This window comes from Musca vetustissima, unplaced genomic scaffold (assembly GCF_032173495.1).
Source record: "Musca vetustissima isolate MV318-11 ecotype Yass unplaced genomic scaffold, APGP_CSIRO_Mvet_v1 utg16644, whole genome shotgun sequence".
NCBI lineage: Eukaryota > Metazoa > Arthropoda > Insecta > Diptera > Muscidae > Musca > Musca vetustissima.
The window spans coordinates 168589-456946 of NW_026883164.1; the positions used below are offsets into that span (position 1 = coordinate 168589).

The 288358-nt window shown below is 33.9% G+C and overlaps 19 protein-coding genes across 19 annotated transcripts in view; 10 read left to right on the plus strand and 9 right to left on the minus strand.

Moving 5' to 3' along the window:
* The first annotated feature begins 18530 nt into the window (after positions 1-18530).
* Positions 18531-207790, plus strand: LOC133329960 (dynein light chain roadblock-type 2). Its single transcript, XM_061538419.1, has 3 exons — positions 18531-18536; positions 207311-207386; positions 207578-207790. Exons 1-3 carry the CDS (start codon positions 18531-18533, stop codon positions 207787-207789), a joined length of 294 nt encoding a protein of 97 aa, XP_061394403.1. The 3' UTR covers position 207790.
* Positions 52176-53508, plus strand: LOC133329954 (GPI mannosyltransferase 2). The gene has a single exon (XM_061538410.1). It carries the CDS (start codon positions 52176-52178, stop codon positions 53505-53507), a length of 1332 nt encoding a protein of 443 aa, XP_061394394.1. The 3' UTR covers position 53508.
* On the plus strand, positions 59807-81436 carry LOC133329962 (uncharacterized). Its single transcript, XM_061538421.1, has 14 exons — positions 59807-59989; positions 60706-60831; positions 60917-61087; positions 62565-62984; positions 63050-63959; positions 73641-73709; positions 74016-74250; positions 74333-74471; positions 74532-74643; positions 74738-76519; positions 76565-77235; positions 77308-77452; positions 80063-80497; positions 80571-81436. The coding sequence occupies exons 1-14, from the start codon at positions 59807-59809 to the stop codon at positions 81434-81436; spliced, it is 6264 nt and encodes a 2087-aa protein (XP_061394405.1).
* On the plus strand, positions 123555-132525 carry LOC133329934 (trehalase). The gene is made up of 5 exons (XM_061538390.1): positions 123555-123688; positions 127033-128095; positions 129840-130238; positions 130310-130460; positions 132446-132525. Exons 2-5 carry the CDS (start codon positions 127073-127075, stop codon positions 132523-132525), a joined length of 1653 nt encoding a protein of 550 aa, XP_061394374.1. The 5' UTR covers positions 123555-123688; positions 127033-127072.
* Positions 134238-137799, minus strand: LOC133329935 (rab GTPase-binding effector protein 1). The gene is made up of 8 exons (XM_061538392.1): positions 137691-137799; positions 137393-137590; positions 137061-137320; positions 136602-136985; positions 136125-136531; positions 135923-136058; positions 134604-134720; positions 134238-134537 (listed from the first exon to the last, which is right to left on the minus strand). The coding sequence occupies exons 1-8, from the start codon at positions 137797-137799 to the stop codon at positions 134238-134240; spliced, it is 1911 nt and encodes a 636-aa protein (XP_061394376.1).
* Positions 138284-140264, plus strand: LOC133329936 (protein LTV1 homolog). The gene is made up of 3 exons (XM_061538393.1): positions 138284-138292; positions 138752-138875; positions 138915-140264. Exons 1-3 carry the CDS (start codon positions 138284-138286, stop codon positions 140261-140263), a joined length of 1482 nt encoding a protein of 493 aa, XP_061394377.1. The 3' UTR covers position 140264.
* LOC133329957 (cleavage and polyadenylation specificity factor subunit 1) lies at positions 140496-144810 on the minus strand. Its single transcript, XM_061538414.1, has one exon. It carries the CDS (start codon positions 144807-144809, stop codon positions 140496-140498), a length of 4314 nt encoding a protein of 1437 aa, XP_061394398.1. The 5' UTR covers position 144810.
* Positions 148313-156650, plus strand: LOC133329937 (polycomb protein Asx). The gene is made up of 10 exons (XM_061538394.1): positions 148313-148474; positions 148559-149858; positions 149923-150910; positions 152445-153403; positions 153642-153836; positions 153903-155435; positions 155494-155625; positions 155683-155883; positions 155967-156144; positions 156215-156650. Exons 1-10 carry the CDS (start codon positions 148341-148343, stop codon positions 156613-156615), a joined length of 6021 nt encoding a protein of 2006 aa, XP_061394378.1. The 5' UTR covers positions 148313-148340; the 3' UTR covers positions 156616-156650.
* LOC133329938 (phosphopantothenoylcysteine decarboxylase) lies at positions 160381-161585 on the minus strand. The gene is made up of 3 exons (XM_061538395.1): positions 161475-161585; positions 161192-161395; positions 160381-160638 (listed from the first exon to the last, which is right to left on the minus strand). The coding sequence occupies exons 1-3, from the start codon at positions 161583-161585 to the stop codon at positions 160381-160383; spliced, it is 573 nt and encodes a 190-aa protein (XP_061394379.1).
* LOC133329939 (cytochrome c oxidase assembly protein COX19) lies at positions 161599-161903 on the minus strand. Its single transcript, XM_061538396.1, has one exon. The coding sequence runs from the start codon at positions 161893-161895 to the stop codon at positions 161599-161601; it is 297 nt and encodes a 98-aa protein (XP_061394380.1). The 5' UTR covers positions 161896-161903.
* LOC133329955 (C3 and PZP-like alpha-2-macroglobulin domain-containing protein 8) lies at positions 169391-170367 on the plus strand. Its single transcript, XM_061538411.1, has 2 exons — positions 169391-169811; positions 169878-170367. Exons 1-2 carry the CDS (start codon positions 169538-169540, stop codon positions 170363-170365), a joined length of 762 nt encoding a protein of 253 aa, XP_061394395.1. The 5' UTR covers positions 169391-169537; the 3' UTR covers positions 170366-170367.
* Positions 173960-185336, minus strand: LOC133329940 (dystrobrevin beta). Its single transcript, XM_061538397.1, has 7 exons — positions 184895-185336; positions 183996-184828; positions 181455-182079; positions 181077-181268; positions 177337-177786; positions 176135-176181; positions 173960-174053 (listed from the first exon to the last, which is right to left on the minus strand). Exons 1-7 carry the CDS (start codon positions 185316-185318, stop codon positions 173982-173984), a joined length of 2643 nt encoding a protein of 880 aa, XP_061394381.1. The 5' UTR covers positions 185319-185336; the 3' UTR covers positions 173960-173981.
* Positions 207791-211611: 3821 nt separating the features above from the next.
* Positions 211612-213198, minus strand: LOC133329945 (homeobox protein 5). Its single transcript, XM_061538401.1, has one exon. The coding sequence runs from the start codon at positions 213153-213155 to the stop codon at positions 211614-211616; it is 1542 nt and encodes a 513-aa protein (XP_061394385.1). The 5' UTR covers positions 213156-213198; the 3' UTR covers positions 211612-211613.
* A 21396-nt stretch (positions 213199-234594) lies between these two features.
* LOC133329946 (uncharacterized) lies at positions 234595-237242 on the minus strand. The gene is made up of 2 exons (XM_061538403.1): positions 236954-237242; positions 234595-236876 (listed from the first exon to the last, which is right to left on the minus strand). The coding sequence occupies exons 1-2, from the start codon at positions 237240-237242 to the stop codon at positions 234595-234597; spliced, it is 2571 nt and encodes an 856-aa protein (XP_061394387.1).
* Positions 237243-244533: 7291 nt separating this feature from the next.
* LOC133329947 (KH domain-containing, RNA-binding, signal transduction-associated protein 2) lies at positions 244534-246496 on the minus strand. The gene is made up of 5 exons (XM_061538404.1): positions 246333-246496; positions 246138-246262; positions 245039-245664; positions 244690-244961; positions 244534-244613 (listed from the first exon to the last, which is right to left on the minus strand). Exons 1-5 carry the CDS (start codon positions 246451-246453, stop codon positions 244534-244536), a joined length of 1224 nt encoding a protein of 407 aa, XP_061394388.1. The 5' UTR covers positions 246454-246496.
* Positions 246497-249306: 2810 nt separating this feature from the next.
* On the plus strand, positions 249307-251702 carry LOC133329956 (KH domain-containing, RNA-binding, signal transduction-associated protein 2). The gene is made up of 5 exons (XM_061538412.1): positions 249307-249572; positions 249688-250192; positions 250267-250380; positions 250444-250628; positions 251547-251702. The coding sequence occupies exons 1-5, from the start codon at positions 249317-249319 to the stop codon at positions 251693-251695; spliced, it is 1209 nt and encodes a 402-aa protein (XP_061394396.1). The 5' UTR covers positions 249307-249316; the 3' UTR covers positions 251696-251702.
* Positions 251703-254223: 2521 nt separating this feature from the next.
* On the minus strand, positions 254224-254781 carry LOC133329948 (DNA polymerase epsilon subunit 4). Its single transcript, XM_061538405.1, has 2 exons — positions 254577-254781; positions 254224-254516 (listed from the first exon to the last, which is right to left on the minus strand). The coding sequence occupies exons 1-2, from the start codon at positions 254779-254781 to the stop codon at positions 254224-254226; spliced, it is 498 nt and encodes a 165-aa protein (XP_061394389.1).
* Positions 254782-257346: 2565 nt separating this feature from the next.
* On the plus strand, positions 257347-261561 carry LOC133329949 (KH domain-containing, RNA-binding, signal transduction-associated protein 1). Its single transcript, XM_061538406.1, has 4 exons — positions 257347-257584; positions 257681-257799; positions 257915-258521; positions 261353-261561. The coding sequence occupies exons 1-4, from the start codon at positions 257347-257349 to the stop codon at positions 261553-261555; spliced, it is 1167 nt and encodes a 388-aa protein (XP_061394390.1). The 3' UTR covers positions 261556-261561.
* A 24157-nt stretch (positions 261562-285718) lies between these two features.
* LOC133329950 (pickpocket protein 28) overlaps positions 285719-288358 on the plus strand; it is a gene marked incomplete at its 3' end in the record, with an annotated part of 2648 nt that continues 8 nt past the window's right edge. Inside the window, exons 1-8 of the mRNA XM_061538407.1 lie at positions 285719-285864; positions 285937-286137; positions 286200-286323; positions 286386-286534; positions 287130-287245; positions 287315-287989; positions 288059-288216; positions 288286-288358. The exon at positions 288286-288358 is cut by the window's right edge and continues 8 nt beyond it. Of these exons, the coding sequence (XP_061394391.1) occupies positions 285719-285864; positions 285937-286137; positions 286200-286323; positions 286386-286534; positions 287130-287245; positions 287315-287989; positions 288059-288216; positions 288286-288358 (1642 nt within the window). The remainder of the gene's footprint in view (positions 285865-285936; positions 286138-286199; positions 286324-286385; positions 286535-287129; positions 287246-287314; positions 287990-288058; positions 288217-288285) is intronic.

Below are 288358 nucleotides of genomic sequence, written 5' to 3' on the forward strand. Positions count from 1 at the left end.
ACTCCTTTCCTTTTGAATGTCTAAAAATGTCTTAAAGGAAATCAAAAAGGATATATGTTGCTGCTGCCAGCTATAAGGCCATGAATCATGCTGAAGCACGACACAAAAAGTAATAAATCATCAAAGACGTAGAAGAAAGTATTATAAGAACAGAAAAAAAAGTTTCATTACAAAATCAAATGGAGAGCATTAAAGTTTACTACTATAACCGTTAAAATGGCTCCCCTCTCACACACACGCACACATCACAACACAACAAAGCCAAGAGGCGACAGAGGCGTATGCGTGCGTGTGTGTGCCATTTTAGCAAAACAAAAACAAACAACAACGACCAAAAAGAAGGATCAAAGAGGAACAAATGTATAAATAACGTTCGTGTATACGTTACGCGACAGACGTAGAGACACATAAACACAAACAAAATATATACATATATACAGTCGTATATATTGTATATATGTGTGTGTATCTATACAAGACAAAAGAAACATCATAAGGATAATTTGCTACGCAGAAAACTGTACCCAACCACCACTACCACCCGGTTGTCGGTTGGTTGGTCGTTTCATGACGAATGGCAACGAAAAGGGAGAGGGAGAGAAGAGAAAAAACTGAAATAAATTTAATTTCGCATACAATGCAGAAAATCACAATAGAGAGAGAGAGAGGCAATGAAAGAGACGCAATTATCTGTGATGAAATGAAAATGGGCAACGGAGATAATGAGGTTGCCAGATTGTTTTGATTTGAAATGTGAATTAAAAAAAGGGGGAAACACAACAGAATTAAAATGTTGTGGATTATTTACTAAAGAAAATAGTTTTTGAAAAAAAAATACTATATATATATATTTTAATTAAAGAAAAAAAAATAAAAATAATTAATTTTTTTTTTTTAATTTTTTGCAAAAACCCTATTCAGCTAAGATAAATATAAAATGTCAAACAAAAAATAAAAATCAGCTTAGCTGAATTGCAAAAATTAAAATTTTTTATTGCAAAAACCCTATTCAGCTAAGATAAATATAAACTTTTTAACAGCAAATTAAATTCAGCTTAGCTGAATTGAAGATTTCCTTAAAGAAATACCTATTAAGCTGAGCTAAATAGAAGATTTGCCAACAAAAAATCCAATTCAGCAAAACAGAATGGAAAAATATCAGTAGAAAAACTTATTCAGCTAATTCTAATAACAGATTACATATAATAAGCCATATTCAGCTAAGCTGAATTGGAAAATGTCCATGGAAACCAATATTTAGTCAAGTAGAAAAACGGATTATCAATATCGAAGTCTTTTCCGCCAAGCTTAATTGGAGATTTTCAACAGAAAACACTATTCAGCCAAGCTGAATTGAGAATTTTCAAACGAAAGCTCTATTCAGCTAAGAGATATGGAAATTTTACTATAAAAAATCAAATTCTGCTTTGTTAAATTTGATTTATTTATAATTCAGCTAATTTTATTTAATATTTTTGCGATAATATATCAAGTTCTTGTTAAAAAAACTTGCTTTTATGCAAAAATTGTGTTATTCAGCTCAGCTGAATTAAAATAAAATTGATAGAAATAAAAAACATTTTTGTAATGCTATTCCCTTTAGTATAACTGCAATTCAGCTAAATTAAAATTAAATTCAGCTTTGATAAATTTGATTTATTTATAATTCAGCTAATTTTATTTAATATTTTTGCGATAATATATCAAGTTCTTTTTAAAAAACTTGCTTTTATACAAAAATTATGTTATTCAGCTCAGCTGAATAAAAATAAAATTGTTAGAAATATAAAAAATTTATTGTAATGCTATTCTCTTTAGTATAACTGCAATTCAGCTAAGCTGAATAGATGATTTATTGATGTATTGTGAAGTTTGCATAGTCGAATATGTGTTTCCTGCGATAAAATTGCAATTCAGCTGGTCATGCTTTGTTCAACAAAGTTGAATTTATTTTTTACTCAATAATTTTTCATTTAATATTGTAAAATTGTTTCTCCCATGAGAAATGTGTAATTCTGCTAAGCTGAGTATAGATTTATCATAAAGATTGGCCTTACAGCTAAATTGCATACAGTTTTTTCTTTCAAAATTTGCAATTCAACTAAGCTGAATATAGCTATTTATAAAAAATTTTAAATTTCCTAATGTTAAAATGTCAGTTAAAGAATTTTTTTTCCAATTCAGCTAGCTGAATTTGGAGTTTTGTAACGAAACTTTAATTTTCTGCTGTCAAAATTAAATGCCATTGATAGAAATCTTATTCAGCATGGCAAAGAAATTTATTTATTTCGAAGGTATACCTTCATAATAATATGCTTAAGCAAACAATATTTGTTTCATAAAGAAAAAATTTTAATATTTTTTATTTATTAATATTTATTTTTATTTACTAATATTAGTTTCTTTCTATTTTTATCTACTTTTTATTAATTTTATTTGTTATTAATTTATTATTTTCTTCATATATATTTTTTTTATTAGAGATAAGGTAGTTTTTTTAATTTATTTTTTTTATTTATTTTTTAAATTTTATTTATTTTTTAATTTTTATTTATTTTTTTAATTTTATTTTAATTTTTATTTATTTTTTTAATTTTATTTTAATTTTTATTTATTTATTTTTTTTAATTTTATCTTTTATTTAATTTCTAATTAATTTTCTTATTTTTATTTATTTATTTTTTAATTTTCCTTAAAAAGTCCCAATTTAATCACTCCTGTGCAACTTTGTGTTATCATTCCAACTTGAATTGCACACAAAATGGCAGGCGACATTTGCAAAAAATGACAACACCGTAATGACAACGAGAGCGAAAGAGCGAATAGAATATGGCAACATTGTCATCATCACCACTCATCATCATAGTACGTACACCAAATAACGGTTGGCACATAACCAAACAAAAACAACAAGGAGACGAGTGAGCGAGAGAGAAAGAGAACGAACGAATGACTAACGACGAGAACAAAAGCTACTATTCCACACAATTAATGTAGTAGTACCGTTAGTTGTTATAACAGAAACAGAAAGAAATATATGTATGGATATACAGAAAGGAAATGTCATTTAAATATAGAAATAAAATGGAAAAAAGAAAAAATACTAAACTAAGAATAGAGTAGAGAATAATAATACAAAAAATATATATTAAAAAAACACTCACACAACTTTATTTTTTGGCAGGAAGATGTTGCTTTTTTTGGTTTGAGAGGGGCAAAGATGAAGAAAGATGATTGGTATATCCTTTGGTTTTGTGTGACGACAATCTACGATGTATGTCGTAGTTGTTGTTATTGTTGTTGATGATGCAGTTTTATATAATTGCAATTTTGCTTGTTGTTGCTTGATTATTGCACATTTTCAATTGAAGTGTGTATTTCACTTTGTAAAGAATTTTTTATCTTGATCATTATCATCAATTAAATCAAAGTTTGTATGGCATGGTGTGTATGCGCCATTTTTCTTGGCCAAATTTTTTTAGTTTTTTCTTTCTTTCTAGTTATCCTTTTGTGTGTGTGTTGGGACTCCTTAATAAAGGAGTTGTAAAGTTTTAGGCGAGGTTTAAGAATTTTGTATTGGAAAATTGAGCTTTGTAGTGGCAAGAAGAAGTCAATTTATTGCACCAGGACTATTTTTATTTTTTTGAAATTTCAAATCCTTGTAAAAATTTATTTTTTTCACAATTTTTTTTCAGTTATCCTTGTTTGCTTAAATAAAATTTCTTTGGTTATATTTTTTGTTTTGCAAAATTATTTTTTTTAATTTGTTTGCTCTTCTGCGTTTTGTTTTATCCTTTTGTAATGTTGTCCTGCAACATTTGTAGACATAAATATCCTTTGTTCTTTGGGGTTATAGCTGCTGCTCTCTCTTTGCTTAATTTAATATTTGTGCACTAATTTGTTTTTTTTTTCTTTGGAGGAATATCAAAAATTTCAAATCTACAAGACACGTTTCTAGTAATTTTTTTTCTTCTTAAAAAAAGTTATATTTGCTTTGGTTATGTGTGTGTGTATATATGTGTTTGTTTTTTAATTAAATTTTAGTATTAATTTTTCTTTTTCTTCTTCGTTTTAAAAAAAGTTTATGCGTTACGTGTATTGTAGCGAGGCTACGTGCCTGAGATCTGAGCGTAAACTAAAATTTAAAATCCTGGCGTCACTGTTACAGAGTCCTATGAAGAGCAGCAGCAGCAGCAGCTCCCTATACACACACGCACACACAAATACGTGAATATATACACACACACAGCCACAACCGTTTATGCACACAGGCAGGCAGCCAGGCGGCTGGCTTTTAGTTATGGTATACCTAAATGAACGTACAAAAAGGAAATTGTGATTAAGCAGGCTCTAACACTCTCTTGGTCATTGTCTCTCTCTCCGTAGACACACACACACACAATATGGAGTCTGTCGTCTCTCGTTTGGTTAGTCATGTGCATGGAAAAAACGTAATACAATCGTCTACAACTGATACTACTATTGTTGTTGTTGTTTTTGTTGCTACAAAAAGGACTAAACACAACAAGGTTTTATGGTCATTATCCTTTTGAAACACACACACATACATGTATGTGTGTTTGTACCAGTGTACATACATATAATATGGCATATGCATTAAGCCAGTGATTGAGTATATAAATTCAAGTCGAGAGTTCGCTCTCTCTCCTCATCTTTGGCTCTCTAAATAAAAACACTCTCATAAATTGAATTTAGTCTTGGAGAAAAAAATAACATCTTTTCATCATCAAATAATGTTTTTGTCTTAAATAAAATAAAACAACAGCAAAATCAAACCGAAATATGTAAATAGACGAAAAAGAAGAAACCAACAATAAACACCATCACATTGCTGCTAAATTAAAGTCACGTAAATATTTGCTCATGGAGGCTACTGGCTTTCTTTCAATAATGGTGATCCTTAGAAAAGAGGAGGCAGAACAAAAAAATATGACTTTATTTATTTTAGAATTTGAAGAACAAATAATCAATAAATATAAATTGAAATATCTCAGATTTCAAAGCTAAAAAATGAGAAAAAATTTTCTCAGTACCAAAACAGATTATATTTCAATTTGAAATTAAAAATGTCATATAAAAATCATAAATTAGACAAGATAAATAAAATGTTTGAAATAAAAACCGCTATTCAGCTAAGCAAAATTGAAAATTTCCCACCGAAATTTTAATTCAGCTAAGCTGAATCGAAAAAATTCCCAACGAAACTTTAATTCAACTGGGCTGAATTGAAAATTTCCCATCAAAACCTTAATTCAGCTATGCTGAATTAAAAATTGTCCATAAAAACCCTAATTTAGCAATGCTGAATTGAAAAATTCCCATGGAAATCTTAATTCACCTGGGCTGAATTGACGATTTCCTATAGAAACTTGAATTCAGCTGGGCTGAATTGAAGATTTCCTATAGAAACTTGAATTCAACTGGGCTGAATTAAAGATTTCCTATAGAAACCTTAATTCAGCCAGGCTGAATTGAAGATTTCATATAGAAGCCTTAATTCAGCCAGGCTGAATTGAAGATTTCCTATAGAAACCTTAATTCAGCCAGGCTGAATTGAAGATTTCCTATAGAAACCTTAATTCAGCCAGGCTGAATTGAAGATTTCCTATAGAAACCTTAATTCAGCCAGGCTGAATTGAAGATTTCCTATAGAAACCTTAATTCAGCCAGGCTGAATTGAAGATTTCCTATAGACACCTTAATTCAGCCAGGCTGAATTGAAGATTTCCTATAGAAACCTTAATTCAGCCAGGCTGAATTGAAGATTTCCTATAGAAACCTTAATTCAGCCAGGCTGAATTGAAGATTTCCTATAGAAACCTTAATTCAGCCAGGCTGAATTGAAGATTTCCTATAGAAACCTTAATTCAGCCAGGCTGAATTGAAGATTTCCTATAGAAACCTTAATTCAGCCAGGCTGAATTGAAGATTTCCTATAGAAACCTTAATTCAGCCAGGCTGAATTGAAGATTTCCTATAGAAACCTTAATTCAGCCAGGCTGAATTGAAGATTTCCTATAGAAACCTTAATTCAGCTAAGCAATATTGAAGATTTCACATCAAAACCCTAATTCAGCTAGGCTGAATTGGAGATTTCCCTTATTCAGCTAATCTGCATTTAAGATTTCCTATGGAAACCTTAATTCAGCCGGGCTGAATTGAAGATTTCCTATAGAAACCTTAATTGAAGAATTGAAGATTTCCTATAAAAACCCTAATTCAGCCAGGCTGAATTGAAGATTTCCTATAAAAACCTTAATTCAGCCAGGCTGAATTGAAGATTTCCTATAAAAACCTTAATTCAGCCAGGCTGAATTGAAGATTTCCTATAAAAACCTTAATTCAGCCGGGCTGAATTGAAGATTTCACATTGAAACCTTAATTCAACCGTTCTATATTAAAGATATCCCATCGAAACCTTAATTCAGCTAATCTAAACTGAAAATTTCCCATCAAAATCACAATTCACCTGAGCTGAATTGAAGATTTCATATAGAAACCTTAATTCAGCTGGGCTGAATTTAAGATTTCCTACTGAAACCTTAATTCAGCCAGGCTGAAGTGAAGATTTCCTTTGGAAACCTTAATTCAGCGCCGCTGAATTGAAGATTTCACATTAAAACCTCAATTCAGCTAGGTTGAATTAAAGATTTCCAATGAAAACCGTAATTCAGCCGGGCTAAATTAAAGATTTCCATTAGGAACCTAAATTCATCCGGTATGATATGAAGATTTCCTATGGAAACCTTAATTCAGCCGGACGGAATTGAAGATTTTCTATAGAAACCTTAATTCAGCCGGGCTGAATTGAAGAATTCGTATGAAAAATTTAATTGAAGATTTTCTATATAAATTTGAATTCAGCAAGGCTAAATTTCAAAAATTACATAGAAATCGTTAGTCAGCTAAGCTGAATTGAAGTTTTTTAGCATAATTGTGTTTTTTGTAGAAAATCTTTAAATTAGCCTTGCTGAATTGCGTTTTCTATATGAAAGCTTCAATTCAGCTTACACTAATTAAATTTTCTATGGAAATTTTCAATGTATACTAGCTGAATTAGGGTTTCTAAGCAATATCTGCAATTCAGCATAGCTGAATTGTTTTTTCTATAGAAATTTTCTTTGCTGAATTGTGTTTTCTATAGAAATTTTTCACTATAGCCTTGCTGAATTGTGTTTTTTAAAGAAATACTTCAATTTTGCTTTGCTGAATTGTGTTTTTAAAGAAATGCTTGAATTTTGCATAGATGAATTGTGTTTCCTATTGAAATTCTTCAATTCAGCTTAGCTGAATTGCTGAAAAATACCTAGAAACCCTAATTCAGCTAAGTGGAATCCCAGTAATTTCATATAAATCCGATACAGTTGATCTAAATTGGATAAATCTCAATGGAATCCTAATTCAGCTAAGCTGAATTGCAGATTTCCTAGAGAAATTGAAATTTAGGGAAACTTAAATGAAGATTTCCTTTTAAAATCGTAATTCAGCTAATCTGAATTGCAAATTTCTTTAAGAAATTAAAATTTCGGGAAACTTTAATGAAGATTTCCTTTAAAAGCCTTAATTCAGCTAAGCAGAATTGCAGATTTCTTTAAGAAATTAAAATTTTGCGTAGCTAAATTGAAGATTTCCTCTAAAAACCTCAATTCAGCTAAGCTGAATTGTAGATTTCATATCGAAATTCTTATTCAGCAAAGGTCAAATTTCAAAAAATCGCATCCAATCATCATTTTTATCTGTGAATTTTTAAATGATGTTTATTATCACATCATTCGATGCATTGCTAAAAAGGTTCCAATACAACTACACACATACACTGAAAGCATTCATATTACACACATACACGGTGCCTTGCAAAACACTACCTGATTAATTTGATTTGTCTCGCAACATCAACATTTTGCCTCGGTTGTTTACATATATCCTCGGCAAGCAAGAATATATCCTTACGCACGAACATTGAGACAAACTGTTTTTGTGCGGCAGGATATTGGGCGGGGTATTGGTGTGAGTGAGAGTATGTGTGTGTGGTGTTGTGTCTGCGACTGAGCCTTTGCATCTGGTCTTGGATTACTACTATTTTCACGCTAATGTATTTACGGTTTGTGAAAAGAAACTCGAAAATACACTCAAAGGAAAATGTTCGTATTATCGACCTCACAATTTTTTTCTCGGGTGTATGATATCCTTTTTTCCATTTCATACTTGTTCTAATGCAGTTGCCTCAGAAATCCCAAGTCAAAACATAAGGTATGGTGTGTGTGCGTGTGAGAGAGTGTGTGTGTGTGTTTGTATGCCTGCATGTTATTCTATCTCTCGTTGGCTGCTCACACACATTTGTTTCTCTTTGCTTGTAGTTGTACTTTTATAGCCCACCTTTTGAAGACCCAGAGAAGGAGGAACTGAAATTTAATGAAATGTTTGCTGTTGTTGTTGTTCCTGCTGCTGGGCTGTGTGCATGGGATTGTGGACTTTGAAGGATTCACTGGGCTATATCGCATTGTGTACGTGTGCGTGCGTGTGTGTGTTCGTGCGTGATTATGTTCTATGGAAAATCCTTAAAAACGAGAGCAGTTGGTGTTGTCTATGACAGCCTTTTATTATCGTTGTTGTTGTTTCTGCTGCAAAAGGACTATTTCACAATATCATCTACCTATGGGAATTATTCTTATTGTTGTTGTTGCTTTGTTGTAATATTATAATTACTACGAAGAGTCCTGTCTGTCCACATATCTTCATACGACACATTTGAAATGGGACATCCTCTAAAGGATAGATCTTCTGCTTTACATATTTATCGCATTCGAAATGCAAATTATTGTCCTACGTCAGTCCGTCCACTCGATGGGCTATTAGGCAAAGGAGGGTAAAACCTTGTCAATAATCTCTACTTTACTTGAATATTAAGTACCAGCAAAATAATATTTTCTATGAAAAATCTTTCTCAAGTAGGATTTAATCGCAAGGCTGTAAGAAAAGGATATCTGACAAGGGGGGAAAATATACAAAATATTATTTAAATAAATTTCTAAGCCTTTAAGAGGATTTTTGGTCAAGGAAAGACTATGGAAAAGGTATAAATCTACAATTCAGCCAAGCTGAATTGCCGAATTTCGATAACAACCCTAATTCAGCTAAGCAAAATTGAAGATTTCCTACAAAAACCCTAATTCCGCTAAGCAATATTGAAGAATTCCTACAAAAACCCTAATTCAGCTAAGCTGAATTATGAATTCCTACAAAAAATTTAATTCAGCTAAGCAAAATTGACGAATTCATACAAAAACGGTAATTTAGCTAAGCTGAATTGAAGATTTAATATAAAAACCCTTAATTCAGCCGGGCTGAATTGAAGATTTCCTATGGAAACCTTAATTCAGCCGGGCTGAATTGAAGATTTCCTATGGAAACCTTAATTCAGCCGGGCTGAATTGAAGATTTCCTATGGAAACCTCATTTCAGCTGGGCTGAATTGAAGATTTCCTTTGGAAACCTTAATACTGCTGGGCTAAATTGAAGATTTTATTCCTGCCCATAATCTCAAGTAGGATAACTTCCTTGGAATTAAATTTATTACTTCAAAAATATGTCATTTAACCGCTGAAGAAGGAGGGGAACTGTCATTGTGGAAATTAACGCCTACCATTTTTTTTCCTCTTCTTCTTCTTGTTAAATATTTGTTTGTGGTCAACCGACAAAGAGACAGAAATATGAAATGTAACAGAGCGTAACGATAGTTACTCTGTCTGTGCTCTTACATTCGGATGTGTGTAACGAACATAAAACGGACATGTTAAGTCAGTCCAACAACAGCAAACGGATAGAAGGATCATTTACATTTCAACATTGGCGGTTTTGAAAAAAAAAAAAAAAAACACCAACAACACCAAGTTAGTACAGGCTTCCGAGTAGTAGAAGAAACCTTCGCATAACCGAACCTAATTGAAGAATATTAACCAACACGAAACCTGTTTTTATGCTACTCGAAATATCGCTGAAGCATAAAATTCCGAATACTTGTGGGGCAGGCTTGGTTCAATGCATCGCTGAATATGTTTATGTGATTATAATTGGAACCGGTGGCAAGAACACACATGGGACAGGCAACAAAGGAAGTGGGAACAATAAAAAACATTAAAGGACTAAATTCAGCTGAATTAAAATTTCTATAGGAAATCTTCAATTCAGCCCAGCTGAATTAAGGTTTCTATAGGAAATCTTCAATTCAGTCCAGCTGAATAAAGGTTTCTATAGGAAATCTTCAATTCAGCCTGGCTGAATTAAGGTTTCTATTCAGCCCAACTGAATTAAGGAAATCTTCAATTCAGCCTGGCTGATTTAAGAAAATCTTCAATTCAGCCCAGCTGAATTAAGGTTTCTATAGGAAATCTTCAATTCAGCCCAGCTGAATTAAGGTTTCTATAGGAAATCTTCAATTCAGCCCAGTTGAATTAAGGTTTCTATAGGAAATCTTCAATTCAGCCCAGCTGAATAAAGGTTTCTATAGAAAATCTTCAATCCAGCCCAGCTGAATTAAGGTTTCTATAGGAAATCTTCAATTCAACCCAGCTGAATTAAGGTTTCTATAGGAAATCTTCAATTCAGCCCAGCTGAATTAAGGTTTCTATAGGAAATCTTCAATTCAGCCCAGCTGAACTAAGGTTTCTATAGGAAATCTTCAATTCAGCCCAGCTGAACTAAGGTTTCTATAGGAAATCTTCAATTCAGCCCACCTGAATTAAGGTTTCTATAGGAAATCTTCAATTCAGCCTAGCTGAATTAAGGTTACTATGGGAAATCTTCAATTCAGCCTGGCTGAATTAAGGTTTCTATAGGTAATCTTCAATTCAGCTTAGCTGAATTACGATTTTTATATTGAATGAGCGTTTTAAAAACAAAACACCATTTTTCGTGGTCATTGACTGAGAAAACAACTGTTTCATCAATCAACACGAACTCGAAACAACAACAATTTGTTGTTGTGCCAGATGAGTTCCCCCTGCTTGGTAGAAATGAAAAGAAAACAAGGAAACCGAGAAATAAGAAACCCAACTGGAAATAATAAAAAAACACACTACCGGCCGCGAGGATAAGCAAAACCGTGGATCATTTGGTTTTGTTGTTGTTGTAGTCAGGATATTATTTTTACGAGTTCGTCCACATTCGTTCAACTTTACGCTACACGTTTGTGTTTCTTGTTCCCTTTTCCGTTACTCGCTCCCTTTCACACACACATACACGAACATATCACCAAACATATAACTTTGCTTTCGAAATAACGATAACTAGGAAGTAGCGGAATAACAATAAAAACAACAATAACAAACGGAGGGAAATATGACATAAACTGCGTCCCTTCCATTTGTGTCAAATTGGACGAGAAGCAAGAAGAAGAAGAGAGGAATAACGTATTATGTAGTAGTTCGTATAACCGAATAGCATTACAAAAATGACGAGGACAATTTTTGCAACAACGAACAGACAGACAGATCACAAATGTTGCCAGTTTTTACACTCACACATATACATAAATACGATTATGTATTATGTATGTGTGTGTTCAGTTAGCAAAGCAAAACAAAATAATGCAAGCATAAATATTAATTTGATTTGGTATTGCGTCAGTGTAATGATACGTGAGGAACAATGTACCATTCACCCGAGCAAAAATGTTAGAAATGTTGATTTGTTCGCAATTCAGCCTGGCTGAATTAAGGTTTCCATAGGAAATCTTCAATTCAGCCTGGCTGAATTAAGGTTTCCATAGGAAATCTTCAATTCAGCCTGGCTGAATTAAGGTTTCCATAGGAAATCTTCAATTCAGCCTGGCTGAATTAAGGTTTCCATAGGAAATCTTCAATTCAGCCTGGCTGAATTAAGGTTTCCATAGGAAATCTTCAATTCAGCCTGGCTGAATTAAGGTTTCCATAGGAAATCTTCAATTCAGCCTGGCTGAATTAAGGTTTCCATTGGAAATCTTCAATTGAGGATTTCCTATGGAAACCTTAATTCAGCCAGGCTGAATTGAAGGTTTCCATAGAATTAAGGTTTCCATAGGGAATCTTCAATTCAGCCTGGCTGAATTAAGGTTTCCATAGGAAATCTTCAATTCAGCCTGGCTGAATTAAGGTTTCCATTGGAAATCTTCAATTCAGCCTGGCTGAATTAAGGTTTCCATTGGAAATCTTCAATTCAGCCTGGCTGAATTAAGGTTTCCATAGGAAATCTTCATCAGCCTGGCTGAATTAAGGTTTCCATAGGAAATCTTCAATTCAGCCTGGCTGAATTAAGGTTTCCATAGGAAATCTTCAATTCAGCCTGGCTGAATTAAGGTTTCCATAGGAAATCTTCAATTCAGCCTGGCTGAATTAAGGTTTCCATAGGAAATCTTCAATTCAGCCTGGCTGAATTAAGGTTTCTATAGGAAATCTTCAATTCAGCCTGGCTGAATTAAGGTTTCTATAGGAAATCTTCAATTCAGCCTGGCTGAATTAAGGTTTCTATAGGAAATCTTCAATTCAGCCTGGCTGAATTAAGGTTTCTATAGGAAATCTTCAATTCAGCCTGGCTGAATTAAGGTTTCCCTATGAAATCTTCAATTCAGCCTGGCTGAATTAAGGTTTCCATAGGAAATCTTCAATTCAGCCTGGCTGAATTAAGGTTTCCATAGGAAATCTTCAATTCAGCCTGGCTGAATTAAGGTTTCCATAGGAAATCTTCAATTCAGCCTGGCTGAATTAAGGTTTCCATAGGAAATCTTCAATTCAGCCTGGCTGAATTAAGGTTTCCATAGGAAATCTTCAATTCAGCCTGGCTGAATTAAGGTTTCCATAGGAAATCTTCAATTCAGCCAGGCTGAATTAAGGTTTCCATAGGAAATCTTCAATTCAGCCTGGCTGAATTAAGGTTTCCATAGGAAATCTTCAATTCAGCCTGGCTGAATTAAGGTTTCCATAGGAAATCTTCAATTCAGCCTGGCTGAATTAAGGTTTCCATAGGAAGTCTTCAATTCAGCGTGGCTGAATTAAGGTTTCCTTAGGAAATTTTTTAATTCAGACTGGCTGAATTTCGTTTTCCTCGAGTGTATATAGTTGTAAAATAATTATAATGTTGGTTTTATTACTCATTTATCCTCTTAGCTATGGTCAGATCTATCCGCCAGTCGGTTCATAAAAAAACAACCGAATGACCCCGCGTCGTACCAGCTAAAGCGGCCACAGTTCAGTGGCAATTACAAAAACAAAACAACAACAGCAATAAAATCATATATTTCAAAATTAAAAGCAGAGACGTCAGACCAAAACATTTTTACTATGCCCGTAATACACACATACACACACACACTCTAATAATAATAGTATATGTGAAATAAGGAATAAAAAGGAAGTAAAAAAGCTGAAAAGGGAGAAAAGCAGTGGAAAAATAACAAAATATGCGTCCCCTTTTTCTGTTCCCGGCGGCAGGCAACAAAACTGGCAGCGACAACTTTCAATTGTTATTTTGTTACTGTTTTCTGGGAGAGAGAAAGGCAGGGAGGCAGGGAGAGAGAGGGAGAGCCAACACATAACTGTCTTGTATGTACCCAGTTGAAATGACAGTAAGCATACGCCATAGAGACCCCCAAAGAATAAATTTAATTTCGCAGTGCTTTTAGAGCGCATGTCACTTTAATTATCCCGAGAGAGCAACTCTCTCTTTCTCACATAGCAAAGTGTGTGGAATTGTAGAAATAGAAGAAGAAGAAGAAGAGGAATAATTATAATCATGTGTAGTATAACGGCTGCCAAACAACTGCAATAATAACAACAACAATATGATACCGTAATAGAGGGAGAGAGAGGGAAAGAGGCAGAGAGAGCGTAAGGAGAAGGAGAGCAACTTAGTTGTTTGTGGATGGGGAGTTGTGCTGTGATGTGGCAATGACGATAACAAATAAATGCTGAAAAGTCTGAGGCGGCCTGTGTGTGCTTTCTAGTCCTGTTCTGTTCTGTCCCCCTCCCCCTTCTCTCTTCCTCTTCCCTTCCTAATGAAATTGACAGCGCGGCAACAGCTATAAAAAAATTGAAATTTATGTTCATATGTTTGTACTGTTGGTTATTCCTGTTTGGCCGTTTTTTTATCAGATGGCGATGATGATGAGTTTTCGTTGTTGTTGTCGCTGCTGACGTTTGGGAAAACATGAAAAGTTTTGTTTCGCCTCACAAACAGAATAAAACAACGACAACAAATGAACAATCTAAAAACAAAATAACAGAAACTGAACTGAAAAACTTGTATTCTCGTCGTTATGTATTGCTCTCTGCTCTCTTCTCTCTTTCGCTGAGATGCATTGCTGACATCCATATATCCTTTTATGCTGCCTGTACATAAGTTTTGTGTTTTGCCTTTGGATATTTTTCATCTGTAGACCGACTATTTGGTATTTTCTGTCATGGCCGCCATTTTGTAGAAAGTTTTTCAAGTTACATATTTTTATTATTTTTTTGGAATGAAATTGATGATATCTATCAATTCACATAAAATAAAGTTGTACACATGTTGGAGATTAATAAATGGTTTCTTTTGGGATTGAGGGAGGAATATTGAATGGAAGAATTTGACATTCTTATTGGGAAATTTATGAGGATTTTTTTTTTGATGGACATAATGAGGAGAGTAGTGTATCAAGGATTTGATAAAAAAATATAATATATAATATATAATCAAATCAATCTCTTTTCAGCATAACATCTCAATTAATATTTTAAAATTTAGAAAGATGAGAAGTTTTAATGCATCCGCCATACAGGATTGTGAAAATCGAATACTAGAATTTTTTGCAAATAGAGAACAGGACTTCTATGAGAGAGGCATTATGAAGTTATCTTATGTCTCATCGAAATATATATGCGAGTGGATAATACGATTTGAACCAAACTTTGTACAAACTATTATATTTACCAAGCCTAGATAAAGTCCACTCCTTCTGGTACCTACTCAGAACAAGCTAAAATATTAATCATGCCTATATATTGATGGGAGATGGGACTTATCAGTCTACTCCTTCTAGTATTTCCCACAAAGGGTCAAATTTTTTGGAGAACTAGTAAGTCTCACATGGAGCGAACGGAATATCCGAAAATCACTCAAACTCTGCACATCGCTATGTTTTTATCTAGCCCAGATAGAATCCACTCCTTCTGGTTCCTACCCCACAAAGGGTCGAAATTTCCAATATTTATAAATTCAATATTAGTCGAATGGAATGTCCGATTTGATATAAACCGTGCACATCGTAACATTACTTTCCAAGTCATATTATGTTCGAACATGGTGAACATTGGTCCACTCATTACGGCATCTCCCCCACAAAATGGTCAAAATTGACCTTAAAAAGCATTGTATAGTATCAAACGAACAGAGTATCCGATTCGAACCAAACTTCGAACAAGCTAACATTTCAATTATGCCTATATATTGCTGGAAGGTGGGACTTATCAGTCCCTCCCACAGAGGGTAAAATTTTGGAAAACTTCGAAATCTCACATGGAGCGAACGGAATATCCAATTCCACCAATTTGGTAAAAATTTTGAAAATTTGTTAACCCAAAATCTAGCTAAAAATCTAATTTGAACCAAACATTGGTCCTGACAATTTTTTTATGGAAATAAATCTCCTCAGGATTATTGAAGACTTTTTTATGGCAAAAACCTTCTCAGTTTCCGGACGATTTTTTTTTCATGGAAAAAATGTCCTCAAGGAACCAGCCGAGCTTTTTTCTGTGGAAAAAAATGTCCTCTGCTTTCTGACGATTTTTTTTCTATGGAAAGAAAAGTCGTCAGTTTTCTGAAGATTTTTTTTCTATGGAAATAATTGTCCTCAAGATTCTGACAATTTCTTTCAGTGGAAAACATTTTCTAAGTTTCCTGAAATATCCTCAGGATCTTGACGAATTTTCTCATATATAAAAATGTTCTCAGTTTCCGAACGATTTTTTTTATTTAAAATTTCGTCAGGGTGTTTAATAAGATCCTGACGACTTGATCCTGACGACTTCTTTCAGTGGAAAAAATGTTCTCAGTTTCCTGAAGATTATTTTCTGTGGAAAAAAATGTCCTCCGGTTCCTGGCGATTTTTTTCTATCGACGATTTTTTGTGGAAAAATGTCCTCATCTCGAAAGTATTTTTTTTTAATATTGGCAAATATGGGCAAATATCGGATGAAAATATATACGGGAGCTATATCTAGATCTGGACCGATTTTCAGGAAACTTGACATACTTCTTTCTAGACCTAACTCAGTGCTAGACCTAACTCAGTTTCGTGCAAATTAAAAGCTTTCCAATAGTGGACTATTTACCTTAAATCGGACGAAAATATATATGGGAGCTATATCTAAATCGGAACCGATTTTCACGAAACTTAGCACACATCTTTCAATACCAAATTAATTACGCTGTGACAAATTTCGTGCAAATCGAAAGATATATAGGGACTTTGGTGGACCATTTACTTTAAATCGGACGAAAATATATATGGGAGCTATATCTAAATCTGAACCGATTTTCAAGAAACTTAACACACATCATTCTAGACTTAATTCATTACGCTATGCCAAATTTCGTGCAAATCGAAAGATATTAAGGGACTTTGGTGCACCATTTATCTTAAATCGGACGAAAATATATATGGGAGTCATATCTAAATCTGAACCGATTTTAACGAAATTTAGCACACATCGATCTAGGCTTAATTCAGTACGCTATGCCAAAATTCGTGCAAATCGAAAGATATTAAGGAATTTTGGTACCCCATTTACATTAAATCGAACGAAAATATATATGGGAGCTATATCTAAATCTGAACCGATTTTTCCCAATTTCAATAGGGTTCTTGACCAAATAAATGACCTATCTCAAATTTCATTAAAATCGGATCATAAATGCGACCTGTACTACTTTGTTCAGAAAAATACATGGACGGACAGACGGACATGCATAAATCGACTCAGAAAGTGATTCTATGCATATTCTCCAAAGGGAACCATGGGTCTATCTCGTTTCCTTTTGCCTGTTACAAACATATGCACAAAGATATAATACCCTGTGGTGTGGTGTGGTGAAGGGTATAAAAACATATTTTCAAAGCCTAGGCTTGGATTTTTTTATAAATGATATTTCAAGGCATAGTTATGGGCGTGAACAAAAAAAAAATAGGTCTATGTGGAGGAGTAGGAATATTATAAATCTTTTAAAAGCATAGTTTTAGGCGTGGATTAAAAAAAATCGAGGCATAGTTAGAGACGTGGATATAGTAAATATTTTCCAAGGCCTAGTTACAAACGGAGATTTACAATGGAATGTCCGATTTGATCTAAACATTGCACATGGTAACATTATATTCGAAGATGGGGAAAATTGGTCCACTCCTTATGGGACTTCCTCCACAAAGTGGTCAAAATTGACCTGAAAAAAAGCATTATATAGTATCAAACGAACAGGGTATCCGATTCGAACAAAACTTCGAACAAGCTAACATTTTAATATTGTCTATATATTGCAGGGAGATGGGACTTATCAGTCCCCTCTTTCTAGTTCATTCCCCACAAGGGGTCAACATTTTTAAAAACTTCACTCAAATTTGCATATCGCAATATTTTTATCTAGCCCAGATCGAATCCACTCCTTCTGGTACCTACCCCACAAAGGGTCGAAAATTCCAATATTTATAAATCCAATATTATTCAAATGAAATATCCGATTTGATCTAAACGGTGCACATCGTTACATTACTTTCCGAATGAAATTATGTTCGGAGATGGGGAAAATTGGTCCACTCATTATGGGATCTCCCCCACAAAATGGTCAAAATTAACCTGAAAAAGCATTGTATAGTATCAAACGAACATAGTATCCGATTCGAACCAAACTTCGAACAAGCTAACATTTTAATTATGCCTATATATTGCTGGAAGGTGGGACTTATCAGTCCCTCCCACAGAGGGTAAAATTTTGGAAAACTTCTAAATCTCATATGGAGCGAACGGAATATCCAATTCCACCAATTTGGTCAAAATTTTGAAAATTTGTTAACCCAAAATCTAGCTAAAAATCTAATTTGAACCAAACATTGCAAATAGTCATATCCTCATGTTCCTGACGATTTTTTAAGGAAAGAAATCTCCTCAGGATTATTGAAGATTTTTTTATGGAAAAAATCTTCTCAGTTTCCGGACGATGTCCTCAAGGAACCAGCCGAGCTTTCTTCTGTGGAAAAATGTCCTCTGGTTTCTGATGATTTTTTTTTATGGAAAGAAAAGTTCTCAGTCTTCTGACGATTTTTTTCTATGGAAAGAAAAGTCGTCAGTTTTCTGAAGTTTTTTTCTATGGAAATAATTGTCCTCAGGATTCTGACGATTTCTTTCAGTGGAAAACATTTTCTAAGTTTCCTGAAATATCCTCAGGATCTTGAGGAATTTTCTTCTATAGATAAAATATTCTCAGTTTCCGAACGATTTTTTTATTTAAAAATGTCCTCAGCGTGTTTAATAAGAAATATATAAAAAATATCCTCAGGAACCAGCCAAACATTCTTCTGTGGAAAAAATGTCCTCTGGTTCCTGACGATTTTTTCTATGGAAACAAAAGTTCTCAGTTTTCTGATGATTTTTTTTTTTTTTTTTTTTTTTTGAAAAGAAATGTCCTCTGGATTCTGACGACTTCTTTCAGTTGAAAAAAATTTCTCAGGTTCCTGAAGATTATTTTCTGTGGAAAAAATGTAATCCGGTTTCTGGCGATTTTTTTCTATCGACGATTTTTTATGGAAAAATGTCCTCATCTCGAAAGTATTTTTTTTCTAAATATTGGCAAATATGGGCAAATATCGGATGAAAATATATACGGGAGCTATATCTAGATCTGGACCGATTTTCAGGAAACTTGACATACTTCTTTCTAGACCTAACTCAGTGCTCTATGCCGAATTTCGTGCAAATTAAAAGCTTTCCAATGACTTTAGTGGACTATTTACCTTAAATCGGACGAAAATATATATGGGAGCTATATCTAAATCTGAACCGACTTTCAAGAAACTTAACACACATCATTCTAGACTTAATTCATTACGCTATGCCAAATTTCGTGCAAATCGAAAGATATATAGGGACTTTGGTGTACCATTTACATAAAATCGGAAGAAATTATATGTGGGAGCTATATATAAATCTGAACAGATTTCCATGAAACTTAGCACACATCATTCTAGACCTAATTCATTACGATGTGCCAAATTTCGTGCAAATCGGGAGATATTTAGGTACTTTGGTACACAATTTACCTTAAATCGGGCGAAAATATATATGGGAGCTATATCTAAATCTAAACAGATTTTCAGGAAACTTAGCACACATTATTCTGGTCTTAATTCAGTGCTCTATGCCAAATTTCGTGCAAATCGAAAGATATTAAGGGACTTTGGTGCTCTTTTAACATAAAATCGGACGAAAATATATATCGGAGCTATGTCTAAATCTGAACCGATTTTCACGAAACTTAGCACACATAATTCTAGACCTAATTCATTATGCTGCGCCAAATTTCGTGCAAATCGAAAGATATATAGGGACTTTGGAGCACCATTTACATTAAATCGGACGAAAATATATATGGGAGCTATATCTAAATCTGAACCGATTTTCTCGAAACTTAGCACACATCATTCTAGACCAAATTCATTACGCTGAGCCAAATTTCGTGCTAATCGAGAGATATATAGGGACTTTGGTACACCATTTACATAAAATCGGATGAAAATATATATGACAGCTATATCTAAATCTGAACCGATTTTTTTTCCAATTTCAATAGGGTTCATCCTTGGGCCAAATAAGTGACTTGTACCAAATTTCATCCAAATCGGACATATGCACAAAGACATAATACCCTTTACCACCACAGTGTGGTGAAGGGTACCTATAAAAATTTCTTATTTTTCTTCTATGATAATAGAAATGTCCCCAGATTCACGACAATTTTTTTTCCTACGGGTTCCTAACGATTTCTTTTTCTTTGGAAGAAAATGTACTCAGGTCCCTGACCATTTTTTTCGATGGAAAAAAAAATTATAAAAAATGAGATATTTTTTTTCTTGAAAAGAAATTCCTGACAATTTCCTCAGATTTTAGACGATTTATTTTTTTATGTGGAAAAAATTTCTCTTTTACAGAATCCGAACGAATTTGCTTCTATGGAAAAAATGTCCTTAGGTTCGTGGCAATTTTTTTTGTTTTTAAATACCACAACACAATGAGCGACTAGATATTTAATCCATCACAATTTCCACCTACTATCCGGCTGATAAAAATACCTTTCCCAATTATAACCTCCCCTAAAGAGTCGATGCTCCCCCCAAAAGATAAAACTTGTTGCTTCATTTTTCAAAAAAAATCGCGAAAAATCTACCCCCTCTAGAAGGTAAACAACACCAACAACAACGACAAAAAGGGCAACAAACCCCTAATTTAGAAATTATCAAGGTCAAACACCTGATCCACAACTCCGAGACCTGACCAACAGCAATACAATAACATACCCCCAAAATACAAAAAAAAAAAATCCGACTAGGCCACCGGCAAAAACAGCGACGACGACAACAACACCACCAACCCCAGAGAAGAGCGCAATCATGAAATTTAACCCTAAGAAATTCTGCCGAGGAGAATTTATGAATGAAAAATTTCAATAGGCAAACAGACAGGGAGGAGGCGGTGGTGGTGTGGATGATGACGGGATGGACGGTGACGTCGATGAAATAGTGGTTGGTGGTGTCAAGGAGCGTCTAAGACATTTGCTAATTTGCAGGACAGAAACAGAAAAGATTTTGGAATTCCATAACAGCTGGAGAAAAAAGAGCCACCTGAAGAAACCTCTGCCAAGGAGGAAGTGTAGGGCAGGTCCTCCTAGAAAAAGGTGTCAAGTGATATACCAATCAGGAAAAAAATAAAGGCAATCAAGATACACCTCCTCCCATCATAGAAATCTAGGAAGCCACCACATGTGTACCCACTTTGTCAAAGGTGGATGATTTTTTTTCCTATCCTGTTTCCTTTATGAATGATTTCCAGAGAAGGTGTAGGAGCAGCTCCTCCTTCCTTATGCGGAAAATAACAAATTCGGGGGGACTGGGTCATGGTTGACTTTTTTTATTTCTCCACTTTTGTTTTGTTTTGGAGCAAAAAAGTGGTTGCATTGAGCCAAGGAAGTGCCGGCCGGCACTTGGTGGCCCTTTCACCTTGGTCACAATGCTGCTGGTGGTGGTGGTTGGAAAAATCCTGAGTCTAGGCTGGTGGAAACAGCAACAACAAAAAACAAGTGGCTCAAGGTCGCCAGACGTCCTTGCACCTAGAAAACATGCGTGTTACTTTTCCACCCCTTTTTGTTATGGCGGCGGATGTGTGTGGTGACACTCGGGGTAGTAGGCACTCTGTTTCGATAAATGAGCCGGCAGCAGGAACCACCACCAAGATGTCAAGAGCAACCCTACAAAACCCCAGCAATACTCCCCCGCAAAAATGGCATTACCTTACCGCATCGCACATGCCATTACTGGATGACTGACTGGCCAACAACAACAACAACCCCACCAACAATCGGTAGCACCACTAGCTGCTGAGCTGAACTGAGTGGCTCTACTGCCGCATTTGGTGGTGGTTGCTTTGGAGCAACCTGCCTTTGGAAATCGTAATCAGAGAAATTTGTTGTGTTCTGTTTGGTGGATGATGACGACACATTGAGTGAGCCAGCCAGCCAGGGCTTCCCTCATATGCATTCACATGCTTGGTGGTGGATGAAGAGTTATAATTCAAGTGTCTCCAGGCCAGAGACTCTTAAGCACGACCATAATCATCAGCCCTGTTTGGAACTATATATACTTGGTGGTAGTTATCCATATTCGGTACTGAGACAAAGAGGAGGTTGGTTCGGTTTGGTGGAGAATATTCAAAACAAAAAAAAAAAAAACTACAACAAAAAAGTGCAAAAAACAAAAATGAGAAAAAAACAAACAACAATCAGCTGGTTCGAGGAATGTAAATAAACAATCAGCTGATTTTTATTTACAAACAAAAATTACAAAAATATTGTTTTTCTATAGAAAAAAAAATAAATAAATAGTGCTGAGGTTCACTTTGGCCCAAGGACGAACCCTATTGAAATTGCGAAAAAATCGGTTCAGATTTAGATATAGCTCCCATATATATTATCGTCCGATTTAAGGTAAATGGTGCACCAAAGTCCCTATATATCTTTCGATTTGCGCGAAATGTGGCATAGATTACTGAATTAAGTCTGGAATGATGTGTGCTAAGTTTCGTGAAAATCGGTTCAAATTTTGATATACCTCCCATATATATTATCGTCGGATTTAAGGTAAATTGTGCACTAAAGTCCCTATATATCTTTCGATTTGCACGAAATTTGGCATAGCGTACTGAATTAAGTCTAGAATGATGTGTACCAAGTTTCGTGAAAATCGGTTCAGATTCAGATGTAGCTCCCATATATATTTTCGTCCGATTTAATTTAAATGATGCTCTAATATCCCTATATATCTCTCGATTTGCACGAAATTTGGCATAGCCTACTGAATTAAGTCTGGAATGATGTGTGCTAAGTTTCGTGAAAATCGGTTCCGATTTAGATATAGCTCCCATATATATTATCGTCCGATTTTAGGTAAATGGTGCAACAAAGTCTCTTTATATCCTTCGATTTGCACGAAATTTGGCATAGGGTACTGAATTAAGTCTAAAATGATGTGTGCTAAGTTTCATGAAAATCGGTTCAGATTTAGATATAGCTCCTATATATATTTTCGTCCGATGTAATGTAAATGGTGCACCAAAGGCGCTATATATCTTTCGATTTGTACGAAATTTGGCACAGCGTACTGAATTAAGTCTGGAATGATGTGTGTTAAGTTTCGTGAAAATCGGTTCCGATTTAGATATAGCTCCCATATATATTATCATCCGATTTTAGGTAAATGGTGCACCAAAGTCTCTGAAAATCATTCAATTCGTACGAAATTTGGCATAGCGTACTGAATGAAGTCTGGAATGATGCGTGCAAAGTTTCGTGAAAATCGGTTCAGATTTAGATATAGCTCTCATATATATTTTCGTCCGATTTTATGTAAATGGTGCAACAAAGACCCTATATATCTTTCGATTTGCAGGAAATTTGGCAAAGCCTTCTGAATTAAGTCTAGAATGGTGTGTGTTAAGTTTCGAGGAAATCGGTTCAGATTTAGATATAGCTCCCATATATATTATCGTCCGATTTTATGTAAATGGTGCAACAAAGACCCTATATATCTTTCGATTTGTAGGAAATTTGGCATGGCGTACTGAATTAAGTCTGGAATGATGTGCGCTAAGTTTCGTGAAAATCGGTTCCGATTTAGATATAGCTCCCACTTTTTTCGATTTTTTTTCCTATAGAAATAAATAGTCCTCAGGTTCTTGACGGTTTTTTTTCTATAGAAAAAAGTGGTCCTCAGATTCCTGACGAATTTTTTTTTTCTATAGAAAAAGTAATCCTCAGGTTCCTGACGAATTTTTTTCTATAGGAAATAAGTAGTCCTCAGGGTCCTGACGATTTTTTTCTATAGAAATTCACGTTATCTGACAATCTTGGAAACATTATCCATTAAAAATAACAAGGTTGGGTTTTTGGAAATTCGTACTAGAACGGTACGAAAAGTACTAAATGTAATACAATTTGTATTTGGCGAACCGGTAGAGCTGGAACTCTTAAATTTTAAATGAGGGTCACTGATGGAGTGTAGTATAGCTATAGCAAAGAGTTTTTGGACATTCGAACTATAAGTATGCCAATAGTACTAAAATGTACTAAATTTGGTACAATTTCGTAGCATGTGAATGGATAGAGCTAAAAACTTGAAATTTGGAATGCGAATAAGGGTTGAGATATAAGGTCTATTTAAGGAGATGGTTTTGAAAGCGTGTGCTCAACCCTACTCACAAATTCTGACCGCAGAAGAAATCTAGCTCAATACAAAATTTGGTGTAATTTTTTACCCTTTGTACTTTTGTAAAATTTCCAAATTTCAAAACAATGATAAATACGAATTTCCAAAACTTCCCACATACCCCAATATCTTAATTCCATATTTCAGGATTCTATCGGTTCACCTAAATCCAATCTGTTTCAAATTTAGTGCCATTTTATACACATAGGTACAAATTTCCATTATTACCTATATCATGCAATCCAATGAACCCAAACGGTGCCAAATCTAGTGCCATTTAGTACACATTAGTAGACATTTTCAAAGCTTCCTACATACCCCATTCGAACACCCCAACAGTGATCCTAACAACCATTTGGTACCATTTAGTACACATTAGTACGAATGTCCGAAACTTTCTACATAGCCCAATCCTACACCCTGACAGTGATCCTAACTTCAAATTTCAAGATTCTAGCTCTATCGGTTTACTCAAATCCATCAAATCAAACTGTAACCCTAACTCCAAATTTCAGGATTCTAGCTGTATTTAGTACAGTAGTACCAATTTCCAAAACTTCTTGCATACCCCAATCCTACCCCCCACACCGATCCTATCACCAAGTTTCAGGATTCCAACTCTATCGGTTCACCCACAATTTAAATTCTACCAAATTTAGTACTCAGTAGTACGAATTTCTAAAACCTCCTTCTTACCACAAACCTACACCCCCATAGTGATCCTAAATCCAAGTTTCAGGATTCCAACTCTATCGGTTCACTCACAATTCAAATTGTACCAAATTTAGTACACAGTAGTACGAATTTCCAAATCTTTTTGCATACCCCAATTATACACATCCGCAGTGATCCTAAATCAAAATTTGAAGATATCAACTCTATCGGTTTACCCATAATTCAAATTGTACCAAATTTAGTACACAGTAGTACCAATTTCCAAAACTTCCTACATAACCCAATCCTACACCCCCACAATGATACTAAATTCATGTTTTAGGATTCCAACTCTTTCGGTTCACCCACAATTCAAATTGTACTAAATTTTGTACATAGTAGTACCAATTTCCAAAACATTTTGCATACCCCAATCCTAACCCACACACTGATCCTAAATCCAAGTTTCTGGATTCCAACTCTATCGGTTGACTCACAATTCAAATTGTACCAAATATAGTACACAGTAGTACGAATTTCCAAATCTTTCTACATACCCCAATCCTACACCTCCACAGTGTTCCTAAATCAAAATTTTCGGTTCACCCGCAAATCAAATCGTACTAAATTTAGTACATAGTAGTACCAATTTCCAAATCTTCCTACACCTCCATAGTGATCATAAACCAAAAATTTCAGGATTCCAACTCTATCGCTTCACCCACAATTTAAATTGTACCAAATTTAGTACACTTAGTACAAAATTCTAAAACTTCCTACACACCCCAAAACCTACACCCCCACATTGATCCCAAATCCTAGTTTCAGGATTCCAACTCTATCGGTTGACTCACAATTCAAATTGTAACAAATTTAGTACACATTAGTTCTAATTTCTAAAACTTCCTACATATTTCAATCTTACACCTCAACAGTGATCCCAATTTCATGATTTTAGCTCTATTGGGTTCACCTAAAATTCAAATTGTACAAAATTTAGTACCATTTAGTACCCATAAGTATTATTTTCTTACATTGAAACCTGACCCAAATCCCACACCCCTACAGTGATCCTAACTTCAAATTTCATTGTTCCCTCTCTATCGGTTCACCCAAATCCAAAGTGTACCAATTTTAGTACTTTTCGTACACACAAGTAACAAATTTCCAAAACTACGTTCATATCCCAATCCTACACTCGGGCGGTACTTTTAATTTCAAATTTCAGAATTCCAGCTCGATTTGTATCTCCAAATTAAATTTGTACCAAATATAGTATCAAATAGTACTTTTCGTACACATGAGTACACGCTTTCCACACCATATCCTTAAATGGACCCTACCTCTAAAGCATAATTCACACTCCAATTTTCAAGTTCTTAGCGCTATCCGTTTAAAAGCTAAAGAATTGTACCAAATTTAGTACATTTTCGTACTTTTCGGATAGTTTTAGTTCGAATTTCCAAAAATCCTTTGGTACATCTATCCTCCACTCCATCAACGATCACCAATCCAAATTTCAGAGTTCTAGCTCTACCGGTTCGTCAAATACAAATGGTATCACATTTAGTACTTCTCGTACCGTTCTAGTACGAATTTCCAAAAACCCAGCCTTATCTGTCACCTTTGGACCAAGAGTGATCCTCACCCAAAATTTCAAGATTCTATCTTCAGCCGTTTCGTCTGGGCGTTGATGAATCGTTAAATCAGTCAGTCGGTCAATCACCTTACTCTTTTATTAGTATAGATTAAATTTGTACCAAATATAGTACCATATAGTACTTTTCGTACACATGAGTACACGCTTTCAAAACCATCTTCTTAAATAGACTCTACATCTCGACCTAATTCGTATTCCATATTTCAAGATTCTAGCTCTATCCATTCACATGCTACGAATTTGTACGAAATTAAGTACATTTTAGTACTTTTCGGATAGTTATAGTTCGAATTTCCAAAAACCCTTTGCTACACCTACATCCTACATTCCATCAGCGACCACCAATCCAAATTTCAGAATTCTAGCTCTATCGGTTCGCCAAATACAAATGGAATCACATTTAGTACTTTTTAGTACTTTTCGTACCGTTCTAGTACGAATTTCCAAAAACCCAACTTTATCTGTCACTTTTGGACCAGCATTTCCAATAGAAATCTCATGGTAAAGGTGCATCCTTTATTCGATTATTCTCTTTAAAAGAATATTTTTCTGTTTCACTTCTTCATCGTTCATTTCTATTATCCTTTGAAGAGCAGTTGTTGTGAGTTGTATATTTTTCGTTTCGCTGAAGAGCAGTTCCCGAAAAAAATAATACAATTGAATGCACTGTCTGTCGTCCAGCGTCATTGACTGGCAGACTAACAGACCCAAATACACACTCACACACACATAGAGCCCCCTTTAACAAACATTGAGACCAAATTCATCAGCCTTGTGAAACCGACATCTGAATTTTTATTTAAACATCTGGCCGTTTTTATTATTTTCTGGTGTTGTTGTTGTTTTTTCTTGTTGTTGTTGTTGTGCAGCAGTGTTGATCGTTTCCTTCAGCAGGATATATTTCTCTTGTGTCAATGTTGTGGATGTATGTGTGCGTGTTTGTGTGCTTAACTGTCAGGCGGCTAAGTGTTTCGTAGAGGCAATGTGTGTTTGTGTGTGTGTGTGAGTGAGTGTATGTGTGCATTTGTTCGTCTGCACAACAAAAGCCGAGGACAACGCCTGCCACTGGGTTTTTGTGTTTCATCGATTCTTTTTTGCTTTCCTTTCCTTTTTTCAATTCACATTTTTTCGTTGTTCTGTCGATGGCTTGGTTGGTTGGGTATTCGTGCTACAGAAGAATAGTTTTTAGGTCGCTGACATTTATTACTTTTATGGCTGGTTGTTGGTTGTTGGTTTTTTTTTTTTTTTTTTTTTTTGTATAAGGATATACGCTATGAAGGATATACGGTGTGTGTATGTGTTTGATTGTGCATCCGAGCGGCTGGTTCGTCTGTATTATTGTTTCTATGGCATTCAATTGAATACGAGTTTTGTATGTCGTCGTCCTCGGCCCGGTGCAATGAATTCCGAATGCTGGCTTGCCTTGCCACACACAACATAATTTCTTTTTATTACTACTACTTCGTGATCCGCAAAATCATTATCCTTGTGATGTTTATTTTTAATATTTTTTTCCTTGGTGTTTTGCAAAAAAAAAAATACGAAGTGAATCTCTGTTAAGCTGTCATTCAATATTATTTTTATTTGTATTTTTACTTTTTATATGAATGGTGAATGGTCGGAACAGAGAACTGACATGCAGCTCTAGCCTACCTTTTCTATTCCTTCATCTCACCTTTTCCTTGGCCTATCCACAGCTGCTTGGGTTTTTTTTATGTTTTATCGTCATGCCACATGCAATACCCTGTATGGCAGGTGTTGCCTGCCGCCTTCACTGGATTTTGAGAGAACGAACAGTTGTTTGAAATTTCATTGTTTTTTTTGTTGTTGTTGGCGATGTAATTCTTCAAATAAAAATTTTGTTATTGATTCGAAAATAATTTGTCGTAGAACCAGCTGATGAAGGTAGGAATTTATTGTTTTTTATTTGAGGAAAAAAAATCAGCTGACTATAAAAAAATACTTAGGGAATAAAATGTTCGTGCATTAAATGCATCTAGATAATGTAGATACCTTAAAATGTGGTGTAGATAACGTAGATAAATTACACACTTGATATAGATAACATACATTGAAAACATTATATAAAACATAACATTTAGATAAATTATCCACGTTATCTAGATAAATTATCCACGTTATCTAGATAAATTATCCACGTTATCTAGATAATGAAAATGATTTATCCGCAAAATAGATCTTATCTGAAAAATGATAATGTAGATGATTTATCCTCATGACATAGATACATTATCCACGTTATCTGGATAGTATAGTATGATTATCCGCCTTATCTTTATAACGTAGATACATTATCCGCGTTATCTGGGTAACGTAGATACATTTTCCAAGTTATCTGGATAACGTAGATACATACATTACATTATCTAAGTTTTCTGAATAGCTTAGATACATTATCCACGTTATCTAGAAAATGTAGATGATATATCCTCATGTCTAGATAACGTCGATACATTATCAACGTTATCTGAATAACATAGATACTTCATATACGTTATCTGGATGACATAGATACAATATCCACGTTATCTGGATAGTATAGAATAATTATCCGCTTTATCTTTGTAATGTAGATACATTATCCGCGTTATCTGGGTATCGTAGATACATTATCCGCGTTATCTGGATAACGTAGATATATTATCCGCGTTATCTGGATAACGTAGATACATTATCCGCGTTGTCTGATTGACGTTGATACTTTCTCCACGATATCCAGATATCGTGGAGAAAGTATGGAGATGCATTATCCAAGTTATCTGGATAACATTAAGACATTACAGATCTTATCTGAATAATGTAGATACATTATACACGTTATTTGAATAACGAAAATACATTATCTAAGGTTGCTGGATAGTTTACAAACATTATCCACGTTATCTAGATAATGTAGATGATTTATTCTCATTATCAACGTCATCTGAATAACATAGATACTTCATCTACGATATCTGGATATCATAGATACATTATCCACGTTCAGAAATAATGTAGATACATTATTTATAACGTCGATAAATTATCTGAATAACGTAGATGCATTATCTTCATTATGTAGCTATCCACGTTATCTGAAAAGCATAGAAACATTATTCACGTTACATAGTTAACGTAGATACATTATTTACATTATCTAGACAACATATGCATTATTATTAACGTAGATAAATTATCTGAATGACGTAGATGCATTATCTTCCTAATGTAGTTAACATAGATGCATTGTGAACGTTGTCAGGATAACATAGATACATTATTCCCGTTATCTGAGCACCTAGATAAATTATCCACATTATCTGGAAATGTATCAAAATTATCTCGATCTTAAATGGGAATATTTTTATACGACCAAAAGAGAGATTGTGTTATATTTTGCATCTAAACAATTATAAAGGTTTTTTCTTCTAAAGCAATAAATGGCGCCCAACGTGGGGCAATACAAATTAATTTTATTATTGAATTCATTTTTTTCCAAAGTATGGCGCCCAACGATTTAACGAGTTTTTAATATTTTGAAAATTCATGGAAACTATAAAAAAGTTTCATAAAAACCAAATTAAGAAGGTAACAATCCTATATTCAAATTGGAAATAGTTTTTAAAATAATTGGCGCCCAACGTAAGGCAAAGTCAAATTATTTTAATATGAAAGAAAATAATGGGTACTGATTTATTATAGAGACACAACATATCGATTCCAAAAGGACAGATATTTATACGCTACACAACTATGTTGTCAGGGTATTATAGCTTTGTGCAGCCTCAAGAGTTTGTAACGCCGCGAAATATTGGTCATAGACCCACCTTTAAGTATAGCGATCGTTATATCTCGACTAGCTGAGTCGATCTAGACATGTGTTTCCGTCCGTCCGTCTGTCCATTATAATTTGTAAACACGATACAGGCCACAGTTATGAACCAATCTTCACGAAAATTTTCATGTAGGATGGGTTCTGGCCCATGTAGACACCTTTTGGTAAAGATCGTATAATATTTAGGGGATGATATGGACCAAATACTTAATTTTTGTCGGTTTTTCTGATCGCTTCAGAGACCGCAATTATGGCCCGAACATCACGAAATGGAGAAGGGGATCGGGGCAAAGAATGGAGAGGTGGATGGGATCAAGGAATGAGCATGCCTGGTCATTATTTAGCGGGTCAAATGGTCCCCGACTTTTGTGTGAAAAGTGGCAAAATTTGTATTCTATGGCGAATATATTTAATCCTGAAGGATATAGATCCGAGAAGTTGATAGTATATGCAAGAGGACTGGTTGGCCTTTAAATTCATACCAATTCTATCGTCGTATGTACTCGGATGTGGAAGCTACACTTAAATATTTACAGGTGCTTACGTATTCATATATTATTTAGTAACCCATTACCACACTAGCGGGCGGAACTCTAGCACTCATCTCTTGGAAATTTTCCATGAAGTTCCAGTTATGGTCAAGGACAACGTCTATAATTTTTGGTGATGATGAGATAAAAAGTATGTGATGAAGTGGACCGAAAACTTAATTTTTTGTGCTATTTTGAGTCGATCTATAGGCCACGATTGAAAGCCGAAAATCACAATACAACCCACGGTGAAAATATTCTGGACAAGTAATTAGATGGGCTGTACTGAAAATTAGTAATATTCTGAAAATATGTCTGTGTAAGAAAGAGGTGCTGTTGACCTCTAATCGGGCCAGATTGAGCAAATATCACGAAATATTGCCCAGGCTTGGAATAAACATCCGTAGAAAGTTATTGTTTCGTGGTAGTTGTGTAGAGTATCGTATGGTCGGCTCCGTCCGACTATATTGCTCCTATAACTATATTGGGTTATGAAAATCGAAATTATTAATTTTGAAAGATTTTTTGGAAATAAAAACCCAATGAAACATGGGTCTCAAATCAATACTTCGACGTGGTACATTGTTGATATATCAAAGTGGAACAGAACGAATTTAAATGGCGCCCAACAGTGTGAAACCATAATTATATTTTTTTTTTTATTAATTTCTCTTTCGAGATGAGCTACATGATCGGAGTTGCAATGAAAAGGAAAGCCAAAGAGATATCTACATTTCCACCACTATGCGACGCGTTTCGCCGTTGGTTAAGCGGCTCATCAGGCATATTGGGCAATGTGGCTTACAAATGTTTTTACTTGATAAGTTGTATTTATGTCGACTATTGTTGCGAAATTGCATCTACGAATTAAATTCAACCGTGTCAAGGTTCTGACATTTGGCATCACACCAGAACATTCCTTTTCAGAGCAGATTTTTTTTTTTTTTTTTTTTTTTTTTGTAGTGACCGATTTTTTTTCCATACTGACTACAATATTTTTTCTTCAATGGTATGCAACTGCATATTGTGCAACCTTAGGAATATAAGGAGGTGGCTTTGAACGCTAAGGCGCCCGGACATCAACAGATGCCATTGGAACCAGGGTTCAAATCCCAGCCGGGATCAAGCTGAATTTTTGAATTTTGTTGTAGCGGAAAATTGGTCATATAGTTCGGAAATATTATTTTATTGAGTGAAAAAAAAAATTAATCTAAAAAATCAAAAAAATACTTTTGTTTTAAATATAAATTGGTGTTGGGCGCCATTAATATTAAAAATTTAAAAAATATATATATCTCCTACTCAGATATTCTTTTTTTGGCATGGAACTTGAAGAAATATCATCAGGGATCATTCTGACATGAATGATCAAATCTTCAAACACCATGTGAGTTCTTCCTCACTTCGTGACACTATCGCAATTCATTAAAGTCTAATGTCTAATAACATCTGCTTGATATCTTTTCAAATCATCAAAAAATTTGATATTAGATACCTTAAATACCTTCAAGATAGTAAATAAAATTTGACAGGTTTATCTACATCAAGAAAACCTCAATGTAATCTACTCTCTCTCTCTCTCTCTTTCTTTCTTCCACACATGACTTATTTTTTATTTCTCTATTTAGTCTATTTTATTCTTTGTTTTTGCTGTCAAAAGAAACCATAGAAAAAAAACGTCTCTAATCACTCGAATGACAGATGTTTGTCATGACGCTACGACAACACAATGGTCGGTTGCGTCCAGTCGGTCGGCTGGTTGGTCTCCTCATCATCAACATTACAAATGTCAGTTGAAACACCTTTCGTTTGTTTTTATCGTCAGGACGGACATGGTCGATTGTCTAGCACAGCAAATGGTTCGAAAAAGCAACAGCTGATGATTGTCCCCGAAAGGAAAGAAGGCTAAAATACGCTAGACAAACGTAGTGATCGATCCGACCACCAACCGTTTGTTGGTAATAGTATAGAGTGGTGAGCATGTGTGTAAAGGATCACAAAGAGGAAAAAAAAGAGGAATTAATTGTTAACTATGATGATGGCCATAAAAACCGCCTAGATCGTAAACATCTAGACATGACGTAAATAAGCCAAATTACATTCCCTGGCACGAACATACACGCACACACATTTTATGGCCCGAGAGTTAAAAAGTTTTTTTTTGGGTGTTACTCTTTATCTGCTAAAGGCAGTTGTTAGAGGTGGTTTTATAGCGCAGATGGGATGGTGTATTGATTTTTGCCGTCGTCCTTATGGAAAGTCATTGCGGCATTAAGATTAAGAAAAAAACCTTTTAAAGAATGCCTACAGATCGTCTATATTGGATCCTAACAGACTACCTGTAACTGTCCTTCCTATAATGAGCCTGAAAATATAGACCCAATTCTGATCGCCTACAAAAAATCCCATTTTCTATCAAGATTCAATATTAGTAGACCCAAAATATGAAAAGCAGTCACGTTGGGCGCCATTAGGTATTGAGAAAATATGGAAGGATTCCTACGACAAAAGACAGTAATAAATAATCAAAAAATACTATGGAATAATTCTACGGCTGTAGAACCTTAAAATCAACAAGTTTGTCAATTGGCGCCCAACGTGGGTCACCCGATTATTTCATTTTTCATATGATCTGAAATTCATTGTTTTGTAAAATTTACATTATTTTGCGATGTTTTTTGTTGCATTTTTTTTTTTTTTTTTTGTAAAATTAAAGTGGCGCCCAATATGGAACTACAATTACTCTTTTTGTATAAGTAGGAAAGTAACAAGAAATCCGAAGGTTTAATTACAGTGGCTCCAGCTTATGTCTTAGACCCAAACTAAGTCTAGAAATGAAAATAATCTGTGTTATATATGCGTAGCCACACTCTCAAACAAAAATAGAATAGGATTCTACGTCTGTAGGTCGTCATAATCTCCTAGTTTGTCTATTGGCGCCCAACGTTTTTCTTATGATCTAAAAAAATAATAATTTTATAAAAAGTCATTATTTTCCGTTTTTTTTTTTGCTTTATATAAGAATTAAGTGGCGCCCAACATGGAACAACTATTTTCGTAGAAAGAGAGAAGTAAACAAAAACCAGTGAGTGGAGCAGTATCGTCGGACGCGGCCAACCATATGATACCCTACACAACTTTCTGCGGTTCTAACTTTCTGCTGTTCTGTATTCGGGGACATATTTCGCGATTTTTGCACTCTTGACCCACTAGAGGTCAACAAATATTACTAATATTCAGTACAGTCCTTCTAATTACGTGTCCAGATTCCCTTCAACGTGGGTTGTGTTGTGATGTCCGGCTATCAATTGTGGCCACTAGATCGTATCGAAAAACACAAAAAAAATTAAGTTTTCGGTCCACTTCATCCCAAAACTATTATTATAGGCGTTGTCCTTGACCACAACTGGAATCTCATGGAAAATTTCAAAGGGATCAGCGCTATATTACCGCCCGCTAGTGTGGTAATGAGTTACTAAATAATATCTGAATGCGTAAGCACCTGTAAATATTTAAGTGTAACTCCCACATCCGAGTACATACGACGATAGAATTGGTATCAATTTAAAGGTCAGCCACTCCACTTGGATATGCTTTCAACTTCTCGGATCAATGTCCTTCAGGAACAAATATATACGCCAAAGAATACAAATTTTGTAATTTTTCACACAAAAGTCAGGGTTCATTAGACCCGCTAAATATTGACAGATCTTTATCAAAACAGGCATGCTTATTCTCTGGCCCGATTCCTTCTCCGTGTAAAAAATCGCGATGTGTGTGCCATAATTGTCACATTTGGTACATTTCCTTCTTTAAATATTAACCGATTTTTACAAAAAAACAATAGGGGTCTTCATTGGACAAAACCCATCCTACATGCAACATTTCGTGAAGATTGGTCCATAACTGTGGCCTGTATCGTGTTTACAGACTGATGATGGGACACATATATCTAGATCGACTCAGCTAGTCGAGATATGACGATTGGTATACTTAAGAGTGGGTCTATGACCAATATTTCGCGGCGTTACAAACTCTTGGAGCTGCACAAAGCTATAATACCCTGACAACGTAGTTGTGTAGGGTATAACAAACACGTTGGGCGCTATAATATATTACTGAACGATATGCAAATAATAATCTGTGCCACATATTGGGCGCCACTTAAAGACACGCCATATAAGTAGAAAACACGTTGGGCGCCATAAGGTATTATAGGAAAAAAATAATAATTTTGAATCAAATGAAAATTATAATCTGTGGCACATTTTGGGCGCCACTTTATGAATAACTTAAAGAATCTCCGCTCACCGAAAGACCATAATAAGTACTGAAACAATAATACGGAAGGATTCCTATAACAAAAGGTATTAATAAATAATCAAGCAAGAATACGGCTGTCATAATCAATAGGAGTGGGCGCCCAACGTGGGTCACCCGATTATTGTTTTCCATATGATCTGAAATCCAGTTGTTTTGTAAAGAAGTCATTATTTTCCCTGGTTTTTGCTTCATATAAAATTTAAGTGGCGCCCAATATGGGACTACAATTACTATTTTTATATAAAGAACTTATGTCTTAGACACAAACTAAATATAGAGATGAAAATAATTTACGTGGGTCGCCACTCTCCGAGAGACATTAATAAGGATGAAACGCCCTAACAAATATTCAAACAAGGATAGAAAAGGATTCTACGTCTGTAGGTCGTCATAATGTCCTAGTTTGTCTATTGGCGCCCATGTTTTCCAACATGGAACAAACCTAGGGTTTTAATTATTGTAGCTCCAGCTATGAGTCAGGCGGAAACTTTTCAATTTACCTGATAGATCTAGATCTAGATGGAAATCACCAAGAGACCATAATAAGGATTCTGTAACAAAATACCCCAATAAATATTCAAGCACGGTTACAGAAGGATTTTACGCCTGTAGAACCCAACATGAGTAACTCGATTATTGTTTTCCAAATGATTTGAAAGGAAATTTGCCTGTTAATAATCTATGTCACAAGTTTGTCGCCACTCCCCGAGAAACTTTAATAAGGATTCTGTAATAAATGATCCTAAAAAATACTCAAGCAAGATTGCCGAAGGATTCTACGGATTTTATTTGCCGTTATATATGTTGGGCGCCATTCGCCGAGGGTCCTTAATAAGGATTCTATAACAAAAGGCTCTGGCATATACTCAAGCAAGGTTAGGGAAGAATTTTACAGCTTTAGAACCTCATAATTGCGAAGTTTGTCAATTGGCGCCCAATGTGGGTCACCCGATTATTGTTTTCCACATGATTTGAAATCCAGTTATTTGGTAAAATAGTCATTATTTTCTGTTAATATTATTGCTTCATATAAGACTCAAGTGGCGCCCAACATGGTAACCAAAAAAACTCTTTTTATGTGTTGGGCGGAAAATTTACCTGTTAATAATCTATGCCACAAGAATTTGTAATACAAGATCCTTAAAAACACTCAAAGTTAGGGAAGGACTCTACGGCTGTATAATAACCCAGTTTGTGTATTGGCGCCCAACGTAGGTCACCGGTTTATTGTTTTCCATAAGCCGACGAGAGTCGACCGATGATTGTTTTCCATATGATCTGAAATCCAGTTGTTTTGTAAAATAACCATTATTTCGCCTTGGTTTTTGTTTCATATAATACTTAAGTGGTGCCCATAATGGGGCTACAATTACAGCTATGTGTCAGGTGCAAACTTTTCAATTTACCTGTTAGGTCTAGAGCTGAAAATAATAATTTGTGGTCATTCTCTGAGAGACTTTAATAAAGATTCTATAACAAAATATCCTTGTAAATACTCAAGCAATGTCATTTTGCGCCCAAGGTGGTACACCTGATACAATTACAATTTTTGTATAAGGAGAGTAGTGACTTAAGCCCGCAAGGATTTTCATTATGGTAGCTCAATCTATGTGTCAGGTGGAAACTTTTAAATTTATATATTGAGCCTAGAAATGAAAATAATAATCAGTGCCACATGTTGGGCGCCACTTAACGAACTTCCACTCTTCAGAAAAATGAATATGAATCAGTGTAGGCCCGTAATTGTAATCCAGCTTGAAGATTGATATGTACGTCAGCAACAAATTAAGCCTGGAAGATTATCAAAATAATTAAAAAAAAAAAAATACTTATGCCTCGCATTGGGCGCCATTAATCTATTAGGCATTAAAAACCAAATAATTTCATTTCTAGATTTAAAATATATACTCAAACACTGCAATCTTCATATTAAATTGCTACCTTGGGTTAATATAGCACATCTTTATCATAGAAACACCCTGTGTCCCGCATTGGGCGCCAATAGTCATTCTGGAAGTGTTCTTTTGATTATAGATTTATTTTTGTATACAAAAGAATGGTATAATGGATTGACATTATTTGATGACATTAAACACTTCGTGTTTAATGTCATCAAATAATCACATTAAATTTTGAAATAATAAAATATCACACATTATATATAAAATAAACTAACTTGCTGACCCACATTTCCAAGGTGAAAAGTAGAGATTTGGGTTTTCAATGATTAGGATACCTATAGTAATCTAATATATTCATAGGTCTGCCATGGATAGAGGATCTATGCAGCTCGTGCATTTTTTCTATACGTTTAAATGTTCTTTGGGTCGAATAAATGTTCTCAATCACCTCTTCATTTTTACGAAACTCTCTTTCTGTTACGAACGCAAAATACACATAGTATCAAAAGAAAACGACGGAACGGAAGCTCTACAATATCAGACATAAAAAAATGAGGACAGGTTTTTTGTTTTGTTTAAAGGAATTTGTAACATAATATCTTCACACGCAAGCTTGAGACTATTACGTGGCCTTAGCCAGCCAATAATAGGGACTTTTAAAAGGAAAACAAAAACTGACATGCTTCAAGTTGAGTAGCTACTCTCAACGATGTGTTAAAGAGAGAAAGAAATGTAGTGAAGTGTCAGAAGTAGGAAATCAATAATTAATCATGGTTCACAGGAATACATAAGAGAAACAATGATCGTTTGCTCTAAAGACTCTCCTGCCAGTTTGTCATGTCTGACAACAAAATGACACACTATGTGTCATCACTTTTGCGATGACAGGAAGTGATTCGTTGTTGCAAAAAAACGACAATTTGATCGAAGAGGTTGTCGCAAGGCTCAGACCTTATTAAAAAAGGGAATTCAATAAGCGAATGATGAAGGAATGGAAAAGTGAACAATGAAATATTTGTAAGATTTCCTTAATGGGCCTCAAAAAAGAAATGCAAAGGATATGGCTTTGTAGTTCGGCAATATTGACAAGATATAATATTTCATTTGACTAAAGTGCTGAAGATCCTTTATTTGTTTGGTAGGAAAGGTAGGTAAAAAAGGTAGGCAAATATTGATACACAATTTTAATGGAATGGAAATGGAGGATCAATACAGCTGGATTTTATGAATGGAATGGAATTTGATACGCTTTGCTGCTCATTTGATTAGTTTTTTTAGGGAAAGGCATAAGAAGGAGTTCATTGACACTGAAGAACTATATGAATTATTCTCACGGAAGATAACAAAGTATTCAAGACTAGAAGATCGTCGAATCTCTGTAGAAAACAGAGATAGAACTACGATTAATATTTTTATGTAAAGAGAGATGTAACTAAGAACCTCCATTTATGTGTTAGGCGGAAACTTTTATATTCACCTGTTAATAATCTATGGCACAAGTTGGGCGCCACTCCCCGAGAGTCTCTACTAAGGATTCTGTAATAAAAGCTTAAGCTTAAAATACTCATGCAAGATTATCGAAGGATTCCACGGATTTTATTTTTCCGTTATATATGTTGGGCGCCATTCGCCGATGTTCCTTAATAAGGATTATATAACAAAAGACTCTAATATATACTCAAGCTAGGTTAGGGAAGGATTTCACGGCAATAGAACCTCATAATCAGCCAGTTTGTAAATTGGCGCCCATTATGGGCCACCCGATTATTGTTTTCCATATGATCTGTAAAATAGCGGGAACTTTTCATTTTACTTGTTAGGTTTAGAGATGAATATAATAATCACCGAGAGCTTTTAATAAGGGTTCTATAACAAAATACACTAATAAATACTAAAGCAAGCATACGGAAGGATTCTACGGCTTTAGAATCTCATAATAACCAAGTTTGTCATTTGGCGCCCAACGTGGGTCATCCGATTATAGTTTTCCATATGATCTGAAATCTAATGTTTTGTACACAATTTTTACTTTTGAAGGAGTATAGGTATTATTCTTACGGAAGATAACAAGGTGTTCAAGACTAGAAGATCGTGGAATCTCTGTAGAAAAGTTTTTTTTTTTGGCCAAAGAGAGAAAAATATGACCCAGTAGAGAAGTTCTATAGGTTTTCTATGGGAATAACTAAACTATGGGAAAATGTCAATATAGATCTTCTATAAATGTCTCAGCTTTTCTGTGGGTAGGCCTGTGAGGAAAATAAATGTTATTTCCTTAAAATTGATGCATGTATTCTCCTCACTGAAGTGCTATAGGCCTTAAGCTCTACAGATCTTCTCACCGAAGACCCATGGGCCATTCTGTCATAGAAGATCCACTAGGCATACAGGTCATATTTTTATAGAATAATTCTATAGATCTTCTATCCAATGAAGACCTCTATAGCCATTCCTATTGAAGACATATACTTCTGATAGAAGATCTCTAAAGGTCTACCTCTCACAGAAGAGCTATATATATGACCTAAGCATTAAACCTCCTTAAAAGGTATGCAGATTGAGGATACATTGTTGGTTTTTCCTCAAAAAAATAGTTTTTCTAGGCCAAAAACGATATTTTTTTTAAATTACGTCCTTAAGAAAAATTAAAAAAAAAATCTGCGCATTGAAAAAATTAAAAATCTACGTCTTAAAAAACATCTACATCGTGAAGAAATATTATTATTTTTTTTTTAATTCGAAGCCGTTTTTTTTAAATTCGACGCCTTGAAAAAATTAAAAAAAAAAACCTCTTAATAACTCAGTTTGTCAATTGGCGCCCAACGTGACAAACTAGGGAGAGTGATTAAAAATCTACGTCTTAAAAAAAATCTACATCTTGAAGAAATATATATATATATATTTTTTTAAAATTCGAAGCCGTAGAAAAATATTTTTTATTTCGACGCCTTGAAAAAACTAAAAAGCCTCTTAATAATCCACTTTATCAATTGGCGCCATGTCAGGCGTCTTAGGCGGCGCTTCCAAAGAGCCAGGCGTGTCAATGCGGAAGATTTAGCGCAGCGTAAATCCGAGTTCCTTGCTGATCTTAGTACGTACAAAGACGAGCTGTCTAGGAGTAAAGAAGACAATTGAAGGAGATTTGTACGGGACAATGGAGATGATTCATGGGGTATAGTATACCGTGTGTGCCGGCATGGTGGGTCTAAGAGACAGGTTGACCTACAGGGGTTGCGTAGCAGCTCTGCGACAACCACCTCGGGGTGGGGGGAGAGCGTAGGGCTTTTGTTGGGAACATTCTTTCCGGATTCGGAGACTTCATCATTTCCTCCGGTTGTTGAAGAAATGAGGGAGCCTCCGGGTTTGGATCGTAAAGAACTTGTGGACAGTATCTGCCGGGTTAGAAGTAGAAAATCGCCAGGTATTGATGGTATGACTGGAAGGATGGTGAAAGCCATTTGGAAGGTTATGCCGGAGTATATCGAGTCCGTTTTCTCCAGCTGCATTCGTCATGGATACTTCCCGCGTACTTGGAAGTGTGCTCGAGTTGTGGTCTTGCTTAAGTCGCCTGATCGGGTTAGGAGTGATCCTCGCTCGTATCGGGGCATAAGCCTTCTTCCAGTGCTTGGAAAAGTGCTGGAGAGGATTATGGTGGCACGGCTTAAGGATTGCTACAGCGAAAATACGTCCTTGTATCAGTTCGGTTTTACCGAGGGTTGAGGTACTGTGGACGCGTGGCGGCATGTGCAAGATAGCCTGAGCGGGTCAAATTCCAAATATGTCCTTGGCATATTTGTAGATTTTAAAGGCGCATTTGACTTCCTTTTATGGGATAGCGTGCTCACAAGGTTGTCAGAGGTCGGGTGTAGGGAAATTGCTCTTTGGGCAAGTTATTTCCGGGACAGGAAGGCTTGTGTCGTGGGAGCCAGTGCTTCGGTCTGGAGGGACGTGCAGCGGGGTTGCCCACAGGGTTCCATTTGTGGTCCATGTATATGGAACCTCATGATGGATCCCCTGTTGCGGGAGTTGGCTGCTTCCTTCAAGGTTTGCGCATATGCGGATGACTTGCTCATCATGATTGAAGGGGATAGTCGCCTTGAACTGGAAAATCGTGGTGAGCAAGCTATGCAGATTGTGCAGGCTTGGAGTGAAGTGGCTACTGAGAAGACGGTGCTGATGCTGTTGAAAGGCAGGTTGGCACGCAGTCGTCCTCCCTGCATTCGAGCTGGTGAACGCGGCATAAGGTATTCGTGTACTGTTAAATATCTCGGAGTAAAGGTGTCAGAGCGTTTGAATTTTCTTCCACAATTTGATCGGTTGAAAGATAAGCTGACAACGGTCGTTGGGGCCATCAGGCGTGTTTTGCGGACTGATTGGGGCTTGATTAGGCGCTCTGTACGTATCATATATGGTGGGCTTTTTGTTGCCTGCGCAACATATGGTGCACCTATATGGTACAGAACTGCCTCCTCTGTCTTCGGGCAGAGAAAGCTCCTTTCGTGTCAGCGGGTCGTCATGTTAGCGTGCTTGCCAGTGTGTCGCACTGTTTCAACAGAGGCGTTGCAAGTGCTGCTTGGCGCCGCGCCGCTTGATCTTGAAGTGAGATGTAGGGCTACTTTGTATAAGCTTAAGCGTGGTTTGCAGTTGGATGAGGATGATTGGCTCAGGCCTTCTGATTTAGTGGATGGGGAGAGTAGGCGGTACAGCACTATCCTTCGGGACTGTGTTGTTGATAGGTGGAGGACTAGGTGGACGAACAGTGACAAAGGGAGGGTGACGTACGAATTTATTCGTGACGCAACGTTCGTAGTGGACCGGCCAGACTTTCGCTTCGGCTTAAGTACTGGTTTCTTACTGACGGGGCATGGCTCTCTTAATGCTTTTCTGCATAAAAGAGGCCTTGCCCAGACGGATTTATGTGGGTGCGGGATGACCGAGGACTGGAAGCATATACTGACGGAATGCTGTTACTATGATGACATTAGAGATTTCGCAAGTATGGGTATATCGAATAGAGGGGCGGGGTGGGATTTCAGTAGGGCACTTGAAGACGATCGGACCTTTAGTTGTTTAGGTAGTTTTGCTCGTGAAGCATTTAGGAGAAGGACAGTACTTAGTGGAGGTGGTCCTCGTACATAGCCCCCTTGGAGTTGGGTGGTTTGGTTGCACCGGGTGGTGGTGGGTAGGTGCACCGGTTGGCGGTGCTGGTCTTGATGCGGTTATCGGCGGCTGTTGGCAGTTGTAGGTGGTGTATGGTCTGCCTGCGGTTGTATGTGCTTTTCCGCCTGTGGCTCAGCCTCTGTGAGGTAGGCCTATTGGCAGGAACTCACATAATACTCTTCAAGATACTGTCCTTGTCTCATATGAAACTCAAGTGGCGCCCAACATGAGGCTACAATTATTATTTTGAATAGGAGGAGAAGTAACTAAAACCCGATAGAAGAGGCTTCGGTCTCGAGCCTGAGCGGAGGTTTTCCGTACCGCGGGTGTCAGGTGCCCCTGGATCTGTAGATCCAGCCTGACAGTTGGTGTGGCCCCCTGGGGAGCATCGCGGGGGTTGTGGTTTCGCCCCTCACCAAGGGGGAGAGTGTGCCTTCTGCATGCTCTCCAATTGGTACAGTACTTCGGTGCTGGAGCGCTGGTGGGCGCTTTTCCGCCTATGGCTCAGCCTCTGTGAGGTAGGCCTATTGGCAGGAACTCACATAATACTCTTCAAGATACTGTCCTTGTCTCATATAAAACTCAAGTGGCGCCCAACATGAGGCTACAATTATTATTTTGAATAGGAGGAGAAGTAACTAAAACCCGATAGGTTTTTTATTATAGTAGCTCTATCTATGTGTCAGGTGGAAACCTTTCAAATTACCTGTTGGGTTTAGAGATGAAAATAGTAATCGATGCCACATATTGGGCGCCACTTAACGAATATCCACTCTTTAAGGGGGTGAGTATGAATCCGTGTAGGCCTGTTATTTCAATTCTGCTACAGGATTGATACGTACGTCAGCAAAATAATTAAGCCTGAAAGGCTATTTAAATAATTAAAAAATAATTTACTTATGCCTCGCATTGGGCGCCATCTTTAAATCTAAACCATAAAAATATATATTTTTTTAATCTAAGGCTTGAAAAAAATATTTTTTGAAAGAATTATTTTTTGAATATACGCCTTAAAAAGTATACAATTTTTTAAATCTACTTTCGTTTTTTTAACGTTGGGCGCCATTTATACATTAAATAATAACCAGGGGCAAACGAATTCATTAAACACTAGAACAAAAGCTTCATATTATGTCTATATAAAATGAAATAATGCTAGTCCTACGGAAAAATGTAATAGTGATAGCCCCACGTTGGGCGCCATTCATAGAATTAAGATCGAGGGTAACATATGTTATAAAAAATTGGTTTTCTGAATGTTACCAGAATGTCACAGAGATATTTTACATATTAAAATGCCTTACGGCTAATTTAACGGAAGTTCTCTAAGATCTTTACACCGGTCAAAGGCTACATAGGTATTCTTTTTTTATTTACAGAAATCAATAAGAAACAGGGTTAAGAGAGTTTATGAAATCCTAAAAACAACCTACATATTATTTCTATATCAAATTGTAACAATGATAGTCCCATGTTGGGCGCCATTTATAGAATCAATGTGAATGAGAGTTTATGATAGTCCTACATTGGGCGCCATTTATATTGTCATGTACAATTTCTGCTATAAATTGATTTTTCAGGGGAGATAAACGTCTTGAAAAAAATATTCTTTAAAAATTTTACGCCATGAAAAAAATATCCTTTGAAAATTCCGCGACTTGAAAAATATTTTTTTTTTTTTAGCATTGAAAAATTATTTTTCCTAAAAAATCAAGCCTTGGGACACTAAAAATTATTTTTTGAAAATCAATATCTTTGGCCCCTGCTTGTATTTCAGAATAAATAAGCCGTTAGTCTCGGATATTAAAAAAAATATTTTCCATTTCTCTCCAAAAACAAAATAAATAAAACAAAATTTAAACCATCCTCTCAAATTTTTTGGAACGAGCACTGCAACATATGTTCACCTCCAGAGAACAGAGAACAGATGTTACCTTTACAAATTAAATTAAGTCATTAAAATTCCTCAGCGAACCAACGAATTAAAACTAAATATTGAAAAGAAAAACCTCCATTCATTTGTCCGCATTATCACTAAAATGTAGTAATGTAACATAGGTCAGGATCGAATCATAAAACCGGACAGAAGAAGAAGACAATTTTACCACAACGTGTGTTTATTTATTTTATTTGGGCAAAACAACAAAAGGATCTCTAAAGAGTTATGTGACGACCATCATTGTCTTCATCATTGTCGGTAGTGTCCCATAAAAAAAAAGGTGGCTGCGCTTCTTCGTAGATGTGTGAATCACTTTTTCAAATTCAATTTTAAAACGTGTGCCCATTATCCTGCTTTAGGGGTTGTTTTTAACAGATTCCGATCCTTTTTCGAAGATTATCTTTTGAAATGTAAACATGAAAATTAAATTTATTATTTTTCGGGAGATTCCAGATGTGAAACGACATCAGACATCAGTGGGCATAAATTTTTATTATGCAAATTTTTAATTGCTTTTTCCTTAGGCAAATAGAATTTTTTCTCACACAGGATAGAGGATTTAGTGTTTTTTTTTTTTTAATATTTTATATAATGGTGGGAATAAAGAAGAATCTTTAAAGTAATATTATTCTTTATCAAATGCGATAATGACAGCCCCAAGTTGGAGGCCATTTAAAGTTTTAAAGAAAATAAGTTGTCTGAGATACATGACAGGATAATGATCATGTGTAAATGCATGTTAACATATTTATTGTGAATGGTGAAAATTGTTCTTCGATGGCCGATAATTTAATTATTTATTTATTTCTTAAATTATTAATTAATTTACGAAAACTATATTGAAAATAAAAATGCAAAATAATTCCCTAATACAGCAATAAAATAAACTTATCATAAATGAAAATGCTTATAATGTATATCTATGTTAATGTGATTATTGTGAATTGTCGAATGTCAGATAGCCGCTAATTTTGCAAACTTATATTTCTGGTATGTGTGTGTGTTTTTTTTATAAAATTTTGAAGGAATTTGTGTAATAACTATTAAAATTATTTATTTAAGTGTTATAACACTTTAAAAATAAATAAAAAAGGTAAAATGCCATTGAATTTATTATTGCATTCCCATTGCCGAGTTATCTTTGTTTACATTTTTCTCTGAGAGATAGAGCATTTGCCTCAGTGAGAGAAACAGCTGCTATGTGCAAAACGTATGTCAAAGAAAACAGCGCCAAAATGTGTAAGATATCAGACAAGTAGTCTGAAGTAATGCAATTAATGTTTCATAAAGCAGCAATAAAAATAAAAATATTATAAAAATAAAAAATATTGTGAAAATAAAGAAAATATTATTTAAATAATAACAAATAAAATCAATTAAACATAAGTAAAACATACTAACAAAAGTATACCCATAATGCAAATCAATGTTAATGTGTCTATTGTGAATTGTCAATTGCCAGACAGCCGTTTATTTTGCAATTTGATACTTTTTGTGTGTTTTTTGATAAATTGGAGTGCTAATTAATAGAATAATAAAAATAAATAATTAATTATATGTTACAACAGTTAAAATATGTAAAAATATAATGGAATAGGGAATTTATAAAATAATGTCCATTGCCATGTTTTGTTTGTTTACATTTTTTTCTGAGAGAGATAGAGCAGTTGTCTCAGTGAGAGAAACAGCAAAACGAAATGGCACAAAATGCCGCCATAATGTCTAAGATGTCAGACCACAATTATGTTACGATTAAAGGGAATTAAAACTAATTATACAAATTAAAATCAAAAACTAATAATACAAAATATTGCTTTTAAGTAAAAATAAAATAAATTAAACCTCAGTGGATATGTTAATGAAAGTAAACGTGCAAAAGAATGTCAAAATGTCTATTGTGAATTATAGAGAGCAAGACAGCCGCTCATTGAACAAATAGAAATTTCTATTAATTTTTTAAAATGTGAAATTAAAATCAATGAGAGGAGCAGTATAGTCGGACGTGGCCGACCATACGGACGGACAGACACACATGTCAAGATCGATTCAGCTAGTCGAGATATGACGATCGGTATACTTAAAGGTGGGTCTAGAACCAATATTTCGCGGCGGTTTCGCGACAACATAGTTGTGTAGGGTATAATGAATAGGAAAAAACTATTATAAACATTTCCTCCACTATTTTATCTTTTGTAAAATTAGCAAAGACATAAAATTTAAATAAATTAGATAATAATGAGATTTTTCTCGGAGAGATACAGGCTGTGTTACAGTGAAAGAATAAAATGCCGCCAAAATGTGCAAGATATCAATCAAGACGTTTATTTCACTTCAAGAAACAATTCTTTAAAAAAATAAATAAATATATATTTAAAAAAAACAACAATAATGTAATAATACAAAAATTCTAATAAATGTATGCAATTTAAAACAAGGAAAAGAGCTCACAGACATAATTTTATCATATCTATTGTGAATTACCATATATTGCATCATTGCATTTAGAATAGATTAAATTTTTATTAATTAAATTCAAATTACAATTGTATATATATTCAAAAAATACAAACGCCAAACTATTTTTGTTTACATTTCACTCAGAGAGTAACATGACATGTCTTTTGAGAAGAACAGCTGTTGTGCTCTTATGAGCAACACCTATGAAGAACAACAGGCAGTCATATGACAGTTAATACGGAATTGTTAACAAAACACCAACAGCAAATCAAAAAATTTAAATATCAATTGAATATTTAAAATATCTAAAATTAAATGCTTATTACTATTGTTAATTAACCATTTGCAATAAATAAATAAAAACTATCTATGAAATCTAGGTTTATTACACTGCTTAACAAATCTATTGTGAATTAAGAAATAATAATAGAGAATTTAAATTTGTAATTAGATATTTCCTATTTGTTTATCTTCCTCCCTTTATTCCAACGATCTAATTATAGAAAACAAAATCTTATTAGAAAACTCAACGATCTGAAAGGTTTGCGCTATTGTGAATGAATCTAACAAATTTTATGAAAACCAATTGCCAATAACACTTATCTTTGTTTACATTTTACTCAGAGACTAACAAGATATGTCCCAATGAGAGAAACAGCTGTTGTCCTTGTCTTATGCAAATAAGAGACTAATAGTAGCTATTAAAGAAAATTAATTCAAAGAGTTTTTTTTTATATAAAACAACAACAAATAATTATATAAAAATTATTAATTTCATAAATTCAATGATCCAATTTTGCGTTCAACGAAAATCATTTTATTGTGAATGCCGTTAACAAATGTAAAGGACACATGCAAAACATGCAAGTTATCTTTGTTTACATTTAACATGGAGCCTGCCATGACATGTTTCAATGAGAAGAACAGCTGTTTTGTTGCTCTAAGCAAAATCTATGCAGAACAACAGGCAGAAGGCAGTTATAAAAGAAACAAAAATTCAAGAAGTTCTTTATAAAAAAGAACAACAAAAAGAACAAAATAAATTATTATAGAAAATTTAAAACAAACAAAATTTTATTGGGAATGCCTATTACAAATGTAAAAGACGCATGGAAAACATGAATGTTATCTTTGTTTACATTTTACATAGAGCCTGCCATGACATGTTTCAATGAAGAGAACAGCTGTTTTGTTGTTCTATGCAAAATGTATGCAAAAGAACAGGCAGAACGCAATTATAAAAGAAACAAAAATTCAAGAAGTTCTTTATAAAAAAGAACAACAACAAATAACCATGAAAATAAATGATTACAGAAAATTCAAAACAAAGCAAATTTTATTGTGAACGCCTAGTACAAATGTAAAGGCCGCATGCAAAGCATAAGTTATCTTTGTTTACATTTTACATGGAGCCTGCCATGACATGTCTTAATGAGAAAGAACAGCTGTGATAGAAAGTGAATGCGAGGAGTATTTTTTTTATAAAACAAAACATGAATGGAAAAAATTATTTACCTTCAACGAACATTATTATTGTGAATGACTCTTGCAAATGCAGAAAACAACAAATTAAAGAAGATGTAATTCAAATGCAGACTTGTCTTTGTTTACATTTTATAGAGAGAGAATAATAATAATGACGTCACAATGAGAATAACAGCTGTTCTATGCAAAACAAACGAAAGGCGGCAATTACTAAAGAAAAATTATTCGGGGAATTTTGTTATAAAAACACAACAACAAATAATAAATTATGTCAAAAAATGTCAAATGAAATTTAATAGACGTCTATTGTGAATTAATAACCAATTGGAATGAAAATAATGTTATTGGAAATTCTATTATCCAATTTGCTTGCAACAAAATCCCTCATTATTGTGAATGATTGAAATTAGCACTTGTCGAAAAAAAGCCGGCAGCGGGGCAACCCTTTAATAAAGCAAAAGAAAACAACTAAAAAATTGGAAATTATTATAATTTCGAGAATTTTATTAGATCAATATTCAGAAATTTATTAATTTTTTAATAATTTTTGGCAAAAAAATTTATTTACTGTATTTATTGGCAACAACCACATACGAATTGGTATTTTGTGATTTTGGCAAATATTTCCAAATATATGGCAATTACAACAAGCAGCACTCCAGTCCTTTACATATATAAATAAATTTAAAAGGTGACCTGAATGAAGAAAGGAGGCATTAAAAATTACGGATGAAGGGATGATGAGTGGAAGGCAAACAATTTATATGTAATATACACTGATGGACAGGGTTGGCATATAAAGGGGAAGAAGGTTACGACAACAGCCAGCTAGCTGGCTATCTAATAAGAAAATGTATGGCAAAAAACAAACAAAAAGTACAATAAAATAGAATGTCGCTATAATGAGATTATATTGAAACGAAATTTGTAACAAAATGAACGTCATATAGAAAAAACAGCAACAGAACACTCAACGAGTAAGTGTATTAAAACAGCAAAGAATAACAAACAAAAATAGAAAATAAAATCCCCCCATGGATTGGTAAAAAATCAATAATTCGTTTTATTAAAAAAAATCACACTATTTTTATTTTCCAGGCAATAAAAAAACATTTTCGTTTGGTCTCCGTAATTAATATTTTGTGTATTACATATCAATTTTCGGTTATGCTTCATTTAATATTTGCTATATGATGAAGCTTGTGTCGCAGGGGGGTCAGGTCACACACAAAAAAAGAAGAAACACACTGTTCATATTTGCAACACACTGCTGTGCTGCAGACCAGCATCGATGTACTTACCCCAAGCTAGCAAATCTGTTTTATGTTGTTTTTTTTCAGCTTGTCTTCATCAGCTTTGTAGAACAAGTTTTCTGCTTCCTTCCTTTTTGCTGCTGCTCTCCTCTGTGTGTTTCCACAAAAACATTCACTTTTTTCTGATTGTTACATAGCACTTAAGACAACAAACAGTACAGTAAACAAAAACAACACTTTAACTTTTGTTGTCGTTTTTTTATAAATTAAAAAATAATTAACATGAAGTTTTCTTTATTTAATTACAAATTTTTGCATTGTTTTCCTTGCGAAATTAAAGGAAAAACACACTCTTCGCTGTGTTTGGTTTGGTTGGTGTACGTGACGAGAAAATTATCCATTCACAATAATGCTACCAGATTGGTTGAAACGTCGTCGTTGTCGTCGTCCTATGACTTTTCTTGCTTTCTGTCTTTGCAACAAAACGCAACACGCACTCACTATGAACTAATAGCCCGTCTCTTTTTAGCAAAGCAAATTACACACAAATACACTTTACACGAACAATAATAATTTTCATTGACATTTTTCTATTAGAATTCCCGATTTATTGGATGATACTTCACTTTTAGCATTGTTGTTGGACATTTTCTATTATTTTACAATAGTTTTTGTTGTGATTTTCACGTGTTAACACAATAATTTTTACAATTTTTCTCGCTCGATATAACTTTTTTTGTTGACTTTTCTTTTTAGTAGCCTTTAAGTGGTAGGGTTATGTAGATCGACTTTGGGTATTATCGACTTGTCAGTTGTTGGCAAATGGAATTATCGATATGTTCGTAATCGATTGGCTTTTTGGGTGCTGATTGGGAAAAAAATTATTTAATGCACGAAAACTAATAAAAATCTTCAAATTTTTAAAAGAAAAATTTATAAAATTGTAGATTTGTTAATGTTCTTAAACATAGCATAAATAAATGAGCTGGTTCATTATTTATATAAAAAAAAAACTAAAAAAGAAAACACTGATGGAAAAATCATAGCAAAATTATTTGACTTATATTTTCGAAAAAAGAATAAAGTATTTTTTAATTATAATTACGTTTTTAACCGTTTATTTATTTTGAGTTTTGTAGTTTCCAAATTATTTTAAAATTTCCAAGTCCTTTAAAAATATTAAAAAAATGTATATAAGTTTTAAAAATATGGTATTTTCCATAAAATGCACAGTGTTTACTACGATAAAATAGTAATAGCATTTAAGAAATATTTTTAAAAAATGGAAATGTAAGAAATGTCTTAAAAATATATATGTATTTATTTTATTAATAAATCCACCCCATATATCTTTAAAAAATATTTTAAAAACGCAACGTCTTATGAAGTCGCAACAAATATTCTTTAAAATTGTAAGCCTTCAATAAAGTTAACAAAATTGTCTTAAAAATGCTGCGCCTTATATTGTCGCACCAAAAAATCTTGCAAATTAAAAATAAAATATCCACCCCTTAAAATTCGTAGAACAATAAATGTGTATAAATTTTACTCCTAAAGTAAAACTGTCCTCCATTTATACAAGAAATTTAATTAAATTATATATATAAATGATAAAAAAATGTACGATTAATTTTTTTTTAATAAAAAAACTATCTTAATGATGTTTTGTTCCATAAAAAAACATTTAAAATTTTTTCTTACATTTTTACTGAATTCAAATTATTGGCAACTCTATGCTTAAATTGTTATTTTTTTTATTATTCTAGATATTTTAATTAAGTACAATTCCAAAAATTAAGTCAAATTTCAGAAATCATCGTTTAATGTAATAGAAATGCCCCGTTGGCTCATTTCACTGAATCGTTTCATTGCAGTTTTATGTATTTTCTGTTCATGTATTTTCTGTTCATCGGGGGCAATTTTTTACTTGTATCAGCTTATTTTCCCATATATCCAACTCACACTTATTCGTAAACACATTAGAATATAGAAATCGCTTTATTTTTTGTTTTTACATTATCGGCTGTATATTTTATCAGAGTTCCGTTAGCTCATTTAATTGAATTGTTAAATTGAACATGTGTCCCTCAAACGAAAGCCACCTTTTGTATCCCTTGCATCCCCTAATATTATCAGCTGATTTTCACATATTCTTACCACCTCACACTCATTCGTAAACACAAACAAGTAGAACAACCCTTTATCATTCGTTGCCTTTCCGTTACATATTTTCCTATCACAATTCCATTGGTTCATTTCACTGAATCATTGCATTGAACACTCGTTCGATTGCTTTCTTCATTGGCCGTGGGAAATGAGTTACTAGTCCACATTGTTCATTTTAGTGAATAGTTCAAAAAAACCTCTTCGACCAAATTAAATTAACTTTCATAACGCTCGTTTCGTTTTAAGGAGATAGAAAAAGGAGAATAAGAAGACAAAATTAAAGGAAAAGGAAACTGTGTAATCTTGTTTGGACAGAATATTATAGAAAACGGATATTCAATTGAAAACTTAAATTGAAGTCGATTTTGTTATCCCCTTTTTAACCCCTAATTTTGTCAGCTGATTTTTGCACAAATCCATCTCACACTCATTCGTAAACACACGGGAGTATTACAACCCCATTTATTGTCTGGTTCTATGTTATCATTTGTTGCCTTTTGATTGCATCTTTCCCACATCACAGTTCCATTGGTTCATCTCAGTGAATCAGTCTAACTGAACTAGTGTTATGATTTTTTTCCTACGTTCGCCGGCAAAAGACGAAGACACTGCACACAGAGGGTATTTTTTTTCTTCATTACAAAATAGAAAAAAAAAATAGTAACTAAGCAATAATGTAAGTGTGTAATCATTTAGAGAAATTATTTACAATTTTTAAACGATTTTAATTGCAGAGAAAGAGATAAGAAAAGACAAATTTAGAGTAATGACCGAAAAGGTAACAAAATTGGCATTGGCCAGCCGTGTCATTGTAATGCTGTTACAATTGGTGGCTAACAAATTGATACCAGATCACAAGGCAGATGTTTTTCGTGCCCCCCTGGATGTGGATGTAAAGGACACCTGGCTGGATAAAACAGTAGCGTTTTTGTTAAACGGCTTTCGTCACTGGGATGGTGAATATTTCCTGCACATTGCCGAATATGGTTATACCTATGAGAATACCCTGGCCTTTTATCCTCTATACCCAATGATGGTCAAGTCTGGAGCAGTGGCATTACATTTTGCACTTGGCAATGTCATGAATATGCGATCATGCTGTTTGTTGGTGGGTGTGGTTTTAAATGTGGCATTATTTTGCAAGGCAGCTAATATTTTGTATGCGCTGACTCAACGTATTTTTAATGACCTAAACAAAAGTTGGAATGTTGCTTTGCTGTTCTGCTTCAATCCGGCTTCGATATTTTTTACGGCCGCCTATTCTGAGACAATATTCTGCTTGCTTTCGCTGTATGTAATGCTCGAGTGTTCGTGTCAAATAAGGGTGGTGCGTGCTGCCATGACGTTGGCCCTGAATGTGGCGGCGCGTTCAAATGGCTTGGTGAATTTAGGCTTTCCCATATATTTTGTGGTGAGAAAATTCGTCCTGAAACAAACCTCAATGTTGGGTGGTTTGGCCAAGGTGGCCCTGTGCATTGTGGTGTCCGTTGTGCCGTTGACATTTTTCAATTTCTATGCCTTTCGGCAATTTTGTGCCGTGGACAAGCCCAGCAATCATAGTGAGGCAATTTTGAATTATGCCCGCGAACGTAAATATGTTTTGGCCGGCTATCGTTATGACGAACAGTCGCCATGGTGCGATGACAACTTCCCCTTTCCCTATTCGTATATACAATCGCATTATTGGCATGTGGGTTTTTTGAAATACTACGAATGGAAACAACTGCCGAACTTTATGTTGGCCTCACCAATTCTTGTCTTTATGCTGTGGCATTGCACCAAGTATTTATACAACTTCTTGGCTACCCTGCTACCCAAATATCCTCTGTTCTATTTGATTAAGGAATATAAAACTTTGCCCTATACCATTCATGCCTTTGCCTTGACACTGTTTTGTATATTCTTTGTGCACATACAAATTTCGACAAGGTTGCTATGTTCCGCCACACCGTGTGTATATTGGTTCGCCTCCGATTATATGCCCAAGTCATTGGAGAATTTACAATTACGTTCTAAGGCGGGTTTAATATTTTTATGGTTTGCCTCGTATGTTTTGGTGGGAACAATAATGTTTAGCAATAATTTGCCATGGACGTAAATTGGGGAATGAGAGAGAGGGAATTTGATTTTTTCCCCAAAATACGAATTTAAACGCACCAAATCCACGAAAACGAAAAAAGAAATGAAGCTAATCTGGAGTCTATTGTATACCAACATTTTTATTTGTTTTTAAGTCAATACCAAATTGATTGCTGTAGTAGTTAATTAATCAAAGAGACTGTAAAATTGTATTGAATTTATTATTTTGTTTTTTAAATTTGTTTCTCATTTTTCTATAATTATTATTATATTTATAATAATTTGTTGAAATCCCAAAATTTCCCATAACATTGCTCCGCTCCGCCCGTATTAAATCTCAACGTAAATAATAATTTGTGCTGTGTATATGAATTATTTTTGTTGAATTAGTTAAATTTTTTATTTTTAAATTAGTTTTAATTATTTGTAAAAACAAAATCAAAAAATATCCCCTACTACTAATGCGTTGTTAATACGTGTGTGTGTGTGTAAAAATAAAATTTTTGCCAAGATGTGTAAATAAATTTCCCATTTAATCAAAAAAACAAGAAATGGTTTTTTATTACTATAGTCAGGAAATAAGAATTACGACCTTATAAGGCGGTATTTATTTGGGATCTCAGCTTTTTATACAAATTTCATGTTGAATTTTTTTTTTAATTTTATTGGGATTTTATTTTTTTAATTTTTAGCGCCTTCAAAAGGCATTAACATTAGCACTTTTTGCCGGGTTAACCTTCTCTATGAGGATTTATTTGACATATATGTAATGAAATTGACAAGTTAGATCCACTGGGTTTAATAAATCCGGTACAATGTAAACGTACTATTCGACTACTACATCAACTCGATTTCAAATGTCAATTCCATGGATTATGTTTGACGTATATGCTATGGAACTGTCATTTGAGATCAAGTGGAATTCGTAAATCTAAACGTACTTCAATCTTACTGATGTTCGGATTTTTTATTTGGATGTCGATAAAAATTTGGCCCAAAATGTTTTAATCCTTTTAATCTTTTTTCGACCGCACTAATTTCTTGCTCAAATGTTTTTATTTTTGTTAAAAATGTGTCTAAATTTTTGAAAGACATTTTTAAGTATTTAATTGAAAGTTTTACTTAATATTTCAATACTTTTAATTTATTTTATAGACATTTTTTTAAAGAAAATCTAATGTTTTTAGCCATGTACTAATATTGCCATGTAATTAACGCCGTTGTGACGCCAAACGTTTGACGACGAAACGTCAACCTATAGTGTGTACTCCCCTTAAGAGATTAGCAATGAGCGTAAATGTGAACATTCATTAACATTTCTATAATTGTTTTTATCAGCTATTATTCTTAAAAAATTAATATTTAATTCAAAATGTTATTTATTTTTCCCATACTTTTTTATTTTTTCTATTGATTTCTTAAAAAAATCTAATGTTTAACCATGCACCAACATTGCCATTAAACTAACGCCGTTGTGACGCCAAACGCTTGGCATTGCAACGTCAATGTCGTTCGGCGTCACACAACATGATTGTGTTCTCCATTCAACACACATTTTGACAGCCGCCAAAAGTGAAGTTTGCTCTGTGTGTGTGTTTTACTAGTGTGGTGGTGGAATAAACGTCGTCAGCCATTTTTTCTATAATCGGATAAAAGAAGCATCGTCTCCGTTTTTATTCTTCTTACGTGAACTTTTTTAATTTTAGTGTTTAGTTGAATTTAAATAATAATAATAATAAAAAACATATAAAATACATAACATTGAAGTAGTGAAATAACAGAAATATTTATTTAATGAATAAAGACTGATTTTTTGAACAGCTTTTTTGTAAATTTAAGGTAAGTTTAGAGAAAACGTTCGAAAAAAAGGTCATACGATCGATGTGTGTATTTTTCTTTTTTTGCTTTAATGTGATGACGAATACCAGAATGTGTGGTTTTTCCCCAAAAGAAAATAATATATACAAGTAATGCCAATTTAAAGAAATATAGATAATTTATTGTGAAATGTGATAGATTGTAATGGAAAATTGTGTGACATTGTGAAAAATGAAATGGAAAATTTTTAACTGGCATGTTCCATGAAAAAACGTCGGGTGAAAAAAAGGTGTACAAATGTTTGCCAATAACACACACACACGTACCATATACCTACATAAATGTGTATATATGTATATTGATATTTTTGTATAATAATGATGATGATGATATGAAGTTGTATTTGTATGTGCGCGAATCTGTACCCTTTGTTGCGTGAGGTTGGTTGAGTGTGTCCAAATGTGTTTAGTTTTGTTGTGTTGGTTTCATCGTTGTTGTGTTTACATTTGTATTTGGTGGGAATTTCGAAATATATGCACCATTCCATATTGTTTTTATGAAAAAACACGTTAATAGAATATCAAATTTTATTTAATTGTTTACAGTGAAACCTATCAATAGTACCACCTGTCATAAAGTGTTCGTATTTTGTTTTCCACCACACTTACAATGTCAATTCAATGTTTCACCATGGTGACAACTGCTGTCGCCATGCCATATGTTGTCAATATCTATCCACAAAGGCCTCATGTTATTTGTGTTAAATTTATTAGTGCTTTCGTTGTTAATTATTTTTAGTAACAATTGTGAGAAATTTTGTTTTTATAATTTGTGTAGTTTTTGCAATTTGGTTGGTGATTAAATCTCTAAAATAAATAAAAATCTTTCAATATAACAATGTCGTGTGTCTCTCAATTTCCCGCTCAAAGACTAATTGCTGTCAAAACATTAACAAAATGAAGGAGATTAGTGTCATTGAGTGTCTGTCATATGTTGTCAATGTCTCTCTCGAAATGATAATTCTTTTTATTATTTTTTGTTAAATTTATTCGTGATATTGGTGTAATTTACTTGCTGGTTTAATTGTAATTTTTTTCCAAAAATTTTGGCATATTACCTTTCTTTGACGGTAAATAATTATATTTTTTGTTTGTGATTAATTATCCAATGTAATAAGTCATCGTGGACGTCTCTCAATCTCCCGCTCAAAGACTAATTTTGATGTATCAAAATATTAAAAGCATGAGATTAGTGTCATTGATTGTCTGTCATATGTTGTCAATTCCTTTGAAAGGCCTTTTGTGTTGTCTCTCAAGATGATTATTATTATTTTTAGAGTTAATTTTATTAGTGATATCGGTTTAATTTCGTTGCTGGATTTATTGTGATAATTTGGTATTATATTTTTTTTTTAATTTGTGTTATTTTACCTTCATATAAGGGTAAATAATTGTCTTTTTTGTTTGTGATTAAATCTCTCCCTGTCAATCTCCTCCTGCTCTTTTTGGTTGTCAAAACGTTAACACAATGAAGAGAATGTAAACGTCAAAGGGGAATGGCGATTTGTGTCATTAATAACCTATAGACGTTGAGGATTTTAAACAATTTAAATGCTAGATAATTATTAGCAATTAAAATAACAATAATTAATAATAATAAAATAAAAAAAGAACATTTTGTTTATCGTATGAGGTCAGTTGTTTTAGTGCACAAAGGCTAATTGCTGCTCTCACAAATTTCTTACTTGACAAGAATTCTCTTTGCTTGATTTTGTTTTTGCATGAAATCAACATCAGCTGTTGACGTTTTAAAAATACGGATTTTTAAGCATTGAATTACAAATAAATTTAATTATAAATCTAAAATATAAACTCAAACTCGTTCCAAAACAACATTTTATAACAGACAATTTTATTCGATACAATTTTAATAGCCTATGTTTAAAACTGCAGATCTTTGTTAAAGAAGGTTTTCCTCATGGCAGGCCAGAAGATCATTCCTTAGAAGAACAAAAGGTAAGCCTTTTGGAAGAACAGAAGGTAATCCTTTTGTAAGAACAGAAGGTACTCATCTTATGAAAGTAGACCGAATCTAATAAACAAACCTTTTTTAGTGTTTTGTTGTAGCATCCGAAGTTGCTTTTTGAGAAGACTTGGAGAGGTCATCCATTAGAAGAATATATCAAATAACTCCTAAACAACTCTGTGGGGATTCATGCAGAATCCAGAACGGCAATATTTAATGCAATATTAGTTTTGTAGAGAAGGTGACATGTTTTGTTGTTGACTGCTTGGGCATTTGGTGAATACCGATGAGAGGAGACAAATGTTTGTTTCTTGATTATCAAACTCTTCAATATTGACATCAATTTTCTGTAGACACGTTGATTTTCACCTTAACGAAGCCAATATCGATGCTGATGTAAATATATTGGCATTCTATGTGAACCAACTCCTCCACCATTATATTTATACTCCCCTGATTCCGGTCTGGAGAGACTTCTTTTGTCATGTCGATTTATTTCAAATCACATGATTTACTGAACAAGAAACTGGCTAAAGATGATTTTCTTCTGAATGCTCAATTTCAAGGGCATCTCTATATAGCATTTTACGAATGCTGATTGTTCGATCATATCTGTTTTATCCGGACATAGTGTGAGGAATATAATCGATTTTTAAATTCCGCATTTAATGATAATGTCGAAAAAGATTACAATGAACCCTTTGTATCAAAACATTTACGGTCTCATTCTTTATCGCAGCCTCACATTTTTTAGATGTCAGAATGACCAGGATGGAAAGGAAGAACATTTTTGGAAATATTTCTTTATACGATTTCATTCTTTGTTCGGGCTGCTGCTTTTGTAAATGACCAGGTTGTCGAATTTATAGAAGACCAGATAAAACATGCTAATAGATTAGAGAAATTTTCTTTGTATAGGAGATCAAAAAAAAATATATATATGACATAGAAAACCTATATACCAATATGCTTTCTAGATGAGAGGACGGACCAGAACTTTTCATAAAAGCCCAGAAGATCACCCACCTATTCATGGAAGACCTGAAGGACATCTTTAAAGGATAATACCTTCTTATAGATAACTTAAAAGATTTTTGAGATGACCTTATAGAATAATAGAAATTTTCATAGAATATCAGGATCATATCTGTTTTATCTCAAAGTCAATTTTTATAGAAGTCCAGAAGGTATCCCATAAAAAGTATTTTTTTATAAGATCAGAAGGAATACTTCATAGAAGACCAAAAGGAATACTTCTTAGAAGACCAGAAGACCAAAAGGACTACTTCATAATTGCCCAAATGTACTGCATCGCCGTTGACCAGAAGTTCTTCAATATAGAAAATCGGATGATTTTGTTTTTTAAGGGAACTACAAAAAGAGTACAATAATTTAGTTTTTTTGGATGTTTTGGAAATTTGTTTGAAATCGCACACTCGAAAATTAGACCTAAAATATTAAAAGACCTACAGGGGAACAAGTCCAGATTAGGACCCGGTCTCAGATAGTTTTAGAATTTTTGCCATAGGTAGTCCTTTAAGCCCTTTATATAAATTACTTCTTGCGGCAATCCGTATTTCTACATATATGGGTTTCCAATGGCTATCATTTTAATGCGGTTGAAGTACTAATTACAAAAATGTAACTTCTTGAGATATGGGCTTCGAAAATTCCGCAGGGACCTTTTAAAATTCTTAAAAGAATCTTCTTGGATAGCCATATCTCAAGAACTATGGACGTCTTCAATAAAGAAATTAAATTTTTTAATCGAGATTTCAAACGCTTTAAATTGATACCCATATTGCTTTAGGAAAATTTAAAAATCATGAGAAAATACAAGGGTCCGAGAGGAACTTTGGAGGTCCATATCTTCGGAAATACGAATTTTCCTAAAAATAGGAAATTACTTTTTCTAAATCATGATTACAAACCCTTTAAATTGATACCCATATTGCCTTGGGGAATTTTAAAAATCATGAAAATTATAAAAGACTCGAGCGGAACTTTGGAGGTCCATATCTTCGAAAATACGTATACCGTTGTAATCAGGGCCCCAAGGACTGCGCATATGGTAAACATTTCAAAACGATTCGCGATTCTGAAGTATATTTTCATTATGGACCCCGATTTTCCTAGCTGAAATTTGGAAGCCCCCTTAAATTCGGAAAAACGTATTTTCACAAAATAATAATAATATACCGTTGTAATCAGGGCCTCAAGGTATGCATATGCTAAACATTTCAAAACGAACTGCGATTGTAAAGAATATTTTCCTAAAGGACTAAAATTTTTCGAATGGACCGGCATTTTAAATCCCTTTTTATTTACAATATTTAATATTATTATTAAAATATATTTGAATTACCTCAATTAACAAACAATCCTTTTTTCCCTTTTTCTCCTTTCAGTTTCCGATTTTGCAAAAGAGAAAAAAAGGCACCACCTACAGAAGAAACAAAAAACAGCGTAGCCATCATGGATATAGCTACGAAAACCCAACGAGAATGTGAAGAACGTGTTGCCGAAGAATATCTATCCAGTCTATCGGATTTGAATTGCAATAGTAAACCGCTTATAAACATGCTTACCATGTTGGCCGAAGAAAATATCGAATATGCTGGCGTTATTGTTAAAGTCGTTGAACAACATATAGCAAAGGTGGTTAATAGTAGTCAAATAAAAAAAGTGTATTTTAAAATTAGCTAGTATTAGTATGTAAGATAAGGGGCGGCAATAATTTGAGTGTTGAAGGTTTGAAAACCCAACGATCATACGGACCAAAACCTTAAAGGCCAAAGTGTTATAAATTAAGAAAATCCAAATCAATTTTCTCTTTTGAAATGTTATTGGAAATTTAATAAAGTTGTAATCACTTTTTGAAATATTCAGAATACTACAAACAGTTTTGAAATGTAATTGGAAATTGAAAAAAGTATTAAACACACTTTATGTTTCTAATACAATTCAAATATGGTTGATTTGTAGAACAAACAAAAAACCCAAAGGAAGGGCTCCTCTCCAAGAGTTTGGCATTTTCGAAGATATAAATTTTTTGTATTATGAAAAAAAAGAAAAGAAAGTGCTCGCTCTCTCTCTCACTCTCTTTTTTAAGAACTGCAATAAATCGTAGAAAATCGCATGCAGTCAATTAGATACCAACTATACAAAATAAATTATATTGAAAACCAAATAAACAATTATCCCAAAACAATTGTAGTTAATTGTTTTATTTCACAAACAAAATTTAAAGAAAACAAAATACAAAAAAAATAAATAAACACAGTGTTTTAGAGTCTCTTTTAAAGTAAACCACACCCTCCCCCCAAAACAAATATTTTATGTAATTTTTTACTTCCCATATTAAAACAAAACAGGTTCCACCCGAATTTAAATTGCCCATATTGTATTTAATCGATTCAATTGTTAAAAATGTCAAAGGCACCTATGTGCAATTATTCAGCCAATGTATTGTCAGTCTATTTTGTGGAGTTTTTGAAAAGGTAAGTCCATGGCAAATCCGCAAAATATCTCTTTAAATAATTTTATTAACAAAATCCCTATTTTTTCTATTTTCAAACAAAAAAGGTCAATGAAAAGATCCGCGAAAGAATGTATGCCCTGAGGCAAACATGGAATGAGGTATTTTCCGCTCAAAAACTCTATGCCCTGGATGTCAAAGTGAAACGCTTGGACAATAATTGGCCCATTACCGCCAAACAGCCATCGATACATGTGAATCCCAATTTTTTGAAAACGGTAAGAAATATATATATTTTTTTTGTATACCCTTCACCATACTGTGGTACAGTTTATTATGTCATTGTGCATATGTTTGTAACAGGCAAAAGGAAACGAGAACCGTTTCCTTCTCCTTTTAAGAATATGCATAGAATCACTTTCTGAATCGATTTATGCATGTCCGTCCGTGATCCGATTTGGATGAAATTTGGCACAGCACATTTGTTTGGCCCAAGGACGAACCCTATTGAAATATGAGAAAATCGGTTCAGATTTCGATATAGCTCCCATATATATTTTCGTCCGATTTTACGTAAATGGTAAACCAATGTCCCTATATATCATTCGATTTGCACGAAATTTGTTACAGCGTAATGCACTAGGTCTAGAATGATGTGTGTCAAGATTCCTGAAAATCGGGCCAGATTTAGATACTGCTCCCATATATAGTTTCGTTCGATTTAAGGTAAATGGTGCAACAAAGTCCCTATATCTCTTTTGATTTGCACGAATTTTGGCATAGCGTACTAAATTAAGTCCAGAATGATGTGTGCTAAGTTTCGTGAAAATCGGTTCAGATTTAGATATACCTCCCATATATAGTTTCGTTCGATTTAAGGTAAATGGTGCAACAAAGTCCCTATATCTCTTTCGATTTGCACGAAATTTGTCATATCTTACTGAATTGAGTATAGAATTATGAGTGGTGAGTTTCGGGAAAATCGGTTCAGATTTAGATATAGCTCCCATATATATTTTCGTCCGATTTCATGTAAATGGTGCACCAAAGACCCTATATATCTTTCGATTTGCACGAAATTTGGTATAGCGCACTGAATAGAGTCTAGAATTTCACATGTTAAGTTTCGTGGTAATCGGTTCAGATTTAGATATAGCTCCCATATATAGTTTTGGCCGATTTTCAGTAAATGGTGCAAAAAAAAAGCCCCAAAATATGGCCAATAGATACACAATTCTGCACAACGTACTGAAGTTACAATGGCATAATGTGTGCCAAGTTTTGTTGAAATCGATTCAGATTTCGATATAGCTCCCATATATAGTTTTGTCCGATTTTTAGTAAAGAGTGCACCAATGCTCCAAAAAAAAAAAATGGCCGATTGGCACAACATTTTGCAGAACGTACTGAAGTTTGTATAATCAACTGTGTGGAAAGTTTTTCTGAAATCGGTTCAGATATAGATAAAGCTCCAATATATAGTTTCATACGATTTTTGTGAAAGATTGGGTCAAATTGGGACAGAGTACTGCGAAGTTTTATTAAAATCGGTTCAGATTGAATCCCATATATAGTTTCGTCCTTTTTTTTTAATGATACACCAAACTCCCAACATTTTTCCGATTGGGAAAAAATTCCAAAGTAGTGAAGGGTATCATATAGTCGGCCCCATCCGACTTTTAAACTTTGCTTACTGATTGTAATTGGATTTATTTTTCTAATTTTTATTCCTCTGTTTTTATTTTCTTATTCCAGGCCAATCAAGCCATACCAACAGAAATGGAACAAATCCTTAAGGATAAAACCCGCGAATTATTGGAATTGAAAAAACGTAAACTTGAATTGGAATTGGAGGCCACGAAAAAACATTTGGAGGAGCAAGAGAAACAATTTTCCAAAACGGCCGAAGGTGTACTGCCACCGGTGGATGCTGCTTTGGTTGTGGCCAATGCCTTCAGTCAATCGGTGGGCATACGGCCAACAACCAGTGCTGCCATGGCTGCAGCAGCTGCTGCTGCTCAAGTTATACCAGGTGGTGTTATGGCTCCAGGTGGTTTTATGGCCACTCCTGGTGTGGCCATTAATCCGCTGAGACCACCCATGTATCATCACAATATCAGAGGGTTTCCACCAAATCTTCATCATCCTGGCATGATAAATGAAAATACACAACAGGTACATACATATACGATACATAGATTCCGATAAAGAATAGTTTAACAATTTCTTTTATTTATCAGAATATACCACCCATGGGAAATATGCCTCCTGGCGCCGCCTCGGCTGCCTCTGCAAATAGTTCCAACAAACCCCGAGTTCATCCCGTAAATTCGGCATTAATAAGTTCCGTGCGTCAGCGTGATCCACGTTTACTGCGCCAACAACAACAGCAGCAGCAACAACAACAACAACCGCCATCATCTACAGCTAGTCAATCCTCATCACACACTGACTCTTCGGATAAACAAACTGGCCGCAATGAACGCGGCGGCCACAAACCAAGTCGCAGTAAATCACCCACAAGATCCAGTTCCACATCATCAGCCACGGCCAGTGGTAGTGGTCGGTCATCCTCAACACGTTCCAGCAGCAAAAGTTCCAGTCGTGACAAAGAAAGGGAACGTAAACGTTCCGAATCAAAAGGTTCATCTTCCGCGTCATCATCATCAAATACTGAACGTAAAAAGTCATCATATTCCTCCTCCGGCTCCTATGGCTCGTCGAAATCCGACAGCAAATCATCGGCAAAATGCGATAAAGATGCCTTTGAAATTGCACCGCTATCCAGTGCATTCAAACGGAAATCATCATCACCCAGTTCCTCACCCAGTAAATCAACACGCGACTCAAAACGTTCAAATAAATCATCATCCCGGTCCGGGCGCAGTAAAACAAGTTCACGCAGCCCCTCTCCAGAATCGTCAGCCGAAAGTTATAAAGATAATCATGGTTCGGGTGTGGGATCACGTAGAATGTCTACAACATCTTCATCATCTTCGATGTTGGCATCATCACCCGAAAAACAACGTCTACCCAAAATTGCTGCTGATATTGAAACGACGATGGACAGTGCCGCTGTAAAAACAAAGAATGTAGACCCAGCTGCTGCAACTGCCGCTGCTTCAGCGTCTGCATCAAATACAGACAAAAGTAAGACATGTCACCTTCACTACAAAAATACTACTATTGTTGCCTTAACTATATTAATAATTATTTGTCAGATCCGAAAGTTGTTATTACATTTTTATCGTAATATCCTTCTACTACTTTTGCTTCATCGTCGTAAAATAATAACCCCAAAGAGTTTTGTTGTTAGGTTTAGGATGAGTGTGAAATGGTTCTCCTTTAGTGTGTAGGGAAGGGGCGGTGGTAATGCTATTTTTGTCCCCCTCTCCGCCCATTAGTTGTGGCCTCCATTATTTTTTATAGGTGGTGTATTTTTTTGGAAAATCGTTTCATTTTGCTTGACAATTTAAAAGTTGGTGTTTTTTTTTAATATTAAAGCTAATGGAAATTCCGCTAATCATATTTTAAAAATAATTGTAAAAGGACGTTATTTAGATATAGGACCCTTCAATTGCGGGCTTCAAATGTAATTTCAAAGTCTCTTTTATAAATTGATAAACCTCCAACGGGGGATTGAAGAGTCTCTTTTATAAATTGGACACCCTACAACGGGTATTTTATAGATGAAAGAACTTTAAAGGCAGTTTCTTAATGTATCTTCTAATTAAAATTTAAGACCCAACATTGTGATCATTTTGATATAAAATATGGAATAACTTTGAAAGGAGGGATTCTAAGCAATCAAACCTTTTTGAATTGTCTTAGGTCTACATATAATAGCCTTTTTAATGTATTGTCATAGACATGACCGAGGATTTTTTCATCTATGTTTATATTATATTATTTATATTTATATTATATGATTTGTATAGTATCAAACCAACATTTAAAAGGCCTTAAGGCATACATTTTTTTAAGATTTTTTATTGACCTTTAAAAGGCCTTAAGGTGTGGACTTTTTAAAGATTTTTTTTAGGCCTTAAGGCGTCAATTTTTTAAAGAATTTTTTAGGCCTCAAGGTGTGGATTTTTAAAGAATTTTTTAGGCCGGTGATTGTGTTGAAAGCATTTTTTTTAAGGAGACTGCGGAAGGCAGCAGACTGTCAGCTGTAACGGTCCAAGAGATACCAGTGAATTTTTAAATAATTTTTAGCCCTTAAGGCGTGGACTTTTTAAAGATTTTTTTAAGGACTTAAGGCGTGGACTTTTTAAAGAATTTTATAGACCTTTAAAAGGCCTTAAGGCATGGATTTTTAAAGAATTTTATAGACCTTTAACAGGCCTTAAGGCGTGGACTTTTTAAAGTTTTTCTAAGGCTTCAAGGCGTGGACTTTTTAGAGACCATTAAAAGGCCTTAAGGCGTGGATTTTTTAAAGAATTTTTATAGACCTTTAAAAGGCCTTAAGGCGTGGATTTTTTAAAGAATTTTTATAGATCTTTAAAAGGCCTTAAGGCGTGAATTTTTTCGAGAATTTTTAAAGACCTTTAAAAGGCCTTAAGGCGTGAATTTTTTAGAGAATTTTTATAGATCTTGAAAAGGCCTTAAGGCGTGAATTTTTTCGAGAATTTTTAAAGACCTTTAAAAGGCCTTAAGGCGTGAATTTTTTAGAGAATTTTTAAAGACCTCTAAAAAGCAAAAATCGTGGATTTTTTAAAGAATTTGTATAGACCTCTAAAAAGCAAAAAGGCGTGGATTTTTTTAAAGAATTTGTATAGACCTCTAAAAAGCAAAAATCGTGGATTTTTTAAAGAATTTGTATAGACCTCTAAAAAGCAAAAAGGCGTGGATTTTTTAAAGAATTTGTATAGACCTCTAAAAAGCAAAAATCGTGGATTTTTTAAAGAATTTGTATAGACCTCTAAAAAGCAAAAAGGCGTGGATTTTTTTAAGAATTTGTATAGACCTCTAAAAAGCAAAAATCGTGGATTTTTTAAAGAATTTGTATAGACCTCTAAAAAGCAAAAAGGCGTGGATTTTTTAAAGAATTTGTATAGATAAAAAGCAAAAATCGTGGATTTTTTAAAGAATTTGTATAGACCTCTAAAAAGCAAAAAGGCGTGGATTTTTTTAAGAATATTTTTCGAGGACGATCTCCGCAAAAGGCGTGGATTTTTTTAAGAATTTGTATAGACCTCTAAAAAGCAAAAATCGTGGATTTTTTAAAGAATTTGTATAGACCTCTAAAAAGCAAAAAGGCGTGGATTTTTTTAAGAATTTGTATAGACCTCTAAAAAGCAAAAAGGCGTGGATTTTTTAAAGAATTTGTATAGACCTCTAAAAAGCCAAAAATCGTGGATTTTTTAAAGAATTTGTATAGACCTCTAAAAAGCAAAAAGGCGTGGATTTTTTTAAGAATTTGTATAGACCTCTAAAAAGCAAAAAGGCGTGGATTTTTTTAAGAATTTGTATAGACCTCTAAAAAGCAAAAATCGTGGATTTTTTAAAGAATTTGTATAGACCTCTAAAAAGCAAAAAGGCGTGGATTTTTTTAAGAATTTGTATAGACCTCTAAAAAGCAAAAAGGCGTGGATTTTTTTAAGAATTTGTATAGACCTCTAAAAAGCAAAAAGGCGTGGATTTTTTTAAGAATTTGTATAGACCTCTAAAAAGCAAAAATCGTGGATTTTTTAAAGAATTTGTATAGACCTCTAAAAAGCAAAAAGGCGTGGATTTTTTTAAGAATTTGTATAGACCTCTAAAAAGCAAAAAGGCGTGGATTTTTTTAAGAATTTGTATAGACCTCTAAAAAGCAAAAATCGTGGATTTTTTAAAGAATTTGTATAGACCTCTAAAAAGCAAAAAGGCGTGGATTTTTTTAAGAATTTGTATAGACCTCTAAAAAGCAAAAAGGCGTGGATTTTTTTAAGAATTTGTATAGACCTCTAAAAAGCAAAAAGGCGTGGATTTTTTTAAGAATTTGTATAGACCTCTAAAAAGCAAAAATCGTGGATTTTTTAAAGAATTTGTATAGACCTCTAAAAAGCAAAAAGGCGTGGATTTTTTTAAGAATTTGTATAGACCTCTAAAAAGCAAAAAGGCGTGGATTTTTTAAAGAATTTGTATAGACTTCTAAAAGGCCTTAAGATGAGAATTTTTATAGACCTTTAAAAGGCCTTGAAGCGGCGATTTTAAAGGAATTTTTATAGACCTCTAAAAGGCCATATGGTGTGGATTTTTAAATAATTTTATAGACCTCCTATAGACCATCGAATGAGGATTTTTCTATGAATTTTTATAGGCATTTAAAAGGCCATCGGGTGTGGATTTGTTAACGATTTTTTCCAGACCTATTTTTTTGTACGTACGTTCCCACGCCTCACTTTCCCACCCCTGCCGACTTTCCCACGTAGCAATAGGGTATGGATTTTTTAAAATAATTTTTATAGACCCCTAAAAGGCCTTAAGCTCTGTTAGAACCCTAAAATGCCATATGACCTGTTATTTAAAGAATTTTTTTATTGGCCACTAAACATTTTCTCTACCAATAGAGTGGGGGTTTAAAAAAATTGTATAGACATCTAAAAAATTTTTCTATACCAATAGAGTGTGGGGTTTTTAAAGAATTTTTATAAACCTCCTATAGACGACTATCGAATGTGAAGTTTTCTTATAATTTGTATAGGCTTTTTAAAGAATTTTTCCAGACCTCTAAAGTAGGTAATTTTTCTGTCCCAATATAAGACCTAAAGCCTGGATTTTTTAATGAATTTTTATAGACCTTCAAAATGCCATAAGCCGTAGGGTTTTTTTAGAACCCTTAAAGGCCATATGACCAGTTTTTTAATAATTTTATAGACCTCTAAAAGGCCGTAAAGCATGGATTTTTTAAATAATTTTTACAATCACAAGGCGTGGATATTTAAGAAATAATTTCTACAACCTTACATTACTACCTAGCCCCTATAAATTTCGAATATTTCAGGATATATTGTTTCAATCGAATTTAAAATAATTTACTAACTAAAATTCCCTTTAGAAAATATATCACAAACAATTTTAAACTGCATAAATTTCTAAAGTCCAGAAGTCGTCATACAAATTAAAACAACGATAAAAATATAACCTCAAACAATAAGCTATTATCAACCTAACCTCAACTTGTTTATAGAGAGTGATTTTTTTCCTTTGGGCATCTATTAAAAATTTTGTAAATTCTTATTAAAATTTAGATATTTATTTTAAACATGACATGGGCAAACAGATACTATACTTTAAAGGGTATTTTTAAATGAGAGGAGGTATCACTGAGGAGGAGAAGAGCCGAGCCCTGTGGTAATGGATAACAACGTAATTGGTAATTATTGTTGTGATTCACATGGATGGATGGGTAAATAAAAAAATAAGCATTTGCAAGCAAAATAAACGATTCTTCCCCTCGCCGCACATAGGCTGATAATTTGTTAGGCGTTGGTGTTCGTTCGTTCGTTAGTTCTACAAATCTGTGATCTAAAAAAACTGTGATATTTTATTTTTTACTTCAGGCAAGGTTGGTAGGGAGAAATATATATTTTTTTATTTTAAAATATACCTTGCAAGAAGAGAAACTATATTTTTTTCATTAATTATGCTATTAAGTAAACAAAACCAAAAACAAAAAAACAATCAATTTATAATTAGTATTAAATTATTTTAATACTTGGAAAAGAAAAAAATAAACAAAAGACAAATAAACTGCTTAAAAAATTGCCCTTCGTTGTTTTAATTGTCCCCAAAAAGAATTTTTTTTTTATTGTTGTTCTCACCAAAAACAAAACTCTTTAATCAATTCTCTCTGTGGTCAACTCTTTGGGGTTCAATTGTTAATGTGTGATATTTATTATTAATATAAGTTATCGACAAATAACTGTAATAAAGAAAAACATATTTTGTTGTTGTTTAGATGAAAACATTATTCCCATCATATATAAATCTATATATATAAAGAAAATACAAAATACATGTATATTAAAAAAAAAATGAAAGAAAATGTTTTCTGTCTCTGTTTAGAAGAAAAAAAATATATATTATTAAAAACCCAAATGAAAACAAAATAAAAGAAAGAACAAAATGACACATTAAAAAAAACAATAATAACTTGTAAATTTTAAAAAAATTATCAGACTCTTTAGAATATTTAGATTTGTTTTTTTTTATTAATTATTTTTATATTTTTTATTTATTATTCTTATTTTTTTTTTGTTTGTTTTATTTTTAAGTAGTTTTATTGTGTAGTTCTAAAAAAACATAACTATGTTGCAATGTGTGTGTGTTAAGGAAAGATGTATTTTCGTTAAAATTTAACTAAAGGATAATTTGTATATCGAAATTTTTACAATTGATGATTTACTGTTGTCAGGCCAAGGAAGTCATTAAGTAGGGGATACAATTATTTATAATTTAAATTTAAGTAGTATCTACTGTTGTGTGAAATATTTACTCATTAGATTTTCCTAAAGTGAACAGTTTTGTTTTACTGTTAGTTTTGATGTAAGTGCGTCTTATTTCCGGCTCTTTTGAAGGAAGAGCGTCTTGTTCCGGCTCATGGCTGTTTTTAAAAATTGTGAAGTTAGTGCTTGTTTTTTAACAGATGGCTTTATAATGGAATCCATGATTTTATTTATATTTTGGAAAAGTAGAAAAACGAATTTTCGTGTTCAAAAAAGTGTTGAAGAATAGATTCTCTTTTTTTTTTGTAAATGGATTTTTTCCTTAAAAAAATGCCGGATGCTGCAGTTCTTACAATTGAAAATATCAACTCCATCTCAAATTTAAAGAATAATCTCAGCTTATAAAATTCATATAAATATGAAAACATTAATATAAAACAATAAAATATAAGTAATATAAAAATTTATATATAAAATAATATAAAAAAATAAATATATAATATAAATCATAAAAACAATTAAATATAAAGAGAAAAATAAACATATATAAATATATAAATATATATATAAATATAAATACAAAACTATTTTTCTATAAAAAATATTTAAATATAAATAAGATAATAATATAAATATATAATATATAATATATATAATATATAAATATATATAATATAAATATAAATAATATAAATATATATTATATATAAATATATATAATATATATATAATATATAATATAAAAATATATTATATATAATATAGAATATAATATAAATATAATATATTTTCAATAAAATATAAAAATATAAAATGTATAGAAATATATATAAATTAAATTTTCTAAAAAGAAGCCAATTTCAAGAAAATGCTTAAAATGCATAAGTGATGTAAAGAAAGTCGAAGTTTAAAGTAAACGAAATTTTTGAGGACATAATCTCACAAGAAAATAAAAACCATAACACAAAGCTCATACAAACGCAATGTCGGAAGCTGCAAATGTCAAATATATTTCAACGAGAATATGCAAATCTAAAAGGAATCGAAATTTACCTCATAGAAATAGAAATTACCATCACAGATTAAAGTGCATAATAGTTATGTAGGATACCCATATTAGGATCCGATATTAACACAATCAACAAATGCGGATATAACCTCAAAAATGTTTCCCAACATTTACCAAGACTCAAAGATGACATCAAGTGATAAAAATGTTAATTATTCATACGATGGAGAGCTAGAATTAAAGCATTCGGAATATATACAGCCAAAATATAACCTCAAAAAATGTTTCCTAATATTTACCAAGACCCAAAGATGGCATCAAGTGATACAAATGTTAATTATTCATACGATGGAGATTTAGATTTCAAGCATTCGGAATATATACACCCAAAATATGGATGCAGCTACAATGAAACGCAACATAACCTTAACTTAACCACAAACACAAGCCCAAATTTTATTTGTACGCGATGGATGGAAATACTCTTGGGTGGAATGAATTCGTTTTTTTTTTTTGTAAAACGCAACATAACCTCAAAATGAACGCACTGCAAACATGTAGAACATTTTACGCTGAAAATCAATCAACCTCAAAATGAACGCACTGCTAATATTTCCACAATTGATGGATATACATATATAAAAGTATTCGAAATTTACATGATTAAAAAACATAATCTAAAAAATAGAAATTAGAATCCAAGATTAATATGAAGGAAACCCAAGCCTACGAAGGAATCCTAAAATTAAAGCATTCGGAATTTATGCAAACCCCAGCCTCGAAGAAACGCAACAAAATATTACATAACCTTAAATTAACCTGTAAATCGTGCCTATATTTTATTGTACGCGATGCCTGGAAATACTCTTGGGTGAATTTAATGTTTTTTTGTACGCTGCAAATCATCCAACCTCAACATAACCTCAAAATTGAAGAACAGCAAATTATTCAACAATTGATGAAAATTTGTCATAGAAACGTTGGAGAAAGTTATTTTGGCAAAAAATGCAACCATCACCTGCAGCAATATCGTGTGAATACCATAATCGGCAACCACCCCCATCCATCCATCGCAGCAGAGGAGAAGCAGCTTCCCAGGCAAACACGAGTAGTCTTAGCTCAATTAAGATCGTGATGGTGCAACCGTCCCAATTGATATTGGGCAATAATTCGATACCTGACACATGATCTGTATGTGGACTAGGACCACACGAAACGTTGCACCTCGTCAACTGCCCAGTCAAGCCAACTTATCTATCGCCGAATTCCCTGTGGACGCAACCCGTTCAAGTTACAGCATTCTTAAATTTGGAGGTAGAAGAAGCAGAACCAGACAACGAATGACCAATGACCATCACCTGCACAAGGACGATCATCATAATATTCCGCCCTAGGTATATACAATTCCGATCACCAAAAAAAAAAAAACTCAGTTTACATTCGACAGCTTAACCTAATTCATCAAGTCCTCAATTCGCTCGTCGGCAACACTTGGAGCGCTATTGACCTCTTACAAAGCAAAAGGTCGGTCAGTGTTAAGCTATGCGGCGTGAAAGAATATTCAAACCTGCCAAAACGACGCCCTGGGAACTATAATAATGTATTTCCTCATAACATCAGCGGACCATTTAAGTAAGGAGGAGATCATATCCTTCCATCCGCATAACAAAACTCCTGTCATAGTCTTATGGATTTCTCCGACACATTCACATGAGGAGAGGAATATAGACATATCCGCCATATCCTACAATTCTAACTCTCCCGCACATGCACATTAGAAGGGATCTTCCTGATACATAGAGAGAGATGTATTTCAACAATTGATTGAAATATTTCATAGATAATTTGAAGGAAGTTTTGTGGACAAAAAAAAAAAAAAAAAAAAACGGCTTGGTGTTATTCCTACCAGGAATATACAATTCCACTCATCACCTTGAACATATTCTCAGTTTACATTCGACAGCATAACCTCAATTCATCAAGTCCTCAATTCGCTCGTTGGCAGCACTTGGAGCGCTATTGACCTCTTACAAAGAAAAAGGTTGGTAAGTGTTAAGCCATGCGATGTGGAAGAAAGTCCAAACTTTGCAGAACAACGCCCTGGCAACATCCTCGTAGCAAAAGGGGATCATGTATGCGAGGAGAAGATCATATCCTTTCATCCGGCAGCTACAATACTAATTCTCCCACACATCTACTTGAGGAGGGATCTTCCTGATATATCGAGAGTGATGTCCAAAAGGATCAGAAACGAGTCGAGTTCTCTTCGGTCATCGAGTCATGCTCGTCCCATTGTTAAAAAAAAAAAACAGTAGAAGAAATGTTAACAATTTGTTAAGACATTTTGATGACCGAATACTGATTCGAACTGATTCTTTTGAAAAACTGATTCTAGAAAAATGTTAAAAATTTGTGAAGGCCTTTTGATGACTTAAACTGATTTTTTTGTCTTCCATCTACAAAAAAAAATCTTTTGACTTTAAAAGTCTTGAAAATGTCTTCTACTTATGGGAGGTTTTTTCGAAATACTTCCATCTATTGATTGTCATTTAGAAAGCCTTCTATCTCTATACCGATCAAGTGGTCTTTTTGTAAAGAATGTGTTTTCTATGTAGGCCAAGGGTTTTTATAGAAAGTATTTTAAAACTTCCACCTTTTATGGAAGATCAATGGTAGGTATTCAATCTATGGATGGCATTTTCTGCCCTTTTTAAAGGTCTTTTTAAACGATCATCTATCACTGGAAGGCCTGTGGGACCTTCTGAAACATGGAAAATTATATTTTCTAATTTTTTAATCTAAATTGATTAGAAAAAACATTTATATCCTTTAATATAATTTTAACGAAAACACATTTCAATACCATTACAGCACACACACACACACATTCAACATTTTATTTAATTTTTTTATTTATTTTAATTTTAAGAAATCTTTTTTTTTTTTGCGGTCCAGATTTACATTCGGCAATTTTACTTAAGGCAATCCCAAAGGTTATTTGTTTGAGAGAGAGAGAGAGAGAGAGTTGTCATTTATCTCTCACCCTTAATCTCTTGGTAATTGCTGCAAAAAAAGTCATTAAAAATTGCCCAATGTAAATCGGGACCCTTTTTTTCTGTGGTGATGATGTCGGCTTGGTTGTTGTTGTTTTTTTTGTATTTTTTTTTTAATTTCAATTTTTATTTTTTTTAATTAGAGTTGGTCTTTTTTAGTTTCCTTTTTGTGGGTTTCTTTTTACCAAAGAAATTCTTTAGTTTCCCCTAGATTTTTTCTTTTTTATTTTTTTTTCTATATGTCCCCCTTTCTCTCTCTCTGACTCACTCTCACTTTCTATTCAATTTTTTAAAATCATAATATTTGTAAAAATTTCCGCAAATTCCCCCTTATTAGCATTGCCTTCGTCGTTCTTAAGTTTGTCGACAACAGAACTATCATCATCGGGTGGTACTACTTCGACAGGTTGTTTAATGGACATAGATTTGAGGCCCCAATTATTGTTGCCACCACAACAAGCACAATCACAGTTACAACAACAAAATACTGCGACGACAACAACAACAACAATTTCCGCTTTAGATTCTAAATTGTGTACAAAGACCAACTTTATTAGGAATCTTGAGGATATTTCTCATTTGCCAACCACGACGACGATATCGTCATCATCAGCATCATCGACCATATCATCTTCGCTATTAACAAAAACAACAACAACAAAAGTTTGCTTCAAAATTCACAAAAATGTTAATAAATTAGAAAAATCTACAGAAAAACTACTCTCCGATGATCATGATTCCTCGTCCTCCTCTGCCTCCGCCTGCAATGACACCAAGTCCAAGGACAACGGCCAGAAGCCTGCGATGATGATGGTGGATGGTGATCATGTAAGTAAAGATCATCATCATCAGCAGCATGATGAAGATGCCAAGAAGCGTCCGCTGGCTCCCATCAAGGATGAAGAAGAACCCTTGGCTAAAAAGAGTAAACCCACGAAAATTGATAAGTAAGTGGAACCGCACACACCCACACCCACCTAACCTTAATTGGGGAAAATTAATTATTTTTTTTTCTTCTATTTTTTCTAGTCTATTTGGTTCGGAGGATGTGGATTTAAGGCAATTAATGCCAGCCATTGCCGCAGGCTCCGAAGAAACGGCTCCACCTCCACCCTCGTTTAATGTGGCCACGGCCAATGAAACCAATGAGAATTGGGATAATGTCAAGGTAAGGGTATTGAAAGTAGTAACGGAAATATTTAATGAACTGTTTTTATTGTTATTGCAGACTGATGTGGGTTCCAAACAATCTTCCGGCGGCCTCAAGAAGTCCAGCCTGGATGATGTCAGGGCCAAATTGGCCAAAACGGCCAAGTTAAATAAAATGCTTAAGCTGGCAGGTAGGTCATAGATGTCTACTTTACACTCTCTCAAATTATAACACTCTCTCCCTCTCTCTTTCCCTCTTTCTCTCCCTCTCTCTTCCTTTATCAGATAAATCCAATCGTGACCACGATCAACGCAACAAATTGGCCGAATTGCAAATGAACGAAGACACCCAAGAGGCAAATGATGAAAAAATCCGCACCATGATTGCCCAGGCCCAAGAGCTATTGGAATCGAAATCCATAAACCAGGATCAATATAAGAATCTGGTGAAAACGGTCATGTCCATTAATGAGGATAACAAACTGAAGGAGGCCAAGCGTCGTGAATCGCTGAACACCTTTAAGGATAAAATCAACAAAAGCAATGAAGATGATATCATGGATTCGGAACGTAATGCCGCCCGTGATGCTGTGCTACGTAAACGTATACCGAAAATAACTAAAACTGCTACTGCCGCTAATGATTTAACCAATTCCAACGATTCGCCCCTGAGTGGTGGTGAAAGTAATGCTGCCGATGAACCACCACCACCAGCAATTCGAGCTGGCGATGTGGAAAAACACAACACCGATTCGAATGAGGAACAAAATATGCGTGGCGGAACCTCCTCCACTAATAGAAGGGAAAAACGTGGCAATAAAATCTCCAAATGGGGTGATCGGGTCACAGAGCCACCAGCAAATGTTATGATGCCAGGTGGCGGTCCACAACGTGGTCCTTGGAACAATATGATGCCACAAAATAAACGAGGTAATGGTCCGCCCTCCGGTGGACCTGGTCCCATGGGATTCCGACCAAATATGCCACCCAATAATGCAAGACCTCCCTGGCCAATGGGTGGCGGCGGTGGTAACAATATGCCTCCACACTTTAACAAAGGTGGTGGCAATAACAACATGGGCGGTCCCATGGGTGGCCCCATGCGTGGCGGCATGCCACCAATGGGCGGTGGTGTCCCACCCCCAGCCATACCATCCTCCATGATACCCAAACCCTGCAATTCCATTGACAATCCCCAGGAAGACATTGTGCGCACCATCACCATTGACGGTTGTGCCAAGGAGATTCGTTTCTACGATGACATTGCCATCGTTTTCATGGAAGTTGATCAGCCACGGGAAATTGGTTTTCAAAATGGCCAGCGCACCATATTCATCGATAATCACGAACCCATTACGCTGCAATTTAATCACGACTACAAACCGGTGACCATCGATGGTGAAACGTTTAATTTACGCTTCGGCTCACCCTCTCGTGAGTTGTTCATCGATGAACATTGGTATGAAATTTACTTCGGAGGTCCCCCCATCACCGTGCCGATACGCAATAAAATGCACATGCTCAAGGCTGAGGGTCCACCACCCCAGGTTAACATTGGCCCACTGCGCAGAGATTTGGTTGTGGGTAAAATCAATATGATTGTGGATGCCCATAATGTTATACCCCTATTCCTCGATGCTCGAGTACAAACTTTCCGTTTGGGCGAGGTGGAACACACAGTGCAATTTGCCGATAATCTATTGACGGTACTACTTGATGGTACTCCCACCCGTGTGGAATATGGTGGCCTACCCAAAAGTCTCTATTTGGGTTCGAATAAATATTTCATACGTTTTGGAGCCCTGCCGCAGGGTGTGGTGGCTGGCAAAGTACAAATCAAGGATATGATTTATGTGGAAACAAAGCCACCAGTTAGCAGTGAAATGATGGCCATCAGCCACACAATTCCACCACTGACCACAGAGGCCTCTCTGCAGTCCCAGCAAGCGGAGTTGCAGAAACCCACAGAGCCCACAGTGCCCATTTTACCAGCTGCAGCCTTAAGTAATCTCAACATCGACGAATTGTTCCAGAAATTGGTATCAACGGGTATTTTGGGTGGTGCCAGTGGTATATTACCGGCTCTGAATCCCACAGCAACAACCACACAAGCAGCAACCACAACAACACCAGCTGTTACAGATCCCCTTACCACTTCCGCAACGGGCGTAAATAAAACATCCGCCGCCGCTACACAACAGGATGTTGAAGAAGTTCCTTCAGCCAGCACCTCAACCTCGTCATCGCAACAAACACCCCCCGTCGAAACAATAAAACCCATTGATCTTAGCAAACCCGAATCCATTAAAACCCGACAATCGGCCATTGTCAACACCCTATTCTCGGGCATGCAATGCAGCAGCTGTGGTGTACGCTTCCCACCCGAACAAACCATCAAGTATAGCCAACATTTAGATTGGCATTTCCGACAAAATCGTCGTGAACGTGATTCATCACGTAAGGCCCATGCCCGTAAATGGTATTACGAACTCAACGATTGGATCCAGTATGAAGAAATTGAAGATTTGGATGAACGGGAAAAGAATTTCTTTGAAACGCCACAAGCGGATTTGGAAATTATGGATGAAACATCCAATCAACGTTCCACAAATTCCCCAATACAAAGTTGCCCCGCTGGGCCGGATGATGTTGATCGTGCCTGTGATATGTGCCAGGAAAAATTTGAACAATTCTATAATGAAGAATTGGAAGAATGGCATTTACGGTGTGCCATCCGGGTGGAGGATAAAACCTATCATCCATTGTGTTATGAGGATTATAAGGTGGGTTCGAAGAGCTTTTCCAAAGGAAATTAAATTATTTAAATGTTGTGTTTTGTTTCTTTCCTTTTACAGGCCTCATTGAATCCCCCCACACCACCTGCCAAGGAAATGGATACAAATGACACAGATATTGCCGAGGAGCCTTCGTTAATACAAATCGATGATGATAATGCTGTCGATATTGTTATTAAGGTCGAGGAAGATGATAGCAAAGAAAGTATGTTGGAAACAATTTTGAATTTCCTATTTTTTATTTATACAAAAGTTATCTCAATGGTCGTCGCGAGGTTCACTGTGGGGATATTACTACAAAAGGGGGCATTAAGGAAGAAGGTTTTTTAAGATTAAATAATCTCCTAATGGGTTTTCTATGAAAAAAACAGCTCTAGGTAGGTCTCTAGAGGCCAGAAGACTTCTCAAGCGATTTAGAAGATTTCTCCGTGGAGTTTGCAAAAAAACCACCTCTTTAAAAATACCTCTAAAGCGATTATTGAGGCCATAAGGTTTTCGGAAAACTGGAAGACTTCTCAGTGGGGGTTCCAAAAACACACCTCTTTAAAAATACCTATACGTCGGAATCTCGTGGCCCATTGAATTTTCTGAAAACTAGAAGATCTCTCAATGTTGTTTCCAAAAAAGCACCTCTTCAAACGCCTCTTGAGTCAAAGGACTAGAATACTTCTCTGTGGGGTTTCTAAAAAACACCTCTTTAAAAATACCTCTACTTAGGATTCTTGAGGCCTTGTAAGGGGGTTTCTAAAAAAACCTCTCAAACTCCTCTTGACGCCAGACAAAGGGGTTTTTTTTTATGTATATAGGACCTCAAAAGGCCTCTCACATGGTATGTCAGACTTCCCAAAGGATGTTCTAAAAACTAGAAGACCTTAGACCTCAGAGGGGTTTCAAAAATAAAAACACCTCAACAAAGGCCTCTGGAGGGCAGGAAAATTCTAGAAGATCTCTCAAAGGTGCCTCTAAAAACTAAAAGACCTCTCAAAAGACTAAAGACTAGAAGACTTCTAAAAGTTCCAAAGTTAGAGCACTTTGGGATAGAAGACCTCTCAGAAGAGTTCCTAAAGAAAAAAATATTTCTCTGAAGTTATTTTAAGGATATAAGAAATATCAGAGGCCCCTTAGGTCTCAAAAGGTCTTTTAAAAACTAGAAGACTTCTTAGAGGTATTTCCAAAAGAAGAAGACTACTCAGGAGGTTTTATAAAAAATAGAAGTCCAAAATAGGGAAATCTCGGAGGACGCTTTCTTCTGTAAATAGAAGAAATCTTTATGAAGACCTTTCTGAGGTCTTCTAAAGATAGAAGAAATCTTAGAGGACGTTTTAAGAAAACCTCATATCTTTACGAAGACATATCAGAGGGGTTTCCAAAATAAAAACACCTCTACAAAAGGCCTCCTGAGTCCAGGAGACTACTAAAGGGCCTCTCAAAGGGTCTTCCAAAAATTAGAAGATATCTCAGAGGGATTTCCAAAAATATAAGTCCACCAAAAGATACATCTCAAGGGATCTTCATTATATAGAAGAAATCTGAAAGGGTCTTCTGCAGTTCAAAGACATCTCAGAAAGGGGGTTTTTACTCGAGAAAATTATATTAGGGCCTGATGTAGCCAGAGGTAGAAAAATCTCTAATAGGTTTCTTCTACATATTGAAGCTGCCTAAATATAGAAGGCCTCTCTGAGGGTCTTCTGTGTATAGAAGGCCTTCAGGAGGGTCTTCAACAGATATTGGCCCCCAAAAGGGCCTCATGTAGCCATAGGTAGAAGATCTCTAAGAGGTCTCTTCTACATATTGACGCTGCCTAAATAAAGAAGACCTCTCGGAGGTTCTTCTATGTGTAGAAAGCCTTTCGGAGGATGGTTCTGTGTTTGAAATGGGAGGGTATTCTATGTATAGAAGGCCTTCAGGAGGCTTTTCTATGCATAGAAGACATTTCGTAGGGTCTTTTTTATTTTTTGTGTAAAGAAGGCTTCGCGTAGGCTCTTTTGTATATAGAAGACCTCTCGCAGGGTATTTTACGTATAAAAGACCTTCAGGAGTATCTTCTATGTGTAGAAGACCTTTCAAATGGTATTATCTTTACCAATTGGTCGGTCTCTAGACTTTTGGTCGATCTCTATGCCGACCAAATGGTCCTTATGAAAACCAGTGTTATGTTTCTATGCAGACCAGATGGTCGGTCTTTAAAAAGCCTTGTGCCCGCTTTTTACACAGACCAATTGGTCTTTTTAAAGACCTGTATTTTTTAAAGATACATTGGTCTTAGTAGGACTTCTGTAGGTTAGAAGGCTATTTAGAAGTGGATTTAGGTTAGGTCTCCATTGTTGATTTCTATAAAGCCCAGTGGCCGGGTCACTACACAGACCAATTGGTCTTTACAAACACTTTTAGTTTTTATACGGACTTCTGTAGGTTATAAGACTATTTAGAAGGGAATTTAGGTTAGATACTAGGTCTCTATTGTCGATTTTTATAAAGCCCTGTGGTTGGGTCAGTACACAGACCAATTGATCTTTATAAAGTACCGTTAGTCTTCTGTAGGTTGAAAGTCTCTTTGGAAGAGGATTTTTAGGTTAGGTTAGGTCTCTATTGTCGGTCTCTATAAAACCCTGTGGCCGGGTCACTACATAGAACAATTGGTCTTTAGTTGGACCTGTAGTTTTTAAAGAGACATTGGTCGTACAAGATCTTCTGTAGGTTGGGAGCATGGTTGCAAGGCTATTTAGAAGGGGATTGAGGTTAGGTTAGGTCTTCGATTTTATAACCAAAATTAAATCATTTTTTTTTTGCTTTCCCAAAAATTGTGTTTCCCCAGAACCTACCACAACGAAATCAAATCCTGATGCTAACGCTGCTGCTAATGACGATGACGACGATGATGTAATCGTTTTGCCCAATGAAGAACCATCGGTTACGGAAATTGATGATGATGACGACGACGATGATGATGAATATGTGCCGGCTAATGTAACCCGCGAACAAATGGGCAATATACATGGTGAAGATGATGATGATTTGAATGAAACCACCGAATCTGATGTTGAAATACAAGAACCGCATATACCCTTTACCGATTTGGATACATACGAGGAAAAGGAACTACCTGAACCGGATGAATTTACGAGGGCGGCATTTATGAACATTAAAATCAAACAGGAACCAAATGCCGATGAAGAGGATGAAGATGATGGTTTCGAGGATGTGGGTACGGTGTTAATTGCACCCGAGGAGATTTCCATACACAGTAGTGGTGAGTAGTGAGGAAGGGGGTTAATTTTTTAGGGATTTGAAATAATTGATTTTTTTTTTTTGAAATTTTACAGAAGAAACACAAACCCAAACCATTGAATCCTCTACCTCAGCCGCCATGTCACCCGGCCAGCAGGAACGTCCCGCCTCAACCCCAGCCTCGGTTTTGAATGAGGAAATGAACGAAACAACCACAGATCATTTGCCGGCCACCGATTTAAACATTTCCATGGATGGTAATATGGAAACAGGCGATGAACATAACCTGTCCGCAGTTGGTTTAGCACCCGCAATGCCCTTGGCTAGTTTAGTTAATAAGATCAAAATAAATATTACCAAGAATAATGTAAATCATGCCAATAGTTCTGGTGGTAGTGGTAGTAGCTCAGCAGCAAATTCGAAAGCTCATAATTTGGGAGAACAAATGGGTGGTAATTTAGGTGCGGGTGGTGGGACGGCATCATCGTCCTGCTCCACCTCTGCCACAACAACATCATCCTCCGCCTCCTCCTCCTTTAATCACATACCAACCATATCAACGATACCTGTTTTGTGTGGTGGCGGAACAACAATTTGTAGTACCCAAAGCACAACAACAAGTGGTGGTGGGAATATGTTTGAAGAGCACACCTCCAATCCAATACCCTCGATTGGTGGTGGTGCTGGTGGTGCCACTGAGAACAACAGTGTCAGCACAATATCCGTCATTGGCAGTATGTATGGTAATAATGGCCCGACGGCTACCGTTAGTCGCACCATACACCCGCCAGCAAATGTTGTCCAACCCGCCAAACCTCCAGCCGCCACTGCACCAACACCTCCACCGGTTGAAGAAACCATAACCTATGAATTGAAACCGGCCCTGCAAAAAGCCACTCTAAGGAAAAAGGAGAAGGTGATTTGTGGCAATGAAACCTCGGGACTGTGTTCCATAATGTAAACTGGTTGATATTCAACAACTTTACAAACACCTAGCCCGCGCGACCCTTTCCCTAACCTAAAAAAAGAAACACAACAGAAAAAATCAAGGGTTGTGTTTTTTTATTTGTTGTTGTTGTCACATGCCGCCGACCCATGTGACTCATACAACCAACCTGTAGAATTCCAATTGTATATATATTTTTTTTTTAAAAAACTTGTTGTTGTTAAAAGAAAAGAAGAAGAAGAAAAACAAACACTTTTAATAATTTCTTAAATTAATTAATTTTCTTTAAAATTAATTTCAATTCGTTGATTAGTATTTAGTGTCACACATACATATGTTTTTTTATTATTACTATTTTGAAAAAAAAAAACACACACACACAAACATATATCGATGTAGTAATACTTGGTCCAACCAACCAATCAAACCAAACCGGGAGGGTCCAGGTACTTTGAATTATTTATCATCAGCAGCCAATGCAACATTTAATAATTTAAATTTACATATTTAATTTAATTTTATTAATTACATTTTTTATTTATATAACGACTTTTTTATTAGTCATCAATTTAAAAAAAAACAATAATTTAGTAATTTTTATTTATGAAAAAATACAAAACAAAAAACAAATTTTGTTTGCTGTGTGGGTGTTGGGGGGGAAAAAGGCAGCCCTCGCACCTTGAAATGTTATAAATGAAATCGTCATAGGATTTCTTCGTCCGCCCTCCCCCGCCCGGCCCTCTGTTAGGTACTCAACAAACAAATAATAATACATTTTTCGTATTTACTTATATTTTATTACAATAAAAAACACCACCCACACACACAACAATCACAAATGAAAAAATATCAAAAAAAAAACATAAATAAATAAAATAATAAAAAAAATCTATTAAAAAAAATAAACAAACAAAAAAAATATTTTAATAAATAAAATAAAATATTATATAAAAAAAAATTAAGTTCTGTTTTTTGTCGATTCATTTTTTTTATTTTTATTGTAGTATAACCACCACCATTCAAATACATATATATAATATAATTAAATAAAATATAAATAAATATAAACAATTTTTAAATAGCTTGCAATACAAAAAAAAAAACATGTTTTTTATTTAAAATAATAATGGTTTGTATTGATTAAAAAAAAATTAAAATACAAAGATGTACTAATTTTTATGACAAAGAATTTATGGACGAATTCTACATTGATTCAGTACAGAGACTAGATATTGTGGTGTTCCGTATTGACAATCATCGACAATCATATTTATAACCGTTCACAAAAAAAAAAAATAATTTTCAAAAATAGATAAAAAATGATGAGGATTCTTGTGTTAAAAAATTTGTATTTCTAGATAATTTTTTTGACCTTGTAGATCTCTTCTATAATTTTTAAGACCCTATAGATTGTTCTATCATTATTCTAAATCTCGTAGATCAAAAATTTAATTTTTCCGGACCTTGTGAATTTTTTTTAAATATTTGTATACCCTTCACCATACTGTGGTCTTTGTGCATATGTTTGTAACAGGCAAAAATAATCGAGATAGACCCATGGGTCCTTTAGAGAATAGCCATAGAATCACTTTCTGAGTCGATTTATGTATGTCCGTCCGTCTGTTGGTATTAAATTGTAAACAAAGTGCAGGTCATTTGTTTGGCCCACGGACGAACTCTATTGAAATTGGGGAAAATCGGTTCAGATTTAGCTATAGCTCCCATATATATATATATATATTCGTCCGATTTTATGTAAATGGTGTATCAAGTCCATATATATCTTTCGATTTGCACGAAATTTGGCACAGCGTACGGAATTAAGTCTAAAATTATGTGTGCAAAGTTTCGTGAAACTCGGTTCAGATTTAGGTATAGCTCATATATATATTTTCGTTCGATTTTATTTAAATGCTGTCCCATATATAGTTTCGTCCGATTTTATGTAAATGGTGCACCAAAATCCCTATATATCCGTCGATTTGCACGAAATTTTAATTTCTCATATTAAATAATTTTAAGGCCTTCTTCTTATTGACGTCGTAATTCGATATCGTGAATTTTTTAAATATTTTTTTCGACCTCGTGGATTTTTTAAATAATTTTAAAGGTCTTGTTTTTTTTTTGACATCGTAATTCGATATTGTGATTTTTTTTTAATTTTTTTGACCTCGTGGATATTTTAAATATTTTTTATTTCGACCTCGTGGATTTTTTAAATATTTGTTTACCTATTTTTAATGAATTTTTTTTATTAATTTTAATTTGATGCGCCAGTTTGAAGAATAATTGTACGACTGAAGTATGCAAAATAATAATATTTAAATATTTAAATAAATATATCAAATTCTTCATAAATGTTCAATAAGTATTTTAATAAAGAAAAAAGTCCCTCTTTATCGAATCTTAAGCTCATTGACTTATTTGTTTATCTTCCGGACAATGTGATAATTTCTCAACGTCTTTTTTTTTTCTATTCAATTGTTTGTTTTTGTTGTCCATCTCTGTCATTATGCAATTTATTTATTTGCATATTTAATTTTGCCCCGAAAAAAAATATTCAAAAAATATTTCTTGTTTATTTATTTTCTTTTTTGTTAATTCATATTCAAATAAATTTCTATGTTAACGACAGGTGTTACATTTTTTTCATTAGAAAATTCCCAAAGATCAATATCAACACAAAGGAAGCCAAAAAAATAAATTAAGGTGTTTACGAGGTCTAGTATAATTATTTAAGAAGTGATCTAGGAGGGAAACTTATTTTAAGAATCTACGACGTCGGAAAATATTATTTAAATAATCTATGAGGTCGGGGAAAACATATCCACAAGGTCTGCCTAATTAGAAACAACACAATATGTCTTTGTAATTCTGCTAAAAGTTAAAAACACGATTTAATTTATTTCACTATGACTAATTGGTGTTTTTCCATTAATTTAAAAAAGTATTTGCAATTCCAAAGCCGTTACAATTTCCTGTTCATATGTCATTTCTGGCAATTCTCTTCTCCGCACTGAGAGCAATCATATGGCAATGCCATGTCATGTGATAACGTTCACATCATTCACTGAGTAATGATAACAGCACGGCGTTAAAAACTGACGCCTTTGTATATAAATAAAAACGACGTCGTAGCAAATAAGACGTTGAACGAATAGCGGTATTTCAAAAATAATTCAACAATTTAAAGGCAAGTTTCGACTATACCATGGCACAATGAATAGGTAGTCCATTTAGAGCAGCTGATGTCTTGATTAACTGTCAAAGTGGGTAATTTTTTTTTCCAATTAACTCCTCTCCTCCTTGGCTCACGTCCTATTTGGTGTTAGAATGTTCAGAGCCATGTCTCCATGTGTAGCTTAAGCTACAAATTTGACTTTATCCATAGATGGTGGTTTGTGGTTTACAGGTTGACTTCGATCTTCTTTAAGAATTTGACCACAATGTTCAGACTTCCTAAGCCTTGTGTATCAGTGAACTCTTCTACTGTGAAGGAGTCACATAGTTGCGGGAAGCATCTTCTTTTGTTACTAAATTTACGAAATCTAAAAATTACATGCGCAGCTGTTTGGATTCTATTGAACGACTCGGACTTTACAGGTTATCCGTATTTAAAAACACACGTGTTAGTTAAGCGAACGCTTAACAACCGCCATTTTGTAAAAATCTATTTTTAAGCCCGTGGGCGTATAATACTCATTTAAATTTTTTTAGGTCACGTCTTTCTTGTGAGCCGTCCGAGGACGAACTCGAGGTGGGTAATTTCTACTTGAATTCGACGTGCAGTGTTGCCAACCATTTGAAATATTATATGAAAAAAAATTGACAGATAATCGAGACAAAAACAAAGGTTTTTGTTTTGATACATCACCTTATTATTGCATCATGGTCAAAACCTACTAAATTAAGTCGATTTCGGATTAAACATTTACAATAATTTAAACGTATATCAATTGGCAATTCTCTTCTCCACACAGCGAGCAATCATATGGCAATGCCATGTCATGTGATAAAGCTCAAGTCAATCACTGGGAAATGATAACAGGGCGGCGTAAAACAACTGACGCCGTCGTAGTTAAAAGAAAAGCGACATCGTAGTAAATAAGACATTGAACGAATAACGGTAATTTAAAAAATAAATTATACATTTAAAGGCACGTTTAAAGTCGATTTCTAATTTCAAATTTTATTAGAAAACTAAGTATTTTGAATTTTTACGGCTTTTTAATTTGAAATAATTTTTTTCTAAACCTTGTAAATCTCTTCAATAAATTTTCTAAACATTGTGAATGCCTTAAATCATATTTTCTAGACATCGTAGCTCATTTACATATTTTAACATTTTTAATTCTTACTATTTTATTTTCATTTAAAACGAAAATCTATTTACCTTTTGTTATTACGTGCTATAGACGTCACAACTAAATTAAATTGAAATAATCCACATTTTTTCTTAAAATTACGATTGACATTGGTTTGAATTGTGAAACTAAATTGAATCTTTTTCAACACTTGCAAGTGATTATGATTGCTTTTTTTAAAATCGCATTACACTACTTTGCGTGATATCACTACAGATCTCGACTTGTCGTTGTTCTGGTTGTTCTTAATTTAGCATTGATATTATCGAATTGATTTATGTGTGCAGCATTTTGAAACCAGAAAAAAACAGTGAAGTAAAATGTCCAGATAAGTTGGTTGTTGGTATTTTCAATTAAGATTTCCGGCTTTGGAGCATGCTTGAGGCTTTAGCACACAAATATGCAGGCCAGAGTCAACGTCAGCCAGACATACAGACGCTCAACCTACTGGCCAGTTGACTCAATCAGCATCATGTATTAAGTGAGAAATAAGCATGTAATTTAATTAAATTATACTGCATGTCAACAATTTTTTGAAAAAAAAAAATAAACAATTTTGTTTGTAATGCAGTAAAGGGTGGCTAATACATACATATGTGGGTGTGTGAATGCATAATTATTGTTATGATCATTTCAAATTTTCGAATACATTGTATGTTCTCATGGTAGCATATGCGTGTTGTGAGTTGCAAAGAGGGGTGACTGCCCATCGTATCTTATTTCTGTTAACCACCTTGCCAATGAGATCCAGATCCGGAGTCGCAACAGGTTGAGTGTCATCACGTTCACCGTCGATGGTACCCATATTTTTGCAACCTGGGAAATGAGTCTCAACTAGGAATTTAGGAGTCTCAGAACCTCAGTCCGTCCACGCTCCACCCTGCTTCTTGATTCTTCCGATGGACTTCGGGTCATTGGATAGTAGTCTTCGAAACCTAGCAGCTTCGTTGAGTCCTTCTATCGACTCACAGAAATTTATCCATTTTATCCGTTTTATCTCTCTTGTATTTGTTGAAACTAGCTCTATAGGAGTTCCATATCGAGTTAAGATTTATGCGCCCTGTTGAACAGTCGTCTGGTCGCTTTTCTGAGCTCAACAAGTTCCTTGTTCCACCACACTGGCTGAGATTTCTTCCCAGGTTATGTGAGCGGACAGGATTCCTTATGGCATCTAAGGAGAACGTCTGTTAGATTGTTCACGGCCCCATTCAATTCCACAGCTGTTCCTAAGTTTGTATTAAGAGTCAGCTGGGAGTTCGTTAGCTCCGTGAATTTCTCCCAGTTTGTTCTCCTTGGATTCTGATAAGGCTTTTGTTTACCTCCGTCAAAAGAGATCTCGAAGAAAATCTTTAAATGATCCAAAAAGGAACATTCATCAGATACCCTCCAATTTCTGATGACGGAGTCATCTAGATTTGAGAGGGTTAAGTCAATGACCTCCTCTCTATCCCTAGTTTTAAAGGTCGGATTACTAGCCCTATTACTTATACGTAAATTATAGGATAGAATGAAATCGAAAATGGACTCACCTCGTTTATTTCTTGCTATCCCATTGAAAATGGTGAGCATTTGCGTCGCATCCCAGGATAACGTTCTTGGTGCTCGTCATTTCATCGAACATCTTTCGTACACAGGTGTTGGGTGGGTGGATGCAGTTCCACAAAAGGCATGTAGACTGAGGAGAGCAGGGTGGCCTTCCCAGTCGAATGCTCCAGCCTTACGGTGGGCATGTCACCATTGCTGTAATTAGATAGAAAGATTAGATTTAAACTCTTCTTACCTACTATACATGTTCTCACCTTGTCCCCCATGGACGCGGCGAAAATATCAAAGTTGAGATTCCTTAATCCTGAAACCATATTTTTATAAATATAGAGCTCCTGAACCAAGGCGATGTCCACTTCAGAGTTCGTGAGGGACAGGAGTAGTTCGGCGGCTGCGGACTTGCAAAGATGCAGATTGATCTGCAGGATGGGCACCCTATGCCGCTTCCCTACTCCTACTGAGTTTCAGTGGATGTGCTCAGTCGAAACCGAACCCATCCTGAACCGAAGTTCAATTTCCCCTCACGCTCCCTAAGATACTCCTCCCCTGGTGGGTCAACCGCAACCATTCCACCATCCTCGTTATAGGGAGTTAGACTGACAACAGTCCAGCTCGATGTAGTGAGGCTGGGGTTTTGCAGCGCCAGCATTTTCAGCAGGAGCTCCTTGTCCACTGAAGGGGGGGTTAACCCAGGCTGAAAGGACCCATCTGGTTGGGATTTCAGATAGGGAGACCGCAGCAAGGTTCCCAGAGCGCGCCAAAGACGCTAACGGTTTTCACAAGGAAATCCTTAGATTCCTTGTTTAGACAGTTGATGACTTTAGCACTGACGATCCCCTTGGTCCGATCCACAGACGATCGCCGACCGAAGGGTTCCTTCAAAGAGCAACCAATGACTATCACTGATTCTACCATGACGAACAGATTTGTCAATGATTGCCACTAGAAGGGCTTCTTCAGCGGCTACCTTGGTTGGTCTGTCATATGCCTTACGCTGTCTTTGGCTACGAACTTTGGAGTTCGCCTTTCCAGAGGAGGTTGATGGCTTCTCTGTACATAGCTGTTTCTCCGTCGTTTGTTGTCCAGCGACAGCCGCATACGAGGAAGGAATAACGACGTCTAAAATCACGTTTGACTTTGATATTCCTTGATAAATTGACATTTCATACAATGACAACGTAACGGGTCGAGCCTTGTGTTTCCCCCTTTATTCCAATTAGAATGCATTTTTACAGTCCGAGAGAGAGAGAGAGTATCAGCTGTTTTTCCTGTTTGACATTTTAAACCAAAAAATATCCCCATTGAAAGCATTTCAAATTATTTTAATGATATGGTAACACTGTCACCATATCAGTGAGTGATTCATAGTTGTTTTTTTATATTTTCTAGTAGTTTTTTTATTGCAAATAATTACATTTCATGAAATTGCTGAGTATGTATGTATGTAACAGATGGTTTTGTATAAATATACATACACAATTGCATCAGATTATTGACTGGAATTTAATTAAGGACATTTATGAAAAAACCAGTTTTGTTGCATTCATTTGCAATTGACATGACACGTGAGCACGTGACAGAAAAAAAAACGACACGAGGTTTAGTGGTGGTTTTCTTAAAAAAAATACCGGGGAGTTTAGAAAAATAATCCACAAGACCTAGAAATATGGTTTTACGGATTTTCGAATGGTTAAAACATGATTTTAAAAATCCATGAGGTTTGAAAAATTATTTAAAAACTCCACGATGTGAAAAAAAATATTTTAAAGATTTTTCGAGGACTTGAGATTTCATTTTTAAAATCTATGAAATTCAGAGAAATTAATTAAAAATCAAACAAGTCTAGAAAAATACTTCAAAATTCCATGAGGTCTAAAAATATGATTTTAAATATGTTCGAGGCCTAAAAAGTGTGTGTTTTAAAAATCCACGAGGTTTTGAAAAATTATATAAAAAATTTTCGAAGTCTTGAAAAAATCTTTTAATATTTCTCGAGGTCTAGAAACAATATTTTAATATTCCTCGAGGTGGTTGTCCGAAGCATTGAAAACTCGTTGAGTCTTAGAAAAATTACCTACAAAAAGCTTCGGATGGCTAGAAAATCTGAAGTGTTGCAACATCAGTACCGGTGTGAGTAAATTGTGGGCAACGGTTAAGTCGCTCTCGAACCCTGGAAAGAAGGTGGATCGGACTTGTGTCTCATTTAACGGCGTCAAGGTGACAGATCCGTAGAGGTGCGCGTGTTATTTCAACCGGCAGTTTATAGAGAACCCCGAGAGTGACCGGGCGAAGAGAAGAGTACTGCGCCGTATACGATCTCTTCAGGTGGAAGAGGAACCACCACAATTTACGTTGGAGGATGTTGCAAAAGTCATCAGGAACGTGAAATCATCCAAAGCGCTTGGTCCAGATGGTATCTCCATGGTGATGTTGAAGCAGCTTGATGAGCCAGGAGTAGATTATCTTACTTATCGTTATCTACCCTTGTAGTTCCCGATGCCTGGAAAATGGGCAGGGTGGTCCCGCTACTGAAGCCGGGCAAGGATGCCAGCAAAGGTGATCTCACTTTTGTAGCCAGTAGCCAAGACACTTGAGGCTTTACTACTCCCTAGCATTCGTGAATGCTACTCAGTTGCTGATCAGCATGGTTTCCGGAAGCAGTACAGCACAACAACAGCTTTGCACGCCATTTCCGCACACATAGCAGAAGGACTCAACCAGAACAGGCCGTGTAACAGGACAGTCATGGTGGCGCTGGACCTATCAAAGGCATTTGATACCGTCAGTCACGCCAAGCTGTTCGAGGACGTCGAGAGAACAACCCTCCAGCCAAGTTTGAAACGTTGGATCGTAAACTATATGTGTGGACGCCAGTCGTACGTGGAATTCAGAGACAGGAAATCGAAGGCTCGTAGAGTTAAACAGGGAGTTTAACTCTACAGTTCCCCAAGAAGGGGTGATATCTTCGGAACTGTTTAACCTCTACCTCTCTGGAATTCCATGCCCACCGGACGGCATAAAGATCGCGACATATGCGGATGATTGCACGAGTATGGCATCAGGACCTAAAATTGATGACATTTGCGAGAGGCTGAACCACTATCTCGTGGATATAGCTGACTTTTTCCGGTCGAGGAATATGAAAATATCCGCCACTAAGTCAACGGCCACACTGTTTACCACATGGACAGCGGAGATGCGGCTATCTTTGGATGTGCAGGTCGAGGGGTCCACAATTCCGACCACTAATTACCCCAAGGTTCTAGGGATCACATTTGATAGTCTATATAAGTCGTCCGCGCATACGACAGCTATTTGCGATAAAGTCAGGAGCAGAAACAAGGTTCTCAAGTCGCTAGCCGGCAGCACTTGGGGAGCTGACAAGGAAACCTTGTTAACGACTTATAAAGCAATAGGCCGGTCTGTGGTAAACTATGCGGCGCCAGAGTGGTCCGCTAACGTCAGTGCAACGCAGTCTTCAGTCTTCCTGCCAGAATGCCGCCCTGAGGACTGACACAGGGTGTCTCCTCATGACTCCAATAGACCACTTACATGAGGAGACGAAGATCCTTCCTGTGCGTCAACACAACAAGATGTTGTCGATGCAATACCGGCGTGGGTGTTATAGAAGCAGCCATCCAAACCGCTACATAATGGATAGGCACCCACCACCCAGGCATGTAAGGAAGGATCTCCATGATCTGGAGAGAGAGGTCCAGAGGTATAAAAGGGAGCCTCTAGATCAACAGGCCTATCAAGCAGGATTAAAAGTGTTCACACGGACGCAGTTGAGGAATCAGTTCAAGAATATCGTGTGAATACCATCCTCGGAGACCACCCGCCTTTGATAGCTGCAGAAGAGCAGCATCTACCTCGACAAACTAGAGTGGTCTTGGCACAACTGAGATCTGAATGGTGTAGCCGCCTCAATTCATATGGGACACGAATTGATGGAGAGGTCGACAATGTCTGCCCGGCATGTGGTAACGGACCACATGACACGCTACATCTGTTCAACTGGCCAGCCAAACCCACTCACCTAACCCCATCTTCCCTTTGGACTGACCCATTACAGGTCGCAGCAACAACTAAAAGCTTCAGAAAAATTATATAATTTTTCTATATATTTTTTCCAATTTTTGTTATTCAATATCATCGATTGGGTTTAGCACTACATGACACGAGTTTTGTATAGTTTTGCTGTTATTTACACGGTATCCATTACATTTCGATAATTATCCTCAAATTATTTTGTGGTATTGTAAATGATCGTTCGATCGATATATTACACGAAGTGTTACCAGTTTTGCGCAAATTCCAGATTTTGTTTTGTGGTCTAGTAATTAGTAGCAGTAAAGCAGTATTAAATTACATGATTTTGATGATGATATGAACGATTAGAGGTCATTTGTAAATAAAGGGCACTAATCCGAATAACAAGCTGTGCAGTTAGGTATCAAAGGGGATTGGTTGTTATATTTTGGGAAGACGGTAACATCGGGAATTTTTAGAAACCTTTGGGATTTTTGAAATAATTTTTCTTGATTTTTAAAATAAGTTTACTAGACTTCTTGGATTAAAAAAAACTGAGACATTGTGAACTTTCAAAAAAAATTTTTTCTCGATTTAGTAGATTTTTTAAATAATTTGTTTAAATCTCCTACATTTTTATAACAATTTTTTTTCTTGGATAGAAAAAAAAATTCTGGCATTTTTTAAAAAATTTTTCTAGACCTCCCGATTTTTTTTTTTTAAATAATTTTTCTTGACCTACCGAATTTTTTACATAATTTTTCTAGACCTTATGTATGTTTAAAATATTTTATTCAGATTTCATAAACTTTTAAAATAATTTTCTAGACCTTTTGGATTTTTTAAATAATTTCTCTAGATAACCTGGATTTTTTATAAATTTTTGGACCTTTCAAATTTAAAAAAAAAAAAAAATCTAGACCTTCAGGATTTTTTAAAAAATTTTTGGGCCTCGAATATTTTTATACTAATTTCTTTGACCTTATGAATTTTTTAAACAATTTTCTAGACCTCCCAATTTTTTTTTAATAATTTTTCTAGACCTCCTGAATTTTTTACATAATTTTTGTAGACCCTGTCGATATTTAAATATTTTTTTTCTAGACCTTATGTATATTTAAAATATTTTTTGCAGACCTCGTAAATTTTTAAAATAATTTTCTAGACCTCATTGATTTTTAAAATAACTTTTCTAGATATTCTGGATTTTTAAAATAATTTTTGTGTACCTTTCATATTGTTATACTAATTTTCAACACCTCCTAGATTTTTCGAACAATTTTTCTGGGCCTCGTATATTTTTAGCGTAATTTTTTTCAACTCATGGATTTTGTAAATAATTTTTCTAGGCTTCCTGAATTTTTTAATAATTTTTCTAGACCTCCCGAATTTTTTTAATAATTATTCTTGACCTCCTGAATTTTTTACCATAATTTTTGTAGACCTTGTAGAAATTAAAATAATTTTTCTAGACCTTATGTATATTTAAAATATTTTTTTTTTCAGATCTCATACATTTTTAAAATAATTTTCTGGACCTGGTGGATTTTTAAATTATTTTTTTCTAGATATCCCGGATTTTTTTTTATTAAGTTTTATGGACATCCCAGATTTTTATATCAATTTTTCTAGACCTCCAGTATTTTTAAAACAAATTTTCTAGACCTCTTGGATTTTTTAGGCAAGCTTCCTCGTGTATTTTAAAAAAAAATTATAGTTTAAATAATTTCATTTTTTTAATAATCTTTCCCTTAAGTCCCTTTGAATCCTAAAAGTATTTTTTATACTTCGTGCAGGCTTTAAAAAAATGTTCCTAAACCTTGTGGATATTTTAAATAATTTTTCTACATCTCAAAATATAAATGGCAACCCTTGATGATTAAGTTATACGATTATAGCTTATTTACACTGGCAACCACAAACAAATTTAAATTACCACCTCACCTCTCACACCTACTGTCATTACCGGCATGTCATTTCTTGCACTGGCAGAGACGAGCCCCCATTTTATTTTCATGAGATATCATTTATCTTTTGATGTGCATTGCTTTCGCTCTCTCTCTCTCTCTTCACTTGAAATCAATGCAAACAACTGTTGATGGGTGGAGGTGAATCACTAACACCATTGCATGACAAACCTGAATGCCAACAGATGATAACAGTGATGCTAATGAAGTTGTTTTTTTTTCTCTTCCTTTTCGTGTCATCCATTAGTTGTCATTTTTCGTACATTTTGTTAAATTTGACATTGAAAGAAACAAATTGTCAAATGTGAAATCAAGTAATTATAGCAGGAATGTTGATTTTATGACAAATCATATAATTGAAACACATGAGTTTATATATAAATTTTTAGTTGAGGTTTACATTGTTGTTATATATTATTAGCGTATATTTTTTTAGCGTTTTATTTTTGCTGAGAGAAGTACAGTGTGAATAAAAAGTATGAATACATTTATAAAAAAAAAATATGTTAAATGGAAATTGGAGAAAATGATAAAAAAAATCCATGTTATTCAGAGAAATTAAACAAAAATTTAAAAATGTTCAATTATAAAAAAAATAAAAAAACCAACAAAATATAAAAAAAAGTATTTAAAAAATAGGAAGATTTGAAAATGTGTAAAAAATACACAAGCTCCAGAAAAGTTATGCCATGTACAGACGAGCGTTGTTCGCTCTCTCATTCGTTGTTCGACCCTTAATTATGAAGGAATTACTTAGTTCCCCATACAAAATTGTCTGAGCGAACACCGACTTTTGTACGTTGTTCAATTCGAATCACTCTCTGAATAACCAATAAATTTGTCCCATCCCTAACAATTGAGAGTATTTATCGAAAATAAATTAATTTTGACAGTTTGAAAATATTTATGAAATTTTCAAACTTTTTCAGTAAAATTGAAAATCATGAATGAAAAGTAAAAAATTGTATAGTTTTTATATATGCAGCAGGATGTAAATTTTGTTTTCTACATAATGCAATATGCATTTCTTTTCCCTTGGTTCTAATTAGCGTACAAAACAAGAAACACATGTGGGGCAACTCAAACAAAAAATTCTCCAAATTTTTATTTGTGACAGTATGTGGCATTTGAATTGAGAAAATATAAAAATGTATTAAAAACAACAACATTTTCAGAAAAAATGGAAAACATGAATGAAAAGTAAATAGATATGGGTTCATACTATAGTCAGGAGAAAGAGAATTATTTTTTCTATTTAGATCCCTATGTAATTCACTAAAATATGTTACATTTTTGGTGTAAAACAAGAAACAAAAAGTTTGAAATAAAAAACTCTGATGATATGAATTATGAATAGTGTTGTATGAACGGATTAATTCATATACGTAATTCTGAGAGCGAACTACGTTGTTCGGATGCCCGTCAGAACATGGCATTATTTATAAAATTCACAAAAGGTTATAAATATTATTCATAAAAAATATTTTTTGCTAAGGGAAGTACAGTGTGAATAAATAGTATGAATACATAAGAAAATAAAATATATTAAATGGAAATGGGCAGATAAAAATGGTAAAAATAAAATTAGAAATAAAATTTTAAACTTTTGTGAGATTTAAAAAAATCACGAGATTAGAAAAAAATATGTTTTTATTCCGGAGGTCTAGAAATGTTTAAAAAATCTATGAGGTCTACAAAAATTATTTAAAAAAATACAGTAGGCATAGAACGGCAAGAAAACCAAGCTGATGGTATCAACGCGCAAGACGTCCAGTAGACTGGGACCAACTGTGGAACTTGAGAACTACATCTTCGAGGTAGTTAAAGATTTTATATACCTTGGTACCGCCATAAATAGAAACGAATGACATCAGTTGTGAAATTGTGATTGTGACGGCCAACAGATGCTACTATGGTCTAAGTCAGCAGATTAGAAACAAGGCCACCTCCCGCCAGACCAAACTCACACTTTGAAAACGCTGATACTACCCGTCCTGTTATATGGATCTGAAGCATGGGTACTTGCGCAAGCAGATGAGGCAGCTCTTGGGGTGTTTCGAGAGAAAAATTCTCCAAAAGATCTACGGGCCGATCTGCGTCGATGGTGAATATCGGCGTCGAATGAGCCACGAGCTTTACAATTTATTCACGGACATCGTCATAGTCAGTCGTATTGAGCTGCAGCGACTACGATGGCTAGGTCATGTTGAACGAATGAATGAGAATACCCCAGCTCAAAAGGCATATAATAGCGAGCCTACTGATGGTTCCCGTAGAAGGGAAGCCACGAATCAGATGGAAAGACCAAGTAAAAACAACATCTTGGAATGTGGGGTTTCAAATTGGAAACGATGCGCACAAGATCGCTTGGAAATCTTTTCTAAGCTGGGTTTATGGACTAACCTTTCTGTAAAAAACCAGCTAAGTAAGTAGGCATAGAATTTTTTTTTAAACCAGGAGGTCTAGACAAATTATTTAAAACATTTCTAGCAAAATCAATTATAAAATCCGCTTGTTATATTTTAAAAGAAGGTCAATCGGGAAAATTCTTTTTCGTGATCTTCTATATTTTTTTATTTGTTTTTTTACACCTAGTGAATTTTTAAATAATAATTTAAAATATTTTTTGTAGCCAATTTTTTAAATAATTTTTCTAGACCTCCGGGATTTCTTAAATATTTGTAGTCTTCCAGGATTTTTACATCATTTTTCTAGACCTGCCGATTTTATAATATTTTATATTGTAAGAAGAAGGTTCATCAGGACCAGGATTTTTAATTTAATTTTTCTTGACCTCCTGAATTTTAAAAAAATAATTTAAAATATTTTTTTAGCAAATTTTTCAAAAAAAAATTGGATTTCTTTAATATTTTTCTAGATACCCAGGTTTTTTACATAATTTTTAGGCCCGCTGATTTTTACTGTTTTTTTAACAGTTTTCTAGACCTTGTGGATGTTTAAAAGAAAATATGTTTTTATTATTCATGAATTTTAAAAATAATTTCCTAGACATCGTGAGCTTTCAAAATAATTTTTTCTAATCTCATAAATTTTTAAAATAATTTTCTAGACCTCCTGAATTTTTAAAATAATTTTTTCTACATATGCCAATTTTTTTATATTTTTTATGGACCTCCTAGATTTTTATATCAACTTTTCCAGAGCTCCTGGATTTTTTAAACAATTTTTTTTGGATATTTAAAATCTCTTATATTCTTAATTTTTTTTTTTGTCTTTTTTTCTAGACCTCCTGGATCTTTAAAATATTATTTCTAAATATCCTGTATTTTTGAATAATTTATATTGGACATTCTAAATTTTTATATAAAATTTTCTAGAGCTCTCGGATTTTTCAAATAATTTTTCTAGATATCCTGGATTTTTTTTTAAATAATTTATATGGGCCTCCCAGATTTTTACAACCAATTTTTCTTGACCTCCTGGATTTTTTTAAATAAATTTTCTGTGACCTCTTATATTTATAAAATATTTTTTTTATTTATTCGTTTTTTTCGGCTTGAGGTCATTGAAAATTAAAAAGATTTTTGGTTTCTTTTTTTAATTTATTTTTATTTTTCCAATAATTCGATCATCGTCGATGATCATCATCAGGGATTGACTTTAAAAAAACATCCCCCTATGTTTTAAATATTTTTTCTAAACCTTCTGATTTTTTCAATCATTTTCTAGGGCCCTTGAATCTTAAAACCATTTGTTTGTACTTCGCGAACGTTTTAAAATTTTTTTCTAGATTGTTTACACTTTTGAATCCCCAATTTATTTTATATATATATATATTTCTTTTATTATTAATTTGTTTAATTTCTAGTCTCGTAATTTTTTAATTATTTATTTTAAATTTTAATTATTTATTTATGTTAAAATTCTTTAAAAATAGTTTAATTTTGTTTATTAATTTATCATTCTTTAAAATCAATTTAATTTGCATTTTATTTTCATTGTATTTTTTTTTATTTTATTTATTTATTTATTTTATTTTGTTTATTTTTTTATTTTATTTATTTTTCTATTTTATTTTTATTTTATTTATTTGTTATTTCTAGTCTGGTAATATTTTTTAATTATTTCTTTAAAATCTGTTATAACCCAAATGTAGTTAAACTTTTCATAGCCACTGTTTGATTCGTTATTGTACTGCTATTAAATGCATGCCATTTCATGACAGAGAGAGAGAGTCAATTTACATTGAAATGTGATAAACAGTAACGCTATTTTTCCCCCACTCTCCCAACATCACATATCCAATCTAATAATCTCAGCAATACGATAAAAACACGCAAACACACACATACACACTCGCACACACAGAGATGCATAAAATTTGGGTGCTCAAAGTGCAAGTTGGTGGTTTATCGACTTTGACTGATTGTAAACAACGTGGGGATAAACACGTCATATGGGGGAGCTTGCTTGCACACGCTCGCTCTCTCACACTACATCACTCTCGTCTCGTGTTGATTGCGGTTAATGCGAGAGAGGAAGAGAGTGCACTGCAATAGTTTCTTCGGCCTGTCATTCATTTATTTACAACAGACTCAATGTTTTTGGCCATCATTTCACTGCAAGCAATTCAACGGCACGGAGGCATTAACATTGCATGATAAATCTTGCAAATTGCAACGGTAAAATAAATAGTGTGCGAAACAAGAAATTAAAACAAAGAGTGAAATAAGAATAAATTACATTGTGTTGTATATTTTGACTATATTTACCAAAAACAAAGTTGGTGGTGAAAGAAAATAAAAATAAATAAAATAGAAACAAATAAAAGCAAAAACAAAATAAAAGAAAAACAAACACCTCTCTCATTTGAAACAAGTGGCAGTGGAGTTGTATTGTTGTACAGTTGTCAAACCTGTTGGTTGTAACGTGAATACGCATTTTTTTCGTTCAGCTGCTCAAATTTGAACCCGATTTATTTTTCTTTCAATGGAATCCAGGTAAGTAAAGTAATTTTTTGAAAATTTCGAAAAATAAATAGTTGCATAATTTAGTTAAGAATTGTTATGCAAAAAAATTGAACACAAATAAAACTGCCATAGTTGCAAAAAAAAAAAAATACAAATTTCAAAAATTTACATGCGTGTGTGATCGTGTGTTGGTTTGCATTTTTTCCCATAATATGCAAAAAAAATGTGCATTTATAAAATCGCCGAAACAAAAACTTTTACCATATGGAAACGTGACAATTGCTAGATATCTATTTTTTGATAAATAATTTAAATTTACACATGTGTACATACGTTATTTACTTGTCATTGACATACCCACCATTTGGCAATATCTTGAATTGCAAGTTTTTTTTTTAATTTCTTTGAAATTTTCAATTTACTTTTGTATGTTTACCCTTTGAACAACTGTGCTGTTTTAGTTGTTGTTTTTGTTGTCCTCCTAAGTAACAGCCGGTATTCTTTGTTTACTCGGCGTCTGTGTGACATTGGTAAATAATGGCAGTGTTTTCTTAAAAAATATGACCGAAGTTTTTAATACAAAATTGCGGCTAGAAGAGAGTTCTCATCCGATTTGGGCGCCATTCTTTTTTAATTACAGAAGATTTTAGTAAAAAATTGGGGGATAAAAGAGAATTCGAAACAATTCTAGTTTAGTAAAAACGTAAAGAAATTCATATAATAATTTGGGCGCCGGAAGTAAAATGGAAATCCCCAAATTGGGCGCCAAGAAAAGAAATTCACAAAATTCTTCCATTTGGGCGCCAGAAAAAATTGAAATTTCCAATTTGGACGCAAGGATAGGTAATTCACACAAAACTCCAATTTGGGCGCCAGAAAAAAAAAATGGGAGGCTGGATACAGATATAACCGGGTACATATCGAGAGTAAAAGTACTTTTAACTTTGGAATTTTTTTCAGAAAAATCTGATCGTTTTTACTTTTCGATTTTTGCCTTTCATTAAAAATTCCGACTTTGGGCGCCATTTTTTTTTACAGAAGATTTTCGTAAAAATTTGACCAAAAGCAAAATCGACTAAAAATTTAATTTTTTATAAGAATTGTTGTGTAAATAAATGGAATGTGTTTTCTTAACAAAAAATTTCAACTTTTTAATAAAAAATTTCATGAAGAAAATCGAAAGTCGACTTTGCGATTTTTTTTTAACTACAGAAGATTTTAGTAAAAAATTGGGGGCCAAAAGAGAATTCTCATAAATTCCCGTTTTTATCGATGGTGGCGTTTTTTTTTCTTAAAAAAAAATCAAAAGTTTTTAATAAAAATTGGGAGGCTTGAAAAAAATTTGGTCTAGTAGAGAATTTCCGATTCCAGTTGCGATTTTTTTCAAAAAATTATATGTTAAAATTTAGAGAATGATGAAAATTCTCTTAAGTTCCCACAAAAATTGGGCGCCACGAAAAGAAATTCACACAAATTCCCCCATTTGGACGCCAGAAAAAAATGGAAATCCACAATTTGGAAGATTGAAATCATCTCCTTCATTTGGGCCCATAAAAAAATTCTTCAATAATCCACGACAGAACATTTTCTAAAAAAAACTTATTTTGGGCAAAAAAAAAATCCGCCCGTCAATAATTTCCTCAATTTGGGTGCCAACAAATACAATCACACAAATCTCCGATTTGTGCGCCAAAAAAATAATCTTTCAAAAATTTACTATTTGGGCGCCAATTTATTTTTCAAAACTCTTAATTTTTTGGTCTTAAAACCATTCATAAAAAAAACTGTATAAAGTGATTTCCATTTGGGCGCCACGAAAAGAAATTGAAATCCTCAATTTGGGCGCAAGGATAAGAAATTCCCACAAAACTCCGATTTGGGCGGTAGAAAAAAAAAAAAAAATTGAAATCCCCAATTTGGGTACAAGGGTAAGAAATTCACACAAAACTCCAATTTGGGCGCCAGAACAAAAAAAACATAAATCCCTTATTTAGGGGCCTGTAAATAAAAATTTGCCAATTTGGGCGCCAATACCCAAACTTATTGAAAAATTGATTTTTGCTCAAAAATCCTACAATTGACGCCATAATGAATCCACAACAGAAAATTTAAAAGAATGATTTTGGGCAAAAAATCCACCCTTTTGTAAGTCTATAATTTCCTCAATTTGGGCGCTAACAAATAAAATCACACAAATCTCCGATTTGGGCGCCACAAAATAACTCTTTAAAAAATTGGCGATTTGGGCGCCATTTTTTTTTCAAAACTCTTAATTTTCTTAAAAACTGTATGAACTATTTGGACGCAAGTTGTGAGTTTTTTTTTCAACTCCCGATTTGGGGGCCACGAATAGAAATTTACATAAATCACCGTTTTGGGTGACAGAAGTAAGTTGAAATACCCAATTTGGGCGCCACGAAAAGAAATTCATATAAATCTTCCAGTTGGGCGCCAGAAAAAAATAGGAATCCCCAATTTGGGCGCCAAGGTAAGAAATACATAAATCCCCTATTTAGACGCCGGTAAATAAAAATTTGCCAATTTGTACGCCAATACCATACCTTATTTTGTAAGCAGTAATAATTTAAAAAAGATCCGCGATTAATTGCTCAAAAATCCTACATTTGGGCCCATATACAATTCTTCAATAACATAGGACAGAAGAATTTAAAAAAAAAAAATCCGTCCTCAATTTGGGTGCCAACAAACAAATCTCCGATTTGGGCGCCACAAAATAAATCTTTAAAAAATTTACCATTTGGGCGCCAGAAAAAAATACATAAATCCCTTATTTAGGCGCCGGTAACTAAAAATTTGCCAATTTAGGCGCCAATAACAAACCTTATTTTGTAAGCAGTAATTATTTAAGAAAGATCCGCGATTAATTGCTCAAAAGTCCTACATTTGGGCGCCATAAAAAATAATCCACAATAGAAAATTAAAAAAAAAATGATTTTAGGCAAAAAAATCCGACATGTTGTAAGTCTACAAATACCTCAATTTGGGTGCAAACAAATAAAATCACACAAAAATCCGATGTGGGCGCCACAAAATAAATAATTTAAAAATGTACTATTTGGGCGCCATTTTTTTCAAAACTTTTAATTTTTTTTGGTCGTAAAATCTTTCAGAAAAATCCTGAAGCAATTTTTTTTTTAAACTGTAAAAAATTCCTCGATTTGGGCGCCAGTCGCCGGCTAGTTGTGTAAAATTTTAAAAATCGTGTGGTTGTTAAATTTATATTTTTAAATTTTTTGCAATCTACTATTCTTCTTCATCTTCTATTATTTTTATTATTTGGCTTTCTTTGCCATTTTGTTCTGAACATCTGACAATATTCCCGAAGATCTGACAGATGGATATTTCTCAAAAAAAAAAAAAACTAAAATTAGCGCCAGATATTTTGTAATTAAAAAAAAAAACACTTCGTGATTCACTTTAATTAAATTTTTCTTCACAATTGGTCAAAATTAAGGCAATGAACAAATTAAAAAAAAAAAAAACGGCCGACGGATATTGGTCGCGTGACAAAAATGATTATCCCACAATTCTTTCTATTTTGTTGAGGAAATTTCGTTTTGGATTGAATTGTTTTTTTTTTTTTTTAATTTTGAGCAAGAAAAAAATATTTGAATTGTGAAAAAAATATTTTGAAGGACATTTTGTTTTGGATTTTTTAAAAATATTTTTCAAGGACCAATATATGGGTTGGATTAAAAAAAAAATGATTGAAGGCGATTTAAAAAAAATGTTTTTGAAGGCAAATAAAAAAAAAAATATTTTTCAAAGACTTTTATAAGGTGTGGATTTAAAAAAAAATGCAGGACCTGTATAAGAGGCGGATTTAAAAAAAAATATTTTTTAAGACCTTCATAAGGCGTGGATTAAAAAAACAATTGTGCAGGACCTGTATAAGGGACGGATTTTAAAAATATTTTTCAATGACCTTTATGAGGCTGGGACTTTTTAAAAACATTTTTTTCGAATGCCATCTAATATTTTAACAATATTTTCCGAATATCATCCAAGGCGTAGATTTTTGAATGTATGTTATCCAAAGACCTATACGAGGTGTGGCTTTTTTTTTAAAAACATTCAATACCTTATTTTTTTAATTGTTTTTAAGGGTCCATTGTTTCATATTTTTTTCAATAGTTTTAAAAACTTGTTTTAAAAAAATATTTTTCAAAACTCAATTTAAAAAAAAATATATAAATCATGGATTTTTTTAAACAATATTTTTCAAGGCCTGGTTTTTTACCCACCTTTATTAATTGGGCTTGAAAGATTTTATTTGAAGAGCCAACCAAGGTATGTGTTTTTTTAGGAATATTTTTTCAAGGACCTTTTTAAGGCCTGGCTTCTTTAAAGAATATTTTTCAAGGACGTTTTCAAGGTCTGAATTTTATAAAGATTTTTTTTTAAGTTTTTCAGATTATTTTTTCATTTCAGCATCAATTCCAAAACCCATCTAATGTTTTTTTTTTCATTTTTATAAATTCCATTGGTGAGGAATATGTAATGTTTACATTTTTTAATGACGTACACACACACACACATACTCATGTATACAATTTCATTAATTACTCTCACTAAAATAAATTGTAATTTCTTTGTAGAAAAAATAATGGATTTTATATCGAATAGTAGTAAACACCGCCAGCAGCTACTCTCTCTTGGCTTCTAATTATTAGCCGAACTAATTGCCTAAAGATAAACAGCAAAAGTTTTTTTTTAATTCTGAGAGAAGTTAATATTTCCATTAGTTAATTATTGTTTGCCTAGGCAATGTGTATAAAATTTACTTTGTTGTAGGTTTTTTTTTTTTTTTGTAAAAATTGTAAAGCTGTGAAGCGGGGGGAAATCCAATGTGAATAATCAATTCATTCATTCACTGAGGAAAGTCTATGTCGTGATTTTGTAAATATCCGCATTGTCGTCATTTACAGATTACAGATATTCTGATAGCAACCGAATGAAATGGGTGACAAAATATTGATGAAATTCCAGCAAGAAAAAAATGTTTAAATAATTATTTATTAAAAAAAAAAAAATTAACTATACTGGCCTTTACCAAAAAAAAAAATGTGTATTCAATTTCCAGATGTTTACTGGTAAAATGCGATTTTACCATGTGTTTTAACATGTGGCCCTCAGTGAACCTTTGAGCCAATTGATTTTTTTTTTTTTTTGGTTGCATCTCCTTTTTCTCTTGCCTCCCACTTTTGGATGGCAAAAAATTAAAATCCCTGCAAGAAAAAATTGTTTAAATAATTATGTATTAAAAAAGAAAATAATGAAATATACTGACCTTTATCAAAAAAATGTGTATGAAATTTTTTAGGCCTTTAATGGTAAAATGCGATTCTACCAGTAAAGGCCAGGACATTTTGAACTAATTGATTTTTTTTGGTTTCAGCCTCCTTTTTCTTCTTGCCCATTGCCACTGCCTCGTGACCGACCTTTATTTTGTTGTATCATTGTGAATACCCCTAATTATTTGTAATGGAGCCTAAAAGTATGCTGCAAAATTTGTTAATCATTATTTTTTTTATTCACCATTTAACCTCAACTTTCATCGATTTTTTTTTTTAAATCTGCAGCTTAGTGTAATTTTACCAATATTTCTTTGTTTGCGCCTAAAAGTATGCTACAATTTTCTGGAGGTTTTTCATTTGACTCCGTTGTGTTACTTCAATCTGAAAATAAAAGCTTAAAACACAAAAATGTGCATTCCACAACAATCAGCAACCAGGCATTCAGGGCCAAGTGCATTTTTTTCCATTTCTGTTGTTGTTGGTGTTGTTTGTTTCTCAGCTTGCACACTTTGTATTTGTCATTATCATGCAATAATTATTATTTTTTAATTTTCACATTATAATAACTCACTTTGTGCTGCCACAGAGCCATAGAATTTTTTTGCATTATTATTTTGCCTTTGTCTGCTGGTTCTGGCTCAATTAGTAATTCCATTCTGCAATTACATATTAAAAAATAATGTAACTTAGATATTGATTGTTGACTTCACGTTAATTTTTTTTTTCTTACTTCCAACATCTGTTCAAATTGTCGCCATGTCATTCAACAGGTTTTTTGCGGCAATTATATTTCATAACGACTTTTTTTTTGCAAGATTTGCAACTCAGTTGCCGCCACGACACAGCAACAACAACAACAATATTGAAATAGTCTCTTGTGATTGGCCGGTTATTTGGCGGTGTGTCGCTCAGCTTGTTGTGGGTTAGACAGCCAGCAATCAGATAATAGAGGAAATGGAAATAAAAAACATTTCAGTAAGGGGAGCTATTTGCTTCGCGTCACAATTGCAAGCTGTTCTCGTGTTGTTGTTGGTGTTGACGTCAAGTGCAATGTAGTCAAAATCAATGTAACGATGTGTGTTTGTGTTTAATTGCGGTCGGTCGGTTGTGGCAGATCATTCTATAAAAAACAACAACAAAAAAGATAAAGATTAATGTACAAATAATTATAATATATGATAATGATTACATTACCCACAATTATTATTATTTTTTGTTTTACTGTGAAATGGCTGGCAGTCTGCACTACAACGCCGCTGCCACCACCACCTGGGATATTTGCTGATTTTTTTTTCTTTTGTTGTTGCTGCTTTACATTGTGATTTTTTCCATTCTTTTCGTTGATATTCTGAACAGGTGTCTTGCAATTTGTGTATTTATTACATTTTTGTAATCTAATTTCCAAAATTATCCCAATAAAAATACATTTTAATTCCCCTCAAAGACTGCTTCTCGTTGACAAATAATCTAACGCAAAAGAAAATAAGAAGAAGCATCAATCAATCATATGGCGCCAACCGCCAAATTTTTATTGAGAGCAATCGCTGCTCTTCGTGTTAACGGCTGTACGAGGAGAGTGGCAGCAACAACAACAAATACACTTGTCGTGAATGGACAAAGGAGAAAGGAAAATAGACATTTCTCTTCGTGTGCTGCTACGCCGCCTCATCATCTTTGTTTGACAAGGTAATTAGTAATCGAATGGAATAATGCATAATATTATTTTTGTGTTTAATGCACTCACACACTCTCTCTCTCTCTCTTACCATCCAACCACCCACTCTTTTCTTATTATAAAGCAGGCATGCTTACCCATATACCAGGCATGCTTACCCATATACGCTACCGTAACTGAGGGTCGATGGGTAAACGCATTTCTCTTTCTTTCTCTTTACGTCAGTCGTTTTTAATGGTGAATTCTCTCCCTGTAGGAAATGTCTACAGTAAATCAGTATTGACTTACTATTGACATCGTCACCAATACTGTTGACCGACTATACCCAACACAATGCATTTTACTATTGACATTTAACATGCGCTTGTCATTGGAAATGAACTAGTGACTTGGTCAGTAGTAAGTCAGTAGTTTTTAGATATAGACACAGCGTCGCATATGTGGACACGGTCAGTAGTAAGTCAATAGTTTGTATATATAGACTAAAGGTCACATATGTCACTTGTAAATTTTTTATAATTTCTTTTGCTCAAAAATTTTTTCACCAATTAATTAATTAATTTAATTATTACCATTAAACTCGCGTTTTTAACAAAATATCTGTCTATTGCCGCCAACATATTTATAATTAAAGAAAAAAAGAAGAAGCATAACCATGCTCAGTTGGTTGTTAACATAACAAATGCTTCTTCTTATTACATGATATGTAGACAAGTTGTAGAAAATATGGAGACATGTCGCCACAATAGTAGACAAAGGCGATACAACACCCCACATTTCCTTCAGGGCTGCTACGCTCGCACACACTTGCTCTCAATTTAATTTTGCCCAACACTGCCATATACGCTACCGTAACTGAGGGTCGATGGGTAAACGCATTTTCTCTTTCTTTCTCTTTACGTCAGTCGTTTTTAATGGTGAATTCTCTGCTACGCTCGCACACACTTGCTCTCAATTTAATTTTGCCCAACACTGTTATAAAGAAATACATTGGCATGATGACACCTTTCTTTCTTTGGCAACGTAATTGTGGAAACAAAGTGAGAGAGATAGAGAGAATGTGTGGGAATGAGATTCTAATTAGAATTGTATAAATGCGTATGAGTACTGATTAGTGAATTTAATCGCCTTTATTATGAGCTTATAAACAATTACTAAGAACTAATTGAAAAATAATAAATATCTTCATCTTATCTTGACGATAATGGGGGAAAAGGGTTAAGTCAATTTTTCAATAATAATAATATAAGAAAAAAATAAAAAAGAAAGTAAAGTAAATTAAAAGAGTAGAAAATAAAAAATAATAATGAATAGAAAAAATAGTAAATAAAAAAACAATAGAAAATAAAAAAAAAAAATAGAAAAATAATATTATTCTGTTTAATGCACTCGCTCATGATTTTGGAAATAGAATTAAAAAAATGAAAGGAGATGAATAAAAAATAGAAAATGAAATGTCAAAAAAAAAAATAATAATAAATAAAAAAATAAATTAAATTAAAAAAAAATAAAAAAGTTGAAAATGATAAATAAAAAATATTAGAAAAATATTATTCTGTTTAATACACTCTCCCGCCACCCTCTCCTTTGCTATCATAAAGAAATTAAAAGCCACGATGACATATTGTGGAAGTAGAAAAGTACGGGAGAGAGAATCCAATTGGAATATGGTATGAGTGCGTTATGCGTGCAAGTACTGATTATTGAATAACCGCATTTAATCGCATTTATTATAGTCGATTATTAAGAACTAATTGAAAACTAATAATAAATAACTTCATCTTATCATTATAAGAAAAAACAATAGAATTAAAGATAAATTAGAATAAAACAAGATAAATTAAAAAAAATTAAAAAAGAAGAATAATAAAAAAATAGAAAAAAATAAATAAATCTTTACATACAAATATAAGAAATAAAATAATTTATAAAACATTAATTAAAACAATAAATTATTTTTTTTATGATTATAAAAAAAAATTAAAACAATTTTTTTTTTGGTTTAATAGTGTGTGAGGAATTTTCTATTTATTAAAAAAAATTGAAATTTGAAATTGAAAATTGTTTGCGTCAGCTAATTCTGATTATTATAATTTTGTAACTAATTGGAATATCTTCACAGAATAAGTTGATTTTGAACGGTAGATATCTAAATATGAATTGACATAAGTTTGAAAAACATTGGTAATCGAATAACTGAGTAACCGCCAAAGAAGCACAATTACCTAAATTTTCCTAAGGTTAATAATTTTGTGTCGCCGTTTTCTGGGGACCATAACTTTTTAAGTAATCGGTATATTATCGTGAAATAATCGTGTTTTGAAAGACTGTAGCCTGGGTAAGAACTTTGTAAGGTTACAATACCATAGCTTGAAAAATACCAGAATTGTAGCCAAAATAACCCAATTACCAAATTTTTCCTAAGTTTCTTAATTTTTGTGACATCATTATCTAGCGACGATAACTTTTTAAGTCAGCGGTATATTTTCACAAAATAAATTGATATTGAAAGGTAGATATCTATATTAGAGCTGACATAAATTTCAAAATAATAGGTAATCGAATAACTGCCATTTGCCATTGTTTCACAGATTTTGCGTCACTTCCTTCGTGTTACCATAACTTTGTGAGTAATCGGTATATCTTCATGAAATAAATTGTTTTTGAAAGATAGATAGCTCTACAAGAGCTGACAAAAATTTCGAAAATATTGGTAATTGAATACTTGAATAACCGCTAGAGAAATACAATAACCCGAATTTTCCAAAGGTTGGCAATTTGTGTGTTACCATTTTCTGGGGACCATAACTTTGTAAGTAATCGGTATATAATCATGAAATAACCGGTTTTTGAAAGAATGAAGTCTGAGTCAAAACTTTGTACAGTTACAATGACATAGCTGAACAAATACCAGAGTTATGGTCAATAGAATCCTCTTACCCATTTTTTCCTAAGGTTGTTAATTTTTGTGTCATCGTTTTCTAGTGACCATAACTTTTTAACTAAGCAATATATCTGCATCAAATAACTTGATTTTGGAAGATAAATATCTTTATATAAGCTGACATAAGTTTCAAAAGTATAGGTAATCGATTATCTGAGTAACCGCCAAAGATACACAATTACCCGAATTTGCCGTCATGTGGGAGATTTTGCGTAATCATCTTCTAGTGACCATAACATTGTAAGTAATTGGTATATTATCAAGAAATAGCCGGTTTTTTAAAGTTGGAAAGCTCTACAAGTGCTTACAAAAGTTTCAAAAGTATTGCTAATCGAATACTTGAGTAACCGCTAAAGAAACATAATTAACCAAATTTTCCAAATGTTGGCAATTTTTGTGTCATCATTTTCTAGTGACCATAACTTTGTAAGTAATCGGTATATTATCATGAAATAACCGGTTTTTGAAAGAATGAAGTCTGAGTAAAAACTTTGTGCAGTTAGAAAGCCATAACTGGTCATATACCAGAGTTATGGCCAAAATAACCCAATTACCCAATTTTTCCGAAGGTTGTAAATTTTTGTGACATCGTTTTCCAGAGGCCATAACTTTTTAACTAAGCGGTATATCTTCATGAAACTTGTTGATTTTGAAAGATGTATATTTATATATAAACTGACATAAGTTTCATAATCATTGGTAATCGAATATTTGAGTAACCGCTAAAGAAACACAATTACCCAAAAATTCCAAAGGTTGGTAATTTTTGTGTCCTCGTATTCTAGAGGCCATAACTTTTTAACTAAGCGATATATCTTCATGAAATAACTTGATTTTGGAAGATAAATATCTTTATATAAGCTGACATAAGTTTCAAAAGCATAGGTAATCGAGTATTTGAGTAACCGCCATAGATATACAATTACCCGAATTTACCATTATGTCGGAGATTTTGCGTAATCATCTTCTAGTGACCATAACATTGTAAGTAATTGGTATATTATCATAAAATAAGCGGTTTTTGAAAAGTAGATAGCTCTACACGTGCTGACAATAGTTTCAAAAGTATTGCTAATCGAATACTTGAGTAACCGCTAAAGAAACATAATTAACCAAATTTTCCAAATGTTGGCAATTTTTGTGTCATCATTTTCTAGTGACCATAACTTTGTAAGTAATCGGTATATTATCATGAAATAACCGGTTTTTGAAAGAATGAAGTCTGAGTAAGAACTTTGTGAAGTTAGAATGTTATAACTGGTCATATACCAGAGTTATGTCCAAAATAACCCAATTACCCAATTTTTCCTAAGGTTGATAATTTTTGTGACATCGTTTTCCAGAGGCCATAACTTTTTAACTAAGCGGTATATCTTCATGAAATAACTTAATTTTGAAAGATAGATGTCTATATATGAACTGATAAAAGTTTTAAAGGTATGGGTAATCGAGTATTTGAGTAACCGCTAAAGAAACACAATTACCCAAATTTGCCATTGTGTGGGAGATTTTGCGTAATCATCTTCTAGTGACCATAACTTTGTAAGTAATCGGTATATTATCATGAAATACCCGGTTTTTGAAAGAATGAAGTCTGAGTAAGAACTTTGTGAAGTTACAATGACATATTTGCATAAATACCAAAGTTATGGCCAAAATAACCCAATTACCCAATTTTTCCAAAGGTTGTACATTTTTGTGACATCGTTTTCCAGAGGCCATAACTTTTTAACTAAGCGGTATATCTTCATGAAACTTGTTGATTTTAGAAGATAGATGTCTATATATGAACTGATATAAGTTTCAAAGACATGGGTAATCGAATACTTGAATAACCGCCAAAGAAACACGGTTACCCAAAAAAACCAAAGATTGGTAATTTCTGTGTCACCATTTTCCAGAGGCCATAACTTTTTAACTAAGCGATATATCTTCATGAAATAACTTGATTTTAAAAGCGGAACATCTTTTCTTGAAATTAATGTATAAATATTTGTATTATAGCTTAAGAAAAATGGAAGTTATCGGCGGATGTTTAAAAGTAACCATTTTTGAAATGATTGCAATTTTTCGGGAATCTTTTTTTCGGTGGCCATAACTTTTGAAATATTTCTTATATCGATATAAAATAAATTGATTTTGAAAGGAAAATATTTCTTCTCTTGAATTTTAGACATGAAAACAGAATATTTTTGTTTTTTGCAATTCTATTTTGCCGCCAAGTGTCAAAGAACGAATTTTGTCTGTTCTTGCAGATCGCTTGGCTTCAATTAAATTTGCCATTTACGGTTAGTTCTTGTTTTATTTATAGTTCGAGGGGGGACCAAAAAAAAAGAACCTCCAATTGTGGCAAGGTTAAGATTGGTTTTTTGGAAACAATTTGCAAAAAAAAAATCGACACCAAAAAAAAAACTAAGGCTGGTGATGGTATCGCTTAAGTAAATCTGACCATTTTTTTTCATTTGTTCTTTTGCTTTTTTTTTTTTTTTGAATTTGCAATCGAGCAATTGTTTTAACAATAACTGATTATTAAGACAAATGCAAAAAAAAACCGTCAACAAAGAATTAAGAAACGGCCTCTGGTTAGTTGGCGGTTTTTCATATCAAGGCATACAATCGGCGCGTTAGTTGGACGCTTGACTTCAGACCGTGAGGAACGGCCGGCCACAACGATACGAAACAAAAAAAAAATAATAAAATAACATTGCAAAACGTTAAACAACAACAAAAACTAAAAGTGTGGTATAAATAATTTATAAATGAAATGCAATAAAGCAAAAAATAAAAAAATAATAAATAAAAATATCAACAAATAATCGACAGACATTAGTTTGTGTTTTATATTTTTTTAAACATTCACACTTACATCGATAGCGCCCATGTTATGGCTTGTGAATTTTCATTAATTATTATTTTTTTTTTTTGCTGTTCAAAATGCAATTAAATCACAACAAAGCAAAATAACAAAACAAAAAAAAAATATAATTAAAATTTGTTATGTGAACCAAAACGACGCGGCGAACGGCAACAAATTAAAAATTATCTCAAAAAGAAGATTGAAACAAAATTCCAAACATTTTTTTCCTTCAAAGTGTTATAAATAAACAAAAAAATAAAACGGATAATAAATAATTCAAATATTTTTTTCTCAGAGTTGAGGTTGTCACTTTTGCACTTGCAAATAATTTATTTTAAAAATACCGAACGATTGCTAGCCATATTTGATTTTGTTTTTCAATTCTTTAATAAATCAGGATCGTGAAATTTATTATCATTTCTTGCTTTGACTTGCAGTTTATCTGATAATTTGTCTTTTTTTAACAAGGAAATCAATTCAATTTCAATGAAGTCGTCTCCTTGCTTAACTGTTCATTTGGATGTGATCTCTTTTTAATTAACATTCAAAAAAGAGAAATTCTAAGTAAGAGAAAAAAAGAGATGACACTCAAATAATTGTCATAAGGCACTAATGCACAAAATAGTGATAGGTAAACGCATATTCTCTTCTTTTCTCTTTTGGTCAGCCATTTTTGATGATTATCTCTCACTTACGAGATATCTCCGTTATCTCTCTCTCTCTACCTTTAATTAGAATGTCACTTGTTTACTATATGCAGTAGATATAACTGTTGTAGACCTCTCAGAGGAAGCGAGAGAGTGTGTGAGAGAGAGGGGGAGATGAAAACTAACTGTTTATAATAAATCAAATGTATATTCCTTATGACAGTGTTGAACTGCAAGAATCTACGAGTTTTTACTATTTTTTCCGATATCATAAAGGAAAAAAAGTGTTATGGTTGAAAAAAAATAGATTCTTGCAGTACGGGAACAGACCAATAATCATCAAAAATGGGAAATCAATACCAAATAAATAGAAAATTCTTTAGATAATAATTTTTTTATCGATAAATATGTTTTATAAATATTGGTGTTTCTTTATTAAAAAAAATACCCTTGTTATCAATGAAAATTTTCTGGAAACCACACTTATTTATTAGCGATTAATATTTCTGTAAAGGAATGTATTTTAATTTATTTTAAAAGGCTAAAATTGTTGTCAAATTTTTCACACATTTTCTCTATGTAAAACATTTGTTATCGGACGGGTTTTCTGTAAAAAAATATAAACTATTTTTTATGACATTTTTAGAACGAAAATTTTTTTTTCTAAACGGTTAGTTATCGAATATATTTTCTTAAAAACAGATTGTTATCGAACCACCTTTCTACAGCAGAAGGAAATAATGAGGTAAATTTTCTATAAAAAAAGACAAATATTGGTCACCTTTTGGTAGAAAATGCTGTTATCGGGAATTGCTATCCATGGAAATTGAAATATATCGAAAGAGAAAAAAATTTAAGAAATTTAATGTTATCGATTTATTTTTTTTTTAAATAAAGATATGCATAATGCTGTTATCGAACATATTTTATGTAGAAAAGTTTATTATCGGAAATTGTTACTACAAAGAGAGTAATTATCGAACGACTTTTCAATAGATTACGTAGTTATCAACCGACTTTTCAAAAGAAAATGTTGTTATCGAATAACTTTTCTATCGAAAATGTTGTTATCGGCAGACTTTTCCACCGAAAATGTTGTTATCGGCAGACTTTTATACCGAAAATGTTATTATCGGACACCTTTAATGTCGAAAAGTTTGTTATCGGTCTAATTTTATATAGAAAATGATGTTATCGACAACTTTTTCTATAGTATATGTTGTTATCGAGAAAATTTCAATAGAAAATGTTGACATCGCACAACTTTTCTACCAAAAATGTTATCGGAAATCGTTTATGTCGAAAAGTTTGTTATGGGATAATTTTTTTTATAGAAAACGATGTTATCGACAACATTTTCTATAGTATATGTTGTTATCGAAAAAAATTTCAATAATAAAATATTGTTATCGATAGAATTTTGTTTAGAAAATGTTGTTATCGAAACACTAATCCTCAAAAAATGTTGTTATCGAATATATTTTCTCATGAAAATGCTGTTGTCGAACATATTTTTAACTGAAAATATTGTTATCGGGTATATTTTCTCATGAAAATGCAGTTATCGGGCATGTTTTCCCCTAAAAATATTGTTATCGGATTTCTTTTCTATAGAAAACATTGTGGTAAAGTTTGTTATCGGATTAATTTTATATAGAAAACGAAGTTATCGACAATTTTTTCTATAGAATATGTTGTTATCAGACAACTTTACAATAATAAACAAATTTTATCGAATGACTTTTGTTTACAAAATGTTGTTATCAAAACACTACTGATCCTTAAAAAAAGTTGTTATCGGATATATTTTCTCATTAAGATGTTGTTACCGAACCTATTTTTATCTGAGAATTCTGATATCGAGAATATTTTGACCTGAAAATGTAGTTAACGGATATATTTTCCCATGAAAATGCTGTTATCGGACATATTTTAACTTGAAAATTATTATCGGACATTGTTTTCTCTGAAAATGTTGTTATCGGATATATTTTCTCATGAAAATGCAGTTATCGGATATGTTTTCCCTTAAAAATATTGTTATCGGATTTCTTTTCTACACAAAATATTGTGTTAAAGTTTGTTATCGGACTAATTTTATATAAAAAACGAAGTTATCGACTAATTTTTATGGTTATCGAATGACATTTGTATAGAAAATGTTGCTATCGGAAGTATTTTCTCCTGAAAATTTTGTTATCGGAAAACTTTCCGGTAGGAAATATTGTTATCTGAAAAATGTTCAATAGAAAATATTGTTATCGAACAAGAATACTATAGATAACATTGTTATCGAACAATTTTTATAAAGAAAATGTAGTTATCGAACAATTTTTTTCAATGACAATGAAAAATTCTGTAGAAGGCGTTGTTATCGAACAATTTTTTATAGAAAAATTTGTTATCGAAATTTTTTCTATAGAAAATACTGTTATTGAACACTTTTTCTTTGGATAACATTTTTAACCAACAATTTTGCAATAAATAACACTGTTATCGAACAATTTTTCTATAGAAAACATTGTTATCGAATAATTTTTCAATAGAAAACGAAATCTTTTCTATAAAAAAACTTATCAATAAATTTTTCTATAGTAAAACTTTTTATTGGGCACAATTTTTGTCATTGTATGGCCTTTCATCGAAGAACGTTTTTGGAAAAAAAAATTATCGTTTATAGATATACTTTGTTTCTTATTTCTTATGTGAATATTTCTATACAATATTTGTAAATTTTTTTATAAAAAAAATTTATTGAGACATTTTTGGTGTGTTCCAGAACCTGCAAGAATGTAAATTTTTTTACTTCGATAACAATTTTTCCTTTATGATATCGGAAAAAATAGTAAAATTTAGTAGATTTTTGCAGTACGGGAACAAGACCATTGATAATAAAAAATTATCGATTTACCTTTCTATATAAAAACCTCTATCGCTGAGGAATTCTTTGAGAAAAATTATAATCTGTTAAATTTTTATTTAAGAATAACAATAATTTCATATAAGAAAATATGTTATCGTTTAATTATTTAATTATTCAATACTAGCATTAATAACTATTTATCATTAAAAAATTTGGTAAATAATTTTCATAGAAAAATCTCTACAAAAATATTTTTTTCATTTTTAAAATCATAAAAAATTATGGGCGTATTTTGTTTATTATTATTTTTTAAATAGGCAAAATTAGATAGTATTGTTGTAAAACATATATAACTCAATAATAAATTCAATTGAGTAATAAAAAAAATATTGACATAACCTAAAAGATATAACGTGATAAGATCTTATGGCTTCATTTCATTATTTATCTCGACAATCAACATCTAATGTCATGCCTGTATTATCTCATATAAATGCCCATGGAGCGTATTCGCAATTTTATGTCCACCATACCAATTGTCCACTTGTGTTGTATTACGAATACGCCATTAAGTACTCGCCAGATTTGTTTGTCGTCCACTTTGTGGTAATGAACATTTTTTTTTCTTTTTGAACATCTCTGACGTCAATTTTGGATTACTTTTCTTATTTACATATTAACTTTTATATGTAATTTTTTAAGTTATATATTTGTGTGTGTGGTAAAAGCACTTTACAATCATTAAATATTATAAAACTGATACGATTTGATAATAACACCATACGCCAATTAATAATGACAGATAACAATCTAACAAAAGTGTCGGTAATTTAGAGTTGTATCAATTATTTATTTATATGTGGTGACAAGTTTGCGATTTTAATCTCTCTCTTGTTCATTTGGTTTTTTTGCCTTTCTTTATTGTTGTTATTACTTTGATATGACCTTGATTTATACATTTTATAAGTTGTAATTTAATGGCGTGTGTTTTTTCTTTGAAATTTTATTTAAAATTTATTTATTTCCATATAAAATATAGACACGTGAATTAGTCAGGCCCTCTTCTTTTTTTCATTTGTTTTGGTGGTAAATCCCCAATTACTCAGTGTTTTTATTTATTGTTTTTATTCCCTTTCATCATAATATAGCAGAAATTCACACAAACACACTCTACTCCCACATCAGGCAAAACCCTGCACGCGTGCTCTCTCGCGAAAGTAAATAACGGCATACTCTCATGCCCATGCAATTGAAACAACTGAAAACCCATTGACACACACACACACATCGACAACGCAATGCAATTTTGTGATTCTCTGCCCAAGCCTGCTCTACTCACTCTCTCTCTCTTTTTCTCACACACCCCCCAATTATAACTGAACCAGGTTCGCTCTCACAATCCCATTTCTTTCATTTTACTTTCCCCGTTACTACGTCTCTCTCTCCCTCTCTCTCGCACACACACAATTGGTATAACAGTGAAATACGATCTCATTTAATTAATGACAGCAAATGGCGCCAACGTCGCCGTTAACGCCGTTGCAAGTGGCTCTGTCAACATAAACAAATGCATGCATTTATTGAGGCAAACGTGACTTAAAATTTGCAACAAAAAATATAATAAACGAAATAAAAAATTATAAATAAATTCTTTGCGCATGTGTGTGTGTGCATGATCGACCAGTAGATGGTGTTCCATTGTTGGACCATTGATTTGAATAGAATTAATTTATGGTGTCAGACATAAGTGTTCATAAAAGATCATGTCATATTGGGGTGGAATGATATGTGTGAGAAAAAAATGAAATGAAATTATTTTTATTAAAAACAAATATATGTACTTTTACAATGCATAATTTATAAAAAAAAATAAAATAATTGAAATATGATGTTTGTGTTAATTTCCTTCCTAATATAACAAAATTGACAACGACTTTCAATATAACACAATGGCAACAATAACTACAAGATTATGCAAGTTTTTTTGTTCTCTATTTAACGACTGACTAAAAATAAACATACATTCTCTATCTATATACAAAACATTCTCAATTACATACTCTGACTAGTGTATTCAAGTAGGTATTATTAACTTTTATTAAAGTCAAGCTGCAGCAGCAGCAGACCAGACAAAAGGCTCGTCTTAAAATGTGCATTAGTTAAACGTGTGAATAGCAAATAATGTCAGTATATATATATATATATATATACATGATATTTACAACAGATACCGTTTCTTATTATTACTTATTACAGGTGTTAAAAACGAATTCTACAAAAAAATACTTTGAAAAAAAAGAACATGTTAATAGTTCGTGCAATTTTTTGTTGTAATTTTTTTATTATTACAAAAAATCGTGAGTTGTGAAATTTTACAATAAAAAAGGGAGTTATTTAAAATTACTTTTAAAGAAAATAGTTATAAAAGGTTTTGGTTTTCTGTAAAAAGGCTTGTTATCGAAAAATGTTTATAAAAATATTGGTTTTCGAAATAATTTTCTAAAAAAAATTATAGTTATCGGTTATATTTTCTGGAGACAAAAATGTTTTCTAACTAATTATCTATAAAAAAAACTTGTTATCAGAATATTCTATAATAATTATCGAATATTTTTTCTGAAAACAAAGATTGTTTTTGCAAATTTTCTTTAAAAAGTATTATCGAAATTTTTTATTTACAAAACATTAGAAATAAACCTAGAAACAAAATGTTTATAGAAAACATTGTTATCGACGATGATTTCTGTAGAAAAAATGCAAAGAAAACAATGTTATCGAAATATTTTTCTACAGAAAACAATGTTATCGAAATATTTTTCTACAGAAAACAATGTTATCGATATATATTTCTATAGAAAACGTTGTTATCGAAGAAGTTTTCTATACAAAACATTGTTATCGAAGAAGTTTTCTATACAATATGTTGCTATCGAACGTGTTTTCTGTGAAAAACCTTGTTATCGAACCCGTTTTCCCAGAGAAAACTATATTATCGAAATATTTTTCTATAGAAAATGTTGTTATCGAAGGTGTTTTCTGTGGAAAACGTTGTTATCGAACGTGTTTTCTATGGAAAACCTTGTTATCGACCAAGTTTTCTACAAAAAACAATGTTATCGAAATATATTTCTATAGAAAACTTTGTTATCGAAGATGTTTTCTATACAAAACATTGTTATCGAGGATTTTTTCTGTGAAAAACGTTGTTTTCGAACACGTTTTCAAAAAGAAAACTATATTATCGAAATATTTTTCTATAGAAAATGTTGTCATCGAACATGTCTTCGGTGGAAAACGTTGTTATCGAAAGTGTTTTGCTGAGAAAATAATGTTATCGAAATATTTTTCCTATTGAAAACGTTGTTATCGAAGATGTTTTCTAGAGAACAATGTTATCGATAATGTTTTCTATAGAAAACAATGTTATCGATATATATATTTCTATAGAAAACCTTGTTATCGAAGAAGTTTCCCCTAGAAAATATTATTATCGGACATGTTTTCAAGTGAAAACAATGTTAATGAAATATTTTTCTAAAGAAATTATTGTTGTCGAAGAAATGTTCTAGAGAAAATGTTGTTATCGAACATGTTTTCTATGGAAAACATTTTTATCGACCATATTTTCTACAGATAACAGTGTTATCGATATATATTTCTATAGAAAATGTTGTTATCGATGATGTTTGCTATAGAAAATGTTGTTATCGAACATGTTTTCTGTGGAAAACATTGTTATCGAACATGTTTTGCAGAGAAAATATTTTTATCGGTATATTTTTCTATGAAAAACATTTTTGTCGAATATGTTTTCTACTGAAAACAACGTTATCGATATATATTTCTATAGAAAACGTTGTTATCGATGACGTTTTCTATAGAAAATGTTGTTGTCGAACGTGTTTTCTATGAAAAACGTTGTTATCGAACATGTTTTGTAGTTATCGAACGTGTTTTTAAGAGAAAATAATATTATCGAAATATTTTTCTAAAGAAAATTATGTTATCAAACGTGTTTTTTTTGTGGAAAACGTTGTTATCGTACATTTGTTCCCCTGAGAAAACTTTGTTGTCGAAGATTCTTTCTTTAGAAAACGTTGTTATCGAACATCTTTTCCAAAGAAAATAATTTAATCGAAATATTTTTCTATAGCAAACTTAGTTTTGCAGAGAAAATATTTTTATCGTAATATTTTTCTACCATGTTATCGAAAATGTTATCTATAGAAAACGTTGTTATCGAACACGTTTCTATAGAAAACAATGTTATCGAATGATGTTTGTAAAGTAATAATTGTTATCGATAAACGTTTCTATTGATATTGTTTATCGATATCGATTGTATAAAAAATTTATTTATCGAATTTTTTTTTAAATATTTTCCGATGATTTAAAAAAAAAATATTTATCGATTTTTCATAAAAAATTATTAAATGGTGAATCGATAATATCGATTACATTTTTTAATTATCGAAAACGTTTTCTATTAGAAAAAATGACGTATATTGGTTTTTATCGTTTTTTTTAATCCGCTATTTTAACCTCTATATAATCGAATAAATAAACACTGCGATTTTTTTCACGCTTGTATTAATTGTCACAATATTGAAAATAATATGACAAAAAATACGTTTTAATTACTGAGTTTCAATGTTTGCTTTCAGTTGTCACTCTCTCCCAATCTTCCACACTCTCTTTGTTTTTCCTCCCAATAGTAATTCAAGCATCAATTTGTTGTAAATATTTATACAATTAATTAAATATCGTTTTAGTTTAAAATAAATGTCATCATCGATCAGTGATCATCAGGTTATGAATAACAAAAATCGATATGTATTATATTTCCGTACACACAGTCACTGATCTTTACGATTAAAATTGAAGGCATTTCAAATTAAAAATAATAATGAAATTTTTAAAATTCCCCAGTAGCAGATGCCTGGTTTTTCGGGAAATAGTAAATAAAAATAAAATAAATAAAAACAAATATTGTTTTTAACAAATTGAAAAAGATCACGTTTTGTAAAATTATTTTGTTTTTTTTCTCTTTTTTGTATGGAAGTCAGTAAAACAAAATTATTCCCGTGATTTGAATATTTATGCATGCATGCAAACACTCTCTCACACACACACATGTACACGATTGATCACATCTGGCAGTCGACTAGGAAATAACAATTCTTAACGGAATTTCCTTTGCATCAGAAAATTGGATAATAATTACAAATTTCCCTTTTGTCTTCTTCTTTTTCTATTTATAGCCTAACGGAAATTCCCCAAGAGTAAGTTGACATATCGCCTAGCCCTTTAATGATAATTGAATTGTCCTACTTGTGCTGCTGCTTCTTCTTCTTCTTCTCGACCATGAATTTACATTGAACTGTTATCAAAATAACAGTTATTTTTTTGTTGTTTTTGTTATGCCTTTTGTGTATTTGAACAATTGTTTTGATTTGAAGTTTTTACGTCAAATCAATGAATGTTGACATACTTGTAACGGGCATGGTATTGACAAGTGTAATGACACTTGGATTCGTTCTCTTGAAAACAAAAAATAAAATAAAATGAAGTTGAAATTAAATATTTATCGAACAGTAAAACTACAAGGACATGATGATTATGGCTTGTTTATATTCTAGAAGTTGTATATAATTAAATGGGTTCTAGTAAAAAATTTCAATTCAGCTAACAGCTGAATACATTTTTTTTGTGAGAAATAATAAACTCCACTTAGCTGAATTGGTGTTCCAATAGAAAATCACTAATTCAGCTAAGCTGAATTGGAGTTACGATAGGAAATCTCTTATTCAGCTTAGCTGAATTAGATTTCCAATAGAAAATTTTCAATTTAGCCTAGCTGAATTAGAGTTCCAATAGGAAATCTTCAATATTGCTTAGCTGAGTTAGAATTCAAATAGAAAATATTCAATTTAATCCAGCTGAATTAGGGTTCCAATAGGAAATCTTGAATTTTGTGTAGCTGAATTAGAGTTCCAATAGGAAATCTCTAAATCTGCTAAACTGAATTAGATTTCCAATAAGAAATTTTTAATTTAGCTTAGCTGAATTAGCGTTCCAATAGGAAATCTACAATTCTGCTTGGCTGAATTAGAGTTTCAATAGAAAATTTTCATTTTAGCTTTGCTGAATTAAAGTTCCAATAGGACATTATCCACTTTAGCTTTATTTGTAGTAGCCAAATTGGGATTATTGGAAGATTTTTTAAAATTTTCTTAGCTAAATTGGAAATGTGGAGGGAAGTCTTTTATTTAACTTATACAAATTAGAATTCCTATAGAAAATCTTTCATTAAACATAGCTGAATTAGAGTTTACTTATAAAATCTTCAATTCAGCATAGCTGAATATGAATATTGGTAGAAATTTTTCAATTCAGCTTAGTTAAATTAGAGTTCCGAGCGAAAATCTTCAATTCTGCATTGCTGAATATGAGTTATGGTAGACAATTTTCCATTCAGCTTAGCTAAATTGTAAATGAATTACAATTTCTTTGGATAAAGTTGTGCTGAATTGATTTTCCATTAGGAAAATTTCCATTATCCTTAGCTGAATTAATATTTCAGCAGAATATCTTCAATTTTACTTAGCTGAATTCGATTTTGTTCATTAAATTTTTTACTTTGAGTATGCTAAATTAAAGATTTTTCATCGGAAATCTAATTCAGCTATGATGAATTGAAGATGCCTTAATAAAACTCTAATTCAGCTCAGAAAAAATTAACATTTCATTAAGAATCTGCAATTCAGCTAAGCCGAGTTAAATACTTTCAATCAGAAATCTAATTTAGCATAGCTGAATTGAACATTTTCTATTGAAACCCTAATGCAGCTATGCTGAATTGAAGATTTTCCATCGAAAATCTAATTTAGCATAGCTGAATTGAAGATTTTTTATTGAAATTCTAATTCAACTATGCTGAATTTAAGATTTTCTATTAAAATTCTAATTTAGCCTAGCTGAATTTAAGATTTTCCATCGGAACTCTAATTCAGCTATGCTGAATTTAAGATTTTCCACTGGAACTCTAATTCAGCTATGCTGAATTTTACATTTTCCATCGGAACTCTAATTCAGCTGTCCAAAATTAATGATTTCTTAACTTAGATCTAATTCAGCTGTGCAAAATGGAAAATTTTATTACGAAACTGCATAGTTGAATTGTAGATATTCTATTGAAACCCTAATTAAGAATTTAAGATTTTCCACCGGAACTCTAATTCAGCTATGCTGAATTTAAGATTTTCCATGGGAACTCTAATTTAGCCTAGCTGAATTTAAGATTTTCCACCGGAACTCTAATTCAGCTGTGCAAAATCGATGATTTCCTAACGGATATCTAATTCAGCTGTGCAAAATTAAAAATTTTATTACCAAACTGCAAGTCAGCTAAACCGAGTTGAAGAATTTCAATCGGAACTGTAATTTAAAGTTGGTGAATTGAAGATTTTTGTATTTTCCTTAGCTGAATTGGCATATCAGCTGGAAATTTTCTATTCAGCTTAGCTGAATTAAGTTTCCATTCGAAAATTTTCAATTTTACTTAGCTGAATTGATTTTCCATTAGAAAATTTTCAAATTTTCTTAGCTGAATTGGCATATCTGCTGGAAATTTTCTATTCAGCTTAGCTGAATTGATTTTCCAATAGAAAATGTTCAATTTTTCTTAGCTGAATTGATTTTCCATTAGAAAATTTTCAAATTTCCTTAGCTGAATTGGCATAACTGTTGGAAATTTTCTATTCAGCTTAGCTGAATTGTTTTTTTTTTTTAAATCTTTTCATTTCGGCTTTGCTGTTTAACATGTCTATTGGAGAATTTTTCAAATTTCCTTTTTGCTGAATCAATAGCAAAGCTGATTTTTAATAACATTTAAAAAAAAATCACTTTAAAAATTACCCGGATTTTGTAACCCGCATAACTTGGGTACATTACCTGTTGTAACATGCTGTGTTTTATTTTATTTTTTTTTTGGTTATTTGGGGGAATTACTTCTTTTATTTTGGGTTATTTGTCCAAGGGGGTTCCCCCACCCCACCGAGCTTATAAATTATGTTACAACTCCTTACAAGGTGATATGTAATCAAAGGTGTCCCCATGGCATGGCATGCCATGGCTTGACATTCAATTTCTTTAATTCATGTAATCGCCTGTGTGTGTGAAACTGTTACTGTTTTTGTTTTTGCCCCCTATCCAAATCTCACTCTTCCTCAAACAGACAAAAAAACTGACATATGTAACACTCCATGTGGTCACTCACCACCCTCTCTCTCGCTCACACTCTCTAACTGAACAGCCCCCATTTCAATTGATATCACACAGATAATAACATCAACAACAACAACTATTTGCAACAGCACACAAAACCTCAACGGCAAAAAAAGTACTTAAAGCGGAGAGACAATTTTAGCACAACACTTAGTGCGACAACAACAATAGCCCGAGTAACTGACTGACTGACGTTTAATGTGACAACCAGCAAGTGTAAAAACAAGTAGACAAAACAAAAAAATAAAACTCTGTTACTATAAACGAAGTAATCGTGCAAAATTGTCAAAACACGATCATTCATACTTCTACTCGCGTCTCTGCCGCGAACCAACAACGTTGTGAACTTTTTTTCTCCCTCAATTTACAACAAAAACGAAAATATTTATATGGACTGCATATAAAAGTCTCAAATCTTTCTACAATTAGAAGTATTATACGGCTGACCGCCGATGTCAGTCGGTCGTGCAAAAAATACTAAATTTTTATTCTCGGGGATTTATCAATTTTGTTTTTCTTAAGGGGGGACTGAAATAAATTTTTATTAAATAAAATAAAAAAAAATATATTTTTTTTTAAGTTAAAAAAAAATATAGAAAAAATATAAAAAATAAATTAAAAAAATACAAAAATTAAATCTAAGTGAATAACCAAAAAAAATAATTAAAAAAAATAAAATTACAATGATTACCCGACGCCAACTCCTTCGGCCCTTGAGGCTTTCGTTGTTATTGTTCCTGCTGAATATCTGTTATACGCCCACCACAATTAATGCACGCAGTTTTTACAGTGATAATTCCATACAGAAACGGGATTATCAAAATGAAATTGAAGCATGGTAAGCAGATTTTGACATTGAATCACCATGACCAAGAAGAAGAAGAAGAAAAAAAGAATTGATAATAATAAAACGCAAAAGAAAGTGACATGTCATCAAAAACAAAACGAAATAAAAAGAGTGATTACAATTTTCCTAAAAAAAAAAATAAACTACAATTCAGCAATGTAAAAATTGAAAATGTACCATGAGATATACAATTCAGCTTAGCTGAATTGGAGATTTACGATCGCAAAACATTATTCATCTAAGCGGAATTGAAGAATTTCAAGCGGAAATCATATTCAGCTAAGCGGAATTGAAGAATTTCAATCGGAACACAAATTCAGCTAAGCGGAATTGAAGAATTTCGTCGAAAATCATATTCAGCTAAGCTGAATTGAAAATTTTCTATCGGAGATTTAATTTAACTGTGCAGAATTAAAGATTTCCTCAGGGAATTCGTATTCAGCAAAGCGGAATTAAAGATTTACGTTCAATATTCAAATTCAGCTAAGCAGAATTGAAGAATTTCGGTCGAAAATCATATTCACCTAAGCTGAATAGAAAAAATTCCAGCGGAGATTTAGTTTAACTGAGCTGAATTGAGAATTTCCTTAGGGAATTCGTATTCAGCTAAGCAGAATTAAAGATTTACGATCGCAACACATTATTTAGCTAAGCGGAATTGAAGAATATCAATCGGAACAAAAATTCAGCTAAGCGGATTTGAAGATTTTCAAGCGGAAATCATATTCAGCTAAGCTGAATTCGTTCGGAATTCAAATTCAGCTAAGCGGAAATTGAAGAATTTCGATCGAAAATCATATTCAGCTAAGCTGAATTGAAAAATTGCCAGCGGAGATTTAATTTAACTGTGCAGAATTGAAGATTTCCTTAGGGAATTCGTATTCAGCTAAGCTGAATTAAAGATTTTCGTTCAAAACTCAAATTCAGCTATGCAGAATTGAAGAATTTCGGTCGAAAATCATATTCAGCTAAGCTGAATTAAAAATTTTCTATCGGAGATTTAGTTTAACTGAGCTGAATTGAAGATTTCCTTAGGGAATTCGTATTCAGCTAAGCGGAACTCTAATTCAGCTAAGCTGAATTGAAAAATTACCAGTGGAGATCTAGTTAAACTGAGGTGAATTGAAGATTTGCTAAAGGAATTAGAATTCAGCTATGCTGAATTGATATTTTCCTAAGGGAATTCCAATTCAGCTAAACTGAAATAAAGATTTCCTATAGGAAACCCAATTCAGCTAACCGAAATTGACCATATTCTCTTGGAAATGTAATTTAGCTAATCGGAATTGATGAATTTCGATCGGAACTCTAATTCAGCAAAGCAGAATTGTGAAATTGCTATCGGATATATATATATATAATTCAGCTAACCGCAATTGAAGATATTCTTTTAAACATTTAATTTTATTAACCGGAATAGAAGAACTTTCATCGGAAGTCTAATTCAGCTAACCGGAATTTTCGGCTTTCGATCGTAATTCGTATTCAGCTAAGCTGAATTGAAAAATTGCTATCGGAAATCTAGTTCAGCTTAGCCAATCGGAATTGAAGGTTTTTGGTCGAAAATCGTATTCAGCTAACCGAAATTTAAGATTTTCGAATAGAACTTCAATTCAGCTAAAGAGAAATCAAGATTTCCCAACGGAAATCTCATTCAGCAAAGCTATGTTGATGAAACAAATCTGGTGGGATGACTCACTGGCAAATCACAGCTTAACAATCTCACACGACATGCGTTTTATACACATGCACACACACACTCAGTTTCTTACGTCGAAAACAATATTCAATTAAACAATTATAAATAGAGCAGCAATTATTAGCAGAGAGCAAGAGAGCTTAGCTGTTATGGGGTCTTTAGCCCCATAACAATAACAAATGAATACCGGTACTGTATTAAAACGCATGAAATTAAGAAATGTCAAACACACACATACATACACAGACATTGTTATAGGTCTAATTGCCTTGACATTGAATGTTTTTGTTGTTTTTTACTTGCTGCTCCGAAAGTGTGTCATTTGACATTTTGTAGAGATATGAACACTATTAAGTGGTTACAATATTTCAAATGTTGTAAAGGTCAGGTTTGATACATTGTTGAGGTGTTTTGTGTAAGAAAAATCTAATTCAGCTTAGCTGAATTAGATTTGCGATAGAAAATCTTAAATTCCGATTAGCTGAATTGGAGTTGCGATAGAAAATCTTCCATTCAGCTTAGCTGAACTAGGGTTTCGATAGAAAATCTTCAATTCAGCTTAGCTGAATTAGAGTTTCGATAGGAAATTTTCAATTCAGCTTAGCTGAATTATAGTTTCGATAGAAACTTTTCAATTTAGCTTAGCTGAATTAGAGTTCCGATAGAAAATCTTCAATTCCGATCAGCTGAATTAGAATTTATATAGAAAATCTTCAATTCCGATTTGCTGGATTGGAGTTTCGATAGAAAATCTTCAATTCCGGTTAGCTGAATTGGAGTTTCGATAGAAAATCTTCAATTCCGGTTAGCTGAATTAGAGTTTCGTTAGAAAATCTTCAATTCAGCCTAGCTGAATTAGAGTTTTGATAGAAAATCTTCAATTTCGGTTAGCTGGATTAGAGTTTCGATAGAAAATCTTCAATTTCGGTTAGCTGAAATAGTGTTCGGAACGGAAATTTTCAATTCAGCTCAGCTAAATTAGAGTTTCTATAGACAATCTTTAATTCAGCTTAGCTGAATTAGAGTTGCGATAGAAAATCTACAATTTAGCTCAGCTGAATTAGAGTTTTGATTGAAAATCTTCAATTCAGCCAGCTGAATTAGAGTTTCAATAGAAAATCTTTAATTCCCGTTAGCTGGATTAAAGTTCTGACCGAAAATTTTTAATTCAGCATAGCTAAATTAGAGTCCCGACAGAAAATTTTCAATTCAGCTTAGTTAATTTAGATTTCCATTAAGAAATCTTCAATTCAGCTGAGCTGAATTAGTGTTTAGAGGGAAAATCTTCAATTCAGCTAAGCTGAATTAGTGTTTGGAAAGGAAATCTGCAATTTAGTTTAGCTGAATTACATTTTCGATAGCAATTTTTCAATTAACCTTAGCTGAATTGTAGTTCTACTAAAAATTCTTCAATTCAGCTTAGATGAATTAGAGTTTCATTATGAAATCTTCAATTCAGCTTAGATGAATTAGAGTTTCATTATGAAATCTTCAATTCAGCTTAGATGAATTAGAGTTTCATTATGAAATCTTCAATTCAGCTAAGCTGAATTTCAATTTCAGTTCAAAATATTTAGCTTAATACGATTTTTACATTAAATTTCTAATTTTTACAACATTTTTCTATGTTTTCCAGTCAAATCTACTGCAATGGCGAACTTCTGCACACCGTACAGATGGCCCATTTGTTTGCCGATTCCAAAACTTTTGTCGACATGAAACTCAAGAATTCCCCAGCTGAGACTATCGCCAAATTCCAAACATTTATGGCAGCTAAAAATAACGCCCCCAGTCAGGATGATGTTCGAGAATTTGTAGAGGCTAACTTTGATGATTTGGGTAAAGAATTTGTACCATGGAATCCGGACGATTGGGTCGAACATCCCGCCTTCATTGATCACATTAACGATCCAGACCTGAAACAATGGGGTGTCGATTTGAATGCCATTTGGAAGGATTTGGGTCGGAAAATGATCGATGATGTCCATGTCAATCCCCATTTCTATTCCATAATTCCCGTTGATAATCCGGTCATTGTTCCCGGTGGCCGCTTTATTGAATTCTACTATTGGGATTCGTACTGGATCATTCGTGGCCTACTCTACTCTCAAATGACCCATACGGCCCGTGGCATGTTGGAGAATTTCATGTCGATTGTTCGGAGATTTGGTTTCATACCCAACGGTGGTCGTATCTACTATGCTCAACGTTCTCAACCTCCACTTCTGGCAGCCATGATCAAGTCCTATGTCGAATTCACCAATGACACCCAATTTGCGACCCAGTCACTGGAGGTATTGGAACATGAATTTGAATATTGGATGAACAATCACACGGTCCAGGCTAAGGGTTATAATGTGTGTGCCTATGGTGGTATATCTCCCGGCCCACGTCCCGAATCCTATCGTGAAGATATCGAAACATCTAAGTCCTTTGCAACCGATGCTGAAAAGGAAGAACACTATGCAGAGTTGAAGGCTGGCGCCGAATCTGGTATGGACTTTAGTTCTCGTTGGTTTATCAATGACAAGGGAGAGCAAACCGGAAATTTGACACATTTGAAAACTCGTTCTATTGTTCCGGTGGAACTGAATGCAATTCTTCACTGGAATGCCAAAATTATTGCTGAATTCTATAGGATGGCTGACAATTCAGCCAAGTCTGAGGAATATGAAAATAAGGCAGCTAAGATTTTAGAGGTAAGTACTAAAAACAATTCAGGAAACTGCAATTCAGTTAAGAATTTCCATTGGAACTTATGTAAACATAGCTGAATTGAAGACTTCCTATAGATATATTGAGAAAAATATATCGGAACTCTAATTCAGCTAAGCTGAATTGAATAATTCCAAGGAAAACTCTAATTCATCTAACCTAAACCTAAGAATTTCTAGCGGAACCACAATTCAGCTAAGCTAAATCGAAGAATTCTTAGCGGAACTCTAATTCAGCTATGCTGAATTGAATAATTCGGAGCGGAACTACAATTCAGCTAAGCTAAAACTAAGAACTTCTAGCGGAACCATAATTCAGCTAAGCTGAATTGAAGAATTCCTAGCGGAACTCTAATTCAGCTAAGCTGAATTGAAGAATTCCTAGGAAAACTCTAATTCATCTAAGCTAAACCTAAGAATTTCTAGCGGAACCACAATTCAGCTAAGCTAAATTGAAGAATTCCTAGCGGAACTGTAATTCAGCTAAGCAAAATTAAAGAATACATAATGGAACTCTAATTCAGTTATGTTGAAATGAAAAATTGCGGACGAAACATAAATTCAGCTTTGCTAAATGAACAAATTCCGAACGGAACTCCAATTCAGCTGAGCTGAATTGACGATTTTTGGTCGGAACTCTAATTCAGCAAAGCTATATTAAAGATTTTTGCTATGAACTATTGTTCAGCTAAGATAAATTGCAAAATTTCTATCGGAATACTATTTCAGCTAAGCTAAATTGAAGAACTCCTAGCGAAACCTTAATTCAGCTATATTGAAAAGAAACATTTTAGAAGGAACTTTAATTCAGCTAAACGAAATTTACAAATCCATAACGAAACTTTAATTCAGCTGAGCTGAATTGTAGACTTTTGATCGGAATTCCCAAAGAAATTCTAATTCAGATAGGCTGAATTGAAAATTTTCTGCAGAACTCCAATTCAGCTAAGAATTAGTTGAAGATTTCTTAACCGAACTTCAATTCAGCTATGTTAAATTGAAGATTTTCCATCGCAACTCCAATTCAGCTAAGCTGAATTGAAAACTTTCGCTGAGATCTGTAATTCAGCTAAGCTAAATTGAAAATTTTCCAACAGAACTCTCATTTAGCTGAGCGGAATTGAATATTTTTGGAAAGAAACTGTAATTCAGCTAAGCAGAATTGAAAATTTTCCATACGAACTGTAATTCAGCTATGTAGACTTAATGATTTCCCAACGGATCACTAATTCAGCTAAGCTGAATTGAAAATTTACGATCAGAACTCTAATTCAGCTAGGCTGAATTGAAGATTTCCTAATGGAATTTTAATTCTGCTAGGCTGAATTGAAGATTTCCTAACGGAATTTTAATTCAGCAATGTTGAATAGAAGATTTTCCATCACAACTCAAATTCAGCTAAGCTGAATTGAAAATTTATGATCAGAACTCTAATTCAGCTAGGCTGAATTGAAGATTTCCTAATGAAATTTAAATTCAGCTAAGCTGAATTGAAGATTTCCTAATGGAATTTAAATTCAGCTAAGCTGAATAGAAAATTTCCAAACGGATCACTAGTTCAGCTAAGGTGAATTAAAGATTTCCTAACGGAATTTTAATTCAGCTTGGCTGAATTGATGATATGGAATGAGAACTGTAATTCAGCTTGGCTTAATTGAAGATTTCGTAACAAAACTCATATTCAGCAAACTTTTTTATTATTTGTTTATTATTTTTTTCCCATTTCCAGGCAATTGAGGCTGTCCACTGGAACGAAGAGGCTGGTGTCTGGCTGGATTATGATTTGATCAACAACAAGCCCCGCAACTATTTTGTACCCACAAATTTGGCCCCCTTGTGGACCATGTCCTACAATCTCAGCGATACAGAGAAAATATCGCAATCGGTTTTGAAATATATTGAAAAATTGGAATTGGATAAATATCCTGGTGGTGTACCAAATACCCTGTATCGTACCGGAGAACAATGGGATTTCCCTAATGTTTGGCCACCAATGCAATATTTGCTGATAAAGGGTTTGGAAAATTTGGGCACACCCGAATCGAAGGAATTGTCAACGAAATGGGGTCATCGTTGGGTTAAATCGAATTTTAAGGCCTACAGTGAGACAAGGGCCATGTTTGAGAAGGTAGGTTGAAGGGCGGGTGGGGTTTTTTTCTTTGAATTTTATTAATAAAATATTTGTATTGGTTTTTACAGTACGATGCCGAACGTTTTGGCGGCCATGGCGGCGGCGGTGAATATGATGTACAAAAAGGCTTTGGCTGGTCCAATGGTGTCATCATTGAGTTCCTTGATAAATATGGCCGTGATATTACATTGCCTAGTAGCAACCCGGGCAATGATGGAGGTATTTCCAATACAACTGCAGATATATATTAAAGAAAATATATATTGCGATATAAATTATGTCTAGCGCTCAACTTGTTCTACATAACATCTCCCCAAAAAAAATGAAACAAAAACATTCAATCGGCTCAGCTCTGTGTCTTGTATTCATTAAAATCAAGAACAATAAAACACATTTGTATTATTCGCCACACCTTCACTTAAGAACAACAACAAAATCTACAAAAAAAAACAACAACAATCTTCTTATATTACATATATCAACATTAATTGATGATGATGTAAAAGCAATTTATACCACAAAGTTGTGTTTGTTCCTGTTTCGCGCCAAAAAACAAAATATCATCAAAACAAAACATGTTGCTGTGTACCTATCTCCTCATATGACTCGCATCATTACAAAAACGTTACTTTCGCTCGCGCTCTCTCTCTCTCATCACATAGAGAAAGAAAGCCTGATCATCTGTCTCACACTCACCGTAAACAAAACAAAAACAATCAAGCAAAACAAAGCAAACACACAACCACCCACACCCAGCCATCAACACTCTGTGTTTACTAAACGCAGCTCATACCAACTGGGGGCTCCCCTGTAGGAAATGTCTACAGTAAATCAGTATTGACTTACTATTGACATCGTCACCAATACTGTTGACCGACTATACCCAACACAATGCATTTTACTATTGACATTTAACATGTGCTTGTCATTGGAAATGAACTAGTGACTTGGTCAGTAGTAAGTCAGTAGTTTTTAGATATAGACACAGCGTCGCATATGTGGACACGGTCAGTAGTAAGTCAATAGTTTGTATATATAGACAAAAGGTCACATATGTCACTTGTAAATTTTTTATAATTTCTTTTGCTCAAAAATTTTTTCACCAATTAATAAATTAATTTAATTATTACCATTAATAACTTTAAACTCGCGTTTTTAATAAAATATCTGTCTATTGCCGCCAACATATTTATAATTAAAGAAAAAAAGAAGAAGCATAACCATGTTCAGTTGGTTGTTAACATAACAAATGCTTCTTCTTATTACATGATATGTAGACAAGTTGTAGAAAATATGGAGACATGTCGCCACAATAGTAGACAAAGGCGATACAACACCCCACATTTCCTTCAGGGTCTCTACATTAATTGATGATGATGTAAAAGCAATTTATACCACAAAGTTGTGTTTGTTCCTGTTACGCGCCAAAAAAAAAAAATATTTCATCAAAACATAACATGTTGCTGTGTACCTATCTCTTCATATGACTCGCATCATTACAAAAACGTTACTATCGCGTTACTCGCGCGCTTTCTCTCTCTCACTCATCACATGGGGAAAGAAAGCCTGGTCATCTGTCTCACACTCAACATAAACAAAACAATCAAGCAAAACAAAGCAAGCACACAACCACCCACATCCACACTCTGTGTGTACTAAACAGAGCTCATAACAACTGGGGGCTCTCTTGACAGACAGAAAAAAGATCAAGCTCTGCTCTGCTGTTATACAAAACAAAACACAGAAGCATTTCATGAACAAACAAAAAAATCATTAAAATAAACAATTTTAAATTAAAAAAAGAAAACAAAATACCCGCCGAAAACTTATTACAATTAAATTTAATAAAAAAAGAAAACACACACATATATAGAAAACACGTATATTGTTAAAAATACCCATAAGCAAGAAAAAAATGGCGATGGACAAAAAAGATCCTTCCATATTCATCATACACACCCACGTACACACCTGTATTTGTTAATGTATGTGAACCTGCTGTTGTGGGCGTTAAAATTTCATCATTTTCACCACACGTTGATGTGTCTTAACGGACAAAAAAAGAACGGAATCTCATCTTGATTGTATGTAAGTCCATTACTTGTTTTTACGTTTTTCATTAATGTTCTTGTTTTTTTTAATTAAGAAAAAATGTGTTTAAATTAAATTTTATTAAAATGATGTGTTGTGTACAATGTTTACAGGAAAACTTAAAATGTGGAGCATAATTGGCATATCGACAATTGCTTTGGTGGCCATTATTGTGGCTAGGATGCTAATCTAAGGTGAGTTATTTGCTAGAAAAAATATTGGATAATTTTTTTAAAGAAAATATTTTTTTTTGATTTTTTTAATAGGAATTAAAATTTGAAAATTTTTTGGGACAATATAATTTTATCAGAAATTTTAGTCAAAATAATTGCATTAGAAAATATTTTTTGGAAAAAAATTAGTATATTTGGGACAAAATAATTTTATCAGAAAAGGGACAATTTTTCCCAGAAAACAAAAAAACGTAGAACATATGAATTTTTTGGGACAAATTCGATTGAAAATTTGTTAAAGAAAATAATTTCGGATTACTTTTTTTGGAATTAGAATTAAAATTGAATTAAAAAATTAATTAAATGAATGAATGAATTAAAATGAATGAAGTCTCAATAAATACAAATCAAATCAAATCAAGAAAGGGAATCGGAAATTATTGTGACAAATTTAATTAAAGATTTTCTACACATATAAAAAATTTGGACAATCTGTCAAAAAAAGAAACTGAAATATTTTTTTGTTTAAAAATCATTTTCTATGAAAATCATTGTTAAAAATATTTGGAACAATAAAAAATAGATTTATATTATGTATGGCATACTTTTAGGCGTTATTCAATTAATTTAAAATTCAAAATTGTCTATTTTCTTGCAGATATTTTTTATGTCAATTGTACAGCAGCCGATTTCTAACGCTCCCACCCACCAACCATTGCACTCAGGATGTACCTACAAAAAAACCCCCATTGATACAACTATACTTTTTTGTGTTATTAAATTTTTGTTGTAATTTGTTAAACCTTAAATATTTTTTCAAAAAATAGTTTTTGTTATTTTTGATTTTTTTGTAAATTTTTGAATAGAGAACAAAAAACCGTACCGCCTAAAAGAGTGCAGTATTATTTAAGTTATAATTTTTTTGTTTTTTCCTCCTCTCTCTGTTTATTATTTTTTTAATGAATTTAGTTACAATTTTGTTTAGCATTTAATATTGCTACTTAGTTTTTAGTTAGAATATTATTAATTGTTGTATAAGAATGCAAAGCAAAAAAATAAAAACTGCACAAATATAAAAATTGATAAAAAAATAAAAGAGAATACACACAAAATAAAAGACACTAAGAAAAAACAAGAAATATCAATAAATAATTAATTGTTATAATAAAATAAAGAAACATTTTGAAACAAAAGTTTTACATTGAGTTTTTTTTTTCTATCTAGCTTACCATTCTATTTCAAAATTTAAAAAAAAAATCGTTTGGGAAAATGTTTGAATATTTTTTTTATTATTTAGTTGTCTTCTGTTAAAATCAAACAGAGCATATCTTTATTTGAAGCTTAACGTCAAATATGTAGAGTATAAACTTTTCTAAATTATAACTAGAAACATAGTTTTCAAAAATTTTGTTATTTTTGTTTTTCTTTTAATTAATTTGGCTTTACAATGGAAACAAATATAAACATTTTATTTGTTTTTTTTCCTTAAAATGGTTGTTGAACTTTTTTAAAGTTAAATAGAAAAAATATAAAAATTATTGAAATTTATAAATAAAATCTTGTGGGGGCTTAAATTCTTTTAAAAAAAATATTTAAAAAAATCAAAACTAAATTCTCAAAACATACAACTTAAATAATGTATTAACTTTTAAAGTTTGCTGTTGTTGTTTTTAAACCAAATTACCGTTTCTTATGACATTTGTTTTCTATTTTTTTATCGGCCACTACCCTACTAAGTATTATTGGAAGCCGTTTGTTGTGATTGCGCCGATGATTCTTGACTAAAATATGGAGCTATATTAGGTTTCAGCAGAGTATGGCAGATATCACACACACGGGCTGGTCGTTTACGTGGTCCAGATTGCACTGTTTTGGTTATACACTTATCACAGTAGATATGGCCACAATGGCGACAATGCACCTTGCGTACGGTAACCGTAAAATAGTTTTTACATGCCGGACAATTGGATACATCATCATCATCCTGCCAACGTACCTCAGAATCGGAATGTCGTAATTGTTCCAAATTCATCTGAAAGAGGAAGGATGTTTTTTAATTATTATAAGAATTATTATAGGGTGGGTGGATGGCGCTCACCTGCAGTGTCTGAGATAACTGAACAAAATCTTTTTGTACTTCTTCACTGGTGGCTAAATCATCTTGCAGATTTTTTATTTTTGCCTTAGCATCGGCCAGGGACTTGGTTAATTTTTCCTAAAATTAAAAAAAAAATCAAAAATATATTTAAAATTTTCGTGAGACCTTTGGGTAATAATTTTTCTGTAGAAAAATAATCGTGAAACCCTTGGATCCAATTTTTTCTATAAAAAATATTCAATAGAAAAAAATTTTCTATAAAAAAAAAATTATAGAAAAAAAATCGTGAGAACCTTGGATCCAATTTTTTCTATAAAACAAATTTCCTATAGAAAAAAATTTTCGTGAGACACTTTTTTCTATAGAAAAAATTTTTTATTAGAAAAAAAATTCCTGAGCCTCTTTTTCTATAGAAAAAATTCCTAAGCCCGTTTTTTCTATAGAAAAAAATTCCTGAGCCCCTTTTTTCTATAGAAAAAAAATCGTGAGACCCTTATTTCTATAGAAAAAAATTCGTGAGACCCTTTTTTGTATAGAAAAAAAATCGTGAGACCCTTTTTTGTATAGAAAAAAATTCGTGAGACCCTTTTTTCTATTGAAAAAAATTCGTGAGACCCTTTTTTCTATGGAAAAAAATTCGTGAGACCCTTTTTTCTACGGAAACAAATTCGTGAGACCCATTATTCTCTAAAAAAAAATTCGTGAGACCCTTCTTCTTGGGAGAAAAAAATTATTGACCCTTTTTTTTAAAGAAAAGAATTGTAAGACCCTTTTTTATAGAAAAAAATCGTGAGACCCTTTCTTTCTATTTTTGAGACCCTTGGGTCGCTACTTTTTCCTATGGAAAAAAAAATTCGTGAGACCCTTGGGTCGCTATTTTTTCTTATAGAAAAAAATTCGTAAATATTTCTATAGAAAAATAATCATAAGACTCTTTGGGCCATATTTGTCTATAGATTCGGAAGGGGCCATTTTGTTAAATTTTTCCTTTAGAAAAAAAAAAATCGCATGACCCTCTGGATCATATTTTTTCTATAGAATATTTTTTTGACCCAAAGGGTCTGGTCAAATTTTTTCATATAGAAAAATAATAGTGAGACTCTTTGGGTCAACACTTTTCTTTTGAAAAAGGGATATTCTCATAAAAATTCAGAAGGCTTTCTTATAGAGAATCAAAAAGGTGTTCATATAAGAAACCAAAAGCTATTTTTTAGCTTTTATCATGTTTGGTCTCCATATAGAAGATAATTTTCGATCATCTATAATCATCAATCCGTAAAATCCGATGTAAGCGATTAATGTAACTTTCTTCAACTCACATTCTGATCCCTTAATTCAATAATTTCCACTCTAAATGCTGATATCTGACGATTCTGTTCAGCTTCCTTGCGTTCCAAAGCCACTTTGGCTGATTCACAATTTTGCAAGGTCATCATGTGTTGGGTAATGCGATCTCTGTGTGGAAAAACAAAAAAAACATTCAACAACTGAAACAAAATTCGATTTACCTCTCAAACTTACTGTAGCGATCTAATCTCTGTTTGAACTTTCTTCTTATAAGCTGCTCTTTCACTATTACTAGCCTCCAGTTGGTCTCGCAAAATTTGTATTTCATCCAGTGATGTTACACAACGTTTCCTCTCATAGTCACAACCCAAACGTGCCTGTATCAATTCATTTTGTTGACGCAGAATTATCTCCTGCAGTTCTTCGACATTATTTGGCAAATTTATATATTGGCTTTCAATTTCCTCGGCTGTGGCCAAATAACGTCCCGATAAGAAATCATTATCGGCCTGTAGCAGTTCCAAATGTTTGTTAACTTTTTCACGTTCTTCACCGAGACGTTGCAACTGGCGTGATACTTCATCTTTGGTTTCCAGGAATTTCTGTTGCAGTTCCAAGAGTTGTTGTTCATTGGTGGTGACCTGCAAAAAAAAAAAAAATGGGGTTAGATATCAATGAATGGGATTTTATTAAATCAAGAGTGTGGCTTACCTGTTCCCTTAGCACATGTACTTCATTTTTATGAGCCTCACGTTTCTCTTGCCACTGGTTTTCCAAAACTGCTCGCAACTCGGCCTCTTTTTCCAACTCCTTTTGGATTTCTTCTAATTGTTTTTTAAGTTTTTCCAATTTTTCATTTTTAGTTGCCTCCGTGGATTTTAGCGTTTCAATTTCTTTTTCCAAAGCGGGACAATTTTCACATGCAACTGGGGATAGTGGTTTCTGGGTGGCATCTTCCTCTTGACCCAGTGCACCAATGGAGTTGTGGGTGGTTTGTAGTTTTTCATCAGCCTCTCTTAGTTTTTCTTTTAGTGCCTTCATTTCTTCTTGTAACTGGGTGACAATTGAGCCCAATACTTCGGAATCTTCTTGGCACTGTTATGGGGGAAAAAATAAAGGAATTTATAAAAGTGGGTTTTATGGTAAGTCCCGTATGGCAGTAATACTCACATATTTTCCTTCGATTTTACTTTTCACATCATCCGTAGCAATTTCACTTGCATTATTTCCATCTCCACTTTTTCCTATTCTGGCTATTGTTTTCTTTACTTGATTTAGGACTTGCGGAGCCAAGCTACTTAACTCCTGGGACGTTGATGATGTTGATTGTAAATGTTCTTGAAGTTGTCGATTTTCCTGCAGAATTCGTTGATTCTCCTCCTTTAGTAATTCCAGTTCAGATTTGCAAATGGCCGACTCCTCAACAGTTTCTATAATTTAATTAAAGACACAAAATATTATACAATAATTATAATATAATTAAATGTTCATGTTATACCTACCCTGTACCAATTGTTGCAATGAAGATATCTCCTCTTGAGCCTTAATTTCCGTTACCAACAACTTGGATTTAAGGGATTCCAATTCTTGTTCTTTTTGTACAAACAACTCCTTCAGTCGGGCTCTCTGGGCATTGAAACCATTTAACATTTTGCGATTCTCTTCCTCCAATTCCTGTAGTTTTATTCTTGGTACCATATCTAGTTGGGGGGATGGGTGTGTGAGTGTGTTTGATAATTATTGTTGTTTATGATGAAGCAAGAAGTGCAAGTGATTGACCTAACCCACACCCAAACATACCTGGGATACCGCTGTCATTTTGTTGTGCAATCGCCGGTTGATTTGTTACTTGGACATGTCCAGCACCTGGTGCATTATTTTGATTTATTTTTGGTTCGTTTTCTTCCATATTTCTGCTGGATTTATTAAAGAAGTACAAAACACCAGTCCAACGACCAGCAAAAAAAGAAAAATTCTAATTGGTTCAAAAGAGCGATTCACTAAAATGAACTATGGGAACTATTTGCATGAAAGAGAGGAGCAAGGTATATTTAATAAGGTAGCCGCATCGGCCCAGCTGTTGGACAAATAAATGTCAAAAATGTTGTTGTAATGTTGAACCAAAAAATTAAAAAACAAAATTATAAATGAAAATCTCCGAATTTCGAATAGATTTTTTGGCAATACTTTTATTAACATTTTCTACAAGAATTTGTGTAAAAAAATCTTGTCAATCTGTTTGTTTTGGCAAAATATTTTTGACATATCAAAATACAACAACCGATGTTTGTTGTAGAAATTCGCCGATGCGGCTACCTTGTATATCTACCTTGGAGAGGAGTGACCGAAATGAATTGTCAAAAAAGAAAAAGAGTACAAAGGAAAGTACAGCAATGTTTACGGTAAGAGAAATGGTAATTTTAAGATCAGCTGATATTATTAGGGACATGTAAGTCGATATCAAAATAGAACAATTTTCAATGGAGAGGAAAATATATTTTTACCATTTGTATTTTTATATCAAACAAAAACAAATGTGACAATTGATTCCCTTTTTGATATTTGTCTTTACTTTAAACTATAACAAGAACGAAATTCACATTAAAATGCCACACGTTACATTTACAGTCTTACCATAGGAACTCTTCCACCAATGACACTTGTCAAATGTCCGAACGATATGGCATCCCTTTTAAATCTTGAATTTACATCTCATACATGTGTTTTGTTATTGTTGATTGGAAAAATTATTAAAAAATTGGAAATTCTCAACAAATAATCGTAGAAAATGGTAAATAATTAACACCAGCACAATATTTAATCGAATATCTAATAATAACGATAATAATTTTTGCTTCTAGGGTAAAGGAAAAAAGGCATTTATTGATCGCAAAAATGCTGTAACATTTCATTTGGTACATCGCAGTCAACATGATCCCCTGGTAACAGATTCGGAGGCTCCACAGCGCGTCTTGCTTGAGGCTGGTGCAAGGCAGCCACAAAAACAAACCAGCAACGATCCAGCCGATGTTGAAAAACGCCGCGAGGAACAAAAGAAATATGGCATAGATTTCGATGATGACTATAATTATTTGCAGCATTTGAAAAAACCCGAAATGGACACCGTATGGGAATATGTGGAGAATCCAAATCAAGTTAAGAAACGTTTAGATGAAAATCGTTTGACAACGGCGCCCAAACTGAATTTACCCAGTTCGGTGTTTGCCACCGAATTTGAAGAAGATGAGGGTATGTTGAATAAAGCTGCACCACAACCAGGTCCACGCCCAGATTGGGATCCCGATGTTGTTGCTGCCCTGGATGATGATTTTAATTTCGAGGATGAAGATAATCAGTTGGAGGATGATTTTGTTTTAAAGGCCATGGGTGGTGACGGTGATGATGATGACGAAGATGACTACGACGATGATGATGATTATGAGGATGACGAAAGTGGTGAAGATTTTGATTCTGATGATTTACACGACTCTGAATTGGATGATGAAGAGTTAATGGACCGTCTGGGTCCTCTGATGAGACGTAATCGCTTCGACAAAGAAGAAACCAAATCCCAGTTTACAGAATATTCCATGTCTTCGAGTGTTATAAGACGTAATGAACAATTGACTTTGCTTGATGATCGTTTCGAACGTTTCTATGCCACCTACGATGACCCCGAACTTGGTGATCTGGCCACAGAGGAAATCGAGGGTAGCTGGGGCCAAAAACATCCCTACGTTTTGGGTTGTTATAAACTCTTCAAAAAATCCAATGAAATTATGGAATACAACAAAGAGTGGGACAAAAAACGCATAGAAAAATATGCCAATGTGGTAGAGGGTGATCACGATCCAGAAGAAGAATTGGAAGAGGTTGAGGTGGAAGATCCCAAAGAAAAGAAATGGGATTGTGAATCGATTTTGTCTACCTACTCGAATATTTATAATCACCCCAAATTGATTGATGAGCCAAAGAGCAGAAGAAGTCGCCAGAATTCCACCAACTCGTCGACAATCAATAAAATTGAAATTGATCCCAAAACAGGAATGCCAATGCATGTTCTGCACGGCGATGGTAATCAATTGACAGCCAAGGCCTTGGCCAAGCTAGATAATGAGGCAGATGGTAAGGTGACCGGTCCCAAGTCTTTGTGTGCCAAATCAGTTTTATCCACCCTTTCGGTGTTGTCCATACGTCCCAAAGATGAGACACCCGAAGAGAAAAAGGAACGCAAACGTCTGCTCAAAGAATATCGCCAGGAGAGACGCATTGAGAAGAAGGCAAATGCCGAGGCTTTCAAGGAGGAAAAGAAACGCCAGATCCACGTTAAGCAAAATCAACGCCTCAATCAACAGGGCAGCAAAATTTTATAGAATAATTTCGTTTTTTAACCAATCAATTTATATATTTTTTAAAGAGAAACAACAAAAATAGAAATAACAAAACACAACCAAGATTTGTATATAAAAAATACAATTATAAATTGTTTTATTTTATTTTTTCTTTATTAACGAATGATTGGCTCCAGCCAATTAAGGAAATAACTTAATAATATTATTTATAATAATTGTAATAATGTTACAATCGAGAGAGTGGAGAGTGGTCTTAAAACACTGTGGTTATCCTTTCAATTTCCAAGAGATCACTTAGAATATCTTCGGTTTTGGTGCCAATCTTCTTGGCCACTTCATTTCGTTCGGCCACCGTCATATTGGCAAATGACCATATCAAATCACCATCTATGATGCAACGACTAGGATTTATCGATAGCTTCTTGGCCATTTTTATTGTCCGAAATTCCTTGGGATTCAGGCCGCACAAATGTTCCTGATAGGATAGCAGTACGTTTTGCAACATCAAAAAACGACGATACACTTTCTCCGGCAGGGGCAGACAATAACCAATGCCACCATCCAAAGTGCCATAGACAACAAAATGCTTATTTTCATAGGTAAAGGGCTGACGCTGAATGTGCCCCCTCTGATGGCATTGTATGCGAAACATGGTGTTAACCGTTTGACCCAAATGATAATCACCTTTACGTAATAGCTTTTGGCCACCAATGGACTCTCGTACTTCCGGTTGATACATATATACAATGAAATTCTTTTCCGCATCCGTCACCAAGAAAGCCAAATTGGTATTGTCCACCATAAATTCGATGCCAAATACCTCCAGGGGGTAGAAGTCTCTAGAGGCCAGCGATAGGGTCTTGAATTCCTCCTGGAAACGTAAGACACTTACCGACTTGTAGACATCGGCAATGAGTATCAACGATTTAATCGATATTATTTCATGTACATAGATATTCGTGTCGATAAAGGCGACACCGATTAGATCATCATCCGACAACTGCCATAGATAGATTTTCTGCCCAAACGCCGTCACCAAGAAGCCCAAAACATCGGAAATTGCCGAGACGGGACCTTTCTGTTCTTTTTTAAAGATTTCCTTCAATTTGAATTTCGTTAATGGTTTTCCTGGTTCCGGTACAACTTCAATGATATCGTAGATGTGAATATTACCCCTTGAGGTTATATCTTCGCTGTAATTGAAATTGGTGCCAATGCAAAGGTATTCCTTAAGACCAGATCGTGTGCCCTCATAGGCCAATTTGACAATTTTAAACGCCGTTACATGTTCCCAGTTTTCAAATTCAATGGAGGCATCGGGTACAATTTCCCATGTCTCCGGGCTGACCAAGACCATTTGAAATTTCGACATATTCGGATAGATAAAACGTTCTCCTTTATTTTCCTCTGTCAGCTCCTTGTCTTCGCCGTTGAAACGGAAATATTTGTTTGTTTGCTCCTCCGTCTGGGTTATCAAACAATAGACACGATTTTCCCGATGGTAGACAATTTGTTTGGGTGTACACCGCAAAGGCACCTTGCGTGCCGGCCATGGTGAATCATAGGTCAGATAGGGTGGCAATACACAAATCTTCAAATCGAAGCTGGTATCGAAACACAAGAATCCTTGGGGACAATTGACATTGTTGAACGGTGCAAAACTCCGCAAATAGCCATTGGTATATTTGTGGGTCCTCAGCTCTCCTTTGCCGGTGAGAAAAATAAAATACGGATTTGGTCCACATACCACCACACCATTTAAACCGCCGATATTTGTAAAGTAGCGCAACTTGTTAATGTAACGATCTTGCAGGTTATAGGATTCCATTTCCGAATTATCATCATCTATTTCCATGGTCACATCGGAATTATCATCTCTCATATTTATTGTGGTTAATTTGCGGAATCGTATCTTCATATTACCCTTGGCATAACGATAGGCCTGATAGATCAACAGCTCCAAACGGGTACGTATCATTAGCAGCGGCCGATTGCCTTGATAACCCAAACCCACCAATGATACCTCCAGTGGCAGCGGGGAGTTGGCATGCTGAGGCATACAATTTAACAATATACCCTGCTTGTTGTCGGCTTGATTGAGATTGACCGGCACAAATTCCATGGAATCGGTTAGTATGGTATCGCCATTGCCGATATCATTAACCAAATAGACCAATTTCATATCGGGCATAGAATATATTTCCAAAGTACCACTTTCACGACCCACAACTAGCCAATAGGTGGATTTTACTGGCAACAAAAGGCGACGCCACCAATCGGAATTTTTCTGCCTCGACTGCTTGGCCAAATCGGCCATGCTATTCATTTTAAAGGCATTACCCGATTCACCATACAGCAAATCTTCTTCGTCTTCGATTTTCATGTTCGGTTCCGCCTTCATATAACCCAAGCCGGCATACAGAGAATTACCACCGGAACCGGTCAAATTCAAAACATCATCTGTCTTGGTGGTGAAAAGGCCCGAGAGATCCTTATAGGCCGACAACGATATAACCGCTGGAACACTGCTAATGGTATTCTTATTAATGGCCAGACGTGGGGTGCCCTTGGTTTCACGCAACGCCAATGTAATAACCTTTCCGTGGAGAACACGTAAACATACATATGGATCAGCAATGGATACCTGGACCACTGGGGCACCCTCATCTATGGGTACATTTTGTATAAGACGTTTACCCTGCAGTAAACGCACCGAACGTGTTGTGACCTGGACAATAAAACGATTTTGGCCCAAATTACCCACAAATATTGTCGGCTGGTTGTAGCTGAATCCGGTGTTGTCAATTTCGTTGATTTCCTCTCCGGTCTGCAGTACCAATGTTGAGGTTCTTTGTGATAGAATCATAAAATCGTGATGATCTTGATGGCTCATTTTCCGACTAACATCATCGAAGACCGTCCAAACATCCAGGCAACCATCCAACTCGAATGAGGTTATAACTTGAGGATTAATGCAGTTAGCAAAGACACAGAGCGCCCCATTTTTGCTATGACCCACCGAAGCCACAATGTCTATTTTCAAATCGGCCAAGTTGCTGGCTTGAGGTTTCAACGTTGTGCCGCCTTCTTCAAATTCCACACGCTCCCCGGCACACATGTAATTAATCGGGCCGACATTCAGCAAACTGTCGCATACCTCAAATATATATTTCCTCAACTGTACAGAGGTCTTAGCGCCCGAACCATACACCTCAAGTTCTTCATCTTCAATGCGACGGGCTTTACGTGTATCATCGTTGCCACCGCTGCCGCCGCCACCACCTCCACCATCTGTGCCATCGTATTCATCCAAAGTGATTACCGTACTTTGATCCTCCTCGGTGAAATGTAACAGCAGTGAGTTGCCCAAACGTGAACCCAAAAATAGATATTCACTTTGGCACACAGCCATACAACTGGTCAAAACACTTGCAGCTGCCTTATGGAAATGGAAATTTCTAACTGTTCTCATCGAATCCACACACAAGGTGACCACATACAAGTCACCCGTTCTGAGCGACACCACCAGCTTATCCACATCAATAAAAGCAATATTGGCTGCATCCAAACTAATACGCACACCATCCTGGGGTTTCAGCGGGAAACTTGTACTATGATCGGCTGAACTATTCAGTGACACACCATATGGCGGAACACTTTGATTTAAGTAAATAATCGCATTCACCGTTGTCACCAAACAGCCGCCAATCGGCTTTTGGATGGGAAAAACTTGCAAACAATCAAACGGCAGGCCCGTCACTGTCCATATAATCGGATGGACACGTTGTTGGATATTCAAGGATATTGCGACCAAGACACAGGTATCGGAACGTACCGCAACTCTGCCGGTAAATGTCCTCACCGGTTCGTACAATATCAACAATGTCGGCTCATAATAACCATGCAAAAACTGCAGATCCAAAACATTATCAATTTTCTCATCCAGGTCACGCAGAGCAATCAAATACGAAGCTAAGATGGGTGTGCGTGACATTATGGCAGTGGGTGCCTTCTTGATCGGTTTTACATCGGCCAATTCAATTTCATCGATACCATTCTCTTTGCGAAATGGTAATACGACCAAACGTTTACCATACACCAACATTACAGCACAACGGGCATCGGGATCAACGCGTACCATGGGTATATAATAACGGCCCGTCCAGCCATCTTTAATATCTTCCTCTTCGAAATAATGCAGGGACAAAGTTTTCAAGCCAAACGTATCTGGATCATGCTGTACCACTGACAGCTTGGCATCTTTGAAACTAATCAGTAAAGCATCCCTCATAGAACCGGTCAGCGTCACACTCTGCAATGACATTACATTTCCATACAAGGTATACGAGGCCAGACATTCCAAACGCATTTTCGGTGGATTTCTCAATTCATTGGGATTGAGTTTCTGATGCCGTTGTGATACATCCAGGTTGGGAATGATCCGATAAACCTTCAATATATTGGCACCGGCAACCACCACATTTTCATCAACATTATTAAAGAAACGGCAGGTGATGGCAAATTCCACGCCTGTGGCGGGATGCGATTGTTTACACACGGAGAACATATTATTTTCTGCACAACTTTTTTTTCGCGATTTTAAATGATTTTTTATATTTATTTCATTGTTTTTAAATAAACAAAATATAGAATGAAAACAATGATATATTCTTTGGAAACAAAACAAGAAGAAGATTACCCCGAAAAGAGGTGCAATACAAAAAACATGAAAAAACACAACAATGCTTCTTCATACCTTAGAGCCATAAAGTGACATTCAAAGTGAATTAATAACATCACTTTAATGCATTTTAGTTAATTCAATTTGACGTGTTTACTTACATATATTGTTGTTGTTATTTATATGTGCATGTTTCTATAATATTAGGCACTCCACTTTAAATTATATCACACAAATATTATTCTGCTAAAATTAAAAGTTATTTGCGTATGCCTCTTCTTACTTTGGCGCGCTGCACCGAAACTGCTGGCATTCCAAGTGCATTGATAACAGTTGAATAAAACAAAGGGTTATACAAATCGAATAAACATAAACAATAGGCTTAAAATGATTAAAAACCACACAACTACCAACTGATTACAATTTTTCCTCAAGGTGACTTGTCCATCAAATTAAAATACATATTTTGTGTATGTATGTGTTTTGTTTTGAATACTATGTCAAATAAATTCAAAATAAATTGAAATATATTCAAGTTTAATTGAAATGAAAATGAAGTTTTCAAAACGTTCGTCTGGAAGTAATTACTTTGTTATGGATAAAATAAACATTTTATGGTATTCCGTACTGGGTTTTGGGAAGAAGAAACAAGTATTTTTATTTTTGTGTTGAAAAAATGTCAAATAAAGACAAACACTTGTAGCGAATATTTGTTTTATTCTTGGTAGAAGAAGCCACACGTGCATAGTTGCTTTTTTGTTATTCACTTCGAGCTGCCCTACCTTGTATTATTGTATTATGATTAAAACCATGTCTCAATACTAAGGTCGCCGGATGAGGGCAGCTGATTTCACCGGATCTGTTAAAATGCTTTTAATTTTGACTTAATCGTATGAAATCCTAAACAATAAATTTGACAGTTTGGGGGATTTTTAACCAAAATTGCCGATAACGATTGCCTCGTAAACGAACTGTTTATTGGGTCATGATCAAAACCTACTATAAAAATTGTGATTCTGGCACAGCCCCATTTCCTGCTTTAGAAGGAAGTTATTATATTAACGTTATTATTTATTATTAACCATGAGTATTTGATGAATGACGAACATCAGAGGGCACATTATAAAACAAGCAAAATTTGGGCAAGTGTGTCATTCAAAAATAATAGTGTGTACACCATTTTACATATTCGTCACATTAACTAATTAACTAAAGTTAACTATTTTCTTCCATAGCATAAAGGAAAATTCGTTATGGTAGTAATAAGTAATAGATTCTTGCAGTACGGGAACAGACCAATAATAGATAATATTATGAAAAAAATATTGTATGTGAGTTTTATTTATGAGTTTACTGTTGAAACCGCCAAATTGATAACCCTGATGACCCTATAAATTTCTAAAATTACTGTGTATTTTGTTTCTTTTATTTCCCAGTTGTTTAAAATTGATGTTATGTGTTTTTCTCTGATTTGCAATATGCAGTTCGCTATTAGTTTGAAATCGATTATTTATAATCGATTTTTTTGCTCATTGACATTCCATAAAATCACTACAATGATAACACTTTTTATAAAACCAACTGGCAACACTGTACATTAAGTGTCGTATCTCGTCGCAGGCAGTATTTTTTTGTTGGTGAACGGATAGAATTCTACGGGAAAAAATATAAATACAAAAGCAAAAATATAAATATTTAATAAAAAAGCTTATAAAAAATATAAAATGAATTATATATTATGTAGAAAATAGCAGCAGGATTAAAAATTTCCATGAAAATACGAAAAGAAAAAGAGTGTAAATAACCAACCAATGCAAATGATGGTCGCTGCTGCTGCTGGTAATGATAGTGTGTGTGTGTGTAAAAGTAAATGACAAAAATTATCTTTTGTTTGTGTGTAAAGAGTGTTGTAGTTTAGAGAAGGTTAATATATGAAAAGAAAAGCAAGGCATTTAACGAGAATATATAGAACTCTATATAAATTTAATAAAAATGTTAATAAAAAAATCATGGAAATAATACATAAGGCCAGCATTTTGTCGGGAGAAACGAACAAGTGAATGAAGAAAAATATAAGCGAAAAAAGAAGGTAATCTTATAATTGTTGTTGTTCTTGTAATTGTGTGTTAAAGCATAACGCAAAACAGCGAATACAAAAGAAAAATATTAAAAAAAGGTGTTGCCATATTTAGTGAATGTGTGGTGTATGGAACAGAAAACAAAAACAAAGTGGCGTTTTTTGTTTCATTTAGTCTCAGCCAGGCCAGTATATCCTCCTCCTCTTCAGCGAAATGAGTGTTTGTTTTTGTTGCTTATATAAATGTTGCTACAGCTGTGAGCTGTTGTAGTAACATGAAAAAAGGTAATTAGGTAAAAAAAAACAACAAGAATAACAATAACAACAACCTGCTATGGATGCAATTAAGAAGAAGTTACAATTGACTTCTGTCGTGGTGGATTTGTAGCAAGAGCAGCACTTATCGCTCGCTCGTTCGACTATCTGTTGGTGGGTTGTGACGTTTTTTTTTATTGTTGTTCCCAAAACCCTGCTGTGTGGCATCACTGTAAGGAGTTTTTTGTTTTTTGCTGTAAGAAGAGTAGTAGAATAAAGTTAAAAGAAGGAAAACTATTACCACAAGAAGAAGGCGACGACGACAACGAAGGCAATAACGACAATGACGACGACGAGGAAGAAAGAAAGAAAAACCTAAAATTGTAATTCGGCAATACACTACTAAATGATTTTCGTAAGAAGAAGATATATGTAAAAAATTGCAGAAGTGATGACCAAGGGCCACAGAGGGCCATGTAACGATTAGAATAAATTAGATCTTGAATATATACCAACTCGGAATAAATTTTGTTGTTGTTATTGTGTTACGTTTTACACACCAAAGACCTACAGAACACCACCACCTGATTCCAAAAGGTGGAGATATTAACTTCTGAGTAACATTAATGAACTCCACATAATTTTAATGTTCAAATAATACTTTTTTCTTTTGTTTACATCCAAACAGTAATTTGACAATTCGACTACAACGACGACGACGACCAACCGACAACGACACCATCATCATCATCGTCGTCGGTGTATCCTGGAAGTAATAATACTACATAATCATATTGCTTACAAAGATTTCAATTCTATATGTAGTAATGAACTCGCTCGGTGTCCCCTGAACAATTATGCGAAATATGAAAACGGACACCAGCGGTTCATCATCAACGGCAACAAAAAATAACCACAACAACACTACCCAAGGGACATCACTACGTGAAAAGACAACAGCAACTAGGATATTGTTTATAAATTCATCGATCAGTCACACAAATTCGTATGCTGGGTTGGTGGACCGAACATTATTTAGTTCCGGCTCAAGAGATTTAAATAACTATTTAAGTAACATCAACGATATGGAAGCTTCAAGTAGCCACATTACCGTTATCGATGATGAGGATGAAAAAGATCCACTGGCCTTGGATACTAGCTCTACAGAAGATTCACTTGGTAGTGCTCCGTCAACATCAAAGCATTCCCATAGCCTAAGGTAAGTAGATAAAAAAATCATGTTTTTGTTATTGAAATTTGTTCTAATCAATTGCTGTTGTTTGGATTTTCTTTTTTTTGATAGACGACATGTACCACGAATAATTGTGAAACCCATACTACCTGATAAGAAAACCACCAGCAGCAATACATGCCCGTCGTCAGCAGCAAATGCATCTACGACTGCTACAGCCGCAACAACCTCATCATCAACAGTTGTTAATAGCAGTCCGTCAGGTCGTACCAGTAGTAGTCGACGTATACAACAGCAACAACAGGCAAAAGCTGCAGCAGCTGCTGCTGCGGCCGCAGCGGCGGCGGCGGCTGCTGCTGCATCTCAAAGTACCAACACCACCACCCCCGCCACTGCAACCACACAAGCTTCAACAATGCGTGAAGTACTGGCATCCATTCCAGGATTTAGTATTAAACCACGCAGACGTTCGTCAAAGAAAATGTCAACGGCTGCCCAAATTGAACAGACCAAGGATGGTAAAATTGATTTGGAAACACCTGATTCCATTTTGGCCTCAACAAATTTGAGGGCTCTGCTGAACAAGCAAACGTTCACAATGCTCCCACCGTTATATCAATACAATTTAATTCAGCTACTGCCTAGTGTAGATCGCGAGGCAATTGAAATGGAGCATAAATGTCCAGCAAATACCATACCCACGGAAGGTATACGGCTGGGGCCATCAAGTCTAAATAATGAATTTTTTGCCCGGGCCTGTTTGGAGTGGCGTGAACGTCTCTCAGAGGGTGAATTTACACCCGAAAATCAAATGAAACTAAAGACGGAAGCTGAGCGTGAAAAAAATAAACTTGATCCGTGGAAGTTGAAACATTTTGAACCGATATGGGGTGAAAAATCCTTTCAGCGGGCAAACAACAGTAACACCAATCGTCTGAATAATGAAACCAATACCACGACTACCACCTGCATTGTCAACAATAGTAAATTAAAAAGTGATGAGAATGATGCTCATGATGATGGGAATAACAAATCCATAGAAATAGTTGATGCGACACCAACAACATCAATCTCATCCACAACCACCAGTGCCTCGAATTCAACAAAAACCGAAGCATTATCCTCAAATTCACCTACATGCTCGTTGTCATCAACAATTTCATCGTGTTCAAATGATGTGGTGGCAGCAGCGTCTTCATCATTGGCGTCATCGTCAGTAGTGGTAGTTCCTGTTTCAATATCCACGTCTTCTTCTTCCTCTTCTGGCATAAAAGAAACAACTTCACTTAATGTCAAGGTAAAGCGAAAAGATGACGGCAACGACGACGACGACGAAGAAGAAGATTGTATAGATAATAGCATTAAAGAGGAGAAATCCTCCTTTGTAAAGACTGAAAATAATCCAGAGAACGTAAGCAAAAAACTTTAAATTAAAATAAAAACCCGATTTTTAATATCTCATTATTTTATTCTAGTGTCAAAAGTCAAAGGAAAGAAGAGATACAAATGAACGAAAATCTCCACACCATCATCACCACCACCACCGCTACACTAGTGAACAACCAACAACATCAGCATTAGCCATACAAAAATCTAGCCAAGAATCACAGAGACGTGGTACAAAGCGGTCTTCGGCCAGTCCTCCAAACAAGGGCGGCTCAAGCAAAGACGAGGGTAACAACAACACCAACACAACCACCTGCAGCAGCCACATTATGGACACCAGTATAGCTGAAGAAGATGAAAGTGAAATTATTTTGGATGACTGTAATGATGTTCCTATTGAAATTAAAAGTGATAGTGAAAATGATGAATTGATGGATGCCACTGAAGATGGTCCCAGCAGTAGGAAAAAGTTAAAAATTGATAAGAAAACAACAACAGTTGAGGATATTGTTTGTCATGACTTGACAGAAGATGAAGTTATGCCCGGTGAAGAACAAACAAATGTCACACAAAAAGTCATTGACGAAGAAGAAGAGGAAAATGATGAGGCGGAAGAGGAGGATGATGAGGAAGATGAAGAGAAAATAGAGGATATCCATGCCATTAGTGAAGATAAAGAGTTTGTTAATGATGCTAATACCAACATTATAACTTTAGCGACAACATTATCATCAACAACAACAGCAACAAATGTGAACAGTACCTGTGATAATAATCAACAACAACAACATGAAAATGACCACCACCTCCAAACAACATCAAATATTAATGCTGATCATGGTCAATATTTTTCATTTACCGCAAGCTCTTCAGATATTCAACAACAACAGCAGCAGCAGTCGAATTCTACCACACTGGAAATGTCATTAAATTTGGATAATTATGCTGATAACCACAACAACAACATTAGTTACAATGAAGAAGAAGAAGATGAGGATATTATCGAACAGAAATTTAACGATGCTGAAAATTATGTCTTAGAATCGGGTGAAGTTAGTACTGATGATAGTGGTACTGGTAAGTGAGAATTTGTTTTTTTTTTCTTTTCATTTCTTTTTTAAAATGCTTTTGTATTTCTACTCTTCTATTTTCCATTGCTTGTTTTCACAAAAAATCTTCAAATAAAAAGATTCTACTAAACCTGACAAATCTACTAACAACAACAACTCCCATACTGATGCAACAACGGCGGTGGTGGATACACCAGCCGCTGCTGAAAGTGTCGGCAACGAAGATGATGATTTTTTATTTACTAACTCTCTTGATCGTGGTAAGATAATATTTACCATATATAATAAAACTGAACAAAATGTATTATAATTATGCACGCACACACACGTATTTGTATTATAATGTTTTCATTTTCATTACAACTATTTTTTTGAAATATTTTTCTTCCATTACATTATGTTATATTTCTTTCAAGTTGCATGGTTAAATTTATAATATTATATATTAATATAGATACCGATCTTAACTATAACGCCGCTTCCCAATAGTATTTTATGGATTTATATTTTGTTTCGAATGTTTATTTTTTTATATTTTTTTATTCACTGGATGAATATCTTAACACAAAAACAATATGTATAATCAAATGGATTAGATTTTATTTCATTTTAATTTTGGTAGAAATAAAAAAAATTGATTTTTTTGTTTGCACTTAAACCGCTAAAACATGACTTTATATTTCTCCATCATGTATCTGTTGGATACCCTGAAAATTGTTCTTAAAAAAACAAATAATTTTTATTTTTTATATCTATTTTATATCTATATATTGTTCAAGACAATAATAATTTATAAAATCAAAAATATGTTTTTTCAAGCTCCACATTTTTTATGAAAAAAAATTAAGATCCACATTAGGCGGTTTTTTTAAATTTCAAAAAAAAAAAAATGAAGATCCACATTAGGCGTGGATTTCAAAAAAAAAAATTAATATCCACATTAGGCATGGATTTAAAAAATATATTTTTTTAATTTCCACATCAGGCGTGATTTATTTCTTAATTTCCACATCAGGTGTGGATATCAAAAACCAAAATATTTTTAAGGTCCACATCAGGCATGGATTTAAAAAAATAAATTTAAGGTCCACATGAGGAGTGGATTAAAAAAACATTTTTTAAGGATTCGCACAAGGAATGGATTTCAAAAAAAAAAAAAAAATCACCGCCTTAAAAAAATCCACACCTACGACTGAATTGTAAACAACCATTTTTTTTAAATTAATATGTATTTTTTAATTTTTATTTAAAAATCTTATTTGTTTTTTATATGAACATTAATTTTTAAATTTTCTAAATATTTTTTTCTCTTGATCATTGCATTTAATTGTATGTATATTTACCTTTTTTGCTTGTTGCTTGTTATTAACACACACACGCCCACACTTTTCCTAATTCATCACAGTAAGTTTTCGCATCCATTTCACATTTCACCTCCCCTATTTTTGGATTGCACGTTATGGTCTTCAAAAAAAAAAAAAAAAAAAAAAATAAATAAATAATAATAAATAAATAATTAATTATTATTTTCAAAACTTTAGTAATTATACCCGATGAAACAACAGATGAAAGTAATCTCATGGCATCAGCAACATCGACAACAACAACACCATCATCCATAGTTTCAACGGCAACAACATCTTCTTCGTCACTATCCGGCGATTCTCTGTCATTGGCTTCAATGACAACAACATCGGCAGCAGCCTCATTTACAACGCCTTCGTCATCGTCAAATTCATTGAATAGTAGTGGCAAAACATTGATGGTAACATCTGTGGTATCCTTGGCACCAGCACCACCACCGACCACCAGCAGCAGCAGCTTTTTAAAGGATCAACAACAAGTGCAAACATCGACGTCGTCATTGTCCTCGTCGACTGCTGTACAACAACAGCCCACAGTAAGTGATGTTTTCCATCATTTAAATCATGATTGGAATTTTGGTGGCCTTAAATTGGGCATAAACACCTCCAGTACCTCCTCCACCTGCTCAACACAAACACTGGAGGATAATCAGCAGCAGCAGCAACAACAACAACCTAGTAATTATTGTAATGTTTTACAACAATCATCGTCGGCCCAAACAACATCAAGTAATGAAATAGCTATTCAGGATCAACAAAACCATCATCAAAATCTACAACTGATGGATGCTGCTGCCATGGCCAATCAGGAATGTGTTGTCAATAATGAGGCTGCCATCGCAGAAGTAGAAGAAGAACACACAATAGAAGAGATTGCCGATGATGATGATGGCGATGACGAGGATGTCGAGGATATGGAGGCCAATAATGCTGTTCGAGATATTGTTGATGAATTACAGCAACAACATCAGCAGTTATTACAGCTGCAACAGTTGAAACAAATGCAAGCCGCATCCGTTGAATTGGTAGATGATGTATTCATGCAGAATCAGACGCAGCACCAGCAGCATCATCTTCATTCACAACAACAACAGCAGCAACAGGAAATTGCCCATATTAATGAATATGTTGGAGAGGTAGGTTTTAATACTTTTTTTGTATACCCAAGGTAGATCCATTAAAATGAAACTATACGTTTCTTGGAGTCCCACTGGTGGTGGAAATGAATAACTCCCTCTTCACCACAAGTCGGGCTCGAAGAATCTTCTTGTTTGATTTTAATGGGTCTACCTTGTACCAACACATTGTGTTGTTAGACATTTCCTTATTTGTTTTTTACCTCTTTCCTTATTTGTCTCTCTCTTTCTCTTACAGCTAACCTCATCCAATGAAATGATGACGGCAACCGATGTTCCTATGTCGATAACAGAAATGGAAGTGACCAGCACGGTGATAACAAATACCAATTCCAACGATAGCCTGAATGACATTAGCATGTGCAGCAGTAGTACAAGTGGCAGCAGTGCGAGTCTTAGTACACCAAATATTGTGGCCACAACAACAACATTGGCTCAGTTGCAACAACAACAAACTTTACATAATCAACAACAGCATCATACAACACATCAACAACAGCAACAACAACTTTCCAGTCCACAATCATTGCACAATACACCTGCTGCTGCTGCTGCCCCGCAAAGGCAAATATTAGTTGATTCGAATGGTCAAATAATTGGCAATTTTTTGGTACAACCATCGCCGCCACCACAACCACAGCCACACCCCCAGCAACAGCAACAACATCAGCAGCAACATCATCATCAACACGGCAACTCAACAGCCCACATTCAACAGCAGCAGCAACAACAGCTGTTACAGCAAGCTGCAGCGGTCCAACGATTTTCATTTCAAACGCAACAGCAAACGGCGGCAGCAGCAGCTGCCGTTCTTGCAGCCAGCCAACAGCCAACAAATTCGATGACCTTTGCTGCTGCCAGGCAACAGCAGCAGCGTCAACAATTGGCCCAAAAAATACTACCTGTGTTGCACAACACAAATGGCCAGCATTTCCTAGCGGCGGCGGCAGCAGCAGCGGCCGCAGCCGGTGTCGTTCAGCAGCAGCAAACACACATTGATCATCCAACACAAATTCAACAGTTTTCCTTACAACAAACACCAGCCGCGCAACAACAACACTCACCATTGGCCCACAATATCACGGGAGGACAACGGCAATATTTAACTAACTCTTCTCCCAACCTGCAACAACAGCAGCAGTCTTTAAACAGCAACAATTTAACGCAATCGAATAATTTGTTAACCTCTCAGCAGCAGCAACAACAACAAATACAACTGCAACATCAGTTGCAGCAATTACAACAATCCCATCTAAATTCATTTCAAAATCTTAACAATCAAACGGCCACAGTCGTATCTCCTCATCCGCAGCAGCAGCAGCAGGCATCATCGCCCAACACACATCATCATCATCAGCAGCAGCAGAACAATGCCGCGGCCGCCATCGGCGCCACCCTAACTCCCAAATTCATTTCCAAGCAGCTAAGTATTATATCAATGCCCCCGCGTAATGCAGCCACAATTCCCGCAAGTATTGCGACCACAGTTGCCATTCCGTCCACTGCCTCCTCCGCCAATGCACTGTACAATAATAGCAACAACAACACCATAAATACCACCCAACTAAATGTGAATGTTCTCAAGTCGTTTTCACCTTCGGGAGTGCCTACAACAATTGCTCAACAAAGGCCAAATGCCGCTGGCAAACAGGCAGCCAATACCACCACCGGCAAGGGTAGAAAATCAACGGCCAATAAACTGCCACCTGGGGCGGTAAATATTGAGCGTAGCTATCAGATATGCCAGGCCGTTATACAAAATAGTCCAAATCGGGAAAATTTAAAGGCACAACTGAGACCGCCATCGGCTCTTTTGAGTCAGCAGCAACAGCAAACATCGAATGCTGCTGGTAATACAACAGGCAAAACAACAACAACGACGACTGCTGCAACTGTAGTGGCCAGTGGCCCAGCAGGAAATGTCAAGACCCAAGAGGAAGTAATCATTAATACGCTAACGGGCAACAGTACATCGACGGCAACAGCATTACCCACAAATGTTATGGGTGTTGGCAGGCCAGGGGTTTACAAGGTAAGACTGCAAAAAAAGAAAAGGATTTTATTTTAAAATGTGCCGTATTTTGTTTCAGGTTATTGGACCACGCATGGGTTTCCCACGTAAAAAATATGTACAACGAAAATCGTCACCCACACTAATACGTCACATATTTGCCAATCATCAGGGTTCAGCGGCAGCGGTACTTCAAAATACCAATTTAACGGCTGTTGCCACACCGGTCAGTGGTGTTGCGCAAAAAGTGACAATAATGCAACAACAGCAACAACCCCAAACGCAACACCAAATCATTGCTGCTGGTGGTGGTGGTCAACAGCATGTTCAGGCAACGACGACAACAACAACACACGACCTACATCACAATGGCAATGGACAGTATGTGCTGTTACATCGTGCCAATGTCGGTGCGGCTGACAATCAGGCTCCACGTGCTTCCAGTGCTCCACCAGTTCCTCAAAATCAGGTACTATACGATGATATGTGAGGAGGGGAAATTTAATGTGTATTTTTAATTGCGTATTTTTTCCGTTTTTCTTTTTCATTCAGAATCAACTTCATGGCTTGAATGGTATAACTGGACGCGGGCGTCCTGCTTCAGTAGATGTAGATTTGTTAAATTCTCTGCAAGATATGCACAATAATAGTGTGTGTACAACAACAACGACAACACAAAATGCTGCTGCTGGCAATACCACACAAATTGTGCGGCGAAATATGGCCACCGGTAAGTTTTTTTGGAGTTTTGTAAATCGGAAAGCGGAAAGAATGACAAAAATTTTGCCTTTACCTTTCAGGAAATCTCTATATCGAAGGTATTGGTGAGGCATCAACGGCTTTAATGGATGCTGCCAGTGGTGGTAATTATATTGTAACAACAACAACTTCAGGCGCCTCTGTAATGCCCTCTGCTGCTGGTGGCATCAATTGTGCCATACGCAATGCAAATGTAGCAACAACAAATCAACAGCTACATTCACAACACCATCACCACCACAATATTGACAGCGGCTGCAATAGTTCTTCGGGAGGTAGTGCTAACAGCAATAGCAGCCCTCCAAATACCAACAGTTCTTCAGATGGTTCGAATTGTGCCTGCTCCCTGAATGCCATGGTTATATGCCAATCGTGTGGTGCATTTTGCCATGATGATTGTATAAATGCTTCAAAGCTATGTGTGTCCTGTGTGATTAGATGAATTGGTAAATGTGGACAGCAGCCACTGTTGTTGTCGTCGTCACCGACATCGTCGCAAGCAATATGGAAGTTATTTAAATAGCAACAACAACCACAACAACAATAGCAGCAATTTATACACACTTTCACACACACACTCCGAATGTGCGGCAAGTATGATTTGTTCTTTCAACAACAACAACAACAACAACAAAATAGTTGTATATCAAACACTGTTCTACAATGGTTGTTCGTTCGTTCGTCCTTGAGATATGCTAACAAATTGAGATTTAATGTGGGTTTTTTTGGTTGGTGGCTCCTTGATATTTAAGGAAATTGGCGTGTTAGGTAAAAAAATTGTTTTCAACAATTTTTTTTTTAATTTCTCAGCACCTTTTCTGCTACCTAAACCAGCTGATAATATTTTTGGAATACTAAAAATGAACAGCTGAAAAAAACAATAACCGATGGTTACCTGTGGCGTTAAATTATTATTTTTTACGGTATTCTTGAACGAGCATGTGTTTTTTCTGTACGGAAATTTCGTCAAGGTTTTATGGTTCTCGACAAAATTGACGACTTGAAATTGAAATACTTTAAAAGGAATCTATAGGAAAAATAATTTTTAAAAAATATTACATCCGATTTTTCCAAAGGATATATTTTGTTCCGGAAAATACAGAGAGAGTACGGTCGGAATACTGTGGCAATATGCTCTTCAGCATTCCTTTAGTCTTTTTATTTATTATGTTTCCGTGCCGAATAAGTTTTTTTTCCGGCAATAAAGGCGCCACAATCTGAATTGGCATATTTTGAAATCAAAAAAGGTGACTTGCTGCATACATTCGACATGTAAGATGGGCTTGAAAATACTAAACAAAATTTCGCCTAATAGGTGTCCTATCAATAACGATTTTCTTTTTTTAGAAATTGGAAAAAAACAGAGCTATAAAAGGCGGCAGGACTTTGAGACCATAGGTCTTTATAAAGACAAATTGGTCTGTGTAGAGATCATAGGTCTTGATAAAGACCAATTGGTCTGTATAGGGACCATAGGTCTGTATAGGGACCATAGGTCTTCATAAAGACCAATCGGTCTGTATAGAGACCACCGGTTATTATAAAGACCAATTGGTCTGTATAGAGACCACAGGTCTTTATAAAGACCAATTGTTGTATATAGACCCTAGGTCTTTATAAAGACCAATTGTTGTATATAGACCCCAGGTCTTTATAAAGGCCAATTGTTGTGTATAGAGACCAAAGGTCTTTATAAAGACCAATTGGTCTGTATAGAGACCACAGGTCTTTATACAGAGGCCAAATGCCTTTATAAAGATCAATTGGTCTGTAAAGAGACCGCAGGACTTTATAGAGACCAATTGTTGTGTATAGAGATCACAGGTCTTTATCAATACCAATTGGTCTGTATAGAGACCATAAGTCTTTATAAAGATCAGTTGGTCTGTATAGAGACCACAAGATTTTATAGAGACCAATTGTTGTGTATAGAGATCACAGGTCTTCATAAAGACCAATTGGTCTGTATAGAGACCACAAGACTGTATCGAGACCACAGGTCTTTTTAAGGAGTGAATATATGTAGGAGATCTATATCTCTTATACGATTTTTTTTTTCAGTTAAGCGAATTACAATAAAGCGGAGTCGACTGTAATAGCAGCCTACAATGGTCAAAATTCTCAAATATCATGTATAACAGTGTTTTATATATATACATATATATGCGTTATATTTAAAATTCTGCTAGACCTAGACTCTACTTGTTTCGTTGTTTGAGAAGGAGGCATACATCTAAAAAAATCATAATTTATGTTAAGATTGTGGTTAATAATACAGCCAATGTTTAATCTTTCATTTAAAATTCTTTGAAAATTGAAAAATCAATTTATTTTATTTTTTTTGTTTGGAAAATAGTAACTTTTCTTTGGGAAATACAAAATCGTGTGAAAAAAGTATCTTAAAAAATAAAGTTACCAGAAATAAATTTCAAAAAAATTAAGAATAACACTTTTTATTGGAACCATAAACAATTCAGAAATGCATAAAAACATCTTCACAATTTCTCTCTCCTTTTCATCGTCATCAAAATTTTGTAAAAGTATTTTTTTTCCTGTTCTACTCATTTGTACCTCTATATGCTTTAAACAAATCACGAAACAAAAAATGAAATTGATAAAAAAGAAAAACAAAAACATGGAAACTCTAATGTAGTTGTCTCAAAGAATGCAAAATAAATCTAATAAAATATTTATAATGAAAAAACTTGTTGGTAAAATAAAAATGGAATAAACAGCATCAAATCTAATTATAGACATGTTAATGGTATATAATATATACATAGCTATATATATGTTTTTTTGTTTTTTTTAATCCCTTTTTTGTTATTTTTTTTTCTATTTTATAAATTAATATACATACATTTCTTTAGAATTTTAATATTAATATACATATTTGATTATATAAAAAAATAATTTTAATTGCCCACTGAAAATATAAAGCTAAGCAAAAAAATAACATTTACTCTTTTTCTTCTTCTTACATCATACACAAAGTTATGTAATTCAAGAAATTTTTGTATGTTTTAAAATTAAAAAAAAAAAAATAGATAATGATGCAACTTAATATCATATATAAACAATTTCAGGTTATGGCGTAAGATTCGATTAAATGTCATAAAAACCTTTTTTAAGAAACTCTGCTGCTGCTCTTTACGATTCTCTTTTCAATTTCTTCCCCCTTGTCACTTTTCATGCCTCTCTTCCATTTAGAACTCGGCATAGTTGATGTAAATCCCAGTCATAACCTCATTTTTTTGTTCAAACAAAATTTTTTGAATTATAAAACTTTAAATAAAATATGGTGTAAATTTCATAAGACAGTTTTAAAGCATTGTTTACATACATACATTCATACAAAATATATAATCATGTGACATAAATTACATAATTCATGCATCCTTCTTCACATATAAATAAAATAAAAAGCAAAAATAAAATAAAAATATATATTTTTTAATTTAAACACAACAAAAACAACACACAATATTTTTTGTTTTAAATAATTATTAAGGGCTATATTTAAATAAATAATAATAAAAAAACATTGTAATAAATAACTAAAATAGCAGCAGCTCGAATTTTATTTCATTGTTTAAACCTTAAATAAATAATTTAATTTATAGTATATAAATATAACTGTCTATTGTATATAAAAAATTTGTATTTCATTAAAAAAAGCAACACACACACATACAAAAAACAACAACAACAACACTTGTAATTATAAGAAAAAATAAACCAATAAAAAAGCTTCGATAAATCGTTACAAAAAAATTACACTTTTTTCTTCTTAAAAAATACAAAAACACACACAAATACACTTTTTTATTATTATATTATTATTATCAAATAATTTAGATGTTAAGTTCTTAAGTGAAAACATAAAAAACAAAGTGTTGTATTATGAAAAAAAAGAAAAAAAACAAAAAATAATTTATAAAAAAAACTTGCTATGATACACATATAAATAATTATAGTAAAGATGATGATACACATTAAAAAATTAAAAAAACAACAACAACCACAAAAATAATAATACACTATAATAAAAAACAACAAATTCACCTACGTACATATGTTTAGAAATACATAGTTATATTGACTAAAAGATATTATAAAAAACAAAAACAAGTGAAATAAATTAAAACAAAAAAATTAAAAAAAAAATCCATTGTTTTTTTTCTTTTATTTTTTTCCAAATATCTATTTACATAGCACGTAATTTACATAAAATATTTTCAATAATTGTTTCTACCTCAGCCATTGCACCATTACCCGTATCGCCACACATCAATGTTTTGGATACCGTCGGCACCTCATGATAGCCCCATGATTTTAATTTATTAATATGCTCCGCAGTTATGGGATGATCAAACATGCGCGTATTCATGGCCGGGCAGAAGAGTAGAGGTTTTGTAAAATCCCATGCCCGTACCACACACAGTAAGAGATTATCGCAGAGACCCTGAAAGTGAGACAAAAAAATTAAATTGAATTAAAAAAAAAAACGTGAGGAAATCCTAACATACTTCGCATTTGCATTGAAGGACCACCATTATTTACTTAAAATCAGACGAAAACATATATGGAAGCTATATCTAAATCTGAAGCGATTTTCACACAAATTTGACACACGTAAGGGCTAGCTATACTATCTTCAGAACGTTGTGCAAAATTTTGTGTCAATCGCCTTGATTTTGGGTCTTTGGTGCACCATTTACATAAAATCGGACAAACACATATATGGTAGCTATATCTAAATCTGGATTTGTACATTCATATAAATAAATGAATTCATTTGATCTCCATTTAAAAGGTTCCTCCCCATCCCCTTTTCGATATATGTTAAAAATCATAATTTTTTAATTTGGAACTTGTTTGTCTCAGGAGAACCCGCGCAATTTAGAAAACATTTCTTCAATATCATAGAGAGTGATGTAATAGACCTAAATCAAACACTGGATACATTTCAATTAAATTTAATTTTCAACAAAAATTCTCCATGTTCCGACACTTACAACTGCAATTTTTGCCAATGAATTTGCACTCAGCGGCGCAATTACCAGCATATCAGCCCATTTTCCTAAATCTATATGTACAACAGGATCACCACGTTTATTCCAGGCTGACCATTCACATTGGTCATCGAGTATTTGAACATTGGGTGGTAAATCGGTGGCATTGACAAAATGTTTGGCATGCTCGGTTAAAATTACTTTAATCTGAAAAAAAAAATTACAAAAAAAAAACATTAATAACAAAATCATCCAAAAGCAAAATCACAAAAAAATGTTTACCCACATTAAAATTAAATTCCGTATCCAAATTTTGTAGTTTTTCAATTAACAAGGGTAGTTTAATGGTGGCCACACTTGCGGTGCAGGCCAAAAGTAGATTTTTTGTTGTTTTCATTGTTGGTGGTTAATTAATTTCGCGTTGATGTTGACGATGAGGACGACGACGACGTTGTTTTATCTGTTTTCGTATCTTCAAATCCTAACCGTGACCATTCAGCCTTTTCCATAAGCTCATTCTGCATGCGACAATTTAAATATTCCTGCGCCTCTTTGCGACACTGTGAACTTTGATCGTCACTTTGATGCAGACACCGCATATACAGGAGATAATATTTTTTGCACAGACCTTCGTGGTCAAGTGGAAAGCTACCCTTTTCCGGTGCGGTTGGTATAAATTTGGATTGATTGAAGGTATTTGAAGTCATTTCCAGAAGTGAAGAAGATATCACACACACACAAAGGCAAACAGACCGACACCGTAGATATCAGCTGTTACACAAGCGGTTGACAGTACAAAACAAACGGTTGAGGGTTGACTGATAACAAAACGGCCTGGCCACACAATGAGTACTATCGTCGAATAAAAAACCGCAAATGTTTTTGTTGTACATAAAACATTTTTGATATTATTATTTTTTTTAAATAAAAATTTTTTAAAAATTTCGATAAACAGAACACCCATGCCTGCAAAAATTCTTTACAGATTATTAACAAATTAATGTTCCGAATTTCTTTAAAAAGATTAAGTTATTATAAAATATATTATTAGTAGATTTTATTTAGATAATAAATTAGTTAAAGGAAAAATTACTAACAAATAATCCAAATTAAAAAAAAAATTAAATTAAGAATTCAAGTTTAACGTCTTTTTTTTATTACTTCTACCACTTGTGCAACGTCCCATTTGCCAACGACGTCGCTTTAATGTAACAATGACGGCGTTAGTTATTTAACGACGTTGTGTTATTATTCTTTAGTGAATCACATGAGCCATATCACATACATGGCATTGTTTCAAAATTCTTCAAAAAGATTTATTTATTAAAATAGATTATTAGTAGATTTTATTTAGATAATAAATGTTAACGGAATATTAACAATTCAAAATTAACAACAGTAAATTAAAAAAAAGATTAAAGTCATTTTTTATTACTTCTAACACTTGTCGCTTTCATTTAACAGTAACGGCGTCAGTTATTTTACGGCGTTGTGTTATCATTCATTAGTGAATCACATACATGACATTGCCATATTTTTACTGAGCAAAGGAATTGCCAAAAGTCATATCAACAGCAGCGAATATTAACGGCCTTGTGCAATCACTTTTATTTAAATTAATGAAACAAATAAAATTAACAACAACAACAAGAATAAATTAGTCATTGTGAAAATAATTAAATCATTGTTTCATTTTTAGCAGCATTATGAAGTCATATTTTATTTCATGCAAAAACAATTGTCATCATGCATACATAATAAACTATTCATAGCCGGGAAAATGCAATGTGAAAGAGAGAGGGAGAGGCACAGAGGTTATTTACTGAAGAGAACACTATTACTAAGAGAGCATTCAATGCGGTAAAGTAAATTGAAATAGTGTTGCTAGTTAATAGAGCAGAACAGGAATAGTTGTTTTTATTTTTTTAAGGATATCTACAACGTAGGTCTTCTGCTGAATCATATCCTTTAAATGTATTGATTATTTTTCATTTATATAATACTTTACAGGGCAAAGTTAATGCGTCATTTTGAAGAAAAAAGGCAAAGATTGATTGATGTATGCAAATAACGTTTTATCTGCACAGTGGGACATTTTAGATCAATGGAAATTAAAATAAGTCAAGATTTTTCATAAAATATTATTTTATAATTTAAAAAAACCAGATGAGATCTAGAAAAAAATATTTTATTTTTTTACAAGGCAGGACAAATCATAACAGAACTAAGGCGTTATAGAAAAAAATTTTAAAAATCATTAAGGCGAAAAAAAAATATTTCAGAAATTTATATTATTTAAAGGAAAATTATTTATTTGGATTTTTTTGTCATAAAAACAGTTTTAAAACAAAATTTTCCCATTTTTATAGAATTCTTCCGCAACAGTGACTTATTATTTTTTCTTCCGGACATTGTGATAATTTCTTTTCGAGGTTTTGTTAAGAATTTTTTTTTGCCCAGCGTCTATCATTATGGACATTTTATTTTTGGTAAAATAACCAATTCAAAACACTTGTTGTTCATGGCGATCTTCGAATCGAGAAATTACTTTGTTAATTTATATGCAAATAATGTCTGTCTTACTCCGTTTGTGAAGACAGGTGTTAAATTGTTATTCAGTTCAGTTTATGGTATTCATTAGTATTTTTTAATGCAGAGCAGTGGTAAATGGTAATTAACACTAAATTCATAATTTTTTATACACTCAAAAAATAATAACAATATGGGTTATAAATAATTTCGAATATTTGCAGAAGAACTAGAAAATTCTTCAAAAATTTTTGGGCCCAGAAAAAAAATATTTAGTTGCTATACGAGACCAAGAAAAATTTTTTAAGGGACAACGACCGTCTCGACAAATTTAAAAATGTCTAGAAAAATGGCTTATTTAAGGAAAAAAAAATAGAATTTATTTCTAAAAAATCTAAAATTTTTTCGAGTGTATCCCTTCAACTTCTTTATATAATTTTTATTGTATTTTATAGCTGCACGACTGCACGAAAAATAATGATTCCTTTTTTATTTTCTTGCAAAAAATTTGTGAAAACGTGGTAGCAACAACGACAACTGCTACATCACCTAACCAACTCACCCATAGTGCATTGATGATGATGTCAGATCCCAATCATTGATAGTTTTTGCTTCTTCTATATACAATAACAAAAACAAATTTAAAAAATGACTAAACCTTTGACGACATAGCTAAGCTTAGAAGAAACTGGTATTTGTAGTCATCATCACCATCCCAGCTGTCATTATGTCAGTCATATGGTTTCGTAGTTAAAACGATAAACTGACTGTACCCCACAGAATACCGGCATATTTATTTATTGGGAGAGTTAGAGAGAGCTCAGTTGATTGGTTCTCATTGTTTACTTTATTTTCTTTTCATTCTCGCAGATTCTCTTAAAAACTGCTTAAATGATGTTGGTGGGTTTGTTGCAGTGTTGCCGAAAGTGGGCATTTATGCCCAAAAGTGGGCATAAAATTTGTGAAATTTTTTGCTTCGGTAATATCAATATTGTTTATACTTGTTTTAATAAATATTGATATTTGTTTAACCTAAAAAATATGTTGTGATGTATATTACAGGTCCACGTGTTTGTAAAACCCCGAATTATTACCCCTAGACCCACCTTGTAGTAAACCTATTCGTAATCTCAACCAGCTGAGTAAATCTAGACATGTTTGTCCGCCCGTCTGTCCATTATAAGGTGTAGTTATGGACCAATCATGTAGTTTTGCATGTGTAGGTTAGGATAATGATCAGTTAATATTTGGACGAAAATATATATGGGAGCTATATCTAAATCTGAACCGATTTTTCCCAATTTCAATAGTGTTCGTCCTTGGTTCAAATAAATGAGCTGTGACAAATTTCATTCAAATCGGATCATAAATGCAACCTTTACTTTGTTGACAATTTAACATCTACAGACGGACGGACATGTATAAATCGCCTCAGAAATTGATTCTATGCATATTCTCAAAATGAACCAGGTGTCTATCTCGTTTCCTTTTGCCAGTTACAAACATATGCACAAAGACATAATACCATGTACCACAGTGTGGTAAAGGGTATAAAAGTCCACGTCTTCTGAGAACTCTGAACAAAATTTTTTAAAAGCTCACGCCTTCAGAGACCATTTATTCTAAATTATTCTCTAAAAAAATATTCCTTATAAAATTCACGTCTTGTGAGTGCTCTAAAAATATTTCATACAAAATCTACGTCTTGCGAATCGTTTATTACTACATTCATCAAAAATCCACGCCTTGTGAGTCCTTTAAAAAATAACAAAGCAATAAGCGCCTTGTGAGGTTTTTCGAAACTAAATACTTTAAAAAATAATTGGCTTTAAAAAAATTAATATGAAAAAATTAATTACTTACTTAGCTGGCTTGTTACAGAAAATTTGTTCCATAAACCGAACTTAAAAATATTTCTAGAGGCGTCGGTCTTTTTCGCAGCTTTTCCAATTTGAAAGACCATTTTCGGAAATATTGTTTGCACGTGATCTTTCCATCGAATTCGCGGCCTTACTCTTTTGAGTGCAGCTCGATACGTCTGACTATGTCGATGACGGAAAATAGGTAGTATAGCTCATGGTTCATTCAAAGACGATATACACCGTCGACACAGTTCGACAGAAGAAATTTTTCTCCAAAAATTAAAAGATATGCCTCATCTATTTGCGCAACTACCCATGCTTCAGATCCATATAACAGGTCGTGTAGATCAGCGTCTTGTATAGTGTGAGTTTGATCTGGCGAGAGGTGGCCCTGCATTATGACCCAAACAATACTAAATTTTACACGGGGAAGGGGATCTGCAAAGGAAAAAATCATGAATGTTCTGATGAATATCGGCCTATGGAGACTTTTGTGTGAAAAATGGCAAAATTTATTTCCGAAAAAGGAACCGGGAAGGACAGTTCATTTGAGAGGAGTGGCTGACCTTTAAATTTATACCAATATTATTGATGTATATTCCTGATCTCCGAACATTTGTAAATAGATTATAAAACTAATCTTTCGATGTGGGACATTTTGACGTGACAAGGTGTACGTACCCAATAAGTCATATTGGTGAGGATATACAAATTAGTACATATTCTTATTAACAAAAGATTTTATTATATAAAAACAATTTTTTGCTATTTTTTAACTTTTCGCCATTTAAAAAATATAGAAAAAAATGCTCTCTCTTTTAATATATAATATCAGAGTATACTTGTTCAATCTCGAATTTTTGGGCATAAATTGTTGATTTTGGGCAATTTTTAGGTGCAATTTTGGGCGGAAAAAAAGTTGTCAAACGGCAACACTGGTTTGTTGACGAGCTTCAGGTGTTTCATTCCTGGCGCGTTTTAGGCATTGAAATTTATGAAATTTCGAAAAAAAATTATTTTCAAAAATTCACACGGGTCTAAGAAAATTATTTAAAAAATTATAATGCTTAAAAATTGTTTCATTTATTTATTTTTATTTTCCTATAATGGTCCATCTAATCAGAAATAATCCAAATAATCAAAATTCCCCTCATAATCTCCTTTTAAAATTATTATTTTTTAATAACTGCAATTAAAGCTATGAATTTATAACAATTTATATTATTTTTTACGTTTATTTTATTACTATTCTATTATTTTTCTCATAACAATCCTGCGCCGCCTTCATGCCAAAAACGCGCCAAATGTTAATCAAATGACGCCACCTGCTTTGTTGTTATTAGAATAGTGCATGCAGAAATGCCAATGTCACTCTCTCTTAATAAGAATCTTATTTACTTTATCGAATTGAAGTAAAATAACATAAGAAATAATGACAATAAAATATCTCCTATTAAAACTATATTTTTATAATATTTATCTTAATTTTTTATTATATTATTTAAAAACAAAACGCCACATTCATACAAAAAACGCGCCAAATGTTAATCCCCTGTTTAGCTGTGAAGAGAATGCCTAGAAATGCCATTGTCGCTATCTCCCTCTCTCTCTCTCTCTGTTTGCCCGCCCATCTCTTAATAAGAATCTTATTTAAATTTCCAATTGGAGCAAAAGAGCGCCAGAAATCACAGCAATAGAAATTTCTACATATTTTCTGTTTGACAAACACCTTATTTAAAGAGCGTTGATGTGAAAAAACTTGGACAATTCAGTCATTAATAGCAGAGCGTCGAGTGAAGACGTTGATAGCGGAAGATTTAAAAAGAAAAAGTAATCAAGCAAATCAAAAAAGCAACAAAATGCCAATTGGTAAGTTTTTGTGTGTTGTGTTAATATAAAGTGAATATTTAAATTATTTTTTTCAATATTATTCACATAGTATTATTGTGTATATCTACTAGAAAAGAAAAAAAGAATGTGCAGTTTGTACGAAATTTAAAGTAAAAGAAGAGCAAAGACAAAGATTTGTGGTGAAGGTTGAAGTGAAGTTGTTTGTGTGGTGGCCGGTGTTGATGATGATGATGACGGTAATGTGTGAAAAAAGAAATTTTATTCAGCAAGTGACCCCAAATAGAGTTCTGGCAATGAGCCAAGGGGAAACAAATAAAATAACAACAAAATTGCAAATTCGAATAAAAAGACAGCAGCAAATACTTTTTGCAAAAATTATATAGAAAAGAATTTCAAATTTCTCGGAAAAATATGTACATATGTTGTTGTTGAAAGGAAGATTAAATAAATTTTAGAATTCCAAAATATCCCAAGGCCTTAATGGGCACAATTATGGATACAAATTTGGTAAAATTGGAATTTATCCAGTGAGGGTTTGTTTTTAATATTTATTTATTTTTTTTTTGTTACAGAAATATTAAAATAATTTTATTTCTTTCCATATCCATCCACCTTTCACCAGAGATTTTGTAAAGGGAAATATGTCATGCAATTCCAATTATTCATTCAAAACGAAAATGAATCCTCTCAACCTAATCTTCAAATAATTATCATATAAATTACAAAATTTTAAAGTAGCTTTGAAAAGAATTTTGAAAAACCGTAATCATCAATTCCAGTCACCCGGCCCTCGCCCTACTCTCATAACTGAACTACCTTGTCGTCCGTCTCCATAACATGATCATTGAGTTTTTATTATAACTGCTGCTTGCGACCTACCTCTGCCGTTTTAATTGTGTGATACTTTCAATGTAGACGAGACAACATCTCTATCCCATAAGGCCACCACCAGCAGCAGCAGCCATTCGAAGATTTATTGTCTAGTAGTAAAAATTGGGGAGAAGAAAGGAAAACAAAAAAGCATGATGTCATGCTTGCCGATTTTAGTTTTCATATGATTCGAACAAGCAAACGCTAATGAAAACATGTTGTTTTTTTCAAACATTTTGTTTTTTTACTTGTTTTCAAAACACATTCTTAATTCCATAAGTTTGTATCTGACTCCCCCACCCCCCCAAACCTACACTCGTTAACAAACAAAAGTGGGACATTCTCGAAATTCCTATACAAAAGCCAAGCTTGGAGTTTGTAGCTAAAAAGAGTGTGAGAGAATTTTATTTCAGTATATAAAGAGGATAATGCGTTTAACTAATTTGGACAGTGGCTCACGGTTATATAGATATAAACTAAGAATTAAACAAATATATTCTAAAAAACTTATTAATTCCTAAAAATATACAAAAAAATTTAATCAAAAGCTAGAAAAATATTTATATGAAAAATTAAAAAATTCAAATATTTGAAAAAAAAAAATACTTTTTGTATTAAACATTATAATTTTGAAAATTTTAATATATGAAAAATATATATGTTTGAATTTTTATAAAAAAAATAAAAATGGTTTCATAATTTAAATATTTCTGAAATTCCGAAAATTCAATTTGTAAAAAAATCAGATATTTTTGAAACTTAAAATATTTAAAATTTTTAATAATATAGTCAATTCAAAAAATATGAAAATTTCAATATTACTCTTTAAATACTACGAATAATTTGAAATAATTTAAAATAAGATTTTTTTCTCTGATTTTTTTTTGAAAATTTCAAATAATTTTGTGCCTTTAAAATTTTAATATTTATTTTTACCTATGAGCCACTGTACCATAAAACCTCAGAGAATTTATTTCCAAAAAAGAGAACTAAATTCTCTTAATTTTATTTATCATTAACTGCCTATCTCTTTAATGGATTATTATTTTTTCAATATTTTTTTAAATATTGTAAATTTTTATAATTAATTCCTTCTTCTTGTTTTCCAGAAATTGAAACACCCGATGCCTTGACCTATCAATTCCATCCCGTTTCGGAACAGGTATTCACATTCAAGGTACGCTGTGCCCACGATGCCCATTTGGCATTGACGGCCCAGCCCGCTGAGGGCGAGCCCATGTATGAAATATTCCTTGGCGGTTGGGAAAACAGCAAATCTGTTATTCGTAAAAATCGTCAAAAACCCGATGTTGTTGAGGTGCCCACACCCGGTATCTGTAATGCTGGTGAATTCCGTGGTTTCTGGATTCGTTGGTATGACAATGTTATTACCGTTGGTCATGAGGGTGAAGCTGCTGCTTTTATGTCCTATGAAGATCCGGAATTGTTCCCCATACAATATGTGGGTGTGTGCACAGGATGGGGTGCCAGTGGCACTTGGTTGATTGATGGTAGGTTGAAAAAAATCATCCTTTATATTTTATTTCAAATAATTATTTTTTACTTTGTTATTCTAGAACCTGCTCCCGTTGCTGTGTCCGCCCCCATGGGTTTCACTGCCCCCACCGGTGGTAGTGGTAGCGGCAATTGGGTCCCTGCCGCCAATGGTGAAATTCCCCCCGAGGCTTTGCAGGGCGGTTTCGATGGCAGTGAACAGCTGTATATTGCCCGTGCCCAACACGAAGGTGATATGATTCCCGGCAAATTGCATCCATCCCACGGTGTCTGTTATGTTGCCTATGGTGGCGGCGAACATGGCCACAGTGAATACGAAGTTTTGTGTGCCGGTTTTGGTATTTGGGTACCAGTTACTGATGGTTCAATACCACCAAATGCTGTCCAAGCTGGTACCACGGCCGATGGTGAACCACTGTTCATTGGTCGTGCCACTCATGATGGTACTGTTACCGTTGGTAAGGTGCAACCATCGCATGGCTGCTGTTACATTCCATATGGCGGTGAAGAATTGGCCTACAAAGAATATGAAATCTATTGTGAACAGTAAACAAAAATGCATTTCACCTTGAGAGAGCGCGCAGGCGCCCATGCTAGGGGCCATCACACTTTTTTGTTTGGCATGTTATTAGAGTATGTAGTATTTTATTTGCACTGCAGACTATTTATTTGGTCAATTATTATCGTTGTTAATGATGCCTTGTAGCAGCTACACACACAAAAACACGTACAACGCATAACTTGTCTCGAATAGTTGTTGTTGACTTTTTTGAATCAAATTCGAAAAATCACAAAAATATCATCACTCAACAAAATTAAATTGTATTTTTATGTAATTGTATTAATTTATATATATGTATGTTTAAAGAGAGAGCAAAAATATATATGCAAACAAAAACATAATAAATAAAAAAAACGTATTTTATTTGTTTTTCTACATGGAGAATTTACCTAAAAAATGGTTTCCAGATTGTAACGAATTCTTCTTTATAGATTAATTTTAGGTCATTGGCGTCAATGGAAAAATTGTTCTATATCAAATTTTATTAGGGGTCACCGAGAAAAAGAAATTGGAATATAGACTATATATCCGCTAAAAATCGGTTTTAATTTGTGAATGCGAAAAGGAAATAATTAAGAATTATTTGCTTTAAAATGGTTTCCCAATTGTGCCCATATCTTTCCTAATGGTTCATTTTAGGGGGCCAGTGTCAATGGAAAACTTATTATACATCAATTTTCGTTAAGGGTAACCGAACAAAAGAAATCTGTATATAGAATATATATCCGCAAAAATCGGTATTTATATTTGGAATAATTGAAAAAAGAAAAATAATATTTGCTTTAAAATTGTTTTCCGATTGTGTCCATATCTCCACTAAAGATTTATGTTAGGAGGTTGGTGTCAATGGAAAAAATATTCTATATAAAATTTCGTTAGATGTCATCTTACAAAAGAAATCGGTATATAGAATATATATCCGCAAAATATCGGTTGTAATTTGTGAATGCGAAAAGGAAATTAGTACGAATTATTTGCTTTAAAATGGTTTCCCAATTTTGTCCATATCTTCCCTAATGGTTCATTTTAGATGGTCAGTGTCAATGGAAAACTTATTCTACATCAAATTTTGTTGGGGGCCACCGAGCAAAAGAAATCTGTATATAGAATATATATCCGCCAAAAATCGGTATTTATATTTGGAATAATTGAAAAAAGAAAAAGAATATTTGCTATAAAATTATTTTCCGATTGTGCCCATATCTCCAATAAGGATTCATGTTAGGAGGTTGGTGTCAATGGAAAAAATATATATATATATATATATATTGTGTATATATATATATATTGTGTAAAAAAGAAAAAGAATATTTACTATAAAATTGTTTTCCAATTTTGCCCAAATCTTCCCTAATGGTTCAGTTTAGGGGGCCACTGTCAATGAAAAACTTATTCTATATCAAATTCCGTTAGGGGTCACCGAACAAAAGAAATCGGTATATAGACTATATATCCGCAAAATATCGGTTTTAATTTGTGAATGCGAAAAGGATACTATAAAGAATTATTTGCTTTAAAATGGTTTTCCAATTGTGCCCATATATCCACTAAGGCCCAGTGTCAATGGAAAACGTATTCAACATCAAATTTCGTTAAGGGTCACCGAACAAAAGAAATCGGTATATAGAATATATATCCCAAAACAATCGGTATTTATATTTGGAATAACTGAAAAAAGAAAAATAATATTTGCTTTAAAATGGTTTCCTAATTGTGCTCATACCTTCCCTAACGGTTCATTTTAGGGTGTCAGTGTCAATTGTAAACTTATTCTACATCAAATTTCAAAAGAAATCGTTATATAGAATATATCCGCAAAAAATCGTTTTTAATTTGTGAATGTGAAAGGGAAATTTGTAAGAATTATTTGATGTAAAATGATTTCCGAAATGTGCCAATTTCTCCCCTAAGGATTCATTTTAGGAGGTCGATGTATTCTATTCTAAATCAAATTTCATTAGGGGTTACCGATCAAAAGAAATTGATACTTTTAATAAATATCCCTAAAAAGTCAGAATTTTAATTTGGTATGTTAAATTATGTTACTACATTTTGTATCCAATGTTGTACCACCACCAGCAAAATAAAACACAAATTGAATTAAAATGTGTGTGTTTTTGTGTTACAAGTTGTTTATTTATTTTTTTGTTCTTGATTATCTTATTCTTTTTTTAATAAGTTTTTGTTTTTTTTTGTTTAATTTAAATATTTATTTAGAATGGTTGTTGGTATGTATGACGAACGTGGTGTAAGGTGTTTATTTGATTTTTTTCTTCTTTTGTATTTCAAAAAATTCTGAGCATACAACATACGACAATGTTTTATTTATTTATTTTTTTATATATAAATTCTATTTTTCATTTATTATTGAAAGGATTAAGTACGTATAGTGGAGCATACAATTAGATGGATGTATGTATGTACGGATGAAAGAGTTTATTTAATTTGTTTTTGTTTCTATATTAAGTTATTTTTTTTAACTGGTCTTGTTCTTGGTTGGTTGATTAAGGATTTGTGTTTTAAATTGTTTGTTTTGTTTTTGATTAATTATATTTTGTTATCTTTTATATATATTTTTTTATATATGTATATGATGTATGCATAAGTAGTTTTGTTTGTTTTTTTTTATAAATAATATATGTATGTACAAAGTTACCATGTATTAATAAACATAAATAAATATTTTTTGTTAATTTTTAATATATATATTTCTGGTAAAGCAATTTAACTTGAGTTTCTTTAAGGAAATGTATTTAGTTGAGAGTGTTTGTATGTTTGTGTTTTGTTTTTTGAATATGAATAAATATGTTTTGAAAAATTGAACTGAAATTGTGATTTGTGGTCCCCGGAAATTTAGGACCAGGTTGTTGCTGGGTTATGATATATTGCAAGTTGTTTGGTTTTTGTTTTGTTTATATAATGTAAATGGTTTTGAGTTGACAAGATTTTAGCATTACAACATTTTTTGCTGTGTTAATGTTAACAATTTGTTTTTTTTATATATTTATTTCTTTTATATAAATTGCTATTTTATTTTAGTCTTTAAATGGGGATTAGGATTAACAAAGTTTCTTCTTCTTCATCTTTTTTTCTATAATATACTTTTGTTTTTGTATATATACTTAACTTGCTGGTTTTGTTTATAATAATAAAGTTCTATATCAAACATTTTGCAAATGAGTTGGTATATATGTATATTTTTTGTTTAAATATTTTTTAGTCTTAATTTTTGTTTTTAGATTTTAAGTTATTTATTTGAAATATCCATTAGTTTAACAAATCTAAGTTTTACATTTTTCATTCAAACGTCGTCCCATGGTATCATTCAATAATATTATTAATATTATCTTTTTTATTATGCATTTAGGTATTACAAAAAAATATGAAATATTTTTCCCTTACATTGTTGTTGTTGTTTTTATGATAAAAATTAGGATAAAAAGTTGTTTGTTTTTTTTAATAAATATTGTTGTATAGATCGTATATTTGAACTAATTTTTTTATTTCAAATTAGTTTTTTATTAAACACTTTTCTAGTTCATTTCTTTCATTAAATATAAATTTTAGTTAAATTTGTTGCCGGTTGTAAATTCAATTTATGGAATTAGTTCTTTTGCGTGTGTAAAGACCATTGGGCAAATTGTTCCTGCCACTGGCTACTGGCTGAGTTGGTTTGCTGGAAATAAAAAAAAATATAGAAAAGAAATTAATTATTAATAATTCAATACATTTGAAATCTAACGTAACCTCAAATTGCCTAAAAAACTTTTGTATATATTCACAAAATAAAGGTATATATTCACAAAGAATATTTGCTATAAAATTGTTTTCCGATTGTGCCCATATCTCCACTAAGGCTTCATTTTAGGGGGTCAGTGTCAATGGAAAACTTATTCTATAGCAAATTTTGTTAGAGGTCACCGAGCAAAAGAAATCGATATATAGACTATATATACGCAAAATATTGGTTTTAATTTGTGGATTTAAAAAAAGCGAGTAATAAGAATTAATTGCTTTACAATGGTTTCCCAATGTTGCCCATATCTCCACTAAGGCTTCATTTTAGGGGCCTGTGTCAATGGAAAACATATTCTACATTAAATTTCGTGTGGGGTCACCAAACTGAAGAAGTCGGTATATAGAATATATATCCGCGAAAAATCGGTATTTATACTTGGAATAATTGAAAAAAGAAAAAGAATATTTGCTTTAAAATGGTTTCCAAATTTTGCCCATATCTTCCCTAATGGTTCATTTTAGGGGGCCAGTGTCAATGGAAAACTTATTCTATATCAAATTTTGTTAGGGGTCACCGAGCAAAAGAAATCGATATATAGACTATATATCCGCAAAATATCGGTTTTAATTTGTGAATTTAAAAAAGAGAGTAATAAGACTTAATTGCTTTAAAATGGTTTCCCAATTGTGCTCATATCTTCCCTAATGGTTCATTTTAGGGGGCCAGTGTCAATGAAAAACTTATTCTACATTCAATGTCGTGTGGGGTCACCGAACAAAAAAAGTCGGTATATAGAATATATATCCCCAAAAAGTCGATATTTACATATGGAATAATTGAAAAAAGAAAAAGAATATTAACTATAAAACGGTTTCCCAATTGTGCCCATATCTCCACTATGGTTTCATTTTAGCCGGTTGGTTTTAATGAAAAAAATTTTCTACATCAAATTTCATAATGGGTCCCCGAGCAAAAGAAATCTGTATATAGACTATATTATCCGCAAAATATCGAGTTAATTTGTGAATGCGAAAAGGAAATAAGTAACAATTATTTGATTTAAAAAGGGTTTAAATTTTGCACATATCTTCCCTAATGGTTCATTTTAGGGGGTCAGTGTCAATGGAAAAAATATTATACCTCAAATTTCCTGAGGGGTCACCGAGCAAAAGAAATCAGTGTATAGAATAAATATCCACTAAATATTGTTTATATTTTTATAAATTTCAAAAGAAATTATAAAGATTAATTAGCTATATATTTGTTTCCGATTTGAGCCGATATCTTCTTTATTACATCATTTTTGGGTATTGTTGTCAATGGAAAAAATATTCTATGGCAATTTTCATTAGAGATCTTCGACCAAAAGAAGTCTGTAAGTATGAAAAATATATCTAAAATATCTATTATAATTTAAGGTTACAAATTAGAAATCATTTTAAGTATTTTCGGTAAAATAGTTTTTAATTATGACCATATCATCCCTAATGCATTATTTTAGGTGGTTGGTGTCAATGGAAAAAATATTCTATGGTAAATTTCATGAAGGGTCTTCGACCAAAAGAAGTCTGTAAGTATACAAAATATACCTAAAATATCGATTACAATTTGAGGTTACAAATAATAAATTATTTATAACTATTTTGGGTAAAATAGTTTCCGAATTATGACCATATCTTCCCAAAAGCATTATTTTAGGTGGTTGTTGTCAATGGAAGAAATACTCTATGGCATATTTCATTAGGGGTCTTCGTCCGAAAGGAACCTATAAATTCAATATAACCCCCCGAAATATCAATTACAATTTTAGGTTATAAAAACGAAAAAAAGTTTTATGATTATTTGCTGATAAATGGTTTTTGATTTGTGCCGATATCTGCCTTAACACTCGCTTCTAGATGATTGGTGCCAATGAAAAAAATATTCTAATGTATACTCTATATATACCCTAAAAATATCGATTATATATTGAAATTATTATTAATAAGAAATTGAAGTTTAATTTTTTTGAAATTTACCTTATCATTCCAATCAACATTTATTGTTTGTTGGGGGTCTTCAAAATCTGCAAGAATGTTAGAAAAAGAAAATCATGATTTTAGAAATAGAATTCAAGACCCAAGTGTTTTTTTAATTGATATACCAAAAAATCTAAATGAAAGAAAAAACTGAACTGAAGAGGATATTAGTTAACGCCACAATATTCTATATATGTTTAGACGAATAGTAAAACACATGGTGCTACAAGTTGGGAGAAACAACAACAACACAATAAATGTTTTGCTTTGTTTTTGTGTGTGTTTTTTTTTACTTGTAAATTGACCTAGTTGTACCTATAATACTGTAGGAAACTATAATTTACCTTGAGGTTATAAATGAAATATATATATTTTTTAATTTGAAACAATCGCCTAAAAGTATGCAACAATTTCTAGTATATTTTTTATATTCCATTTATAACTTGCCATTTGAAAGGCTATGATTTCCTGGGTCATTTTATAAGTATCGGTGTTTGTTTCTTGATGTGACAACTTGACAACTACATTTACTATATGGAAATGAGGTCTCTTTATCGATCTGTCTAATCTGGGATATGATGTACCTTTTAAGATCTCGGGAAACATCATGAACCTATTATAATACACTATGAGAATGGTCAAAACCAAAACAAAAAATATCGAGTAAAGGCGAAAAGGCTCTAAATAGTCTAATAATGGTATGTGTGTGGTATATTACAGAATAGAATAGAAAAAGGAATAGAGAACAAATTAGAAGGAGGCAACAAACAACAACATGGTATACTATATATGTATATATACAAACAACTATAAGATGATGAGAGGCTAAAACAACAACACAGGAGGAAGCGGTTTGTTCGATTCGGTGGTTTCGATAGGCAAAGTAAGAAAAATATGAATTCAGAATTTTTTGCTTTAAATCAAACAATACCATCTGAGCAATGAAAGATGTTTTGAAAATTTGTATTTGTATTTTTTTTTTTTGGATTGGTATTACTGATGGATGACTTTTGGGTGGAGGGGGTAGAAGAAAATAACAACAAAAAACATATACCTTTTTGGTTTTTTTTTTGTGGTGGAACAATTACAACAATTGGTAAAATTTTAAATATAATTAATTTTTTTCGTTTTTGTTTATAAACTCAAACTATATTTTAAAAGATGAGCGTGCATAATCAACTGCAATTCATCGATTGTCTCACCGATTTCATGCAATAGTGGGAAACCAGCATCTGCATCATCGATGAGAACCTCAGGATAGTGTTTATAGCCCATGACACGATTGATGTGGGCATGCTCCTCATCAATATCAAAATCGGAATCTAATTCAACTTCGGAATCATGATCGAGACGATATTCAAGATCTTTTAACAGCAAGTGATTGTTGCCGCCCACAACACTACCAGCACCAGCACCACTAGCTAAGGCGGCAGCCATTGATCCTAGGAAATCATGGTCGTTAGAGGAGTGCAGCAATTGTTGCTGTTGTTGTTGTTGCTGTTGCAGATGTCTTATACTTGAAGATATACCACTACTATCGCATAGACTTAAACCAAAATTATAATCCAAATCGAAATCGTCATACGCCTCGTCTTCTTCATTTTCTTCGAGATCTTCGGCTGATTCATCACCTTCTATGTGACGTAGTAAGTCTACTGGCATATTTAAATGCATTAATAATATAGTATATATATATGTATATAGTGTATATATATTTAGAGAGAGATAGACAGTATGTATGTGTATAGATGTATATATCCAATATTTTTTTGGAAAGCAATTTATCTTCATATGGCGAGAGAGACAGAGAGAAAGAATGCATAATAGAGAATAAGTTAAGTAGTAGCACAAAACGTAGAAGATGATACTCAATCTAACAATTGCAGTGTTTGTGTCTTTTACGTCTATTGGGAAAGTAATCTATAACAGAGAAAAAAACAGAATTGAAAGAATTGTGAAATCATTGCAAATCAAACCATCATTCACCATTATATTTGGAGCAGGTGGGGCGGTAGAGGTAAGAGAGAGTAGAGTAGGGTGGGGAAAAAGCAGCTCCGTTTGTGGGTGTGTGTGTGCGTGGGGGATTCAAGTCATGCTTTCACAAAAAAAAAAACTATGTGTCGAAATTAAAAAACAATTAGAACAACAGGTTACAAATGGGTAATTATTTATTCTAGTTCCGAATTATGACCATATCTTCCCTAATGCATTATTTTAGGTGGTTGGTGTCAACGGAAAAAATATGCTATGGCAAATTTCATGAAGGGTCTTCGACCAAATGAAGTCTGTACGTATTCAAAATTTACCAAAAAATCGGTTATAATTTGAGGTTACAAATAAACATTTATTAATAAATATTTGCTGTAAAATAGTTTCCGAATTATGACCATATCTTCCCTAATGCATAACTTTTAGGTGGTTGGTGTCAATGGAAAAACTATTCTATGGCAAATTTCATGAAGGGTCTTCGACCAAATGAAGTCTGTAAATACTAAAAATTTTCCTAAAATATCGATTATAATTTGGGGTTACAACTCACGAAGTAAATACTAAAAATTTTCCTAAAATATCGATTATAATTTGAGGTTACAACTGCATAAGTAAGTATAATTATTAGTTGTAAAATAGATTCCGAATTATGACCATAACTTCCCTAATCCATTATTTTAGGTGGTTGGTCTCAATGGAAAAAAATATTCTACGGTAAATTTCATTAGGGGTCTTTCACCAAATGAAGTCTGTAAGTATTCAAAATTTTCCTAAAATGACGATTATAATTTGAGGTTGCAACGGCATAATTAAATATAATTATTTGCTGTAAAATAGTTTCCGAATTATGAGCATATCTTTTCTTATGCATTATTTTAGGTAGTTGGTCACAATGGAAATTTCGACGGGTCACCGAACAAAAGAATTATGTAAATATAATATTAATCCCTAAAATATGGGGATAGATTTTTTATATTACAAAAATAAATGATTACAAATTAATTGGTATAATATTTTAATTTTGTTGATATATTCCTTAAAAATTCATTTTATCGCATTGGTGTCAATGGAAAAGTGGTTCTATAACAAATTCAAGGAGGGGTCACCAAACAAAAGAAACTGCTATTTTGGATATATATCCATGAAAATATATTTTCCAATTTTGATATAGAAAAAGTAAAGTCATAACAATAATTTAATATAATACTGATTCCGAATTCGGTCGAAATTTCCTCCATTATGTCATGTTAGCTATATGGTGTCAATGGAAAACTTGTTCTATACCAAATTTCATGAAGGGTCTCTGAACAAGGGAAAACTTTATATGTACTATAAATCAGTAAAAATGAGGTATTAATTTGAATATATATACAAAAAATATATATCTTTATTAATATACTGCTGTAACATTCGATATTCGATTTTCCTAATTTTTAACAAAATAACCAGTAATAGCAGGAGGGAGTGGTGTAAAAGTAGGAACTATTCTTTATTCCAATATATACCAGCTTATATATCTAGATATGAGAAATAATATCGTTGGAATTTTGGTCCAGCTTAAAATAAAATATAAATGTATTGGGAAAAATCACCCCCAAGTCTGGACATTTTCAATCAGAAGTCGTAACTTTAGGAGGTTGATATTAAGGAGAAAAATATTCGTTATTGTATTTCACTATGGGTCCCCATACAAATGAAATTTGTAACTGTGTTACATATAACAAAAAAGTAATCAAACAAATTGGACTTTGTTTTGGGGAATATTTTACAATACTTAATTATGGAAAAAAACTAATTTTCGAATTTCATCAAATTCAATGGAAATCAGCACTTTAGGTAGTTGATGTTAAGAAGAAAAATATTCTATACTAAATTCTACAATGGATCCCCATACAAAAGAAATTCATAAATATGAAATATATAGCAATAAATTAACAATCCAAATTGGGTTTTATTTCTGGAGATTTTCTCACAATAGTTTATAAAAGTAAGAAAACATAATTTCAAATCTGACCAAATTCAGTCAGAATTCAGTATTTTAGGTGAAAAGTATTCTATATAAAATTTCATTATAGGTCTCCACATAAAACAAATCCGTAATTGGATCATATATCTCAAAAAATCCAGTTTTGTTTAGTTAAATTGTTTTCATGATGGAGCGATGAACCTACATATATTCCAAATTTGGACAATTTTAAGCAGAAGGCTTCATTTTAGCCGGCTGGTGTCAATGAGATAATTATGCTAAAGCAAATTTAACTATAGGTCTACTCACAAGAAAAATCTGCAACTCTGCAATATTTATGAATAGATTAACAAAACAAATTTGGTTATGAAAATGAACTTTGTATTGGAAAATGTTTCTAAAAAAACTTCTTTATGGAGAACATAATGTCTCAGTAGTGGTAGGTTTATTCAATATTTCCATTCAAATGCAATCTTTAAATCCCTCCAAACACACACAAACACAAGGAAGAAAGCTTTTACCACAGGGAAAGTAAAGGATTTGTTGCATATTCGATATAAAAAAGCCACTTACCTAAAGGCATTATAAAACGGGTCTGAGAAGAAGGTTTAATTGCTTGTACTGCAAAAACGTTTATTATTTTTTGTTATACACACATACAAACGCGGCCAGGCCACACACACACATATATTCAAAGATAAAGGAACCATTTAGAAACATTTAAATTTTGTTCTTTGTATAGTAAAAGATATAAGTTTTCTACAATTGTAAGCTGCTGGCGATAGACATTTATGTGCGTTTGGTGTGTGTGATGGGTAGAGGTCCCAGTTGGAAAAAAAATAGAGAATAGCCAAAAACTACAACGCATTTTTTATCAGTTACACACAGACTGAGAAGTAGGGAGAGAGAGAATAATGAATGAGCTGGTGATTCTATGCTAGGCATGGCCAACATTTTTTTCAACGACAAGCATTTGCAATGATTTACCTGTATTGAGATCATTAAGAAGTGTTGATAACATATCAATTGAAGACTCATGGACTTCATCTTTTGTCTCATGTGTTAGTTGTTGTTCATGGGCAGAGGAGGAGGAATCATTTTCATGAACACTTTCGCGATGTTGATCATTATTGGATGGCTCATTAGTCGAATCAAGATTAAAGTATTCATCGACATCAACTGTATTGTTTTGAGAAAATTTCATTAAAACTAAAAAATATATAGAAGCCTTAAGAACCAAAAACCTTTTCTTCTTACACTTTCCTAAAACAAAACAGGCTTAACAAAACTTATAGAAAATTTGTTGCTTGTACTTAAGAGAGAGATTACCGGAAAAATCAAATATTTCTTATATCTTATACTCACTTCCACTTCCATTGCTATTAAAACCACCCCTTGATTCCGTTGCATCTAAGGGATTTTGACCGAACTGATTTTGATTTAATGGCGAGGCTTGTTGCATACGCAGCACACTACCGGCAGCCGATGAGCTGCCTAACATACTGTGGCCACCACCGGCTGTATTGCTTGACATTTGATTAAGTAACGAGCCCATGGGTGAGGTACCCAAGGTGTTGAGACCCCCACTGCCACCTCCTGAGGCACAACCACCTCCGCCGCCGCTGCCAGCCATGGGCATGGGTGGTGATTTACCAGAGCGAGGACTAGAATTTGGTGTTGATCTGGGTGAAGAGGTCTGTTGATTTTTTAACATACGCATAAGACCCTCTAGTTGTTCCATAAGTTGTCGCCGTGAATCTTGTAGGGCACCCAAATGGCCCTCCAGTTCACCTTTACGTTGACGCAATGCTCGCAGTTCATTGATTAAAGCTGGATTTTCGGGAGCCATTTGTTCGGCTTCTTGCTGACGTCGTAGACGGGCAATTTCACGCATTATTTCCTTGTTCTTACATTCTAATTGAGATATAAGTTCACGTTGGGCTCTGGAATTATCCGAGGCAATGTTATCCGTATTGCTTGTATTGCTGGGCTGGAAAAAAAAGAGAAAGGAAATTAAAAATTATTAACAAAAAATAATAATAACGAATATAATATGGTTTTGTGTCAATGTAGGAAATATTCTATATGAAATGTCGCTATAGATCACCGACCAGATGATGCCTCCATATATTATATAACAAATATCTTTAAAATATTTATACAAATTTAAAAATATAATTAAAATTTTTTTGTGAAAAGGCATTTTTAAATCATTACCATTTCACCCTGAAGGCTTCATCGTAGAGGACTGGTTTCAATGAGAAAAATATTCTACACTAATTTTTACTATGGGTCTCCACATAAAAGAAATCTGTATCTTTAAAATACATAGGTTTAAATTATCAAAACAAATTTGATGACAAAAATATATTTTTACTATTTTATTGGTGAAAAGGTGTTTTCAAATCAGGCCCAATACACCCTGAAGGCTTTATCGTAGAAGATTGGTTTCAATAAGAAAAATATTCTATACTAAATTTTACTATGGGTTTCCATATAAAATAAATCTGTATCTTTAAAATACATAGGTATAAATTATCAAAACAAATTTGAGGACAAAAATATATTTTTACTATTTTATTGGTGAAAAGGTGTTTTCAAATCAGGCCCAATACACCCTGAAGGCTTTATCGTAGAGGATTGGTTTCAATGAGAGAAATATTCTATACTAAATTTTACTATGGGTCTCCATATAAAATAAATCTGTATCTTTTTCAATTCAATTCATTTTTTTTTATAAACAAGAACCTAGCCCAAAGGGCCATGAGCGATTCCAAAAACTTCTTTACATGGACTACTCCAAAAGCTTAAAATTAACAGTATATCACTTAATTATATCATAACCAACAATACATGAACTACTCCAAAGGCTTAAAATTAATTAACGATTAATTATTAATCAATCCATAAATTCAAATTAAAACATATCTTTAAAATACATAGGTATAAATTATCAAAACAAATTTGAGGACAAAAATGTGTTTATACTATTTAATAGGTAAAATTGCATTTTCAAATCAGGCCCAATTTACCATGGGTCTCCACATAAAAGAAATGTGTATGTTAAAAATACATAGATATAAATTATCAAAATAAAATTGATGACAAAAATGTATTTTGTACTATTTTTTCGGTGAAAAGGCATTATTAAATTTGGTCAAATTCACCCAAAGGACTTCATTTCAGGAGATCGGTGTTAATGGGAAAAATATTCTATACTAAATTTCACTAAGGGTATCCACATAAAACAAATATGTGGCTTTATAATATATAGCAATAAATTACCAAAACAGATTCAAAAAAAAAATCACACAATGCTTCATTATGGAGAAAACATGCAATATATTTCCTAACCCTTCCCAATTCGCCCAGATAGCTTCATTTAAGACACTGGTTCTAAGGAGAAAAATATTCTACATCAAATTTCAGTATAGGTCTCCACACAGAAGAAATCGGTAACTGTATTATAGATTGCTATAAATTAATTGTTTTCTCTCACAACGCTTTATTGAACATACTCCAAACCTGGCTTAATTAGCACTGAATGCTTCATTTTAGGACACAGGTTCTAAAGAGAAAAATATTCTACATCAAAACATGACCAAATTCACAGAAAAAGCTTAATTTTAGGACACTGGTTCTAAGGAGAAAAATATTCTACATCAAATTTCAGTAAGGGTCTCCACACAGAAGAAATCGGTAACTGTATTATAGATTGCTATAAATCAATCAAACAAATTGTTTTCAGACATTTTCTCACAATGCTTTATTGTGCAGGAACACATTTTCAAACATGACCAAATTCATAGAAAAGGCTTCATTTTAGGACACAGTTTCTGTTTCTATGTAGTGTAGGTCGTTACATCAAACCAATTAGCGTTTTCAATTTTCCCCCCATCTACTTACAGCACGATTCTCTTGAGCCAAACGCGCTGCATAACGCGCTATCAAACGATGTTCTTCATCGTTGGCCGATGCAGCGGCAACACGCGACGACGATGTGCCACCACCATTGGCACTATCAACACTACGCCCGGTGGCTCTTGAATCTAGGGTACTGGAACGATCAAACAGAAGACCACCAATACCTCCTCCTCCGCCGCCTGGTATACCGGGACCACCCAGGCCATGTAACAATGAGGGATCCGCAAAACCGTTATGTGAGGGCAATGGCGACGGTGGCACAATATGTGACAGATTCAACGTCTTCTCCGGCTGTTCGGGAAATCGTGGCAACACTTGACTTGTCTTTTCCGGCACACATCGGAAACTTTTGCGCAACGAATGGCCAATCTGTTTGCTGGGCGATTTATAGCTGGAGTATTCTTTTACCTCGTGATCGTTTTGATGATTCAACGATGTCTTGCCGTGCCAAAAGCACTCCTGGCACAATTGGTAGGCGTGACACCGTTGACAACGATAACGAAAGCCGGTAAAATTCTCCTTATGGCAGACGGAACAGATTGTCGGATGGACAATTGTTTCGACGGTGGCCAGACGATGCAACAGCGGTAGCCAGACCAGACATGAGGGTCCGGGCTCAGACATAAGTGTTGCCATGAAATCGTTAACGGTGATTTTATTCTCGGAGGGGAAGATTTGCTCTTCGAGGCCATCTGTATAGTGGAATGTGGGCGATTCGTATACAGCAGCGGGCAGGGCAAGGACTTCTTTTAAGAATTCGGCTAATTTCCAGTTGACCAATTGGCCGGCACCATCTGAGATCTGAGAGAATATGTCTGTGCAAAGAGAAGAGGGGAGGAAATTAAAAATTGTTTTTTTGTTTTCTTTCGTGGTTTACTTACATCTTAGTTTATCCACCAATTTGCCGGAGCACATTGTGGCCAAGGCCACCTTAATGGAGAATACACGAATCTTGCCCGAATTGTCGGTGGTATATGCGGCTAACAACCAATTAAGTAGTAGACCAGCCTTGGAGTCGACAGGAACCTGTTGTGCTGTTGGCAGTCGTTTATTTAGATTGTGATATAGCGATGAAACCAATGTCTCCAGCCGGGCCACACTGACATCACTCTGTGGCTCCAAGGTGTTGAGGCCATTCTCGCGAAACGCCTCTATCACATTCCAGATATCGACCAAATGCAGATTTGTGGATTTTTGTATGTAGCGCAGCTTCGAGGCGGTACGATATGAGGCGAAGCGTATCGAATCGAAGGTTTGCAGACGCAAATCTTGTAGTAATGCCACCCGGGGTTCGAGTTCCATCATCTTGGCAAAAAGTTAAGTAACTAAAATTTAAAGAAAGGAAAACATTAAAAGTTGTTGTTTGATGTTGTTGTTGTTATTCCATTTTTTTGTGATTAGAAAAAAAGTTATTGCTTTCTAGTCCTTGTGTCCTTATATTTACGGAAGTTTTATGTAATGTTTCCATTTTACTTTTGCCAACCCCCTGCCCCAAACCCCTAACTATTTAAAGTCATTCCGTTACACACACACACACACACACATACAGATATTAGTTTTTCTTTTTGCGGAAATTGTTTGTTTGTATGTCACGACAACTGACTCATGACTGGAGCCTTGCAAATACTTTTTGTTGTTGTTGTTTTTGTTTTGCCACAACAGACAGGGGGACACAATACAACAATCGAGCAAAGGACAAAACGATATAAGAAGACATAAATATAGCAACATCGCCGACAACAACAAACAAATAAATGTTTTTATTAACATTTTGTTGTTGTTGCAAAACAAAATGTAGAACGAATCACAATATTATATTGGAAACAAAAACAATACAGCAGAAATAAAAGTAGAACATTAGGGGAATCTTTCGTCAACAGTGAGAGGGAGTAGGGAGGGAGAAAGGATGGGAGGAAAAAGAAATCATTTGAACCGAAAATTATTATTTTTATTGAAAAAAATCATTTTTTACTCTTTAATATAAAATCAGTAATAAGGAAAAGTTTTGGCGCCCAACATGGGTCTACAAATTTATTTTCAGAAATAAAGACAATTTTGGAGCCCAAATTTATTTTCAATTGTGAAGATAAAAAAATTAAAATCTAATTATAAGAAAAAAATAATTGAAATATTAGGGAAATGTTTTGGCGCCCAACGTGGTATGGATGATAGAAAAAATAAAAAATTATTATTTTTATTGGAAAAAATCATTTGTTACTCTTTAATAAAATAATCAGATATTGGGAAATTGTTGGCGCCCAACACGGGGCTATAGATTTATTTTTTAACAAATAAAGAAAATTTTGGCGCCCAAATTTATTTTCAATTCTGGATAATATGCGAGAAAATCCAAATATACTTAAAATGTTTGGAAAATATTTTGGCGCCCGACGTGGAGCTATTTTTTCTTACAGTACGGATGATGCGAAAAATAAAGCATTTAAACCGACAATTTTTCTTTTTATTGAAAAAAATCTTCTTTAAAATGAAATCAGAAATAAGAAACATTTTTGGCGCCCAACAAACAATTGAGAGATGTAAGAAATAAAATCGAATTATAAGGAAAATATAATTTAAATACTAAAGAAATATTTTGGCGCCCAACGTGGGGCTATTTTTTTTCTTACAATAAGGATGATAGAAAAAATATTATTATTATTACTGAAAAAATCTATTATTATTTTTGAAAAAATCTATTTTTAACTCTTTAATAAACAAAACTCAGATATTGGGAAATTGTTGGCGCTCAACATGGGTCTTCAAATATTAGTTTCAATTGTAATCGAATTTTATGGATAATAAAATTAATTAAAAATAAAAAAATCGAAATATAAATGATATAAAATCGAATTTTAAGGGTAATATAAATTGTAATATTTTGGCGCCCAACGTGAAGCTACAAATTTATTTACAGAAATAAGGAAAATTTTGGCGCCCAAATTTATTTTCAAATGTGAAGAATAAAAAAGTAAAATCGAATTATAAGGGAAATATAATTGAAATACTTAGTAAATATTTTGGCGCCCAACGTGGAGCTATTTTTTTTCTTAAAGTAAGGATGATGGGAAAAATAAAGCATTTAAGCCAAAAATTATTATTTTTATTGGAAAAAAAATCATTTTTTAACTTTTTAATAAAAAAATCAGATATTGGGAAATTGTTGGCGCCCAACATGGGGCTACAAATGTTATTTTCAATTGTGAACAATAAAAAACTCGAAATATAAAAAGGATATAAAATCTAATTTTAAGGGTAATACAAATTGTAATATTTTGGCGCCCAACGTGAGGCTACAAATTTATTTACAGAAATAAGAAACATTTTGGCTCCCAAATTTATTTTCAAATGTGAAGATTAAAAAATTAAAATCGAATTATAAGGGAAATATACGTATTTTTTCTTACATTTAATAAAAAAATCAGTTATTGGGATATTTTTGGCGCCCAACATGGTGCTACACATTTTATTTTCAATTGTAAACAATAAACAAATCGAAATATAAAAAATATAAAATCGAATTTTAAGTTTAAAAAATTGTAATATTTTGGCGCCCAACGTGGAGCCACAAATTTATTTACAGAAATAAGGAATATTTTGGCGGCCAAATTTATTTTCAAAGGTGAAAAAAATGAATTATAAAGGAAATATAATATAATATACTATATATAAATAATTATAATATATAAATATTATGTAAATATTTTGTCGCCCAAAAAATAAGCATTTAAGCAAAAAAATTAATAATTATTTATTTATTTTATTTATTTATTTTTTGAAAAAACAAAATTTTTACTCTTTAATAAAAAAATCAGATATTGGGAAATTGTTGGCGCCCAACATGGGGCTACAAATGTAATTTTCAATTGTGAACAATAAAAAAATCGAAATATAAAGGATATAAAATCGAATTTTAAGGATAATAAAATTTTAATATTTTGGCGCCCAACGTGGAGCTACAAATCTATTTACTGAAATAGGGAAAATTTTAGCGCCAAAATTATTTTCAATTGTGAATATTGAAAAATATAAATCTAATTATAAGAGAAATATAATTGAAACGTTAGGTAAATATTTTGGCGCCCAACGTGGATCTTTGTTTTTTTATAGTAAGAATGATTCAAAAATAAAGCAATTAAGCCGAACATTATTATTTTTATTGGAAATGCTCTTTATCTTCTGATTTCCTGCTGTTAATCTTTTGTATGTTGCCAAACATTTGTTTTTTAATTGGCGCCCAATATGGGGCTGTTTCAAAAATTCCTCATATTGCCAAAAAACTGATACAATTCCAATAAAATTGTATAAGAATAATATAATTTTGCAAATAAACAAAAAAATTAATAGGTTTTTGGAAGCAAAAATTAGTATACTGTGGCGCCGCCACTACAAGAAAGAAAAAAATTCTATTTTATTTTCTGTCATGATTTTTCAATGAATCACACATGACTGAAGGATAGTTACAGACATGGGTGTATCTTTGTGTCTCCACTATTGTTCGATTACAAGTTAGACAATATTACTAGGACTGTTGTCGCCATTTTCATGTAATAATAATAAATATGAAAAAAGGATGTAAAGGAGCATGAACATTTATGCAAACAAGAAAACTGTTTGCAGGATATTAAAGATGTTAATTACATAGCCATATTCGCTGCTAACAATAAACATTTAGTGCTAAAAGTAACTCATAGACCAAGAAGAGCATTTGACCCAAAAAACGAAAAACGAGGAAAAAACGGTTCGCATCACACCCATCCCCATGCGACTACTTCAAACTAAGAAGAAATTAGGTTTATTAAGTGGTGCTTGAGTCCATCTTCTACAGCAGCAGCCTGTCTGCACCGACTCCATACATGTTTTGTTGTAGTAGGATAAAAGACACCAGAGTTATCTTCACTACTCCGGCCCTCTTAGTCATCGTTCTTCTCATCTAACCTATCTAAACAATATTTAAGTTGGAGAATAAAAAAGAAATTAGGTTGAGATTTTTTCCTTTCACCTTCCATCTATCCACTATTTTACGGACAACTTCATTACAACAATGTGAGTATCTGTGTGTGGGAAATCTGTTTTGAAAATTTAGCAGCAGCCGAAGAAAGAAAAACTAAAAATGAGCAACAAAGCCATGGAAGAAGCAGTGGAAAATTAGAAAAAGAAACCTCTGCTCTGCTCTTGTCTTGGAATTTACCAATTTTATACTTTGCCACTGGAGCGTAATGAGATGTAGACAAGGAAGCAGCAGAAAAAGAAAACCTAAAGACAATGCATTGCTAATTGTGCCCTGATTAATCAAAAGCAAAGGAAAAACGAAGAAGAGAAGCGAAGAAGAAGTAGGAAGAAATTAGTCCAAGTATTTATTGATTTTCCGGGGTTAACTGCGGACGAGAAAATATACTCCTTTTTTTCAAGGAACCAAAATCAATTGTTTTTTTTTTTTTTTTTTTGGTAATATTAGGATTTTTAAAACAGCCTTATATTGGGCGCCAATTAAACAAAAATGTATGGCAACATGTAGGAAATCAGGAAATAACTTCCAATAAAAGTAATAGTTTTCGGCTTAATTGCTTTATTTTTCCCATCATCCCTGCTGAAAGAAAAGAAAAAAATAGCTCCACGTTGGGCGCCAAAATATTTACCTAATAATTCAATTATATTTCCCTTATAATTCGATGGGAGCCAAATTTTTTTTTTATTTCTGAAAATAAATTTGTAGTTCCACGTTGGGCGCCAAAATATTACAATTTTATTATATTTTAAATTCGATTTTATTTCCTTTATATTTCGATTGTTTTTATTGTTCACAATTGAAAATAACATTTGTAGCCTCATGTTGGGCGCCAACAATTTCCAAAATATCTGTTTTTTTATTAAAGAGTTAAAAATAGATTTTATTCAAATAAAACTAATAATTTTCCGCTTTATTTAGGGAGGATATTTTTAAAAATGTTTTTCAACGTTTAGATTTTTTAAACTTATTATTCCAAAGCCTAGAAATATTCGGGATTTTATTCAATATTTTTGAATAGCTTAGCAATAAGCCGATTTTTATTTTTAATATATTGATGGTCTAGATACCTTCAAGGATTATTTAATCAAATTTTTTTCAAGGCCTAGAAATAAACGGGGATTTTTTTAAAAATACTTTAGAAGGTCTAGATACGTTTTTGAAACGGTCCCATATTGGGCGCCAATCAATAGAAGTCGGTAACGAAAACAAATTGTATCATTTATTGATAAATTTTAGCAATTTTTTGAAACTGACCCATGTTGGGCGCCAATTAAAAGAAGTCGCCAACGAAAAAAAATCGACTAATAATGAGAGTAGTAGAAATACAATATAAAGTATTTCAGATTCTCAATTACCTCAACTCTAGAGATCCATCAAATTTGTTCATGTTGAGCGCCAATATGAGCATTTTAGGCTAAAAAAAAGCCTTCTTATTTCTAGAAGATTTTCATATTGGGTCCCAACATGAAAGTAATGTTTAATCCCAAGGGTTATTTTAAGGCAAAATTGCATAATTTTTGGTTAAATTTTAGCACTTTTTTGAAACCGACCCATGTTGGTCGCCAATTAAAAGAAGTCGGTAACCGAAAACAAAAACATAGTCTAATAATGCGAATAGTATTTATAGCGTATTTCAGATTCCCAATTATCTCAAAATTATTCTAGAAATCCATCAAATTTTTTCATGTTGGGCGCCAGCATTTTAGACTTATAAAAATTCCCTCTTATTTCTAGAAGATTCTCATATTGGCGCCCAACATGAAATGAATAATTAATCCCTAGAGTTATTTTAAGGCAAAATTGTATCATTTATTGATCAATTTTAGCACTTTTTCAAAATGGACCCATGTTGGGCGCCAATTAAAAGAAGTCGGTAACCAAAAACAAAAACATCGACTAATGATGAGACTAGTACTAATGAGATTAGTATTTATAGCGTATTTCAGATTCCCAATTATCTCAAAATAACTCTAGGGATCCATCAATTTTTTTTTCGTGTTGGGCGCCAGCATTTTAGATTTATAAAAAAATTCCCTCTTATTTCTAGAAGATTCTCATACTGGCCCCCAACATGACAACAATGATGAATTTCTAGAGTTGTTTTAAGGCAATTGAGAATAGGAAATACAATAAAAATACTGTTCTCATTATTAGACGATTTTTTTTCATTAACGACTTTTCATAAATGGCGCCCAACATGGGGCCGTTTCATAAAAGTGTTAAGATTATCAAATAATGATACAAATTTACTGATCCCTTTTTTAAATATTTGAATATATATATTTTTTTGATTGGCGCCCAACATGTGGCCGTATCAAAAAAGTGCTAATATTATAAAATAATGATACAATTTTGCTACCTAATATAAACCAAACTTACTGATCCCTTTATTTAATTTTTTAAGCGTAGATTTTTCAAAAAATATTTTTCTAAGGCCTACAGTAAGTGCAGATTTTTTTAAATATACTTTTCTAAGGCCTGCAGTAAGTGTGGTTTTGTTTGCAATTGAGGCTTTATATTTTTTGCTATTGAAAAAAAAAATTAATAAATAAATAAAAATAAAAATTCTAGCTTGTTAATTGAAACACTTTTAAAAAATGGCGCCCAAAGTGGGGCCCAAATTTTTCTCTAATTAAAATGTGTCAATGACAATTTTCTCATAACTATAGATAGATTATTCATATAATAGAATTAAAAAGAATGACAACCCTCGCCTCTCTCCCTCGCTTACCCTATAAAAAAAATCATAATTTTTTATGTCACCTTTTTGTGTGTCAGTCAACTAACTGACCACTAGAATCGTCGCACCACCCACATCCACTTATGTTTGCACAATACCTAGGATAAAAAAACAAAACATGTTTCTTTTTGATTGAAAAATACTTGAGAATTGTGCACACAAATATAACAACAACAAAACCACAACAAGAACAAGAAAAATATGTGTCAATTGCATAAAATATAATGCGATTTAGAATTGAGCTGGAGGTCGGTGGTGATGATGGTGTTGGTCGTCATGTTCGTGGTCTACTTTTCGAGACATTTGCATTTACATGTGAAACAAAACGAAGAAGAAGAAGAACCATTTTGAATAGGATAGATGGGTACAAGCCCTCCCATGCAACCACCGCATCTCCAGTTTCCATTGGAAGAAGGCATTGGTGGAGGTGTTGTTGTTGTTGGCGGTTGGACAACAAATGTTTGTCAATATTTTTTTTTCAATTTTACAATTAGTAAGAATGACATGAAGAGCAAAACGAATACAATCGTGAACAGGAAAACAATCGATGTTTTGCTCGAAGCAACACTAATTAGTGGACTCATATATCGCAACTGAGTGCTAACTATAAATGGCTAAATTTGATAGAGGAGGTCAGATTTATTTTTGGAGCGGAATATATGGGGTTATTGTGTGAGCCTTAAAAGCATTAGGTCTTAATTACTGTAGGTCTTAACAAATATTTTTAAAAAATCTACGCTTACGGTAGGAAAATATTTGTAAAAAAATCTACACTTACTGTAGGCCTTAGAAAAATGTTTTTGAAGAGCTTAGAAATATATTTTTAAACAATCTACGCTTACTGTATACTATTGAGAATTTTTTATTAAATTTACGCTTACTGTATAACATAGAAAACTATTTTTTTTTAAATCTGCGGTTACTCTAGGCCTTGTATATTTTTTTAATATCAATGTAATGTTATTGAAGGACTTTGAAAAATATTGAAATATATTAATTTTACGCTCACTGTAGGCCTTCAAAAAAATATATCCCGATTTATATAACTTCACCACACTGTGGTACAGGGTATTATGTCTTTGTGCACAAAGTCCCTATATATCTCTCGATTTGCACGAAATTTCGCACAGCGTAATGAATTAGGTCTAGAGTGATGTGTGTTAAGTTTCGTGAAAATCGGTTCAGATTTAGATATAGCTTCTATATCTGACCAAATGACAAATTTAGTATCGGTTGCAAAATGACATGTTTATGGATCCAATTTCATTTTACTGGTCCTTGAAAAATGTGACGTCTGTTAAGATTCCATCTGTTGAATATACCCAAAGTGGCGAAGGGTATCATATAGTCAGCCCCGTCCGACTTTATTGTTTTCCTTACTGGTTTTATAGTTCTTATGGGTGAACACACGGCAAATATTAGCTCACTATTTCAACGGGTGATGAAAAATAGTTACCCCAGGTGACACCGCGGGGAGGTCAATGTCCACAATTGAAATGAAAGAGGAACTAAGATAAGCGTGGACTTCGCCATGTTAAAGTCAATCACAGCCGTTGCTTGGTATCTATCATCCCCTACGCCACCCAACAAAATTGCATCATTATCTGATAATTCTAACACTTTTTTGAAACGGCCCCATGTTGGGCGCCATTTATAAGAAAGAAGTCATTAGTGAAAAAAATCGTCTAATAATGAGAACAGTATTTATATCGTATTTCATATTCCCAATTGCCTTAAAATAACTCAAGAGATTCATCATTGTTTTCATGTTGGGCGCCAATATGATAATCTTCTAGAAATAAGAGGGAATTTTTTAAAGTCTAAAATGCTCATACTGGCGCCCAACATGAAACAATTTGATGGATCCCTAGAGTTATTTTGAGAAAATTGGGAATCTGAAATACGCCATAAATACTAATCTCATTAGTACTAGTCTCATCATTAGTCGATGTTTTTGTTTTTGGTTACCGACTTCTTTTAATTGGCGCCCAACATGGGTCCATTTTGAAAAAGTGCTAAAATTGATCAATAAATGATACAATTTTGCCATAAAATTACTCTAGGGATTAAACATTCCTTTCTAAACATTCCTTTCAAAAATGCTGGCGCCCAACATGAAAAAATTTGATGGATTTCTAGAATAATTTTGAGATAATTGGGAATCTGAAATACGCTATAAATACTATTCGCATTATTAGTCGATGTTTTTGATTTTGGTTACCGACTTCTTTTAATTGGCGCCCAACATGGGTCTGTTTCAAAAAAAAGTGCTAACATTTATCAAAAATTATACAATTTTGCCTTAAAATAACTCTAGGGATTAATTGTCCCTTTCATGTTAGGCGCCAGTATCAGAATCTGCTAGAAATAAGAGGGAATTTTTATAAGTCTAAAATTCTCATACTGGCGCCCAACATAAAATAATTTAATGGATCCCTAGAGTTTTTTTGAGGTAAGTGGAAAGTGAAATACGATATTAATCCTACTCTCATTATTAGTAGATTTTTTTTTCGTTACCCACTAATTGGCGCCCAACATGGCCTTCAAAAGTATTTAAAAAAAAATCCCGCTTATTTCTAAGCCCTGAAAAAATATATTTAAAAAAAATGTTGATGGTCTTTTCAACATTTTAAAAAATCCTGATTTCAATTCAAAATTAAATATTTTCAAAAAAAATAAATGCAAAATAATTCCCAGTGTACTTGTTTAACAGAAAAAAATTGTGCGTAATAACTTGTTTGGAAAGAGGACCCACCATCAACATGAACGACTAATAATAAACATTTATTTTCATTCAACAATGTCGAGATTCAAAGTGGACAGACAAGACGCACCAACACAGCCATCTGGCGGATGGTGGGTCGGATTGTCAAATCGATTAACGCTGTCGTCTAATGAGTGGTGGGATGGTGTTGGAGGTGGTGGTGTCGGAATAAAGCCGATGCATTGCAAAAGTCCATGATAGTGATGATGACGGTGATGATGGCACATGTCATCATCTGTGTTGACCATAGAAAACTGGACAGACAATGGCCATTCATATGTAAACAATAGCAAGCAACAACAACGACAACAACAACAGTAACAACAAAAATAATATCAATATTTATAGAAAATACAAAATGATAGTTTATGCAAAATTGTTGTTGTTATTATTTTTACAACAAATGGATAACTAAATATAAAATTGTTGTTGTATCTTGTTAGCCTATTGAGTGGGCTAAATAGGCTAAATTTACACATGTTTGTTTGGTGTTGTTTTTTTTTTTACATAAAAAAACCAGTAAGGAAAGTGGAAAAGTCGGACGGGGCCGACTATATGATACCCTTCACCACTATGGGTATATTAAACAGGACTATTAACATGAAATATATAGACCGATTTTCTCCAAACTTGGCAGACATCACTCTAGGCTCAATTCAGTACGTTATGCCAAATTTCGTGCAAATCGAAGGATATATAGGGACTTTGGTGCACCATTTATATGAAATCGGACGAAACTATATATGGAAGCTATATCTAAATCTGGACCGATTTTCTCGAAACTTGGCAGACATCACTCTAGGCTCAATTCAGTACGTTATGCCAAATTTCGTGCAAATCGAATGATATATAGGGACATTGGGGCACCATTTACATGAAATCGGACGAAACTATACATGGAAGCTATATCTAAATCTGAACCGATTTTCTCAAAACTTGGCAGACATCACTCTAGGCTTAATTTAGTACGATATGCCAAATTTCGTGCAAATCGAAAGATATATAGGGACTTTGGGGCACCATTTACATGAAATCGGACGAAATTATATATGGGAGCTATATCTAAATCTGAACCGATTTTCTCAAAACTTGGCAGACATCACTCTAGGCTCAATTCAGTACGTTATGCCAAATTTCGTGCAAATCGAAAGATATATAGGGACTTTGGGGCACCATTTACATGAAATCGGACGAACATCAGACAGACAGAGAGACATCACTCTAGACTCAATTCAGTACGTTATGCCAAATTTTGTGCAAATCGAAAGATATATAGAGACTTTGGTGCACCATTTACATGAAATCGGACGAAACTATATATGGGAGCTATATCTAAATCTGAACCGATTTTCACGAAACTTGGCAGACATAATTCTAGGCTAAATTCAGTACGTTATGCCAAAATTGGTGCAAATCGAAAGATATATAGGAACTTTTGATGCTCCATTTACATGAAATCGGACGAAACTATATATGGGAGCTATATCTAAATCTGGACCGATTTTCACGAAACTTGGCAGACATCATTCTAGACCGAAATGATTAGGCTGTACCAAATTTCGTGCAAATCGAAAGATATATGTGGACTTTTGTGCGCCATTTACATGAAATCGGACGAAACTATATATGGGAGCTATATCTAAATCTGGACCGATTTTCATGAAACTTGGCAGACATCATTCTAGACCTAAATGATTAGGCTGTACCAAATTTCGTGCAAATCGAAAGATATATAGGGACCGTTTACATTAAATCGGTTAAATATATATATGGGAGCTATATCTATATCTGAACCGATTTTTCCCAATTTCAATAGGGTTCGTCCTTAGGCCGAATAAGTGACCTATGCCAAATTTTATCCAATTCGGATCATAAATGCGACCTGTACTTTGTTTACAATTTAACATGGACAGACAGACGGACAGACGGACGGACGGACGGACGGACATGCATAAATCGACTTAAAAAGTGATTCTATGTATATTCTCAAAAGGAACCATGTGTCTATCTCGTTTCCTTTTGCCTGTTACAAACATATGCACAAAGACATAATACCCTGTACCACAGTGTGGTGAAGGGTATAATTAAATTGCTATCCAATTCAAGATAAGATTAAAGCCAACCGATAACAGCGACAGCATATGGCAGCCAGGCAGTCAACTTTGTTATTGAACGGACCGCGAGCCATACATTCAACAACCCACATGCTGCTCCATCATCAAAGTTGTTGGTGTTGTTGTTGTCGCCGTCATCATCTCGATCATTATAATTATTATTCTGATTAGTGTTACATTTGTTTTCTTTTTGACGTTTCGATCAAAAGTCGAACATTCGCACATGCCTTCCAAAATGGAAATGGATTCATCACTTTCAATCGGTAATAACAACAACAAAGTTTTTTTTTGCTTCTGACAAGTCATTTAGCCAAGTTGTGTTAATAATGAATTCCCATACCAAAAAAAAACAAATGTTCTGCCAATTTTTTTGTTATCATTTTTGTTAATATGGGGTTATCACATCACAGCCATGGTGGATGGTGGTGTTCTGAAGCCACCAAGATAAACGGCAAAGTTGTCCAACATTTGTTTACATTTCTATTTAGTTGTTGTTTTTGTTGTTGTTGTTATTGTTTTTTCATTTATTCATTTCATTCGCAATCACATTCGTCGTCAATGTAGCGTATCAGGGTGTAACATCTGTGAAATTGCCTGCCGCCTGCCTATTTCGGATGAAGGTGCGAACGAAAAATTTTTTTCGAAAGGCATTTATCAGCAATCAAAAACAACAACACCAAAAACTCAATCCCACGGCGGCTGGTTCTATGTTCCGGATCGACTCGGAGATGGACTCCGACCAGAGGCTGGCACCTCAACAACTACATGTACGTGTGCGTCATTTTTGTCTTGGGAGCGGCATTATATCCCGGAATGCCTTCTCCGAACCCTACTGGTCCGTGCCGGGATTGAATTTAACCCCGGACCTTGGTTCTGTAGTGTTTGCAGAAGCCGTATCCACCATAGATCAATCTCGGTGAGATGCAATGGGTGTGGAGAATGAGTGCATTTTCGAAATTGCTCTGGACTGAACAGGACCCAGGATTACTGCGAAAGGAGTTACGTCGCTTCATGCTGCGCCAGCACATCTACTCGTTTGAGGAATTAAGAAAAAGGAAGTCTAAACCCCGTAGAGTGAAACAGGGAATTCCCCAAGGAGGGGTGATATCTCTGGAACTGTTCAACCTCAAATTTTCTGATATTCCACAACCACCGGACGGCATAGAGATTGTAATGTATGCGGATGATTCTACGATCATGGCGTCGGGTCCCATTATTGATGATATATGTGAGAGACTAAATTCTACATAGCCGATCTTGTTAATTTCTTGTGGTTCGCAAATGTTTGTGATACGCAGTGGAAGAATATCCAGACTTGCACGAATGCTGCCCTGAGAACTGCAACAGGGTGTCTCCTCATGACTCCTGTGGACCATCTTCATGAGGAGACGAAGATCTTACCCGTCTATCGTCACAATTATATGTTGTCGATGCAGTACTTGATTGGGTGCTATCGTCGGGAACATACCTGCCATAGTCTTATGGACAGTATTCCCCGCCCAGGCACGTCAGGAAAGATCTTGATGATCTAGCGAAAGAGGTCCAAAGGTACACGCGAGGGCCCCTAGATCAAGAAGCCTATCAAGGAAGTCTGAATGGTATTCACACGGACGCAGTTGCTCAGGCAGTAGAGCAATATCGCGTGAATACCATAATTGGAGACCACCTCCCATCCATCGCAGCAGAGGAGAAGCAGCTGCCAAGGCAAACACGAGTAGTCTTAGCTCAACTACGTCAGGATGGTGCAACCGCCTCAATTCATATTGGGCAAGAATTGACGGTTCGATACCTAACACATGTCCTGCATGTGGACTAGGACCACACGGCACGTAGTACCTCTTCAACTGCCCAGCTAAGCCGACTCATCTATCGCCGAATTCACTTTGGACTGAACCCGTTCAAGTCGCAACTTTCTTGAATTTGGAGGTAGAGGAAGCATAACCAGACCATGAATGACAATCTACATGTATTCTGTTGCTACAACAACAACACCAAAAACTATCCAAAATATAAAATGAAGCATTTTCGATGCCCTTTTTCGAAAATGCATACCGCAATGTGACAGGCCCCGCCGTTTTTCCACAGTGGGACCTAACCTATCTTCCCTTTATATGGAATTAAAGTCAGGCCACTGTGAGTCTAAAAAATAGGATAGAGGATCGGGAAAAATTTGGCTTAAAAGCTTTTTCAATGTCCTTTCCGAAAATGCATACCACAATGTGACAGACTCGGCCGTTTTCCCACAGTGGGACCTAACCTATTTTCCCTTTATATGAAATTTAAGTCAGGCCACTGTGGGTCTAAAAAATAGGATAGAGGATCGGGAAAAATTTGGCCTAGAAGCATTTTCGATGCCCTTTTCGATAATCCTTTGGTGCACCATTTACATAAAATCGGACGAAAATATATATGGGAGCTATATCTAAATCCGGACCGATTTTCACGAAACTTGGCAGACATCATTCTAGGCTCAATTCTGTCCGCTATGCCAAATTTCGTGCAAATCCAAGGATAAATAGGGACTATGGTGCACAATTTATTTAAATTGGACGAAACTATATATGGCAGCTATATCTAAATCTGAACCGATTTTCACGAAATTTAACACACATCATTCTAGACCTAATTCATTACGCTATGCCAAATTTCGTGCAAATCGAAAGATATATAGGGACTTGGGTACACCATTTACATTAAATCGGACGAAAATATATATGGGAGCTATATCTAAATCTGAACCGATTTTCACGAAACTTCGCACACATCATTCTAGACCAAATTCATTACGCTGTGCCAAATTTCGTGCAAATAGAAAGATATATAGGGACTTTCGACCATTATTTTCATAAAATCGGACGAAACTATATATGGGAGATATACCTAAATCTGAACCGATTTTCAAGAAACCTTGCACATATCATTTAAGGCTTAATTCCGTACCCTGTGCCAAATTTCGTGCAAATCGAAAGATATATAGGGTCTTTGGTCCACCATTTTCTTAAAATCGGACGAAATTATATAGGGGAGCTATATCTAAATCTGAACCGATTTTCACGAAACTTCGCACGCGTCATTCTAGAACTAATTCATTACGCTGTGCCAAATTTCGTGCAAATCGAAATATATATATATAGGGACTTTGGTGCTCAATTTACCTAAAATCGGACGAAACTATATATGGGAGCTATATCTAAATCTAAACCGATTTTCAGGAAAATTAACACACATCATTCTAGACTTAGTTTAGTAGGCTATACCACATTTCGTGCAAATCGAATGATTTTAAGGGACTTTGGTGCACCATTTACCTAAAATCGGACGAAACTATATATGGGAGATATATCTAAACCTGAACCGATTTTCAAGAAACTTTGCACATATCATTTAAGGCTTAATTCCGTACCCTGTGCCAAATTTCGTGCAAATCGAAAGATATATAGGGACTTTGGTCCACCACTTTCTTAAAATCGGACGAAATTATATAGGTGAGCTTTATCTAAATCTGAACCGATTTTCAAGAAACTTTGCACACATCATTTTAGACTTAATTCCTTACACTGTGCCAAATTTCGTGCAAATCGAAGGATATAAATGGATTTTGGTGCTCTATTTACCTAAAATCGGACGAAAATATATATGGGAGCTATATCTAAATCTGAACCGATTTTCACAAAATTCAACACACGTCTTTCTACACTTAATTTAGTATGCTGTGTCAAATTTCGTGCAAATCGAAAGATATATAGCCACTTTGGTAGACCATTTACCTTAAATCGGACGAAAATATATATGGGAGCTATATCTAAATCTGACCCGATTTTTCCCCAAGTTCGTCCTTGGGCCAAATAAGTGACTTGCTTCATCCCAATTGGATCATAAATGCAACCTGTACTTTGTTTACAATTTAACATGGACAGAAGGACGGACGGACATACATAAATTGACTCAGAAAGTGATTCTATGCATATTCTCAATAGGAACCATGTGCTTATCTCGTTGCCTTTTGCCTGTTACAAACATATGCACAAACACATAATACCCTGTACCACAGTGTGTTGAAGGGTATAAAAATATTTCAAGTCACCCTCCAAGGCCATACTATTTTTTTTTTTTTTTTGTATTAAAAAAATAAATACCTTGAATAAAATTGTGAATTTATTTGAATGCCTTCCTTAATAAAAAAATCACATAACCCACGAAAATTTATTTTCTCCAATTGTTGGTTATTGTTATGGTTCTAATGCTCCTTCTTTTGGTTCTTCTTTCAAGCAAAGACAATTAACAATTGATTTTTTTCTTCTCGCCATTGGCCCGCAGAACGAACGAACGAACTTGTGGCCAATAATAATAATAATGGCAATCTAAACATTGTTGTTGCTGATAGTTTTATGGCCATAAACAATTGTTTTTCTGATTTCGTATTGAGTTCATTTAGAGGGATTCTTTGTGGTCGCATCTCATACTTGGCTTCTTGTAGTTGTTTTTTTTTTTTTTTTGAAGACCATATAATTTCAAATAAAAACAAAACTAATAACAAAAAAAAAACGTCGGCAGGCGGCGGCAAACCTTCTACGTCATAGTTGTTAATTTTAGTTGTTGTTGTTGTTGGCAGACAAAATTTGGGTATTTCTTTACAAACATTTTATTTTATTTATTTTTTTTGCTCTGAATCATAAAATGTTTACTAATAAAAGAAAAATTGGATTTAGCAGCACGGGGCATGCCATTGAAATTAATCATTCATTCCCAGCGTGTTTGTGTGGAAAAAATTTTAAACCTAAAAATAAAATTTGTGAAAAATTCCCTCATTAGCGCCTGTTTTTTTTTAAGGGTGTCAGGTGTAAGGGAGGGTAGTGGTAGTTCGCTCATTTCCCCTTAACGTTATTTTAAAGCAAATAATATTTGTATTTGTTGTTGTTGTTGATGTTTTTGTTATTATTATTTGTATTATTATTGTTTTTATTTTTGTTGTTGTTGTATATTGATAGGTATGTAGGTAGATAATCACCATCACCAAGCCTCTGAACTTGTCTTTCTTTCTATCTGTCAACCGAATAATTTCTACTGCACTTCTTCTTTAAACTCCCCCCCGACCTTCATCATCCCCAAACACAGCTTCTGCTAATAAAAATCAAAAAATATTTGAAAATTCTACGCCTACTGTGGGTCCTGAAAAAAATATTTTTTTAAATAATCTTCAGCTACTATAGGTCACCAAAAAATTATTTTTTAAAAAATCCAGAACTACTGTAGGCCCTAGAAATAAATTAAAAAAATCTATGCTTATTGTAGACTTTGGTAAAAATATTTTTTTTTAAATCTACGCTTATAAGGGTCTTAAAGGGTTGGCTTTGAAATATAAATTTTTGAAGTGCATTTTTTTTATTCCACAACAATCACAGATTTCTAATTTCCAATTCAGAAAGATGCTGGTCATTCTAGTCCCTCTCTATATAAAAAATACTTCAATTTTTTATATTAAAAAAAAAGAGAATTTCTAACGAAAGCATTCGCCAACCTCCTCTAATACTCAAATTGTATGGTATTTCATAAAGCCATTTGCCAATGCAGAATGCATGCCTGTATATGTCAGTATTTTTGTTCTTGTCTTTGTTTTTGGCACTGCTGATGTAAGCTGACGTCAATGAAGGAGCTTCTTGGTTTCTTTTATTTTTTTGCTGGCATTACAAGTTAACTGGGTTGTTTATAATTCCTGGCTCACTTCGTTTGTTCAGTTTTTTGGTTTGAAAAAAAAAAATCTTCAAATTATGTAAATTCTTTGATGTAATAATTTTTCTATGGTATGCCTAAAAGTATGCAGCATATATTATATAGAATATATAAAGGCTTATTAAGATGTTTTTTTTTTTTAATTTATATAAATTATTTAAAAAAAACCTACGCAATATGTAGGCCTTGGAAAAATATTTTTAAAAAATCTACGCCTACTGTAGAACCTTCAAAAATATTCTAAAAAAATCTACGCCTATTGTAGGCCATTGGAACATATTTTAAAGAAATCTATGCCTACTATAGGCACTGGACATATATATTAAAAGAATCAAATCCAACTGTAGGCCATGGAAAAATATTTCAAAAAATCTATCCTATTTGTAGTCTATAGAAAGCAAATATATTAAAATAATGGCTGCATACTTTTGGGCGTTAACACAAAATTCCTAAGCCATAAATAAGATTGTTCTTCTTCTTCGGGATTTTCTATATGAAACTTAATAAATTTTCCCGAATTGACAAGTGGTAATAAATCTCCATCTGATGCGATTTTTGAAATTTAATCTAAAAATATAAATAAAAATAAAATAAAATAAAAAATGTTTCAATACAAATTTGACAGAAAAAAATATACCATATGCTGACTTTGGTAACATTTTGTTGCTCAATTTGCAATTTTGAAAATACCGAGTCCAGTTTTCATAAATTATAAAATGCTGCATACTTTTAGGCATCCGCACTAAATTCCCAATGTCATAAATACTTTGATTTCTACATGTTTTTCATTAGAAGCTTTTGTAGAATTTGAGTTAACACTAAAAATTCCAAATTGACTCGATATCTTAAAATTTCGATTTAATCTATTTGAATATAAAAAAATCTCAATTAAGTCCGAAAAATATTGTCATTTTTTTGACTATTTACCATATGTTTTTGTAAATGTAAATAAATGCTGCATACTTTTGGGCGTTAACACTAAATTCCATATGCCATATATAAATAGGACTCCTCTCTTTGTTAAATTAAATCTCTATTTGATCCATTTTATTTCAACATTATGATCTAATTTAAATTGAAAAAAATAATAATTAAAATTATCTACAAATTAAAAAAAATCTATATTTACCATATGCTATGTGGAGCCCCATTAATGGCTCACTTTTCTGTTTCCCGACTTGATGTTCTCTCTTTTAATGGCAATTCAGAATGGTGACACCAATTTCAAAATAAATAAAAAATAATCAATAAGATAAAGTTTGTCATCTGTTTTGCCTCTATTGAACACACAAAAACCCTTACCAAACTCCCTCCTCCCCAGATGGAAGCGAATTGGGCCAAAAGTTAGAAGAAAACTGGCATGGTTTCTTGTTCTTCTTTTGCTCCAACATTACAAAAATAGAATGTAATGTAAAATTATTTTAAGAACCTTTCAAATTTGTTGTCTCTTATTCTTCTTCTTGGCTGGTTGTTAGATGGCGTATCCCAAAAATAAGTTATTATCATTATTATCAGCATTCCAGAGATAGTGGAGCAGAGCAGAGATAAGATGCTCAGCGTGTAAATATGTCACAGATCTATTTATTTTTCCACATAGCTAAAAAGGGAGAGGGTAGCACTTTAACGTTAACCCACCATCCCCTACTCCACCAATTAAAAAAAATGGTTCAACACACATGCCTGCTTACTGCCTGTCGTCGCCACCCACTAGCTAACCACTTTTTTGCTTTAGCTTTGAAATATAAAATTAAATGCCTATGCATGTTTGTTTAGCCAGCCATAAAGCAGCAGCAACAACAAAAACATTACGACCATCCACACCATCATTACTGGTAGTAGTCGTCGTAGTAGTAGCAGCTGCGGGAGCAGCACCTTTTGTTTTTTGCTATCTACGTTTCATCGCCTGGTATAGGCGAGTGTGTGTGTCCGTGTGTTTTCTTTTATCCAATGGATTAATGATTTCATTCTGTTTTTTATCCCATAAATTTTCCCTTTTGGACATTCCATTTTGCAAAAAAAAAAGGGAAAAATCTATGTAGACCATGGCATGCAGGCCAGTTAACCAGTCGGCGAAACCAACCAACCAATCAACCCATCATCCATGGGCCAACGAATCAAATGAAAAATGCATAAAGGGAAACTGCAAACAAGACTGGCTTGGCTTGACTTGCATGCAGTTGCCTGCTGGCTGCCTGTCTGTCTCTGTGGTTCCTTCGTCGTCATCATTGTAGCTCCTCAATTGTTTTTATTGTGTTCAAGCAAAAGGTACGTAGGGAGGAGGTAACAGCACTCAACCTGGGAGTCAAGCAGATGAAATTTTTGCTGCGCAACACCACTACTCAACACCGCCGACGCAGAGAGCGTGGCTTGATTTCTTAGGCAATACGGGTTATTATTATTATTGTTGTTGGTGGTGGTGCTTATTGTTGTTGTTTTTGGTTAAAAACAGTGGGAGTTGTCATCACCACTTTTTATGAATGAAGTCTTGCTATAACATTTGTTTTCAAATCCCCAAAAAATTGGTCACAATCAAAAACACACTGAAAATAAATCATGTTTCTTTTTGCCATATGCATGCGTGTGTATTTCTAATAAGAAAAAAACCTTCTCCATGTAGTATGTGTGTATGTATTGGCTGGTTTGTTAACAATTTTTCTTCTACGTTATCAGCTAAATGATGATGATGATGATGATGGAGCATACCTGGAGCTGTTTTGAGATTGGCGCTAGCAAACTCTTATTAGAGTTTTTCTGCTTCTTTTTTCTTCTCTTCTTCTTATTCCCAGCAGACACTTTTCTTTCCAGCAATATTTTTTCTTTCTTTTAATACACAAAACTTTTCACTTTTTCTTAACTTTTTTGCAATTTAAATAAAATATTTCACTTTACTCCTCTCTCTCCCTCGCTCTCTTCACGAAAACGTTGACGTTTTTTATATATTTTGTTGCTGTTTTTTTGTACAGTTGAATGCAAACATTTTTTGTTTTCTTCTTTATATAAAAAAAACACAATATATTTTCAACAAATAATTATTGTTGTTGTCTTCAGAAGAAGAAAAAAAACAACAAATATCAACCTTTTTTGGAAGCTTTAGAATTTCTTTCTTCAGGAGTAGAGGAATGGAATCACTTTCGCGTCGTCCGTCTCGTTTGGCTGTGCGGCTCTCGCGTCTGTCACTTAAATTTTCATACTGAGAGGCAAAAATATTGGCAAAAACACAAGAAGCGAAAAAAGAAAATACAAAGAAATGATTAGCCTCACTGCTGCTGCTTCTTCTTTACACATTGTGGCAGTCATGGTAAAATGATAACAGCAAAAAACAGGGTTATCCCAATTAGAAACAGCTGATGGGATGGCAGTTATGTTTAGATTTTAATGAAATAGTTTTTTAATAAAAAATATTAATTAAAATAATTTTTAAAATAAAATATATGAATTAAATATTTTTTTCATTGAAGTATGCAATAAAATAACATATTATTGAAATGTTCTATGAATATTTTACTCGCTTCATAAAATAAATGATATGATTAGCTCACTGCTGCTGCTTCTTCTTATTGTGGCAGTCATTGTGAAATGATAACAGCAAAAACCGAGTTATCCCAATTAGAAACAGCTGCTGGCATAGAGGTTATGTTAGGTTTGCTTTTTTTAATGAAAAATAAATTACAATAATCTTTAAATAAAATATTAATTAATATAATTTTAAATAAATAAACTATTTAAATAAAATATTATTATTAATATTTACATTTTACCGGATTTCGTTAACCCACTGGATTTAAATTGTCAATTCCATTGTATATATGTTAAATAAATCCTTATAAAGTGGGTTAATCCGGTAAAATCTCTTAAATGTAAATGACGTTTAATGCAAATAACCTTAAAATATTAATACATTTTTTAATAAAAATATTATTAAAAATATAATATGTCAATAACAATTATGATTTACAAACAAATATATTATTAATGGAAATATTCAATAAATACTATATATAAATATATATATAAAAATATTGACATATAAATAATTAATTTTCTATACAAAAACTATTTAAAATAAAACTAATTTATAAACAAAAGTAGTCTAAAACAGCATTTACATTGCAACAATTTGCGGGGTTTGACAAATAGGCAATGGAATTGACAATTGAAACCCACTAGGTTAACTAGATCCGGTACAATTTAAACGTACTATAAAATATATTCTTTAACAAATTTATATTAAAATATATAATAAATAAATATATTATTATATATTTATTAAAAATAATATTAATTTAAAATTCTTAATGTATTTATAATTAAATATTTTATAAATAAAACAAAAATTATATATATATATATATATTATAATATTTCAATAAAATAATAACATATAAATAATTAACATATGTATAAAAAATATAGCTTTTTAAACAATAATTGGATTTGTATAACAATATTTTTTGAAAAAGGTTTGTTTTTTTATACGAACATTGTTTATACGAGGATTGAGTTTTATATATTTTTTTACAGTTTTAATATTTAGAAAACTATTCTTTAGAAAATCCAAGCCTTGTGGAGGCATAAAGAAAATATTTTATGGAAAATATTTAACTAATAATTATAGGAATATTCAATTATTAATTGGAATTAAAAAAATATTAACAAAAATTACGCCTGACCACATTTTCCAATGATTTCGCAAATAGCTGGAACGTTTTTGCATTAGGTAGGTGTTAATGAATACCCACACAAAACGATAACGGTTGCTAAGCAACACTATTAAACAGTTATCGATTGTCAATGACGACAGCTGTCCACAATTGACACTCCTCGCAAAAACAGTTTGTTTGGTTTTTTTCAACGTCAGTAAAATAAAAGGAAAATGGTAAGAAAATAATATAAAACAAGGAAAATTATAAAAAATGTATTAATAACAATTTTTTACAGTCACAAGAGGTGGAAGAAACTTTAAAACGCATACAGGCCCACAAAGGTGTCGTTGGAACAATTGTGGTCAATAATGAAGGTAGGGAGGGTTGTCATACTCGGTTTTTTTTTGCATATAATTATGGCTAACAACAAAAACCGTGTTATTTTAGCCACCAAGTCAGATTATTATGACTAATACCATAGTAACCACAATTTGGAGGGGCCGAACATTTAAGATTTTCTTTTTGAAACAAATTTATTAAACTTCTTCTTCTGAAATTTTTCTAGGCATTCCCGTCAAATCGACTTTGGACAATACCACCACCGTTCAATATGCTGGTCTCATGAGCCAATTGGCCGACAAGGCACGCAGTGTGGTTCGCGATTTGGATCCCTCAAACGATATGACCTTTTTACGGGTACGCTCAAAGAAACACGAAATTATGGTTGCCCCCGACAAGGACTTTATACTGATTGTCATACAAAATCCTACTGATTAGACTACAGATTTAATCTATTCCCAACTTTTTCTAAATTATTATTGTGAGTAGATAGAATTGGATATTATTGAAGTTTGGAGGCATTTGATATACCTTGGCAAAACCAAAATAAATATTTAAATTTATTTACGAAAAAAATGTAATATTTGTTAACTAATTTGTATATCGGTCTGCATTAGGAGTGGATTATTTAAAGAATATTTAAGGCTCAAGAAGGCTTAGATTATTTAAATATTTTTTCAGGACTCCACAAGGATTTTTTCTATTGAAAAAAATGGGCGAATTGACCTGTCGATTTTTTTTCTACGGAAAAAAATGACCCAAGGGGTCCTGTCGTTTTTTTTTTTTTATAGAAAAAAAAATGATCCAAGGATCCTGTCGATTTTTTTTCCTAAAGAAAAAAATGGCCCCAGGGGAACTATGGAATTTTTTTTCTATAGAAAAAATGGCCCAAGGATCCTGTCGATTTTTTCCTAAAGAAAAAAATGGCCCCAGGGGAACTATAGAATTTTTTTTTCTAAAATGGCCCAAGGGGCCTGTCGAAATTTTTTCCTATAGAAAAAAATGGCCCAAGGGCCTGTAGACGAAAAATTACCTTACATGAGGGGAGGAATATTATGAGATTTAGTAACCACACAGAGCAGAGCAAAATAAAAATTAGCTTCTTTTTTTAGACATAGAACTTATTTATTACCAGCGTCTGTTAACAGTTTTCTATAGATTTTTTTTTCTATAGAAAAAAATGGCCCAAGGGGCCTGTCGATTTTTTTATAGAAAAAAATGGCCAAAACGGCCTGTCGAATTTTTTTCCTATAGAAAAAATGACCGAAGCGGCCTGTCGAATTTATTCCTATAGAAAAAAATGGCCGAAGCGGACTGTCGAATTTTGGGCCTTGGAGCCAATGGAATTTTTTCCAATAGAAAAAAAAAATGGCTCATGGGGCCTGTCGAATTTTTTTCCAATAGAAAAAAATTGCCAAGGGACATGTCGATTTTTTTCCAATAGAAAAAAATGGGCATGTCGAATTTTTTTTTTAAAAAAATGGGGTGTCGATTTTTTCCAAATTTTTTTCCTGTTGAAAAAAAATATTTCCCTTTATCCCCCACCAGTTTTTAAAAATAAAAACACACAAAATTATTTTTGTTTTATTTTAAATTGGTTAGTTGTTGTTCGATTGATTTTGGTGCTTTAATTCATCGCAAGGTTTTTTTCTTCTTCTCTTTTATTATTTTTATTTTATTGATTTGATTTTTATTTGTTTGAAAATGTTCAAATTCTCATCATCAGATTATTTCTTAACAAACAAAATCACATTTTACCAAAACTTATAAGCTAAATGTTGTTGTAATGTTTATCTATATACTTAAAAATTATGTGTATTATGTATGTATATATATACTTCGGTTTTTATTTATTTTTTTATGTTTATATTAATTTGTTTTTATATATTTAAGAATGATGGGGGAAATGGGAGGGAGGCTGTTTTTTTATTTGGGTTCGGGGGTTTGGCAAATGGAAATGATTATGTGTGTTGGGGGCATGTATTTATGAATTAATGGGTTGCATTGCATTATTATTTGGAAAAAAAAGTAAATGGATTCCTTAAATGTGTCTATCCCTAGGCTTGACCTGATGTTTGCTATTTTTTGTTACATTTTTTATAAGGATATAAAACACATTTGGTTTTAATAATTATGCATTGTAGGTATGTTGAGAAAATGAAAATTATTATTAAAAAAATGTTTGTTTTTCGAAAATAATAATTTTATTTTCCATCACATTTGGCGGGGGGAATTTTTCTTTTTTTGGAAATGAAAAAATAATTATTTTGTTTATTTGTTCTTGTTTCTATTTTGTTTTGTGTTTTTTTCATATTACAATACAGTTTTTTTTTCATATATTTTTTTAATTTAACATAAGACAAGCAGTTCATATATACTCTGTTTTTTTTGTTTTTAATTAATTAGTATCCTTCTTATTTGATTTGTATTCTTTGTTCTTCAAGTTTTTATTATTTTTTTCTTGTTGTTGTTTTCTTTTTATTATTCTTTCTACATTTGTTTAATACTTTTGTTACTTCATTAGTTGTTGTTTTTTTAAGATTTTTTTCTTCTCTACATTTGTTTTTTTTTTTGTTAATAAGAAATATAGAGGAAGAGTTTTGTTCGTTTTTTTAGTATTTGTTTGTTTCTTTTTTTAATATTAATAATAATGGTTGTTATTATTGGCAAAACAATTTAGGATGTAATAAAATTTGATTTTTGTGATATTTTGTATTTCAAAACACCTATCTATAAGTACTCTAGTAGTAGTAGTTTTTTTATGAGGAAGCTATGGAATACAAGGGAGACCAACAATATCAATTGTTCAATACTCATTCAAAATTCTAGTATTTTATTAGTATACTTCTTCTTCCTTTTGTTAAATTATGGCAAATTATGAAATGTCTGACATTTCATTACATGATGGTGGTGGTTAAGGAGGAGGTGGTTGGTACATTCTTATCACCCACATAAATTGTTTTGTCAATAATCCATATTAATATATATTTTCTTATACTTTCTTATTTTTGCAACCAAAACAATAAAAACAAATATTTGAAAAAATAAACAAATATTTTTTTTAAATAATAATAAAAAATGCTTTAAATAAAAAAGTATTAATAATAATTAAATAATAAAAAAATACATACACTAAGAATTAAACTATTACACACTAAATAAAATTATAAAGAATTCAGTTTCAATATGATTTGTTTTTTATCTTCTTTTTTGTATAATAATTAATTAATAATAATAAGTTGTAGATATTTTATAAGGTATCTCTGCTTTTAAATATTTTCACAGACAACTAATCCTCACTCTCTTTCTCTCTCATTATCTGTCAATGACAAAAATCTTTATGAGTTGTTCTCATCCAGAAAAAGAATAAGAAACAAGAAAAATTACATCAAAATTAAGAAAGTAATTCAATTCTTTAAAATTATGTTTTCAAATTAACCATTTACTTAAGAATTTTATATAATTTTTTTCCGTTTTTTTTTCTTAATTAAATTAAACAGCAGATAACAATGGTTTTGTCTTCTTCTTCATGCAATTGATAACAGGTGTTTGCGCTCTCACATTCGCTCTCTTTTATCAGTCACAGGTAGTTTTCTCTGAAATCACAGTTCACTGCTTATGACACATACTCTCTCTCTCTCTCGCTCATCACAATGACACAGAGGAGTACGGTGTGGGTGGGCTGCTATTTCAAACTGAACAGCTGAAGTATGAAGATGTCATACACACACACACACACACACAAAAACAAAGATGAGATCATTGATATTTGACACCTGTCTGTCTGTGAGGTTTCTCTGTTTGTGAATACATGGGGAAGATGACTTAAATTAAAGAGCAGCAGCCCATTCTTGTTCTTCTTATTCTTTTTATAAAATGAGGACAAATGTAGCAGATATTCTTTTTTTTTTTTGCTTCTTCGTAGAAATATTTTGTTTTAATCTGTGATTTTTGTTTTAAATTTAATTTGTATTTCTTTTTGTTTGTTTTTTTTATAGTTTCCTATTTACAGTGCTTAGTTGTTTGTTTGCTTTGCTTTAGTAGAGGAGTTGGTTGATGTGGATTTCTTGTGGTTGGGAGTTTCATCTTTTGCCATTTATTTCCCTCGGAGGAAAAAAAAAATCACAAAAAGACGAAAAATTACCTTACATGAGAGGAGGAGGAGGAATTTTATGAGATTTAGTAACCACCCAGCGCGCAGAGCAAAATAAAAATTGGCTTCTTGTTTTTTAGACATATAACTCATTGATCACCAGCGTCTGTCAACAGTTTGTATAGGCTCCACGGGTATAGTAAAGCTGTGTTATACGTTCCGATAGCGTGGTATACAAATTATTGATTAATTCCATAGGCACACGGGACCACGCCTCACGTATACGAAATATCAAATCGTCTTTACGTGAAAATTTACGCCCACCATCGAACACCTCACGTATCAGCCAACCCCAAATGCCCTCCATAATATTCAAATCGTGGGCCACCGTTGGCCATTTCTGTGTCTTTATACTCTCGGCATTTAGCCATTCTTGGACCGAGGGCAGGGCATTTGTTGTCCAATTGTGATCCTGTAAATAGAAATCGGAATTGCCGCCCAGCTTGGCTACAATATTGGCACGTTCTCTCAGTAGGGTTTCGACGCAGGATTCAATTTTAAATTTAGCCGTTGAAACTTCCAGGTGAATGGGTCCCCCAGCTGTCAACACCAAATAAATGTACACCGAATTACCGCGGGGTCTTTGCGACAGGGTTTTCTCATAGTTCCGCAAATCATGAAAGTAGTAGGAAAAACCATCGGGACCGTCCAAATTAAATTTGCGCTCATCCTGAAAGACAACACGCCGCCAATGATCCTCGGTCCAGTTGATGTGCGAATTGGCAAAGTTCAGCCGCTCGTTTTGATGGAATTGTGAGAGTACCGGTTCAACTTTTAGTTTTTTTGCTCCGCTCACGGTGGAGCCACCGCGTGAACTTGAGCCGCTGGAAGTGGACGAGCCGCTGCTATTTGAGCCACCGCTTGAGGGTGTTGTGCGGGCGCTGGCATTTGTTCCGGGCGGCGATAGGCTGGAGCCTGTGGTATGTGTGGCAGCGTGACTAGATGCCGTGCCTCCACCGGTACTGCTGCTGGCTGCCGAAAAATTTGAATTCTGATTGAGAGCATGCACGGGCAATGAATGCGTAGTGTAACTGTGTGTGGTGCTGTGGGCGTGTGACGTGTGAGCAGGTGGCGCAGGCGTACTGTGTTGCTGGTAGTAGGGATGATGGAAACTGGCTGTGTGCTGGTGATGGTGTATTGTGGGCTGTTTCAGTTGCAGTTGCTTGAGTTGGGTTTGTGATTGGGCTAACAGGTGATGATGGGCATGATGACTGGATGTGGTGGTGGCGTTAGCAGTTAGGCCATTACTGTTGCTGTTGCTAACAATGACAACATTATTGGGCTGTGTGTTGTTGTTGCTACTGCTGGTAGTGTGGTTGTTGTTATGCGTACTGTTGTTTGCCGCTGTTGTTGTTGTGGCTGCCGCTGTCAGAAATGACTGAGTCTGTGGATGTTGTGTACGCTGATGTTGATGCTGCTGTATGTGGACCTGAGATGTTATTGTGGCTGCTGCTGCAGCTGCTGCCGCCGCCGTGGTTGCTGCTGCTGCCGCTGCTGCACTTGTATAATTACCAGGATGTTTTAGATAATATTGTAAAGCCATCAAATTGGCGTCCTCTGTATTGGAGTTGCCCAGATTCGCCACTTTGGGATCGTATATTAGCTTCCGAAAGTTTTGAATATCGTCTGAGCTAAGCAGTAATGTTTTCATTTGGAGTTTTGTATTGAATGGCTGTTGGGTGCTGCTGCTGGCGAGGTATAGTTAGTTGGCTTTTTTTAAATTTTAACTAAAGCAAATTGAAATTGCTATTTTGAAAATAGGCGTTGTTTTTAGATAAGATGATTTTGTATTGTTTCCATATATACAAAGAACGAAAACGAGAACACCACACGGCAGCTTTGTTTGGAGGCAAATACAAAATCTATTGTTGTTGTTGGATTTTAATAATTCTTCTTCTTGTTTTTGTTGTGGTTGTTTTGGCACACACACACGGTTCTTTCCCAAATGCCCAGCTGTGCGGTGCTGGGCAGTTTTTGTTTCTTGGAATATCTCGTTGGTATTTTCTGTTCGTTTGCTTAAATGTTTGTTGCTGGAATAGTTTGTGGAGGACTTGAAAATAAATAAAATTTCTCCAGATATGGTTTCAACAGAATGCTGGGCTCGTTATGTAGAAAGGAACATTAAAGTTTCTCTTGTTGTTGTTACGAAAATTCTGTGGCTTTTTGCTATCCAATGCCTTTTTCCTTGTCGTCTCCTCCGTCTCCAACCACCCAGTGGTGCTGGTTGTTGTATTTTTTTTACGGATTGATTTCGAATTTGGCAATTGCTGTGTTGTCGTCGTCTGCTGTTGCGACAAAAAAAAATTTTGTTTTTGGATTTGCCGAGGCGGAGGATTGGTTGCCGTGCGGCTGGCTGGTTAGCTGAATGACTGGCTGGTCGCTGGTGTTCAGGGCAATTCACTCAATATTCAATATAAAAATTTCGTGTGTTTTTGTTGTTGTTACGTTACGACGACAATGTGGTGTGGTGCAGCACCCAAAGCAGTGTATAATTGTTGTTGTTGCTTTTTTTGTTTCAGTTTCTGTTTTGTGTTGTCGTCGTCGTTTTAGCTGAGTTGTATTTCGCAAGTTTTTCGTTTACTTCTCTCGGAATGTTTGCTTTACGTATGCAAGCGGGGAGCAGTGTGAACACTAATGTGAAAAAGAAAAGACAACTTTAGAAGAAGAAGCGTTTGGAAAAAATAAAATAAATGAAATACACACGACGAATGAACGAACGAACGATGAAATAGCAACGACAGCAAAATCTCACAACATGCGTATGTTCATTGTGCTGACAAACTGGTTGACTGGGTTCGGTCGGTCGGTTGGTTGGCTTTTTGGTTGCTTGCCTGTTTGGTTTGATTCGTCGCTTGTTAGGTCTGATGGAATGGCCTGCCTGGCTGGCTAGTTGGCTGACTTAGTTGGAAAGCAAAATAAGCGCTGGCTGTGGTGGTTGGTGCGCGTGTTTATTTGCACGCACTTTCACAACGACGATTAACTTGATTTTCTGCTGCTGCAAATGTTGTTGTTCTTTTTCTTCTCCCTTTGCCGTTATCAATCAATGGATTTGATTGTGTTTTCTCTCTTTTTAAGAAACCACAAAAATCACTGCAATACTGGCTGGTTGTCTTGCTGGCTGTGCTCATGTGAGAGTATGACAGCTCTGTTGTTTTGTTTGTTTATTTTTTTCTTTGTCGCCGTTGTTCTCACACATCAAGTAAATCAGCTGACATGCCAAACGGCGGCAGCAACCCAAATTCAATTCAAATGAACAAGAGACAACAAAGAGAGATTATGATGATCTCCATATGTGTTTGTTGTTTTGGTATGCACTCTCTTGCTCTTACTTGTATATATATGTATATATATGATATGATGACGATGATACTAGTCTTCGTTGTCAGTTGTTTGTATTTCTTGTTGTTGTTGTTTTTGTGTGTTTCAACTTCAGTTGCTGAACCTTTGCTGCAGTTTATTTATAGTATGATGATATTTCCCTGTTCTGCTGCTCTGGCTGAATATATATCTTCGTGGTTGCTGGCTGACTGGCTCGCTGACTTTTGTTCCCTTGGTCGTCGTCTTCGTGTTCGTATTGCTTGCTTACCTAAAATAAAACAAACAAAAAAATACGGAAAAAATCAATGATGTGTACCAAGAGAAGATTGTGTGTATGGTTGGTTGTCTCTCTGTGAGTTTTGTCTGTCCATGCATCTGTTTGTCTGGCGTTCTTCTGTTTATTTTCTCGAGTGCTCTCTCTCTCTCCCTCTCTCCCTCTCTCTTATGCGTATTTTTGTTAAACGAAAAATAGGGTGAGAAATCGCAGTACTTGATAACTTTTTCCCATCCATAACACATCTTGAGCTCAATTTTTTTTTCTTTGTTTCTTTTTTTGTAAAGATGTGAAAGTCGAAAGGATTCTTTCCCTAAATTTGATATTCAACAAAAACTGAAATTTTTAATTTTTGCCAGGTGCTTAATGTTTTGTATTGTCTTGTATTGTATGCATGCGCGTACACGTTACACATGTGTTGTTGATTAGAGGATGAGAGGAGGTCATTGAATATATACAAACCCCGAACGATATACAAATATTTTGTTTCTTAAAATATCATCTGTATGTATGTAGTAATATTAATTTCCGTATTGTATTTATATGTACCAAAAAATATATATTCATAAGAAGAAGATTCTTCATCCTTTTTCTAAGGGATAATACAAGTGGGTATGTGGGTATGTGTGCATCTGTTGCACTGATTTGTTCCTGGAAAAGTGTTTTTTTTAATTAATCTTCAGCAGCAATGTAAAAAAGGTCCGAGGAAAGGTTTTTTCTCTGTATGTCTTTTGTGTTTTAACAGGTAAAAGAGAAGATAATGCCAACATATAATAAGCGAAAATAATCAAACTATAATACCCTAATAACGATAATAGAACTATAATAACCTAAATATATGAAATGACAGACAATTTAAGATCAGCTTAGCACGAAACATGATTTGACAGGTATGCCCTGGAAACGTTAGAATAAATATATATATTTTATAAAATTCTAGTAATAAATATAATTATAATATTCTGGGACACTTTTATGGAATATATACGAAGGGTATTGTAGGTCGATATTTGCCTTCTCTCGAATGTTACAATTAATCAATAATAGTATCTACTAATTGTACAAGTTTTGCAACCTTTTACTTGAAAACCGTTCCTGAACCCAAAAAAACTAGTGAAACATTGAACCAAATTGAAGATAACACAAAACAAAATGGCGTTCACTCTGTAAACGTTTTAATCGAAAAAATTTGTCCGAGTAAAAATGGTAAGCAGAAATATCTAAATTTGTCAATTCCATTTAATATATATTTCAAATAAATCCACATAGAGGAGGTTAACCCTGTAAAAAGTTAAAATTTAAATGCCGTTTAACATTGTAATGGATTTGTTAAATCCAGTGGATTTATATTGTCAATTTCATTGCATACAATTTAATTAGAATTATAACTACATGCCGAAAACTACAAAAAAGATAAGAAGAATAATATGAAAACAAATTGATAAAATCTGAAGTATTATAATATATCAAATAAAAAATAAAAATATATTTTTGAAAAAATAAATTATAAATTTAAAATTTCTTATACGGGAATCCCACACACAACCCAACACATGACAAGAATTTCTCCAGTGTTATCATCACTGGAAAAAACTAGTTTCGAAATGTTTTTCCCATAATCGAAAATGATTTGCAATACACATATGAATGGAGTGAATGATGACTAATAAGTAGTATGCGGCGGACAAATTACGACCAACGGACATTATGACGATAAACTTTTCTGTAGTAAAAAAAAAAAAAAAAATTCTCTATAACCAACATTCCTTAAAAGTTGTATAAAAATACATAATTTCAATATAGCCAAGAATGTGATATAGAAACTATTTTCAAAAGTTGTGTAAGGAAATTTTCTGCTGCTGCTTGCCATGCAACCCATCAGATTATTGCAAACCATGATGATATACACAAACAACAAACCTCTATATGAATTTTTATCAATGTCTGTTTGTCGCCTTTTTGTAATTGAATATATAGAAAGGGATATATGTATGCATGTGTATGTATATAGTTAAGCTAAAGAAAAATCATTACTGCACCTGACCCTTAAGCTGCAATGGAGAATATTGCATCAAACGACGAGATGTTTTAATAAAAATACACTGATGATGTGCTGTTGTAATTTTTGCAACCCTCTAATGACAACCTCTCTCTCCCCTCTTTAATGAATTAAATAAAAACATATGTTAACTTTTCTATAGATATTATTTCTATATAAGTTCTTCCATGTGTGTGTGTATGTGTAGCTTTTAATATCATTCCAGGCTTGACCAATCCACTGTGTGTGGCTGCCGTATGTATATGCTGCCCCGCAGCATTCTATATATGTATGTGTGTATATACCACACATAATCATAATAATAAAAATTTAAGAAATTCCGAGGAGTATGCATTTTTCTATGTAAAAATTCGGGTATGTATAATTGTTTGTTTTTCCCCCACCACCTAATTTTTCTATATTTTAAAAAGCATCCTTGTTATTGTCCAACCATATATTACATAGAATATTGCGTAATAAACGTGTGTGTGTGTAAAATTAATATTAGATTAAATGATTTTTTTTTATTAAATTCATGTAGAAATTTTCACATTTTCTACCTCAGCTACATGACTTTTTTGAGGTGACAATATAACAAGGAAAAATTAATTTACATTATAGCGTTTTCACAATTTAGATCTACTGGATTTAATAAATCCCGTACAATGTAAACGTACTATTAAAGGGCATTGAAATTATAACTTTTTATGGGGTTATCCTCATCTATGATTTATATGACATATATTTAATGGAATTGACAATTTAAATCTACTGGATTTAATAAATCCCGTACAATGTAAACATAGTATTAAACAGCATTTAAATTATAACTTTTTACAGGGTTAACCTCCTCTATGCGGATTTATTAGACACATATTTAATGGAAGTGACAATTTAGATGTACTGGATTTATTGAATCCATACGTACTATTTTTATTGTATATAAAAATAAAATAAAGCCTTTATGTACGGCGTAAGTCAATGGGAAAAGCAACATAACATCTAATACAATTATCGATCTATAAAACCCTAATAGGCTAGTGAAATGAAACTAGAAGAAAAATGAATTCTAATAAATATGATACGATTGGAGGAAAATTGTATTTCATTGTACTGGATATATTTCAAATAAATCCTTATAAAGTAGTTTATCTTGGTACTTTATGTACGTCGTAAGTCAATGGGAAAAGCAACATAACACCTAGCACAATAATCGATCTATAAAACCCTAATACGCTAATGAAATGAAAAAAAAATGTAATGTATATGGTACGATTGGAGGAAAATTGTATTTCAAAACTTATAGTACGTTTACATTGTACTGGATATATGTCAAATAAATCCTTATAAAGAAGTTTGTCCCAATAAAAAGTTCTAATGTATAAGTACGTTTACATTTCGTTACCGGATTTCGTTAACCCAGTGGGTTTAAATTGTCAATTACATTGTGTACATGTCAAACAAATCCTAATAAAGTAGGTAAATGCCGTTTATATGCCATTTTACACAAAACGAATTGGCAGAAAATTGTCGGTACGAGCAATTTTTTTCCATTTCTATTCCCTTTGCAAACAAAGATTTGCCCAATCTAAATTGATACTAAAGCTAGTAAAAGGGGAACATTTCAAAATAATTTAAAAAGTTCGGGAACGCAAATCTAGTAAAAATGTCAAAATTAGATAGCATTACTTCACAATCAACATAACAGCCAATCAGAAGTTGGCATTTCTGTTTACCATTTTTTACTAAGACAAATTTTTCGAGTAAAAATGTTACAAAATAGAAAGCCATTTTGTTTTGTGTTCTCTTAAATTTGGTTCAATTTTTTCAGCTTCGTGGGTTCAGGAACGGTTTTCGAGTAAAAAGTTGCAAAACTTGTAAAGTTGGTAGATTTTTTGTTTGGTTCTGCTATGGAACTATTTTAGATTAATTGTAACATCCGAGAGAGGGCAAATATCGACCTACAATACCCCTTGTATATATTCTATAAAAGTACATTTACATCTTACCCAATGGGTTTAAATTGTCAATTCCATTGCCTATTTGTCAAATAAATCCTCATAAAGTAGGTTAACCCTACAAAAAATACTAATATAAATGCCGTTTTATATTTACGAAATCCACTCGATGTCAATTCCATTGCTAATACGTCAAATATAATCCACAGGATTTGTGAACAGGATTATTGCGTTGCTATGGAATTGACTCTCCAACAGAGTATTTAGTAGCCTAATCTATTAATTTATATATATAAATTTACTATGCGGGAATTAGTATCACTTTTGAAATTGCTTCATACAAGTCAATTTCGTTTCAAAAATATTTGTTTTTTTACATTTTGTGAATTTTCGTAAAAATAATAATAAAATAAGAAATATTGAAAATAAAACAACAAGAAATAATAATACAGCATAGAAAAATACCCTCATCGAAAATATTCTGGATTTGTATTTCAAATTACTGACACTACAAAACGAATTGAAAGAAAATTGCCTTGCCCCTCTCTTCAACATGTTAACTCTCCTAATCTCGCAAGTAAACTTGCATAATCTAAATATGGTACTAATCAAATTAATCATTATATAGCAGTTTATCTAGGAAATAGTTGTAAATAAAAACATTATTTTAATTTAAAAATGTCACGGCAATACCTTATGTTATTGCTTTATTTTATCTTTTATTCTCTCCTTCCATCCTTCATTAATACGATACTTCACTTTTTTTAATTATTTTAATTATAACCATCTGAGAGAGTAGAGAATTATTAACCTATAATACCCTAGTGTGTCACTTTATGACACAATAATGATGAAGTAATTTAAAACAATTTTAAAAAAATATGCAAAGCCATTTGCATAATAAAATATTGCAAACTAAAAGAAAATAGAAAACCTTCTCATTTTTGTTCTTCCTAATTTAATTAAATTACATATTTTGTAATTTAATGTAAGTAATCAAATAACCATAAACACACATGGTCCATAAACAAACTATAGTACCCTATACCGTTTGACATTTAGGAAATGAAGAAATAGATTTAAATTAGAAAACCAGAAGAAATTGCACTAAATTTTGCGTGTTATGTGAGGTTGCCCAGTATAAAAAAATATAAAAGTTTGTTGCATCTCCTCTTCGTCGTCCGCCGTTCCATTTTGTTATATACCATGGACATACACAGCATCCTTCCCTGCTACTTAAATATATAAATGGTTGATGATTGAAATATATAGTATATAAATACTACTACTACATCTCCATGTATATATAAAGCCTTATATACACCCCATATATATTTTTGTTTGGAATGCACATAATGATTTTGGGCAACAACAACAACATCAGCAGCAACTACAAAACGCTATATAAACATAGAAATTAAAATCGCCTGAGTGTGTGTGTGTGTGTTTATATGCCAACATCACTGTATCCGTGTATGAATGCGAGTGTGTGTGTGTTTGCCTTTTTGTTACACAAAAGGACATACAGCAGCAACAACAATAACGAAAATCAATTTTGTTGATTTTACACTAGTAGCAAAATCCAAAGAATAACAGCAGCAAAATACCAGGCAATGGATTTTTATTGTTGTTGCTGTTGTTCTTGTGCATTCACAAACTTTTGACCGTCGGATTTTTGTTGTTGTTGTTCTTATTTGGTTGTTTACCGTATTATTATACGTCAGACAGCAGCAAAAAATAATTTTTGTAGTCTTGTGTGTGCATGGACGAATGGATACATACACTTGCTGCAGTATGTATGTGTGTGTGTCTGTGCGAACAACTGACTGGCTGGCTGATTGCAGCAACGACCAAAGAGAAGAAGAGCAAGGCAAGCAGAGGCAGGCAGACGACCGACAAACACACAAAAGGAGGAGAACAGAAAAATGCAAGCAAGCAACGAAGTCATCGCCGTCACCATTGCCTTTTTCTTCTTTTTCATCGCAGCTGCCGTCGCCGTCGTCTTCGTCGTTGTTCTGTGTAATGTAATCAATACAAAAATTTCATTTCAGTTCCTAAAAATATAGATTTTCTGTTCAACTTCATTTCAAATTGAATCATTCAATCGTATGCGGGGCTGCGGCGGCTGTTTCATTCTATTCCGTATAAAAAAAAAAACATTTTGTGTGTGGCAATATACCGACGACGACGAACTTCTTTCTTTTTACGTTTCTGACGTTGCCGTCGTAAACGTTCGTTGAACACTAACACAATACACACACTCTCACTACACTCAGCGAAAAAAAATAAATGCCGTTTGGACATTTAGTGGGGTGATGATGATGATTATTATTTTATTTTTTTCACACATTTTACAAACATAGTATTTTTTTGGTTTTTCTAAAATGTACATACATACAGAGATATTCTATGAAACGAAGAAAAAAATTAAAAACAACCACTCGTCGTTGTCGATTAAAGCAACTTAAAAAAAAAAAACGATCACTAGAGTAGAGGAGCACATACACACAATGAGAAAAATTTCTCGATAATTTGTTTTTCATATTCCATAAAAAAACTATTTTTTTTTTCATTTCAATTTTTTTAGAATTTAGTTTTCCTTGATACTCTTTTTTCATTCCATTTTTTTAATATTTGTGTTATTTCAGGTATTTCATAATTTAAATATTTATTCATATTATACGTATTTCTTTTGTGAAATTTAATCTTGTCTTCAAAACGTTTCATATCATTTTTTTCCTGCTTTTTTTTTTGATTACGCCATTTTGAGTTGTTCGAGTCAGTTGGTTCGTTGTGTCGTAAAACGTGTTTTGTTTTTCTTGATTGCTTGGGATTATTACTTTTTCTTTCTTTGGAATTTATTATGACCGATCCTTTTTTGTGGTTACTGCAAAATTCCCGTCCGTTACGCGTTAATTAAATTTACACAATTTGTTTTTTTCTATAGAGCCGCGGCCGTTTTTCTTCTTCGTTTTCATATAACCAACGAACTGAAATATATATTTTTTAATAAAATATCCACGAAACGAACGACAGGGAATAGGGCGAGACCAGAGAACAAAGTCGCTGCTTGTGTTTTTTTGATGTTAATGACGGCTGGCTGGTCAAATGATTTGTTATTGTGTTATCGATAATAAGTGATTGTGTTATCGAACTCAGTGTTGTATTGTGTTAAATGTTAGGTGGAATGATAACACATGGCATTGGGTAGAAAAATGCATTTGTTTACATCATTAAATGGGGTTTAATATACAAATATGTTTAAAAATATACAATTTAAAAATGGAATACAATTAAATAAATTATATTATACAAATATTAAAAATTATATTTAAAAAATAATGTTAAATAATAAAATAGAAACACAAAAAAATATTATTTAACAACCGCACATTAAGCAAATTTTAAAAATAATAATTACATTATATTTAAAATACAAAAAATATTCATTGAAAATGAGCGCATTAAAACTATTTTTAAAAATCCAAAATTAGTTTAATAGAAAAAATTGGGAAAATTGTCCATAAAAATTAAAAAATCCAGGTCTTAAACTTGACTTCATCCCCTCGATTCGAAAATATTCAAACAATAATTCCTTACTATTCTCTCCAACTTTCTATCCCGTTATCAAAATGAAAACCCTGACTAGACATCCGATCAAAGTGGATTGGGTCGTCCCCAAAACAAGGCACTAGATGTCGTTTCTGATTATTTAGAAACTTTGGAGCAAAAATCCTGAAGTACCTTGGGACTATATTTATCTATTGAGGGTCTATCTTGATTCTATTTTTTTTTCTTTAAACAAATCCTGAGGTCCTTGGGTCAATTCTTTTCTATATAAAAATATATTTTTGAAGGTCCCTTGGGTCTATTTTTTACACAAGAATATGCCTTGGGTCTAGAAAAAAAGTTCCGGAGGCCCCTTGGGTCTATGTTTATTTCCTATAAAAACCTGAGAGTCCTTGGGTCGTCCCCAAACAAGGCACTAAATGTCGTTCCTGATTATTTAGAAACTTTGAAGCAAAAATCCGGAATTATTTTGGGTCCCTGATGTCCATTGGGTCAATTTTTTTCTATATACAAATATAGTTTTCTATGTTTATGTTTCTCACACGCACCACTCTACCCTAACACACAGTTTTCATGGATTTTTTGTATATATTGTTACGTTCTTGGACTTCACTTATTCCTGTGTAGACGTTGTTTTATTTCCCGATACAATTCGTACCAAATAAAACGCAGGTTCTTTCGGATTACGATTATTACAATGATTTTATTCACACAACTTTACTTTGCACTTTACTTTACACGACGGTTTCAATTCGCGATCTGATTCACAACTGACTCACTGCCTTTCCATTCCCTCTATTTATATGAGCCCTGCCTGTCGCTACAGAAGTTTCTAGACGATCTGGTAACACCTATATCACGAACAATCTACCAATGCAACAAACACATTGAGTAACAATAACAACAAACTTACTGAGTGAACAATAACAACAACAAACTTGAGTAAACAAACTTACAATAACAACAACACATATACAGGCGAGGGAATAACAAAGAAAGAGGAATAACAACAACACATATACAGGCGAGGGAATAACAAAGAAAGAGGAATGACGTTTAACAAGAATTGTAACAAAATAGAAAATGAAAGAGGAAATGGAAGGATGTAGAAAAATCTATACAGTGGTTGTTGTTGTGAAGTTATTCAAATAAACTGCGTAGTAGAAATTTACGTTACAATTCAAATTCTTAAATTAACGGAATTCATCTAAATTAACTTAAATCTAAAGTTTTATTCGTAACATTGCCCCCCGCTTAAGCCTGTTCGTCCCGAATAGGCACAGTTCCCGTTCCGTAGGGGGTCAGCCGCTCCAAATGTACAACTTTCATCTTCGACCTGGGACTGTCGCTCCTCTGGATGCGATAAACGACGTCATTTATTTTCGTGACTATCTTGTAGGGTCCTTCCCAGTGCGTTTGCAATTTGGGGCATAGTCCTTTCTTTCGTTGTGGGTTGAACAATAGTACCAGTTGCCCTTCTTGAAACCCATCGGTATTTGCCGCTCGATCGTACCTTGCCTTCATGCGGTTGCTAACCATTTTTATTCGATGTCGGACTGCATCGTGGACTTTACTAAAAGAGTTTTGGCTGTCTTCATCTTGGTTCACATCGTCGTTTGGGGTAGCGCCGAATATCAAATCGCCAGGTAGCTTTAATTCATTTCCGAACAGAACTTTGGCTGGGGTCCGGGATGTGGAATCATGAATGGCCGATCTATAAGCCAATAAAAACTTTGGAATATGCTCATCCCAGTCTCGTTGGCCACTGTCCACCACTTTCCGTAGATGTTCTTCAAGGGTGCGATTGAATCTTTCCACCATGCCATCTGATTGTGGATGTAGGGGCGTCGTTCTGGTTTTCTTAATTCCGTAGGAGTCACACATTTCCTTGAAGATCGCTGATTCAAAATTCCTACCTTGATCGGAATGAACCTCAGATGGAACACCATAGCGACAAATCCAATTTTTGCTGAACACATCCACAATTGTCCTGGCTTCTTGATTTGGGATAGCATAAACCTCCGGCCATTTACTGAAGTAATCCATGACCACTAAGACATACCGGTTCCCAGAGTCGCTTGTGGGGAACGGTCCAGCTACATCCATTGCGATTCTTTCAAAAGGGGCTCCTGAATTATACTGCTGCATGTAGCCTCGACTCTTCCGTGTTGGACCTTTAGCTTTTATGCACCTTTCACAATTGGCGATCCAGTCGGCAATGAATTTTTGACAGCCGACCCAGTAGAATCTCTGCTTTACCTTTTCAGCGGTCTTTGCTATGCCAAGATGTCCTCCACTTGGCCCATCGTGAAACTCCGACAAGACATCTCTTATTTTGGAGTCTGGGACGACGATCAAGTTCCGGTGAGATTTACCGTCCTCACTTTCCCATTTGCGATATAGGCAGCCATCTTTTATAAGTAGACTGTCCCACTGGGCCCAATAGGATTTTAAAAGAGGGCTTTCGGAGGTAATTTCTTTACGACTAGGTCGCTTGCCCGTTTCAATGGCCGAAATTACTTTGCCCAGAATGGGATCTCTTCGTTGTTCCGTCGACCAATCTTCACCCGACTCAAACTGCAATAGTCGGACATCAACGATATTCTCCTTATTCTCAGCCTTTGAGCAATGCCTGCATTCTACCTTGCATGGCCGACGAGACAGGGCATCAGCATTACCGTGTTTTCCGCCTTTTCTGTGCTCGATTCTGAAATCATAACTCTGGAGCCTCTCGATCCAACGGGCTAGTTGACCTTCCGGATTCTTAAACCGCAGCAACCATTGGAGAGCAGCGTGGTCGGTCCTCAGCAGGAAATGCTGACCATATAGGTATTTGTGGAAGTGTTTAACGCTCTCAAGGGCAGCAAGCAGCTCTCTCCTCGTCACACAGTAATTCCTCTCAGGCTTCGACAATGTCCGGCTGTAGTACCCGATGACTTTTTCCTGTCCGTCGATTTCCTGGGAAAGGACGCCACCGATGCCGCACGCACTTGCGTCTGTGTCCAGAGCAAACTTTCCGCCAGGTATAGGGTATGCCAAAATGGGGGCTCTACATAGCATGTCTTTGAGTTTACTGAACGCCTCTTCTTGGTCGTTGCCCCACTGGAACCTCTGGCCTTTTTGCGTTAAGCGGTGTAGACAGGCGGCGATGTTGGCAAAATTTGGGACAAATCGACGGTAGTAGGTGCAGAGACCCAGAAAGCTTCGCAGCTCATGGAGATTTCGGGGCTGCGGCCAATCTCTGACGGCTTGAATTTTCTCCTTATCCGTCGATATGCCCTCCGGCGTCACGTGATGCCCCAGGAACTTCACCTCTCGTTGGAAGAGACTGCACTTCTTTGGGTTCAGCTTGAGGCCTGAAGACGAAAGCTGCTGAAGAACATCCTTTAAATTCTTGATGTGTTCGTCGAAGTTGCGTCCCATGACTATGATGTCATCCAGATATATGAGGCATGACTTCCACTGCAGCCCTTTTAACACACGCTCCATCAGCCTTTCAAATGTAGCCGGGGCGTTGCAGAGTCCGAATGGCATGACATTGAACTGCCAGAGACCCCCATTAACGCCAAACGCTGTTTTCTCCTTATCTTTCTCGGCGATCTCTACTTGCCAGTACCCACTCTGCAGGTCGAGGGTGGAGAACCATGACGTCCCGGCTAATGTGTCCAATGTGTCGTCGATTCTTGGGAGCGGATAGCTGTCTTTCTTGGTGACATCATTCAACTTTCGGTAGTCCACACAAAATCGGGTGCTTCCGTCTTTCTTCTTGACCAAGACCACTGGGGAGCACCATGGGCTTGACGATGGTTCTATTACACCACTCTTTTCCATTTCACTTATCAGCTTCTGGACCTCGTCTCTTTTTGGCCAGGGGAACACTTCTTGGAGGCTGTTTAATGGGTCGCGCGTCTGCTGTATTGATTTCATGCTTCACCACTGATGTTCCCAGTTGTTGTTAGATTGTGACTTTTCTGTTGTACTATTGCTATGGAGATTGTGGGGCCATCGTCGATGGGAGCCAGTTCATGCCCCGCTGGACTGGCTCTATTTAGTTTAACGGTGACTCTTTGGTGGACTGTTGAGCCATTCTTCTACCATCATTCGTTGGATGTGGTGACGATGACCTGGATCGTTTACGCTTAGATCTGCATTCGCGCGCAATATGACCTGTTTTATCGCAGTTGTAGCATCTAACCCTGGGCTTAGTCGTCGCTACTAACTTTGTTTCTTGTATTACCCGCCTCATAGCGTCTTCGATCGAGTTAACGAGAGATTTGGGATCGCAACCTTCGGTCTCCAGTTGGCGAATCTTGTGGGTCTGGGGCTTAACAATTATTCTTGCCGTCTCTTGGGCAAGGGCAAACGACACGGTTTCGGCAAATGACGTTTTTGGTGACGCATATGTTGCACATTTAATCTCAGGGTCACGTATGCCATTCACAAAGGTTTCGATTTTCATACGGTCCACCAATGGGTGATTCTCTCCTGGATACGCCATTAGCACCAAACGTTCCACCTCAGCTGCAAAGTCTTGTAACGTCTCGTTTGCCCTCTGTACTCTTCCCCTTAATTCCATAAGGTAGATGTTTTGTTTATGTTCGCCACCGTACTTACGTTCCAGTGCAGCAATAACATCCTCATAGTTGTTTCTAGAAGCGACAGGAATACTCTGTATAACATCAGCAGCACTGCCCTTCAATGCCAGAAGTAGTGCAACCGCTTTGTCGCTGTCGTTCCACGAATTCCTAGAAGCCACTGTCTCGAACTGTAACTTGAAAACATTGAATGACGTAGAGCCGTCGAATACAGGAGGTTTGATTTTTAGTGTGTTATCAGGAACTCGCACCGGACCACCTTTAATTTCCAGTTCCGACATTTTCTTCTCCAGATTCGTAAACCTATGGTCGTGGGCCAGAAATTTCTCATCCACAGACAGAATCTTCTCGTCAACCGACTGCACTTTCTTATCCAACTCTTTAATTTGGACCTCCACGGTTTCCACTCTCCTTCCAATAACTTCTGTAATGTTCTCGAGTTTCTCGTTCATTATTCTCGAATTTTCATCTAACTTCCTGGAATTCTGTTCGAACATTCGTCTCGTGTTTTCTTCTAATTTTCTGGAATTCTCTTCGAACATTCGTCTCGTGTTTCTGGAATTCTCTTCGAACATTTTAGCCAGCATTTCTCTGAAATCGTCACCCCTGGCAGCTACTGACGAGACTTCCCCACCGTTGGATTCGTCCCTTTCCGATAAATCCACTTCATCCTTACTGTCAAACTCATATGTATCGATGTTCATACCACGGCGCTCGAACTCATCCAACAGACGTTTTTGTAGTTCAGCCTTGTTGCCAGTAGAGGACAATTCCAATTTATTGAGCTCCTTCTTCAAGTCTTCCACTCGTAGATCCTTAAACTTCATCGTAGTATTATCGTAATCCCACTTCTGACACCAATTGTTACGTTCTTGGACTTCACTTATTCCTGTGTAGACGTTGTTTTATTTCCCGATACAATTCGTACCAAATAAAACGCAGGTTCTTTCGGATTACGATTATTACAATGATTTTATTCACACAACTTTACTTTGCACTTTACTTTACACGACGGTTTCAATTCGCGATCTGATTCACAACTGACTCACTGCCTTTCCATTCCCTCTATTTATATGAGCCCTGCCTGTCGCTACAGAAGTTTCTAGACGATCTGGTAACACCTATATCACGAACAATCTACCAATGCAACAAACACATTGAGTAACAATAACAACAAACTTACTGAGTGAACAATAACAACAACAAACTTGAGTAAACAAACTTACAATAACAACAACACATATACAGGCGAGGGAATAACAAAGAAAGAGGAATAACAACAACACATATACAGGCGAGGGAATAACAAAGAAAGAGGAATGACGTTTAACAAGAATTGTAACAAAATAGAAAATGAAAGAGGAAATGGAAGGATGTAGAAAAATCTATACAGTGGTTGTTGTTGTGAAGTTATTCAAATAAACTGCGTAGTAGAAATTTACGTTACAATTCAAATTCTTAAATTAACGGAATTCATCTAAATTAACTTAAATCTAAAGTTTTATTCGTAACATTGCCCCCCGCTTAAGCCTGTTCGTCCCGAATAGGCACAGTTCCCGTTCCGTAGGGGGTCAGCCGCTCCAAATGTACAACTTTCATCTTCGACCTGGGACTGTCGCTCCTCTGGATGCGATAAACGACGTCATTTATTTTCGTGACTATCTTGTAGGGTCCTTCCCAGTGCGTTTGCAATTTGGGGCATAGTCCTTTCTTTCGTTGTGGGTTGAACAATAGTACCAGTTGCCCTTCTTGAAACCCATCGGTATTTGCCGCTCGATCGTACCTTGCCTTCATGCGGTTGCTAACCATTTTTATTCGATGTCGGACTGCATCGTGGACTTTACTAAAAGAGTTTTGGCTGTCTTCATCTTGGTTCACATCGTCGTTTGGGGTAGCGCCGAATATCAAATCGCCAGGTAGCTTTAATTCATTTCCGAACAGAACTTTGGCTGGGGTCCGGGATGTGGAATCATGAATGGCCGATCTATAAGCCAATAAAAACTTTGGAATATGCTCATCCCAGTCTCGTTGGCCACTGTCCACCACTTTCCGTAGATGTTCTTCAAGGGTGCGATTGAATCTTTCCACCATGCCATCTGATTGTGGATGTAGGGGCGTCGTTCTGGTTTTCTTAATTCCGTAGGAGTCACACATTTCCTTGAAGATCGCTGATTCAAAATTCCTACCTTGATCGGAATGAACCTCAGATGATACACCATAGCGACAAATCCAATTTTTGCTGAACACATCCACAATTGTCCTGGCTTCTTGATTTGGGATAGCATAAACCTCCGGCCATTTACTGAAGTAATCCATGACCACTAAGACATACCGGTTCCCAGAGTCGCTTGTGGGGAACGGTCCAGCTACATCCATTGCGATTCTTTCAAAAGGGGCTCCTGAATTATACTGCTGCATGTAGCCTCGACTCTTCCGTGTTGGACCTTTAGCTTTTATGCACCTTTCACAATTGGCGATCCAGTCGGCAATGAATTTTTGACAGCCGACCCAGTAGAATCTCTGCTTTACCTTTTCAGCGGTCTTTGCTATGCCAAGATGTCCTCCACTTGGCCCATCGTGAAACTCCGACAAGACATCTCTTATTTTGGAGTCTGGGACGACGATCAAGTTCCGGTGAGATTTACCGTCCTCACTTTCCCATTTGCGATATAGGCAGCCATCTTTTATAAGTAGACTGTCCCACTGGGCCCAATAGGATTTTAAAAGAGGGCTTTCGGAGGTAATTTCTTTACGACTAGGTCGCTTGCCCGTTTCAATGGCCGAAATTACTTTGCCCAGAATGGGATCTCTTCGTTGTTCCGTCGACCAATCTTCACCCGACTCAAACTGCAATAGTCGGACATCAACGATATTCTCCTTATTCTCAGCCTTTGAGCAATGCCTGCATTCTACCTTGCATGGCCGACGAGACAGGGCATCAGCATTACCGTGTTTTCCGCCTTTTCTGTGCTCGATTCTGAAATCATAACTCTGGAGCCTCTCGATCCAACGGGCTAGTTGACCTTCCGGATTCTTAAACCGCAGCAACCATTGGAGAGCAGCGTGGTCGGTCCTCAGCAGGAAATGCTGACCATATAGGTATTTGTGGAAGTGTTTAACGCTCTCAAGGGCAGCAAGCAGCTCTCTCCTCGTCACACAGTAATTCCTCTCAGGCTTCGACAATGTCCGGCTGTAGTACCCGATGACTTTTTCCTGTCCGTCGATTTCCTGGGAAAGGACGCCACCGATGCCGCACGCACTTGCGTCTGTGTCCAGAGCAAACTTTCCGCCAGGTATAGGGTATGCCAAAATGGGGGCTCTACATAGCATGTCTTTGAGTTTACTGAACGCCTCTTCTTGGTCGTTGCCCCACTGGAACCTCTGGCCTTTTTGCGTTAAGCGGTGTAGACAGGCGGCGATGTTGGCAAAATTTGGGACAAATCGACGGTAGTAGGTGCAGAGACCCAGAAAGCTTCGCAGCTCATGGAGATTTCGGGGCTGCGGCCAATCTCTGACGGCTTGAATTTTCTCCTTATCCGTCGATATGCCCTCCGGCGTCACGTGATGCCCCAGGAACTTCACCTCTCGTTGGAAGAGACTGCACTTCTTTGGGTTCAGCTTGAGGCCTGAAGACGAAAGCTGCTGAAGAACATCCTTTAAATTCTTGATGTGTTCGTCGAAGTTGCGTCCCATGACTATGATGTCATCCAGATATATGAGGCATGACTTCCACTGCAGCCCTTTTAACACACGCTCCATCAGCCTTTCAAATGTAGCCGGGGCGTTGCAGAGTCCGAATGGCATGACATTGAACTGCCAGAGACCCCCATTAACGCCAAACGCTGTTTTCTCCTTATCTTTCTCGGCGATCTCTACTTGCCAGTACCCACTCTGCAGGTCGAGGGTGGAGAACCATGACGTCCCGGCTAATGTGTCCAATGTGTCGTCGATTCTTGGGAGCGGATAGCTGTCTTTCTTGGTGACATCATTCAACTTTCGGTAGTCCACACAAAATCGGGTGCTTCCGTCTTTCTTCTTGACCAAGACCACTGGGGAGCACCATGGGCTTGACGATGGTTCTATTACACCACTCTTTTCCATTTCACTTATCAGCTTCTGGACCTCGTCTCTTTTTGGCCAGGGGAACACTTCTTGGAGGCTGTTTAATGGGTCGCGCGTCTGCTGTATTGATTTCATGCTTCACCACTGATGTTCCCAGTTGTTGTTAGATTGTGACTTTTCTGTTGTACTATTGCTATGGAGATTGTGGGGCCATCGTCGATGGGAGCCAGTTCATGCCCCGCTGGACTGGCTCTATTTAGTTTAACGGTGACTCTTTGGTGGACTGTTGAGCCATTCTTCTACCATCATTCGTTGGATGTGGTGACGATGACCTGGATCGTTTACGCTTAGATCTGCATTCGCGCGCAATATGACCTGTTTTATCGCAGTTGTAGCATCTAACCCTGGGCTTAGTCGTCGCTACTAACTTTGTTTCTTGTATTACCCGCCTCATAGCGTCTTCGATCGAGTTAACGAGAGATTTGGGATCGCAACCTTCGGTCTCCAGTTGGCGAATCTTGTGGGTCTGGGGCTTAACAATTATTCTTGCCGTCTCTTGGGCAAGGGCAAACGACACGGTTTCGGCAAATGACGTTTTTTGGTGACGCATATGTTGCACATTTAATCTCAGGGTCACGTATGCCATTCACAAAGGTTTCGATTTTCATACGGTCCACCAATGGGTGATTCTCTCCTGGATACGCCATTAGCACCAAACGTTCCACCTCAGCTGCAAAGTCTTGTAACGTCTCGTTTGCCCTCTGTACTCTTCCCCTTAATTCCATAAGGTAGATGTTTTGTTTATGTTCGCCACCGTACTTACGTTCCAGTGCAGCAATAACATCCTCATAGTTGTTTCTAGAAGCGACAGGAATACTCTGTATAACATCAGCAGCACTGCCCTTCAATGCCAGAAGTAGTGCAACCGCTTTGTCGCTGTCGTTCCACGAATTCCTAGAAGCCACTGTCTCGAACTGTAACTTGAAAACATTGAATGACGTAGAGCCGTCGAATACAGGAGGTTTGATTTTTAGTGTGTTATCAGGAACTCGCACCGGACCACCTTTAATTTCCAGTTCCGACATTTTCTTCTCCAGATTCGTAAACCTATGGTCGTGGGCCAGAAATTTCTCATCCACAGACAGAATCTTCTCGTCAACCGACTGCACTTTCTTATCCAACTCTTTAATTTGGACCTCCACGGTTTCCACTCTCCTTCCAATAACTTCTGTAATGTTCTCGAGTTTCTCGTTCATTATTCTCGAATTCTCGAATTGTTCGAACATTCGTCTCGTGTTTTCTTCTAATTTTCTGGAATTCTCTTCGAACATTCGTCTCGTGTTTCTGGAATTCTCTTCGAACATTTTAGCCAGCATTTCTCTGAAATCGTCACCCCTGGCAGCTACTGACGAGACTTCCCCACCGTTGGATTCGTCCCTTTCCGATAAATCCACTTCATCCTTACTGTCAAACTCATATGTATCGATGTTCATACCACGGCGCTCGAACTCATCCAACAGACGTTTTTGTAGTTCAGCCTTGTTGCCAGTAGAGGACAATTCCAATTTATTGAGCTCCTTCTTCAAGTCTTCCACTCGTAGATCCTTAAACTTCATCGTAGTATTATCGTAATCCCACTTCTGACACCAATTGTTACGTTCTTGGACTTCACTTATTCCTGTGTAGACGTTGTTTTATTTCCCGATACAATTCGTACCAAATAAAACGCAGGTTCTTTCGGATTACGATTATTACAATGATTTTATTCACACAACTTTACTTTGCACTTTACTTTACACGACGGTTTCAATTCGCGATCTGATTCACAACTGACTCACTGCCTTTCCATTCCCTCTATTTATATGAGCCCTGCCTGTCGCTACAGAAGTTTCTAGACGATCTGGTAACACCTATATCACGAACAATCTACCAATGCAACAAACACATTGAGTAACAATAACAACAAACTTACTGAGTGAACAATAACAACAACAAACTTGAGTAAACAAACTTACAATAACAACAACACATATACAGGCGAGGGAATAACAAAGAAAGAGGAATAACAACAACACATATACAGGCGAGGGAATAACAAAGAAAGAGGAATGACGTTTAACAAGAATTGTAACAAAATAGAAAATGAAAGAGGAAATGGAAGGATGTAGAAAAATCTATACAGTGGTTGTTGTTGTGAAGTTATTCAAATAAACTGCGTAGTAGAAATTTACGTTACAATTCAAATTCTTAAATTAACGGAATTCATCTAAATTAACTTAAATCTAAAGTTTTATTCGTAACAATATTGTTGAAGTTGATTCGATTCCGCCTCGGTGAGATTATCACAAAATTCCGCATCCAGATCGTGGGGTGGTACTTGGAATACCAATTGTTGTTTACGGCTTCACTTCACCGGTAACGGGTACATTTTTGGTCCCCAACTTTTCCAAATAATCGGCGACGACATCTATCTGTTGCCAAAGCTCCCTTGGGTCTATTTTTTACATAAAAATAATTGAATCGTACCTAGGGTCTAGAAAAAAGTTCATGGGCCTATGTTTTTTTTTAATCTGAGTGTCCTTGGGTATATTTTACTATAGAAAAATATTCCGGAGGTTCTTTTTTGTGTTGAGGCCCCTTGGGTCTATTTTTTCTACACAAAAATTTTTCTGGGGTCCCTTGTTTAACCTTAAAAAATATTTCTTAGGGCCCTTAAGGATTCAATCATTCTTTATAAAAAAATTCGGAGGCCTCTAAGGTACATTTTTTTCTGCAGAAATAATCGTGGAGAACCTTGTGCCTAGAAACAAATCCAGAAGTCCCTTTTTTCTATAAACAAATTCGTCCTTGGGTCTATGTTTTCTATAGAAAAATATCCCAGAAACACCTTGGTCCTTTTTTTAATAAAAATATGAGACTCCCACAGGAAAAAAATTAGGTCATTTTTTAATAGAACAGGGATTTTTTCTTTTTGTAAAAAAAAAATAATAAAACAAATACCTAGTGCTAATATATTTTAAATATATTTCGAAAAAATGGATTTAAAAAATGGAATTCATTTTGTGCATTTCTGACAGCATAAAGTTATATAGCTAATATATATGTGTATAAAAAGTGATATATATATATATAAAATATATATACTATGTATATATATGTAAAAAATGTATGTATATATTAAATATATATGTATATAAAAATACTTGTTGTTTTCTTTTAATACTATCATCATAAGTTCTACAATAAAAGGCATCATCACTCCCACCCACCCTTCATTACTCAATCATGCTACGCACACAGGCAGGACTACAAAATGGCATATTTTGTTTGACACAAAAGCGACCACCAATCAGAGATTTAGCACACCCCTTACCGGCACAAACAAAACATGAATCATGCCAATGGATGTTGGTCCACGAAACACCCTTATCGCTGGGGCCAATCGTTTTCCGGCAGTACTGACAAACGGTGGCAAAATATTCATCGTAGCATTTGAGACACAGGGGCATATTCGATTTCTCATCGGGTACATATTGTTGGCCAGCCAGCGGTGTATCACAATGATAACAACAAAAATGTTTAATGTGGAATGTGGCACCCTCGGCGGCCGTGTATTCCTTGGTGAAAATTAACTCATCGCAAGCCTTGCAGCGGGGTATTTTTAATTTAACCGCTAAATCGCGGCCACAATACACCTGACCGCCATGGAAGAAGTACACCAAATCGGCGAGTAGCTCACGGCAGGTATGGCAGCGGAAACATTCTGGATGCCAGGCAATTTCTTTGCCGGCACGATCTGCCTTGACGGCTACCTCACCGAATTGTATAGTCTGGTCACAATCACGACAAAGTAATTGTTTAGCAGGCACAGGGGTTTTGTTGTCATGACTTTCCTGCAGCTTGAGATTTTGCATTAGGGGACTTACAGGATCCCTGAAACTAGATGCCGCCACAGTGGGATACATATTCATATCTTGAATACCCGGTATGGCCGTCAATCTGCCCGCCAATGCATTTACATCGTATTCCCCCACCTGACCTCCACCTCCACTGTGATTGGGTGTCGATGGCTTGGATTCAAAACCAGAATCTGTGCTACGTGAAGATGTCATGGCTTGCGGCAGATTCATACTAATGGGCGCATAGGCAATATCTAAACTACCCGGTAAGGCGGTAACATATTCACGCACCTCTTCATACAGAGGGCGATCCAAGCGTAACTGCTTGGATAGCTGATCCAATGGCTTTAGCTGATCGCAGTCGGCATAATTGATATTCATATCATTGAGATTTTTCAGCAATCTCTCATAGAATGGAGCATTCAGCACTGCACTTTGTAACATATCCTTATGGGTGATACCCATGGCTTGCAGCTTCTCCTTGGCCGGTACACTTAATTGGCACTCCTGTATATCAGCAGCAGCAGGTCTTGCCACAGTGCTACTCGACGAACCAATTTTTATTGGTATTGGTGGCCTATGGAAACCGACCTGGTGCTTGGCACTTTGTATGGCCTGCTTCAAAGGTTCGGAATGTAAAATATTGGCAAAGACCGGATCACGTTCATAATCCACATTTGCCGGCAGATTGCAGTCTTGTATAATACTTGAAATCGGTTGTCCAAATTGTACCTTGCGCATGGGTGTGTCTTGTGACAATTGGGCCCCAAATTTCAATTTCCCCGAAACCGTCTTCAAAGGCAGCGGAGAATTAAAGGCTAAATCATTTAAAAATTTCGAGGGTGTCTTGAGGGGGGAATTATATCCAACAGTGGGTGTATAAACCATGTTATCCAGTTCCCTCTTGACCACAGGATTTGCCAAATATTCCTTGCGTAAATCCATCAAAGGTCCCAGGCGAGGATCGCGAGAAATATCCAAGTTATTGGCTTTCAAATTGGCAAAAATTTTATCATAAACCGGACCATTGAGAACCAAACTTTCCACAGCCGATTCATTAAGGCCATTCAGTTTTTCCTTAACCACAGGCGGTAACCGAATTAAGGCCGGCTCACTGAGTGGCCCCTCCGACAATGGTTCCGAGAAGGCCACAAATATTTTCGGGTAAGAATATGAAACCGGTTCCAAAAGAGCTTTGGACAGCTTTTCATTTGACAATAAGTTGGCCAAAATGGGATCCGATACAGGTGGTTCTTTCAGCACCGACATAACTTCACAATATTTGGCCTCATTAAAGGCCCCCGGCAGATTTTGAATCTCAGCTGGTTTGTGCAGATTGGCCACAGTACCATATGCTAGATTACCCACACGCACCACACTACCCTGACCCACACAATTTTCACGGATTTTTTGGACATATTGTTGCAGTTGATTTGATTCCGCCTCGGTGAGATTATCACAAAATTCAGCATCCAGATCATGGGGTGGTACTTGGAATTCCAATTGTTGTTTACGTTTGGCGGCGGCTTCACTACCGGCAACGGGTACATTTTTGCTACCCAATTTTTCTAAATAATCGGCGACGACATCTGGGGCCACATTCGGGGGGACCCAATCGACTTTGACCGGTTGGCTGGCCAGGGTTTTAATTTTGATAACTGGAAAGAGGGGAAGAGAGGAATAATTTTTTTGGAAAATGGACAGGCATTGATGTCCTTATAAAATTTCAACTTACATGCCGGCTTCGAACGTATCTGACCGAGAATTTCAAATTGGGCCCATCCCGATGTATCATCATCCTGACACATATGCTGATCTTTGCGACATTTACAATTGCGACAAACTTTACGCCAAAAATGCAAATCCAACCCGGGACATTTGTCTTCGCATACACTACATGGAGCCCCGGCACCGGCTTCATGACCCAATTTGGAACATTTCAATTTTTCACGACGATCTTCTAATTTTGATAGCCATTCGGGAGCGGCTGGTGTTTCAACACACGAATTTTTATTATCCGTCATTATTGTCTGGACAAATTGTGTCGTCGTCGTTTGTGTGTGGGAAATGGAACATTAACTCCGCTGCTTTGCTTTGCCTTTTGTGCGGTGTTTTATTGGAGAAATAACAAAGCCATGGTAAGAGAGAAATTGACGGCGTGGAAATAAACTTCAAAGCTTATTTAAAGGGAATTGGAGTTTTAAAAGTGGTGGATAGTGCAAAAATTAATGATAAATTTCGGGAATCAAAATAAATCATGATAGCAAAGGTTTCACATGATCGAAAATTGTAATAAATTGCTATTAGGGATCTAGAAATCGTTACTCAAATGAATAGTTACTGGTTTATTTTGGGATATGTTTTATTTTTAATGTTTTTTATTATTTTACACCCTTGATTCTTCTACTAAGAATCGAAACGATGTTTTTGGGTACAAAAAGACACACAACAACAAAATATGTCTATTAAAAAGAGATTTTTCAAATTGTTGATGGTGAACGGTAAGCCACAATTGTGTGTGTGTCATTAATTCATAGTGAATTGCATGATATGATAAGAAGAATGTATTGCAGCCGTTATTTGGCGGGATGTTACACTCGATTTTTGTTTAATTTGTAAAAAAAAAGGTTTTAATAAAGAATAAAAGAAAGAAAATAAATAACAATTACAATATATAATAAATAGTAAAAATTAAAAGAAATATTCTATGCTTTAAATAAAATAAATAAAAACCTCCTATTTTTTCAGGCATGAGATTGAGGTTATGTTTAAATAAATAAAAAACGCTTGTAATTTTTTACTGGCCAGACATTGAGGTTAGGTTGGAATAAAAATATGTTTTAAAAAAATTAGAGCAGAGGCCGATATAAGGACTGTTTTGAGTTTTGGTTAAAACGTTCATAGGTAAAAATTTCAAAATTAAATTGTATTTTTTTAACTAAAAAAATTGTTTTTTTTTAAGCAATTATGGAAATTGAAATTTTGAAAAAAAAATTAAGGTGAACATTTTCATAGGTAAAAATTTTAGGTAAATCTAACAAAAATTAATCGATGGTTTTTATTGGGATTAAAAAAAATAAACAAACATTTTCAGCCTTATTCTGGATGTCAATTCCATGTGAATTTACTCGCTCTTTCCCTTCGCCTTATTCTGAACAACATTTTCCAGTGAATTTTTTCGCATTCTCGCTTTCGCCTTATTCTGAATGAAGTTCGAAAGCGAAAAAATCCGCTTTGGGGAAAAATTAGGTATTCTGAATTACAGGGAGTAGGAAATTTTGTGCGAAAATTTTATAATAAATTTAAGGGGAGTTGACTACAAAAACATAAGTAATAACTATTTTTATGAAAAATATTTACACAATACTTATTCTATGACGATTTAGAATATTATAAATGATAGTAAGCAAATTTTTAACTGGAAAACAACCAATAAAATGCCATTGGAAATCCTTTGATAACGATGCATGCTGAAGCAAGTATTGCCAAGAAATGTATAAAGGTAATAAGGAATATTTAATCGAGTTTGATTTTTAAGGCGAAATACAAAAACTGTCTCTGAAAAAATTTTAAAAATTATGGAAAACCCAAATTTGCCTGATTAGCCGCTTAACAGTGAAAAACTTAAATAAAAATTATGAAAGAACAAAAAATTTTTTTTTTTTTTTTAAATTATCGTGTGCATGATTTGATGGAAGAAATAAAGGAAAAAAATAAAATAACAGGCCATTTTAAGAATCTGGGGAAATAAATATCGAAATTAAATAAAAAGGCACACAATTAGGTAGTGAAATAATAAACTGAATTAATTAATTTGGATTTCTTTCCATTATTCGTTGTTGTATTCTCAGTTGTAGTTGTTGCATCAAATTGCATCAAAACAATGAAAGCTGTTTCACATGCCATATTGTAGGTTGCCATATTTTTAAACTTTAATTTATTATCTTTTAATTACAAAGCATTTATACAGCAGATTAATATTTCACATTTTTATTGTTATATAGTTTAAATAACAATAAAAAGTAAACATTTTTTAAAAAAATCAAGAAAATGAAATATTGAAAAATATTACACAATTAAATTACAATGGGGCAACACACATTGCACTTAAATTACAATATGGTAAAAATTACAATATGGCAACACAAATCTAACAAAAATTAACCAGCATCTGCATTTTTTGCGTCTCCCTATTCATTCAGAATAAAAATGTGAAAGCGAAAAATTTTTTATATGCGAGATATCTCCCAGCGAATATCCAGAATAAGGCTGTTTGATTTTTTTTATAGGCAATTTAGAGGTTAGGTTGAGAAAATTATTTTTTTTTGGATTAAAACTAATGAAACCACCCAAAAAACTAAAATGTATGAAATTTTCAATTTTTCATACGTGATTTTGAGGTTATGCAATAAAAAATCATATAATAAAAAAATAAAAAATGATTAAAACTAATGAAACCCCCAAAAAATGATATGAATGAATTTTTAATTTTGTATAGGCGATTTTGAGGTTATGTCAACAAATAAATAAATAAAACACTTGCATTTTTTTCATAGGCGAATATTGACTTTTTATTTGGACAATTATATTTTGTGTTTCATTCTTTTGTATTTTGTTTTCATTTAAATTTATAATTATTAATTTTTGTTATTGTTGATTCATTATGTTGTTGTTTATTTAGTTTTTTTTTTATTATAACATTTAGATATATTGCATATTTAATAAAGTTTTTGTTTTTTATTTTATTTCGCATAAGTATGTTCATATAAATATATATGTGTATATTTTTTAAATTTTTTAAATGTTTGTTGTTGTTGTTTTTGTTTAGTTTTTATTTGTTTATAAAGTAATCATGTTTGTTGTTGTTTATATATTTATTTTTTGTTTTGTTTGTGGTTTCGATTCTCTTTCATTATTATCCGTATTCGAGTAACATTTGAAAATATGTTTTGTTTGTTTGTTGTTCTTTGTTCTTTGTGGTTTATGTTTGTTGTTGTTGTATTTTAGGTTTTTTTTCCTTTTGATAAAAATCGTTTTATTAGTTTATTTCATTATGTGCCCGTTTTTTGTGATATTGTACGTCTTTTTTTTAAATTGGTTTATTTTTTCCCTCTGTTTGTTCATTATGTTTTGTTTGTTTTTTTAATAAATAATTGTTTTGTTTTTTAATTTTTTTTAGCATATTTATGATTTGTTTGTCTTGCTTAAAAATAGTTGTTTTATTTTTTTTTTTATTATTTTTTAGAGATTATTTATTGTTGTTTAATATAACTCATTGTTTTTTCTTTTCAATTAATTTGTTTTTCTTGTTGTTGTCTTTATTTGTTGTTTGTTTATTATTTAAAGTTGATTTGTTTTTAACGTTTTATTTTTAAATTTTATATTTTGTTGTTGAAAATTTCATAGAATTGTTTAAATATGTATATACTTGTCCTTTATTTTATTTTTTTTTTGTTTTTTATATATTTTATATAATTATTATTTTATCTTTTTGTTGACAATAATTAAATATTGTTTGTAAATATATATATATGTATATTTTGTTTTTTTTTTTTAAGTTAATATATAGTTTATGTTTTTTTAGTAAATATTATATTTTAAGAGTTATTTATGTATGCAAGTTTTTTTTGTTAAGTTAATTGTTCATTTTGAATTGTATCCCTTTCGTCTTGATTTATTTTGTTTTATTTTAAATAATTTTTTTTATAATTCTTTTATAAGTGTGTTTACTTGTTTTGTTTTTATAAGACTTTGAGCCTTAGGTAACACAGGGACGGCATAATCCATGCCAAGGTTTCGATCTAGATTTTATTTTTCGTGATTTCTTAATTTTCGAAATTAAAGCAAATATTTTTTTGTAACGAAATTTTTTGTTGCAAAATTTTCAAACAAAATTGTTGAGTATTTTTTTCTTTCTTTGTATTTTCTTTTGATTTCCCTTAAGGTATTGGAACTAATATATAATAATAATAAAAAAACCTTTGTCTTCAAAACCTTGAGAACCATGTTGTGCCGAACTCTGTGTGATGATTTTGTTTGTCTTTTGTTTTTAATCAAAAAAAGATTTCTTTCTTTCTTTCATTTGTTTTTTTTTTAAGATTTAAAAATATATATAATATAATATAATTTAAGATGAAAAAATTACTATAATTATTGTTGTGTTCTTGTTCAGTTGTTGTTGTTTGCTTATTTTATATGTATATATTTATGTTTATGTTTTTTTTTTTATGTAAAGAAACATAGAGGGAGAGAAGAATTATGCTTGATTGGTGGGTGGTAAGTTGTGGTGGTGATATTTTTGTTGTTGTTGTTGTTGATTTGTTAGGAGAGTTGTTGTTGTTGTTATTGAGAGTTCATATAAATTGCACTGGCAAAAACGGTAGTTTACCAACATGTAAAGTTGTTGTGGCTGTGGCTTGTGTTGAATGATTTGCAGGTCTGTAAGGAAATATATATTTTATTTGAATATAGAATTTGATAAGTGGATTGTAAAATGTATATATATGTATGACAATTTTCAAAAGTCTCTTGTGTTTAAAAAAAAAAAAACATAACCTTAAAACTAAAAAATACCCATTAAAGCCTTTTTGATTAAAAAAATATTTTTTTATATAGCCTTAAAAATATAAGAATATATAATCCTCAAATTAAAAAAAAAAATAAGCAATACATGAACATAACCTTAAAATTAAAAAAAAAATACCCTTTAAAGACTAATTAAATAAATATCTTTAATAAAGTCTTAAAAATATAAGAAAATATATTCCTCAAATTAAAAAAAAAAACATAACCTAACCAGTAAGGAAAGTAGTAAAGTCGGACGGGGCCGACTATATGATATCCTTCACCACTTTGGGTATATTCAACAGATGGAATCCTAACAGACGTAGCATTTTTTGAAGGACCATTAACATGAAACTAAACAGGTCATTCTGCAATCTATACTAAAGTTTGGACAGATATAGAGTTGCTTCTTCCAATGGGACAAAATTATTTAAATCAATTTAAAGCAAAATATTGAAATCTAAGTCGATTTCATGGAAACTTGTCACATGTTAGGTTACACTTTTATTAATTCAGTGCGCTATGCTAAGTTTCGTGCAAATGGAAGGATATTTAGGGACTTTGGTGCACTATTTACGTGAAATCGGACGAAACTATATATGGGAGCTATATCTAAATCTGAACCGATTTTCTCGAAACTTGGCACACGACATTCTAGACTCAATTCAGTACACTGTGCGAAATTTCGTACAAATCGAAGGATATATAGAGACTATTTACGTGAAATCGGACGAAACTCTATATGGGAGCTACATCTAAATCTGAAGCGATTTTCATAAAATTTAACAAACATCGTTCTAGATTTTATTCAAACCGCTTTGACAATTTTCGTGCAAATCGAAGGATATATAGAGACCTTAGTGCACTATTTACCTTAAATCGGACAAACATATATATCTAAATCTGAACCGATATCTACTAAATTTTACACATATCGTTCTAGACTTAATTCAGTAGGATATGCCAAATTTCGGGCAAATCGAAGGATATATAGGGACTTTGGTGTACTATTTAACATAAATCGGACGAACATATATATCTAAATCTGTACCGATTTCTACGAAATTTTACACACATCGTTCTAGACATATTTCAGTACGATATACCAAATTTATTCAAACCGCTTTGACAATTTTCGTGCAAATCGAAGGATATATAGAGACCTTGGTGCACTATTTACCTAAAATCGGACGAAAATATAAATGGAAGTTATATCTAAATCTGAACCGATTTTCATAGAGTTCGTCCTTGGGCCAAATAAATGAGCTGTGCCAAATTTCATCGAATTCCCATCAAAAATGCGACCTGTACTTTGTTTACAATTTAACACGGACATGCATAAATCGACTTAAAAAGCATATTCTCAAAAGGAACCATGTGTCTATCTCATTTCCTTTGGCCTGTTACAAACATTATGCACACAGACATAATACCCTGTACCACAGTGTGGTGAAGGGTATAAAAATTTGCTTAAAATATATTGTCTAGATTTTTGAATTTTATGGCAGGGTTTTTAAGAACAAATTTGTAAAGCCCTTGATTTCGAAAGTATTATATTGGGAAAGGTTTTTAAATTTTTTGAAACAATCCAAATCCTATTTTTTGACAAAAATTTAAGCCCTTGATTTAAACCTGTAAAAGAGACTTCAATGAAAAGAACCCCCAAATTTGAAAATGCCCCAAAAGAACTGTAACTCCTTGAAATTTGCCTTAAGCTCTTTTGAGGGCTATTAAAATGTGTGTGTGTAAGAATATAGAGCGAATGTGTGTGTGTGTGTTTATAGATCGAATGTGATTTTAATACCTTACAAACAATAAGCTATTGGTTGCCGCTGTACGTTGATGTTGTTGTTGCTGTTGATCGGACGACAATGATGCCGCCGCCGCCATTGCCATGGGATTCTGATGTATTGGTGGTAATAATGTTGCAGATTTATTTGTTGTTGTTGCTGTTCCAGTATGATGATTATAATGGTGTGGTGGATGAGGAAGTTGATGATGATGTTGCTGATGGCCATTGAATCCTGTAATTGTTGTTGTATTTAGCAGATTGTTGTTGTACAGTGTAGGTGCTGCTGCAGTTGCAGCTGTTATTTTATTGTTATTATTATGATTATTATTTAAAATCTCATTTTGATTATCATTGTTACTGTTCATACTATTTTTATTATTATTGTTGTTGTTGAGAGTGTCTGAAGACGGTGGGAAATTTTGTTGTTGTTGTGTTGCTGTTGGTATTGTCATAATATGTGTGGAAGTTTGTAGTGGTGATGGTGTTGCTAATGGAGCTTGTTGTTGATGATGATTGATAATTAGGCCATTGGGTTTCAAGGAATGTGTAGCCGCTGCCAATTGTTGTTGTTTAAGGGCCATCTGATTCGAATTCATAGCGGAGGAGGATTTGTACAAATAATTATTGTTGTTGTTGTTATTATTATTTAATTCAACACCATTTGTTTCAACAACACCTCCGGCAATTGTTGTTGCTGCTGTTCCAAGGGATTGAGGAGGATCTGGTGCATCGATGCCGCCAATGCCACCGCCATTCAACTGATGAGGTAAATTTCCCATTTTCAAGGTTGTAGTTGTAGTTGTGGAGGAAGAGGAAATTGTAGGACAACGTGTATTCGAAATAACAGTAGTGTTATTGGCATTTATATGCTGCTGCTGTTGTTGTTGTTGTGTTTTTTGTTGTTGTTGCTGCTGTTGTAAGTGATTGTTTGTGGTTGATGTTGTTGCCGCAAATAAATTTCACCTATTAACATGACTGCGATTTTGTGTTTGATTCGGATTTAGACCGCCATTATTTGGCTGTATACCACCAGCAGCAGCTGTTTTGGTGAAAAGAATTTGTGATGTTTGAATTTTTGATTTATTAATGGGCTAAAGGAAATTTGTAATAATCACCGCCATATGCTGTTGTCGGATTTTGATAATAATCTCCAGCTGTACCGCCTCCGCCGCCACGTCTAGTATAATCATTGGTCTCGTAATCGTTAGCTGTGGTATCATAGGGTCCTCGTCCAGCATTTAAATGATTCATACCCATACCCGCAGTTGGTGGTACATGGGGATTGTGATTATGGGCCGCGGCTGTTTGGGGTGGATATGCCGAATATGGTGGATCATAGCCTGTGGCTGGTAAATGATCGAAACCCTGATTATCTTCATAACCACGCCTAAAGAAAACACAGAAAAAAATAAATAGTTTTCAATTATTTATGACCTCCCTAGAATCAGCATTTTTTTAACTTACCCATAAGTCTCCTCCATGGCTGAGCGTGCCTTTTCCAATATTGACATAACCTTTTGTTTGGGTGCGGTATTATTTTTATTATATGCAGAGGAGGCGGCGGCAGCCGAGGAGACACTATTTGCCCCACCGCCACCACCTTGTCCACCACCCGACTTATTATATGGTATCATATTTTTATTCATATTTGCTGTAATAACACTGCCAGGACCAGTCAATATACCAGTACCACCCGCACCACCAACACCACTCGATGTATTGTGTGGTATAATTTTCTTATAACCCGTCGCTTTTTGTTCCTCACTTATGTGTGTACTATCCATTAGTTCACGTAATTGTTCCTGTCGTATAACATCATTACTATCGGGTATTAGATATTTACGCAATTCAGCCATGGCATATGCAATACGGGCATATGCCTCGGCTGGCGGTGCCACCGTAGAAATTTCAACATGTAAATCACTGTTCAAGTGCGAATATTTGGGATCTTTAGATTTGCGTAGCTCTTCCTCTTTGACACGATCACGCATAGAATTCCGACCGAGAACGGTCATTTTACACATTGTCTCCTCTTGAAGGCGGCGCAAGGAATTACCTTTGGGTCCCAATAGCTTGCCAACAAAGTTGAACTGAAAAAAAAAACAAAAATTTGAGATTAAATTTAGATTAAAAAAATAAAAAATTGAAAAAAAATAGAAGTGAAAAATACTTTTTAAAAACATATTCTTTCACAAATTATAAAAAATGTAATTTAAAAAATCCACGCCTTGAGAGCTCTCAGAAATTTTTTTTTAGAAAAATTGAAAAAAAAAATTAAAAAATATTATTTTAAAAACCGACGACTTCAGAATTCTTTGAATTTCTTTCGCCTTGAGAGTTCTTTGTATTTTTTTATAAGACGTGGATTTCTTAAATAACTTTTCTTTTTTTTAATAACTTCCGCTCCCCTTTCTGAGTCTTTAAGCTCTGTATTTTATTAAAATCCACATACCAAATGGGTCCTTTGGCGTGAATTTTTTAAAAGAATTTGGGCTCTTTTAGGCTTGGATTTTTTTAATTATTTATTTTCCTTTATCCCACACATTAACTGTCCAAAACATACCTTTGGATGTTCCCTGATGGGTACTAACACCTTTTGTGATACTCTTAGCGGCTTTTCACGATATATGTCAGCATATTTTTGTTCCTTCGACGGCAAACGGCCTGTAGTTTGGACCTTTTCAATTTCTAAAATAAAAAATTATAAAAAAATTCAATTTCTTCTGGAATCATTTCAAAACCACACCACAAAACCAACCTGCATCCAAAAGCTTTTCAGCAATGGGAAATTTACGATCCATGCGAGATTTCTCATTCAGGCAATCTCGAACATATTCATTGGCCTTTTCATTTAAATAATTGGTATCAATGGGACCCATGCTGGAACTAACACCATGATGCTGCTGCTGGTCATTTACACCACCCCCAATACCGCCACCGCCGCCATGGGAATTATCACCATTGTGTGGTCCTGTCGAATAGTCGCCATTACCCTCATAGGTATTGGCCATGATTGCGTTCTATACACTTTTCCTTTCGTCTACACTTTTAATAGAATTTCAATTTCACCAATTGTTTTTTTTTAATAAATCTGAAATTTAAAGAAACAACAACTACTATGAGGAAAGTTGTTTTTAATTGCTGCTGCTGCAGCACTCAACAAAAACAATTTCTTTTATTTCATTTTTGCCATTGCAATTTTCCCACAAATATCACTCTTCTTGCACCCTCTCTCTCTCACTCACACACACACACTCTCTTACGGGTATTTGTGCAAAGAAAAAACACAGCAAAAAAAGAACAAAAAAACTCAGACGCCAACATACATTTCTGAAAATTTGTTTGACAACAAAAATAGATTGCTTCCTTTGTGTCACAAAACACTTTTCGATTTCTTTTATTTTAGTTTTTTCCTTCAAAGAAATTTCTCTTTTATTGATTGTGAATAAAAATTAGAGGACTACACTTTCACTTTCTCTGTTACAACAAAAATGTTAGTTTTCTTCCTTTTTTCCTCTGGGTTGTAAGTTTAACTTAAAATTTCTTCGTGAAAACCCGTCGCCGAGAGTACAAAGCCAGTGAGTGAAGTTTGCAATATAGGTTGCTATAGATCGTTTTTGTCGCTCATGTCATGTCCTTTGAAGGGAAATATGGAAATAAATCGATTTTTAGTGGATATAATTTATATATTTAAATTATTTAAGTTATAAAATAAAAACGTTATGAAAATGAGATTATATTCAATAGGATAGTGCATTATTTGTGTGAAAAATAGGCGAGATACATTTCTAACGGTCGTTTTCACATCTTGCCAATCATTTTCACATGTTTTTAGCAGTTGGCAATAGTTACAAACTTTATGGGACAGAAATCGCCATGAAAAGTGTTGAAAAAATCCCACATTTTTGGGCAGTGATTTTTTTAAATTCGTAACTGTTTGTATACACTAAAAAAATTGTTTGACAAATCCCGCCTAATTTGTAAACCCTAAAAAATATTTTGAAAAATATTCGTGTTTATTTTAAGACAATGATTTTTTAAATCTATATTTAATAAGATATTCATTTCGATTTGTATGCACTGAAAAAAATCCAAGGCATTGTTCTGATCCGCCTTCGGGGAGCAGAGCTGAATGCTAACGGACGCGACAACAGGTGGCGGATAGTGGGAAGCCCAATACTATTCATTGGGTAGCTGTGAATAAGAAATAAACAGTCGCGGACAATCAGCAGGCTCAGGTCCCTGATTCCTGGGTCGACGATGCGAGAATGGCGCCCCTATATAACCATCTCAAAGGTCTGGGTCACTAACTTTTTAAAGTGTTCCCCCTAACTCTGAGGTGTCATGCGACCTCGTGCCTGTCAGCGTTCTACGGTTTGCAGTCTGGGTCCCGACTGTATTAGAACGGAGCCTTGTTGATACCTGGGCGCCTCAACAAGCTTATTCAGGCTTAGCTGCCAAGTCCTTGCTATGGTAAGAGGCTATTTCATGGTCGACCTCAATCCCTCACGTTTCTATGGAGCGGAATTTTAATGAGAGCATCCCGAATCAGCTCTGGGATGACTCGTTCTTGTCAGGTGAGGAATACATCATGGAAACTTCAGTGATTAGCCCTACGGTGAAAAACACAGTAACGACCATGGCGTCTCCTCCGAAGCAAGGAGACTCCTCCCAGTTGCTGACGAATTTTAATAAGAGCATCCCGAATCAGCTCTGGGATTACTCGCTCTTGTCAGGCGAGTAAGACATCATAGAAACTACAGTGATTAGCACTACGGTGAAAAACACAGTAGCGACCATGGCGTCTCCTCCGAAGCAAGGAGAGTCCTCCCAGTTGCTGACCAAGGAAGTAAACCCTAGCGATTTTTTTCAATTGTTTTAAGTCTATTTGCATACATTAAAAAATTAAATTTTAAAACACCAAGCTTGTTTTTAAATCCTGAATAAATGTTTTGAAAAAAAAATCCATGCTTTTTCTTTCATAAAAAAAACATGGTGACACCCAAAAAGGCAATTTCTTTCAAAAATGCAACTCTGCTCCCACATCATTAAAAAAAATATTTTAAAAAATATACAGAGAAAAAATATTTTTAAAAATATCCCGAAAAAATATTTTTAGAAAATCCATGCCTTTTTTTAGTCAATCAATTTTCTAAGCCTATTTGCATGCATTGAAAAAAAAATGTTTAAAAACTTCATGCTTTTTTTTAAATCATAGAGAAATATTTAAAAAAAAATCCATTTCTTTTTTAATAAAAGAACATAATGCCACCCAAAAAAGGCGATTTCTTTCAAAAATGCAACTCTGCCCCTACATTTATTGACAAAAATTGATCGTAAAGCTAAAATCTTATGTAGAGAATATTATTTTTTTCATATTTCAATAATTCAAGGCATTCTTGATTACTGGACGCAAAAGAAATAAAATATTAATCTAATAAATCATTTATTTTCATTATTGAGGCAACTTTTCTTAATTTTTCAATGCTAGATCTACTTTTGTAATGTAAAATTGATGTGTGACCTTGCCACCTGACTTGACTGAACGCCGTTACGACGTACGCCATCAAACTACCAACTACCCAAATACTCACTCACTCATCGAACTGTCATCTCTGACAAAAGAAAGAAAGAAAACCTCTTCTCTCGCATTACACAGTTCAAGTTATACACATTTTTCCTGTGATCCATAATTGAACCTAAAGAACAAAAGGAATTAATTCCATATAAATTGTTAAAAAAATGCCGCGAGATTATGACCGTGATTATACCAGTGAAGATACCTCCGATTATAAACGTAAACGGCCACGTAACGATGAAGAAAGTACAAATAATGATCAAGGCGGTGGTGGTGGCGAACAGGAGGCACAAACAGCAACACAACATGATGCACCACCGTTAAATGAAAAGACCGCTGCCTATTTGGATGAGTGCTTGCAGGAGAAGAAACAATTGGATCCCAATAAGTATAATATATGTAAAAGGCTATTGGATGATGGTGAGTAGTGGGTGACTAAAAGAAATGCGAAGAATTTTGTTGGACGCCATTTTGAATTTGCTTGGAAGCCTCTACATTGTTTGGTTGATAATTAAAATTTTTCTTTTTTCTGTAGAAATTGAACGCATACTGGTCAGTGGCCGTATACCCAAACCGGAAATCTTTGCCAATGTGTATAGCGAAAAGCCCATTCGCGTGGCCCAAAAGGTGTGGTTCCCCATCAAGGAATATCCCAAATTTAATTTTGTGGGCAAAATAATGGGTCCCAAGGGTAATACCTTGCGCCAGCTGCAAGATGAAACATTTTGTAAGATGACCGTTTTGGGACGCAACTCCATGCGTGATCATGCCAAAGAGGAGGAGCTACGGAAATCGGGAAATTTAAAATATGCCCATCTGAGTCGTGATCTACATATTGAAATATCAACAGTTGCCCCACCATCTGAGGCATATCATCGTCTGGCCTATGCCTTGGCTGAGGTAAGGAAATTTATGATACCCGATACAAACGATGATATACGTATGGAACAAATGCGTGAGCTGGATGGCAAGGAGCGGTTCTATAAGAAGTCACATTATGCCAAGGCATATGGTGAACATGCACCACCCTATAGCAGCAGGTAAGAAGGGAAAGGGAGATGGATTTTTGGGAAAATTTGACATGAAAAATTTAAATTTGTTTTGTTTTTGTTAGGACTCCTCCCCCACCACCACCCTTTGAAAAATCCAAACCCAAGGTCTATTCGATACTGGAAAAGGCCAGATATGTCATGGATGATCCCAGTTATCCGATTATAAAATCTCACAGGTATTTTTGGTGGGTTTTTGGAAACGATTTTTTTTATTAATTCTTATTTTTCTCTTGGAGTAGACCCCGTGAACATGATCTGTATGAACATCCCAGTGAATATGATCGTTATGGCACCCCACCACCACCACCATCGGCCAAACATTCAAGTGCCCATCATGCAGCCTATGAAAGTTCGTCATATGAACGTGACTATCGCCGTGAATATCATCCGCATTCCTCTTCCTATGCCGCAGCGGCCTATGCCGGTAAGTTTTTCAATTTTCCATACCACCAAACAAAAAGGTTTTCTGTTACAGCCAAAATGCAAGAAAAACTACGTTGAATTAAAAAAAAAAAACAAAATCCTCAAATACAACAACGTATTAAAAAAATAGAAATTTAATTAAACAAAATTGAATTGAAATAAAATAAAATAAAAAATAGTAACTTCAGTAATAATTAAGAAAAAAGAAACAACAATTTAAAACGAACAATAAAACATAAACACATGATTTATTAACGAATTTAAATAGTAAAAAAAATTAAATTTTCAAAAAATCAAACACCTAAAAAAGGCAACGCATTTTAAACAATTTCAAATATTCAAAAAAATATATATATATTTATATAAATTCGTTATAGTAGTACAAAAAAAAAATATTTTCCAAAAAATCGAACACCTAAAAATATGCAACGCGGTTTAAACAAATTCAAATAACAAAAAATAAAAATTTTTAATTTATTTAAATTCGTTATATTGTGTATAATTTAAACATAAATTAAAATACATAACTCTTAACTCAGTTAAAAAACGAAACGAAGAAAAAAAGTTAAAAGAAAAAAAGTCAATTCAATTTTTTTGCTAAACAAAAAACCCAAAATCTTTAAAAAAAAACAATAAATTATTTAATAAAAACCTCTTTGGATTAATGCAAAACAAATATACATAAAATACAACAATAAAAAACTTAATACAATTTTCTACCTCAACTGAAAATTCACCACACAACCTAACAACAAACCCCCCTCTGTCTCTCAATCAAATTAATTAAATCAAATCAAACCAAAACAACATTCAAATTCCAAATCCTACTCTCCCATTTATTTTATTTTTCGTTTTCGCATCACAACAACAACACAAACATCCAAAAACCCTCCGAAAACCCCCTCAAAAAAATATGTAGCTAAAAGCAGTAATGGCCGCTCCTCATCGTCGGCATATCGGCCAACATCAACAGCCCATTCATCATCACATTATGAGACTGGCGGCGGTGGTTCCCGTTCCCGAGAAAGTGTACGCTATCGTTCAGCACCGTATCCAAAAATACGTTAATATCAAATTCAAAACAAAAAAAGAACAACAACAAGTAAAATTAATAACAACAACAAGAACAAAAGCAACAACAATATCAGCAGCAGCAAAGTACGAAAAGCAAAGAAAGAAAGGATAAAAAATACAAAAAGTTAAGGAAATGAACAGAGAGGAGGAGGCAAGAGATCCATCCTCCCTCCCCCATTAATACTATTTTTAAAGAACCCAAAATGAAGATAATTCCAAAAACAAAAAATTTTGGTGTGGTTGACATAACCTCAAAGAAAAAAATTAAACCAACAAGAGCTGCGTATAAAGGAATAACCCAAAACCATATTATAATCCATAACTATATATTAAAAAAGAAAACAAAAACAACTACAACAACAAATATATATATAATGTACTGAAATATAAGTATATTTAAACAAATGATTAAAAAATAGAAATAAAATAAAAAAAAAAAACAAAAAATACAAAAACAACAAATTCGGTTAAAACCGATATAAAACAACAGTTCTTTATTCAGCAAAAACAAAACAAAAAATTGAGTGCAGAATGAGGCATTTATGAAATTTGAAAATTTAAAAAAAATAATAAAAATTGTGGTCAGTTGGTCAAAAAAAAATCTTTAATTCAGCATGGCTGAACTCGAATTTCCACAGAATATCTGGCTGAATTAAGAATTGAAGATTTCTATAGCAAAATCTTCAATTCAGCCTGGCTGAATTAAGATTTCTATAGCAAAATCTTTAATTCAGCTTGGCTTAATTAGGATTTCTATAGCAAAATCTTTAATTCAGCTTGGCTTAATTAGGATTTCTGTAGCAAAATCTTCAATTAAGCTTGGCTGAATTAAGATTTCAATAGGAAATCTTCAATTCAGCTTGGTTGAATTAAGATATCAATAGGAAATCTTCAATTCAGCTTGGCTGAATTAAGATTTCAATAGGAAATCTTCAATTCAGCTTGACTGAATTAAGATATCAAAAGGAAATCTTCAATTCAGCTTGGCTGAATTACGGTTTCTATAGGAAATCTTCAATTCAACCTGGCAAAAAATAAATTTTGACCTTTTTTCTTCAAAAAATTTCAAAAAAAAAAATTATAACCTAAATTTTTTAATAAAAAAAATCTCTTATTTCCCTCGTATTGTAATTTGTAAGTGGAAACAATTCTTTTTTAAATCAATCATAACCCAACTTTATTTTAATAAAAATAAATTGTGGCATTTTTTCAATGACTCTGACAACTTTAGTATGAAAAAATATAAATTTTAAAAATAGTTTTTAAAATTTTTTTCCAAAATTTAAAAAAAAAAAAATAATTGAAAACAATTTTCTTTTTTTAATTAATTATAACCCAACTTTTTTTTAATACAAATAACTTTTGTGGCTTTTTTCAATAACTTTGACAACAATAAAAAATATTTATAACCTAACTTTTTTAATAAAAAAATCTATTATTTCCCTCTAAATTATTTCATAACCTCACTCTTTGACATTTCATAAATGTCTCATTCTTGTCAGGGGGGTTTTAAATATATAATAATGAATATCAAAATAATCACTATTATAAACCTAAAATATTTTACAAAATAAAATATGTCTAGCAAAAAAAAAATACCGAAATATATCATATATTGTGGAGAGGGGAGAGAGATAAAAAATGCATACAGTTTTTCCCAGCTTGATAATCAGAGCCAACATAAAGTTTCTTGTTTTGTAAGCAAAATGAAAAAACAACTCAACAAAACAACAAATTTCAAAATTAAAAGTAAAAAAATACAAAATTTTAAAATGATGGTGTAATCGAATGTCTAAATAAATGAATAAACCAAAACACACCAATTTCTCTAATACTGTGATAATTATGTGGCAACTATATTACAGTTTTCAAAAAAATAGTTTTTTAATATAAAACTAAAAAGAATGGTTTTAAATATATAAACCCAAAACAATTTTCAAAATAATTTTTTTAAACCAAATCGTATAAACACCCAAACACACCATGCAGACAGGAAGCATTTATTGCTGGTATGCTGAATATTCAACCCAAAAAAACACTGTATGTAGAAATGAATCTCAAAACAAAATATACATTAAATTTTAAAGAAAGAAACAATACTTTTAAAAAATATATTAACGTTTAAAAATTTGAGTATAATTAAACTATTTTTTAAATCAATTAAAACAAGAAACCCAAAATGAATATCTCCAGACACAATTAAAATAAACCGAAATTATTTTTTAATAACAAAAACAATTTCTAAAAAAATAATTTAAGTAGTCCATAATCAAGAACAAACAACAATAAAAATACAAAATACCCTAAACAAACAAAAATGGCTAAAAAAATTTCCTAACAATACGAACTACTCTAATCACATAAAGACACCAAATTCTTCACAAATACGAAGAAAGGCAAAATCGAAGTAAGTATTAAGAGAATAAAACAAATATTTTTATTTTACAAAAAGAAACTTAAATAAAGAATTAATATATTTAGAAAAAATACTTAAAAAAATTTGTTTTTATTTTGCATAACATTTAAAATGTCATTGCTCCATCCAAAAACATAAGACTATCCACGGCGGCTATGGCCAAATCTACATCACGTTTTTGTACAGTTTTCTTTTTGGCCTGGGCGGTAAATGTATACGATTCCACGCCCAGGGATTGTATAAACAACTCAGTGGCTCGTGTTACCAAAAATACAGCCTCATTGGAGGCAATGTGTAAGTCTGGGTCCAATTTCATGATATTTCGCACTCTCGTCAAAGGCAATTGAAAAAGGCGGGCTTCAGATGCCGCTGCTGAGACATTTGTCTTTGATTTGTTGGCTAAAATTGATACCAAAAAAATTAAATTTTATTTGAAAAATTTATTATTATTCCATATACATTGTGTTTCATCTGTTGCTGTTGTTGTGGCCGGCACACTTTCATCATCTCCCGGGCCAGTTTCCTCTTCCATCACAGTCTCATCATTGTCTTTCCCGCCATCATCTTGTTCCACAATATCTGCCTCTTGTACATAATCTTGTTCTAATTGTGATATGATTTCTTCGGAAAAATCTTCACTGGCAAACAGATCTTCACTGGCCATTGTTTAAGAAAAGTTAATTATTTAATTGTAAATTTGTTAATATGGACAATAAGACTTAGCGATAATGGGTTCTATAGATCGAAAATGATCTAAAATAGGTTTCTCAAAATCGAAAGAGGGCAAGATGTTGATATATACCACTAATCGATAAACATTAATCGAATTGAAGAAATTGCATGGGAAAGGGTGGTTCACATTGCACAATATGACATTAATGAAGTCTCAATGAGGGAAAACGTGTTTTAACAAGATAAATAAAAAATAGATATTTTTTAAATTGCTGTACACGATATATAAATAAAATAAGTCATATATAAATATATGATATTATTTTTATGAATAGTAAGTTATGATACATTTACACCGAATGTGTTTTATATCTTTCAAATAAATGATGATTTCCGTAAAACTTTTTCGGTGTATATATATCCGAAGAAGTCTTCTACATATATATATATATTTCCTGGAATAAAAGAGAATATCGGAAAATTTGAGAATAATTGTATAGTTGTTGGCATGGCAATTATTAAAGGTAGGCCATAGCAAATTGTAAATTACAATTACTTTCTTACTATGGCTTGTTATGCCAAAGTCATATAAAAAAGTTTACGCCTACCATGAACTAAAAAAATTGAAGAGAAATCTTCTATAAATAGAAGAAGTCGAAGTTATAGTAGATTTATATACGACTGGATTTCACAGTTGTATTTATGTTTTGTTGTCGTTCCTTTACATTTTAGCTTAAAGAGTGTAAAGATACCACCAACTCTTCTATGAGAGCACGTTTAGACTTCTAAATCAACTTGATTTCAAATGTCAAGGAAATTCGCTATTCTTCTTTAAGTTACTTCTTAAGTTAGTTTTGCAAAATGTGAAGGAGACAACGTGCTCTTCTATTAGAAAACTTCAAGTGATTCCATAAGAGGACTTCAAGATCTTCTGGAGGAAGAACTTAAGTTCGGCTATAACACCTACTGATTTCCTCTGAGAAGCACTTTTATATGAAGCGCTATATTTTTTTATTTAAAAAAAAAAATAACATTGATTAAAAATGTGAGGCCATAGAAAAGAGTTGCTTTTTTTAAATAATATTTTTGTTTTCTTTTTAATTTTTTAAAGCAATAACCAAGCGTGTAATACAAAATTATGCACCAACAAATCTTGAGACTATAGTTTTTATCATTATAATGTGCACTATCCTAAGCTAAATCCAGATAATTTCAAATACAACCCTGCTATTTTACTAAATTATTACTTCTCCTAAAAGTATACTTCAAAATGCGTAAAAATTCAAAACATCTGATAAATCAACATTAGATCAATTTAATACTAATCCACACAGCTAGGATTTGGTACCTTTTATAAAGAGAATTTATTGTACTAAATAATCACTTCTCCTAAAAGTATGCTTAAAAAATACGTTAAAATTCAAAACAGCTGACAAATCAACTTTTGACCATTTTAGGCTACGTTTAGACTACTAAATCCACTCGATCTCAAACGTCAATTCCATTGCGTATACGTCACGTAAATCCAGTTCACCAATCCAGTGGATTATATTTGACGTTTACACAATGGAATTGACATTTGAGATCGAGTAGATTTTGTGGATCTAAACGTACCTTTAATCAAGGCCTATTAATAAGGAGACTATCTGCGTATCAGCTGTTTCTCATGGTTGCTGTCAAAATCCATTATTGTGACGTAATCCATGAAAACGTAAAGAACGTCCGAATTTTTGACATTAGACCTGAGAAGAAACAGCTGACATTCGTTTGTATTGATTTATTACTAATCTAAACGGCTAGGATTTACAACTCGAGTCAATTTAAAAGATAATCTAAACGCGGCTTTGAATTTTTTGGCAACAATTTTTTTCAAAGGAAAACACGTCATGCAAGGATTTTATATCTATATTTTTTTCTCATGTTATCTCTTCTCTCTACACACATATAGACATTTTTTACATTTATTATAAACAATTTATTTCATTTTTTATGCATTAAACTCCATAATTTCTTCTGTAGCGACATTTACATAAACGCAGTCATTTTTCGATCTACAGATCCCTTTTTTTCTCCCATACACTTTGCCAGCTGGCATACGTCACTGTCACAGCATGACCTTTAAGAACCTTTTGTGCAAAAATAAATGACAAAAAAAATTAATACGCCGCCATTGATAGGAAATTTAAAACGGCTTCGTTCTCTTCATTTCATTTTGGTGGATTTATGTATTTTTCAATTATTATGTATTTTTTTACAAATTAACTATTAAACAATTACACAAGTCAAGTGAAGGGTACCAAAGTTATTTATGCAAAATTGTTGGCCACATTGGAGAGATTGGTGTTGTGCGCATAGAGAACGATTTGCCGCGTTACAGATTTTTGCATCCAATTATCGCTAATCAAGTTTTTCCGGGGTTTCATAAATTGTGTGGTGGTGCTATTGCTACTGCTGCTGTCGTCGTTGTCATCGTTGCTGTCTGTCGTGCCTGCTCTGTTGTGCTCTGTTGGCTGGTTGGGTTTGTTGCTGTTGCTACTGCTGCTGCTAACACAAATAAATGGCGGAAAACGGTATGCGTGTGGAGTCTAGCGATAGTGGGGGTGTCAGTGTAAATGGTCATCTGCATGACAATGCATCATCAACAGGAGGAGGAGGAGCAGCTGACCAGCATGGCAGTTCGGACAAGGCATCAACGCGTTTGAGCGAGGCGGCCCAAAAGTACATGCAGGAGCTGTTGGTGGAACGTTCCAAATTGGAAAATACCTTTCCCTTGGCTGTGAAACTAATCGATGAAGGTGAGTGTGTGTGTGTGAATGTGTGTGGTGGTATACTTTGTTAATAACAACTCAATGAATGACCTTGCCTGCTTCCGTTTGTTTGTTATCTAATAGCGCTGGAAAGGATTCAACTGAATGGACGTATACCGGCCCGGGAACAATATGCCGATGTCTATCAGCAACGTACCATAAAATTAACCCAAAAGGTTCATGTGCCTATTAAGAATAAGAAGGTATGTATTCTCGTCCTCCACCATTTTCCTGCCTGGTAATTAAGGAAGGTGGGTGGAAGGGGGGAGGTTGGCTTACATGGGCAGCCTAAAATTAATGTTTTTCTTTTTCTTGCAGTTTAATTACGTTGGCAAACTGCTGGGCCCCAAGGGCAACTCCTTGCGTCGCCTGCAGGAGGAGACCCAATGTAAAATAGTCATTTTGGGCCGTTTTTCCATGAAGGATCGTGCCCGCGAAGAGGAACTACGCAATTCGGCCGACTTCAAGTATGCCCACCTAAATCTACCTTTACACGTTGAAGTTTCTACTGTAGCACCACCGGCTGAGGCATATGCCCGCATGGCATACGCCCTGGCAGAACTTAGACGTTACCTGATTCCCGATAAACACGATGATATACGCCAGGAGCAGTTTCGTGAATTAATGGAAGATCCAGAGGCGGCCAAGAAAATAACAATGCGTCAACAAAGACAACAGCAGCAACAACAACAGCAGCAGCATCAACAGCCGCATCATCAGCAACATAGCGGTGGAAGTCGTAGTGGTGGCGGTGGAAATGGTATGGGAGGTGGTGGTAATAATGGTGGTGGTCCTAATAACAACAACAATAATGGTAGATCGAAATATCAACCTCATTCGCAACAATATCATCATAACGATGAGACTGCTGTCTACTATAGGCCCCATAATAATTCTTACCACCAAATGAAGCCTTATGTGCCAGGTAAATATCCAGTGTCCTACTATTAACCGCATTTAGTATCGAGGGAAAGCACAGCCAAAGGAAAAGAACATGAATTAGAGGGGAAAACTGATTGGGCAAACCCGGGCAGAGATATTTGGAAAACTTATTAAAGGCAGTAATGAGGAGCTGAAGTGGTTAAAGGCGTTCTTTATTGAAGAGGCTTAAGCATAGAAGAATCTGAAGCTTACAACATTGTTGAAGGTTTTCTTCAAGGAAGAGCTTGATAATATTCTTCGTGGAAGAGGATGAATATATTTTTTATTCGTAAATAAACTGGAGGTCCTTTTCTCCCACATAAAAGAGCTAAAGGCCTTTTTTCAACAAAGGTCGCCTTGACCTTTGGAAGTCTCCTTGACCTTTGGAAGTCTCTTTGATGAAGACTAGATCTGAGGACTTTTTTTGAATAGTAAATGGGATTGATTCTTTTTATTTGCAATCATATTTAGAAGTGCACCTAAACCCTTATAAAGACTTTGGATGTCTTTTGAAAGGCCTCAACGATGACTTGAGGATCATCTTAAAGAAGATTTTTTTTTTTGGGTTTTTGACCTCGAGGTCCACTTGAAGATGTTCAGGAGGCCTTGGAGGACCCTAGAGTACTCTTTATGTACTTCAGAATTCTTGAAGAATTCTGCTTGAGGAAGCCTTTCATTTTAAAAAAAATTCAAGGCGTGGATTTTTTAAAAATATTTTTTCAAGGCGTGGATTTTTTAAAAATATTTTTTCAAGGCATGGATTTTTTAAAAATATTTTTTCCAGGCGTGAATTTTTTAAAAATATTTTTTCAAGGCGTGGATTTTTTAAAAATATTTTTTCAAGGCGTAGATTTTTTTAAAATATTTTTTCAAAGCGTGGATTTTTTAAATATATTTTTTCAAGGCCTACAAACAGGCCTGGATTTTTCAAATACATTTTTTAGGGCCTATAAATTGGCGTGGATTTTTTAAAAATATTTTTTCAAGGCGTGGATTTTTTAAAAATATTTTTTTCAAGGGGTGGATTTTTTAAAAATATTTTTTTCAAGGCGTGGATTTTTAAAAATATTTTTTCAAGGTGTGGATTTTTCAAAATAATTTTTTCAAGGCGTGGATTTTTCAAAAATATTTTTTCAAGGCGTGGGTTTTTAAAAAATATTTTTCCAAGGCGTGAAATTTTTAAATTTTTTTTTCAAGCCGTGAAATTTTTAAAAATATTTTTCCAAGGCGTGGATTTTTTAATAATATTTTTTTTTCAATAGACGTGGATTTTTTAAATAATAATTTTTCAAGGCGTGGATTTTTATACCCTTCACCACACTGTGGTATTATGTCTTTGTGCATACGTTTGTACCAGGCAAAAGGAAACGTGATAGACCCATGATTTTTTGACAAATATTTTTTCATAGTGTCACTTTTTGAAAATATTTTTTCATGGCGTGGATTTTTTAAAAATGTTAAATTGTAAATAAAGTACAGGTCGCATTTATGATCCGATTTGGATGAAATTTGGCACAAGTCACTTATTGGCCCAAGGACGAACTCTGTTGAAATTGAACAAAATCGGGTCAGATTTAGATATAGCTTCCATATATATTTTCGTCCCATGTAAGGTAAATGGGGCACCAATGTCGCTATATATCTTTCGATTTGCACGAAATTTGGCATAGGGCACTGAATTAGTTCCAGAATGATGTGTGTGTGCTAAGTTTCGTGAAAATCGGTTCAGATTTAGATATAACTCCCGTATATACTTTCGTCCGATTTTATGTAAATGTTGCCGCGAAGTCCCTATATAACATTCGATTTAAACGAAAATTTGCTTAGTGTACTGATTTGAGTCTTGAATGACGTGTGTTAAGTTTCGAGAAAATCGGTTGAGATTTAGATATAGCTCCCATATATAGTTTCGTCCTATTTTATGTAAATGGTGCGCCAAAGTCCCTATATATCTTTCGATATGCACGAAATTTGACATAGGGTACTGAATTAGGTCCAGAATGGTGTGTGCTAAGTTTCGTAAAAATCGGTTTAGATTTCGATATAGCTCTCATATATAATTTCGTCCGATTTTAGGTAAATGGTCCTATATATCTTTCGATTTGCACGAAATTTGGCATAGGGCACTGAATTAGTTCCAGAATGATGTGTGTGTGTTAAGTTTCGTAAAAATCCGTTCAGATTTCGATATAGCTCCCATATATAATTTCGTCCGATTTAATGAAAATGGTGCACCAAAGTCCCTATATAACTTTCGATTTAAACGAAATTTTGCTGAGTGTACTGAATTGAGTCTTGAATGACGTGTGTTAAGTTTCGAGAAAATCGATTCAGATTTATATATAGCTCCCATATATAGTTTCGTCTTATTTTATGTAAATGGTGCACCAAAGACCCTATATAACTTTCGATTTGCACGAAATTTGTCATAGGGTACTGAATTAGGTCCAGAATGATGTGTGCTAAGTTTCGTAAAAATCCGTTCAGATTTCGATATAGCTCCCATATATAATTTTGTCCTATTTAATGTAAATTGATTGACACAATGTACTGAAATTAGTATTCTTTCGAAAAGGCGATACATATTAGGATGCATATGATGAATGTACCCAAAATGGTAAAGGGTATCATATAGTCGGTCCAGTTCGACTTTACTACTTTCCTTACTGGTTTAAAAATATTTTTTTAAGGCGTGGATTTTTTTTTAATATTTTTTTTTTCAAGCCATAAAATAAGCGTGGATTTGTTAAAACTTTTTTTTTTAACCAAAATAATATAAAATATTTTTTTTTTCAAAATTATATTGAATTTTAATTTTTTTTCTTTTCCTTTCAGGTAATCAACGTATGCATTCAGCAATGCCACCAACTGCAACAATTGTGGGTGCTTCACCAACCGGTCCATTGCCAGTTGTCAATGCTGCCAATTATAGTGGGCGAGGGGGTCCCGGCATGAATCCTGGTCCACCTGTTGGCCTCAATCCAAATATACGATATCGTGCATCCCAAATGCCGTCATATCAATATGCAAAGAAATAATACAACAACAACAACAAGAAAAACAACAGATGATGCGTTACGAAGCCAATAGCTATTACAACAACAACAAAATGTGGGTGTATGTGTTTCAAACAACAACAACAAAAAACCACCAAAACCATTAAAGTTACATGTTTCATTTGTTTTTATATATTATTTGAAGTATACATTTTTTTCTTTTTAAAATTTTTTTTATTGATTTAATGTTATTTTTTAAAACTATTATTATTATTGATTTTATATATATGTTTACTTTTACCATTTTTTGAGTTATTTTTTCAATTTACTTTTTTGTTAGTTTTAACAATGTTATTCCTCCCCCCTACCCCACTAGGTACATGCTGAGAGTACTGTACATATAAAAAAATAATGATAATATTTTTTGAATGACATACATTATTTTTATTATTAAATAATAAACATAAAAAACAACATCATATAAAAACAAAAAACATAAACATAATAACCTTATAACATAACTACCAAACACTACATTATATATAAATATTAAAAAAAATAATAATAATAAACATAATTCTTTGCGGGTATACATAATCATTTTTTGTAATATGTATACAACGAACGTGTCGTACATATATATAGTTATGTTAATTTTTTCATACTTTTGCATTTTTTGTTTTTAGTTATATTACCAAGTTTTTTTAAATTGTTTGTTTATTTTTTTTTTTTTAATTTCATTTTTTTATTCCTAAATAACCACATCAAACATTTGTTTCTTTTTTTAGACTTTTTATCATTAATATATATACATACATATATATTTTTACACATTCATATAATTATTATTATACTATTATTAAAATCATTTTTATCATTACAACAACAAAAACAAAAAAAAACATTGTATATGTGTTGTCTCTTGTGTTTCATTTTTATTCTCTTTCTTATTTTAAATAATTAAGAAATGAAATGTAAAATCTTTATATTATTCTTATTATTATTATTAAATATTATTTTGTTTAATTTAAGAGCCATTAAACCCAGTTTAATACACTGCAAGTAAAACCAAACCAAAAAATGTAAGGAAAAACCACAAACCCCCATGACAGTAAACTGTTTAATCTCTGGGGGCCAGCTGTTTTTTTTTTCTTGTTTGGTTTAAAAATAAAATCCATAACAAGTTACTTTGTTTTCAAACATAAACACTGCTAAACTATGAGAGTGTATAAACATAATTATAAATATACAAGAAATATATTTTCCAAAAACAAACAAACCATGTAGTTAAAAAATAAAGAAACTAAACAGAAAAAAAAATAATAAAAAAACAAGTCCTCAAATATTTATGTTGTATTAAAAAAAAATGAAAAAAAAATAATAAATATTTTATTATTTAAAAAAAATATATATATTTTAGAGAATTTTTTAAAAAAGGAAAACAAGGGCTTTAAGGTTAGGGATTTTTAAAAGGGTTTTTTAGATAGAAAAAGGAAGGTTTTAAGTTGGGGATTTTTTAAAGGGATTTTTAAAAAGGAAAAGAAGGTTATAAGGCGCTGTTTTCTTAAAGGAATTTTGAAATAGAAAATGAAGCCTTTAGGTCTGGATTTCATAAAGGAAATTTTAAATAAAAAAAATTGGTTTTAAGGGCGTAGATTTTTAAAAAGGAAAGGAAGGTTTTAAGGCGTGGATTTTTAAATAGAAAAGGAAGGCTGTAAGGCGTGGATTTTTAAAGGAATTTTTATAAAGGAAAGGAAGGCTGTAAGGCGTGGATTTTTAAAGGAATTTTTTAAAATGGAAAGGAAGGCTGTAAGGCGTGGATTTTTAAAGGAATTTTTATAAAGGAAAGGAAGGCTGTAAGGCGTGGATTTTTAAAGGAATTTTTTAAAATGGAAAGGAAGGCTGTAAGGCGTGGATTTTTAAAGGAATTTTTTAAAATGGAAAGGAATGCTGTAAGGCGTGGATTTTTAAAGGAATTTTTATAAAGGAAAGGAAGGCTGTAAGGCGTGGATTTTTAAAGGAATTTTTATAAAGGAAAGGAAGGCTGTAAGGCGTGGATTTTTAAAGGAATTTTTATAAACGAAAGGAAGGCTGTAAGGTGTGGATTTTTAAAGGAATTTTTATAAAGGAAAGGAAGGTTTCAAGGCGCGTATTTAAAAAAAAAAATATAAAAAAGAAAAGAAAGATTTCAAAGGCGTGGATTTTTTAAAAAGAGTTTTTAAATAGAAAGGGAAGGTTTCAAAGGCGTGGATTTTTAAAAAAGATGTTTAAAATAGAAAAGAAAGGTTTCAAAGGCGTGGATTTTTCAAAAAGAGTTTTTAAATAGAAAGGGAAGCTTTCAAAGGCGTGGATTTTTAAAAAAGAATTTTAAAATAGAAACAAAAGGTTTCAAAGGCGTGGATTTTTAAAAAAAGAATTTTAAAATGGAAACAAAAGGTTTCAAAGGCGTGGATTTTTAAAAAAGAATTTTAAAATAGAAAAGAAAGATTTCAAATAGGATTGGATTTAAAAAAAGGAGTGGATTTTTAAAAAAGAATTTTAAAATAGAAAATAAAGATTTCAAATAGGAGTGGATTTAAAAAAAGGAGTGGATTTTTAAAAAAGAATTTTAAAATAGAAAAGAAAGATTTCAAATAGGAGTGGATTTAAAAAAAAGGAGTGGATTTTAAAAAAGATTTAAAAAAAGAGTGAGATTTAAAAAAAAAATTAAAGGAGTGGATTTTAAAAAGATTTAAAAAAGAGTGAGATTAAAAAAAAAAAAAATTAAAGGAGTGGATTTTAAAAAGATTTAAAAAAAGAGTGGGATTTAAAAAAAAAAATTTAAAGGAGTGGATTTTAAAAAGATTTAAAAAATGAATGGGATTAAAAAAAAAAAAAATAAAGGAGTGGATTTTAAAAAGATTTAAAAAAAGAGTGAGATTAAAAAAAATTTAAAGGAGTGGATTTTAAGAGTTTTTAAAAAAAGTGTATTTTTAAAATGTTTTTTTTTTTTTTTAAAGAGTGGATTTTTAAAAGGATTTGTTAAAAAGGGTGGATTTTTTAAAAAATTGTGGATTTTAAAAAAGGTGGATTTTTAATAGGGTTAAAGAAATAGTAGTTTTTTCAAAGTTTTTTTTGTTAAGGAATGGATTTTTTTTAAGAATGCATTTTTAGAAGGATTTGTGAAATAGGAAGGAAGGAAGAAGCGGCTTTTCCTTGAGGAAAAATGCTTCTACTTTCTGAGAAGAAGAACATATTTTTTCCTGAGGAAAAGAAGCGTATTTTTAGGGAGAAATTTATTTTTTCCCTGCAGAAATGCAGGATGTTTTCCAGAGGAATAGCAGAGCCTTTTCACTGAAGTTAAGAGGTCTGAGGCGAAGAATGACATTTTCTCGGAGAAAAATATGCGTATTTTCAGTGAGGGAAAAATGGGTCTTCTCCCTGAGGAAATGGCAGATCTACTCCCTGCAGAAATGAAGGATGCTTTCCGGAGTAATAGAAGAGTTATTTTTTCTGAGGAAAATATGGCCATTTTTCCCTGAAATTTAGAGGTCTTCTTAAAAAATCATATAGATTTTCTTGAACTAATTTTGAAAGTGCTCCTTATGAAAAAAAGATTTGTAGGATATCTCCTTCAAGAAAACTTTGAGCTTGTCTCAAAGAAGACTTAAGAATATTCACCCTGAGTAAAAGAGAGATATTTAACCAGAGAAAAAAGGAAGGGTATTTTCCTTGAGGAAAAGAAACTACTTTTCCCTGCGGGAAAGATGTCTCCGTTTTCTTAGGAGAAAAATATACTATTTTCCTGAGGAAAAGAATGACCTTTTCTCGCAGGAAAAGAAGTGTATTTTCAGTGAGGAAAAAATGGTCTTCTCCCTGAGAAAATGGTGGATGAAGGATGTTATCCGGAGGAATAGGGGAACCATTTTCTCCGAGGAAAATATGACTCTTTTTGCCTGAAGTTTAGAGGTCTGCTTAAAAAAATCGTGTAGATATTCTTGAACTAATTTTTGGAAGTGCTCCTTATGAAAAAAAGAAGATTTATAGGAGATCTCCTTGAAGTAGACTAGAAGATCTCCTTGCAGAAAACATTGAGATTTTCTCAAAGAAGACTTAAGAATCTTCACCCTGAGGAAAAGAAGGATATTTATCAGGAGAAAAAAGTAAGGGTATTTTCCTTGAAGAGAAGAAACTTCTTTTCCCTGCGGGAAAGATGGCTCCGTTTTCTTAGGAGAAAAGATACTTTTTCCTGAGGAAAAGAATGACATTTTTCTCTCAGGAAAAGAAGTGAATTTTCAGTAAAGAAAAAATGGGGTTTCTCCCTGAGAAAATTGTGTGTGTGATTTTCTTGAACTAATTTTGGAAGTCCTTTTGATGAAAGCAAGAAGATATGTAGGAGATCTCGTTGAAGTAGACTAGGAGAACTCTTTGAAGAAAACTTTGAGGTTTTCTCAAAGAAGACTTGACAATCTTCCGGAAGAAGATTTGTGAAGATACTGGGAGTTCTTCGTCTAATGACATGGCGATCTTCTTGAACAAATCTTATTAAGGATGAATTGGAAAGAAAGAAGAAGGAGGAAAGAAGAAAGATTGACGAATATTTGGAGGTATGCTTGAAGAAGACCTGGGGCATTTTCAAAGAAGACTAGAAAATCTTCTTGAAAACTATTTTTTGGGGACTTCCTGGAGAATATTTGGAGGAATTTTTTTTAAGAAGTCTTAGTGAACTTCTCGGTGATTTTTTTGGGGTATTTTTGAAGAGGATTTGGAGGTCTTGAAGAAGAATTGGAGGTCTCCCTAAGGAAAGCTTGAAGACCGTCATGAAGATTTTTCGAAAAAGACTTGAAAATCTTTTTCAGGAGGATTTTGGAAACTTCCCAGAGAATATATTTTAAGGTATTTTTAAAGAAAACATTGACATTTTTTGGGTAGATTTCTCGAAGAAATTTTGGAGGTCATTTAGACTGCTCCGCATTCGGGGAGCAGATCTGAATGCTAACGGACGCGACCACAGGTTGGGGATAGTGGGAAGCCCAATACTATTCATTGAGTAGCTGTGAATAACAAATATACAGTCGCGGACAATCAGCGCGCTCAGGGGGAGAGTCTCGGAGGAAATGACCGAGTGCCTATGAGTGCTGACGAGGCGAGAATGACGTCACTACCTCTCAATGTGAGGTACCTAACGCTGTGGTGTCATTCGACCTCTTGCCCATCAGCATTTTATGGTTTGCAGTCAGGGTTCCGACTGTATTAGAGCGGAGCCTTGTTGATACCTGGGCGCCTCAACAAGTTTATTCAGGCTTAGCTGCCATGTCCTTGCCATGGTAAGATGCTATGACATGGTTGACCTGAATCCCTCATAAACAGCACATTCTATAGAGCCGAATTTAAATAACCCTCCCGGCCCCCACTGATGCTGCTGTGACTGTCTTGGCAACCTCAGTCTTGAACTTTACAATGTCAGACCTCAATGAACCCCCACAAATGTTGACGACCCAAGCTACTCCCTTGGACCACTCTTTTGCCTCATATCCTTATCTCGATGACGTGAACGAAAGCCTGGAGAGTATACAGGTACTAATGAGACTCCCGTCGTTAAGGTGGATGAATCACCAGTACCAGTAACTGCAAGGCAATTTTAGTGATTCTTTTGAAGAAGAAGATTTGGAGATGATTTTTAAGAAGGCTCGAAGTTCTTTTTGAGGGAGGAATTGAGTTCTTCTTGATGAAGATATTCATGATGATATCTAGAACCTCTTTGAGGAAGATGTATGGGTTCTTTAAGTCTTCGAGGACTTTTCACAGATGACCTCTTGATTAAAGTCTTGCAGGAAGTTTTGGAGAGAAACCTTGGGGGTTGTCTTGAAGAAAACTTGAACCTTTTCCCAAAAGAAGAATTGAAGGTTACCTTGCAGAAAACTTGAAGGAGACTTACATTTTAAAATTTTATTTTTATTTAGGGATCTGCGGAGCTATAATTTTTCAAAAATATTTTTTTCTTTTTAGGATCAACCGATCTATTTAATCCCTCCACTACCACTTATTGAGTGCTTGTTCGCCTTCGGCCCTCTTCCTTCTGTTGTTTTCTTTGAATGTTGGTATATCGTAGAGACTTGGCATATTTCTCCAGGTAGCCAATTTTTATTTTCCTGAAAGAAAAACAAATCAAAAAGTGAGGTTAGAATGAAATAATTTCTTTAGTTTACTACTTACCCTTGGAGCGGCACGAACTTGTGTAATAAATGGCGAATTACGATATTTCCTTGGCACTAGAAATTTGAAAATTGGCCGCAGAATGGAAAAATAGACAACTTCGGCAACGGAAATAAAACTGAAACCCATAAAGAGGCCCAAAATGCCACCGGTATTGGCTGGAAATTAAAAAAAGGAATTTTTGAAACGGGAAATCGATAATAAGAGGGTTGATAGAGATAGAGGGTTGATGGTGGACTATTGAAAATTGTTTTTAGGGTCCCATATTAGACTGGGATTATTAAAAAAAAAATCTAAAGACCTATCCCGCACCTCTTATGGGGTGCGGATTTTTTTTTAGTAATTTTTTAAGGAGTGCATTATTAAAAATTAGTTTATAGGGACCCTCATAACCCCCTTCCTCTAAAAAAATCTGCAAACATTAGTTTCTTTCAACTTACACAAAAATTCCGTAAACCCAATATAGACATTTTTCAGTTCCGCATGTACCACCGATTCACGATAATAAAAATGCAACACCGCAATATTCCTTTGGACCTCATCCTTGGACAGGGCAGTCAATATCTGACTCTGTATCGTATAATTATATCTGGCCAATGGCGATGTAAAGGCATCCGGCATAAATGTCAAATCAAAACAGGTTGTCTGACAGCGTGATGTACAACTTCGATCTTCCGCGAATCGCTCCTTAGCCCGTTCAATACAAAACATACGACTCATATTACACATGGTCATATTATTATAGATTACCGGTAAATAATACGGAATACAATGGCAGTGGGCGAACACAAATTCCGCCATACATTCATTTTCACAATGTGACTTCGTATAATAACGATAAAAATCGAGAGGTTCTTCATCGAGAAATACACACTGGCGACGGCGACGATTTATGGTGCGTATGGTGTGTGATGATTCGGTGAGTTGGGCATCAAGTCGAAAACGGGTTTCCGCACCCAAGGGTACTATGATACCCTCTTCGCTAACCAGATTTCGTGCAATGGGACTTGATAGGTGTACTTTGAAACCTGCACTATTACTCGATGAACAGTAGTACTCATCAACTTCGGCATTTAACATGAGGGATATGCCCATTGAGATGCCAGTTCCTGCAGGATAGATGGGAAAGGTGTTGTATTTTTTTTTATTAAATATTTGTCTTTAGGGGAACATACCGATAGTTGGCCTTGGATAGTATTTTGGTGGTAAATTTCTAGGATAACCAGTTTCAGGATTCCAATCGATGGCTACTTCATCACGACTGTGGCCAAGGTCATCAATAGTATGGTAGCTGCTGGATACAATTAGGCGTGAATTTTTTAAAAATATTTTTTTTTGGGGGTATAACCTTAGGCGTGGATTTTTTAAAACTAGTTTTTGGGGTATAATCTTAGGCGTAGATTTTTTAAAACTAGTTTTTGGGGTATAAACTTAGGCGTGGATTTTTTAAAACTACTTTTTGGGGTATAATCTTAGGCGTGGATTTTTTAAAACTAGTTTTTGGGGTATAATCTTAGGCGTGGATTTTTTAAAACTAGTTTTTGGGGTATAATCTTAGGCGTGGATTTTTTAAAACTAGTTTTTGGGGTATAATCATAGGCGTGGATTTTTTTAAAACTAGTTTTTGGGGTATAATCGTAGGCGTGAATTTTTTAAAACTAGTTTTTGGGGTATAATCATAGGCGTGGATTTTTTTAAGAATAGCTTTTGGGGTATAATCTTAGGCGTGAATTTTTTAAAACTAGTTTTTGGGGTATAATCTTAGGCGTGGATTTTTTAAAACTAGTTTTTGGGGTATAATCTTAGGCGTGGATTTTTTTAAAACTACTTTTTGGGGTATAATCTTAGGCGTGGATTTTTTAAAAGTAGTTTTTGGAGTCTAACCTAAGGCGTGGATTTTTTAAAACTAGTTTTTGGGGTATAATTTTAGGCGTGGATTTTTTAAAACTAGTTTTTGGGGTATAATCTTAGGCGTGGATTTTTTAAACATCCATCTAAAGGCGTGGATTTTTTAAACATCCAGGCAAGGCGTGGATTTTTTATAACTAGTTTTTGGGGTATAACCTTAGGCGTGGATTTTTTAAACATATTTTTTTAGGGTATAACCTTAGGCGTGGATTTTTTAAACATATTTTTTTAGGGTATAACCTTAGGCGTGGATTTTTTAAACATATTTTTTTAGGGTATAACCTTAGGCGTGGATTTTTTAAACATATTTTTTTAGGGTATAACCTTAGGCGTGGATTTTTTAAACATATTTTTTTAGGGTATAACCTTAGGCGTGGATTTTTTAAACATATTTTTTTAGGGTATAACCTTAGGCGTGGATTTTTTAAACATATTTTTTTAGGGTATAACCTTAGGCGTGGATTTTTTAAAACTAGTTTTTGGGGTATAATCTTAGGCGTGGATTTTTTAAAACTAGTTTAAAACTAGTTTTAGATTTTTTAAAAGTAGAATTTTTCAAGGCATACAATTAGGCGTGGATTTTTTAAAAGTAAAATTTTTCAAGGCAAACAATTAGGCGTGAATTTTTTTAAAGTAGAATTTTTCAAGGCATACAATTAGGCGTGGATTTTTTAAACGAAGAATTTTTCAAGGCATACAATTAGGCGTGGATTCTTTAAAAGTAGAATTTTTCAAGGCAAACAATTAGGCGTGGATTTTTTTAAAGTAGAATTTTTCAAGGCATACAATTAGGCGTGGATTTTTTTAAAATTATTTCTCTCCAAATACTCACTTCTTTTTAAACAGGAACTTCGGATTCAACGAATTAAAGGAACAACATAGACCTTCGTCGGTAAGGATCTCTCGAAACAGTTCACTACAATTGACATCAATCGAACTGATTTGACATGCCATCAGCATGCGAGAACATGGTTGAGAATGCTGAAATGCGAGAAGATACAAATAATATTACAAAAAACAATAGAACAAAATTTTGAAACCTTCTGATCGATTCCAGAAGATACTAAAATCATCGGGTTATAGAATTTTCCTCCGCACATTTAAAAAGTATAGGGATATCCACTTTACCTGGATAATAAATTTGTCCAGATCCAAATCATTGTTGCGATACTCTTCCGAATTTTCTTTAATACGATTTTGGGCCGTATCGGAATAACATAAATACTGTAGGATGGCATGTTCCTTGGAACCTCTGTAGAAAATATAAAACAAAAATATTCTGTCAGTCTCTGTTTCTTCTCCAGAAACCGAATTTACCCCTTACTTCGTATAATTAGCCACCTTGGAATACATGGCCTGATTCATGTTACACAAAACTAAGGCGGGTAAGGGTAGCTTCATTATCGGTATTGGATGTGGACTTATGCCAATTATCACTGGGGTACTATCCCATTTGGCATAGATATTCGATATAAGATGGATCACAATTATGCAGCAAAAAATAAAGGCGGTGAGGAAAAAGGATCTGGAAAAAGATTCAGAGATTCGAAGTTCCAAGAATGGAAAGATTTTTTTTAAATACTTTTCCCAACTTGTCAGCGAGCTATCCACCAAATATTTGAGGCCATGCAGAGTGGTCTCCTGCAGGTATTTCTTTAAATTTCCCAAACAATAGATTTCCAATTGTTTTTTCCTTAGCTGTCGTTTTTGATGTGGATTTGACGGATACGTCATCTTGTAATGGGTTATGTGTTTCACTGGTAAATGCGGCAATCGTAATATTCGGTTGGGATATTAAATCGCTTAATTATGTTCGGCATATACTTAAATAAATGTCAGAAGTTAATGGGTTTTCTAATTTGTTACATCGAATAGGTTTATTTTTGTAATGACCTGCTTTTTCCCTAATTAAAAACCGGAAGAAATTACTTGGCTCTTTGGAGGGAGAAAGTGCTTGGAGGAATAAGAAACTAAAAATATATTTTTTAAAAAATCCACGCCTAAGGTTATACCCTAAAAAATATTTTTTTAAAAATCCACGCCTAAGGTTATACCCTAAAAAATCTTCTTTAAAAAATCCACGCCTAAGGTTATGCTATGGCTTGGAAAAAATCTTCTTTAAAATCCACGCCTAAGGTTATGCTATGGCTTGGAAAAAATCTTTAAAAAATCCACGCCTAAGGTTATGCTATGGCTTGGAAAAAATCTTCTTTAAAATCCACGCCTAAGGTTATACCCTAAAAAATATTTTTTAAAAAATCCACGCCTAAGGTTATACCCTAAAAAATATTTTTTAAAAAATCCACGCCTAAGGTTATACCCTAAAAAATATTTTTTAAAAAATCCACGCCTAAGGTTATACCCTAAAAAATATTTTTTAAAAAATCCACGCCTAAGGTTATACCCTAAAAAATATTTTTTAAAAAATCCACGCCTAAGGTTATACCCTAAAAAATATTTTTTAAAAAATCCACGCCTAAGGTTATACCCTAAAAAATATTTTTTAAAAAATCCACGCCTAAGGTTATACCCTGAAAAAAATATTTTAAAAAAATCCACGCCTAAGGTTATACCCTAAAAAATATTTTTTAAAAAATCCACGCCTAAGGTTATACCCTAAAAAATATTTTTTAAAAAATCCACGCCTAAGGTTATACCCTGAAAAAATATGTTTAAAAAATCCAAGGTCTTTCGAAAAACTTTATTTAGAAATCCAATTAGAATTTAAAACTTCTATCCTTCTCCTCTCTTGTTGGCGGATTAGGCTTCAGGGCATCTTTACATATTTCCCCAGGCAGCCAATTTTTATTTTCCTAAAAAAGGCAGAACCCCGTGAAAAAAGTGAGGTTAAATGGAAATATTTTCTCTCGACCACCACTTACCCTCGGAGCTGCACGAATTTCCTCGGCACCACAAATTTCAAAATTGGCCTTAGAAATGCGAAATAGAAAATTTCGGCTATGGAAATAAAACTAAAGCCCATAAAAAGGCCCAAAATGCCACCGGAATTGGCTGGAAATTTCAAAAGGGAAGAATTTTCAAATTATGAATCAGAGCCTGAAGCATATTTTCCAAACTTACACAAAAATTCCGTAAACCCAATATAGACATTTTTCAGTTCCGCATGCACGACCGATTCACGATAATAGAAATGCACAACGGCAATATTCCTGTGCATCTCCTCCTTGGGCATGGACGCCAATATTTCACTTTGTATCGTATAATTATGCATAGCCAGGGGTGAGGTATAGGCACGCGGCATAAATTTCAAATCAAAACAGGTTGTCTCACAGCGAGCCACGCAGTTATCATCAGTGACCCGGGAATATTCCACTTTGGCCTTATCCGCACAAAACATCCGACTGATGTTACAGAAGGTGGCATTCGCATAGATAACCGACAGATAGAAGGGAATGCAACCACAGCGCTCGATTAGGAACGCCGAGAGGCATACATGTTCACAATGGGTCTTCGTGTAGTAACGATAATAAACCAGTGACTCTTCATCGAGGAATACACAACGACGTCGACGGCGATTTATTGAACGTATGGCCGGTGAGGATTGGGTAATTTGAGCATCGATACGAAAATTGGTTGTGGCGCCCAATGGTACAATAACACCTGTTTCACCGACCAGGGGTCTATCAATGGGTGTGCCAAGATTTACTTTGAACCCGGCACTATTACTTGTCGAACAGTAGTATTCATCCACCTCGGCATTTAGGATGACAGAAACGCCCATGGAGATGCCGGTACCTAGGAAAGGGTTGATGAGGGGGGTGGTTAGAAAAATAATTGATTTCCCGGCTGCCAGGGAACTTACCCAATGTTGGCCGTGGATAATATTTAGGGGGTAAATTTGCCTGATAACCCATTTCAGGATTCCAATCAACCGCTACAACATCAGCAGCATTTTTAAGGCCACCCAGTGTGTGATAGCTGGAATATTTGATAAATAATATATTCTTCTGAGGTATACAAATAGGTGTAGATTTTTTTAAAATATTTTTTCAAAGCCTACACATAGGCGTGGATTTTTTAAAAATAGGGTTTCAAGGCCCATATATGGGGGTGGTTTTTAAAAATATGTTTTCATGGCATGCATATAGGCGCGGATTTTTTTACAATATTTTTTAAGGTCTACATTTAGGCGTAAATTTTTTTAAATATACTTTTTTCAAGGCCTAAATATGGGCGGGGCTATTTAAAATATTTTTTCAAGGCCTAAATGTAGGCTATTTTTTGAGAGGATTTTTTAAAAATAGGGTTTCAAGGCCTAAATGTAGGGGTGGATATGTTTTCAAGGCATGCATATAGGCGGAGATTTTTTTGCAATATTTTTTAAAGCCTACATTAAGGCGTGAATTTTTTAAAAAATGTTTTTCCTGAGCCTAAATATAGGCGGGGATATTTAAAATATTTTTTCCTGTGCCTCAATTTGGGCTATTTTTTGAGTGCCCAGATATGGACGTGAATTTTTTAAAAATAAAATTTCATTGCCCACCCTTAGGTGAGAATTTTTTTGTACCTACTTCTTTCTATAATTCAATTTCGGGTGTAATGTGTTGAAGGCACAGCAGAGACCCTCATCCGTTACAACTTCACGAAATAGCTCACTGCAGTTGTACGTCACAGAACCGATTGCACAGGAGACCATCATTCGAGAGCAGGGTTGCGAATGCTGTAACAAAAACAGGATTCATTTTTAGAACTGAAGTTTCACGATCTCCCAATACCGCTTACCGCAATAATAAAATCCGACAGCTCCAAATCGTTATTTTTAAATTCCTTCGAATTTGCCGCTTTACTATCATGGGCAATTTCGGAATAACATAAATATTGTAACAGGGCATGTTCCTTGGAACCTCTGGAAAAAAAATCGAATAAATTAATAATCCCCGTTTTTTATGAAATTCAATCCCCTTACTTGCTATAATTGGCAACCTTCGAATACACGGCCTGATTCATGTTACACAAAACCAAGGCTGGCAGTGGTAGCTTCACAATCGGTGTCGGCTGTGGACTTATGCCAATTATCACCGGGGTACTATCCCATTTGGCATAGATATTCGCTACAAGATGGACCACAATCATGCAGCAAAAAATAAAGGCGGTAAGGAAAAAGGATCTGGAAAAAAGGTTCAGAGATTCGAAGTTCCAAAAATGAACAGATTTTTTTTTACATCACATTTTTTCTTACTTTTCCCAAAATGTCAGTGAGCTGTCCACCAAATACTTGAGACCATGTAGGCTGGTTTCTTTTAGATATTTTTTCAAATTCCCCAGACAATAGATTTCCAATTGTTTTCTCCTTTTCAGTTGCCTTCGCTGTGTAGACTGGGCCATATTTTCTAGGTTCAATGGTTCAGAGGTAACTAAAACCCAATCCATTGAAATGGAACATAAATGGCTTATTTTTGGGTGGGGGGAATTTCCTCGATACAGACCAGGAGTTAATGATCCATCCATTCCATTTTTTTTTCCATTTTTTTATGTTAATGAGAATTTCAATTAAATTGAGCATTTTAATTATGTTGTATGTTAGAGCTGAAAAAATATATGTTGAAAATTCCATGCCTATTTTTAGGCACTGTAAGATATATTTAAATACTCCGCAACTATATGTATAGCCTATACAAATATTTTTACGAAAAATATACGCCTAGGTTTATACACTGAAAAATAATTTAAAAAATCGATGCCGTGGTTTATACTCTGTCTTTTAAAAATAATTTTCAGTGCCTATGTTTAGGCATATACCCTGAAAAGGCATATACCCTATATACCCTGAAAAATAATTTTAACAAATCCACGTCATTTTTAAAAGATCCACGCTTATTTGTATGCCTTGAAAAAAATATTTTTAAAAGATCCCCGCCTATATTGGTATACCCTAAAAAATAAAAGTTAAAAATCCTCTCCTAATTGTATACCCTAAACCAGTAAGGCGAGTAGTAAAGTCGGACTGGGCCGACTATATGATACCCTTCACCACTTTGGGTATATTCTACAAATGTATCCTTACAATTGTCAATGTCAATATTCCCTCCAAGGAACATACCGCAACTGCAACCTATGATAAATGCAATTTCATTCGGGCCGATTTAGAGTCGTCTGCATGCCATGGAACAAATTTATGAAAAAAAAAAAAACGATTTATAGCTAAAATGATACACACTATTCGGTACGCTGCACTGTTAAAAATTTAATTTCAATCAGACACCCCTTCGAAATACATGTGGAGGCTATAGCTGCATCTGTGCCAATTTCAACAAAACGCCATAACGTCATCCAAATCTCAATATTTACTAAAATCGGGTGAAGATATATACGGGAGCTATATCTACATTTGAACCGATTTTCATGAAACTTAATACACATCATTCTAGACCTAATTCATTACGCTGTGCCAAATTTCGTGCAAATCGAACGATATATAGGGACTTTTGTACAACATTTACCTTAAATCGGACGAAAATATATATGGGAGCTATATCTAAATCTGAACCGATTTTCATGAAACTTAACACACATCATTAAACACCTTATTCATTACGCTGTGCCAAATTTCGTGCAAATCGAAGGATATATAGGGACTTTTGTGCATCATTTACATAAAATCGGACGAAAATATATATGGGAGCTATATCTAAATCGGAACTGATTTTCACGAAACTTTACCCACATCATTCTAGACTTAATGCAGTACCCCATGCAAAATGTCGTGCAAATCGGAAGATATATAGGGACTTTGTTATACCATTTACCTTAAATCGGACGAAACTATATATATGGGAGCTATATCTAAATCCGAACCGATTTTCGGGAAACTTAACATACATCATTCTAGACTTACTTCAGTACCCCATGCAAAATTTCGGTCAAATCGAAAGATATATAGGGACTTTGTTATACTATTTACCTTTAATCGGACGAAAATATATATATGGGAGCTATATCTAAATATGAACCGATTTTCACGAAACTTTGCACACATCATTCTAGATCTAATTTATTACGCTTTGCCAAATTTCGTGCAAATCGAAAGATGTATGGGGACTTTGTTATACCATTTACCTTAAATCGGACGAAAATATATATGGGAGCTATATCTAAATCTCAACCGATTTTTCCCAATTTCAATAGGGTTCCTCCCTGGGCCAAATAAGTGACCTATGCCAAATTTCATCCAAATCGGATCATAAATGCGACCTGTACTTTGTTTACAAAAATACAATCGACTCTGAAAGTGATTCTAGGCATATTCTCAAAAGAACATATGGGTCTATCTCGTTTTCTTTTGCCTGTTACAAACATATACACAAAGACATAATACCCTGTACCACAGTGCGGTGAAGGGTATGAAAAATCCACGCCTATTTGAAAAGTAATTTCAAAAAATCCACGCCTATTTGTATACCCTGAATAATAATTTTAAAACTATCCTCGCATATTTGTATACCCTAAAAAGTATTTTTAAAAAATCCACGCCTTAAATTATACTCTAAAAAATTAAAAAAAAATATTTTTAAAAAAAATCCAAGCCCAAGGCTATGTCCTATTAAAAAAACACGCCTAGATTTATACCCTGAAAAATTTTTAATTTTATATTTTTTTCTGAGATAATATTTTGCCAACCCTTCATTCTTTCTTGAGTTAATTAAATTGTTGTTATAATATTCATACTCATTTTGTTTACCAATCAGTTTATTTTTTTTTTAAATTTTAATTAATTTTATAACATTTATATGTTATTGTTTAGTTTTGTATTTTTTCTTTCTTATTTTTTCGTTCATATGTTCAGCTTGGTTAACCATGAAAATTTAGCAAATAATTGATAAACTGTCATTAAGTTAAAATAACAAATTACTAACAGCAAAAACAACAACAAGGTAAACAAAACTCCATAAACCACAACAACAACAACAACAACAAAACAGCAAAAACAAAAACACGCTACAGTATTTCAAACCACAAATCATTGAAAATACCACAAATGTGGTTTGACATTTAGCAATGCACACTCACTCACACCCACACACACATGCACAAACATACATATATTTAATATACTAACATATATATGTGTGTGTCTACACACACAACTATTAAGAGTGTTTAGAAATGTGTTTATATTATTTTTGAAAAATTAGTTTTCTAAATGTTTTTGGCTCGAAATATTCAAATTTTATTTAAAAATATAAACAATTTAATTTTGTATTTTTTGCAAACAACACTCAAAACCCATAATTATTAACTAACTAGCATATGCCCGCAAATTCGTTAGCGAATGTAGGAAATATTTAAACATGTATTAACATAATTTATTTTATTTTCAAATCAAACTGTATATGTCAGAAATAAAACAATCCACACATTAATATCGACCATAACATAAATTTGAGTACCATTTAGTACCAAATTTCATGATTCAAGCTCTAAAGGTTCACCCAAATCCAAATTTTATATTTAGCACACAAAACTGCCTATATACCCCAATCCTACACCCCTACAGTGATCCTAAATCCATGTTTTAGGATTCAAACTGTATCAGTTCACTCACAATTCAAATTGTACCAAATTTAGTACACAGTAGTACTTATTTCGAAAACCACCTTCTTACCCCAAACCTAAACTCCCACAGTGTTCCTAAATCAAAATTTCAGGATTCGAACTCTTTCGGTTCACCCACAAATCAAATCGTACTAAATATAGTACATAGTAGTACCAATTTCCAAACCTTCCTACATACCCCCAATCCTACACCTCTACAGTGATCCTAAATCAAAATTTCAGAATTCAACTCTATCGCTTTGCCCGAAATTCAAATTGTACCAAATTTAGTACACATTAGTACTAATTTCCGAAAATTCCTACATATCTCAATCGATTTGATTTCGGTTCACCCACAAATCAAATGGTACTAAATTTAGTACATAGTAGTACCAAATTTCCAAACCTTCCTACATACCCCTATCCTACACCTCTACAGTGATCCTAAATCAAAATTTCAGAATTCAACTCTATCGCTTTGCCCGAAATTCAAATTGTACCAAATTTAGTACACATTAGTACAAATTTCCAAAACTTCCTACATATCTCAATCTTACACTTCAACAGTGATCGTGACTCCATATTTTATGTTTCTAGCTCTATTTGTTCTCCCAAAAATTCAAATTGTACCAAATTTAGTACCGTTTAGTACTCATAAGTATTATTTTCTTAAACTGAATCCTGACCCCAAAATACCACACCCCTACAGTGATCCTAACTTCAAATTTCATTGTTTCCGCTCCAGCGGTTCACCCAAAATCCAAACTGTACCGATTATAGTACGATTTAGTACTTTTCGTACACACAAGTAACAAATTTCTAAAACTACGTCCATATCCCAATCCTACACTCCGACGGTACTTTTAAATTCAAATTCCAGAATTCCAGATCAATATGTATCTCCAAATTAAATTTGTACCAAATATAGTACCATATAGTACCTATATAGTACCTAGAATTCCAGATCGATATGTATCTCTAAATTAAATTTGTACCAAATATAGTACTATATAGTACTTTTCGTAATGAATCCTGAACGCAATACCACACCCCTACAGTGATCCTAACTTCAAATTTCATTGTTCCCGCTCTATCGGTTCACCCAAAATCCAAACTGTACCGATTATAGTACGATTTAGTACTTTTCGTACACACAAGTAATAAATTTCTAAAACTACGTCCATATCCCAATCCTACACTCCGACGGTACTTTTAATTTCAAATTCCAGAATTCCAGATCGATATGTATCTCCAAATTAAATTTGTACCAAATATAGTACCATATAGTACTTTTCGTACTGAATCCTAAATGGTAAAAAAAGTAACAAATTTCTAAAACTACGTCCATATCCCAATTCCACACTCCGACGGTACTTTTAATTTCAAATTCCAGAATTCCAGATCGATATGTATCTCCAAATTAAATATGTACCGAATATAGTACCATATAGTACTTTTCGTACTGAATCCTGACCCCAAAATACCACACCCCTACAGTGATCCTAACTTCAAATTTCATTGTTCCCGCTCTATCGGTTCACCCAAAATCCAAACTGTACCGATTATAGTACGATTTAGTACTTTTCGTACACACAAGCAACAAATTTCTAAAACTACGTCCATATCCTAATCCTACACTCCGACGGTACTTTTCATTTCAAATTCCAGAATTCCAGATCGATATGTATCTCCAAATTAAATGTGTACCAAATATAGTACCATATAGTACTTTTCGTACACATGAGTACACGCTTTCAAAACCATCTCCTTAAATGGACCCTACTTCTCAACCATAATTCACACTCCAAATTTCAAGCTTTTATCGCTATACGTTCAAATGCTACACAATTGTACCAAATTTAGTACATTTTCGTACTTTTCGGATAGTTATAGTTCGAATTTCCAAAAAATCCTATGGTACATCTATCCTAAAAACTTCAACAACGACCACCAAACCAAATTTCATAGTTCTAGCTCCACCGGTTCGCCAAATACAAATGGTATCACATTTAGTACTTTCATACTTTTCATACTAGTAAGAATTTTTGAAAAACCCAGCCTTATCTGTCACCTTTGGACCAAGAGTGACCCTAACCCAAAATTTCAAGATTCTAGCTTCAGCCGTTTCGTCTGGGTGTTGATGAATCGTTAAATCAGTCAGTCAATCACTTTACTCTTTTCTTAGTATAGATTTTCGTACCGTTCTAGTAAGAATTTCCAAAAACCCAGCCTTATCTGCCACCTTTGGACCAAGAGTGACCCTCACCCAAAATTTCAAGATTCTAGCTTGATGAATCGTTAAATCACTCTTTTATTAGTATAGATATGTAAATAAAGACTTGCTTCAATGTGTTTATAATGAAGCCTCATCTCATCAGCTGACGCCTTAAGGTATGCAACACTTTTTGCATTATTCACTACATGAATGATTCTCACGCTGCCTGCCGTTTGATCATTAACGGGTTTTTTATTGCATCTTCAGTTTTGACAATAAAAAACCAGTAAGGAAAGTAGTAAAGTCGGACGGGGCCGACTATATGATACCCTTCACCACTTTGAGCATATTCAACAGATGAAATAGAAGCTATATCTAAATCTGAACCGATTTCAACGATTTCTGGAAACTTAACACACATCATTCCAGACCTCATCCATAACGCAGTGCCAAATTTCGTGCAAATCGAAAGATATATAGGGACTTTGGTAGACCATTTACATTAAATCGGACGAAAATATATATAGGAGCTATATCTAAATCTGAACCGATTTTCAGGAAACTTAACACACACCATTCTATAACTAATTCATTACGCTGTGCCAACTTTGGTGCAAATCGAAAGATATATAGGGACATTGGTGCACCATTCAGATTAAATCGGATGAAAATATATATGGGAGCTATATCTAAATCTGGACCGATTTTCAGGAAACTTAACACACACCATTATATTCCTAATTGATTACGATGTGCCAACTTTCGTGCAAATCGAAAGATATATAGGGACTTTGGTGCACCATTTAAATTAAATCGGACGAAAATATATATGGGAGCTATATCTAAATCTGTACCGATTTTCAGGAAACTTAACACACATCATTCTATACCTAATTCAGTACGCTATGCCAAATTTCGTGGAAATCGAAAGATATATAGGTACTTTGGTGCCACGTTTACCTTAAATCGGACGAAAATATATATGGGAGCTATATCTAAATCTGAACCGATTTTCACGAAACTCAGCACACACCATTATGGACCTAATTCAGTACACTATGCCAAATTTCGTGCAAATCGAATGATATATAGGTACTTTGGTGCCTATATCGGGCGAAAATATATATGGGAGCTATATCTAAATCTGACCCGATTTTCACGAAACTCAGCACACATCATTTTGGACCTCATTCAGTACGCTATGCCAAATTTCGTGCAAATCGAATGATATATAGGTACTTTGGTGCCTATATCGGGTGAAAATATATATGGGAGCTATATCTAAATCTGAACCGATTTTTCCCAATTTCAATAGGGTTCGTCCTTGGGCCAAATAAGTGACCTATGCCAAATTTCATCCAAATCGGATCATAAATGCGACCTGTACTTTGTTTACAATTTTACATCGACAGACAGACGGACGGACGGACATGCATAAATCGACTCAGAAAGTGATTCTATGCATATTCTCAAAAGGAACCATGTGCCTATCTCGTTTCCTTTTGCCTGTTACAAACATATGCACAAAGACATAATACCCTGTACCACAGTGTGGTGAAGGGTATAAATATGTGTGTGTGTGTGTACAACAATAATTTCACACTTAATGTCATTGAGACTGACATTCGAATATAACAATAAAAACAAAAAGAATTCTCATACGTATGTGTGTGTGTACATGAAAAACAAACACTTCAAACTTACAAGTGTTAATGTGTATGTTCTCCGAGAACGATAACACAATTTTTATGTGTGTGTGTGTTCGTTCATTTATTAAAGTAAATTACTGGCGCTCCCTCCTTCCATGCAATAAGTCTTCACCATCATCGAAACAGCCATAAAACATCGCCGAAAAAAAAGAAATAAAAACGGAGGAGAAGAAGAAGACGTCATTCACATGAAAAAGTAATTTCATTGTTCAGCAATCTTTTCCATTTTAATTACCTTTAAGGTGCTATAATATTACAACACACATACACACACACTATTATGTACATGTGAGTAGATATGTATATACAATATATGTATATATTTAGGGAGCCATTATTTATATATATTTTTTTCTGTTTCTGGTAATATATTTAAGTATGGCAGTTAGTTTTTGCTGTTTGGTATTTCTAACTGTTGCCATTACAAGGATAACAAAGGGAGTCCTTGAACAAATGTCCTGAACAGAAACAACCAATTACAACAACAACATAATAAAAAGGAAAATTACTCAATTAACCCCATAAACTATAAAGACGACAGATGAATTTCTTGCATTAAATATATTATGGGGAAGAAAAAATCATTACCTTTAATAGAAGTGGGTTCTTAAAACAATATCTTTTTTTGGGGTATACAATTAGGAGAGGATTTTTAACACTTATTTTTTAGGGTATACCAATAGGCGTGAATTTTTTTATGAATATTTTTCAATAAGCGTGGATCTTTTAAAAATGGCGCGGATTTTTTAAAATTCTTTTTCAGGGTATAAAGGGTATATGCCTAAACATAGGCACCGAAAATTATTCTTAAATTATTATTCACATTCTGAGTCGATATACGTATGTCCGTCTGTCCGTCCATCCGTCTGTCTGTCCGTCTGTAGATGTTAAATTGTAAACAAATTACAGGTCGTATTTATGATCCGAATTGGATGAAATTTGGCATACGTCACTTATTTGGCCCAAGGACGAACCCTAATGAAATTCGGAAAAATCGGTTCAGATTTATATATAGCTCCCATATATATTTCCGTCCGATTTTATGTAAATGGTGCACCAAAGTCCCTATATGTCTTTCGATTTGCACGAAATTTGGCATAGCATAATGAATTAGGTCTAGAACGATGTGTGTTAAATTTCCTGAAAATCGGTTTAGATTTAGATATAGCTCCCATATATATATTTTCGTCCGATTAAAGGTAAATAGTATAACAAAGTCACTATATATCCTTCGATTTGACCGAAATTTTGCATGGGGTACTGAAGTAAGTCTAGAATGATGTATGTTAAGTTTCCCGAAAATCGGTTCAGATTTAGATATAGCTCCCATATATATAGTTTCGTCCGATTTAAGGTAAATGGTATAACAAAGTCCCTATATATCTTTCGATTTGCACGAAATTTGGCACAGCGTACTGAGTTAAGCCTAGAATGATGTGTGTTAAGTTTCGTGAAAATCGGTTCAGATTTAGATATAGCTCCCATATATATTTTCGTCCGATTTAAGGTAAATGGTTTACCAAAGTCCCTATATATCTTTCGATTTGCACGAAATTTGGCACAGCGTAATGAATAAGGTCTAGAATGATATGTGTTAAGTTTCGGGAAAATCGGTTCAGATTTCGATATAGCTCCCATATATATTTTTGTCCGATTTAATATAAATGGTGCACCAAAGTCCCTATATATCTTTCGATTTGCACGAAATTTGGCACAGCGTAACGAATTAGGTCTAGAATCATGTGTATTAAGTTTCGTGAAAATCGGTTCAGATTTAGATATAGCTCCCATATATATTTTCGTCCGATTTAATGTAAATGGTGCAACAAAGTCCCCATATATCTCTCGATTTGCACGAAATTTGGCACAGCGTAATGAATTAGGTCTAGAATGATGTGTGTTAAGTTTCGGGAAAATTGGTTTAGATTTAGATATAGCTCCCATATATATTTTCGTCCGATTTACTGTAAATTGTGTACAAAAGTCACTATATATCTTTCGATTAGCACGAAATTTGGCACAGCATAATGAATAAGGTCTAGAATGATGTGTGTTAAGTTTCGGGAAATTCGGTTAAGATTTAGATATAGCTCCCATATATATTTTCGTCCGATTTAATGTAAATGGTGCAACAAAGTCCCCATATATCTCTCGATTTGCACGAAATTTGGCACAGCATAATGAATTAAGTCTAGCACGATGTTTGTTAAGATTCCTGAAAATCGGTTCAGATTTGAATATAGCTCCCATATATATTTTCGTCCGATTTAAGGTAAATAGTCCACTAAAGTCCCTAAATATCTTTCGATTTGCACGAAATTTGGCACAGCGTAATGAATTAAGCCTTGAATGACGTGTGCTAACTTTCGTGAAAATCGGTTTAGATTTAGATATAGCTCCCGTATATATCTTCGCCCGATTTTAGGTAAATAGTCCACTAAAGTCCCTATATATCTTTCGATTTGCACGAAATTTGGCAAAGCGTACTGAATTAAGTCTAGAATGATGTGTGCAAAGTTTCGTGAAATTCGGTTCAGATTTAGATATAGCTCCCATATATATTTTCGTCCGATTTAAGGTAAATGGTGTACCAAAGTCCCTATATATCTTTCGATTTGCACGAAATTTGGCACAGCATAACGAATTAGGTCTAGAATCATGTGTTTTAAGTTTCCTGAAAATCGGTTCAGATTTAGATATAGCTCCCATCTATATTTTCGTCCGATTTAAGGTAAATCGGGCGCCTAATTCCCTATATATATTTCGATTTGCACGAAATTTTACATAGCCTACTAAATTAAGTCTAGAATGATGATTGGTGAGTTTCGGGAAAATCTGTTGAGATTTAGATATAGGTTCAATATTGATTTTCGTCCGATTTCATGTAATTGTTCCTTGGAGGGAATATTGACATTGACAATTGTAAGGATACATATGTACAATATACCTAAAGTAGTGAAGGGTATCATATAGTTGGCCCAGTCCGACTTTACTACTTTCCTTACTGGTTTAGGGTATACAATTAGGAGAGGATTTTTAACTCTTATTTTTTAGGGTATACCAATAGGCGTGGATATTTTAAAAATATGTTCTTTTTTCAAGGCATACAAATAAGCGTGGATCTTTTAAAAATGGCGTGGATTTTTTAAAATTATTTTTCAGGGTATACAGGGTATATGCCTTTTCAGGGTATATGCCTTTTCAGGGTATATGCCTTTTCAGGGTATATGCCTAAACTTAGGCACTGAAAATTATTTTTAAAAGACAGAGTATAAACCACGGCCTCGATTTTTTAAATTATTTTTCAGTGTATAAACCTAGGCGTATATTTTTCGTAAAAATATTTGTATAGGCTATACATATAGTTGCGGAGTATTTAAATTTATATCTTATAGTGCCTAAAAATAGGCAAATATATTTTTTAAACATATATTTTTTCAGCTCTAACATACAACATAATTAAAATGCTCAATTTAATTGAAATCGTCATTAGCATAAAAAAATGAATGGATCATTAACTCCTGTCCTGTATCGAGGAAATCACTCCCACCCAAAAATAAGCCATTTATTTTTCATTTCAATGGATTGGGTTTTAGTTCACTCTGAACCATTGAACCTAGAAAATATGGCCCAGTCTACACAGCGAAGGCAACTGAAAAGGAGAAAACAATTCGAAGTCTATTGTCTGGGGAATTTGAAAAAATATCTAAAAGAAACCAGCCTACATGGTCTCAAGTATTTGGTGGACAGCTCACTGACATTTTGGGAAAAGTAAGAAAAAATGTGATGTAAAAAAAAATCTGTTCATTTTTGGAACTTTGAATCGCCGAACCTTTTTTCCAGATCCTTTTTCCTCACGGCCTTTATTTTCTGCTGCATGATTGTGATCCATCTTGTAGCGAATATCTATGCCAAATGGGATAGTACCCCGGTGATAATTGGTATAAGTCCAAATCCGACACCGATTGTGAAGCTACCACTGCCAGCCTTGATTTTGTGTAACATGAATCAGGTCATGTATTCGAAGGTTGCTAATTATAGCAAGTAAGGGGATTGAATTTCATAAAAAAACGGGGATTATTAATTTATTCGACTTTTTTTTCCAGAGGTTCCAAGGAACATGCCCTGTTACAATATTTATGTTATTCCGAAATTGCCCATGATAGTAAAGCGGCAAATGCGAAGGAATTTAAAAATAACGATTTGGAGCTGTCGGATTTTATTATTGCGGTAAGCGGTATTGGGAAATCATGAAACTTCAGTTCTAAAAATGAATCCTCTTTTTGTTACAGCATTCCCAACCCTGCTCTCGAATGATGGTCTCCTGTGCAATCGGTTCTGTGACGTACAACTGCAGTGAGCTATTTCGTGAAGTTGTAACGGATGAGGGTCTCTGCTGTGCCTTCAACACATTACACCCGAAATTGAATTATAGAAAGAAGTAGGTACAAAAAAATTCTCACCTAAGGGTGGGCAATGAAATTTTATTTTTAAAAAAATTCACGTCCATATCTGGGCACTCAAAAAATAGCCCAAATTGAGGCTCAGGAAAAAATATTTTAAATATCCCCGCCTATATTTAGGCTCAGGAAAAACATTTTTTAAAAAATGCACGCCTTAATGTAGGCTTTAAAAAATATTGCAAAAAAATCCCCGCCTATATGCATGCCTTGAAAACATATCCACCCCTATATTTAGGCCTTGAAACCCTATTTTTAAAAAATCCACTCAAAAAATAGCCTACATTTAGGCCTTGAAAAAATATTTTAAATATCCCCGCCTATATTTAGGCCTTGAAAAAAGTATATTTAAAAAAATTCACGCCTAAATGTAGACCTTAAAAAATATTGTAAAAAAATCCGCGACTATATGCATGCCTTGAAAACATATTTTTAAAAACCACCCCCATATTTAGGCCTTGAAACCCTATATTTGAAAAATCCACGCCTATGTGTAGGCCTTGAAAAAATATTTAAAAAAAAATCTACACCTATTTGTATACCTCAGAAGAATATATTATTTATCAAATATTCCAGCTATCACACACTGGGTGGCCTTAAAAATGCTGCTGATGTTGTAGCGGTTGATTGGAATCCTGAAATGGGTTATCAGGCAAATTTACCCCCTAAATATTATCCACGGCCAACATTGGGTAAGTTCCCTGGCAGCCGGGAAATCAATTATTTTTCTAACCCCCCCTCCCTCATCAACCCTATCATAGGTACCGGCATCTCCATGGGCGTTTCAGTCATCCTAAATGCCGAAGTTGATGAATACTACTGTTCGACGAGCAATAGTGCCGGCTTCAAAGTAAATCTTGGCACTCCCATTGATAGACCCCTGGTCGGTGAAACTGGCGTTATTGTACCATTGGGCGCCACAACCAATTTTCGTATCGATGCCCAAATTACGCAATCCTCACCGGCCATACGTTCGATAAATCGCCGTCGACGGCGTTGTCTGTTCCTCAATGAAGAGTCCCTCGTGTTTTATCGTTACTACACGAAGGCGCATTGTGAACATGAATGCCTTTCGGCGTTCCTAATCGAGCGGTGTGGTTGCATTCCCTTCTATCTGCCGGTTATCTATGCGAATGCCACCTTTTGTAACATCAGTCGGATGTTTTGTGCGGATAAGGCCAAGGTGGAATATTCCCGGGTCACTGATGATAACTGCGTCGATCGCTGTGAGACAACCTGTTTTGATTTGAAATTTATGCCGCGTGCCTATACCTCACCCCTGGCTATGCATAATTATACGATACAAAGTGAAATATTGGCGTCCATGCCCAAGGAGGAGATGCACAGGAATATTGCCGTTTTGCATTTCTATTATCGTGAATCGGTCGTGCATGCGGAACTGAAAAATGTCTATATTGGGTTTACGGAATTTTTGTGTAAGTTTGGAAAATATTCCCAAGGCTCTGATTCAAAATTTGAAAATTCTTCCCTTTTGAAATTTCCAGCCAATACCGGTGGCATTTTGGGCCTCTTTATGGGCTTCAGTTTTATTTCCATAGCCGAAATTTTCTATTTTACATTTCTAAGGCCAATTTTCAAATTTGTGGTGCCGAGGAAATATCGCAACTCACCATTGATACGACACGTTCGTGCAGCTCCGAGGGTAAGTGGTGGTCGAGAGAAAATATTTCCATTTAACCTCACTTTTTTCACGGGGTTCTGCCTTTTTTAGGAAAATAAAAATTGGCTGCCAGGGGAAATATGTAAAGCTGCCTTGAAGCCTAATCCGCCAACAAGAGAGGAGA

Bases quoted from the DNA above. Each gene is read 5' to 3' on its own strand.
- LOC133329960 (XM_061538419.1), top strand. The intron at 207,387-207,577 runs GTAGGGAGGGTT...AAATTTTTCTAG, and splicing joins AATTGTGGTCAATAATGAAG to GCATTCCCGTCAAATCGACT.
- LOC133329954 (XM_061538410.1), top strand. From the start codon at position 52,176: ATGACCGAAAAGGTAACAAAATTGGCATTGGCCAGCCGTGTCATTGTA.
- LOC133329962 (XM_061538421.1), top strand. From the start codon at position 59,807: ATGGATATAGCTACGAAAACCCAACGAGAATGTGAAGAACGTGTTGCC. The intron at 61,088-62,564 runs GTAAGAAATATA...TTCTTATTCCAG, and splicing joins ATCCCAATTTTTTGAAAACG to GCCAATCAAGCCATACCAAC. The intron at 74,472-74,531 runs GTAAGGGTATTG...TTGTTATTGCAG, and splicing joins AGAATTGGGATAATGTCAAG to ACTGATGTGGGTTCCAAACA.
- LOC133329934 (XM_061538390.1), top strand. From the start codon at position 127,073: ATGGCCCATTTGTTTGCCGATTCCAAAACTTTTGTCGACATGAAACTC. The intron at 128,096-129,839 runs GTAAGTACTAAA...TCCCATTTCCAG, and splicing joins AGGCAGCTAAGATTTTAGAG to GCAATTGAGGCTGTCCACTG. The intron at 130,239-130,309 runs GTAGGTTGAAGG...TGGTTTTTACAG, and splicing joins CAAGGGCCATGTTTGAGAAG to TACGATGCCGAACGTTTTGG.
- LOC133329935 (XM_061538392.1), bottom strand. From the start codon at position 137,799: ATGGAAGAAAACGAACCAAAAATAAATCAAAATAATGCACCAGGTGCT. The intron at 137,591-137,690 runs GTATGTTTGGGT...CCCCCCAACTAG, and splicing joins AAATGACAGCGGTATCCCAG to ATATGGTACCAAGAATAAAA. The intron at 136,059-136,124 runs GTAAGTTTGAGA...TTTTCCACACAG, and splicing joins ACAGAGATTAGATCGCTACA to AGATCGCATTACCCAACACA.
- LOC133329936 (XM_061538393.1), top strand. The intron at 138,876-138,914 runs GTGCAAGGCAGC...GCAACGATCCAG, and splicing joins GCGCGTCTTGCTTGAGGCTG to CCGATGTTGAAAAACGCCGC.
- LOC133329957 (XM_061538414.1), bottom strand. From the start codon at position 144,809: ATGTTCTCCGTGTGTAAACAATCGCATCCCGCCACAGGCGTGGAATTT.
- LOC133329937 (XM_061538394.1), top strand. From the start codon at position 148,341: ATGGAAGCTTCAAGTAGCCACATTACCGTTATCGATGATGAGGATGAA. The intron at 150,911-152,444 runs GTAAGTGAGAAT...TCAAAACTTTAG, and splicing joins TACTGATGATAGTGGTACTG to TAATTATACCCGATGAAACA. The intron at 155,626-155,682 runs GCTGTTGCCACA...ATGCAACAACAG, and splicing joins TTCAAAATACCAATTTAACG to CAACAACCCCAAACGCAACA.
- LOC133329938 (XM_061538395.1), bottom strand. From the start codon at position 161,585: ATGAAAACAACAAAAAATCTACTTTTGGCCTGCACCGCAAGTGTGGCC. The intron at 161,396-161,474 runs GTGGGTAAACAT...TTTTTTTTTCAG, and splicing joins ATACGGAATTTAATTTTAAT to ATTAAAGTAATTTTAACCGA. The intron at 160,639-161,191 runs GTAAGTGTCGGA...TCTCACTTTCAG, and splicing joins CATTGGCAAAAATTGCAGTT to GGTCTCTGCGATAATCTCTT.
- LOC133329939 (XM_061538396.1), bottom strand. From the start codon at position 161,895: ATGACTTCAAATACCTTCAATCAATCCAAATTTATACCAACCGCACCG.
- LOC133329955 (XM_061538411.1), top strand. From the start codon at position 169,538: ATGTATGAAATATTCCTTGGCGGTTGGGAAAACAGCAAATCTGTTATT. The intron at 169,812-169,877 runs GTAGGTTGAAAA...TTGTTATTCTAG, and splicing joins TGGCACTTGGTTGATTGATG to AACCTGCTCCCGTTGCTGTG.
- LOC133329940 (XM_061538397.1), bottom strand. From the start codon at position 185,318: ATGATGGAACTCGAACCCCGGGTGGCATTACTACAAGATTTGCGTCTG. The intron at 182,080-183,995 runs GTAAGTAGATGG...TTTTTTTTCCAG, and splicing joins TGGCTCAAGAGAATCGTGCT to CCCAGCAATACAAGCAATAC. The intron at 174,054-176,134 runs GTAAATTTCAAA...TTTTATTTCCAG, and splicing joins ATGTTGATTGGAATGATAAG to CAAACCAACTCAGCCAGTAG.
- LOC133329945 (XM_061538401.1), bottom strand. From the start codon at position 213,155: ATGAAAACATTACTGCTTAGCTCAGACGATATTCAAAACTTTCGGAAG.
- LOC133329946 (XM_061538403.1), bottom strand. From the start codon at position 237,242: ATGACGGATAATAAAAATTCGTGTGTTGAAACACCAGCCGCTCCCGAA. The intron at 236,877-236,953 runs GTAAGTTGAAAT...CCCTCTTTCCAG, and splicing joins GATACGTTCGAAGCCGGCAT to TTATCAAAATTAAAACCCTG.
- LOC133329947 (XM_061538404.1), bottom strand. From the start codon at position 246,453: ATGGGTCCCATTGATACCAATTATTTAAATGAAAAGGCCAATGAATAT. The intron at 245,665-246,137 runs GTATGTTTTGGA...TTTTTTTTTCAG, and splicing joins CCATCAGGGAACATCCAAAG to TTCAACTTTGTTGGCAAGCT. The intron at 244,962-245,038 runs GTAAGTTAAAAA...TGTTTTCTTTAG, and splicing joins GCCATGGAGGAGACTTATGG to GCGTGGTTATGAAGATAATC.
- LOC133329956 (XM_061538412.1), top strand. From the start codon at position 249,317: ATGCCGCGAGATTATGACCGTGATTATACCAGTGAAGATACCTCCGAT. The intron at 249,573-249,687 runs GTGAGTAGTGGG...TTTTTTCTGTAG, and splicing joins TAAAAGGCTATTGGATGATG to AAATTGAACGCATACTGGTC. The intron at 250,381-250,443 runs GTATTTTTGGTG...CTCTTGGAGTAG, and splicing joins CCGATTATAAAATCTCACAG to ACCCCGTGAACATGATCTGT.
- LOC133329948 (XM_061538405.1), bottom strand. From the start codon at position 254,781: ATGGCCAGTGAAGATCTGTTTGCCAGTGAAGATTTTTCCGAAGAAATC. The intron at 254,517-254,576 runs GTATATGGAATA...TATCAATTTTAG, and splicing joins AGCAACAGATGAAACACAAT to CCAACAAATCAAAGACAAAT.
- LOC133329949 (XM_061538406.1), top strand. From the start codon at position 257,347: ATGGCGGAAAACGGTATGCGTGTGGAGTCTAGCGATAGTGGGGGTGTC. The intron at 257,800-257,914 runs GTATGTATTCTC...TTTTTCTTGCAG, and splicing joins TGCCTATTAAGAATAAGAAG to TTTAATTACGTTGGCAAACT. The intron at 258,522-261,352 runs GTAAATATCCAG...TTTTCCTTTCAG, and splicing joins AATGAAGCCTTATGTGCCAG to GTAATCAACGTATGCATTCA.